The following is a 288358-nucleotide window of genomic DNA, read 5'->3' on the forward strand; positions in this document are numbered from 1 at the left end:
CCATCAGCGTCGAATTCAGACGTGGACCTATTGCTTCTACCCCAGAGTGAGCTCGGTCTGTCCTCAAGCCCGTCCCTTTGCACCCGGCTGGTCACAGAGCTCTCCTCTCAGAGCACTGGGAAAAGGCCCACCCGGCTTGGGGGCCCCGTGGGCACAGCACTGCCTTGTCATGCGCTTTCTCATGCCCTCGGGGTTCTCGGGGGCCAGGCCACTCCCTGAACCTAAACACGCTCACTTCCCCCACCAGGGCCTTCAGCCTCGGGGCCTGCCCTGCCTGGGGTCGCAGGCTGGTTCCCTGTGGGGTTTGCAGGGACCTCCGGAGACTCCAGCCACTCTGCCCTCCCGAACCACTGCCGGACAGGAGCCCCTTGGCAGGTGATAGAGCCCCTTGAGTTACTCCGGACCCGCCAGCACCACTGCCGGACCCCCTGGGTCACCCACGTGTCCAGGTTATCGGCGACGGCTGCTATTCATGATCTGCTTGTCGACCCGTCCCCACCTGTCCGTTTTTTCTGGGGTCTTGTGCCACCACCTTTATCATACCCACCCTGCGTTGTCCTCCCTGTCAGCACAGCCGCTTAACAGAGGGGCGCTGGCGCCCGGCCCACGGAGGAAACCAGGGTGGAGGGGCCTCGCATCCGTGGAGAGCTGTGTCCCGCACAGCTGTCTTGCCGTGGCAGAGAGCCCTTTGAAGTCAGCGCTCGGTCCCCGCTGTGCCAAGGGAGGCCACGGCCGGCTCTCCCTGCCTGTGAGGCTGGAAGGAGTTGAGGAGAGCGAAGCTCAGGTAGAAACCGGGGGGCAGGGCGTCCCACCCGCTGCTGGAGGCTGTTCTCACTCCGTGGCTGCATCCTCGAACGGGCACCCTCGCATCGCGTCCCTGCATCCCTTGTAGGCAAGAGGCAGGGTCCTGCCCGCTGGGGAGTTTGGGTCAAATGCTCTAAACAGTCACCACCACCATCACAGGCTAGAGCTCATTCGCTTAAGTTTGCTAAATTTTTTTTTTTTTTTGAACCTGTCTGCTTTTCTCAAACCTCTTTAAAAACAAAAGCAGGACACCTCGGGTTTCTTGAACGCCCAGCTCTGTTCCTTCCCCCTCAGCATGGGGGACATGCAGGCGAATTTGCCTCCCTCACCAAGTCTGGGCGAGTTTTCCAGAGACAGCACCACGCGGGATAAAGTGCGGTGCAGCCTAAGCTGGGCCCTCCCGTCCCTGCGGGATGCCCGGGTCCCTCCCCACAGACCACCCGGACAGGCTCAGCTGCTGCTGTCTTTCACCTGCACCCAAATCCACGTAGCAAGGGCTGCGTTAGCAGACGCTCAACAAGTAACCGCACGGCTTCAAGGAGTAAAGATGTAAAGCGTCCGTGGGAAAGTCCGACCGCGCAGCTTCTCCCGGCTCCGCACCTCAGTCCTGAGTGCCCGCGGATCGATGATGAGAAGGAGGCCAGAGCTCACGTCATCAGCGGACGTACCACCTGCTTTATTCCCGAAGCCTCTCTCACATCGCATTTTTTCTGGCCGTATTTATGGCTTGGTGGACAGGCTTATACAGTAAAGCGAAACGATGCCCCTTGTAAGAGGGGCGGACAGGGCTACCCCGGGGAGGTGTCCCCACCCTCCCGGCCGTCTGGTGGCTGAACAGCACCCCCCCCCCCCCAAGGAGTCCGTGAGATTCCTCCCCTTTGCGGAGGCTGGGCTGTCCGTCTGACTCACCAGACGTGTTTCATCACCAACTTGTGCTCCAGGTAACTCCCCACCCCCAGGCCTCCGCCCCCGCCCCGTCAGGGTTTCCTAGGAAACTGCCCGGAAGCCTGGCGGGGGCGCTTCAGGCGCCCGCCCGCACCGGCCGCTAGGCGGCAGTGTGGCGCCACGGGACTGGCCGCACCGCGCCGAGGCGGGCTCCCGGGAAGACTTGCTCGGGGGCGCCCGGGGAAGCCGGCCCGTCTACAAGTCGGGGTCTGGGCTCACGGGCGCCTGCCAGTTGTCACAGATCGCCTTGGGGGCGGCTGAGGGCAGGAAGGGGCACCCTGCCTGCGTTCGTCCCCGCAGAGCCCTGGGGAAAAGGAGGGAAAGCGTCCACGCGGTCCAGGCCTGGTGGGTGGTTCACCGCGCGGCCGACAGATGCCCCTCACGTCCCTGATGCTGAGCGTGCGGGGCCGGCAGCAGACCTCCCAGCGTGATCACGCCAAGCCTCAGGGCCTGGGAATTCAGGCCCCCTTGACTGCGTGTGCCTCCTGTGTAAGCAAGCGCTTCCTTTCTCAAGCGGGGCGGGGGGTGGTGAGAGATCAAGGATTATGAGAAGAGCTACAGCTACAGCCCTCCCCATACCCTCCCGCTCCTGCGCGCACCCCACCCTCCAGATGGGTGGCGGGCGTGTGGCGGGCAACACAAGGCCAGTGCCCAAGGCAGAGGGGTTTGCTGCACTGACACCCAAGTCCTGCAAACGAGCAGCGTCATGCCCCGCAGACCCACTGGCAGGAAGACCTCTGGGCCCAAACCCAAGCCAAGTCCGGAAAAGAGTGCAAGGTGGGGAGACAGCATCAGAGGATCCTAAATGAGGGTCGAGGGGTTCCCTGGCAGAGGCGCTAAAGCCGGAATGAGGATTTCCACCAAACGGCTGAAGGAGAACGAGGCAACGCGACATCCTTCCGGTTGTGGGGAAGCAGGCAGATTCTCAAGAAGCAAAGAGCAGGATCTGAACTCCCTGCGGGGCACCCACCCCGGGGCACCCCCCCCGCCCCCCCCCCCAGAGCTGCCGGAATTCCTGAGCTCACACTGAGCACGCCCAGGCCATAGACGGAATTTATTAGGATTTGCGGAAGCATGAGAGGATGTACCACAAAACAGCCTGACTTTACAACATGAAGTACGGCATCAGTGCACAGTGTTGCCAGCAAAACTGGGATACAGAGCAGAGGTTCACATTTTTTAAAGGCGATGGACAACATCTACTCTTGTCCTTAAAATAAAAACGGGGGGGGGGGGAACCAGCAGAGGCCAATCTGATTTGCAGTTAGCGTCAGAATCTAAATCTAGTATCACAATTATAAGAAACTATAAGAAAACTATTAGAAAAATAGAACATCAAACAAGCAAAAATATTATACAATTTACATAATAAAAAACACAATTCTCTTAATAATGGCTCCACGTTCAGTAGAAGAAAGAGTACTGAAGAAACCACAGCTCTTCAGGTTTGATTATAAACCAACCCTCAAGAAGACCATCACCCTTTGTGCTCCTTAGACCCATCAATGCTGAAAGGCACAACGTAAGCAGGAAACTTATCTTAAATATATAACTTCTCCAATGGGAAAATAAGTCCCAAACTTAAAAAGTTTGTCATCAAGAAACACAAAATCATACACCTTGTTAATAATTTAACAAAGCCTGAATGCATCTCCCCAGCCCTCCTCCGCGACTCCGGAGAAATCCCATTTGGACTTCAAGCCAAGGTCTTCCATCTCACGGGGGTTTTCAGCAGTTCAACACACTTACAAGGTGGCCCGGGGGGCTCGGAGAACTGCGCCCCCAGACCCTTGGCCAGTCCACGCCCCTCTTGGAAGAGCACTGCCACCCAGCGAAGCAGCGGGCACGGAAAGACTGGGCCATAGTGATGAACGGGAAGGTCAGTTGCCTTTTTTTTTCTGACTTAACCTCCCATTAGGTATTGTAACTACGATGACGAGATACAGAATGTATGTAGCTTCTTGCACCACTGGACCAATAAAGCATTTCATTACCCAAAAAAGTCCACAAGAGTCTGATAAAATGTACATCTTGCTCTCCCTAAGGAGCCTCACATACAATTCTCTCATTCCCAAGGCAAACATGCATTTTAAATTACACCTAACAATTATGCACAACATATATTCAGTTCCGTCTGAAGTTAACTCACACAAGCGTCACACACCTGCGCCCAGAGTGCGGCCATGCCGGCCATGCCTCTCCATCCATCCTACAACACTCGGGCCACCGGGCCCAGCACCAAGTCCCCTCCCGCCTGTCTCCAGGGGGCTGGTTCTCGGGTGCCAACAGAACAAGCGGCTCTGAATGTGTCAAGGCGGGGCGTCCAGGTCAGGAGAGACAGGTCCCAGCGTGAAGCCAGGCAGCTTTTCTCCAGCAGCGAGGCCCCGTCAAACGCCCGTGGGCTCGCCGACAGTCTGGGTGGCGCCGTTAGGAGACGTGTCCACACACCCGATGCTGACAGCTCTGCCTACAACGTCAGGCTAGACGCCATCCTAGGCGGGACGGCAAGACCTGTCAACTCACCCTGCCTGCCTGGAGGACGAGGTGGAGGAGAGGAGGCCAGGTACAGCCCCGTTCCCCCCCCCGCCCCCCGCCTCCCGCTGTCCGCCCCCCTGACGCCATGCACAAAGCACAGCAAACACGTCGTGAGGCTCCTGCTGGGCCCGCGCCCCTCTCAGGTGTGAACAGATGTGTCAGAGGTGTAGAAGGGAGTGCCGCGGGCCCAGGGGCTCTGGGTGGGCACAGAAGCCTCCGCAGTGCTGCTGCAGTCGCCAGTGGACACGGCAGGGCAAGGCCCGTGGTGTCCAAACTACACGGAACCAGGAAGCCGACCACCTGATGGACACGGACTCAACGGAACAAAACCTAGCGTGGGGGAGACGCACGTGACCCTGACGACAGTGTAAACTCTGCAGCTTCTGCAAGCCGGCCTGGAAAGGTGCTCCGTCCCGCGGCCCTCTGGGTTTGTAAAAGCAAAGCCGGCCCAAAGTCGGGCAGAGGAGATGCGAGCAGGTGAGCCGGGGGCCGTGCGGAGGCTCGAGCTCCTGCCCGAGGCCCCCATCCCCCACCCCAGGGCGGGGGGTGGCTCGGGGCCCACTGCCTCTCCGGAGACCCCGCACCCCTCACTCTTTGGCACAGGTCCCGGGGACCCCGCGTGGGTTTTCACAAGGCCGTGGACACGCAGGGAGGGGGCCGCGGGCGGCAGGAAGGGGCGCTTCCCCATCACAAGCGGGTCTTTCCAATGTGACCGTTTGGGGCTGGTGCACAGATAAAAAGAGACGCGGTATCCCCGAAGGGCGCGTCACTGGAAATGTGGAACTTCTGACTCTGCAGGAAAACGTAGCCAAGCCGTGGAACCGAGTGCGGGAGGGGCTGGGATGTGAAACCGTCGGGAACTTCCGGCAGTTACTTTTGGCCGTGTGTCTGTGTCCGTGTGTCTGTCTGGCAGGTCTCTGTGTGTACGTGTTTGTGCGCGTGTCCAGCTCAGGGCCAGGAAGGAGGGGTGTGATCAGAAGGCCCACTGACTTCGGAGGCGCCGCCCCACGCACAGAAGAGAAAACCCTCGGCAACGGCATGAAGACCCGCTCTCAACAGGCCCCGTCCCGGGACCCCCGGTGCTCTTTCCGGGGAGCGCGGGGGCCTTCTCAAGGCAGCCACTGCCCTTCTGCGCGGCGCCTCGCGGCTCTGGGTGAGGAAGGGGACCACGTGTCAGGACGCGCTCGCCCCGTGAGACGCTGAGACACACCTTCTTGGCTGGAGAGCCACGAGCGCTGCTGGCGGAAACATCAGTCGTGCAGTCTGCTGGGGGGCGTCGCACGGGGAAACGTCAGCCAGAACGAAAAAGGGAAAGAACACCTCAACCTGCCACCTTTCTGGGACACCCTCTCTCCCTCGCGCTCTCTGCCTCTGTGGAAAAACAGCAGACACATCACGCAAACCAACGGCCAAGAGGCCCCAGAGGACGGCAGACACCAAACCCCACAAAATACGTTACTATTTATCACAATGTTGTACCAAGCAAAGCACCAAGCTACATAAATTAAATACCTTTCTTTGGAAATCCAAGCTTTGGGCTCTTACAGTCCTCCCGCTGGAAGATTCACAAGTGACACTGAGAATAAAGCTACCATGAGCGACCAGAGCGGCCACCAGAGCCTAGAACGAAGGCCGACCCTGCCAACTGGCTGCTTCACTCATTCTTGCATTTTCCTCCAAGAACTTTCTGGGGCAGAGGGAGAAAAGCCGAGTGCCATCAGTTCATCAGGCTTCTTTCTACCAGGTTTGTGACAAAGGCCAGAGGGAGAGGATATGGGGAGAGAAGCTTCCAAAGCAGCGTTTACACTTCCCGTGGAGTCCAACACGCCTGCCCCTCACCTGCCAACACGGGCCCTTCCGTCTACTGAACTACACTCTCTCGGGAAGGCAGACTTGGCCCGGCTACCAGAAGAGTCCCCAGGGCCTCGGGAGGGAGCGCCGTGTGCACAGGGACACACAGACACCGAGGCAGGGGTGCGGGGCAGGGTCACCGACCCGCACACAAACCCGCAGCGTCTGGACGACACACACCCACACGAGAGGCACAGTAACGTGACCCCAAACCGTGTCACGTGCAGACCCCGCACCCTGGACAGCTCGGGGTGATCGCTCGGCCGTGTGCCGCGCCACTGTTAAGCGCCTGCTGAGTTCAGTGGAGTGACCGATTCACAGCGGCAGACAGGAGGACTCCACGTGAGGATAAGACACGAGAGGGGCCAGAAGCAGCTGCAGGGCCACGCCGTCACTCAGGATGAGCGGACGCCGGCCTCGGAGACCTTGAGACCCAAGAAACCGACCTCCGAGCGGCAGAGGAGGACTCAGGGCGGAGCCAGGACCACAGAAAGCGCTGTTCTCCGCTCGGCTCACTCGAGGCAGGTCCTACAGAAATAGTGTCACATTCCAGTTACTCAGGACTCGGCCGGCGCTGAGAGGCGCCAGAGCAGCAGGAACCGGCCCGGGGCCTGGGCTGGTGGCCGCAGGAGGTCCGGGTGGAGTGGCCACTGCCCTGGCCCCGCGCAGAGCCCGGTCCCGTGGCCCGAGTGTGCAGTGTGCGAGGGGGGCCGGAGCCCCTGCCTGGAAGGAGGGGGGGTGGTCACAGTCCTCACGGGCCCTCCGGAGACAGCTCAGCAGAAGCAGGAGAAGGAGACCGTCTAGTTTTCCTTCCTAAGTACACGCTGTCCTCAGGCTGGGGGCGGCACAGCTGGGCACAGACCGTGTCGCGGTGCTCAGCTGGCATCTGGGGCGGCTGTTCGGGGCTGGGCGGGGAGGCGGGGACTGGAGTGTCCAGCACAGTCCCTGGAAGGGAGGCCGGACCGCTCAGGTGATGAGAGGAGGTGACCTCCATTCTGCCCAAGGCCACAGCAGCAGGGGCGCCCGGCCGGCGAGGAGAAGGGCTGCTGTCTTGCTCAGAGAGAGTCTCAGAGGCAGGTGGGCAGCCTCGGCCCCGTGGCCCCAGCTGGGAGCTGCCAGGTGATGGGCCCAGCGAGCCGGCCTGAGCAGGACACGCAGGCCGCGGGCCGCCCCATCGCGGCACTGTGCTCTCTGGGTGCGGGCGGGTCCCGTGCATGCGCAGGGGGAGCGAGGTGCTGCCGGGGCCTTGGGGGCAGGGCTGTGCGTCACTTGCAATGATCCAAGTGACCGTCAGGAGTCCTTGCTGGGTCGGCGGCCAGGGACGCCTCCTCGCTGTGCCAGAGACCATAGCCAAAGTAGATGAAGAAGCCTGCGGGCCGAGGGCAGAGAACGGGTGTGAGTGGGCACCGTCGGGTCCCGGGAAGCAGTCCCCGCAGCAGCCTCTGCAGGCGGCCCCGCCGGGAGGCCTCGGCAGGTGGCGGCCCCAGGCAGGGCCCCCGTGGAGGAGGGCACGACTCATCGTGCAGGGTCGCCTCTACGCTCAGCAAAGGCGCATCCTTCTGGGCAGCCTCAGGTCGGGGGAGCGGCTGGGCTCGGGGCCCCGGGGGCAGGGTGGGCGCTGGTTCCACAGCCTCATCTGCTGCCCACCTGGCGGGGTACCCCGCGGCCGCTGGTGGGGGGGCCAGGACAGACCCTGCAGGAGTCACGCTGTCCCCGCCACGGCGGACTTCCCAGGGCACTAGGGCTCCCCAGGCTCTTCGCGCCGTCTGTACAGCCCTCGTTCTCCCTACCTGAGTGACTTAGACATTCAGGTAGCCTGGGACTGCGTGCAACCCGTGAATTTAGTCATTCCAGTGAGTGTCAGGGGCCACAGAGGTCCGTGCTCCTAACTGTCCCCCCACCCCGGGGCCACCTTTGTGCCAGTGACACAGGAGAGCAGGCCTTGAAGGAAGGACCCAGCCACCAAAAGCCCTGGGACCCAGGAGCGTGTCGGGGATGCTTGGAAGCGGGCGTCATCCGCCTCTGCCGCCTCCACTCCCTCAGTCACTGGGGCTGGGAGGTTTGGCCGCAACACGGCCTGGAGGTCACTGCTCTCGTCAGTGGCCCCGACCGGTCAAGGCCAGTCTCCCGGGCCTCGGCCCCCGGCCTCCGACACTACACAAGGAACCCGGGTCCATCTCTGCAGCGCCTGCTGTCAGAGGCCCAGAGAGGGGCCACGGTTGGTGCTAAATGGGGCCAGCACCCAAAGGGTGACCCCCCTGCTTCCCACAGGCCCAGCCAGTCCCCACGGCCCAGTGTTTGGGATGGACAGCAGACTCACGGGCTCGTTCTGAGAATGTTAAGCTCTAGGCCCGAGATAACTAGTTCAGACAAAGGCTTTAAAGTTATCTAAAAGGGAAGGGAGGACCCACAGCCTACCAGGAGCTCCTCACTGTCAGAGAGGAAACCGCTGACTACGCGTGTTTTCGCTGTGTTTTGAAATCTGAAACGGGGGCGGCTGGAGGGCACAAGCCATCCAGCCAGTAGCAGGGAGGACGAATGAGCAGCTCAGCATAGGCTGGCGGGGCTGGGGGCCTCCAAGAGTCGCTGGGACATCACGTGCTGGTCACCTCGAAACCCACAAGTCACGTACCTATCAGCATCCACACTGCAAACCGGACCCACGTGCCTCGGTCCAGCTGCATCATGAGATAGACGTTCACGAAGATGCTCAGGACCGGCAGCACCGGCAAGAAGGGCACCTGCGGAGACAGGAGGCGGGGCGTCAGGTGTGACGCGATGGAGAGGGCGGGACAGACGGCTCTGCTCCACTCATTTAGCGAAACTACCCAAGAAAGGAGCGCACCCGAGGCTGATACGGACGGCCAGGTCTACGTGGCGAGGGGCTGAGTGCCAGTCCCCAGTCCCGTACCCCCACCCCGTACCCCCAGCACCCCCCAAGTACACCCCCGCAGGCAAATCCTAGTAGGTGGGAGTTTGTCCTACGCTACTAATCGCCAAAGTGAGCTGTCGTCTAACTTCCCCGCTTACTCCTCCCCTGAAGGGGCCGGAAGAGGGGCTTCTGCTTTATTTCTAAGGCTGAACTACCTTATTATGCGTAGAATCTAAAAATGCAGAAGCCCTGGTCATCCCCAAGGCTTGGTGATGACATGCGATCCACCAGGGCCAACGTTTATTTATGAGAAGCCCAGAGAACGCAGGGCGCTACCCCACCTGAGAGCCAGGGCCCAGCCTCTCTCAGCAGGCGCCGTCTGTGCCCGGGAGCCCCAGGCTCACATCCCTCGAGGCCGGCCAGCGAGCACCTCCCTCCGCCCACCCAGGCCTCGCAGAGCCCAGGCAGGCAGGGCGGCCTCCCGGCAGGAGCGCCAGCCTCACAGCCTCCCGGGGGGTTCCCTCCAGCCCGGTCAGGCCGAGCTGCTCACCTTGAAAGAGAGCTTGGTCTTGCTCTCGGGCTGCCGCCAGATGATGGCTGTGACCACGCAGCAGAGGAAGGCGGAGCCCACGAGCACGAAGACTGCCCACAGCTCCCCATTTACCAGGGCCCCATTGCCAAGCACAGCCACCATGCAGAAGGTGATGACCAGCAGGGCTAAGAGGGGGAGAGAGACGCACTTCAGTCATTTCCCAAGTTCCCACACACAGACATCCTCAGCTCTCCCCAGAACCCGTGGAGAGCGAGGCTCCACTTCTGCAGGCACCCACCCCAGTTAGGACAGAATGACGTCACGGTCCAGGGCAAGTGCGGCTCTTCCCCACCCGCGAGGATAAGCAAGACCCCAAACACCGCACAGGGAAGGGCAGGCTCTTACCTATGAGGCTGGTTGAGATGTTCACAATTAGCCCAGAGAATTTGGAAGGCTCTGTATTTTGCGGTGAGAGTACGGTTTTCAGAGAAAATATTTCTGCTTCTGGTAAAAAGCCCATCTGGGAATCGCTGGTGCTCACCAACTCGTTCTGGTAGACTGGGTCGAGCTCGTCACTAGTCCTGGCCATCTGGTATACCATGTTAGGCTGCTCCGGCTGGTACCTGTGAAGCAGCAGTTTGCTTGACCGTCGTAATGTGCTTTAATTAACAAGCAAAAGGACACACACTAACTCAAGTTCTTAGTAAGCCTTCAGAGGTAAGCTGCCCAGGACACAGGGCATAAAACGGGAAGAGGGTGATCAGAATGGTACATTTTCCCGCAAACAGAAAGAGAGGAGGAGACCCAGGCCTCACCTTCTGCTCCTACCTCTCTGGGCAACACCCTCCTTGGTGTCTCTGTTATGAGGCAACTTGACCTCCACCATGACCCAGCCCAGAGGAAGGTCCCAAGAGTGTCTCTTGCTCTGAGAAGTAGCACTGGCCCTTGGACGCTTAAGATATTAGGCCACTTCCAACCCAACTATGGCTGTAAGGGGGCTAACAGCACAGACAGAAATAGAAAGCAATTACGTTAGGACCCTGTCTGGTGCAGAGAGCCAGAGAACTATGTCTGCAGCCTGATGAATTCGAGAAACTCTGTTTGTAAGACTTAACTGGATCACTTTATTTTAAAACTCCCAGTGCCTTGGAATAAATAACTCTCTAGAGCTGGGTGAAGGACCATGACTTTCAAGACACGAGCCACCTGCAAGTGAGACACTCATTTTAAATGAGGCTCCGTATCTTCCCAGCCAAGATGACCAAAGGTCGGATCCTTCCCACCCGCTTTGCAAAACGGAGCGCTTTACGAATTATTCTGCATATAATCTAAGAGCGAATATAAAGATATTTAACCGCTTTTTTCACTGACTCACTCATACAATACCATTCGGTCTGTTAAGACAGTGGGGTGGACCTCAGAGAGATTTTAGCACTGAGCTCTTGGGAAGGAAGAAGGGGTGGGAAACTAGCAAACTAGCTCTAGCTGACTCTCCAGAGCCAGGTAATTAGCTGTAGAGCACGTTAGGGATGGAATCAGTGTCCTGGCAAGTGTAAAGCCCTGAGAAAGTGGGGGGCTCTCCCCAGGTGACCACACTGAGCACCTGCACAGGTATCTGTTCCCATCATGTACCCTTACCTGGGGTCGTTCCTGGGAGTGAGAAAGCAGAGCCCTGTCTCCCAGAGCAAAGGGAAACTGGAGCAGGGGTGTGCTTGAAAGGAGGGGCACCGAGGCAGCGGAGGACCCCAGGACACCAAGCCTCGGCCCAGAACTGCTTTATTAGGGCCCTCCACGGGGCTGGCCCGGTCCAGACAGGACTCCAAGCCAGAACCGGGAGAGTCTTCCTGAACACTGTCAGCTACTCCGGGACCTGTAACGGCACTCACTCCTCTGGGGCCGGTGCACTGCTGCCACGGGAGCACCACACTGACCCACGTTTCACAGGTCTTGGATTCTCCCAATTCCCACCAGGGCCTGACCCCAGTCCTCTCTGTCCCAGAACCTGGACCAAATTGAAATCGTTACCCTAAGCCTTCAAAAATTCTGATCCAAGGATCCAGGCCCAACAGTCGGGTTGATAACCTGTCTCTACCCTCCCAACATCTAGCCAGGAAAATCAGGGCCCATGAGAGAGACAGGTGGGGCCACCCCGGACTCTTCAGGGATATTCTCTGTAACCAGGCTTTCAACCACCAGATGCCACCCTCTCCCAGGCGGGTCCCAAAGGAGCTGTCCGCAGCCTAAAGTTTACACTGTATAAACCATTGACACAAACTACTAAAAAGAAGGCTGGCAGTGTGCCTGTCCTGGAACCCAGAAAGCCGTACCTACCGTAAGACCAACACACAGGCAGCCACCAGAGAGTAGGCCAGGAGGGTGCCAATGGACATGAGGTCCACCAGGTCCTTCAGGTCGAAGAGGAAGGCCATCACCCCTGGGGAGGAGACGAACGTCAGGACCGAGCACGACCCTCCACAGCCGGCCAGAACCACAACCCCACCTGCGACCCAGGCTGTGTGAGGCGTGCCGCTTCTACTTTCCCCCTTGCTCTCCCCGGCCCTTTGCATGGAAAAACACTTAAAGGGGAGAAAAGCTCAGGATTAACCATATACGCAGCTCTCAACAGACAGTAATAGTAATTAACATTTATGTGGAGAGTACTTTTATCAACATGATCCTTTCTGACCCTCATGGCAATTTTGCCAGCCATCCCTACACTAAAAATGGAGAAAGTGAAGTTGAGACATGTTAACAGACTTACCTAAGGTCACACAGCTATTAAGTGGAAGAGTCAGGCTCTAAGCTAGCTTCTTATGGCTCTGAGTCCAATGTGTCTTCCCCTACACCATGCAGACGTATAGACAGACATGTATATCTATCCATCACCCCATCCACCACCCATCCACCATCCATCCATCCATCACCTACCCATCATCTACCCACCCATCATCCATCCATCAACTACCCACCCATCATCCACCCCTCCGTCATCCAGCCATACACCATCCACCCATGATCCATCCACCCATCCACCCATCATCCACCCACCCATCCATCCATCCATCCTCCATCCACCCACCCATCCACCACCCATCCACCACCCATCCATCCGTCATCCACCCATCATCCATCCATCCATCCTTCCATCCGTCATCCACCCATCCATCCCTCATCCCTCATCCAATGGCACTCGTGAGCACGCCAGTCCCTGGGTGCTAGGTATGTGCCACTGAACAAGGCAGACCAGACAGCCGCTGGCCTCCCCAAGCATTCACCGGAGACTCGCATCAGCAGGCAACAGTGGTGAGGAGGCGGCTGGGGGCAAGTCCACTGCCCTCAACAGAGGATTCTAACCCAGAAGATGGGCGTGGAAAGCAGTGTTATTCCCAGACAATACAGTCCCTTCACCATGACCCCACTTCCAGCAAAACAAAACATGCATGCTTCTTTGAAAATCTTCTGTAGGTCTTTATGAGAATATGCATGGCTGTTCACGTGGGTGTATGTGTCGAGTTTCCCATTTAAAAAATAACTTGGCTGCATCTACTTTGGGATATTTTCAAATCACATGCAATCAACACAAGTTGAAACATAAACACTAAGCCGTAACTTTCCCACAAATATTTCTCAAGCCCACACAGACCACTGCAAGTAAAACAAATTCAAATTGAGGCTAAAAAACAGAATTAAAGAGCAGTGAGGCCCTTCTGGATAATTAGAAGAGGAGCCCCCTGTGTGAGCTACAAATGCCTACGCTCCCACTCAGAGGAACTCGAGCCAAACTTTTTCCATGTGAGGTGATCTTAGAAAACAAAATACTTACTTACCACCCCCGCCAAACGAAAAGAAAAAGCAAACCCTTGGTTTGGCGATGTGAGTCACTTTAAACATTATAGTTTGATGTCCCTTAATCAGCACAGGAAGGAAATTAAGGCCAGTCTTCAATACAATCAAATTACAAGTAAATACTGAAAAAACACTATTTCCAATTCCTTAATCCCTTAAACATACTGGTCACATTTTGACACATGGTGCCCCTTAATCTGCCCACGGCAATCACCCTCAAGAATGCAGACTCACATAACGAACGTGTAAAATAAGAAAAACTGGCTTTCCTTCATTATGTAATGTTAATCCAAAAAACTATACGCACACGTTGCTAAGGGCGTAAACGCTACTGACAACAATTCACTCTGTAAGATGGTCATGCGCCTCACTCAAGGCTATTTGACAAGTTCCTGTGATGCAACTGTCACTGGTATCCTGTGTCGTCATTTACCAAGAAGACCCACTGCTCTACTCATGGGCTGGAAGGAACCAGCCATTTTGGCCCCAAAACAAACCAGGAACCAAGAGGCAAGCTCTGCACTCACCGGGCAAGAGCATCCTCACTTTACCTCTCTGAGCCTCCGCTTCTCATCTGTGTGCACCTGCCTCCTGGGCTATGAAACGCAATTCAATGAGGAAACATAAAAAAAAAGCACAGTCGCCTTGCGGGGCTGCCATGGCTTTCATGGCACACACAGAGCTCCAAGGGTTCTCTAGCCCCCGGCTCTCCTCTCTCGGAACTGTCCTCTTGGCGAGGGACCCGATATGCGGTCAGATCAGCCTCCTCTGGACCTGCCATTGTTTACAAACTCAGGGCGAATGGCTTCACCAGCCACACCCTCAATGTCCCCTGGGGAATAGGTGACACACTTTATAAAGCATCGATCATAAGGGATTCTCACTTCCCAGAGAATTCACAAGCTAAGACGCACGGATGGTGAATTTCCAGTACCAACAAAAAGTCACCCGGTTTGTACCGTGTAAAATGTCATCCCACCAAGGTCTGCTCGGGGACATTCAGAAAAGGGGAAAGACGCCGGGCTTTGAAGGGACAGCGTGTATTCTAAGCTCTGTCCAATGAAACGATAACAATTTAAAAATTCAAATTGTTTGAGAATTCCATCACATGCTCTGTAAAACTGGCTTCTGCCTTTTGTCAAAAAGGCACTTAGTTACCTTGAAATAAACCAGGTACAAGAGTAAAAACCCAAAGTTAAAAAAGGCCAGTTATAGCGTCTCTCAGACCAGCACAAGTCAAGATATTTCCCTAGGGAATAATGACTCCACTGTTAAAATACTGGCACGTGAAATTCCAGTTCTTACCGGCAATGGCACCTGAGGTTAACGTGGCGATTATTGGTGTTTTGGTCCTATCGTTGATCTGGGCCAAAAATTTAAACAGCAGCCCATCTTCAGCCATGGCATAGATAACTCGAGGCATGGGAAACATGGACCCTAAAAGGCTAGATGGGAAGAAAAGCGAAATGCATCCGTAAGATATCTCATGGGAATAAAGGCACCGTAACGCGCCATGCGTGTTTACCACCGAGGAGAGGCAGCTGTCTCCAACCTGTGAAGCCCGCACCTAAAAGACGGACTCAACACACCAGCCCCCGGAAAAGCACTCACTGCAAAGGCTAACAGGAACGGGAGATGTGTGACGTAAAGTAGCGTGGCAGCTAGACAGTTTTATGGAAGAGAAATTTTGTATTTATTCCCGTGATTATTTCTAGCTGAATCAAGCAGAAAATAAAAGCATCGCTGCGTTCATGAGGATTTCTCTGTGGTCAATCCGTTTTTAGCAAATACTTCCTGTGTGTCCAGGCCAGCAGAAAACATCAAAGTGTTTCTCATTAAAAGGCACGTGCTCCCCTTTTCAAGGTAGCCTCTGCTTTATGGCCAAACTAAGGGCCAAAAGACAGCGTTCACAGAGGCGGCCTGGTCCAGTGGCCACAGATGGGGACAGAGAACCAGGACCTTGCTGAGTAGACAGTGCTAAAATGTGGGCTTCAGGTTCTTCGAGATGAAACGTCAGTAACACCAACAGCCCTTGGGGTGACCGACAGCAGCACGAGGGGAGAAGCCACACGATCAGGGCTGGGGTTTGGCTCTATTTCAAGGGACAAGAGGAATATTCACAGCAGACCCGCCTTCCCGGGAGTTTCCGCTTCCTCACCTGGTGGAAAGGGCACAGAGGGAGCCGATGGCCACTGCGTACTTGGCGCCCTCCCAGCCCACGTGCTTGAAGGCGTCTGGCAGGGGGCTGTCCTTGTCCAGGCAGAAGTAGGGCATCATGAGCGTGAGGGCGGCCGACACCCCGAAGTAGGCGACGAAGCAGATGAGAAGGGACGCGACGATGCCCACGGGGATGGCCTTCTGGGGGTTCTTGACCTCCTCCCCTGCAAGGAGCAAGGGGTCAGCTGGGGGGCTCGGGACCACCCCATGGCATGCGGCCCTGTGGGGACCAGGGCCTTCCCCCGGCACCACAGACCACGACACCCACAAGCCCAGGGACAGTGTTCTCGGCCTTCACACTGATGGTCGGCAAGGAAGACTCGCCGCCTTTAGCAGAGAACACGCGGGAGGCCCGGGAGCCCGGCCTGTTCAGTCACCAGGACGACGGTGTTTTTAGCGGCCCTATGTCTCCCGGAGGGTGCACAGGTCTGCAATCAGCCGCAGCTAATGCCATCCTCCCGGCCCGCAGGGGACTGGTGGTCTCGTTCAGGGTGCCACTTCCCGTCAGGCCTGCCACTTGGGGAGTGATGAAGCGGAAGATTAGCAGGAAGGTGCGCACGCACACGGTACCCAGGAGGGAGAGAGCGGCAACGGGCACGCACGCGCCCGGGAAGGGAAGCAGTGACCTGGCCAGGTGGGCCCGGGTGGGCCGAGGGGGGCGGGCGTACCTGTGGTGGCGATGCAGTCGAAGCCCACGAACGCGTAGAAGCAGGTGGCTGCCCCCGACAGGACACCGGAGAACCCGAAGGGCATGAACCCCCCGACGCCAGGTTTCCCCTCCTCCGTGTCACTGGAAGAGAGAGCCACGGTCAAGAGGCCAGCACCCGCTCCGTGGTCCCCAACAGGAACCATCCCAGCTGCCCCCCTGCGGCCGGGCCCCCCCCACGGTGAACGGTCCTGGGACAGCGGTCACAGCCGCCATACTCCTGGGCGACGGGCCTCCCTGCTTTTCACAGCCAGGGCTGCAAGGGGCCACCAAGCCCTTTCCAGACGCCCCGGCTAAACACTGATTTGTGTGGGGCAGGGACTGCAAGGCAGGGTGCCCGTCAGGAAGGGGAGGAACCGGCGACCGCAGCCTCTCCCCCGGGACCCCCAGAGCATGGCTCAGCTGCCCGCCAGGCGCGGCGGTCCCCGCCCGCCCAGGACCAAAATGCAAAGTCCTGCACGTTTACCAGCAGCTCGTGTCTGAAAACAAGCATTTCCAGAGATGCCGCGGTTAGAAAGGGTGAACTGTCTCGGTGGAGAAAAGCCGCCCCTGCCTCCCGTGCACCAGGTGAAGGGCGCGGGTGCCTGGGCGGGTGGGGTGGGTTTTCCGGATCTGAGCGCACTGTCCTCACGCTCTGTCCCCTCGTGGGAGAGCTGGGCCATGCCTGTGCCCACAGCCCAGATGCAACCAGGCGCACGAAGACGGCGACCTCAAGGCTGACGGGACAGCCGGGCGGATGATCTGGTCCCTGAAAGCCACCGTGTGGTCTCGCTGGCCAGCCCCGCCCCCCGACTGTTCATTCCAGGACCTGAGACATCATTTTAAAGCCACTGCACTGTTAGGAAGGTCTCTTCATCAGAGCCGTTTAACCTTCAGCCACAATTAAAACAAAATGAAAACTCCCCACTCTCCATCCTAGGACCCTAAAATTTACCCAAAAATCTGACAAAAGAGATCAGAAAGGCCCGCTTCCACGTTTGGCTTTTGTTTCCTGGATAAGATGAGCCTGTCGGTAAGGGTGCACCCAGAGGCCTGGGGAGCTGGCCAGGCACCTGCCTCCAGCCCTGGGTGTCCTGAGCCCCAGATACGGAAGGGAGATGGGGCCACGGTCTCTCAGGGCTGACGCAACACAAGCTGAGTGAGAGTGAAAGAGATTATCATAATCACATTCTGATACTTCAGTAATTCTGAAAACCTCTGAAAAAAGCCTGTGAGGAAAGTTCCACGTATTACTTCTTTGTTCTAGGGCATCAAATAGGAAGGCATTTCCAGATAAAGTGGCTCCCGCCACGGTGCTGCAAGAAAATCTTTTCTGAAAGCAAAATTCAGAGCTTGATCATGAGAGAAACATGAGGGGAAAGGGATTCCTGAGTGAGTCTGACCATGGGCCCCAACCACGCACAGTCCTGGAATTAGAACGAGGATGCTGTTTCCCCGACACCTTCCTTAGTCAAGTACAAGGAAAGAAAACTTAACCCAAACTTCAAACAAATCAAACACCCTCAGCTACCTGACTGCCAAAAAAACAATTAAACAATAACAAAACATTCTAGTTCAAATTACACTAAAAAAAAAAAAAAGACTCGTATTGTCACAGCCGACAGCATCACCAACCTCATGACTGTCACGCACCCAGACACAGAGCAACACTCACTTGTTCAGGCAGAGGTGGCCAGATGTGTTCTGGAAATCCTCCTCCGTGAGCTGCCAGTTTTTAATGGATCCTTTCACGAATCCCGACACCATGATGAAGCCCAGGACCAGAACGTTGACACACGTGAAGACCTTGTTGACCATGGCCGACTCCTTCACGCCCAGGGTTAGCAGTCCTGTAAAGCGCGTCAACAGAAACTCTCTCAGTGTGAACCTCACGCCAGGCACATCCTTCTGGGACGGGGACGGGGACGGGGACGAGAGGGTGACTTAGGAAGAATCCAAGCAGCGTCAGACCTCCGAGGAGGAAATGGGGCTGAATTCATTCTCATTCTAGAGGCAGGGATCAAAATAACCAAGGTCTGCGGGGGTGCTGAACAAGGCCATCAAGGCTGGCCTTCCAGATCCCCTCTGGACTCGAGACGCCGGGCCAGGGGCACCAGCAGAGGCGGCGACGTGTCAGCCAACGGCCCCCGAGAGCAAGGCCCGCCCTCCCCGAGGAGGAAGAGAGCCCTCCCTCTTCCTGAACCTCCATCCCCCAGAGCCACCCTCGGGGGCAGGATTTCATTTCCTCCAAGAGACACTTTGCTCGGATTCTCGGGAGGGTGAGAGTTTCCCAGAAGACGAGTCATGCGCTCACTGCTAGGGGGCGCTAGCAGTGACAGCCACCTGGGCTGTGGGACCCCTGCCGCGTACGGGTCCTCCTGGGACTCAGCGCACAGAGAACAACGTATAAGCTAGACTAGTGCCAGCTTGTAAACTCCGGATAAAGACGACACCGAATGATAAAAACCCACGGGAGCCACATGACACCACTGCCACAGGGCACGCTTCTGTAGTGAACTCTCGGCTGGGCAAGAAAGAGGCAGGGAAGGTGCCTGGTGACACGTGACCACTGACCTGATTGGAAACTACTGCCCTGCCGTGTAGGTCTCTCATACGTTTTAAAACAAAAGACGCTCTACGTAATAGACTGAATTCTGAAAAACAGGCATTAGGACAGAATTGAGCAATTCGTCACAGGGAACACTTCTCCGCCGTGTTTGTTCTTCAGCGTCCCTCCCTCTCGTGTTTATGAAAATCTCACTCGTGCAGACTTAATTTCTGATACATGTTCCTGCCAGCTGGACCAGAAATACTGCTGAGACTGGCCTGTGCGGAATGATTTCAATTATGTGGTGTGTAAAATACGGCACGTTGTTTTTAAAACCCATCCAAGATTTTCTAACCTCAAAGGAGAATTTATCTGCGTTTCAGCTTAATGTTTATGTAAACAAAACTCCCATCCTAGTGGCTGACTCGGATAAGTGTCACTAAGAAGCTGCCGTCAGCTGTGTTCAAGCCATGTCTGCGATTTTAAAATTCCGTACCGGCAACTTCGTGGTGAAGCTTATTTATTTAAAGGGTGTTTTGCCGGCCGTTGGGTGTAAACCACCCGAGCCTTCGCCAACACTGAGGCCCTCATTCCTCCACATCGCCCTGGCTGACCAACGCCAACTTTCCTTTTCCAAGTAGTCATCCACTGACTGCAAAAATTTGTATTTCTGTATCAAAAAGCCTGCAGCATTAACAAAATCTTATTCCACAGTTACGCAAACACCTGAGATTCTCTTTTAATTAAATGACACGTAACTCGACCGATTCAAGAGGTCAATCCTACGTGAATCTCTAAGAAGCCATTTTGACAAAAAAGATGTCTGTATCAATTACAAAAAGGAGAAGAAAATGGGGGGATGGGAGAAAGAGAAAAGGAAGAAAGCAACTTAATGGGAGCCTGTCCTACACCTTGGACCCCTCGCTCCAACCCAGTGCCTTCCGGTGTGTGGCTTTACCTGTTAAGATGAGAATTATGATCACGGCAAATATGTCCGGGTTTTCGGCCAGCACCCCGGGCGCGTTCAGGGCCATGTGCGTCCGCGAGAACTCCCCGATGGGATTGCCAATCAGCTCGTCAAACGTTGCGCTCCAGGCTCTGGCTACGCTCGAAGTACCTGCCACGAAACACACCGTCAGACGAAACTGAAGGGAAACAGTTAACGGAGCACCTGTCACCAAGCTCGGCACCGGCGGCACTCACGTAGGGATCGCAGCCGGCGCACGGGGGTCCAGCGGCAGCCGCCGGACCCCGGGATGTGCTGACTCGGAAGTGAGGGTCAGTTAGTGTTTGCAGAGACGTGAGAAGTGGAGCCTGGCAAGAAACCCGTTTTCCATCACAATCAATACGACGTGTATAGCATGCGTTTCGAACGTACATGTAACTCAATTACAATAAAAGTCTAACAAACTAATGTTACCCTGAGCACAGAGAGGCACTCTGACAGTACTGACTTCTACTTATTTGATCTCATCCGACAAGAACTCCTGAGGGCGAACCGTTCAGGTGACTTCACGACCCACTCCTGGGCTGCAGTGAGCAGGGGCCACGCTCCTCAGGAAGCGCCTCCCCTAAGACCCCAGCAGCAGAGCCGACAGGCCTGCCTCCCGCTGCGGGGGACTAAGGGCGGCGGCTCGGGGCTGGCTCCACGCCAGCAGCGAAGTCCCCGCTCACCCCTGCCTCTGCTGCTCCGGGCCCGGGCGGGCACCACTGACGCGGGCCGTGGCCCCGAGGGTCTGCCCGACGTGCTGGGTGCGGCGTCCAGCACCCCAAAGGCCAAGAGCAGCTGACTGCTCTCTGTCTCTGTCTCTTAATCTGAATAACGGCACTGCTCTTCCAGCAATGCTTCCCGGGAAATGTCGCTAAAGTTCCAGTATCCACAAAAAGTTTCTTTATCTTCAAAGGGGGCCCTGCTGGTGACCGTGGTCTGGATCTTCCACAGAACTTGGCCAGAGTGACCTGCAGGACTCCATTTCACCGTCTGGTCTCACGCTAAGTGTTCTTCCAACAACTCAAAAAGGAAACCACATTTCTTCATCCCGAGTAGCCAGCCTATGACGAGTTCTGTCCTTCGAGGCCACAACCCAGTGAAGCAACAGGTCACTACCTCTCCTGCCCCAGAGGCCAGCTCGCTGCCAACAGGGCTGCCCAGCTTTTCCTGCCAGCCTACCCCCTCCCCACCCGTGAATCGTGGCTTTTAAAAGAAACACATTTGATAGAAAAGCTGCCCTTGCTCAGGAGGTGAGGCCGAGAGCTGCCTGCAGTAGCACGGGGGTGCGTCTCACACGTCACCACCACTCTGGCCAAGACCCCGTCGCCACCTGCTGGTCCAGAAGCTGCAGGTGCTTCACATTCACCATTCTGTTTTATTCGCAGGTAAATCCTCTGGAAACACAACGGCCCCTTTAAAATAGCTGCGTTCCCACCGAGAGGCTGCAGCTTGTAAGGACGTGTATGGTTGCAAGTTTTGGTGCTGCACTGAGAAAAACGTGATTAGGAATTTTATTTTCCAACCCAGAAGAGTAAGCTCTCGGCAGGTGCTGGAAAGAAAGGGAGGGTGTCGCCCAGGGAGCCTGGCGGAGCCCAGGCGGAGGCCCAGCACCACACACGGCTTCCCAGAGGGCAGGCACGGGAGCCAGCGGGGCCCACGGGGTTCAACACATCCCACGCCCCGGTTTTCTGATATTACTTCAAAGAGCTAAAGCAGAACTGGAACAGTTAGTGGCCATTTGTATTATTTCTGTTTGCGAACCGGCCACTCGTATCCTTCAGTTATTCTGACATTCAGCCGTTTGTTTCTTTTAAGTGGATGTATTCAGCTTCGGCTGTAATCAAAATACAAATAACATAAAGAGAATAACACTGAAACCTATCGAACAGAAAAGACTATGTTTTTGGTGTTTTCGTTTGTTGGTTGGTTGTTTCTAACGCTGACGCCAAGTCCAGAGTCAGCAAGGACGTGAGGAAAAGGGGCCCTTGGCCGTCAGGAGGCAACACAGGCCTTGAAGATACGCAGGCCCGCTGACCCAGACATTCTGCTTCTTAGACCATTTTAAAGGAAAAAGCACAGCTTTTTCTTTTTTATGCCAAAGTCATTAAGTTACTATTTATAACAACACCACAGCTGGAAACAATCTAAATACCCCAGAAAGGCACCCAATCAATTATCTGTATATAAATCTATATAATGGTACATCATCAAGAATATTACTGTGGGGCTTCCCTCGTGGCACAGTGGTTAAGAATCCACCTGTCAAGGCAGGGGACACGGGTTCGAGCCCTGGTCCGGGAGGATCCCACATGCCGCGGAGCAACTAAGCCTGTGCGCCACAACTACCGAGCCTGTGCTCTAGAGCCCGCGAGCCACAACTGCTGAGCCCGTGTGACACAACTACTGAAGCCTGCGCACAGCAATGAAGACCCAACGCAGCCAAAAATAAAATAAACGTACAGAAAGAAAAAAAAGAATATTACTATGGAAAAATAACTAACGCTATGAAAAATGTACACTATATATTGTTTTACAAGTACAGAGACACGCTAGACAGAAAAATATACATTCAGGTTCACAAAAATATTAACCGTGTTACATCCCTAAACTCTGTGAACGGAGGTCACCCTGCTCCTCCACAGGGTCTAACATTGAGCGGGATGCCGGGCACAGAGGAGGTACCTGATAAACGTTCGCTGAAAGGATGAATGAATAAGAGAATTAATTTCTCCAGGCTGTCAGAGTGGGTAATTTCCACTTTCTTCTTTGCGCTCTTCTACATTTCCTAAATTTTTCTGTATCAGTGATGTATTTACTCAAGTAATCAGAAAAAAAATACTGAAAGAGACTACGTCCTTTTTAACTAGATACAAACACCCTACTGATTCTGTGTCTGTCGTGCTAACAGGACTGCCCTCCTTGCTGGCCTGGCTTGTCCCCACTAAGGTCATCCCATGTACTTGATCATTAAAAAGCAAGGGCAGTGATGCCCGAGGGTGGCCTCCGCCTTGCGTTAGAGGAAAAGGGAAAGTGTGTAGCAGTTCAGCGAGGCGCAGGTGCCGGGGAGGCGCCAGACTGTGTGTCTAGGGAGCCGAGCGGGGCGCGGCCCACGGCTGGGGTGGGAACAGCCGAGGCGGCAGGGGGCAGGCTCCGGGCCTCCCGGACCTACCGATGATGTAGGAGAGGATGAGGTTCCAGCCGGTGATGAAAGCCCAGAGCTCACCCACGGTGACGTAGCTGTAGAGGTAGGCCGAGCCTGTCTTGGGGACCCGAGCGCCAAACTCGCCGTAGCAGAGGCCGGCCAGCACGGAGGCCAGCGCGGCCACCAGGAAGGAGATGACGATGGCGGGCCCCGCGTTCTCCCGGGCCACGGCCCCGGCCAGCACGTAGACGCCGGCCCCCAGCGTGCTGCCCACCCCCAGCGCCACCAGGTCGAACGTGTTGAGGCAGCGGGACAGCCGGCTCTCCTCCCAGCTGCAGTCCACCACCTTCCGCCGCAGCATCTGCTGCCCGACGCCCACCAGCGCCTTGCACCCCATCCTGCGGCTCAAACCTGCCGAGAGAAAGAACAAAGTGTGTGTCAGCGTCGCCCCGCTCTCACCATCAACCCTTCATCCCAGCCGGACGGCGAGGTGCGCCCGTGCCGTCATCTACAGCTAAGGCCTCGCACGTCACGATTCCACGGCCCGCGGTCACAACACCCACCCACGGCTTCCCGGTCTCAGGCGTAACCAGCGGGAGAAACGCCCGGAGGCCCACGCGCCGGCCGACTGGGCTCCGGTCACTGAGCCTCCACACTGATTTCAGTTCTTAACCAAGAGCCTCCTACGGGCAGAAGGAGCACGAGAGGCACACATTGAGGACGTCGTCCCTGCCCTCAATAACCGTGCGATTTGCCAGGAAAGGCAAGACGCCATTCCAAGTGGGCTGCTGGGGAAAGAAAACCAAACCACATTTTAATTTAATTATTAGGACCCAGAGGCCTTGAGTAGCAATGACAACGCCGTTTAGAGACCTTCCTGGGATCCTCTGAGACGGCAGGGGTCAGGCCGCCTCCACTGTAACACAGAGTTAGGTCCAGAGCAGAAAAGCGCTGAATTGCTAACAAGTTAGGGCTCCTTGTAACCGTCACTACCCGGGGAAGCACTTCCCTGGACCAAAATGTTGGCCCCAAGTGCTGTGTGATGCACTCCTGATCACACGCCAAGAGGGGGCCCCCGTGCACACACGGCTCCCGGCCTCCGACTCTCACACGGGACACACCCAGTGGGGGTCCCAGGAGGCCACCCACACCGTGAACAGCATCCCAGGACAGTGATTTAAACGCTGACAGACACGGCCCCGGCCAGGTGGCCAAGGTCGACATCAACAGTGACAAGTTATAGTTGACCATATGATGTGATAAGGGCCTTTACCTCTGACAGCCTCCTCCCCAAACCCATAAGCCCAGGCTAACCCTGAGAAAAAGATCAGACAAATCACAGGCGAGACGAACACCTGACCAATCGTCAGGAGTCATCGAAGACAAGGAAGGTCGGAGAACCGTCTCGAGCAGGGGGAGCCCAAGGAGACAGGACGCCACACGTCACGTGGGAGGGGATGGGATCCCGGAACAGAAGGAGAATGGCAGGGAAAACTAAGGCGGTCTGAATAAAGTGTGGACTTCGCTGTATCAATATCGGCTCGTTCATCGTAACTAAAATACCACACTAGTGTAAGATGTTAACCAGAGAGAAAAGTGGGTGCGGGGCACGTGGGCACTCTCTGTACTAGCTTCAGGCCTTCCTATAAATCTGTAAACGTGTGCTAAGATAGTTTTCAGACAACAGCATCCGCAGAGATAAGCTATCACCATGACTTTTAGCTCCTAAAAATTCATCTTTATGATCCATTGGTATTTACTGACCTACCTTTGCTGTAAGCAAGTCACTGGAAAGCAAAACGGTCTAAATGGAGACAGCAGGTCCAGCCAAGTCCACACCCAACCACCTGGCGCCCTGGACCGCCCGACCCCTCCCAGCCTCAGGCCACACCCTTGTGGCCCCGCCCCCTCCCAGCCTCAGGCCAGGCCCCCGTGGGTCATGTCACTGGCCAGCTCCCGGTCACAGAGGGACCAGTGGATGGTCCTCTCTGCCAGGCCAAGAGGAGAGATAAAGTTTCTCAAGACTCAGTTTTTAGCTAGAGTGGGCAATCAACTCATCCGATCCGACCTCCTTCTCGTAAAGACGAGGGAAAACAACTCAGACACCCAGTGTCAGACAGGGTCACGAGCTCGGAAGGTGCGGGGGTGGCTCCACATCTGGGTCTGGCGTTGGCGGGGGTGGGGGGCGGGAAATGATATCACCGTCAGTGAGGTGGGGAGGAAGTGGGAGGAAATGAGGGAAAAAGACCTTGTTAGTGGAACAGCAGTGGAGCAGGAAAATCACAGACACAGGGGCTGATAAGAGCTGAGAGGGCAGGGACAGACCAGGAGACACGCAAAGGAGCAATGGCGCCCGGGGGGTTTCCGGCCACTCACGGGCCAGCTGCCGACGCTCGGTCGGGCAGTGAGGACCTGCCGGGGCTCCGGTGCTGTCCGGGGAGCCCAGGGCGCGAGTCCTCCCGGGCCTGCCTTTCCCTTTCTTCCTCCCAGGATTTACCTGGATTCATTCAGGTCAGGCTGTGAACAACAGCAAAGCCTTTACTAAACCACTGCTTGGATAACAAGTCAAAAGGGCAGATGCACCATTTCAACACAACCCTTAGCAGAAGAGGAATGTGTGAAGATGCGGCACACAACTGCTCAGCATCATCTTGGGGAGGGAGGGGAGTATTTTAAGAAGCCAGGAACCTTCAAGGGGAGCGGAGTGTGAAAGCTCCCGGTTACTGGCATTGTTTCCAACTTGCCTGGTAAATGGGACTGACATTTGGAGAGAGCGCTGACCTGCTCGCGTCCTCTCCTAGATGTAGTCGTTGGTTCATAACAGACGGATTCTCTCCCCTAAACCAAGTGCAAAGCAAAGACAGTGCAGTTAAATAGCGTTTTCTTTCCTCAGCTTCACAGAGGAAAGTAACCCCAGGGCCCAGGAGGCACCTGCCTCCCTCTGAACGACCAGACACGCTGTGCCCTGGGCTCTTTGCAAGGGCTGGGTCCACAGCGCACACGCCTTTCCAGATGTGCTGCCGTCTGGAACAGAAGCAAGAGCTGCCGGAGTGACCCGACTGGGACGCCTGGCGAGGGGCACACTGGAGCCTGGGGATACTTTACCGAGAGCCCGGTGACCTCACTTTAGGCCGGAATGACCCCCCTGGACGCGCAGCTGCAGTGCGTGTGCCACATGCCCCTGGGTGGTATCACCGGCACAGGCGGACACCCTCTCCAAGAACCCACTCACTAACCCTGGGGGGCCCCCGCACCATCTTCAAAATAAAGGGGGCGGGGCATCAAATTCTGTCAATTTAGATACCGATTTTAGACGCAGGTTTTCAACCGTATGTGAACGGGACTTCTTGGTGGAGCCCACAAACCGAGACTCCAGGGAGGCAGTGGACTTCTAAGCAGGGACACAGCGCCCCCGTTCCTCACGAAGGGTCCTGGGCTGTTCCTCCCTCACAGGAGCCGGAGGGAAGTGCTCCGGGTGCCAGTGGACGGGAGCACAGGAGGGCCCGTTAGTTTCACCTTGGTTACTTCCTCAGTGTTCCCTGCTGTCTGGGGAAAGGGCAAACCCAACTTCCTTGGAAGCCACTGGCACAGAAACGCAGCTGCTGAGGCCCAGCGCTGAGAACGAGGAAAATGCAAGTACGCTGTTTCTACTTTCCAGGGTGGGAGAAAATGAGATGCTCGCTAACCTTGTTCAGGTTTATTTTAAAGAAATGTCCTTTCTGTCTCCTTGGGAGTCGTGCAAAAACTGTTCTCCGGGTGGCATCGCCTGGCGGCATTTTGTACACATTACGGCACGACTCATTCACGCCTGGACTCCTAAGGTGGGCACTCAGCCAGCAGTGAGACCAAATGAAACTTCTCCGTGTGAAACCCATCTAAGCACGTCAACACCGGCAACGTCAGGGTCATGCGGACTTCCTGCTGCTGGGATTTACGCAGTCACCAAATACTTTGAAAGGATTATCTGGAAATTACGTTACCCTCTCACGTGGGGGGGAGTTTGTGCAACAGTCGACACCTACACTTTCAGTTTTTGACAGAAATCCTGTAACAGCAAGAGCCTCAGCTCTGTCTTCCTCCCGATTCATTTATTATTAAAGAGCACTTACCTTATGTGTTATCCTCTCAGAAAAGCAAAGAAAATCTGCCCCTTTCCCACAGAATTTCTAACCCCAAGTGTTATTCTGGTGATCACTATATAGCAATAGGAGCCAAGTGACCAATGGTCCCGACTGCAGAGATAAAGATGCTGTGTTCAAGGCGTCTGACAAAGGTGGGCAAGTGGGAACTGGATGATTTTTTTTTACTCTCAAACGTCATGACAGTCCCATCACTGAAAAAGTCCGCTTAATGGCTCGTGGGAGGGAGGGGAAGAGGTCAGACGTAGGCTGCGGTAGACACTAAGTTCATAAATCCTTTGGGGAAAGTCTTAATATTGAAATTTTATTGCCCATACTTGTGCTTTTCCTTTAAGCGATCTTTACAACGGTCCCAGACATGGGAGCCACCTAGAGTGACATCTGCCCTTCCCGTGGGAGAATGATGCACCGTGGTCCACACGTGTCCCGGGCTAGAGAAAGTAGGTCCTCGCTAGGGCGCTCACCTGTGGGACACACAGACCGGGGGGCCGACGAGTCAGCAAACTCACTTCAGCGCTCCTACGGCCACGTGGGGGACTCCCCCCAGGAGCCCACAAGGCTCTAGAGCGCATGCAGGTTTCACAAGGAAGGGAGCAGAGGGCCCACGACAGGGCCCTCTCAACCAGATGTGGTCCAAGGGGGTCCAAAAAAAGCGTTTCGGGACGTGGGCCATCATGGGGACGGAGACTCACGGCAAGGAACAAAATCTGAGTTGAAGGAAGTTCTTCTCCAAGCCAGATTCACAGCCCCCAGATGTCAGGAGGACCAGGTGCAAGAGCTTAAAGTTAAAAAAAAAACTGTGGCGTGGAGGGGACCAGCCAATGCTGATGGAGACCCAACGTGTGGGCACGTGGAAGGAGGGAAGGAAACAACAGAAGGGAATGAAAAGCACAGGGGGGATGGGGGGAGGGGACAACACAGCGGGGAAGGTCTGCGGTGGGTGACAGGGGCCGGCCGGCTCACACCCCACGTCCTCAATGGGCAGCAGGAGCCTGTCTGCCTCCAGGACCCAGAGTCTCTCTTAAAGTCCCTCAAGATCTACACTTGTCTGACCCCAGGCAGCACGGCCATGCTGAGGATAAAACTGAATTCCTCCAAAATTCGCAGATCTCACAGCTGTTAAGATGCCCTGTGCTGACACGGCCAGGTTTAGGGAAAAGCATAAACCCGGTCCCAGCCCAGGAAGCAGAGCGTCAGGGCCGGGCCGAGGGGTGATGGGGCTCCTGAAGAGGGGTGTGGGACCAGGCTTAACGGTCTGTCTCAAAGACCACCACCTCCACGGGGAAGAAAAGGTCCACTCCACCCAGCGAGGACAGAGGCCTAAAGCCCGCAAGGCGCTTGGGCCTGTCTCTGCTTCCACTGAAGACACTTTGTGCTTGGCTGAAATCCACAACCAATAGGTAATGTGGTCTCCACCGGCATGGGGGGCACAAGGCCCACCATCCTCGGCCTTACCAGAAAGCCAACCCCCAGGACCCCTGCCCCCGGGCTGACCCTTCCTACCGATTCAACAGAACGAACTGCAGGACGCGCCAGAGGCCTCTGAGGTCCCGTAAACTACGGCAGGTATGTTCTGCACCTCAGTCCTAACTCCCAGCCACCAGGCCCAGGAGGGCGGCCCTGGGGTCCAGCTCAGGCACGCACCCACCCCGCAGAGCAGCTTCCAGGGGCAGATTCCAATGCAGGGATGCCACAGGGAACTGGAACCGCTGACCACGGGCACAGCGCCCCCTGTGGGCCAGGCACCAAGCCACTGAGGGGCAGGGAACCCCGTGTGGCCCGGGGGCCGAAGCGGTCCCATCTCCCGCGATCACGCCTTGCAGAGGCCCAAGCAGACAATCCCAGGCTGGGAGCAAGGATGCGGCACCAGCTCGGGGCCTAGAGCGAGATCGTCCAGGTACGAATCCGCTACCAGACGGGGTGCAGACAGTGAGTGTCTTCAGTAGTTCTCGTACCGTGGGAAAACGTCAAATTAAAAACTACATGGTATGATCCCGATGAGGATAAGTGGAGGTGGGGTGTAAATACCAAGATATTAACTGAGACTACCTTCCGGATCTTTTCTATACTTGCCATGTCATCTATGGCAGTGAGATGCGTTACTTCCTAAAGCGAAAAACAACAGCAACAGCTAACACGTGGGGGCACCAGCCAAAGGGAAGCTCCTTTACATAAATGACCTTATTTAATTCTCACATCACCATATCCAGCAGGCAATACTTTGCATTCTGGAAATAGGGGGACCCAGGCAGACTAGAACTCAGTCATTCCCAACCCTGGCCGCCCATCAGAGTCCCGTGGGGACAGTTTTTAAACTAACGATGCCGGCCCAGCACAGATCAAGTGACTTCTGTGAAGTTCTCCCAGGTCACCTGGTGGAGGGCAAGCAAGCCAATCAAAGATGGAGTCGGGGCTCAGACCCACATCTTACTGCCTCCAGAGCTTTGAGCTGTCCTCTGAATTAGGATCTCCTGGGTCCTGGGGGTGTGCTGGGGGGGAGAGAGGCTGTGTAAGAAAGAAGGGGGGGGGCTTCCCTGGTGGCGCAGTGGTTGAGAGGCCGCCTGCCGATGCAGGGGATACGGGTTCGTGCCCCGGTCCGGGAAGATCCCACATGCCACGGAGCGGCTGGGCCCGTGAGCCGTGGCCGCTGATCCTGCGCGTCTGGAGCCTGTGCTCCGCAACGGGAGAGGCCACAACAGTGAGGGGCCCGCGTACCGAAAAAAAAAAAAAAAGAAAGAAAGAAAGAAGGGGGGACAGATGGCACAGCTAATGGCCAGGGGGAGCGGTCCCCCATCGTGGGGTGGAGCATCCACACGTCCCACTGCAGGGCCCCATCTAGTCACCCTCCGTCCCCCCAGCAGTGCTTATGGGACCGGTAACACGTAGAGTGCCCACAGCACACACGCAGTCCTATCGCTGACTTAAATTCAGGAAACTAACAGGACACGGGCTGTTTTTCTGTCCTTCATCTTAGGTCATACACTCGGCGTGACCATCAACGACTAACGAGGGTCTGTCCATCGAAGGAGATCTTATTAGCTGGATATTTAAGGGTGTGATTCACCAAGGAGCTCGGTTCTGTTTCTCTAAATGAACACACAGGCAAGAAGATGCTAGTTGGGTTAAAATCTAACCCAAGTGACGTAGTCTGGTCTATGAAGCCTTGAAATAGTTCCGGACGGCCCCTCCCATCATGGGGGGTGTCCCACCCCCAGCCCACCCCGCTCCACTGTGGGGACAGCTGGAGTCCCTGTCCCCTCTGCCCAGGGCTTTCGTGAGGCTCAGGTTCCTTGTGTTAAACTAGTCCGCGTGGCTGGGGCCTCAGTTTCCACATCTGAAAGATGGGGTGGCCCTGCGGCCCTGCCCGTGCAGGAGCTCACGAGGACTAAATGAGGTAACGATAAGCACGCTGAGAGGAAAATCCCTCCAGTGCCGAGCCAGCACTGCCCCTTCCCTTTTCAGTCTCAGCACCTGCCCGTCGCCTCTGCCTCACAGAAGCAGGGGGCACACACTCCCGGCAGCTCTGCGTTCCCGCCACAAGGCAGTCACGAACTGACCCCTCGCCAGACGCTGTGAATGCTGCCTACTTAACCACACTACTTTCCAACACTGTTTACCCAAATCCAAGAACGACAAGCGCCGAGCAGCCGGCGGAAGATCCAGCAAGTCCTTCTTCATGAAAACCAGACACAATCTGGAAACGTTTCCTCCTCGAGCCAGCAGGATGTGTGTGATTAGAGAGTCTTTATGTCTCTGGACGGCACTTCCATCACTAGGGAGGCCACGCTTTATCAGGACACATGCCCGTGTTGTGTGCAGAAACACGTCACAACAGAAATGCGAGTCCCGTCAGGAGCTCCGAGCTCCTCTGACACAGGCCTTAGCCAGACTTATTCTCCAGGATGTAAAGAAAACAAAGTTCTCTCCCTGGTTCACAGCGACGTGAAACCGAGCGACGTACAAACTCTGGGGGGAGGGTCCAGGGGGAGACTCGTCGCCTCGGCCCTCCGGCGCAGGGTCCACAGGGGCCCGGCCCTGAGCTTCATCAGGTCGTGCGCCTGTGAACTGTGAGCACTTCACCTGGGCCTTGACGACCATTACCGAACTGGCTCTCCAATCTCAAATGGAAAAGAAATGTCTGAAATACATTTCCCCCAAGACAGGACTCAGACTAACTCTCAGAACATTGCCTCTTCAATTCTCTAGGCCTCTGAGGCATCCTGAAAGGTCAGTTAGTTTTCAGTGGCTCCTTCTAGAAACGTCCTCTTTCAAAATGCCCCAGGACACCTGGCATCTGGAACCAGAGCAGGCAGGGGGTTCCTGCCAGGCTGATCTAATTCCGCTGCACAGTCAGACCGTTCTTCTTCCATGTACTCAGTTACTCACTCAACAAACCCTAACACACCCAGGCAGCGCACCGATTTACCCGTAAGCCTGCGCCTACCTTAATCCCCAAACGCCTGTAATTTCCTCCCTTCCCCCAGTCTTCCCGCCGTCACAAGCAACTCTGAAAAAACTCGGCATTTCCAGAAAATGCACTGGTTCAAAAGTAAAGAAGGTGTGAAAAATCAGGGACAGTTTCCCAAAACTGAGCTGGAGAAGAGACTCTTGGGGAGCTGGGGTCCACTGGAAACCAGCACTGCTCTACACACACCAGCTCTTCGCCAGACACACACACGAGGTCATTTCGTCCTCACCAGAAACCAGCACAGGTTTAGGAAAAACCAAGTGGTTCATAGGTTATTCCAAAGCTGGGAGAGAGGAACTTGTAGATCCGTGTTTCTGTGCTATGCACTGTGCGGGACATACGTGAATTTTAAGGTTCACCTCCCACCTTTCAGCAGGTCTGACCTGCCTGGGAGACGAAGCTCAGGCCCACTGCGCCGCAGGTGACCCTGGCCAGACTGCACAGGTGAGGCTGGGCCGGGGTGTGGGGAGCTGGACCGGCCAGGGCCGTGCACCTAGGAAAGTCACGGGTGGGCAGCTGAGGGATTGGATTAATCAGTCCCTTAACCGGGAGGATTAATCAGGTCTCGTGCAGGACAGACTAGAGGGTAGCGGCCTTCTGTACCTGGGTAGCAAATCGATATGTTACCTTTGAGCAGGTATTTTAATCCAACTAACGAAGCCCCTTGCGCAAGCAAACGCTATATTCTCTCATATGTACCAGCATTTGTTCCCCGTCCCTGCTTTCTCCCCGAAGAGCCCTGAACTATTCCCAGCACCCACGCCCTGGTTACCATGGGGATTATCTGCGCGGGGTGGGGTGCGCCCTGCAGGAATAACCCTAGTGGGAAATGCATGTTTTATGATGGGTCTTGCTGGCGTACTGGCAACCTACTTTCACTGGTGGCCAAAACTTCAGACACTCACCCCCAAGAGAAAAGCATTTACGATTTGAAAGAAACACCACGGCCTCCCTCGTGGCTCGCCACCTCACCTGTTTTCCTGCCACAAGGTTTTCTCTCACGTCACACACCTAGAGGACACGTCCAGTGGGTGGTAACAGAACGCCTCCGTTACAGAGAACGTGATGCCGTTTAGCCCAAGTCACTGTGAGGCATCGGAAGCAAAGGGCCAGTTGCACGAGGGCCTGTGAATACGGGAATGCAGGACCAAGTGATCAAGGGCCAGGAGAGAGTGGACCAGAGGATAAGGCTGAGCCCGAGACGGAGAGAGCAGCCCAGAGCGCTGGACACGAGACCAGAGCTGGCCGGTGGTGCTGAGTGTGAAGCGGCTGTTTTCCTGCACGTCGGATGGACCGTGTGTACACCATACGTCACAGGCAGAGCCCCCAGCTCTGCTGTAATGGACGCTCCAGTGCAATAACCTTAAGGACAGGCTCTCCCCCCAGAATGTCACCCGAACGTGACCCCAGGGCCTCGCCATAAGCCAACGTTCAATATCCGGACTGCAGTGACCTGAAATTCTCCCTTCTCTGGTCCCACTTAGTGACACTTAGAACCCACATCATCAGAGAACGAGGAAACACAGCACAGACTTCTCCTATCGTCTTTAAGGAAGTCTTAAAGGCTGAAAATAGAAGTTGCAACTTATGCCCCAAGTAATGCTCTCTACATGCCCCACTGCACAGAAAGCCCCACGAAGAGGGCGCCTGCCTTCTTCCTAGAAGTTCACAGCCGCATCAGTCACCTGAGACTCAGGGTCACGTTTTCCTATACAAAAATGGGACAAAGCCACCACTGGGCTCAAAGCAGCTCACAAAAGGCAGCTTAACCCAAAACGTTCCTGAAGTGCATCCGAGCTCTCTGGAGCTGCCCACTGCCCAGCGGGGCCAGTGAGGGCACGAGGACACCGACGTGGGTTGGGAGGATAAATGGATCCTGCAGAAGTTGTGATCCTTTAATAGATGTAAAGTCATGGGTCATTGTGGAAAAAAGAAAGGAGCAAAACAATTTTTCACCCAAATGAGTATCGGGTGGGAGCACATTTACTCCCTCCTCTCGGGGCAAGGAAAGGTGATCTGCGGTGGACGGTGTCTAAGGTGGCCCGTGACCCACTCCCCCTGGTGGGAGCGGGAGTGGGGTGGGAGCTGGGGCTTGCCTCTCCCAGCAGAACCTGGCAAAGGGGAGGGATGTCACCCCACAATTATGTGACACTATTTAAGGCTCTGTCTTACCAGCTTGAGGAAGTGAGTGGCCACATTGGGAAAACCCAAGCGGCAGTCAATGTGGCCTCCAAGTCAGCCAGCGAGAGACTGGGGCCCTAAGTCCCAAAACCATGAGGACGTGGATTTGGCCAACAACCCAAGGAAGCCCGGACACAGATCCCATCCCCAGCTGAGCCTTCAGCTGAGAACCAGGTCCTGGTCCACAGCCCGACTGCAGCTTCGCGGTGCTCCAGGCACCTCGCTAGCTAAGCCACGCTCTGACTCCCGACCAGATGAACCACGAGAAGACAGATGTCTTAGGCCCCTAAGTCTGCGGTGTGTGTGCAGTGACAGCTGACTAATCCATGGTCCAGACGGCCATGAGGTAACAAGTGAGTCTGCATTCACTTTCTCTTTAAACCTTCAAGGACCCAAAAACCAGAGCCCAACGTTTCTTTAACTTTCTCTGCTTCAGTGATGGAGTTAACCTTTAATTCACCTGAAACTATTGTTTCTTGGTTAAGGCGGAATGATTTGAAAGGAATTTCCTCTTTCTGCAAGAATGGTGTACATTAAATAGCTATTATTTTCACTTTTAAAAAATGGTGTTTCTACCCTGTGCCCCTCTTTTAGGACTTGCAGGAGCTACAAAGATAAGCACTATGCTGTCCCTGCTCTCAGGGTGCTTGCAGCCTGGAAAAAAGGCCAAATTAGCCATCCATCCATCCAACAAGTATTTATCTGACGGACACCTACTATATGCCTCTCCCTTCCCTGTGCTGTAGGGAAAGAACAAAGTTCCCTGCTCTCCTGGCAGGAGAAGACAATACAACAAACCAAAGAGCACAAACAGGCGGCAGAGACCCGAGCCCTCCGGAGCCACGTCACCTCCGCCACCACCTGGCACCTGGCCTCTTCACTCAGGAAGGGCGCCGTCACGGTGTGGCCGGTGGGCTGTGAAGTCCCCTGATTTAGACACGGTTCAGGATCTGCCCAAGCACTAGGAACCATCCAGGGCCTCCCCAGACACCTCATCACGGCCCTGCCGACCCGAGAAGCCAGCAACCTGAGGCTCTTCACTCAAATGTGAACACTCCCCGCAGCCTGGGTACCAGGTAACAGAGGAAGGGGCTCTAGGAGAGGCTGAGCAGCAGAGAGGAGGAGATGCAGCGTCAACAACTCTCACTTAAGCACTTCTACTAAACAGGTGCTGAAGAGGAGGAGGAGACCAGGCTACTCAAGGCTCACGATGGGCCGCGCTCCCCCTTCCCTGCTGCACGGATCTAACCTGACTCTTCGGGGAAGCGCGCCCGGGAACCTTTGCTTCTGACATTTACAAGCTGCAACAGCCTCGTAAACAAGGTGCTCACTCAGAGCGTGGACCTCTCGGGAAGGAGGAGCTGGGGAGCCCCGCCCGTCCCTGCGAGGCGCCTCCGTGAGGCAAAGGTCCCGGCAACACGTCCGCCAAGCCGCCTGACGAAGGACTCAGAGGGCTGCAGATCCTGATCGCGTGTGCGCTCTTAGCACGGCTCCACACTCGGAAGGAACAACATGAACGGCCCCAAACGACCGGAAGATCGCAGGGCGGCGGGGGAGCCAGGTGCAGAGCTGAAAACCCCTTGTGATAAATGAAACAGTGACGAAAATGACCGTCTCCACACTCAGCGAACCTGTTTTCTTAACCAAAACCTAAGCAGAGCAACAGCTTTCCAGCATTTTTCTAGTAGAATCCCTTCCCCAAACTACACCCTAGGCTAAGCCCAAATACAAGCATCAGGGGAAGGGGGACCCGCTCTTATGTAAAGGGACAAGGGGTGAGCAGCCCCCCTGCTGGCCTTGACCTTCCCCGCCCTCCATGCCTGCTCCTGTGCCCCGCCCCTGCCCAGGACTCCAGGGCTGCAAGGACCAGCCCGAAATACACCGACCTACAGCGGGTCGTTATAGCTCCTAAACCCAAGAATGAGCTACGGGAGAATTCTCAAGGACAAGAGTGACAAGCAGAGGAGTGAGAGGCACAGGAGCAAGACAAGAAGCTTGGGAGCAGAATGGAAAGTGGAGCTGGCCCTTGACCTTGAGAAACCGCAAAGTCTCCCAGAGTCAAAAGCAGACATGGAGCAGATGCATCACGGCCGAGGCTCTGTGGCCGCCCACGGGGCACAGTCCCTCCAAGGGCTGCAGACCAGGCGGTGCCCGGAGTGAGGGGACACCTTCTCCCCACGGAGCCCTGCACCGAACGCCTTGCTGTCACAGGATGTTAAGAGGTCTGTACGAAGCAGAAGTGCAGGTGAGAATTTAAGAACCCATTAGAGTGAAAAGACAAACCTTTCCTGGTGAGTCAATGGGACGGAAGAGCTGGATGGGCGCGGCAGTGAGACATTAAAAAGACAACTTAGGGGGGCCTCCCTGGTGGCGCAGTGGTTGAGAGTCTGCCTGCCAATGCAGGGGACACGGGTTCGAGCCCTGGTCCGGGAAGATCCCACATGCCGCGGAGCAACTGGGCCCGTGAGCCGCAACTACTGAGCCTGCGCGTCTGGAGCCTGTGCTCCACAACAAGAGAGGCCGAGATAGTGAGAGGCCCGTGCACCGCAATGAAGAGTGGCCCCCGCTCGCCACAACTAGAGAAAGCCCTCGCACAGAAACGAAGACCCAACACAGTCAAAAATGAATAAATAAATTAATTTTTTTAAAAAAAAGACAACTTAGGGCTTAGTTATCAGTTAACTTAAAAAGCCAGCGGCCAGCGAAAGCCCTAAATGAGTAACATTCCAGCAAAAAAGAGCAGACTCCCCTGCCGGGGTGCTGACAGGCAGACCGTACCTGGACTATGGCGTGAGGACTGTCACCTTGTCACCCGAGGATCCCTGGGTCCTGGAGCGAAGACGTCTCAGGAGGGACGAGACGGGGCTGCAGGCTCCTGGGAGGCAAGGAAGAGACGTTAGACTCCATCTGTTTTGACCCCAGAACCTCCAAGCCTGCGGCCATCGCAGGGAGGAAAGATTCTGTTTAGCTCAGCATCCGGAAGGCAGACGAGGTCCCACCACGTGGACAGAGCAGCACGCGGGGAGCACCGCTGGGGAGAAGATGGGAAACCAGACCAGACGGCCTCCAAACCAGAGGTTCTACCCCGCCACCGCTACAAACGTGGGGTCATATCTAAGTAAGGACGACAGCAAAGCATCTTCCAGACAGGCTACGCCCACACATCCAGGACACAGAGGTGGAGCTGTGCGCGCTCTGCGGCCCTGCGAGGGGCCAGCCCGGGGAGCGAGCGCTCTCCTGACGCTGGCACTGAGAACTGAGGTCAGCAGGGGCAGAAAGCCTCAGCTGCGTCCTCCAGGGAACGCGGGGCTCCAGTCGGTGTGACCGGCCGCTCTCCTGTCCTTGCCGGCGCTTGCAGTGTCAGGGCACCAGCGCAGAGCACACGGCACTAGTGCACCACCCTTGCGGGCCCTGGGCAGCCACCTGCCCGTGACTTCAGGTGGGCCACACGCTGCTCTGACGTGGGGCGTGCTCTGTCACCACGTGCCGGGGGAGCGGCCTGCAGTCCCAGAAGGAATGAATGCGGTGACGGTCACTCCTTACAGGGGCATCCAGGAAGAACCTCCTGGACGAGTGGCATATAAAGTCCTCTGTTTTCCCAACTGCGGGGTTCCTACTCTACACAGGCTCACGCGCTCACCCACCCAGGAGCTGGCGTGCTTTAGCCAAGCTTCCTGCATATGACTCTGCACCGATGTGAACCCAGGTGCGGATTATTGCTGAGCCGAAAGCTCACGTGAAGATGCTCATCAACAGCTCAAGCTGCACCACTTCAACGCAGCAAAGCAGGTTTCCAGCGGCTGCAGCCAACCGTTCCACCGCACCAACACCTTCTGTATATTCATTCTGTGCTAATGTTTCAGTCTTTGCCACTTCCCACTTTGAAAACGTCCAAACCTACGTGAAAGTTAACACACATATTTACACACTTTTCATCTACATTTGCCAATATTTAACGTTTTGCCACATCTGCTCTATCGTTATGTAAATATACACTTTTCTCACGAACCATTTGATACTGAGCTGTAATAGCTAACATGACACTTGACCTCTAAGTACTTTGGTAACTCCCAAGGATGAAACTCACCCACATAACTGTAACGTCACTTGTTAGAAACCGAATATTCAGTAGCCTCTAAAACACAGCCCACGATCAAACGTCCAAAACCAACAACATACTGGCATTTGTCTGTCATGGGCCAAGTACCACAAGGGCAGTGAGAGAAACGAAGATGAGTTAAGGCCCAGGTTCACAGCCCAGGGGGAGACGGACACACAGATCCTTCCTGGGAGCTGGGCACAAAGGGGGAGCTGCCTCACACGCGAGTCTCTGTCTTGGCAGAAGAGAAAGTGGTCGCTCCACCTGAAGACCTCAGGACAGGTCTCTGCAATCTGGGGCTTTGCAGAGCACGAGGTTACCCAACCTACACGCAGAGAGTGGGAACGGAACACAAAAACGGAGAGGCTAGAATATGACAGCCAGAACAATGCCGCCCAACCCCAAAATGTCCAAATCCTACCTCTGGGAACTTGTGACTACGTCAGGTTACATGACAGGGAGGTTGCAGAAGGAACGAAGGTGCTCATCAGCTGACCTTGGACGAGACGCTCCCGGGGTGGGTCTGATATGTAATCCCCAGGGTCCCTGAAGGATGGGGGAGGGAGCGGGCAGCCTCCAGAAGCCCACAAAGGCAAGGAACTGGATTCTCTCGAGAGCCCTAAGAAAGGCACACACCCTCCCAACACCTGGACGCGAGCCCAGTGAGACCTATTCTGGACTTCTGACCTGCAGAACTGAAGACTAATATTAGGTCGGCCAAAAAGTAAGGTGTTACGGAACATCCCGAACGAACTTTTTGGCCAACCCAGTAAATTTGCGTTGTTTTAAAGTCTTTTTTTTTTAACGTAGAGGCTTGAAACAAGGCTGGAAACTGTCAAAGTGCCAGGGGCTGGGGCCAAGTCATCGAGTCCAGCTGCCGAGAACCATGATAGGGTCTGTATTTTAGGAAGAAAGCCCTGGAATGAACGGAACAGAATCCGGAAGGAAAACAACTGGCGATGTCTGTTGCCAAGGACAGAATTTGAGCTTTCAAGCAAGAATCCTAGAACTGCGGAAAACGGCACCTGTCACCAAGATCTCAGTCGACAGCTTCCCCAAACTCAGCGTTTTCTGAAGACTTCGGTGGTGATGTTAACAGATGTGTTTCTAGTAAACACATACGATGAAATCTGTCAACGCTTAGATCTGGGTCATTCAGTGAAACAGTCACATCCACCAAAACAGAATCACAGATGGGTAAAAGATTGATTAAGTACAAAACAGACCCATTTCAGAGTACAAAAAGCTCACGGACATGGTTTCAGACTCCACGGGGTACCAGCTACCACCTGTCGAGCTTCTGTGCGGTACCAAAAACTCTCCACAATCACCTGAAAAGGCTACTGAAGTACGCTTCCGCTTCCAAGTACAGATCTGCGGCCACATTTTCTTTATGTATTTCAACTAAAACAACACATCAAAACTGAATGAGGTATAATCAGACATAAGAACCAAGTGGCCTTCTGTCAGGCCGAACATTAAAGAGATTTGTAAACATGGAAAACAACACCACTCTTATTAAACTTTTTTTGTTTTGGAAACTAGTTTTCCATAAAAATGTTTTCCATAACAAATGTTACTTGTTAATGTAAAATCGTTTATTGTTATTGTTACTTTTTGCAGGACTAATACGTAAATATTTTAAGTTGTTCTGACTTTTAATTTGTAACATGATACCTACAACCCACATAAGCGAAAGTTCTCAACGATTTTTTAAAAAATTTTATTTATTTACTTACTTACTTATTTACACTTATTTATTTATTTTATTTTTTGCCACGTTGGGTCTCCGTTGCTGCGCGCGGGCTTTCTCTAGCTGCGGCGAGCGGGGGCCACTCTTCGTTGTGGTGCGCAGGCTTCTCATTGCGGTGGCTTCTCTTGCTGCGGAGCAGGGGCTCTAGGTGCCCGGGCTTCAGTACTTGTCGCACATGGGCTCAGCAGTTGTGGCTCGCGGGCTCTAGAGCGCAGGCTTCGTTGTCCCGCGGCATGTGGGATCTTGCCGGACCAGGGCTCGAACCCTCGTCCCCTGCACTGGCAGGCGGACTCTCAACCACTGAGCCACCAGGGAAGCCCCTCAATAATCTTTGAGAGTGAAAAGGGTCCTGAGATCAAACAGCTTGAGGACCACTGCTTCAGGGATGCCGTACGGCGTGGACCCAGCCAGGCTGACACAGGCCCCACCAGCGGAGCTGCCCTCCTGCTTCCTCAGGCAGGACGAGGCAGCCTGAGAGGGGGCCTCACTCTGCTCATTTCCCTGTCATGGTATCAAAGCAGTTAATGCCAAACTTCAGTGCTAAAGAAAGGCCTGCCGTACGTTACACCAGGCTGAACCCACCAGGATTAATGGGATTGGAATGCATAGTCATAAAACTCATTAGCACTGCTTTTCTTTAATCCAAGAATGTTTCAACCGATTTGTTCTACTTCGGATTTGAAATCTCACTTGTTATAAACAGGGTAGTGAGAATGCTACAACCACCTCATACCTAAAGAATGTGATTTCACTCCGTTCATAAGTACAGCAAGCAGCATTCCAACACCACCCTTGCTGGGCTTCCAAGGGCACAGACACTGCACAGGTGTGACCAATGACACCACGTGGCTCTGCGTAACAGGCGACACCCACACACTGATGGGAAATACATACATAAAATAACCCGAAAACATCAGCCAACGTACTTCCACTGAATAATTTATAAACCCAAAGGAATCAGGGCTTCCCATCAAGTACATTGATAGCAACTACTAAACAGGTTTTTGGCTTTATTAAACACAGTGCCCAACTTTGGGGCGGCTTAAATAGCTGCTTTGCCTTTGAATGAGTTTGTGTATTGTTCTTCATGCCACAAATGTCTTTGAGTGCCAGATACACTTCTAGAAACCAGAGATGCAGCGGTGAACTAACTAGACCAAAATCCTGCCTCGGCAGAATTTACATTCTGCGACTAGGAACACGTCTTTGAAAAATAAGGATGCATGAACTATCAACAGGAGGTAGCACGCTTCTGAGCTCCTAAAGCAATTCCATGAAATTATTAGAAATAAGATGAGCCCCCCCATTATACGAGCGACTGCTCCAGCCCATGAGAAGGTCAGATATAAAGGTCATTGTAAGGAATGAAACTACAAGAAGAGTTCAACGCAGTTAGGGGAATTCTGTTAAGTCTTCTGACTGCAACCAAGCACTGTGGCAACAACAGAGCTCCCTGGCTGGCCTCAAGCCCCTGGAACAGACAAGGACCTCCCAAGGGGATGCATGGGGGGTTGGAAGCCTGGAAGGAGGGCATCTGTAGTTTGAAAAAACAAATATTTTAATTAAATTTTTTCTTTGGTATGAATAGTTTTGAAATTTCAGCACGAGATTTTTGTTTGTTAAAAGGGAGCATGGACTCAGAGGCTGACGAGTACCGCGAAGAAGTTAATATCCTTCCTGTTCAAGGAAAGAGAGGGATGATGGACTCAAAGCCTGAGTGGGGGAGAGAGGCCTCCAGGCGTCACCCAAGGATCCAAAACTGTCCTCAGAGACGCTCGCACTTTGTTCCCCTTTCCGTTATGACCCTGCAGGACGGGCGCCATGGGGCTGCTTCAAGAACTGACATCACGGCAGCTGCTCCTGCCATGCGCCGAGAGCTGGTGACTCCGACATGGCCTTCCAGACCACCAGAACCTGGGAGCGATCCCCTCTGTCCTGAGCCTTCCAGTCCTGAAGCTCTGCATTTGGCATTTATCCAGAAAGGAGCCGACTGTCGTAGACTGAAATAATACACTCACGAGGGGCCGACCTGGCCGGTACCAGAAACCACAGTACTTTTACACGTCGTGTCCCCAGCCTTCCCCGTGACCCACACCTCCTGCCGCCCAGGGCTCTATGACGGCAGGCCATGCTCTTGTTCACAGGTGGTCAGTGAGAAAGGGCTGGCTTCCACCTGAGGACAGGGGGCTCGTGATGACGGGGGGTCTTACAGCTATTACTAAATCCGTTCCCCAGAATGGATTCCAGCGTCCACTGAGAATGTGACTGTATCACCTCTTCCCGCAATTTCCACTGTCCACCCTGTTTCCACCTTTACTGGGGACCAACACCAGTTTCTGTCCACCCGCTAAGGCAGCAATAACATTTAAACATAAAAGCTGTTTGAAAGACCTCACAATATATATAGCCACCTGTGGTTCCACAATGCTTATTAGGGGGGAAAATGTTACAAACTCTAAAGGAAATGTGGTCAAAGAAGTAACAGCAAGATATTAATCCCACTCCCAACCCTTCAATAATTAACATTACTCCCGCCAGTTCTGCACCAAGGAAAAGACCACAATTTGATAGATCATCCTTCCTTTGAGACGCAAGATACTCCACGACAAGGACACTGAATCCTCCTCGGCTGTGTGCTGCGGCAGGCCAGGCGAGGCCGTGCTGCCCACGGGCGTAAATCTCCCGGGGAGGAGGAAGGGGGCATCCAGAGAGCCTAGGGGGCTGGGGGCACCGAGTCGGGGGCTGTAGGGCAGTGGTTCTCAACTGGGGGTGATTTTGCCCCCCAAGGACCACTTGGCCATGTCTGAAGACAGCTTTGTCGTCACAGCTGACGGAGGGTGGTGCTGGCATGTAGCGGGCAGAGGCGAGGGACGCTGCTGGACATCCTCCAGCGCCAGCACAGTCCCCACCAACAGAAGGGTGCAGAGCGCCGAGGTGGGGGGAACCTGCCGCGCTGTGTAGAGCTGTGAGTGAAGTGCTCCACAGATGCAGTTTTTTAATAAGCGAAGTGGTTTTTAAAATATTTTAAAGTAATGTTTTACTCTTAAAAAACCTACAAATAATGCCTGCGATTAAACATGTATTCACAAGAAAGCAAAACGTTGTCACCACGTCGCTGGAAAACCCTCGATGTCCCCAAACCAGGGCTGAGAATTACCAAGAGGCAAGCAGACAAAGGAAAAAGTACAAGATGAAAAAAACATGCCGAGGACTAAGACGAGCTGTGCTTCTTAATCCAGGTTTTTAGAGTGAACCGGACACTGAAGTTCTGCGCGAGCTCGTTCATCCTGCGTCACATGGACATGCTCAAAAGTCCGTGGGGACGGGACCGCTGGCGGGGGCCCCCTGAGAGAGAAGGGAACCAGGCACCCGCCACGCGGTCCCGTCAACGCTTCATAGGTGCGGTGCGGGGCTCAGAACAGGTTAAGTACCTCGAGCGGCTGTCAGGCTCCACCGCCGCCCTTGTTATACCGTGTCAGTGTCTGAGAGGGGAGGACGCCCAGGCTCTGCGGTTCTGGAGGAGCACAAAGAGGGGGCGCGGTCCGCACGCGAGGACCGCGGCTTCCGTCCCAGAAACGCTCCGCCTGCCAGTGAGCAGCCAACCTCTATTTTTAACACCTGACAATCTGAGAGGCGAAATCTTACCTTCTAAGAGTTGGGCAGGACCACCTGGCCACCTAACTCAGAAATCGCCGCAGACTGTAAAAGGGAAAACTGAGCAGGGCAGGAAAGCGGTGGGGAGAGAGAGGAGGGGGAGCCACGGAGGGCTCGCTGACTTTCCATTCAGTCATTTCCCTCCGACACGGCCACCCAACTCCATCTCCGGTCCAGCAGTAACCGGCAGGCATCTGCCGTCAGGTGTCTCCGCAAGGACGGCAGCAGCTATCGTGGCGGCTGGCGTTTACTCTAGGCGCCTACTCGGTCCCGCCCAGACCGAGCTCTGACGTTTACACAGCTAGCACAACCCACTGCTCTACGGAAAAGCAGCTTCCTAAAGCAGGTAGAAAGCAGAGCCCCGGCTCAAACCTCAGCGCGTCTACCACCACTCTGAGGCTCCTGAATTACCTTTCGCGCTACTGAAACTCTGCATGAGGCTTCTAGTAGGTCCCCGAGGACAACGGGCCATGTGATTACAGTAAAACTTTAATTAGACACAAAGATGACCCTCCCACTTCGCAAGCACAGTCAGAGGCAGTGGAATGAGGAGAAATCGTTTTCCGAAGACGACCTGGCTTTCAACCCCTGACTACCTGAATGAGCTTCTGCAGATTACTCTGAACCCCAATTTCCCCACTTCTGCAATGAGGAAACGACTGTCAAACTCACAGAACTGCTTAAAAATCATTGGAAGTTGAGATTATGCCTATAAATACATCAAGCACTTCTTAAAATCAATTCATTGTTGAAGGCTTTCTCTGAGTAAGTGACGTAACTTCAGAAATACTTTCTCTTCATTTCATACTGTTTCCCAACTGCGCTGGCTCCTGACTGGCATTTTGTTTGTTTGGGGGCTTCTTTTGGCCTCACCGTGTGGCATGCGGAATCTTAGCTCCTCGACCAGGGACTGAACCGGCGCCCCCTGCGTTGGGAGCATGGAGTCTTAACCACTGGACCGCCAGGAAGTCCCCTGGCTGGCATTTTGGAATCTCTCTGCCAAAGAGCTAATGGGCGACACCAACAGATAGCATGCAGCCAAGGGGAGCTGTTATCTACAGAAATCCTCCCACTTAAGCGAAGAATTGTTTGACCCGTGACTGTCAGCCCTTAATTACATGGTGCGTCAGTATTTTAAAAGAACTGTCTCACGAACCAGCGGTTGGGGTCCACGATGCTGCCTGCCCTGGATGTGGACATTTGAGGCTTCTGTCTGCCAGTGACTTAACCCAAAGAGTTTAATAAAGGAGAGTCTTTGCCAGTGAGGAAGTGACGTTACTATTGCTGGGAAGGTGAAAGAGCTACTCAGGAAATATACGAATACAACACAAAAACTGCAGGGTTTTCTCCAAAACAGCAGCAGAGAGAGGAAGCCGAGGGGAATTTCAGGATGGAGTCATCAGGGGGGCAGTGGTCAAGGTGGAGGCGTGGCCGGGCTAAGGCAGGAAGGCGGGCGCCCATCGGACAGGACAGGGGGTTGGGGGTGGGCAGGGAGGAGCACAGCGGTCCCAGGAGAGTGGGGCCCAGCCTGCCAGGAGGCCGGCAGAGGGAGCCGAGGTCAGGGTGCTGCTGCCCACGGTCCAGGCTGAGCTTCTGCAAGATCTCTTCCGGCTCGACGATGGTTTCCCTGGAAACACACATTCTGGCCTCACACCGATGCATTCTCCTGAGACTCAGAAAATATAATCCACGGCCCTTTGTGCTCAGGATCCCCTCAGGCCACCTGCCAGGGCCCAGGCAGATCTGTCGATCACCAGGCAAATAAGCCTGTGTGCTGGGAGAGGATGATGTCCCTCTGCCACGCCCAGTGGGCGCCCCCCAGGAGGCAGACTGCAGCCCCCCTCTATTTCCCTGCTCCCGGTTCCTGGGCAGCCTCATCAAGTTACCCCTCCTGCCCCTCTTAACCAACACTTTCTATTTTTAAAGCCATAGCATCAATGCAGAGACAGACCCTATGGTCTGGGGCCAAGGACCCCTCACCCATTCTCACTCTCAGAGGGCAGTGAGTGGGCTCATTACTAACCCACCGCTTTGCCAAGTCCAAGTCTAAGCCACTTTCCCTTCCTGGGGCCCGAGCGATGGTGTCTACTGTGTCATCAAAGTCTACGAGGAGGAACGTGATGATTACACAACAAGGTGAATGGACTTAATGTCACCGAAGTGTATACTTCAAAATGTACAATAAAAAATAAGTAACAGGGCTTCCCTGGTGGCGCAGTAGTTAAGAATATGCCTGCCAATGCAGAGGATACGGGTTCGAGCCCTGGTCCGGGAAGATCCCACATGCCGCGGGCAACCAACCCCGCGAGCCACAACTACTAAAGACCACGCGCCTACAGCCCGTGCTCTGTAACAAGAGAAGCCACCGCAGTGAGAAGCCCGTGCACCACAACAAAGAACAAAAGCAGCCAAAATAAATAGATAAAATAAATTTGTGTATATATATAAAAAAGTAACATTCAAAAACTAAAAAGAGGGCTTCCCCGGTGGCGCAGTGGTTGAGAGTCCGCCTGTCGATGCAGGGGACACAAGTTCGTGCCCCGGTCCGGGAAGATCCCACATGCCGCGGAGCGGCTGGGCCCGTGAGCCATGGCCGCTGAGCCTGCGCGTCCGGAGCCTGTGCTCCGCAACGGGAGAGGCCACAACAGTGAGAGGCCCGCGTACTGCAAAAAAAAAAAAAAAAAAAAAACTAAAAGGATTCCTCAAAAATCTGAAGTTACTGCTATAGGACCCAACCACTCCTAGATATATAACCAAGGTAGATGTAAAAAAACTTGTATACAAACACTTGCATACAGATGTTCACTGCAGCATTATTCATAATAGCCCCAAAGTGGTTAAACAACCCAAATGCCCATCAACAAAATGCAGTCTACCCATACAAGGGAATATTATTCCGCCATAAAAAGGAATGAAGTACTCATTCATGCTACAGCGTGGATGAACCTTGAAATCATTACGCTAATGTCACAAAAGGCCATGTACTGTGTTAGTTCAGGTATATGAAATGTCCAGAATAGAGACAGAAAGTAGATGAGTGGTTGCCTGGGCGGGTGGGTGGGTGATGAAAATGTTCCAAAATTGTGGGAATGGGTTGCCTAACTGTGGATCTAATAAAAACCACTGAATTTATACTTCAAATGGATGAACTTTATGGTATTAAATTATATTCAGTAAAGCTGTTTTTTTTTAAAAAAAAAAAAAAGGCCGAGAGGCACCCAACCCACAAGGAACTGCCCAGTAACGGCTTTTCTGTTAAAGGTGCCCAGGCAGACTCTACAACTTCTATCCAAGTTCAGCTGCGAAAGCAGCACTTTGTCCCCCATATTTTAATTCTGCTTCAAGTCAAAACTCTGCCATTCCCCACCCCATCCAATCAATAATTATAGCTCTGGCTGCAGCTGATAAGACGATCTCCACTCTATCTGCACAAGCCATTTAATATACGTAACAGCCTTTCTGCTTTGAGAGTTTCACGAACGTGAAATCAGCTCCTGTTTAATAAGCCCTAACTACACGCACTGCCTCCGCTTTTGTCCCGTTACACTGAACGCAGGCTCCAGTTTCAATACACAGCTTAAATTTCCACGGTGACAGGGCACAGAATAGCAAAACTGAGGAAGGCTGCAGCAGGTGTTGGCTTAAATGATACTTAGTTTAAGCTTCCAGCTCACACAGGGCCCGGGGGAGGCGTATCCCTCTCGCTCTGCGTGTGCCTACGGTCCAGGACCTCAGAGGAAAGTGAATCAGAAGAAAAGATCATCAGGCAGCGAAAAAATTAACAAAATTAACAAAGTCTCTTAGCACCAGCACAGTATCTTCTAAGACTGTCACGGCGCACTAACAGGACGAATAAATCACCGGTGAGGCAGGGGAAAGCCAGGCCCAGGGTCGCTTCCCGTACCGAATGTTCAGAACACTCCCAAGGCTCAGCTGCAGACCTCTGTCTGCCAAGGCACACCTGGCAGGTGAGTTCACACCACCCTCCTGGGCGTTCACAGGCTCCGGGTACATCTCCCTGCGGGCAGGTGTCTGCCTGCCCCTCTCCTCCCACGATGTGGCCGTTGACAGCACGGTGGCTCTGGAGAAGCCTGAGCAGACAAATGAGCCTTGGCTGTGGCCAGGAGAGCAGCCCGGGTCCGGGAACGAGAAGCCTGCCTGTGCAGCCCTGCCATTACCGAAGGGGATCAGGCAAGCACCTCTGAATTTCTGTACTCCGATAGACTCAATTCGTCCTCCTGGGGCTAACCACTGGCTGTGTCGCTGCAATTCTACACACGAAGGCAGGCAGAGCAACGTTAACTACAAAGAGTGGATGGTGCCTCCCAGAGGCTCCCGCTCAGGGGGTCCTGCTCCCCGGGAGGGGCACCGCACACCTGCCATCGATCAGCCGGGACTCAAGTCAAAAATGGCTCTGTTCTCGTTTTCTCCACCAAACTTACACAAAATTTCTTCTCGAGGAGCTTCTTGAGAACATTTTCATCTGTGTGAAGTGGTCCCAACGCGCTGCACGTGAAGTAGGAAACAGGAAGGCCGGCGCTGGGAAGGAATTACGAGATGATCTACAACATTCCGAACCGGGCTCCCAGCACACCACCCTCAAGAGTCTCTGCTGGATCTGCGTGCCTCATACTGTTGTCATACTGTTCCTTAAAGGAATCCACCTTTTCATAATTAAAATGTTTTCAGAAAACCTGTATTCTTCTCATAAATGGAGCACCACCAAAAGATCTGAAATCAGATACGAAACTCAGCTCCGTCATCCCACGGGAGCGCCGTCTGCTTCCTGCGGGGACCCTGAAGGGTAGGGCCTGACAGGTAGTGAGCGCCGGGCGTGTCAGCATCTAACAGACGTTAGAATTTAACGCACTATTACGATAAAAATGTTCGCGTTCTCCCTGAAATCATCTTGCACGCAGAGCACACCCAGCACGCTCTGGCCCACGAGCTGACGAACTGTGGCACCTTGGGCCCATTTTTGTGTTGACCCTGAGTTCAGAGTGGTTTCTGTTAAGTTGGTTGAAAACAAAAAAATAAAAAAGAGGAAGAGGAAGACGCAGATCATTATTCGACAGAGACCACGTGCAGCCCAAAAAGCCAAAAATATTTGCTACCCAGCCCTCTTCAGCTCGTTCTCATTACACCCCTACTTCGCCAATGAGGCGACCCGAGACCAATTCCGCTGAATGACTCAGATCCACCGCACACAGGTCTTCAGGCTTTTGACAAAGGAATTGCACCCAAGAGGCCATCAGTTAAACGCTTTCAAAACGGGCCTCCGTCCAACCACTTCAACGTCATTATAAGGAGTGAGTCTCGTCTACAGCAAACCAGATGGGGGTGGGAGCAGGGCCGGGACACAATTCCTCCACCTGTTCTCGCCCACCTCCTCAGCCCCCACCACTCCACCCCTCCCACCAGGCACTGAGGCTCACCTGTGTGCATCCTGATCCCTCCGGCACCAGCAGGTGAGGGAGGAGACCCCCGGGATGGAAGACCCCTCCGCACCGCCAGCTGCAGCCCCCTGGTTACCCGAGACAGGCCGCTAACACGCCGGACCACCCCTGCCCTGTCCCCGCCTCTGTAAGCAGGTACCAAACTCACTTCACACGACCCGGTCTGAGAGTGCCCTGCTGCCTGCGGCCTTGCAGGCAGTGAGCTCTGGATGTCTGCAGCTGCTGATGTCCCGTCAAGAACGCGGGCAGCCAGGCCACCCCACCGACAAGGCCTCTATTATAGAGCTGCACAGCTGGACGGGCCTTGAAGCCTCTGGTGGCCCCTCCTCCCCCTAAAGGGCGCAGCTCCGGGGCCAGCCTAGACCCCCCCTCACTCTCAAAACTGCCCAGAGTCTAGTGATTCGTTATAACAACACACTGCATTATAAGAAGGCATTTTTAAAAAATCTTCAATTTAATGAAATCTGAGCAGCTGGTATGTCACAGACATGTCCCAGTCACATTACACAAAGTAGGTTAATAGAAAGAAGAGGTCAGGACGGGGGGCAGGTTTCCTGACATAACGCGGAAGCTCTCTCACAGCCTCATTCTCGCACTGCCTGGCCTGGCCCACGGAGTGAAAACACCTGGCAGCTCCTGCCTGAGCGTGAACCCCTGGGCAGGTGTGGTCACAATGTCCTTATGGCACAGAATGAAGTGGCCACCGTGCCCGGCGGTGCCTCTTCTGAAGGTCCTCTGCCCTGACCTCAGCATGAAGAGACCACAGGGATCCGGGCACCCGGGGGAGCTGGAAGCTCGGCTCACGTTACTATCTGTTGAACCAAGCACATGCGAGATGGACACACCTTTCCTACACCCCATTTTATCAGAAGTCCCAGCGCCCCCGAGCTGGGTGCGCTCGGGCACGCGTCACTACCCGGTTTTCTGATGGAAAGACTGCTCCGTTTCAGCCTCACCACCTGAAAACCGGGTAGTGAGTCTTGCCTCCCCTACGCCTCCCCACCCGACCCCTGCCTGCTCCCGGCTGTGGAGGTCAAAGAGCAGAGAGGGAAGAGCGAGGTCAACGTCTCAGACACAACCAGATTCAGAATATGGTGGGCAAGTGACTTACCTTCCCCGGGCTCCCTCTCCCTCCGCAATAGATACCTCCCGGCCTGGGGCAGGGCCAAGCGGATTAACACGTGCAGGGCCCTGAGGAGCAGCTGGCACACAGAAAGCACTGATTAGTACTAGTTTCTTAATCTGTAAGAGATCTTACTATCAACCAGCATGTAAAGTGCTTTGAAGATTAAGCAGGTACTTCAAATGACAACTGTTTTTAATTATATGAAGGTATCCTGTAATTGACCGTGCACTACGCAAGCATACAGTTTAAAAAGTACTGGGTTGGCCAAAAAGTTTGTCATCTTATGCGAAAACCCGGACGAACTTTTTGGCCAGACCAATAAAAATAAGCTTACTGTTTGACTTATTTCCATCCGTACCAGTTCAGATGGTTGAAGGTTTGAGGGCTACTGCCTCAAAATACTTAAATTGACTTAAAACTGTTAAAAATATTAAGTATATGAAATGTACAAAGAAATAGACATACACATTACAACTAATATTGAGTTTCTGACCACTGATTTTTGTTTCTGAATCTGTAAACATTCCGGTTTCTGTAGCGCTGACGGCCGCCGTCGTCTGCCGTCATCCGCGGTGCGTGGGTCGGGGGCTGGCGGTGACCGTGGCCGTCCTGGTGTCCGCTGTCATTTAGGAGCCAGGGTGGGGGGGCTGCTCTGGGAGCCTGCTTCGCAGGCGAGCAGGTCAGATGGTGCGGGCTGCGGGCTGACACCACTCCACCCAGGGGCCTCTTCACCTGTTTGGCTCTCGGGCCAAATCCGGCCACTTTAGGAAATGAAATGCTCTGTTTCACCTGCCCTGCCGCGGGGACGGCTGCTTCCACTGCGAAACCCCTGGCGGAAAGCGATGCCCAGTCGAGAGGCCACCTTCCTCCCGCCAGGAGGTCTGGACGCGCACAAAGCCCAGTTATTTGTTTTGCCAAACTGTATATACACTGAATGGAAATGTTTGTTTTCTGTGTCCCACTCTACGTCTCAAGAGACAAATGATTAAAGAAGAAATTCAAGGGCATCTTTTTTCCGCTCATCGCCTCCAACCTGGTTATATTAAGAGCCCCACTTCCTGCCTTTTAACTTACGTTTCTGTCGGCCTATCATCCACTCTTCTTTGTTGACCTTTACGTGTACAATGTTGCTTCAAAACCCTTCTTCAAAGGAAAGGTCAGAGTGAAATGTCACCGGGAACGATGCCAGATGGCCAGCAGCCAGGGGCACCCGCTCCCAGAGCTGAGCTTACCTGTGGGGTGTGTGACCCGGGGACCAAAGGCAGGAGGGACAGCCCGCGGCTGGACCCCCTGACCTACTGCCGGCCACGCCCACAGCGGAGAAGCCCAGTTCACCAGCCCGGACCCCCAGGACCCCCCATCCAAGAGCTGCTTACGGTGCGTCCACCGCACGCACACGCTCTGTTGGAACTGTAGGTGACAGAGAAAGCTCCGTGCTCCTTGCCCTGGAGGCTGGTCATGTAACAGGAGAAAGGACATTAAAAAAAAACACAGAGTGAATATGTAAGAGGATTCCCAAAAGGTGGAGGGTTGGGAAGCTGAAAGAAACCTCTAAGGTTACTGCACAGGACAAAAGATGGCTGTGACAGATGGGGAAGGAAGGACCGACAGGATGCAATAAGTGACAACAGTAGAGGCAAGAGATGGGAACGAGTCAAAGGTAACCTAAGCTCTCAAGCCTGGGAGACTGGAAGACTGAGGACTCGTAAAGAGGCAACGTCAAGAACACACGTTCGGGTGAAAAATCCAAGTCCAGGTTTGGAAGCACTGAGTTCGAGGTGAGGGTGAGACCAAGGGAGATGCTGTGACCTGTCATTCTGACTCCACCACTCACTCTCTCAGCTCTGGTTTACAAAATACAAGTGATCCCAGGCTCACAAAAGCAGCGCGTTAGCAGCATGGAAGGCCAGCGCTGGCTCACGCTAGAGAACTAAACTAACCAACATACCAGCTAGAGACAAGCGACACATACGCACAACTGGCAGAGGCCAACTGAGTACGTTAACAATTCAAATCTGCAAAACCTGATCTAGAAAAACTGCACTCGGAAGGAATAAATGGCACAAAAGAAACAGTGGCTGAAGCTAAATTCACCAGAATCTGCTGTGGACACACGGCTGACAAACGCTGGCAATTTAAGTGCAATGTAATTTACCCTGACGAGAATAATTTCAGAAAAAAGCAAAATTTGAATGGTTTGTCTGTGCTCTAAAAACTTAATGACTTAAACTGAAGTTCACTCAGGGAAACGTTTTCATCCAAAATTCATCTGTGATGATATTTCTGACAAAGTATTTATATTCACAAACAGAGTCAAAACATCCTCAGAACAGTACCGTGTGTCAAAATGCCCTGTGTTCAGCAGCACAGACACCCGGCACACAGCGGGGCACGCGAGCCGCTGAAGCAAAGGCTCCAGGTGGGGCTTGTGCAGGGGTCAGTGCTGACAAGGGGCTCGGGGGGGGAGCTGGCTGCTAAGAGCCCTGTGGGGAGCAGGCCCACGCTTTGAGCCCAAGGAGGAAGCATCGCTCAAGGGAAGGGGCAAGAGCAACCTTAGAAAGAGTCCAAAGCAGGACTTGCCTGGTGGTCCAGCAGTTAAGACTCCGCGCTTCCAATGCAGGAGGCACGGGCTCGATCCCTGGTCAGGGAACTAAGATCCCACAAGCCGTGTGTGCAACCAAAACGTCCAAAGCAGCTGGACTTTCCTGAAGTGGAGAAAGGGGCGTGACTCCATGTTTCTCCCTGAGGCCCACACCCTCACCTCTCAACGTGAGCCAGGAGCCAAAACAAGGCCAGATGAAATACAGGACGCCCACCTGAATCAGAATTTCACATGAACAACGAATAACGGCTTAGTGTATCATAATTACGTCCCAAATATTGCCAATAGATATCTTTTCAGTATAAAAAAAGTTGTACTAAAAAAGTATCCATTGCTTACCTACAATTCAAATTTAACTGCATGTCCAAATTTAACTAGTCATCCGTCCAGCATTTTTAGTTGCTCAACCTGGGAACCCTCGCCTGGTGTCCACGGCCCAGGCCTGAGCACCTCACCTCCACCCACACCCTCCGTGCCCCTGATCACCAGCCCTGAGTTCCGACGGCCTCTCTGCAAAGGCCTTTCCGCAGACGAAGCAGCAAGTAAAGACCCCCCCCAGCATCCGTATCTACCGAGCCTCCCCCCACACACCCATACTGTGCATGGAGGAAGCTGCCACCACAGACGCAGAAAAGGAGAGAGTCTGCGGGAAGAAGGGAATGGCCAGCGTGTGGAACATTTCAGAGACAACGGGGGTGCGGGCTGATGACAGACCACTAGAGGGTCTAATGAGAAAAGGCTGTCTAAAAGCGAGCAGTTCCAGTAGCAGCTTAGCTTCCAGAGGGGTGAAAACAGGTGCTAGCTAAGAGCCTGGCGTCCTCTCTAGTCAGCTGAAGCATAAAGACACGGCTTCTCACCAACGGCTTGCATCTTCACGGTGCCTGCAGAGAATGCCACAGAATGTGCCCTGGAAGGACCAGCCAGCACTTGGGTAACTCAGGCAAGTGCCTGTGGGCAGCCAATCGATGCTGCTGCGTGAATGAATGAATCCACACTTTCTCGAAGAACTTGTTCTGAAATTTGAAATCGTACATAATTATTGAAATATAATATAAGTCCAGGGCCAATCTTCCGTTCCCTGGCACGCACCGCGGGAGCTGACGTTCTCTGCTCTTCCACTAGTCATGCTGAGGATTATTTGTAGGGCGGGTCACGAGCATCTGTGCTGGGCCCGAACCAAACAAATGAACCAAAAACACCTGCCATTCCACGTGATGACGCACACGTTAAGATTCACAGGCACAAAGCCGAGAAGCAAGGCCACCACTTCCCAAACAGAAGTCAATCTAGTTCCGAACCCGTTACTTTCTACGCCCCTTTGTGTAACTGCCGTGGCCGGTATTTAGTTACGGGAGCGCTTAATCAAACAAACATCCAAGAACACCGCAATTTTCTTATTTATACGTAAAAGTATTATTCAACCCCACGCCAATTTCCCTTGCTCTGTGCTGGAAGAAATCCCAAGGACGCCTTATCACAGCAAAAAACTTCAAGAAAAAGAGGACGACACATGTTTTTAGGAAGAGAGTACTGCACATTGCTTCTAGCTTAGGGTAAATCCCCAGCGTACTTTGAGTTTTTATAAAGGAACTTTTATTTGCTTTGCTACTATGAAGTTTCCATTCTGCTAAAAGCCCCTAATTTAGAATTTACAAACAGATCGAGCCTGGACAAAGTGAACTGTGCTGAGCTTTGGGACACAGTATCCCCTGGCATCGAGCAAACGTGCTCCACGGCTCTGCTGCTAAACGTTTAGGTATTTTACGATGGAGTAAAAAACCTAAGCTAAGAGCGGGTTTAATGCTCAAATTAAACCAAAGGCTTTTCATACCAATGCCTGAAACGTTTAAATTCAAATGGAGTCTGTGTTCTTAGTACTTGTTTTTTTCAAACCTGGCCCAAGGGAATGTATCTCTGTCCTCATGCGGGGGGCGCTGCTGCCAGCTCCGGTTATCTGCCGCTGCCTTGCAACTTCTAAGGAAGGACCTATCCACCCACAGCTCACCGTTCAGTGCTGGAGATACACGTTTTATTATTAATTTTCAGCAAACGTCATTAATGCTCAGGGTTGCCTAGCGCTCCCGTGAACAAGAGCAAACACTCACAGGACCGGCAGAGTCAAGGAAGACCATGCCTTCTGCAGGTGGAAAGAACCACACGACTGTCTCAGCTGAGACCCACCAATGTTCTAACAGCAGGGAGACAGTTACTCCACTGACACAGTCCTAACACTGGGGGTTGGTCACTGCACCATATCTTTGGTTTCTTGGGACCCCAATTCGCCCTAAAGGCTGACACCAACAATACCAATCTCAAATGAGACCTACAGTACTTCGTGGGGCTGGGGAATGTCAGACTTGGAAGGAAGGTGTTCCGGGTCACCTGCTCCTCCTGTGCCGATGGCCTTACCTGAGGCCATCCGCTGAGGACCCCTGTCAGATGAGGGCACTGTGGTCTTTCCAGACGACAAATGTGCCGTGTCTACCGACGTTAAAAGTCAACAGAAGAACGAAAAGTACAGACAAGGGGAAGGAACACCCACTGGCCAAGCACTGAGTGCAGCCCCGGGCTGAGGGCCCCGGTCGGCCACGCCCCCTCGGTTCCCAGACGGCCCAGTGGGCAGCGCCCATCCGAAGGACGCAGGCCCTGGGCTGGAACCCAGGTCTGTCTGGCACCTGGTGCTCCCACTTCCCATTCCGGCGGCCCAGGTGAGAGGAGCCCTCGCCGTGGCTGGTCGTCTCCACTGCTGATTTCCATTATCGATTACCTACATTTAAATGCCAATATGAAACTTTACAAACTCTCAACAGAGAAACACAAGGCCAATTCTAGAATTCAACTACAATTCCCTACATAATGTGGTCTGCCGTCACTGGGGTCTGACGTGGCTAAGGTACGGTGACCTTGACAGTCAGATGGGGCTGAAGGCGCCCTCGCCGGGCGCCTCTCCTCCGTGCCACCTTCTCTGTGGCTGACTTTGCTCCTGGCGGCGTCCTGTTGGCCCTGACACCGTGCTCCCACCCAAGTGGGTCAGGGTCTGCAGAAGCAGGGCACCACGCTCAACCGGCCCCCGCGAGCCAAATGCGCCCCACCGGCTGGGAGAGGCTGAGGGGGACACGGGATGGCCAGGGAAGTGAGGACGGGGCACTGGCTGGAGGGGAGTGGACGGGAGGGAGAGCGCCCTGCAGAGGGCAGAGCAATACTGCAGAATTCGGTTCCAAGAGGGGGCTCCTAATTCAGACGAGAAGGCTGTGCCCATCCTGGGCTGTGTCTCACTTCACAAGGACCACAGAGCGTAAACAAGACAATGCAGATGGCGTCTTAGGCACCAAGCTCGCCCTGCTCCTCTGAAAGGCCACGCAGGCCAGACTCAGAGAGCCAAGAACAGAAGAAATTATATCTCGGTCAAACCTGGTCTACTCTGGCCGAGAGTCCTGTCTGTGGAGAAGCTCACAAAGCAAACTTTGTACGTAGGCATATCCCACGATAGCATCTCCAAAGATTCGTGATAAACGCCAGCTCCACGTGCCAGCCAGCCGGGGATAATGCCATCCTTCTTGCGTCCACTTCCCTTTTCCGCCTCTGCTCCTCTGGTTCTGTCATTGAGCAGCTGCGGAAAGCACTATGTGGTTTTTCTTTATGCTGAGGGAGTTGAAAGTCCTGACCAGGGCCGAGCTGACCGCCAGGGCTGGTGGGGAAATCCACGGCTCGCCACGCCATGGTCTACGGGAGTTTCAAACTCGGGTCGCATCTCTTTCTGCCGGTGCTGCCAGACTGGGGGCGGGGGGGTCCCAAACCTTCCACGTGGCCCTTGTACGAGCTGAGCTCTCCTCCATCCCCAAACAAAAGCCAAGGCTTCGCTGGGATTTGCAGACTAGAAACTTCCCCTCTCCTGTAATACAACCCTTATCGGATTTCTGTCCAGAGAGCAGATATTTAAGACATCTGAATCGTGGCTGTACAGTCGAAGTCTTTTTTGCAGATCTGACCGTTTGCCATCCTTTGTCTGCCGCTGACCCTTACATGAACTCGGTGGCACAGCTGAGTGTGCACTGCCCAATACAAGGGCAGGTTATTTTTATACACACACATCTGCATATCTAAATAGGAAAGCTCTGTCATCTCCGATCCTGTCCACTAAGGCAAACCCAAAGGACCTTGGGCAGAACGCCCTTCCTTAAGGGGCTCCTTGAAATAGAGGCCCAGGAAAGGCACCTGGTGTCTCAGGGTCTGTCTCCAGGCTGGTCCACCCCAGATGCAGCGAAGGATGCCTGGATGCAGAGACAAACCCAAGTCTGGGACATCCGCTCTGGTCTGCTATTTCTTCCTGGAAGACAGGGCACCATGAGGACCCACCAATGCTAGAAAAGCAGTGACCCTTCAGTATCGCCCGCATCGGCTCCCCGTCTCAGCCTGTCGAAAGCAGCGAACCTTAAAGAGCCACGTTTGCCCTTTACTCTGCCTGCGGGGCCTGGTGGCAGGCAGGGAGCCTCTGTTCTCTCTCACATCTTCGAGACCACCTTCGTCTTTATTCCACTGCCAAGAAGTATGTCTCTTGGAGGAGGCGAGGAAGAAGCAGAAACAAGGACCCTGAGAAGGATTTTCCAAAAGAAGTGTTTCCAGCGAAAGACAGCTCTTTCCAGAATCACAGGCCCAGAGCTTCAGCTGGGCTCTGCGGCTGACGTGGCTCCATCCGTACTCGAGCTGGGCGGGTTAACAAGGGCAAAGCTCGCTTTCTTTCTCCTTTGACGGCGCCTGTGTATATTTTGGTGTGTGTGGCCGCCTAATCCTTTTGAAAGATAACCTCTCTCAAGCTTCCTCTCTGGTGAGATAGCTTGGAAATGAAACTTCTCATGGCCTATCCCGACATTCCAAAACCCGCAGGAGACGCCCCCCACACACATCAGCACCCGGCTGCCCCTGCTAGGAAGTCCTTGCCCAGGACTACGGGTAAGCGGCCGGCAGTGTTGCATCAGACCGTGAAATCCTTGGTCCAAGGCTGCTGCTCGCTCTTGCCAGAGATGCGCTGAGGAAACACACTGCTCTGACCAGCCTGGGCTCTTCTGGGGGGCTCCTAGGAGGGGGTGCGAGTCTGATGCACCACGTGGAGGCCCGCGACCAGGTGCTTTTTTTTTTTATAACAGCCACTCTTCTCCTTCTGGTTGCAACAGGTCACGCCACTCGACATTTCTGGGCTCATACAGGCCAAGTGACACTTCTCAGTCAAAATCTCTGTCAGCGTCCTAACACCGGAGCTTCTGGTTTCTACTACCTTGGATCTCTACTGTTCCTACTCAACAACAATTCTTACAGTCTGGACACCAAACTGCTGCACGGAGCTCTTCAGAGGCTCCATAGTCACAGAATGTCACCACTTCCCGCTTAGGGCTGGAAACCCCAAAGCGAGTATCCTAGTGCCACCTCTTCGGACTCCAGAAGCAGAAAGCGTGGTCCTGAGGGCTCGGCCCCGCCCAGGGTCACTCGGTCCGAGGCTGGGCTGGCAGCAAGGAGGTCTCTGGACTTCCAGGCCAGTCCAACCGGTGGGGGGGGGGGGGGTTGGGGGGGGGGAGCAGAGAGGCCTGCCTGGGGCACTTGCTGGGGAGGGGGTGGTGAATCCACGGGGGGACATCAGGGCTGGGCAGCAGGGGATGAAGGACTCCAGCTCTAGCCCCCGTCCATCCATCCCGGCTCCCCTGACGCCACCATGCCTGACTCCCGGCTCATTCAAGAGCTGGGAGGGACCGCATCCCTCTTCCGAAAGTCACCCCTTGTCACCTCGAGACGACCCACAAGCAGGCGGGGAGCACGTCTCCTGGGCTGGACGGCACTACCTTCCCCTTTACAGACATTCCCCACACCTTCACACACACACACACGTCTCAACTTCCCCACTGGCTGCTTTGCTGAGCTATCAAGACTAATGCCCTTCGGCTGACGGCCTTCCCCTCTGCCAAGGGGACGAGCGCGGAAAAGCTGAGGGATTCCTCACGGCCCGACCACAAGGTCTCACCCATGCAACACACCGCTCATCCTGCCACCCGGTGAGACAGATAACGGGCAAGTCTCTAGAGACTGAAAAGTGTACGAAAGGTGATTATAAGACACTCTGCACGAGACGCCATGAATTAAATCTGATTTTCCCCAAGAAAATGCCGTGGTGGGATTTCATAAAGCAATACATGCAGGAGGCAAAATGCAGACACTACCAAAGGCCACAGAGTCAAGGACAGGGTCAGCCCCACCCCGACCCCTCAGACCCCACCATCACCACCGCCGTGCACAGCCCTCCAAGAACGAGCGGTCTTGGCTCACGGTTTTTACAGAAGTGATCACAAATCCCAGATTTTAAAGAAAAACATAAATGATGTTTCCATATACTACTTAACAGAGAGCCTTCCCGTGAGCACATGAATGAACGAGCCAGATAACACGGCAAAAAGAAAAATCAAGTACGACTGAGTGTAGTAATACTCCGCTCCCATCACTTCTTCCCTCATTATTTCCCCTGTGACAAGGAACATTTAGATCAATTCAAAGGTCAGGGGCCGAGGCCACACCTCTGGGGCCTCTGGGCTGCGGGAGGAGGATGGACCCACACCTGAGCACCCGACCGTTCCCGAAACTTCCTCAGAGGCAAACGGAAGGAAACTGCAAGGGGCTTAACACCTGCAAGTCCGCCCAAACCCACACCCTCCCTCGCCAAGCAGCATCCTGGTCTAGGGTCTTGGAAGCAGGGAACCCCTGCACCCCCAGGCCCCATCCCTCCACACGGCTCCCCTTTAATTAAAGGTCCTGACACCCCCTCTTCCATTAAGAGCTTCCTGACCAAGAGAGAACAAGTAGCAACCTCTCCTTAGCCCCTTCCACCACCCCGCAGTCTCTGAAGCCTCCGCAGCTAATTCACACCTACTGCATTACAGCAGTCACCACCTCAGGTGGGCTCTTCACTGGGCAGAAACCTCCAGAGGCTGAAGCTTAACCCTTTCCACACCAACCCTAACTAGAGCTCATGGTTTCTGAACACCAGGCAACGTTCTAAACTCATTTTACATATCTAGTCATCAGCACAGCCAACAGCATAGGGACTGCAGCTCTCCCCATTTTCTAAATGGGGAAACTGGGAGCTGCAGGTGTTCCCACACACGGACTCCTAAGACGGGAGCTGCCAAGTTCTGGTGCCTCCTTCTACGTACGCGATTCCTATCGCCTCTGCCCCTGCCGGGAGCTCTGCCCCTGCAGCCTGAGTTTCCACTCCCTATCTGCAGTTGGTGGCAAACAGAAAACCCGGCTGGTCAGAGATGAATGCGCCCCACGCCCCCCCCACCCCGAGGGCCCGGGGAAAGCAAGCGCTTGGGTTCCTGAAAAGACATCTTTTGAGCATCTACTCAACAGCAGGCACTGGTGGGTCCAGGAGCCTGGCCTCAAGGGGCTTGCGGTCCGACAGCAGCTGAGGTCTCCTTGACGAGGTCCAGTTGCCAGTAGTTTGACAGGTGCCGGCTACTCCCAGAGAACCCAGGAGCTGGTTAGAAACTCTGCCCCAGACCTTCGGAAACAGATCTGCAGGTCGGCGAAATGCCCAGAGGGGATCTGTGCGCAGGCACCTGTGAGCCTGTGAGATGGGTTAGACACCTGAGGTCTGACTTTAGGATGTGAAAGGCACTAGGACATCATGCAAATTGAACTTACATACTTATGCAAAATGTATTCCTCTTCTCCATCCTGCCCCTGCTGCCACATCTGTCCAATCCTACCTATGCGCGTTTTAGATGTGGATGGAGGGGTAGCTGTCCTAACGAAGAGGCAGTATGCACAGTGCCATGGAAGCGTCTCCCGTTTTGTGCGCTCCCTTCCCAGCCATGGTTAGTCTTGCCCCTCGGTTTACAGTTTTATATTTATTAGCGCACACTTTGCATCTGTAGGTCCAGCTACTAAGGCGAGGTCTAGACGAGCAGGGCTGTGGCCCTCAGGCCACACGCACGATAAAGTCGGCCCGGAAGTCCTGCTGGCTGGGGGCAGTGTAGCGCGGGGGGAGGGGCTGGGAGAACTGAGCCGGCCCTCGTGAGCTGGGGACAGCGCTGCTCGCTCCCACGCAGCGTCAGACTGGAGGGAGGGCTCTTCTGCCTCTATCCCTGCTGCCAGGGCCACACACCTTGCTGGAAAGAGACACCCTGTGAGGGCTCGGGTCAGAGCCAGCAGCCCCCGAAGAGGCTGCGAATCTCCCAGTAACCGGGGGGCTCTCCAGGGCGACTCAGCAAGAGCTGCCTTGCGGATGCTCAAGGCAGGACAGTTCACAGGCAGCCAGGAGCTGCAGGGAAGCCTGAGGAATTCAAGGTGGCAGAGCCCTTGCCGTGACTCATCAGACCACAGACCTGAGAGCCTTTCAGTAACTAGGCCTGAGTCCTAGCACAAGTTACAGCTGGTATTCTCCAAATTCTGACTGCATCCAATTCTGAGGCTAGCAAGACATTCTTCCCAGTTCAATGTGCATTACTCAAAGAATTAGTGAATATTGTTGCCTAATGTCTCCCAAGGTTGCCCTCTAGGGAGAAAGAAAGGTCTTCCAACAAAAGATTTCCTTTTAAAACCAAACTTGCTGCTAAAAATTTGAGGTTATAGACTTATGGGGGACATGTTATACCATTACAATTGCAGATAATCCCCTATTTCACATAATATTAACATATATAACAGCATAAAATCAAGTTCATGAGGATTCTTCTCAAATACTAACAACAGTGGTAATATTTGTAATTTATAAATGAATTTTTAAAAGACTACAAGTTAAGCACTCTGAACTCTTACAATAAACTTACTGAGAAGCACAGCAAATAAAAGAAGTTACAAGAAACAAGCCCAGATATTTGTACAGTTTCAATAAACTAGGTGATTTATCTCGTTCTAGTTCTGTTGTCACTGTGCTTTTGTTCCACAGAATCAATTCCCTTGATTTACAATTGTTCTAGGAATTATATACAAAGACTTATTAAAGAGTATTAATTTTCTAAGCAAAAAAAAAAAATTCAAACGCTTCTCAAAAAAGAGAACAAAATGCATTCAACCTTTTCCAGAAGAACTATTTAATGGTACAATTGCTATTGCTAATATTATAATCTCAATGCCCTGTTGAATTTTAATCCATCAGACCTCAGAGTCTAAAAATTAATATTTCTGTAAGAGTGACTTTTCTCCCTCTTCTTCCTACAAAGCCTCAACTCTGAAAGAGAAGGCTCACCTTTCAGGTGGACTCTTCCTCAAATCACACTGAAAAAAGTAAACACACAAAAAAAAGGTCAAAGTGCTGAAATTAACAAATGTTTGGGCCATCCCTGAAAAAAAACACACAGCCTGACCAGGCCACCTTCAAAACACCAGAGTGTGAGGTCAGCTTAGGACAGAGCTACCCGGGTTTGCATCAGCAGCAAACCACACTGGGAATTCACACAGGTCTTGCCTTGTGTCCCTATTTAACTTCTAGGGAATCATCATAGATAATAATGTCCACTTCGGTCAGAAGCCCTTAAATCACCGCAAAAAGAAAAAACCTCTACCCTCTGACTGTCTTTGTCTAAATCGGTGTGGACAGAGAATTCCTCCCAGGCCCTAGTCCAGTGAGTGTAAAACTCAGGACACCACAGAGGAGGGGAGGGTGGGCATGGAGGCCAGCACGCCCACGCCCAGCAGTGTCTGCAAACTGCAAGTCGCCACCAGGATCTTTTGCGATGCGATAGAAAAGAGTAAAAATCATCAGAGTGCAGCGCAAGTACGAGAGTGAGTACTGTTTGGTGGGAAGTTTCATTTTAGTCTGCATATAAATACGTACTTCCCTGTGTGTGCACCTGAGCAGCGCTTCCGTTATTTCCTCTTGTAGACTGCGTCCAAAGACGCTGACAGCCGCCGCCCTCGGGAGAACCGGGGTGTGGGCCCCAGCAGCCCTACCCCAGGCCGAAGGAAGCCTCCCCAAGGGGCTTCCAGAACCCTGTGCAGATCGGGCTCTGAAACCTAAGTGCCTGTGTCCTTCTGAAGGAGGAACAAAACGATCTCACCAGGGGGAAGCACGGGCGGCTGTGACACGCAATCGCTGAGACCAGGGCCATCCTCAAAGCCAACCTGAGATGCTGTGTTACTAAAGAACCTTCTGAATCAGAAACAGGGCGATGTACGGCCTACTAGGATATCTTGGTGGTACTGATACTAGAAAATGAGAAACTCTCCCCGGGCAAATCAGGCAAAATTCTCAACAACAGGACAGGTCAAGCCGGTGAAATGGTACACCAGCCACCAGCACCTGAGAAGTTGTCTCCTTACCCCATCTGTGAAGGAGCCTAGCAGCCAACCCAGGAAAAACTTATCCCAATACCCTAATTTCAACAAGACCCGATTACTCCAAAAGCAGAAACATCACAGTCACTCATTCATAGGGTGATGTGTATCAAAGTACAAAATGTGGTACATGTTTGTAGCCAAAACCCTCCAAAATAAACCCCAAATCGAGATGCCAGGACAGAATTACAATAGAAAATCAAAATAATTTATTGTTCTTTCCACTTGCCAAAATGTTACTACTTAGCTCAAAGACACCCCGCCTTTAAACTATACTGCTGTTTCACTAATTATAAAAATAATCCATACAACGAATATTTGCTGAGCACTAATTCAGGTGCTACACACCTAGCAGTGAACAAAACAGAGCCTGATTTTCAGTGTTTTCTTTCTGTACAAATACATGTATCTCATTAAGAGAACACTGATTATGGAAAATTGTGTCCAGATTTTTTTCACTTTTAATAGTAAAGTTTTTCCCTTAAGATCAAATGTTCCTTGAAAACATCACTTTTATTGGCTACGTGGTATTCCACCGTGGATGGTGTCATAATTTACCAAAGGACATTTCTAAATGCTGACCACAGGATAAAAACACAAATGAGAGAGAGAGACACAGTCAAACACAGCATGTTAGATCCAGATTTAGGACCTTAAGGGGGTAAAAGAGGGAAGATACAACCTTACCGATCACGGACCCCGGGCAGTGGACATGTACACGGTCACCGCTTCCCCGTGCGCCACGTTAAGGCCTAACTTGTGAATCTCCCTTTTTTATAAGCCCCACTCCCTCTTTGATCCAAGAGAACATTGTCTGCACAGAACAATACGTTTTCATTTCAATTTCCCTTCTTCTCAGGAAAGGAAATGTTTGCACTTCAAAGGGTTTCTTTGAAGAGCAGCCTCCGGTGCTGGCCCGTCCAGGTTAGGAGTTCCGTGGCCCCAGCGGGTGTGCAGAGTCTGGGCGGCTGCCCACCGCAGTCCCTCTCCAGGCCACCTCCTTCAAGGAGAGGGTCTAGTGCGGGAGAAGAGAAAACAAACATGGAAAAATACTTGGGGCTTTTGATCATGGCTTTCAGAGGCCCTGTTCACACACAGTGTAGGTTTCACAGCTCAGGGAAACTGAGGTACGAACCATGGGGAGCCGGGTTCTAAGAACGAAACCCTTCCAGAAACCAGCCCCACCCAGCGAGGGCCCCTTCCAGAGCCGGGGAAAGAGCGGAGTCTCGGGGGTACTGCTGGTGATGACAAAGGGGACGGCTTTGATAAACGAAACACAGAAAGAAGCAAGAGCCACACCTCCCCCAACAGTCTGGAACCTTCCCCCAGGAACTTCTGGGCTAGCACAGAACACAACTCACCATTTAGAATCTCTCCTCTTATCGCTCCCCTGGCCCGCTCGCGGCGGCCGGGAGGCTCAACAACCCTATGAAATAACCGCAAGCTACAGGCCAGGAGGCCAGGACCATTCCTCCCCATCAGGGCCCCTGCCCAGCCCTACCCTCTGCTTCGTCTGGGCGGCCAGGGCTACACAGCAGGCAAGCGAGGGCCTGCCACGTTTCTTTTCAAGGCTTCAACAAGTTCTGGGGATTTAATAATCATCTCCACCCTTCCCCACCCCGAGGGGGTTATGTTTGCCTGCTCAGGTGGGCCGACGGCCAGGTGGTGGGCAGGGGCTTGAAAGGCATCCGCTCCAGACAGGGCGCCTGCTGCTCCGGCAGCCCGAGGCCTTGCTCCGGGCCCCCGCCCTGTGTGTTCAGGCTGCGGGTCTGCGGGACCACGTCACCCTGAGCTGAAGTCTTCCGACCAAGCGCCTTCCTGCGAGCCCTCTACCCTGGCCGGGCTCTCAGCCGCTCTGCCGAACTATGGGTGCTGTTTATTTTCCTTTATTTTACTTTTCTGTAGTTTCCAAATTCTTCACAATACACATTCTAACTTTTAGGGACATTTTTTTTCTTAAAGAGGCTTATAAGGTAGAAAATTAGACCACAGTTCCATTGAAGGAGCCTCTCCTGAAAACAAACGAAAAAACCCAAGAAAACGAAAAACAAAAAACCAGCTACCTACATGCATATGTAAAGGACATTATTTGGACAACTGGAAGTTGAATATGGACTGTGGACTTGATGATGTCACAAATGTTAAATTTCGTGATTTTGATGTCGTACGGTGGTCACGTAAGAGAATGAATGTCCTTATTCTTAGGAAACACACTGAAGCATGCCGGGGTAAATAAAAGGACATGATGTCTTCCACTTACTCTCAGATGGTTCAGGAAAAAATGCATCCGTGTGTGTAGACAGATTAACTGATTGACAGATAAACAGAAAGAAGGAATGAAATGTAGACAACCAGTGAATCTGAGAAAATTGAGGCGCTCCTTGTAACCCCTGCAACTTCTCTTTAAGTTTGAAATGCTATCCACAAAAAGTTGAAAGAGCAAAGGAAGAAAGAAGAGAGGCAGGAAGGGACGGGCACGAGTTTCCCCACTCCACCTGCCAGCACCCACGGCCTCCCCATGGGGCCACGGCCACGGGGGCCCTGCCAGCACACAGTCTCTCCAGCGTAGACAGTGCCTGCTGCTACCCTGGCTCGGACAGCCCCCAGCCCCGGCTTCCTGAGGGCATCAGGGAAGCACCTTCCAAGAAAGAAGACCCCTTCCCACCTCCCGACACTACAGAAGTCAGCAAAGTGAAGATCCTGGGAGAACGGCTACCGCCACTGGCCTTGAGAAGGAGGGAGAACCGAGAAGGGAGCCACTTATCCCTACAAACCAGACGACCCCCTGCAAAGGGCCCTCCCCCCAGCGGCGGAGGAGGGGGAGCAGAGACGACCGATGGAGATCAGTGAGGCTGGGCTCCCATGGCCCGGGCAGGAAGCCCCTCGTCCAGCCAGCTCCGGCAATGCCAATGTCAGACTACTGACCCAGGAGGAACGCAGCCCAGCCTCTGTCACACTTCGGCACAGCTGTGTCAAGGACCCCAGGGCTCAGAGAGGAAAGATCTGCGCTCAGAGGAACCGGGGCAGCTAGAGAGAAACAGCAGGCTGCCGCCCAGTGGTGGCACAGCCGGCTCCCGCGCCGCCAGGACTTACTTGGAACCAAGAGGCGCGTGGCAGCCCGGCATCTCCAGGTCCGTGTGCTAACCTCAGGGCCCGGCGTGGCCCCGCGCACACGCGTGCCAGACCACGGTTCCCAGAGCGAGCGGCCGGAGCCCCAGGCACAGGCTGATGCCCACAGCCCAAAGCACGTGGGTGTTAGGGCCCTGGAGCCAGGCCCCAGGTGCAAATCCTAGCTCTGCCACTTAAGACCCACCCCTGTGCCCATCGGCAACTTGTGTCACTTCTCAGGGCCTCCATCGCCCCATCAGCCAAACAGCAGGACCAACCTCAGGGGGCGGCTGTGAGGATTTAATGACAACAAAGAAAGTGCGGAGCGAGCCCCACGGTGAGCACTAACAAGGGCTTGGAGTCTGGATCTTACTCAGCCCCAGGGCCTCTCCCTTCCTTCCTATTTGGTGTAAGAGACTTTGGTTAATGGTACTTGGTAGGCAGATAAGAAGATACAGAGGAAGAGAGCATTTCCAAGCCGACCTTAAAAGGTCACCCCCAGCATCTTCATGGGCAGGAAGACGACGGTGACAACAGTGTGATGAGACGCCGGTAAGACGTTTGCTCCCTTCCCCTCGCCGCTGCCCCGTGATGGGGCCCCCATCCCACGCCAATGCACTGGGGCATCTACCTCAGCCCTCAAAGGAAGGGATGAAAAAAGGTGGGAAAGACTTGGCCCCAGTTTTTAAACCCAAAGCGCTCGGGGTAATTTGGACCAAATGTCTGGGGTCAGGATGGACGAGGGCAGACACCCCCAAAACACACAGACGCACACACTCACACGCACGTGCACACAGACACAGGCAGGCCACCCCTGAGGATGGGACCGTGAGCTCTGCTTCCCAGAGGCGTGAGGAGGGGACAAACCCAAGGCTGTGGACCTGAGACCTGCGGGGACTGGCCTCCCCAACACCCCGGTGCCACGCCACCCACTGCAAGGCAGACACAACTCCAAGGAGAAGGGACGACCTTTTGACACCTTGGCAAAATGGGAGGGCAAATAAAGTTGTTACAGATTTTCTTCTCCACGCCAAAATCAAAGAACTGTGCTTTGTTTCCAGTAAAACAGCTAACGTTTATACGAAGCACCTGGTATGCGCCAGAAGCTGTGTTAAGTGCGGAACCTGGACGATTGCCTCATTTAAATCCTCTCAATCCTGTAAGGTAGGCACTAGAAGCCAATTATTATGCAGGCAATATGGAAAAGGATTCAAACGTGGCTCCAAGAAATATCTTAGAAAAGGCACTGATCCTGTAAGCGGAGCCCACTCCGGGGCGGGGGGAGGCCCACGGCACCTCCTTCGTCCCCGCAGTGCGTGGCCCGTCAGGGAGAGCAGGGGGCCGCCCGGAGTCGGCACGGCGAGCGGGTCTCCGCGATGCGGGGCTCCCTGTGCGCCCAGCACGTGCGGAGAATCAGGACCCACTCCTACGCACGTGGCAAAGTACCTGGCTGTTCTCACAGGCAAGAACCTTATCTGCATGGGTCTTCTGAAGAAAGCACTACGGCAGGAAGACAGAATGTTTCAGAAACAACTGCCTCCAGAGGGGAAAGGTGACTCAGGAAGAAGGGAGACGGTGTGGAAACACACGCTGTCCTACGGGACGAAGGACATTCTTTCTCCCTCCTCAGTATAAATCCGCCTCTTGGTAGCCCCTGAAGGCTGAACGGAGCTTGATTTCTGGTTGCCTTTATCAGAAGAGAAGGCTGGCAATGGAAAGAACCTATTTTCTGAAAGAATCTAAATGGACTGACCTTTATTCTTTCAAAGAATATTCTGCACTTCATGTTTACTGGCTTCATCATTATGAGGCTGAGAGGGCGGGCTTCCCCAAGCTACAGGCAGGGCAAGAGCACGTCTGCAGGGTTCCGACAGCCCAAAGGACATACTGGAGGCTGCACAGAGACGGCCGCAAACCTGCACCGAAGACGCCTCGGATGGCGCCCTTCCCAGCACTGGACCACCCGCCCCGGCTCCTAGAAGCAGCGTCTGCATTTCAGGGCGATGACCTCAGGCTGCACTGAAGCTGGCCTCTAACTCCACACAGCTCTACCCTCAGCTGACGTGGTCTGTCCACCAAATCTACCGCCTGGAGGTCCCCAGTGCTAATGACAACAACCAGAGGAAAAGCCAAATGGAAGACTCGGGTGTGGCATGACGAGGGAACCCCGTGCCAGAACCTATCCCGACGTGCAGAGATGTCTCTCCTGCAGCCTGTGTCCCCGGGTGAGCGAATCCTGACCGATGGGTGAAGCAAACAGCTTCAGCCGCTGCTCTGCCGAGGCCAAAGGTCTGAAGGAACGTCTTCGGAGCCCAATGAAGACAGCAGTCCACCAAGTCCTCTTACCAACGTGCTGCCCGTCCTTCTAGCAGATTCACAGGTGGCAAATGCACTAACCCCCCCCATGATAAACCGGGGCTTGCTTTGAACAAGTGCAGGGGTAGTTGCTGTCAAAGCGGCTTTGCAGTTGGGGGTGGGGACATGATTACAGAGAAAGAGAAGCCACTGAAGTTCCCACAGGGCCCACAACCTGCCACCAAAGCTGCTACTCTTCTCTTGACTGGAACAGACCTAAAACCTTGGGCAGATACAACCTTGGCCTGGGGTCCAACGCCAGGGGCCTCCGGCCCAAGAAACCCCCGGCAGGCAGGCCTCCTGAAGGCCAGGAATGAAAAAGTAGGCGCGCCCCAGGGCTGCAGACCCCAAGCGGGCCACGGGACAAACCCACGGCCAAGATGCCCACTGGAGGGCGCAGGGGAGATCAGGGAGGCCGCAGGCTTGCCGGGCGGAGGGGAAGGAGGCCCCACGCTGCGGCGGCACGTGGGCGCAACAAGGCAGCTCCGGCTCAGCCCCGGCCCGTGAGGATGGAAATGTCTGGAAAAAGCCGGTTGTGACTTTCACCGAGTCCTTCCCGACACGATCTCCTCAGCCTTCCCCACCTCACTAGCACAGTGGCTCCGCTCTACGTGGAACCTCATCCGGCCTTTCGCACCTCACCTGGAATCTTCCTTTAAAATCCACAGACAGAGCAAGGACACCAGCCTGCAGACTGAGCAGAGCTCAACCAGCTCACATTCCTACCGTGTCCAAGCTGCCACCATCTCTCTCTCACACAGAAACGACATATGGACACACTCTCTCGTGCAGAAATAAGCTGGGCTTGGGGTTTTTTCCAGACCTAAGTTACCAGTCTCTGCTCTGGCCTCCCCCCTTCTGCGCCTGCCCGTCCCCCATCTCTTCTCCACCCAGGAGCTGAAGTGGCCCTTCCACTCCCTGACAGCCACCCAGCACTCCCCGCTTCTCTGAGAAAAACAGCCTGCCAGCAACAGGAGCAGACAAGGGTGAGGGCCCCAGGCTGGAGAAGAGCACCAGGGCCCGCCCGTCCGCAGGTCCCACCTGGAGTGAGGACCCGGCCCCAGGTGGAAGGATGGCCATCTCAGAAGATGCCTGTGGCCTAGACACCTCCAGGGTCAGAGGAAAATGTTTCTCCCCATAACAAGGACACACCCATTCCTGTTTCAAATTCTTCTCTGGGATTAATAAACCAATACCTTCAAATACATAATTAATAATGTAAGGGAATAATTTAATAAGACATAATGCTGGGCCCTCCAACGTAATTACATATTTTTACTGGCCTGAGTAGACAAGAAACAACAGACTAGAACACTCAGTAAACATGTGTTTAAGCCCATCAAAGAATGGAAGCCCCAACCCAATACAATTAACGTGTGTCCTAAAATGCAAGCTCCTCGAGGTCAGCAATCTCGTCTTTCAAGCCTTTCTTCCTTTAAAGCAAATAATTATATGCATAAGAGCACCCATGTGGTTCAATCCAGATTTAAACAACTGAGTACATTTCTGATCTCTATTAATTCTCGTCTGTTTCTTTAGTCAAAACCCCTTTGGCACTCTTTAAATTTTACCTGTAATAATTAAACATGAACTTAATATGCTAAACCTTTAAAAACTATTTTAATCCATGTTGATTTTGTCCCCTAAGTTTCTATTCTGACTGTGACGTAAACAAGACTTTTTTGTTTTAATCACAGAAGGGTGTGTGCATATAAAAATAATAATTTCCACTGAGATCAACTAAAAACATCAGGGGATATTTTTGTAGGTATCACGGTTTCCCATTATCGGAACCAAACCTAAGTGGCAACAAACGTTAAGATGAATCCCGAGTAAATTATAATTCAAATGAAACACAATTAGGAAATTCAGCCAGAGGCCAAAACACAGTCCTGGTCACAGTTTTAAGAGCTCATTTAGGGAAATACACCTGGGATTGAAACCCTCACCCCCTCCTCTGTTTACAAATCTGGAGTAAAACCTACTCCAGGTTACTTCTACACGTGAGAGCCTGAGGGCGGGTACTGGGCAGTGTTCCGTTTCTTCCGGAAGGCACTTGTCTGGCTGTCCTAATCGTACAAGTCAAGCACCACTCGTCTCGGGTTCTCACAGCCACTGAAAAGGGGAAGGTAGTAGTACTACAGCGCCCTGCTGCCGTGTACACACTGGTCTTAGAATGACTGCGGGACCCGCCTGGCCCGGGAAGTTTCCTACTACGTAGAAAGGAACACACTGAGAATAGGTTGTCTCGGTGAAGCCGGAAGAACTGCCTCCTGCTCGAAACCATCTGGAAGCGTTGAGCACCGGCCTCTACGGGCCAGATTGGGTCACAAGGAAGCCCCCGGCGGGGGGGACTTCCCCGAAACAACTCCGGGGACCCGGAAGAGAGGTGGAGGCGGGCCAGGGAGTGTGCAGGGTTCCAGAGAGGAAGAAACGTGGGCGCCGCGGCCAGCTTGCGGGTGCGCGACGCCGTCCTCGGCCGGCCACCTGCCGCGGGACCACCCTTAGCCGCCCGGCGGGCTCCCCACCCGGGACCGATAACACGTCGTGGACCTCGCGGCGGGGCGGCGTGCTCCGCTCCGCGCCATGTAAGGGAAGGTCTCGGGACGCCTGCCGGGCCCAGTGCCCGCTCCCCGTCCCCACGCCCCCGCGACCACCCGCGCGTCCCGGCGCCCGGTGCCCCGCAGGGAGCGCTGGGCCAGCACCCCGGAGGCGCCAGGTCGCCCACGCTTCCTCACGGGGTGTTGCATCATGCACCACGCCGCGCCTTCAGCGAACCAAAATGGACTCCGTGGCGGAGACAGCCTCATGGGCACCGGCCGCGTACACCCCCGTCCGCCCTGCCCGCGCCCACCCGGAGGATGCCAGGGCTCCCCGCTCGGGCTCCGCGCCCCTCCCCGCGCCGCCGGAGTCAGCCCCCCAAGGTGACCCGGACCCGGGCAGCTGCCCCGGCGCCGGCGGAGGACGGGGACTCACCGGGCCGGCGGGTGGCGGGATGCAGGCAAGACCGCGGCTGGACTGACGGACGATCGACCAAGGCTCGGCGGGACTGACGGACGCTCGGGCGGAGGCGCGGCGCGCGGGGCGCCGGAGCGGGAGACTCGGGTAACGGACGCCGGGTGGCCGCGCGCCCCGCCGGCAGCTGACCTGCCGCTCACACCTGCCGGCGCTGAGTGAATGGAGCGTTGAGGGCGGGAGGGATCGGGAGCCGGTTTCATCAGCCGCGCCCCGCTCCCTGCGCCCGCCCCCAGCGCCCCGCCGTCCGGCCCGCTCGCCAGCGTCACCGCCTGGCACCAATGGCAGCGCGGCGCGGCGGCGGCTCCGGGAGCGGGCGGCGGCGGGGGCGGGGCGGGGGGCGGGGCTCGGCGTCTTCGCGCGCCCCGCGCCCTAACCTGGGATTCCCCCGCGGGTGGGCGGCGCCTGCCGACGCGCTGGTGGTCGCCCCGCCTGCGTGCGGCCATCCTTCGGGCAGTGGGAGCCCGCCTGCGTCCTCGGGTCCCCGCAGCCCCCCGCGCGGGCCCGACTGGCGCGGCCGCCGGACTGTCCACCCGACCGCGGGCCCCGGCGAGCGGACCCCGCGCTCGCGGCCAGTTTGCCTCCCCCAAAATGAGAAGATTGGGGAGGCACTTCAAGGTTGGTTTTTTTTTAATTATGATAAATTTTCATTTCTTTGTCATTGGAATATTTTATTGCTGTTCTCTTACTTTCAACAAATAATGTATCCTCGCCCCTTGTCCGGAAGGGCCGGAAGCCTGAATCTGCCTGTGCCCCTGGCGGTAGGACGAGCACCTGGCCGGCGGGCCTGTCTCCGCGGCTACTTCCGGAGCTACTCTCCCCGAGATGGCAGAAACTAGACCCGGGTCCCACCGCGCTCACCTCACAGGCTCCCTCTTGGCGCCCCAAACCAAGCAGAAGCCACAGTCTATAGAGATCCAGTAACCTGTGACATGAGAGAGGTAAGTAGGTCATAGATTAACCCCGCCAGCCTCCTCTCTAACTTTGCAGGAAAACAGGAAAAACGATAGCACTGTGTCCACGGCCTTTGAGTCCTTTCCACGCTTCCTACCCAACCCCCCTCCCCCCGCAATGTCCTTGGTCAGTGATGGGGCCTCATTATCAGCCACAGGGTGCGATACTCTTGGAATTACACTAGCAATTTATAAAGCATATAACTGCAGGGTGCTACTAGCTTCAGAAGCATTTTCGTGAACACATAGCAATGGGCTAGTATTTGCAAGGCACTTTGGAGTGTTTGGTATCATAATCAGTGACTACATACACGTTGTTTTAAAACAGAAAATTTCAGTTTCAACTGTTCGTTGGTGAAAGGATGCTCTCAAGTTGCATTAAGGAGGTCTCCTGTGCTGGGGCTCTTCCTGAATCCCACACAGCCTCCTTAACCCGCTGACGCTGCCATCATAGGATTTCACAGAGGGAAGCCTGGTGTGATTCAAGGACCACCTGCTTTGCCTTTGCACTCGATCTGGATTTGAATCTGAATTCTACTCTTTCATTCGTTTATGGTTTTCCACAAGCTATTTCACTTCTGTTTGGAGCTTATAAACCTTTTATTCTTAGCAGAATATCCCTTAGTACTTGAAATATGATTGTGGGATTTTTTTTTTTTTACTCTTGGCAGGAAAATAGAATTTAATAGATTGTAGAGATGCTCTGCTCGGGCAACAAGCAGACGGATCATAGAGTTAGTATCTGTAAATTCTGAGAGCAAGTGTTCCAGGCCCTGATGGGTGTATGGGTAGAACTCAACCAAGATAATTGTCAGCACTGTGGTCCGTTTAGCAGCCTCACCCAGCAGACTTCGTCTTCAGTAAAACTGTAGGAGACCGTCCATGACAAGGCCTGTAAGCAAGCAACTTGCTGGCAGAAAAGATTCAGTGTGAACCAGGGGAAGAATAATGATGCTCAAAGCCTCAGCAAAAAGTTAGAGGAAAATGTCGAAAAAACTGGCTGAATTTATAAATAAAGCGAAATCAGGCAGGTTAGGATCACACGCAGGTCCAGAGGGATCATGAGTGACAGGCCACCCTGATGATACTCAAAGAACAGCGGATCCAAGATTCCAAAGACTGTTAAGGAAAGGAAATGCTAGAATTTAAGCCCTAGGAACACCATCCAGGGTGAAGGTGGACAGACCAAGTCCCGGGCCAGCACCGTTAGGCAGGATGGGGTCCAGAAAACGTAGAGAATCAGAGTCAGACAGATGTGGTTTTGGGACTAAACTCTTACCTCCTGCTAGCTGCTGGCCTAGGGGAATTGTGTTTGTCCTCTTTTAACAACATACTTTATGATGCCAACTTCTGGAAAAAGCTAAATTATGAAGACATTAAAAAGATCAGTGGTTGCCAGAGGCTTGTCGGGGGAAGAAGTGGGAGGGATGAATAAGTAGCGCACGGGGATGTTTAGGGCAGTGAAACTACTCTTAACGATACTGTAAGGGGGCTACACGTCATTATACGGTTGTCAAAAACCACAGAATGTCCAACACAGACAGTAAACCTTTATATTAACTACAGAATTTAGCTAATAATAATGTGTCCACATTGGCTCATCAGTCATAGCAAATGCACCACAACAATTCAAGATGTTAATAATAGGGGAGGGCTTCCCTGATGGCGCAGTGGTTGAGAGTCCGCCTGCCGACGCAGGGGATGCGGGTTCGTGCCCCGGTCCAGGAAGATCCCACATGTTGGTTTCCCTCCCCCTCATCCCGTACTGGAGGACTCCTCTGGGCACAGATCAGATGCCAGTGGCAACACTTCTGGATGGCTTTCATTTTAATAACAGGTGGCCAGCCCCACTGCAAGCACTCTGGGACCCCAGGTCCGAAACCATCCTCTAGAGAAACATGGTATGCGTGCCTCAGTCCAGAGCCTAAGGATACATCATCAGAAGTGGTGTATTTCTTTTCTTTTTCTTTTTCTTTTTTTTGCGATACGCGGTCCTCTCGCTGTTGTGGCCTCTCTGGTTGCAGAGCACAGGCTCTGGACGCGCAGGCTCAGCGACCATGGCTCTCGGGCCCAGCCGCTCCGCGGCATGTGGGATCTTCCCGGACCGGGGCATGAACCTGCGTGCCCTGCATCGGCAGGCGGACTTTGAACCACTGCACCACCAGGGAAGCCCTAATTAATTGTTTAATTGTCTGTCTTCCCCCAACTAGGCTGAAACTCCATAAAGGCAAAGCCCTTTTCTACCTGTGCACTGCTGTGTGCTAAGCAGAGTGCCTGCACAGAAGAGGCATTGACACATTAGTTAAATGATGAATAACCAGAGGGGATTCCAGATGAGAAGCAGAGATTCTACATGAAGCAGTGATGGGAAGGATAAAGCCCCACTATCTTTTCTCAGCTCCTCCCCAACTGGCTACAGATTGGAAATCTTATTACCCTCAAAGACAGCTCCCCGTTTCATTGTCTCCTATCCTCCTCATTTCTCAGAGACAGATGCTATGAGATCATTGCAGTCTTTTGGAGATCCAGGTCCCCAATCCCATAATATAAGGCTCTATTCAGGAGAGGAGAGATATGAATACTTCCAAGGAAGTACTCTTGGGCACATCACTTTAGTTAATTATCATCATCTCATCAAACCATCACCTTATTGAATACTCCCAAAGATAAATCTTTGTGTTCTTATTAACCATTTCCCTAAAATAGTAGGAGACCAAGGATAATCTGTCCCTGACTTCTTCCTTGGAGATTCGTGTTTCCACAAGTCACAGCCAACCATAGTTTTAAATGGTCAAAAACAGAAACAACGACTTCTCTGTGTTAAGAATCACTCAATTGCAGGTAATCCATACCTGATTCAAACAACTCTAGGAAATCTTTTAAATTTATTGTTACATAACTGCGAAGTTTAGGATTTGCCAGGTGTACGTATGTCTGGAGCTAGGTTTTCAAAATATATCTTAGTCTCTCTATCTCGCAGTTTTCCTGATGGCTGTATTCTTTGCCAAATCTCTCCATTTGTAAAAGCAGTGGTTTTTGAAGTGCGGCGAAGAAGGAAACCCCTTCCAGCATCCATTTCAATCCTACAAAAGGACCCCAGTAGGCTCTGCTTGGGTCGCATGCCCAAGCTTACATACCTCTCCCTGATTCCTGCAGAGTGGTGTTCTCTTGTGGGCTAGCCTGGGTCACATACCCACCTCTGTGGGGCAGGGGGACAGTGCAGAGAGGAGGTTGATTGGCAGCTCCACTAGTATCACAGAAGTAGAGGAAGAGGTAGTCCCCAAAGGGAAGGAATGTGAGGAGACAAGAAAGAAACTGGTGTCCACTCTATTTCCACTCCCCTGCTCGTTCAGATGTCCCCCAGCCCATCCTAGAGGCATCTGGACCACGTGTTTTTCGTGTGTTACCACCATCCAGCTGCAGCGACCACTCCAGGCACATCTGCCCTGTCTCTGAGGCACATATGCCCTTGAAATAGTGATTTCATTTCCTTTGGATAAATACCCAGAAGTGAAATTACTGGATCCTATTTTAGCTCTATTTTTGATTTCTTGATGAATCTCCATACCGTTTTCCTTAGTGGCTACACCAATTTACAATCCCACCAACAGTGCACAAGTTTCTTCTCTTTGATAATAGCCATTGTGTCATTGCTTGCTCTTCTCTTGTAGACAGCATATAATTGGACTTTTTAAAATTCATTCTCCCAATTTCTACTTCTTTTTTTTTTTTTTTTTTAAACATCTTTATTGGAGCATAATTGCTTTACAATGGTATGTTAGTTTCAGCTTCACAACAAAATGAATCAGTTATATATATACATATGTTCCCATATCTCTTCCCGCTTGCGTCACCCTCCCTCCCACCCTCCCTATCCCACCCCTCCAGGCGGTCACACAGCACCGAGCTGATCTCCCTGTGCTATGCGGCTGCTTCCCACTAGCTATCTACCTTACGTTTGGTAGTGTATACATGTCCATGCCTCTTTATTGCTTTGTCACTGTTTACCCTTCCCCCTCCCCATAGCCTCAAGTCCATTCTCTAGTAAGTCTGTGTCTTTATTCCTGTTTCACCCCTAGGTTTTTCATGACATTTTTTTTTTTTCTTAAATTCCATATATATGTGTTAGCATACGGTATTTGTCTCTCTCTTTCTGACTTACTTCACTCTGTATGACAGACTCTAGGTCTATCCACCTCATTACAAATAGCTCAATTTCGTCTCTTTTTATGGCTGAGTAATATTCCATTGTATATATGTGCCACATCTTCTTTATCCATTCATCCAATGATGGACACTTAGGTTGTTTCCATCTCTGGGCTATTGTAAATAGAGCTGCAATGAACATTTTGGTACATGACTCTTTTTGAATTATGGTTTTCTCAGGGTATATGCCCAGTAGTGGGATTGCTGGGTCATATGGTAGTTCTATTTGTAGCTTTTTAAGGAACCTCCATACTGTTCTCCACAGTGGCTGTATCAATTTACATTCCCACCAACAGTGTAAGAGGGTTCCCTTTTCTCCACACCCTCTCCAGCATTTATTGTTTCTAGATTTTTTGATGATGGCCATTCTGACTGGTGTGAGATGATATCTCATTGTAGTTTTGATTTGCATTTCTCTAATGATTAGTGATGTTCAGCATCCTTTCATGTGTTTGTTGGCAATCTGTATATCTTCTTTGGAGAAATGTCTATTTAGGTCTTCTGCCCATTTTTGGATTGGGTTGTTTGTTCTTTTGTTATTAAGCTGCATGAGCTGCTTATAAATTTTGGAGATTAATCCTTTGTCAGTTGCTTCATTTGCAAATATTTTCTTCCATTCTGAGGGTTGTCTTTTGGTCTTCTTTATGGTTTCCTTTGCTGCGCAAAAGCTTTTAAGTTTCATTAGGTCCCATTTGTTTATTTTTGTTTTTATTTCCATTTCTCTAGGAGGTGGGTCAAAAAGGATCTTGCTGTGATTTATGTCATAGAGTGTTCTGCCTATGTTTTCCTCTAAGAGTTCGATAGTTTCTGGCCTTACATTTAGGTCTTTAATCCATTTTGAGCTTATTTTTGTGTATGGTGCTAGGGAGTGATCTAATCTCATACTTTTACATGTAGCTGTCCAGTTTTCCCAGCACCACTTATTGAATAGGCTGTCCTTTCTCCACTGTACATTTCTGCCTCCTTTGTCAAAGATAAGGTGACCATATGTGCGTGGGTTTATCTCTGGGCTTTCTATCCTGTTCCATTGATCTATATTTCTGTTTTTGTGCCAGTACCATACTGTCTTGATTACTGTAGCATTGTAGTATAGTCTGAAGTCAGGAAGCCTGATTCCTCCAGCTCCATTTTTCGTTCTCAAAATTGCTTTGGCTATTCGGGGTCTTTTGTGTTTCCATACAAATTGTGAGATTTTTTGTTCTAGTTCTGTGAAAAATGCCAGTGGTAGTTTCATAGGGATTGCATTGAATCTGTAGATTGCTTTGGGTAGTAGAGTCATTTTCACAATGTTGATTCTTCCAATCCAAGAACATGGTATATCTCTCCATCTATTTGTATCATCTTTAATTTCTTTCATCAGTGTCTTATAATTTTCTGCATACAGGTCTTTTGTCTCCTTAGGTAGGTTTATTCCTAGGTATTTTATTCTTTTTGTTGCAATGGTAAATGGGAGTGTTTTCTTGATTTCACTTTCAGATTTTTCATCCTTAGTGTATAGGAATGCCAGAGATTTCTGTGCATTAATTTTGTATCCTGCTACTTTACCAAATTCATTGATTAGCTCTAGTAGTTTTCTGGTAGCATCTTTAGGGTTCTGTATGTATAGTATCATGTCATCTGCAAACAGTGACAGCTTTACTTCTTCTTTTCCGATTTGGATTCCTTTTATTTCCTTTTCTTCTCTGATTGCTGTGGCTAAAACTTCCAAAACTATGTTGAATAAGAGTGGTGAGAGTGGGCAACCTTGTCTTGTTCCTGATCTTAGTGGAAATGCTTTCAGTTTTTCACCATTGAGGACGATGTTGGCTGTGGGTTTGTCATATATGGCCTTTATTATGTTGAGGAAAGTTCCCTCTATGCCTACTTTCTGCAGGGTTTTTATCATAAATGGGTGTTGAATTTTGTGAAAAGCTTTCTCTGCATCTATTGAGATGATCATATGGTTTTTCTCCTTCAATTTGTTAATATGGTGTATCACGTTGATTGATTTGCGTATATTGAAGAATCCTTGCATTCCTGGAATAAACCCCACTTGATCATGGTGTATGATCCGTTTAATGTGCTGTTGGATTCTGTTTGCTAGTATTTTGTTGAGGATCTTTGCATCTATGTTCATCAGTGATATTGGCCTGTAGTTTTCTTTCTTTGTGACATCCTTGTCTGGTTTTGGTATCAGGGTGATGGTGGCCTCGTAGAATGAGTTGGGGAGTGTTCCTCCCTCTGCTATATTTTGGAAGAGTCTGAGAAGGATAGGTGATAGCTCTTCTCTAAATGTTTGATAGAATTCGCCTGTGAAGCCATCTGGTCCTGGGCTTTTGCTTGTTGGAAGATTTTTAATCACAGTTTCAATTTCAGTGCTTGTGATTGGTCTGTTCATATTTTCTATTTCTTCCTGATTCAGTCTTGGCAGGTTGTGCCTTTCTAAGAATTTGTCCATTTCTTCCAGGTTGTCCATTTTATTGGCATAGAGTTGCTTGTAGTAATCTCTCATGATCTTTTGTATTTCTGCAGTGTCAGTCGTTACTTCTCCTTTTTCATTTCTAATTCTATTGATTTGAGTCTTCTCCCTTTTTTTCTTGATGAGTCTGGCTAATGGTTTATCAATTTTGTTTATCCTTTCAAAAAACCAGCTTTTAGTTTTATTGATCTTTGCTATCGTTTCCTTCATTTCTTTTTCATTTATTTCTGATCTGATTTTTATGATTTCTTTCCTCCTGCTAACTTTGGGGTTTTTTTGTTCTTCTTTCTCTCATTGCTTTAGGTGCAAGGTTAGGTTGTTTATTCGAGATGTTTCCTGTTTCTTAAGGTAAGATTGTATTGCTATAAACTTCCCTCTTAGAACTGCTTTTGCTGCATCCCATAGATTTTGAGTCGTCGTGTCTCCATTGTCATTTGTTTCTAGGTATTTTTTGATTTCCCCTTTGATTTCTTCAGTGATCACTTCGTTATTAAGTAGTGTATTGTTTAGCCTCCATGTGTTTGTATTTTTTACAGATCTTCTCCTGTGATTGATATCGAGTCTCATAGCGTTGTGGTCGGAAAAGATACTTGATACAATTTCAATTTTCTTAAATTTACCAAGGCTTGATTTGTGACCCAAGATATGATCTATCCTGGAGAATGTTCCATGAGCACTTGAGAAAAATGTGTATTCTGTTGTTTTTGGATGGAATGTCCTATAAATATCAATTAACTCCATCTCATTTAATGTATCATTTAAAGCTTGTGTTTCCTTATTTATTTTCATTTTGGATGATCTGTCCATTGGTGAAAGTGGGGTGTTAAAGTCCCCTACTATGAATGTGTTACTGTCGATTTCCCCTTTTATGGTTGTCAGTATTTGCCTTATGTATTGAGGTGCACCTATGTTGGGTGCATAAATATTTACAATTGTTATATCTTCCTCTTGGATCGATCCCTTGATCATTATGTAGTGTCCTTCTTTGTCTCTTCTAATAGTCTTTGTTTTAAAGTCTATTTTGTCTGATATGAGAATTGCTACTCCAGCTTTCTTTTGGTTTCCATTTGCATGAAATACCTTTTTCCATCCCCTTACTTTCAGTCTGTATGTGTCTCTAGGTCTGAAGTGGGTCTCTTGTAGACAGCAAATATATGGGTCTTGTTTTTGTATCCATTCAGCCAATCTGTGTCTTTTGGTGGGAGCATTTAGTCCATTTACATTTAAGGTAATTATTGATATGTGTGTTCCCATTCCCATTTTCTTAATTGTTTTGGGTTTGTTATTGTAGGTCTTTTCCTTCTTTTGTGTTTCTTGCCTAGAGAAGTTCCTTTAGCAGTTGTTGTAGAGCTGGTTTGGTGGTGCTGAACTCTCTCAGCTTTTGCTTGTCTCTAAAGGTTTTAATTTCTCCATCAAATCTGAATGAGATCCTTGCTGGGTAGAGTAATCTTGGTTGCAGGTTTTTCTCCTTCAACACTTTCAATATGTCCTGCCACTCCCTTCTGGCTTGCAGAGTTTCTGCTGAAAGATCAGCTGTTAACCTTATGGGGATTCCCTTGTGTGTTATTTGTTGTTTTTCCCTTGCTGCTTTTAATATGTTTTCTTTGTATTTAATTTTTGACAGTTTGATTAATATGTGTCTTGGCGTATTTCTCCTTGGATTTATCCTGTATGGGACTCTCTGTGCTTCCTAGACTTGATTAACTATTTCCTTTCCCGTATTAGGGAAGTTTTCAACTATAATCTCTTCAAATATTTTCTCAGTCCCTTTCTTTTTCTCTTCTTCTTCTGGAACCCCTATAATTCGAATGTTGGTACGTTTAATGTTGTCCCAGAGGTCTCTGAGACTGTCCTCAGTTCTTTTCATTCTTTTTTCTTTATTCTGCTCTGCAGTAGTTATTTCCACTATTTTATCTTCCAGGTCACTTATCCGTTCTTCTGCCTCAGTTATTCTGCTATTGATCCCATCTAGAGTACTTTTAATTTCATTTATTGTGTTGTTCATCGTTGCTTGTTTCATCTTTAGTTCTTCTAGGTCCTTGTTAACTGATTCTTGCATTTTGTCCATTCTATTGTCCATTCTATCTCCAAGATTTCGGATCAACCTTACTATCATTATTCTGAATTCTTTTTCAGGTAGACTGCCTATTTCCTCTTCATTTGTTAGGTCTGATGGGTTTTTATCTTGCTCCTTCATCTGCGGTGTGTTTTTCTGTCTTTTCATTTTGCTTATCTTACTGTGTTTGGGGTCTCCTTTTTTGCAGGCTGAAGGTTCGTAGTTCCTGTTGTTTTTTGTGTCTGTCCCCAGTGGCTAAGGTTGGTTCAGTGGGTTGTGTAGGCTTCCTGGTGGAGGGTACTAGTGCCTGTGTTCTGGTGGATGAGGCTAGATCTTGTCTTTCTGGTGTGCAGGTCCACGTCTGGTGGTGTGTTTTGGGGTGTCTGTAGACTTATTATGATTTTGGGCCGCCTCTCTGCTAATGGGTGGGGTTGTGTTCCTGTCTTGCTAGTTGTTTGGCATAGGATGTCCAGCACTGTAGCTTGCTGGTCGTTGAGTGAAGCTGGGTGCTGGCGTTGAGATGGAGATCTCTGGGAGATTTTCGCCGTTTGATATTATGTGCAGCTGGGAGGCCTCTTGTGGACCAGTGTCCTGAAGTTGGCTCTCCCACCTCAGAGGCACAGCACTGACTCCTGGCTGCAGCACCAAGAGCCTTTCATCCACAGGGCTCCTTAATTTGGGATGATTCGTTGTCTATTCAGGTATTCCACAGATGCAGGGTATATCAAGTTGATTGTGGAGCTTTAATCCGCTGCTTCTGAGGCTGCTGGGAGAGATTTCCCTTTCTCTTCTTTGTTCTCACAGCTCCCAGGGGCTCAGCTTTGGATTTGGCCCCGCCTGTGCGTGTAGGTCGCCGGAGGGCGTCTGTTCTTTGCTCAGACAGGACGGGGTTAAAGGAGCCGCTGATTCGGAGGCTCTGGCTCACTCAGGCCCGGGGGTAGGGAGGGGCACGGAGTGTGGGGCGGGCCTGCAGCGGCAGAGGCCGGCGAGACGTTGCAGCCTGAGGCGCCCCTGTGCGTTCTCCCGGGGGAGTTGTCCCTGGATCCCGGGACCCCGGCAGTGGCGGGCTGCACAGGCTCCCCGGAAGGGCGCGTGGCCAGTGACCTGTGTTCGCACAGAGGCCTCCCGGTGGTGGCAGCAGCGGCCCTAGCCGCTCTGGGCGGCCCTAGCCACGTCCGTCTTTGGGCTCCGCACCCCTAGCCGCGGCCCGCGCCCGTCCCTGGAGCTCTCTCAAGCAGCGTTCTTAATCCCCTCTCCTCGTGCACCAGGAAACAAAGAGGGACGTAAAAGTCTCTTGCCTCTTCGGCAGTTCCAGACTTCTCCCCGGACTCTCTCCCGGCCAGCCGCGGTGCACCAACGCCCCGCAGGCTGTGTTCACGCCGCCAACCTCAGTCCTCTCCCGGCGCTCCGACAAAAGCCGGAGCCTCAGCTCCCAGTCCCGCCCGCCCCGGCGGGCGAGCAGACAAGCCTCTCGGCTGGCAAGTTCCGGTCGGCCTGATCCTCTGCGCTGGAATCTGTCCGCTTTGTCCTCCGCACCCCTGTTGCTGTGCTCTCCTCCGCGGCTCCCAAGCTCCCCCACTCCGCCTCCCGAAGCCTCCACCCGCGAAGGGGCTTCCTAGTGTGTGGACACTTTTCCTCCTTCACAGCTCTCTCCCGCTGGTGCAGGACGCGTCCCTATCCTTTTGTCTCTGTTTAGTTTTTTCTTTTGCCCTACCCAGGTACGTGGGGGGTTTCTTGCCTTTTGGGAGGTCTGAGGTCTTCTGCCAGTGTTCAGTAGATGCTCTGTAGGAGTTGTTCCACGCGTAGATGTATTTCTGGTGTATCTGTGGGGAGGAACGTGATCTCCGCGTCTTACTCTTCCGCCATCTTCCCGGAAGTCTCCCAATTTCTACTTCTTAATTGGAATGTTTAATCCATTTACATTTAACATAATTACTAGTAGGTTAGGGCTTTTGTATGTCATTTAAAATTTTCTTTATGTCATGTCTTTTTCCCTTTATTTCTTCATTACTGCCTTCTTTTGTGTTAGATAAAATTTCCTAGCATACCATTTAAATTATCTATTGTTTCTTTACTATATATTTTTGAGATTTTTTTATTGGGTGCCCTGGCAATTAAAATGAAATTGTAACTTAGAACAATCTAGTTTGGATTAATAGCAATTTAAACAGTCTGCTAAACTTTTGCTTCTTTATATTCCATTCCCTCCCTTTTCTTTATACTTTTATTGTCATACAAATTACATCTTTACACACCGTAAGCCCAACAAGATAGTTTTATAATTGTTGCTTTGTACAGTTGTCCTTAAATCCAAAAGAAGAAAAAAAACTACAAATGAAGACACATTTGTACTGTCTTTGTAAAACCCATGTATTGACCTCCTCTGGTGTTCTTCATTGTTCATTTGGATTTTAGTTACCGTCCCATCATTTCAGCCTGGAGGACTCTGTTTAGTATTTCTTGTAGGTCAGGTCTGATAGTGATGAAGCCTCTCATTTTTTCGTCTCCTTCATTTTTGAAGGACTAGATTTCCTAGATGTAGGATCTTAGTTGACAGTGTTTTTCTTTTAGTACTTTGACTATGTCATCCCACTGCCTGCTGGCAACCATGGTTTTGAATGAGAAGTTAGTTGTTAACCTCATTGAGATCCCTTGTGCAGGACGGGTTTGCTTTCCTCTTGCTGCTTTCATCAGTGTCACCTTTTCTTTGGCTTTTTAGCAATTCGATTATGGTGTATTTGGTATAGATCTCTTTAAAATGATCTACTTGGAGTTCATTGAGCTTCCTTGGTGAGCAGATCGTTTTTCATCACTTAGGAAGTTTTGGGCCATTGTTTCTTCAAATATTCTTTTTTCTCCTTTCTTTTCTTTCTTTCTTGGACTCCCCTTATGTGTAGGCTGGATGGTGTCCCACAGGTTTCTGAGGCTCTGTTTATTATTCTTTATTCTTTTTCTTTTTGTTCTTCAGACTGGATAATCTCAATTAGTCTATTGGTGGTTTTGTCTGCCTGTTCAAATCTTCTGTTGAGCCCCTCTAGTGAAGTTTTCATTACAGTTTTTATACTTTTCGACTCCAGAATTTTCATTTAAAAATAATTTATATCTCTTTATTGACATATTCTATTTTGTGAGATGTCATTCTCATACTTTATTTCTTTCAACATGGTTTCCTACATGATTCATGACTTTAAGTCTTCGTCTAGTAAATCTAACATGTGCCCTTTCTCGTGCACAATTTCTTTTGTGTGCTTTTTCTCTTGTGAAAAGATATTCTTCCTGGTTTTTTTTTTTTTATGTCTTGTGATTTTTTGCTGAAAGCTGTACATTCTAGATAAATAATGTGCCCACCCTAGAAATAAGATTCTCTCCTTCCCAAGGTTTTTTTGCTGTTGTTCTTGCTGTTTTCTGTTTATTTGTTCAGTGACTTTCCTAGACAAATTTTATAAAGTCTGTATTCTTTGTCATATATAGCCACTGAAGTCTCTGCTACTTTGCTTAGTGTTCAGCGAATGATTGCACTAAGATTTCCTTATGTGTCTTGAACCAATGAGTCTCTCATCCTTTCTCTGGGGCTTCTGTGTGTGTGTTGGGGCATGCTTGCCAAGTTCCCACAGGTAGCTTACAGCTCTGCATTAGCCTACACTTCTTGCTTGTGCAGACCCTCAGGGTCAGCCAGAATTGAGAGCTTAGGGTCTTCTCAGTTGTTTCTTAGGCATAGACACAACTCTAGGTATGCACACAGCCCTGTGTGTGTGCTTGTGGTCTTCTAGATTCCCAGGAATATATAGAAACTTTTGAAAGCACCCTATGGATATCACGTGTCCAGTGTTTCCTTTTAAGTTTTTTTTTCGTAGCCTTTTGTTAGCCTCAACTTGTAACACTTCCTTAAGCAACTGCAGTGTTAAACAATTAATGCTGATTGTTTTGACAAATACCCTGTCAGTAGGGCTGTTCTCACAGAGGGAGTTCTAAGTCACATCAAAGAAAGAGATGCCCTGAAAATGGAACTTTTCAGCAGGCTGTCAGACAGGTCAAATATTGACAGTTCTTTGGGAATGGCCCTTTTGGGAGCTCTGCACTCATTCTGCCCCCTCTAGCGGCTGCTAGGCTGCTAGCTCTCAGGCATATTCTCTTTGATCTTCAAGGTTACTGAGAGGGAAAGCATCATCTCTGCAAAGCTTGGCAGTGTCTCTTGATTGATGAATGTTACTAGACTAAAATTAGGACTTCTGTCTATTAAAGACACCACTAGGAAAATGAAAATGGAAGCCAAAGAGTGGAAGATGGTATTTGTAATACATATGACTGACAAAGGATTGTCACAAATCTGTAAGAGCAGGTTAGACACAGCTGAATTTTTTTAAAAAATTGTGAACGGAAGGAATTATTTGGAACACCATCTAAAAAGACAGAGATGCAAAATATAAAACTATACCGAAAATAAGGAAGTAAGAGTAATAAGTCCTAACATATACAAAGAGACGATTTTCAAAGACATGTAACTAGGATATTTTCAGAAATATTGCTAAGATTTAAATTCTAAAATATCAGAATGCAAATGAACTTCAAGTAGGGGAAAAAGTCCACAACTAGAAACAACATAGAGAAACTATAGGACATGAAAGACAAAAGACCTTAAAAGCATCCAAGAAAAACCAGATTACCTATGAAGAAATGGCAATGAGAGTAAAATTTTATTTTTCAGTGACCATGATATCAGAGCCAGTGAATTATTTTCACTGTGCTCAGAGACACTGAAGAGTTACCCACAGTTCTCTACCCACTGACACCATCTTTAAGAACAAAGGTTAAATAAAAACATTTTCTGACTTAATAACTAAGAATGTTTTTCTCTAAAAGACACTCATTGAAGGAAATACTAAAAATATGTGGAAAAAATACCTCAGGTGGAATGTCTGAGGGACAAGAAGAAATGGTGAGCAAAGATATTGCTAAATATAGATACAGATGGTATAAAGTAAATAAAGTAGCGTCTAACTTAGGGGTAGGGATAATAGAGTAGAACTAAAATAGTGAACAACTGGATGTGTGGTCAGATTTGAATGGTGCTTCGTGATTAAGAGATGCTAAATCCAGATTTCTTTGGTTTGAATTCTGACTTTGGTACTAATTATCTGGTGGTACCTATTACCTTGCTTTAGGCAAGTTAATTAACACCTCTGTACGTCTATTTACTTCTCTTAATATGAGGATAGTAATAGTATCACTCATAGGGTTACTGGGATGCTTAAATTAGTTAATATATGTGAACCACTTAGAACAGTGCTTGATACATGGCAAGTGCTTCATAAGTGTGAGCTATGATTATCAATAAAGCATTCTCAGGTCCTTGTGTTGCCAGGTGAAATACAGAATCATGGTGAGAGGCTTTATCAAACTTCTTTTGACAGCAGTGATTGAGAAAATAAAAATACTATTAGCAAGTTCGTTTTCATTGACTCATAAACTTTGTACCACACTAACTTAAACTACATAGACTTTTCAAAAATCTATTTATTGATCTACACGATAATTCCAAGAAGTAAAAACCTGACAGGTTGTGGCAGACACTGCTAGCGGCCTTCGTGATGTTCAGCCTGCCTTTCTTACACGCAGCACACTGGTTTCCTGTAGAGTGTGAATGTGTCCAGCTAAGACACTGACTCTCCCAGATGTCTTTACAATTATATGGCCGTAGCCCCTAGTTCAGATCGTTGAGATTTAAGTGAAAGTCATTGGGTTGGATTTCTGGAAAGGCCATGTCATGCTTTATGCCTTTAAAGCTAATGTGCCTTGAACCAATATGTTTCTATCCTTTCACTCTGTGTGTGTGCTCCTCATGCCTTCAAAGCTCCCGTAAGAAGTTGACAACTCTGCCTTAGCTCTCACTTCTTATTTGTACATAGCCTGAAGGTCAGCCAGAGGTGAAAACTTACAGCCTTCTCAGGTTTTCCTGGGCATGTGCACAACCCTTGGCATGAACACAGCCCTGCACATGCATGTGGCCTTTTAGATTCCCAGGAACGTACAGGAGATTTCAAATGTCCCTTGTGAACTTTTTTCCAAATAATCTATTTACTCAGAGAGAATTCGCTAAAAATTTCTGGGAATTTAAAAGTGGACTTTGACAGATTGTTTCCTAAAATCGGCCAAGAAGAACAATAAAGTGGAATCTTCTATGTCATCAAAATGACAGTAATGATAATAGGGTGGCATTATTCAGAAATATATAGCATGATGGGAAAAGAAGTCCATAAATAGACACAACACACACGCACACACTTTGCGTATGATATAGGCTGCACTTTAAATTAGTAGGGAAAGGATGAATTATTCCATAAATAGGTTGGAATGATTGGCAGTTCATTTAGGAGAATAATAGATCTTTATGTCATTCCTTACACAGGAATAAATTCCAAATGGTTTAAAGATATAGATAGATAGATAAATGTGTTAATAATCTTAACGTGAGGAAGGATTTTTTTTAGGACAAAGGAAAACGAGAAAACAAAGGCAAATCTTGACAAATTTGACTATCGACGAGTTAAATACGTCCTCATAGTGAAAGTCCCCACAAATAAAAGTAAAGGCAAACAACAGGCTGATTGACAGTTCTTATCAAATATGTAACAGAAAAAGAAAAAACTAAATAATGGGATCCTGTTTTTAACCAATTAAATTGGCCAAAGAGAAGAAGCTTTTAGGAGGTTGATCGTATACCATGTTAATGTGGAGGTGAAGATACAGTCATACTCTCCTTCACTGTTAGTAAGAGTACAAAGTGGTAGAGCTGTTTTGAGAGAGGCAATTTGACAGGTTCTAACAAAATTTTAAATGTGCGTCACTCAAATACAATATTCTCACCTCTAGGAATCTGTACTGCAGAATATTCACACGCTCCCAAAGGGGTGTTTGCGTGAGGCTGTTCACTGCCCTACTGTCTGTGGCAGGACCAGGAACCTGAATGCCCTTCACTCCTCTGTGTGTGTGGGGGGGGGTGGGTGTGTGTGTATATGTGTGTGTGGGGTGTGTGTGTGTATGGGTGTGGGTATGTGTATATGTGTGTGGGGTGTGTGTATGTGTGTGTGTGGATGTGTGTATGTGTGTGGGGGGGGTGTATGTGTGTGTCGGCGGTGTGTGTGTGTGTGTGTGTGTGTGTGTGTGTGTGTCAAAAGAGGGAAGGGGGTTACAGAGAGAAAAAGTCTACAGTAAAGATTCAAATTACTTCACAATTATTTTGGATGGTGAACTTCTTTCTTTAACTGTTTTTGGTGACCCAGAGTGATGACAGGACAGCTTGGCTTTGTGGGTAAATATACCACAAGAGGGACTTTAATGTTTCATCACATATGCTTCTGTATTGTTTACATTTTTCAAGTGATTTTTTAAAATAACAGAAAAGAAAAAGAAAAAAGCAAACTACAGAGCTCTGTACTATGCTCCAGTTAGGGTTGAGGAACTCCACAGAAATAGCTGTGTGTTTGTTTATATGTCACAGACGTCTGATACAGGTGCACACCCAACTGTTAACAGCTGAGTGAAGGGGAGGCAGGGAGAGGGCGGATGGGGGCCTTTTACGTTCAGTACGCTTCCGTTCTGTTTGATGTTTTTACAAGTTTGTTTTCTGCTCTTGAAATTTTTAAAAAATGAACAAATAAATAAAACATGTCAATAAAGGGAAGGGGAAAGAAAGCCAGTTGCTTTCCAGCAGAAGGAAAGAAGGAAGGAAGGAAGAGGTGGTGTTTTCAAGACTGGGGAAGCGCAAGGAGACAGGAGTGACTCAGAGGCGAGAGAGGACGTGGGTCAGCCATGCTGTGACGTCCCGGGGGGTGCGGGGAGGGGGCGCGCCACATGCATGGTGTACACCTCCCTGCAGTGGGGGAGAGACGCAGGGGACCGGGAGGGAGAAGAAACAGAGATTTTGAGCTTGGCCGTCTGTGTGAAGGGAGACAAAAGGAGGGGTCCAGCCAGAAGAGCAGGGACCAGAGCGCATCCTGAATAAATACCAGAGGGAACGGCCGTGTTCTCATTTTTAGACGTGTGCTTCTCAGCTTTACCAGCAATTGTATTTCTGTGCAAACCAAAACCGTTTTCTTCAGTTAATGTCCTTTAAACCATGGCCACAGGCTGCCTGCGCCTTACTAAGGTGATTCATAATGAAGGACCCTTCAAAGCAATTGGCTGTCTTATCTCTATCATCTTGTATTTCTGCAGCAGGACTTGGGAATTAGCTTTCACCATAGAAGGGAGTGAATAGTATTAGAGAAGAGAAAAATGTATCTGTGACAAATGCACGTGGGATAATAATACGATTTTAATTGAAGGAAGACTGGCCTGAGAAAATGCACAGGAAGCGTGCTGTTTGTGTAAAGTGTCCCTAAAACCCGGGCACAAGCTCTAGTCTTTGTGGCTGTGATGCATAAAGAAATCTTCAGGGTGCAGGCTGAGTTAAAACCAGCTAAACTGGGATGAATTTGTGTTGTGGGAGAGAAACATAATATACAAGGGACTTAAGAACCACCAAAGCTCTTGCTGAAGGAGACACCTATGGTATCTCTTGTTGTGTTCTGCTGCTTATTCCCTTTGAGCAAGAATAAAATTACTGTATTTTTTGCTCTTCAAAAATCTTCTCTGGGCTTCCCTGGTGGCGCAGTGGTTGAGAGTCCGCCTGCCGATGCAGGGGACGCGGGTTCATGCCCCAGTCCGGGAAGATCCCACATGCCGCGGAGCGGCTGGGCCCGTGAGCCATGGCCACTGAGCCTGCGCGTCCGGAGCCTGTGCTCCGCAACGGGAGAGGCCACAACGGTGAGAGGCCCGCGTACCGCAAAAAAAAAAAGAAAAAAGAAAAAGTCTTCTCTGCTTGCCGTTTCTCTGGTGCGATTGGCCAGCATATTCTGATCCACGGAAAGAGGAAGGCAGTGGGGCCACCCGTTCCCCTCCCACTGCACAGGGGAAGGGCTATTGAAAGCGTGCAACGCGAGGCTGTAAGACTCGCTAAGCTACATATATCAGTAGTTTCTGGAAAGTGTGTGTGTGATGGTAGCTTCTCATGTAGCTGGCTTTTTTCCAAAGCCATGCACCTCGGGGGGTCATTCTGTTCTCAAAGCGTGTCACGTGTCCAACCGCAAACAGGGCTAACTTGATTCTCAAAGACAAGTGGACAATTTGAGGTTTTCAAATAGGGAAAGCTAAAAAATAAAACCCATGAGAAGTAGTCTGTGAGATGCCATTAAATAGACCTGGATGCTAGTGGCCACCAAGCGCCAAGTGTTTGAGAGGCGGTCCTATAACCACCCAGTATAATGGTCTGGATAAGAACGAGATCGTATTGCCGGAAATTTCAGGGTCGTAGCAGATCATCTTGCCTCTTAAAAGGTGAACTTTCGTGAAGAATTTTGCCTGTAACGGATGGCACGGAGCTGAGAACTGTCCTACCGAAGGGTCATCACAGTTCACTCTGGGGTTTTGACACGTCCTCTGTCTCTCGAGGCTGCGGGAATTGCTGACGTCCAGTCCAGCTTCCAAGCACTGAACTCCCAGGACGAACTTGATCTTGTTCGTGAACCGAGGGTGGCAAATTAACACAACATAATTTTATTCAGCAGAGTTGCAGGAGTTAAAACAAGCAGAACTGGCAAAGATTCAGATGAAGAAGCGTTCCTGTGTTCGCTGGTAGGTGTGTGAGTTGCTACGGCTCGTTTTGGCAAGCAGTCTGGCAATGCTCATGCCTCGATTAACTCATCTCTCCCCAGCAGTGAAGAAGCAAGGCTCCAACGGGGGCAGAGGCAGAAAGCAATTTTCTCTCCTCTCCTTTATGGTTTCTTCCTTGTTCCCAGCTAAAGTCTCCAGCAGCTTACATAACCTTTTCTGTTGCTTTTAGATTTTAAAAAAAAGCCTCTGGTCACTTCTGTTCACAACATTGAAAGTGTCCAGCCCCGTGTAAAAGTCAGAACTGTGGATTTTACGTCAGTCTTTTCCCTGGGCCTGGCCTGGTGGCGGCTTCTCAGCTGCTTCCCTCCATGGCTCCACGCCTGCAACCTGGCCCAGGTTTCTGACCCCGCCAGGCTTGGAGGCCGGGAAGGACAGGAAAGGGCTAGGATTCATGAACATTGAGCTCACGGCCAACAGCACTGTAACTCATGCCTGAACACAGCTTCTCTGATACATGTGACATGTGGCACACGCAGTCATCCTGTGCTTAGGATACTAGACAGCACTTCATGCTGTGCTTGGGGGCGATTTTAAACAGCAAAATCATCAACAAAAGCACAAAAATATGAAAAGTGTGTCACTGAGTAGACAGTGAAGAGGACAGTGTTTACGATATGAGAGCTGGTGCTCCACCGAGTATCACCTCGGCCATCCTCAGCTGTGAAGGTGCATGTCAGTGACAAGTATTTTGCCACTCTGCTCTTGACTGTGAGTAACTGCAGAAGCCCCACAAGCACTGATTTTAGGGTTACAAGTAAATGTTAGCAAGTAAGCAAATTTCCAAGTACAGAATCATGAACAGTGATTCTAGTTCCATCGTAAACAAATGCTTCTCAGATCATGCTCTTCCAAAATGTCATCAGTTTCTTACTGGGAATCTGATTTTATAGGAGCATATGCCAGAAATCTACTGCAAATATCATACTGAATGATGAAAAATTAGAAGCATTATTATTAAAGGAGCAAGAAAAGGCTCCCGTCCCATTCATTGTGCTGGAGATCTTTAGTCAGAGTGATAACAAAAAGAAAAAAGATATGAATACTGGGAAGGAAAGACAAAAATGTCTTTGATTTAGGATGATGCGATTATCCGTCCATAAAATCCAAGAGAATAAATTAAGACCTAGTTAACCAATAAGAGTGCATCAGGGTGGACAGGTATAAAATCACATATGAAAAGTAATAGCTTCCCTATATGCCAACCAAAAGCAATTAGGAAATATAATTGAAAAAACGAATTCCATTCATAACACCAACAAAATCTAGGAATAAACCCAACAAGAGAAATGTAACACTTATGAGGACAAAAAAAATAAGACTTATTAAAGGACAAAAAAGAACCTGAAAAAATGGAGAATTAACCATATTCCAAGTTCAGATAAGTCAACATTTTTTAAATGTCTGTTGTTCCCAAATTAAACTGTAAATTTGTTGCAATGCCAGTCAAAACTCCTTTCCCCAACCCAAATCTTACAGCCCATGTCAAATGTTTTCAAAACTTCATCTGAAATTTTTGAGAGTATGCACCAGACCAGCAAAGCCTACTTTGAAATAGGAGGCCAATGAGGGTATCAAAGTACATTATAAGTTATAGTATTTAAAAATGTAACTTAAAGGGAATTAATAAACAGATCAATAGAACATAATATATAGAGTCCACAAACAGACCTATGTATATATAGGAATTTAGTAAATAACAAAAGTTATACTTTGGACCAGTCAGTAAAAAATTTACTAAATGATGTTGGAAAATAAATGATGCAAAAAGGTCTTTGCAACATACAATAAAAGACAAGGGATGAATAGACAGAATATACAAGTAATTCTTACAAAGCAGTAACGCAAAGTGCAAAAGAAAAGTGGGCAAAGGACGTGAAAAGACATTTCAGAGGAAATCATGCCAATGACCAGCAACTAAATGAAGAGATCCTCAATTTCAATAGCAATCAGAGAAATGCAAATTAAACAGGATTGAGACATCGTCTCCAGCCGTAGTTTGGCAAAATTGAAGAGACTGATAATAGCAAGTGTTGATGAAGAAGTGGAGAAATGGTATTTTCCTGCATTAAAGGTGGTTCAGCTCTTTTGGAGAGCAACATGGCAGCGTGAATTAAAATGTTAAATATACACACTTGGTGAGCCAAAAATGCCTTTCTAGGTATCTAACATAGAGACACACTCTCACATATGCTCAAAGAGATATTGATGGTAACAGTGACAAATTGGAAGCCAACTTAAGCGTTTGTTAGAAGCGGAATGCTTAAATAATCTATCATACTTTGATGCTGTGGAGCATTGTAGCAATTTTTAAGGAAACCCATATCAATATATACCAGCATTATAATATCTCAGACATATATCGTCAAGTGAAAAAAGCATGTTGCCGAAAATACATGCAGTGCTATGTAATATATGTTAAATTAAAAATCTGCACAAACTGTTCATTTCTATCTTTATCTGCATAGGTATGCATGTAAACACATGGAAAAATGTCTGTAAGCACACATGCCAGATTAATAAGCAGATGCTACCTCTAAAGAGGTGAATGGGATCAAAAGTGGTCATCAAAGAGACTCTTGCTTTGTTTTTTAATTTTTAAAAATTTCGTTTGTGGTAAAAAAAACCCCCACATAACATAAAGTTCAGCATCTTAATCATTTTCAAGTATACAGTTCACTAGTGTTAAGTATATTCACATTGTTGGGTAACAGATCACCAGAAATTTTTTAGCTTGCAAAACTGAAACTCTGTACCCATTAAACAATTGCCCATTTCCCTCTGCACGCCGTCCTGGTACCCACCATTCTGCCTTCTATCTCTATGAATTTGAGTACTTTGCATACTTCACGTATGAGGAGTCATACAGTATTTGTCTTTTTGTGACTGCCTTATTTCACTTAGCATGTCTTCAGCGTTCATTTATATTGTAGCAAGTGTCAGATTTTCTTTCCTCTTTAAGGCTGAATAATATTCCGTTCTCTATATAGACCACATTTTATTTATTCATTCATCTGTAGATGGACACTTGGATTGCTTCCACCATTTGGCTATTGTAAATAGTGCTGCTGTGAACATGGGTGTACAAATATCTCTTCAAGACCCTGCTTTCCTTTCTTGTGGGTATATACCCAGAAGTGGGATTGCTGAATCATAATGGTAGTTCTGTTTTTAACTTTCTGAGCAGCTGCCACACTGTTCTTGTTTTTATTATCTAAGTATTTCACAACAAGAATGTACTTACGTGTTCTTCATGAAATTAAGGGTAAAGGAAAAAATTAGTCTAGATAAGTGTGGTTCAAAGGACACCGTGCATAAGTAAATGGTGGTTTTGGTGAAACTAAGAACGGGCAAATGTGGTGGTCTCTGTCTTAGCAAAACGCCTGTGAGCTGGGAGTGTTGAAAACTATGGATCTAGCGTTGACTTAGCATGCCTGATAGTTTCATTGTTCTCAAGTATCTGCTAGCCTCGCCTGGGGAGGCTTATGCCTCCCCACCCTACAGATAACCCTCCGGCCATCTGACTTGCGTTGGCCAATGAAACGTGAGCAGAAGCGCCGAGAGCCAAAGCGAGGTTTTCTGTGTCCTCTTCCCGTGTCCTCTTCCTGCTGTGACCACCATCACCATCCCAGCCCAGGTTGTAAAAGCAGTCGGGGTCCCAACGGGAGGTCGTGTGCAGCAGAGCTTCAGCCACACTTTGATGCAAGTCAAGCACGAGTTAGAAGTACATCTTGGGGGTTGAAAATGACTGGATTTATTTATTTATTTATTATTGACGTATAGTTAATTTACAGTGTTGTGTTAGTTTCTGTTGTACAGCAAAGTGATTCAGTTATGTGTATATATATATATAAAACTGAATATATATATATCTTCTTTTTTATTTTCTTTTCCTTTATGGTTTATTACAGGATATTGAATATAGTTCCCTGTGCTATACAGTAAGACCTTGTTGTTTATCCATCCTATATATAATAGTTTGCATCTGCTGATCCCAAACTCTCAGTACATCCCTCCCCCAACCTCCTCCCCCTTGGCAACCACAAGTCTATTCTCTATGTCTGTGAGTCCGTTTCTGTTTTGTAGATATGTTCATTTGTGTCATATTTTACATTCCACATATAAGTGATATCATATGATATTTGTCTGGCTTACTTCACTTACTGTGGTAACCTCTGGGTTTATCCATGTTGCTGCAAATGGCATTATTTCATTTTTTATGGCTGAGTAGTACTCCATCGTGTATATATGTGTGTATATATATGATATACATATTTGTGCGTATATATACATATTTGTGTGTGTGTGTGTGTGTATATATAATATATATATATATATCTCACATCTTCTTTTTCCATTTCTGTCAAAGGACATTAGGTTGCTTCCATGTCTTGGCTATTGTGAATAGCGTTGCTGTGAACATTGGGGTGCATATATCTTTTTGAATTAGAGTTTTCCCCCAATAATGCCCAAGGGTGGGATGCCTGGATCATATGGCAACTCTGTTTTTAGTTTTTTGAGAAACCTCCAACACTGTTTTCCATCGACTGGATTTATTTTTGGTATCACAGGACAACATGGTCTGTCTGCCTCATGCAAGACGTTTATTTAACACTCCTTGTCTGCACGAGGACTGTGGACTCCTAGTGGGAACAGGAATCTGTAAATCAAGGCCCCTTCTGAAGACATGTATGCACCGCTGCAAAGCCATGCGTGCATGTCGCATTTCAGGGCAGGGGCTGAGATCCACAGAACTCCAGGGTTTCTGGGATTCTTTGGAACAGTTGTTTCAAGTAAGCATCAATCCTCAACTCTGAGTAAAAATGACCTAAGAGTATGGTTTCACTGTCTCTAAGAAGACACACAATGTCAAGATGAGGCCTGTGAAGTGCACATTTTCTCTTGAACTTGCTACGTGTAATGCTGAGAGTTCCCCCGGAGTGCGCTGGTTAATTAGCATTTTCTTAATTAGCTTAATTAAGAATTAATTAGCTTAATCTTTCAATCTTCTTTATGAGCCAGAAAGCATTGTGGATAAAGCATGGTACACCGCCGGCTAGGAATGTGGGATTCTAGGTCTGACTCCACCAGTGACTAACAGGATCTAGGCAAGTCCTAGCTTCTCTGACCTCATTTTTTTCTGTTTATAAAATAATTCTGGCTCATCTGTATTATCTGATTTGTTAGGACAAATTTCATGACCACATCGGCATGAAATCTGCATGAGGTTGATACTGAAATGGATTAGACACACTTAATCAAGATGGTGAAAGAGGAGGCTGGAACCAGGACAGAAAACCCATTCCCACCCCAGCCAAGGGTTTCCCCGTGTGCCGGGTTTGCTGGGGAGGTCAGGGAGAGAGGCTGGCAGCCAAGACATTTTGAAAACATAGCTTTTATTTGAAATTCACGGTACATTTGGTTAAATTTAACTTTTAGTAAATTACGTAACATATTATGATCTATGTAATTATATATCATATATTACGATTTTGGATGGATAGATAGATAACGTTTTAGTTCTTAATGGATTTTTTGGTCTTTTTAAATTTTCTGAGTTAGAGGAACTCTCTGGATGGTGTTAAAGAGAGAGATATGAACCAGATGGGGCTAATTCTGATATTTGGAGCAGTGAACCATTTCTGGTCTTTACCCTGCTCTATGGTAGATGGATGGGCTAGACCCAGTGAGCACCTCTCTTTAATCGTGGAGCCATAGAGGGACTATTGTGGCCTGAGGATGCCATCCCTTCACACCTAACCCTTTTCACGTTGACGTGTGGAGCTGATGCTGCCGATTGGCAGGGCACTGGGTACTTTTTTAGATACTATACGTGTCATATTCTCGGTACAATTTTTAAATTGAGGGGAGCTGCAAACCTTATCACCTGGTACTAACATACAGGTAAGTGGACATACTGAGCATTATTTAAATTACATTTCTTTCAGGCAAACAAACAGCAACAGCAAAAACTCGAAACAATAATTGATTTAAAAAAAGGGGGAGGGGTTGGAATGATCGGAAATGGAATCGTCACCATTGGGAAAAAGTTCAACTTGTGATTCTTATTTATATCCAACCTTTGTGAGCATCCTTTCGTTTATTTACATAAAATCAACTTGGGCTTCATCAACTCTGCTGAGAAAAAAAAGATGACATGTACCTGTAACCACCAGCAAGCGCTCTGGAGAGGACAGGTTCTTAAATTACGTCATTAATTTCCAAGATATATGCATCACATTTGTGTTTGCAGAGCATAAAAATGTATTAGAGGAAGCCCAATTTCACGTGCTAATAAAAAAGAACACAGAAGATCTCATTCACTAGCAATCTCTCTTCCTTTTGATTTACAACTTTTAGGGAGCAACGGTGTCATTCAGCTGCAGGGTCACAGGGCCGCCTTCTGGTGGAAATACAGAGTAGAAGTGAGGAGGGAGGGGCATGGGGGGCACTTTTGCTCTACTGACAGTGTTTGATGCCTTAAGCTAGGGGATGAGGACATGGGCATCTTAATTATTCTTTATTCCTTTTCTTGGCATATCTTAAATATCGCGATAGTATATTATTTTTAAGAAAAGAAGACCCAATTCTGAGGGCTTTGGGAACTAATTCAGTCATCTTAAGTTACTTAGGTCTGTGTACCTTTTTGGCTCCAGTGAGAATTATTTTATACAATTAGGGATAGGAATGTCGGAGAAGAAAACTTGAATTGATTAGGGGGACAGCTATGATCTTAGAGAAGGGAACCATGGCTTGTTAATCTTGCCCTGGACTGTGTGCCTAGAGACTTGTCTAAGATCTTCAGAGCGCGGGAGCTGAGGGGCAACAGTCCCCAGCTGCGGACCTGGAACACCAGCATGTCCCTTGCTGTAAGGGCTGGTGGCTGAGAGGTGGAGCCTGAATGACCCGGGCACGAAAAGGACAAAGCCCAGCAAAGAAGCTGGTTTTAGAACCAACGCTGACTCCCAAGAGGCCTATCGGTCACACCTGAGATGAAGTAGTTTCTGCCCCGGCCGTGGGTTGGGTGACTCGCTGCTAAGGGTCAGCATGGATGACACAGGAAGGACAAGGCAAGGCTGTGGTCCTAGGCACAGCCTAGAGACAGGTCCCCCTTTACCCCAGGGGCAGTAGTGGGAGGTGTAAGTGTTAAATCTTGGGGAGCCTGCCTTTCTGTGGCTGCTTTGGGGACAAAACCTCTTCCTCCTCGGACCCCTCGGGAAGGGGAATCTCTTAAAGCGAGACCCATGACCTGGGACAGCAGATGTGTGAACTGAGACTCCACGCAAACAGGGATATCACAGCCAGGTGCCCTGTCCTCAGACCGTGGCGGCCTGCTATCTCTGGGTGCTTCCAGGGTCCTCTTTGGGAGTGCGTTTGCTTTCTCTTCCTTCTTAATGTATCTAAACCAGAATCCCTCCGTGGGGATTTTCTTCTCGCACAACTTCTTTAAACTGCGTGTAATAATCCGCACCCCGAAAAACTCACCCTTTTCAAGTGGACGGTCTGGTGGCCCTGGGGTAGACTGGCTCCTTCAGTTCTTCCTCTGCGGTCTAGTCTCTGTCGAGCCTGTTTGGGGGAGCGGCTTCTTCCTGTGCGTTTCCCCCGGCAGAGAGGGAGGCAGGCCTGCCTTTCACCGTGGCTGCCTGCGGCCTGTGGTCCCGCGTTGGCTGGGGCTCTGCCCACCGGCTCCCCATGTGCTGAGAGCACAGGCTCGCGACGTCTGAGGCAGGGAGAGAGCTAACCCACGCACACTCTATCGATTTTTCCCATCGTCTCGGTTCCTTTGACTCCCTCTTTTCCCCTAGGGGAACAGTTAGGAAATAGCCAACAACCCTTGCAGGCAAACTGAGTTTCTGAATTTATTGCATTCCGAAAACAGTGGAAAAGAAATCAAGCATTGGGCCTCAGAAGGATCAGGCAGAAGCAAGTTATGTTCCCGTTTGATGGTGAAGCAGCCCGGCAGTCCATGCCTTTGGGGATAGGACGTACACTGAGAAGGGTGTTCCCTGATGTTAGGAAAATAATAGTCTGGCATGCGCGCGTATCTTCCTCCTTGAGACTAATTAGAAAGTTCAGGAAACCTAGTCAAGGAAGGAATATCTGGTATTTGCCTGGTTCTCTGCACAAAATGGTAATCCGATGGTCAGGAATAACTATGGGTGTACATATTTTCTGAGAATACAATAAACAGAACTCTAAATTTACAAAACATTAAGAAGTAAAGAGTAGTCATTAGCTTTCCAAAACCAATTGGCGTTTTTATCCTGCTGAAATTCTGTTGTAAGGGATGAAGCTAACCATAAATGGGTCAGAGACTACAGAGCTTTCTGTGCTAAAAATTCTGAGATTCACATGTCAATACCTCAGAATGTAGAGCAAGACAGACCCTCAGAAACTAAAGGCTCTCAATCAGGGTTATATGATTACCCAGGATCATGTGCCAAAATGTATCTTAAATTGATGTTGTTGGAAATTTCCCCCATAAAAGCTAATGAAAATGATAGCTCCTGGAGTTCTAATAAAGTTGAGAGGTTAAGAAAGATCCTAAATTAGCTTTCCTAGTCTTAAGACACTGCTTGTCTACCATGGAACGGTGAAAAACCACCAGCCTCGTGAACCAGGGCATTAGTGTGAACCCACATCCCCTGGGAACTTGTTAAACATACAGAGGCCCAAAAAACAAAAACAACAACAGCAAAAACAATAACAAAAACCAAAATACAGAGGCCCAGGTCCCAGGCCGCAAGCTCGGTCGGTAGACCTGGCGCCCTCGAGCGTTCGGAAGCACACCAGCTCTGAGAAGCCTAACATAGTGGCCACAGTTGGAGTTTGAAATCAAGTAGACAGTTGAGACTCAGAGGCCACCATTCCGTGACCTTGAGCAAGCTGCCGCTCTCTCTGAACCTTAGTTCTCTCAACTATTACGAACTTCCTGGGTTGTTGTGAGGATTAAGTTAACGGCCTGTTTATCTCCGTGTTTGCCACCTAGTGGATGATTAATAAATGTTTCTTCCTGCATGAGTTTACTAGGACTGCCATAGCAAAATACCACAGCAAATACCGGGTGACCTAAACAACCGTCATTTATTTTCTTACAGTTCTGGAGGCTGGAAGTCCAAGGTCAAGGTATCAGCAGGGTTGGTTCTCCTGAGGCCTCTCTCCTTGGCTTGCAGACAGCCATCTTCTCGCCGTGACCTCTCGTGGCCTCTTCTCTATGTGAGGGTGCCCGCATCTCTTCCTCTTCTTATAAGGTCATCAGTCCTGTAGTCCCCTTGGATTAGGGCCCCACCCTTAGGCCATCATTTAACAGCTCTGTAAAGCCCTTATCTCCAAATACAGCCACACTGGGGGTTAGAGCTTCAACACACGCGTTTTGGGGGAGACACAATTCAGTCCCGAACACTTCCCTTCACCCTATCTTTTTACCTGTGCTCTTGCCTTTTTCCTTTCCCATCACCGTCAGCAGTAGTTTATGTTTGAATCATCTGTAACTCAAAAGAATCATTTTACAATACTTATGAAAGCACTGGTTGAAGATGAGGTGAGGACGGGGTGCAGGTATTCTGCCGAAGGCATTGGCTTCATGGGAATCCAGTCCCCACAACCCTGGTCCAAGAATATAACAGAGACTCTACTCTTAGCTAAAGGGTCTGGTTACTCTCACTAGCTCGGTTTCATTTTTTTTTTTTTAAAGTGACCTAGATGGAGAAGGCGCAGAGTCCCCCCTGTCTAAATTCTCAGTCCTCAATTTCCAAATTCTGAAGGGCTGTTTTTTTCTTCTTCTCCTTCTTAAGATAGATCACAGCAGAGAAGAAGAAAAGTCTTTTCAGATTTCATAAGCGAAAGCTTAACTTTGTGATATATCATTTCCTGACAGAGTGGTTATTTAGCGCCTATGTTTAGAGTCCATAATATTCAGTTTCAGATGTGTGAGGCCTCGTTCCAAGCAAGCTGCCTCGCCCTTCCCTGCTGCTCAAATGTCTCCTTCATGGTTGCACACAAGGCTCCACAGAGGCTGGCAGCCTCCTAATAGAATCTGTGATGTGAATTGCATTCATGCTGATGTTACAAGGCAGCACCTGGCCGCCTCAGATCCTCCCTGATGTAACTGGCAACACACTGAAATGAGTCAGTCTGTGAGTCACTCAAGAAACCTTCAGCGACTGCATTGTTCTCTTATTCATACTCCAGTGAATTAAGTCTTCTGACCTGGACTATGAATTTTAGCTCTTTCCCAATTAAGTTCCTTGGCTCTATGTTGGTTTTTCTTCCGTGAAACTGAAGCAGCCTTCTAAAAATGTGTGCATTTATTATGTATGTTCCTCTGCCTGATTTAAAATGCGCCACTCTGATTACTCTGAACTGTGATTGAATGGAGAAGCCTGGGAATAGGTATGTATTCATAATGAATTTTTCCTTTGCTACCTCGGGCGGAGATTAAGGCCTCCGTTGAGGGGCACTTCTGATGCGATATTGACAGGACCGTCCTGACCACCGCAGTGGGCTGAGGCAGCCCAGAGATCCTCACTTTCTACCCTTCTCACTTCTTGTTTGTCCAACGCTTGGGAAAGGCACTGTATGGTTCAGTTCTAAAATGTCCGAGCCCAAGGAGATCCTGGCATCTCTGAATTCAGTCCCCTCTCTCTTCCTCAACTTCTGATTAACCAAAGTCAGACTACATAGTTTTCCAGTGTCCTCCATCCTGAGGCAAGGTGGGCTTTCCTGGGCCTGGGCTCAGCCATGTGACTTACGTTGGCCAACTGGATGTTGACAGAGTCGATGCAAGGAGAACCGTAGACAGTGCTCGTGCGATGGGGCCAGCTCTCTGGCGCTTCTGCTGTTGCTGGGAGAGGAACGTGTCTGGTAGCTGCGGGTCCAGGAGGAGGGAAGACACGGCACGTGTGACCAGCTTAGTCTCAGCTAAGCTTTTCCTCTGCAAAGCCTAGAGCGGCGCTCCCAGCTGCTCTGGGCGGACAGTTCATTCAGGACTTTAAAAGTGTTGCTTTGCTGTTACTGTAGTTGCCTCTAGTGCTTTACATCCTTCAAAGTAAGCAGGTGAAGCCACCTGTACTTAGTGTGGGACTGGGCTGCCGCGTCTGTTCTGCACCCCTGGACCATGGAAACCTCTCCCCCGTCGCTCCCCCCCCCCTTAGGGGTACGTGAATGCTGCTTATTACTCAGTGAGATGAATGGTGAGCAAAGGGGAACGTTCTTGGACTACCTGATGTCTTTTTTTTTATATAAATTTATTTTATTTTTGGCTGCGTTGAGTCTTTGTTGCTATGCGTGGGCTCTCGTTGCGGAACACAGGCTCTAGGGGCGTGGGCTTCAGTAGTCATGCCTCGCGGGCTCTACAGCCTGTGCTCTGCAACGAGAGAAGCCACCGCAGTGAGAAGCCCGCGCACCGCCATGAAGAGTAGCCCCCGCTCGCCGCAACTAGAGAAAGCCCGTGCGCAGCAATGAAGACCCAATGCAGCCATAAATAAATAAATGTATTTAAAAAAAAAAAAGAATTCCTCTTAGAAGTCTTCATTCGGTATTAATAATTCAGCTTCTGGTCTGTTTTTGCTTGTATTTGCAAAACATATTTTGTTCATTTCTGTCACATTTCCCAGTCGGTAGGTCTGGTAACGGGACTTTCGGTCAGTATCTGGTTGGCTTTTATTGTTTGCCGCTTGTAACCTCTTGTGTTCCTGGGACTTTGGCTCCTGTGTCGTCGTCAAGCTCTGCCTTGAGGTCTTGTCTGTGCTCTCGCCAGGCCTCCTCACCTGTCCTCAAGTGCACTCCCTCCAGCCATGACCACTTCAGATTGCGTCACCTCCACCCGTACGTGGCGCCGTCACTACCTGCTCATTCCAAACTGCGTCCCCAGAGCCTCTCACATGCCGGCACACGGGAGTTCTCAAGAAGTGTTTTTTTGGTGACTGATGATAGGTGTAGGATCAGTTAGGTTCATCCGTAAGGAATAGAAAACCCAAATACCAGTGGCCTAAAAGGAGTTTCTCTCTCCCTTATTTAAAAGTCCTTAGGCCTTTAGGCATTCAGGCCAGAGCTGGTGAGCCTTTGCATCCGTACAGTCTCAGGGACACAGGTTCCTCCCACATCGTCATGCTGCACGTCCAGGGCACGCTCCTTGTCCTCATAGTGCCAGATGGCCCACGTCTCGGGCCACAGGATGGGAGAAGGGACAAAGAAGAGCCGGCAGGGTCTCTGAGAGAAGGTTTCTGGAATTGCCAAGCAGACAAGCACTTCTTATGTAGCGTTAGCCAGAAGTTAGTGTCAGGGCCACTCTGCCTACAGAGGAAGCTGGGGTGTGTTGTCATAATGTGGATAACTTGGTGCCCAGCTGAAAAATTCTACCACTGTGGAAGAAGAGGAAAACACGCTGCGGAACCTTTAGCAATTGCAGAACACTAACGACCTGAAAAGGCATAGCGTATTCGTGGAAACAAGGGGACTGGTGGAGCGAGCGGGTCGTAGTATGAGCAAGGTAGCATGGTGGGCCAGCTACAGAGACCAGGAGGGCTAACCTGGGAAGTAATGCCAAGACTTCGTATATTATCCTGTAGTCTGTTTATCAGTGAGGGTCCGGAGAGGAAGCAGGCACTCCTCAAAGGGGTGAAGTGAGTTTAATGAAGGACTGTCAAAAGGGTTAGAAAGATCAATTAGGAGGCTATTATGATAGTTCTGTAGTTGCTTTCCTTTTTTAAAAAAATCAAAACTCACAGTAAGAAGTATATATTTATATTGTTATTTTTATATTGTTCATCAGGTAACACACACACACACACACACACACACACACATATAAAATCTGAAGCCCATGAAACAATACTTAACCTTACTAGAAGCAAAGCACTCTGCTTTCACTTAGAAATACTGGTTCCATATTGTAATCATTTCACAATACGTGTACATCAAACCCTCACGATGCACACCTTAAACTTATACAGTGATGTGTGTCAGTTATTCTTGAATAAAACTGGGGAGGAGGGCTTCCCTGGTGGCGCAGTGGTTGAGAGTCCGCCTGCCGATGCAGGGGACACGGGTTCGTGCCCCGGTCCGGGGGGATCCCACATGCCACGGAGCGGCTGGGCCCGTGAGCCATGGCCGCTGAGCCTGCGTGTCCGGAGCTTGTGCTCCACAACGGGAGAGGCCACAGCAGTGAGAGGCCCGCGTACTGCAAAAACAAAAACAAAACAACTGGAGGGGAATGCTCATTCCGAACCATTTTGTTGATTTTATGAGTCACTAATGAGTCACAACTTTCAGTTTCAACAACATTAGTCTAAGAGTGTAGTAGGCAGAATAATGCCCCAAAGACGCCCACGTCCTTTGATTTTGATTGAGGACCCTGAGATGGGAGGTTATCCTGCACGCCCCGGGGATGGGGGCCCCGCGTTATCACAGGGGTGTTTATAAGGGGAAAAGGGAGCAAAAAGAGATGTGAGGAAGGAGACAGTGTCCTAGTGGGGCAGCTGGCCGTCGCTGGCTTGGAGGACGGAAGAAGGGGGCCACGAGCCAAGGAATGCCTGCCGCCAGAATGTGGAAAATGTGAGGAAACACACTCTCCCCTGGAGGCTGCATGAGGAACGCTGTCCTGTTAACACCTTGATTTTAGCCACTTTTGACCTCCGGAGCTGTGAGGTGATGAATGTGTGTTGCTTTAAGCTGTCAGGTTTGTGGTGATTCATGACAGCAACGGCAAGAAACTAGTACGAGGAGGGAGGTGAAGGGAGTCGGAGTGAAGGCAGTGTGGGTGTGGGGAGGGAGGAGAGATGTGGCGTCCAGCTTCTCTCTCAGGGTGGAGGGCCACTGCCCTGAGACGAATCACAGTTTTCCTTCGTCTCATGTGTTATAATCCTGGGAAAGTTAAAATGAATATCAAAGACTTAGAGGAGGATAGAAGTCTGGTTTAAAACTCTTTGTTTTAGCGACATGACCATATGAATTCAGGGCAGATAAATAGTGTGCCGTAAACCTGTGAGCGGATCTGGAAGACGGATGGGGCCACCCAGATGGTTTCTTCATTTAGTCCCGGCTGCCCTAGGAGGTTAACCTGTGACCAAGTGGCTCTACACCTCAGAGGGAGAGGATGGACTAGTCAATAAATGGTCATGGACAGCTGTCAACATGAGAAAACAAAGTTGGACTCAAATGTGGAAAGCAAGACGATAAAACTTTTAGAAGTATAGTAGGATAGCTTTATAACATCAAGGAACAGCATAAAGTCCAAGCTATACACCCAAAACAAAAGGGGAAACAGATTCATTCGATTATATTAAAATTTAAAATCTTGAATACAACAGAAGTCTCCGTAACAACGTGATAAAGCCAACCAGAGCTGGAGGGGACTTGTAAATACAGATATCTAATAAAGCAGCAGAGCCTAGAATATCTTAATAACTCTACACATCAATGAGAGTCAGCCAACCCACTAGGTAAGCAGGCAATGGATGTTAGCTGACAGTTCACAGAGGAGGAAACCTGAGTAGCCCATAAATATACAATGACACGTCCTACTTCACTGGCCATTGAAGAAATGAAAACGAAAATGAGAGGCCTTCCCACTGTCATCAAATTAGCCAAAATTTTTAAATGTGACAATGTCAAGTGTTGGAGAGGATGTGGAGAAACAGGAACTTTCATACTTTCCTGGGAGGAGTGTAAATGGGTCCAAGCATTTTAGAGAACAATCTGATGGTGTCTGGTGAAGATGAAGATTCCTAGAGATGTTCCCTTGAGAAACCCAAGCATGTGCACAAGGAGACCCACAAACTCCTCTCATTTAAGCATTGTTTAACCTGGAAACGAAATACCCATCGTTACAAGACTAGACAGATAAATAGTGATATATTCCCCCAAAGAAGTAATATATCATAGCTGAAAATGAATTAACTAGAGCCTTGTTGTGTTACCATAGAGAAATCTCAAAAAACATAACACTGAGCCAGAAGATCAGGTTGTAGTAAAATACAGTAACATCGCATGCAAAACAGTATTGTTTATGCACAGAAACATCAGTGTAAAAATCACAGAAACAGACACGAGAATGGTAAGCACCGAACTTAGAATAGTAGGTCCAGGAAGGAGGGAGGAGAACGGAGTCAGGGAGGGTGGGAACACACAGGAGGCTGTAGCTGTAATGTCTGATTCATACTTTACACTCATTATTTTATACTTTATACTTTTTGTGTGCTTGAAAAGTTTTATTTAAAAAATCAAACCCTTCACCATGGCAAAAAAGCCACCTACAATACTGCCCCCTCTGTGGCCTACAATACTGCCCCCCTGTGGCTGTCTTTGCCAACCTTTTCAATCTCCCCATCCATCACTCCCATGTACTGTCCTACTGAGCTCTCGGTAGACCAAAGTTTGTGTTGTTTCCCGAGCATATTTCTTTTCACAGCTCCGTGCCTTTACTTATGCTGTCCCCTCCCTCTGGACCCCACCTGGAAGACCATTCATCCTTCCAGATTCATTTCATGTTTCATCTCTGGTGTTCTCCAAGGTATGCTTCTCAAACCCTGATGTGCAGAGGAGTCATCCTTAGATCTTGTTAGAGTGCAGGGTCTGATCCTTCTGGTCCACGAGGATCGCACTGAGTACCGGGCCCTCATGACCCCATCCTCTTCCAGCAACATTAGGAGCTCCCCACTCTAGATTCCCATAGCTTCCCCTACATTCCCTTCTGACAGTATTCCTTGCATTGTTCTGCGTCTGCTTTCTTTTTTAAAAATAGATATCCATCTTTTTCGTGAAACCCTTAAGGGTAGTAATCTCCTAAGAGTATTTATCCTGCCCTGGACTTCACTGTACTGCCAGCACCTAGCATTCATTGGCTGAATATTTGAAGCATTCCCACGTTGAAAGTATAATTGTCTTTTGCACCTCAGGTGAAGCCTTATTAAATCTTTTCAAGCGTGTCTGTTTAAATTGTGTTTCATGTCTCAGGCCAGTAGCAACAGGTACGTAGGGCAGTAAATGCATACTGTGTGCAGATCAGGTCTGAAGAAGTTCCTAATTACAGTGCTCATCGGAGAGGGGAGCTGGGAGCTGGAAACCCTTAAAGATGTTCAGATCCCTTAGGGCAGAGAAAGCTTTGGAGATGCGGGGGATTTAGTTACTTGGTCACAGGGCATGGATTTTGCTCTAATCATTAAGATGGCTTAGGGGAGCTTTGCAGACCTGTCCTAAGAAAACAGGCTCTCTGAGAACAGGATGAGTGGAGGGGCAAACCAAGGGCTGCCCGCTGATTAACTCTAACGGCCTGACCACGGCTCGCCCTCTGCGCTGCCCGTCCCGTCCGTGGGCAGGGAGCCCGCCTGGGTGCGCCCGCGCGGCAGAAGCAGGCCACTGAGCGGAGGCGGGTGGAGCCTAGCCAGCTGGCACCTGCCCACCCGATTCCAGTGCTGGCGGTGCCACTTGGTGGCCATGCCACCTTGAGCAACTTCCTTCACCTTTCAGGGCCCGGGGGTGCCGGATTTAACAAATAAAATATTGCGTGGGAGGTATGTAGACTAAAAAAGCATTCCTTGTTTATCTGAAATTCACATGTAATGGGGCATCCGTATTTCATCTGGCAGCCTCCTCTGGGCCTCGCTTTCTTCATTTCTAACATGGGGATGGTAACCTTATGATCCTTATAAGGTGGTGAAGATGAAAGGATTTAATTTACGGAAAGTGCTCAGAACGGAGCCTGGCTCAGTGTACGTACTCACTGCGGCGACTTTATCGTTACTCTTTTGCAAGTTCTAACTGGTCTAACCCTGACTCCGGTTCCTTTTCCCACCTTCCTTCCATGTGACGGCCGGAGATATCACTCTAAAATATTGGGATGGCCAAAATGTTCGTTCGGGTTTTTCCATAACATCTTCTAGAACTCTGAGCATGCATTTTCAATTCTACTGCACATCTCATGGCTTCCAAATCCACGTTCGTCTCTCTGGGGTGACCTTTGTGAAACGAAAATCAGAATGGAGTTGGTGTTGCTAAGAGAGCTCTCTACAGTGTGGCCGCTGAGGCTTACGCACGTCTCAGCCGGGGTGGAATCTGAACTTTTGACCGCTTGTCCTAACGAAGACATCCAGAACATCCGCCAGAAACTCAAGATACGTATCAGACCCTTACCCTCCTCATGATAGCCTATCTGCTTATCAGGCCCCTACCCGGTCCCTTATGAGCAAATATTCATTTCTTGGGTCGGAGAACAGCCTCGTGGCTTTTGCCTTTATAAGCCCCTGACTCTTCGGTTTACCCGAATCTGTGTCTCCCGAATTGCAGTTCTTAAGACCCCCAAATGAAGCTCTTTGTTGTTAAAGGCCTTGAGATTGGTTAGTGTCCAACGCCTTCAAGACTTGCACTCCCTCACCTTTCCGGTCCCTGTTTCCACCAGCCCTGCCCTCTGTGCTCCCTGATGCCCGGCCTCTCCCTGACCCCGTTCCTCCCTCTGTGTCCTTCCACGGCTGCCCCCTCGACCTGGAATCCCTGTCTCCCCTCGGCCCCTGATCAGTGGCCTCTTATCCTCTGGAGCTCTGCTGAAGAGTGCCTTCTCTGGAAACTTCTCTAAGCCCCCATCGTGAGCCTCCCCCAGTCGTCATCCACCTACGTATTTGGGTTCTCCTGCCATACTATATTATAGTTATTTCCTTTTCCATGTCATATTTTCTCTAACAGGATAACATCTGTCTGTAAATAAATTTTAATCCACAGCCTAGAGCTTTTAGTTAGTATCTGAAGTATCTTGGTCAGGAACTCACTCATCTAGGGTGGTGATCAAACATGAAAAGTTCACCACCCAGAGGGGCTGCAGCAACTTCCAACATCCTTATTGCTGTCTACGCCAGAGGCCTTGCTCTTTGGCTAAGGGATGTGGAAGCAATTTTTCACTTCTAGAATGGTCAGTATCCAAAGACTTGTACAGGCACTGCTGTCCTGTCACGGGCAGAAGCGAGGGAGCCTGAGGTCTCACTCCCCCTTGGCTGGGGTCTTCCACTTCCTGGAGGCTTCTGCCATCTGATTTGATTGAGCTGACTTATTGTCGGGATACAGTTGCATTTGCTTCTAGTGAAGCTTTCATGCAAGGTGTCCGTTAGAGAGCCTGAAAGAACAGAGTGCAGGGACTTCACCAAAATTACGCCAGAGAGACTGGTTGGAGTTCTACCTGCTTGCTGACAGAAGTTGCTTCACGTTTGGGAATATGGCTCTTATTGCAACACACCACCTGGTGGGGGTGGGGTGGGGGTTGGCAGGAGGCACCTGCATCCTTCCATGCATCCTGGGTCATTGAAGCCACCATCATCCACCAGAAAGGACCCGACCAACATGAAACCAAGTTGGTTCAGTCTGCAGTACCTCGTCTCTCCAACTAAAGGTGAGCTTGAGAGCAGGGGCCTGTATTCATCTCCTTGGAGACTCCGGCCCCTCCCTCTGCAGCTAGCACCACAGGGGGTGCTTGTACCGAAGGAGCAGGAAAAGGCCAAGACCCTTCATTGCTGAGCCAGCTTTAAAAACGTTGAGGACAGACTCAGACATCAGTCAGCAAATAGGGTTGGGATGAAAACATATAGGAAAACAAAGAATACACAAGAAAGGTACCTTTTTTTTTTTTTTTTTTTTTGCGGTACGCGGGCCTCTCACTGTTGTGGACTCTCCCGTTGCGGAGCACAGGCTCCGGACGCACAGGCTCAGCGGCCATGGCTCACGGGCCCAGCCACTCCGCGGCATGTGGGATCTTCCCGGACCGGGACACGAACCCGTGTCCCTGCATCGGCAGGCGGACTCTCAACCACTGTGCCACCAGGGAAGCCCTTGATGTTTATTTTAATCTTTATTAGAAGGACCAGTTCTGACTCTGTGATGTTTGTGATTCTCTGTGGCTTTAGTTCTGTAGCCTCAACCCTGAAGAAGTTATTCCACTTTTCCAAAAGCCTCACTTTTTCACTTTTAATTTTATTATTATCAAGAAAATGATTCCTCTCTATTTCTAAAAGAAATCCAGACAGTCAAATATTTATCTTTATTTTAAAAACACCTTTTTAAATAAACTTTTATATTTTGTAATAATTCTAGTTTTAAAGACAAGTTGCAATACAGAATTCCTATATTTCCTCCATGTGGTTTCCACTAATATTAGCATCTTTCATGATCGTAGTAGGTTTGTCAAAGCTAAGGAATTAACATTGGTCAGTACCACCGATTAGACTCCAGCCATGTTTGAATTTCATCAGTTTGTCCATTAATGTCCTTCTTCAGTTCCAGGATCCAGCCCAGGATCCCACCTGGCACTTAGTCTTCGCGTCCCCATAGTCTCTCCAGTCTTTGACAGTTTCTCAGTCTCTCCTTGTTTATCACAACCTTGACAGTTCTGAAGAGTGCTGTCCAGATATTTTGTAGAATGTTCCTTAATTTGGGTTTGTCTGATGTTTCCTCATGATTAGACTAAGGATCTGGGTTTTGAGGAAGAATACCGACTGGCAAAGTGCCTGAGAGGGATTTTTTTAGATTCCTCAATGCCTTTAATGCTAACGGGGTGATGTGTGTGATGAATTCTCAAGAGGGCAAGCTATTTCTTACAGAAAAAGTTTCAAGGAAAAGATATCAAAAGGTACCTTTCTGCTGTTATAAACATTACCACAGTAAATATCTTGGAACGAGACAATATAGTGAATAATTAAGACTTGTCAAAAATTAATAAACAGAAACCTCAATGAAAAAGAGTCAGGAGCCCAGAGGGGGAGCTCTCACATCCTGTGAGAACAGCAGAACCCAACAGGAAGAAGGAAGACTCCGCTTCTTCCCAGGCCAGGGCTCAGCCAATGAAAAGCCGTGGACTCTGTTTACTTTAGCCCTCCCAGCTCCCTCTTCCTCTTGATAAAAGCATTTTCATTCCCTTGCTGTGCAGGGACTTGCCCCCGTAGCTCACCATGGTTGCAGACCCCAAATTGCCATCCTCTGCTGATCTCAGATAAACCCACTTTTGCTGGAGAAATATATCTGGCAGTCTTTTTGTTTCAGGTCAACAGACAGTAGACTTTGAACTCGCTCTGTGTGCAAATTCTGGTTCTGGCCACCCCCCCCCCCCCAGTACAACTTTGAGCAAGTTCCTTGGTATCTGTGCTGTTTCTTTCTATAAAAGAAGGAGTGCGGTACTTATTATTTATTATTGTAAAATATACGTAACATAAAACTTACCATTTACCATTTTAAAGTGTATAGTTCAGTGGCATTAAGTACATTCACACTTTTGAGTAATTATCATTACCATCCATCTCCAGAACTTTTTCATCATCCCAAACTGAAATTCTGTATCCATTAAACAGTTCCCCGTTCTGTCTTCCGTCCAGGCTGTGGTAACCACTATTCTACATTTTGTCTCTATGGATTCGACTCTTCTAGGTATAATACTTGTCCTTTTGTGTCTGGTTTATTTCACTTAGCATAGTGTCTTCAGAGTTCATCTATGTTGTAGCATGTATCAGAATCGAATTCCTTTTTAAGGCTAAATAACATTACTTTGTATGTGTACCACATTTTGTTTGTTCAGTCATCCGACAATGCCCTTTTGACTTGTTTCCACCTTTTGGCTGTTGTGGATAATGTTGCTGTAAACATTGGTGTACAAATATCTGTTCCAGTCCCTGCTTTCAGTTCTTTGGGGTTTATAACTAGAAGTGGAGTTGTTGGATCATGTCACAATTTTGTGTTTAATTTTGGGGGAAACTGCTCTACAGTCTTCCACAGTGGTTGGACCATTTTACATTTCCACCAGCAACGTGTGAGAGTTCGAATTTCTCCACATCCTTGCCAATATTTATTCTCTGGGTTTTTTTGGAGGGGGACATGGGGTGGATAATAGCCATTGTAATTACTGTGAAGTGGTATCTTCATTGTGATTTTGATTTGCATGTGTCTAATCGTTAGTGGTGTTGAGCCTCTTTTCATGTGCATATGGGCCATTTGTATGTCCTTGGAGAAATGTCTATTCAAGTCACCTCTTGGCCACCAACCACCTCTGTCTTGAGACTCTTGTCTGCCTTTACTTCCAACACCCTGCTTTCCTCCGGTTCTCCCTCCAGCCCTCTGATCAGTCCTCCTTTCTTCTCACGCATTGTGGCAGAGCGTCTTACAGTTAGTCCCCTACAGGTCCCTGACTCTTCCTGTACTAGTTTAGCTCATGCCACCTTCTCAGAGAATCTCATGGCCGATGTGAGATTTGAGGAACTTATTTCCAATGAAGACATCGGGTATTTAATTAATACGTTATAAATAAATAAATAAAGAGGTTCAGTTAAAAAGCCAATTAAAAAAGAAAAACTGAATACTAAGAAATACTCAGGTAATCAAAAGAAATCAGGAAGGGCAACAAAGAGAGAGAGAGGTATCAGATGGAACCAACAGAAAAAAATAGGAAGGTATTAGACTTAAACACAAAGATCTCAAAAGTTACACTAAGTTTAAGTGGACTAAATACTTCAATTGAAGGGGACTGTCAGGCTGGATAAAGAAAGCAAGATCAAATTTTATTCTATTTATAAGAGATGTATTTTAAATATAAAGGTATAAATAGGTTAAAATTATGGGAAAATATATAACATATACACCAATCATAAGAAAGCTTGAGTGTCTATATTAATATCTGGATTTCAGACTTGCCTCACCTGCTCCCACAATCACATATTCCTTGCAATAAATCTCTTAATGTATCTCCTACTAATTCTGTTTCTCTGATTCAACCTTGAATGACAGACACTGATACCAAAGCTAGTTAACAACAGGCAGTGCACCCGGCGGACCCACAGATCTGCTCTTGCTTCAGTGGTGTTTGGACGGAACAGACCCAGGGATGCCCCTTCTTCCAGCCTCCGACCACCTTCCAACCTCTCTTCTGAGAGAAATTAAAGAAGATCCAAATAAGTAGGTTGTCCACAGGTTGGAAGGCGATATTGTTATGATGTCATTTCTCCCCATATTGTTCTATAGATTCAATGCAAAATCCCATTCACATCCAAGAAGGCTTTTATTGTAGAAATTTACAAGCTGATTCTAAAACTTATAAATAAAGGGGACTTCCCTGGAGGTCCATTGGTTGGGACTTTGCCTTCCAGTGCAGGGGGTGTGGGTTCGATCCCTGGTCCAGGAGCTAAGATCCCACATGCTTCATGGCCAAAAAACCAAGGCATAGAACAGAGGCAATACTGTAACAAATTCTATAAAGACTTTAAAAATGGTCCACATCAAAAAAAAAATCTTAAAAAAAATAAAATTTATAGAGAACAGGGAACTTAGAATAGCCAAACAATTTTGAATGAGATTCAAAGTTACTATAAATTAACTATAAACTGTCAAGTAGTAACAATTCTGAACAAAATGTCAAGTGTTACTATAAAGGTGCGTTAATCAAGAAAGTATGGTATTGGCGTAAGGATATACCTAGACATCAGTGGGATTAATAGACCCTCAATGGTACATGGTTAGCTTGTATTCAGTATAGCTGCCAAAGCAATTCCATGGGGTAAAGTCTCTTCCGTACATGGTGCTGGAACAGCTGGATGTCCATATGGAAAAAAATAAATCTTGACCTTACTTCACACCATACCCCAAACTAATTATGAAACCTGAATGTAAAAGCCAAAACTATAAAGGTTTTAGAAGTATGCATAGGAGAGTATCTTTGCAAGCTTAGGATAGGCAAAATTTACTCAGATGAGACACAGAGAACACTAACCAATGTTTTCTTTTATGAAGCATTGACTTCATAAAATTCAAATGTCCGCCCATCAAAAGCCACTGTGAGAAAATTAATAGGTAAGCCATAGATTGGGGAAAAAATTGTGATAGGTAGATAGGGATATCTATAAATAGATCATAGATATGATAGATAGGTAATAGATAGGTAGGTAGATAGATAGATAATAGATAGGTAGATAGATAGATGATAGAGACATCTGTAGGTAGATACACAGATAGATACCTGACAAAGGATTTGTATTTAGAACATATCAAGAACTTGTGCAACTGAATAATAAAAAGATTTACAACCCAGTAATTGAATAAATGATCCCGATTAAGATATTGAGTTCAGAGTTCACTTTATATATAGTCTCTGGAGGCAAAGAAATGAAAGTTGAATTATACTATGAGAAAATCCACTCCCTCATCAATAAGGCTCTCCAGGCTTTCAAAATAACCACATAAATTCAAGATACAGTATCACAATTCCAGTCACCTTTGGTGCATTCTGTACAGAGGGTCTACACAGACCTTTGGAAAGATTAGCCGGATAACCCTCGCGGTTTCCTTAAAGCACAGGTGAGGGAGTGAACAGTTCAGCTTAATCCCATAAAGAGAGGAAACTGCGGAAGATCTGCTCCTGAGCGGCAGCAACCTTGACTCCAGGCAGACACACAGATGTGCGCTGTCGCCAAGGCGGGACCAGCTCTGCCAGAGCTCGCCTTTCCCACCCTTTCTGATTGACTCACCCGCCCGCCCACTCAGCACTTAATCATGCCCCCCTCTATGTGGAAGTCAGGGCTTGTAGCTTGACTGTGGGCTCTCCTTCAAGGAGCCTCTGGTGACTCATTTCCTGCTCCAGCACAGGCTGGGAGCCCAGGGTCTCCACGCCTGCCGTCTCCTGCGCTCCCCTCCACCTTGCCCGCGGCTGCCCTTGACGTTGCTATAGAGTAACAGTAGTAACGTCTCTCTGCGAAACCCCAGTGTGGACTTCTGGGCCCCAAAGCTTCACCTTCGTGCCGCCCTCGGAGCCGTCGCGTGTGCTGGTGCCTCACCCGCAATGCCGTTCCCATCCTTCAGCTACCCAAACAGCAGCGCCGTTGGTAGCCACCATGTCCATGAGGTCCCCCCCGCATCCTCTCTCCTCCCAGCGCGTCATCCTCTGCGCTCGGGAACTTTACAGTGTGTACCACTCAACAGCTTTGTCCTCCTCGGAGAATACAGACAAGAAACTTGTAAACACATAAATAAGACAATTCAAAGTACAGAGAGGCGTTGTGAAGACAAGAAAACAGGCTGCTTGACTTGCAAATGAAGTGTGGTGGCATAACCTCTGAGGAGGTGACTTCTGAGGACAGACCTGAGGGATGAAAGGGAGCCAGCCTTGCACAGATCCCGGGGAGAATGCCTCTGCCGGGCAGGCACAGCAAGTTCAAAGGCCCTGGGGCGGAATCCTTGGGGCATTTGAGGGAAAGAAAGAAAAGCAGCGTGACCCGGGTGGGGGGAGGGTGAGTGGGGGTCAGTTGCGGGTAGGTGGACCAGGTCCGTCCAGGCGGGGCTGGGGGAGGTGAGGAGAGGCAGGTTGCAACCTAACTATGGAACAAGGACAGGAGTGAAGGGTGGTGTGCTGGGCCGTCTCTTGAGGTCGCCGGGACCCTACTTGTGAGAGGCATTTGGTCTTGTCTTCCACGGCCTCAGGAGTGGAGCTTTATCTGCCAGGCCTTCTGCCGGAAGTTCCACAGGCCACCCTGTTGGAAAGAAATTAGTTCCCATTCAGAGGACGCCGAGAGGGAGCTGCGGATTGAGAAGGCGGTAGACAGAAATCCTTCCCGATAGCCAGGACGGCGGTTAGGAGACAAGGCAGAGGATTTTCTAATAGCTTCCTTCCTCTTGGCTTCTTAGAACTAGAAAACCAACCTTGCAATTTACCTAAATCAGACCGTCAGGAGAAACTCTCAGTGTCTCTGGGTGCTTGAAAAGAAAGAAAAAAAATCTCTAATGGCAAATAGGTGAGAAAGTGGAAGAATTCCTGGGTTGGAAGTGAGTGGTTCACAATTCAGTTTCCAGTCCATTAGCACTGAGCTTTGAGAGGCCAGATAAAGGGGTGTGATCTGTGAATTTCCTCTCTCTTTATAATCGTAACCAGAACAACAAGCATGTTTTGAACACACCCTGGGAGCCAGGCACACGTAACGTTAAGTAGCTTACCTGGAAAATTTACAATCTTCATTTTTCAGGTGAAGGTCGGGAGGTTGAGGAATGTGCCCATGATCGTGTGCCTGGGCAGCAGAACAGCTAGGACCCAAACCCTGATTCTCGACTCTGGGGTCTTAACCCCTGCCTCTGGGTGGCTGTGCACTTTCAGCATCTGCTCCTGGCCTGCCGGGCGCTGGCAGAGCTGCTCCCTGGGCCCGGAAGCTGCCCCGAGGCTGGTCCTGTTGAGGCAGAAGCCGCCACCCCTTGGGGAGCTGGCCGCCACCATCAGGGCTGAAGGCCGAAGCAGAAGGGAGACCCAGGATTGGCAGAGTCAGGACGATCCCTATTTATGCTCCCCTTAGGGGAAAAGGTGGGGAAATTGTGGTTTTTATGAAAGCGTTCACCCTGGCCTCTCGTTGGCTGCACACCTGAGCGCACCCAGCCCTCTCCAGGAGCTCCTTCCTAGGGGGTGGCTGAGATGTGAGCCGTGGAGGAGAAATTCCTCACACTGTTTGTTAAAGTAGGTTCCATCTCTTAGGTGGTGTGACCCTCAAGGCTGAGCGTGTAGTCCGAGCAGAGGCCCTAGACACGTGCTTTTCTAGATCCAAAGGTGGAACTGAACTGGCCAGCAAAATCAGTTTAAAATAAGAGCCAGATGTGACAGGGAGGGGCACCCTTGGCGAAGGCAGTTTGCCCCCAGACAGTCCCATGGGTTGGCGCTCCTCCAGGTGTGCCCCCTCCAGATGCTGGCATCCCATGGCAGGCCCGGGACCCTGATGTGCCTCTGTGTGGTGGGTGGAACTGAGGCCCCCAAAACGTACGCCCAAGTCCCAACTCCCAGAACCTGTGACTGTAGACTTAACCTGGGAAAAATGCCTTTGCAGATGTATTTAAGCTTAAGATCTAGAGATGAAATCACTTTGGATTTAGAGTGGGTCCGAAGTCCCATGACAGGTGTCCTTATAAGAGCAGAGGGAGGTCTGGGACACGGACACACGGGGGAGAAAAGGCGCGAGAAGATGAAGCAGAGGCTGGAGTGGTCAGCCCAAGGCAGGGCAGCTGGGAGAGGAAGGCAGGGGTCCTCCTCTGGGGCCTCCAGCAGCTGCAGGGTCTGGCCAGCACCTTGAGTTTGGACTTTCGGCCTCCAGAATCATGGTGGAGAGGGGAATCTCTGTCGTTCTAAGCTGCCAGTTTGTGGTCATTAGTAAAGCATCCCTAGAAACTGACAGAAGGTTCTACTGCCCCTCATCATGAGGCCTGACTCACTAGCTACACTGCACCCGCTCCATCCCCAGGGCAAGGGGTTCCCTATTTCCAGGGAGAAATGCAACCGAGAAGGGGAGGCCACCTCTGTCCAGTGTGCTGTCCCTTGTAGCAGAGCCCTGGGCCGGAGACGGACGCTGGCCGTGGTCCAGCTTCAGAAAGGCCCCCGCTCGGCACTGGGGTGGACCCCTCCTCCCGCCGCACTCTGGGCAGCTTCTGGGGGTCCAGCCAGGCCCCTCGACCCTGCTGGCGGGTGCGGAGAGGTGGGGCGCAGGTCGGTGTGTCTTCGCTGCTTCCCTCTCTCCTCTTCTTCCCTCTCTTCTGGAGCTCTAGGCTCCGGAGTCACCCGGGGGTTCTCCCGGCCCTTCTCCGAACGGGCCCTGATGGAGCCGCTGCGTCCACGTCGCACAGGCCCGTTTTCCTCGTTGACCCGCCTTGAGTGTTGAGTGATTCCAGTTTCTTTAGTCACATGTCTACCAGCAAGCCCCACAGAGGGCTAATCCCATCTTTTCCGTGTGGATTTTTCTAGTTTCGCTCTAAGCACAGTTTCCAGGTTCTCGAGGGGTGGGAGGCACCGCATGGTTGGGGCTCCATGGGGACACCCACCAGGGGACAAGCTGGTCCTCTGAGCTGAGTAGCCACAGCGAGATGCCAGAGGGATGGGCAGGTTCGTCCTTACTGCTCTTTTTCTCCTGTGTCTGTGTGTCTGTGTGCGGGCGTGCGTGTGTGTGAGACTGAAAGTGCGTGTGTGAGACTGAATGTGCGTGTGTGTGCATGTGTGTGCATGTGTGTGAGACTGACGTGTGTGTGAGACTGAAAGTGCATGTGTGTGAGACTGAATGTGTGTGCGCGTGTGTACACGTGTGTGTGAGACTGAACGTGTGTGTGTGAGGGACTGTGTGTGTGTGTGTGTGTGTGTGGAGGTAGGAGCCAGTCACTCGCCACCACAGTTTCTTCTCACTAAATGAAGGGAGACTTTGAAGTTCTTACTCTTTTTCCTGTCGGTGCTAAAGCCCTGAGATTCTGTGGAGCTCGTCCCAGGAGAATTTAAAACCAGAAACAGCGAGCCCGCGAGTGCTTTCAGCAGCTCCAGCTTACAGAGCGCTCCAAACCCACAAGAGAAAAAAGAACGCTTTCAGGTCCTCTTCCTCTTCCACTGGCGTCTGCAGCAGCCAGCGCCTTCGGCACAATCTCCTGCTCCCTGGGAGGCACCACTCTTGTGGTTTGGTTTCACATCTGTCCTTGAGCCGCCCTCCAGCGGGTGAGGCTGCCGCCTGCAGCGCGGGCCTGAGGCCGGTGCGAGCTTCGCCCTCGGCCCGGGAGGCGAGTTCCCAGGCGGCCCCCTCGCGGCTCAGTGCCCCCTTTCCTTGACCACGGTAAAGAAGAACAGTAAAGCCAAGGACTTGCGTTGCAGAAGGAAATAGACCCAGGGGCGTGCAAGAGCAGGGAACGCCGTGATGAGGGCTCCGCAGCACATCTGCGCAGCTCCGTTTCATTCACTCCTGGATCCCCAGTGGTCCCACCATCCCAGACTCGCAGGATGTCGGAGGAATTGGGATCGCTCACGTGAAGATGTTGTGGCCTCACGTGCCAGCCCTCACGGGAGGGCTTTGCGCTACTTTCCCTGCCGTTCCTCCTTTGCTTTGTCTGCCCTGTGTCTGTGGATGTGGTTCAGGGAGCGGGGAGGGCGGATGAGTAGGGATTGATCGCCCAGAAACGGTCCTTCTTATGACGCTGGGCCCCCCTTGGTCTTGTCAAGCTCCATCCAGTGGAAAGACCAGCCCAGGTACAGACCCCACCCAGTGGTTTATGGGGGTTGATGTGTAACTCTGGTACACAAGGCACACAAGGTTTTACGGAAACACCCGAAGGAACTTTTTGGCCAGCCCACTACACTCAGATACAGTCTAAGAACAGTACGGTCCAGCTGCGATCTCGTCCTCCTAGGCGCCTTCATTAATTCATTCCACTTGAGAAACAGTGACTGTGTGCCTTCCGTGTGCCGGCCCTCGTTCAGGATGCTGGGGGGCGCACAGGTGAACAGACCCGCCGTGGATCCTGCTCTGGGCCCAGGCGGTTGGCTTCCTTTCCTAATGCTGAGGAAGTGCCCAGGCAGGAGAACGCGTCTGTCTCCTCCCCGCCCCAAGTGTGTGGATATTGGGGTTCAGTGCCTGCCCCAGCTCCCACGTTTGAGCGCCCCATCTCCACCTTTGGTCTGCAGGGAGCCAGAGCCCCACCACCCCTGCGCCCAGCAGGCTTCTGGCCCCGGGCCTGGCCTTGCTCTTTCAGGCGTACAGCGCCCTCTGTTGGTGACCCACATGTAATACCCTGGCCTTCAGCTGGGACCCCGTGCAGCCCTGGTAGCCTTTTCTGCTCATCTGAGCCCGGTGTGTGCTGTTCACCCATCCAGCCATCTATCTGTCCGTCCAAACAGCCACTGCTGAGTGCCAGACCCTGTCCGAGGGGGTGAGGATATAAAAATGTAAAGATAAATTTTCTGTCTTCATCACAAGGTAAATTTTCAGTCTTCTCCCAAGTTTCAAGTTCAGCTCCGTTCCCCTGAATGAGGATCCCAGTGCTGGTGGCTGGATGGGGCCTGGGATGCATTCCAGGTCCCATTATCTCTTTCAGAGGATGTGGCCTGAGGGTCCTCTCGTCAAGTGGACCCTTCGTGGTTGTCCTGTGCATCCTACAGTTTCCCAACCTAACTGGGCAGATCTGTCCCCACTCTGACTCTGTGCTACATGTAGAATAATGGGCTTAATTCCCCTGGGGGGACAAACTCCTATCCCCCAAAACTACCTCCCCCACCCCCGCCGCCCTGGAACTCCTCCCTTCCCCTCCCTAATGGGAGCCCACTGGCCATGGGCGTGAGCAAAGCCGGGCAGGTCCCAATCAGGATCTCCTGCCACCTTCCCTGCAGCCACCCGCTGCCGCTGGGCTCTGTGCACCTGCCATCCCCACCTTCAGGTTGCTGGTCCGCCACCAACCCCTCCATCTTCTAAAGGCAAATGCACACACCTTGACTCTCAGCGGTGACCGTGGGGAAGCTCACACTCCCTTTCTTGCACCAGCAAGTCTCAGAAAAACGCAGGCGTTGTGACTTGGGGCCCCCCAGAGGCCAGCAGTGGTTACCACATGCCCTCAAAGTGAAGACAGCCTCTCCTCAGAGGGACCAGCCTTTCAAGTACAGAGTGTTTCTTGCTGGCAGAAACACAGGGCCCAAGACTTTTTCTGTCTTTCTCTTCCGGTATTTCTGCGGTTTAACTCTTTTTAAAAAATATTTTATTATGGTTGATTTACAATGTTGTGTTAGTTTCAGGTGTACAGCAAAGTGGATCAGTTATACATATATATATATCCACTCTTTTTTAGATTCTTTTCCCATGTAGGTTATTACAGAATATTGAGTAGAGTTCCCCGTGCTATACAGTAGGTCCTTGTTGATTATCTATTTTATATATAGTAGTGTGTATATGTTCACCCCAATCTCCTGATTTATTCCTCCCTCCACCCCGGTTTAACTCTTTTTAAGCTTTTGTTTCAATATAGCAGCTTGAATTCATATATTATACAATATATTATACATATAATTATACATATATTATACAATATATTCATATATTCCTGTGCATGAATATATACAATTCATATGTTTATATATTACATGAATTGTATAATATATGAATTATACATACATTATACAATTCATACATTCATACATTATACAATATATAATATATGAATTCATATGTGATATAATTCACCCATTTAAAGTGTATGATTCCGTGGTTTTAGTATATTCAGAGTCTTGTAACCATCACCACAATCAACTTTAGAACCTTTTCCTCCCCCCAAAAAGAAGCCTGTCGCCCCCATTAGCTGTCACCCCCCACTTCCCCCCAGCATGCCGAGCCCCTGGCAACCACACACCTCCTTTCTCTCTCTGTGATTTGCCTGTTAGGGATAACTCATGTGATTGGAATCACATAATATGTGGCCTTTCGTGTCTGCCTGGCTTCTGTCACAAAACAAGCTCTTTCTCCTTATTTCATCTGCAATTTAATTAGACTGATAATATCAACCTAAACGGGACACTTGTAGAGTGAGAGCGGTGCCCTTGATAATTACCCTGTGACATCAGGCACGCACATGGGCCACCCCTAGTCAAAGCGGCAGAGGCGTGAACGTCCTGCCTTCAACTGGAAATGGTTGCACCTCACATCCACTGTGAAGCCACCTGCCTCCCCTTCCCTAAATCAAAATTCCCCAATCACCCTCAGCAACCTCGGGTCTCACCAGGAAGTGAAGTTAATTTAGTTGTAGAGTTGCTAATGCTCTGTTCACAGCTGAAGCGTGCTCGTGATTTATGGGAGAAATAAGACTCATTTCCCCCAGAGATGAAAACTGGCAGTTGTATTTTTCATTTTGGAAGCATGGAATTTGACTGCACAGGGTGCAAACTGCAAAGGAAAGCGGGCGCAGAAAACACAGCTTTGTCATGACAAACATGAAAGGGATGGCACGAGCTGTGGGCCTTCAGGATGAGCCTCTCGGAGGCCTAATCGGGTGGGTCACACGTCGCAGCTCTGAAAAGGGCAGCATGACTATTCATTGTTGGGCTGTTAAAGGCGCCTGGCTTGGAGTCATCTCTCGCCGCGCCTGTCCCTCCCAGGTTCTTTTATGTACTCTCAGAAAATGGTTTCAGTGTTCGTAAACCAATGAAAAATTTATTATTTTTACATCATAAGTATCTGCTGGGTGGAGATAGAAGTGATGCCTTTAGGACAACAGCTTCTCATGGTCGCTGCTGACTCATGAGCACGCGGTACGGTTCAGAAGGAGATGTGTTTAACTATCGATGCCTGCCCCTCACCCCGCCTTGCTGCAGTAAGGCGTTATGAAATAAGGCGATCTCTACCACCAGACACCTGCATCACTGTCATCAAACGAGCATTGATGGTCCCCCCACATGCAGGATGCTCTGCACCATGCTGACGGGGCTGCAAACAAAATACACTTGGGCTGCCCTGGAACGCTACACACACAGACACGATTATATATAGTAACCAAGAAGCCATCCTCTCCAAATCTCTGGCTCCCATCATGCCCCTGCCTCAGCCTCGAGCCTGAATTCTCTAAGGAACCGAGTGATGGTTCTGTGATTTGTGTTCTGAATTCACTACCCAGGTCGATTGAGGGCCACCTGTCAGTGTGGCCAGGGATCACCCCCTGTGGAAGCTGGTTTTGATTCCCGCTCTTCAGATGCAGGGAACGTCCTTGGAGCCAGACGTTGCGTCTAGACGCTTCCAAGCCAAGGAGGACCCTCCTACCAGTCCGGTTCTGGGCCCCAGATGCCCACGTGCTCTGGTGTCCCAAGCAGCTTTTGTTTGTGTGTGTTTTGTGTCTGAGCTCATCCATCTGGCTCCCCTTCTGCCACCTTTTCTTCTGTTTACACCCACAATCTCAATTTGTCTTCCAGCTCTTTCCAAACCAATTAGGCTATGGACAGATTTAGTCCATTTCTAGGCCAGATGCTCAAATACATCCTTTTCTGCATTAAAAATAATCGAAGTAGGCTCCCAGCCAGCGCAGGATTTACAGACCCTGGAAATTCTAGGAGAAATCCGCAGAAATCTTTCTGATTCTGGCGCAATCCCCACATTCATTCAGCAGGGGAAAAAGGCATTGATTTCATGGGAGCATGGAAAGCATCTTAAGTGTTGGTCAGAGCACCCAGTCTCTCACAGTGAGAAGATCTGGCCTGGACCACCTGGTACCTTTCTTTCCTGATGCGATGTTCCTCTCCAGTGAGGTCACGCACCGCTCCTGGGCAGGGCAAGCCGCTTCTCCCAGCATTTGTGTATCCATCCCCTCCAGCCGGGGAAGCTGGGGTTTTCTTGTCAGCACTATGCTCTCCACTTTGTTGCTTATTCGGGTGCTGTTTATACAGATACGTCATATTCTCTATGTGTGTCGCGTGTTTAAGCTAGGACCATCATTTCTCACCTCATCTTAAAGCTTCAGGAAAGGGTTTGCTGATGAAATGGGTATGGTGTTCCAAGGAGAAAGAGCTCACGTCATCATGCCCAGGGGAGGAAAACAATTCCTTAGCTGGAGCCCAGCGGAGAGCTTGCAGAGCAGGTGTTTGTGCCTCTGGGAAAAAATCATACGATGCTGCGGGTTTCCTTGCTGACGGGAGAGCTGCCCACAGGCAGATACCTCCTGGCCATTCATGCTCACACAGAGGCCTCCCTCGGCTTCCCGGGGAGAAAAGCCAGTGTCAGAATCCAGTGTGCGAAAGACTCCAGCCTACTCCCAGGAACCTCAATTAGGTGTCGTAGGTGAGGCCCCGGAATCTGCAGGTGAACTGGATGCAGGAGTTGCCAGCTGCAGAATCTGGCCACGCTGTACCATGGCCTCCCTGGATCCCCCAGGATGCTGAGCTCCAAACACAGGTGCTGTCGTGCTGCCCGGAGGTCCAGTTGGGAGCCTCAAGGGTTAGAGCAGAGGGGGGACACATCATACCTGGGGGCCAGGTGGAGCACCCTGCGTGCAGCCCATGGGCACCGTGAAGGGCCCCTCATCAAACGTACAGGCAGAGAAACGCTGTCCCAAGTCACCCCACAGGAGCCATGGGTCCAAGCATCGGAGGAAAAGAGAGGGATCAAATGTCACCCACGATTGTCCCAACACCACAGGTTAACCCCGAAGTTCAAGGCTTCTCAAACAAAACCAGCTCTCGTTTATAGATTGAGACTGACATTGCCCCTAACTGTGTTCTATACTGTATGTATGAGCCGCGTGGTGTCATTTACTGAGCATTTACTCTGGGCCACAAGGTGGGGGGTCCTTCCTGTGGGAGGCGATGGCGTGTGAAGACCCTGAAGAGGACGGTGCTCCCCCCGCCAACCCCACCATCCCTCTCTCCTCGAAGTGTGGTCCGAGGATGGCAGCGTCAGCATCACCTGGGGGGAGCGTGTTCGAAATGCAGGCTCTCAGGCCCCCAGCCCCTCTGAGTCAGAGTCTGCCTTCTAACCAGACCCGCAGGTGATTTGAAAGCAAGTTAACAATTGAGACGCACCGTTCCGCTCCTCCGAGGACCCGTGGAGGCTCCCATCTCCCCATCAGTGATGCTTTTTCTTGTGTCTGTCTGAACAAATAAATGTGCCTCAGCCCATACTTTTTTTTTTTCTTTTAAAGGCACAAGCCCAGATTCCTATTAATAAATGAATTCCCAGTGAGTGATTTCCAAAGCCAGAGGGGACACGGCATGGCTGAGCTCCAGGGGGAACGGGTGGCCACTGCAGCAAATGGCACCGTCCCCAGCACCGCCCAGGGTGTTTTATAAACGGCCAAGTCTATCCCCTTATTAAACAGCCGCCCCCGAGCCCCCAGCCATAGAAACACAAGGCCCGCATTTCCTGACGCTGTGGACTTGGACGGGGCCTCCTCTGCGACGGGGAAGCCAGTGGCAACGGGAGCCTGCAGGGACCCGGCTCTGTGCCCTGCTCTGAACACAGGCGTGTTGGAGGCCGATGGGGGTGTGCCCAGGATGGGGCCATCGGCCGGGCTGTGACAGGCCTCCGCTGGTCTCACGCTCCATCCAGGATAAAGCAGGCTTGAGCTTTACCAGCTCCCCTGGGTGACAGATTAGGTGTGACCCGTTGGACGGAGTGCTCGTCTCAGGCTGGCGGGGAGAAGGCTTCCGTGCCGGCCTCAGGGCTGGAGCTACTGTGCCTTAACCATCTGTCTACAGCGGTGGCATCGTCCTCACCTCCCACCTGTTCTACCAAAGAGTCAAGGACCCTAGGGACCGGATTTCAAACACTTCCCTGTGGCCCGGGCCACATCCAAAAGTTCTAAGGATGTCATCTAGTCCTGATACAGACTTGCTTGGTATGGGCCTCCTGCGGTTGCTATAATCAGTATTAGAATCAAGGCTAGAAGTCGTTGCTGAGAAGTGGCGGCGAGGCAGGAGGCTCGTCAACGAGCCCGTCAGCGTCAGATGCAGAAACTGCTGCGAAGAAAACTTCTTTGCTGAGTCCTCAGCCTCAAAGTGGTGACAGTGTTAACTCTCTCGCAAGGCTTTTCAGAGGAACAGAGGAGGAGGCATCAATGCAATTGCCTTGTGCGTATTAGGGATGTGGTAAATGCTTGTAGGATCTGGACCCTTCCTCTTTACCACTGAGTAGAACATGGAATAGGGAAAATCCATTTTGGAGTCAATCCCCAAGGCTCGGTTTCCGGCACACGACGTGGGTATCACGTGAAGGCGATTTGACCCAAAGGTATTAGTGTTCATGGCGGAGCTGTGCTGTGTTTACAGGGGGCCCTGATGCAAGGCAGAGGCTCAGCTCCGTCACAGCCTCATCAGGAGACAGTGGAAACTCAAACACTATGGATTCTTTCCTGCCAGGCTTTTTTTTTTTTTTTTTTTTTTTTTGGAGTATAGTCACTTTACAATGTTGTGTTAGTTTCTGTTGTACAGCAAAGTGAATCAGCTATACGTATACATATATCCCCTCTTTTCTGGATTTCCTTCCCATTTAGGTCACCACACAGAGCACTGAGGGGAGGGGGAGTTCCCTGTGCTATACGTAGGTTCTCATTAGTTATCTATTGTATACATAGTTGTGTATATATGTCAGTCCCGATCTCCCAATTCATCTCATTCCCTCATCCCCCCTTGGTATCCATACATTTGTTCTCTACATCTGTGTCTCTGTTTCTGCTTTGCAAATAAGTTCATCTGTATCATTTTTCTAGACTACTCAGCCATAAAAAGGAACGAAGTTGGGCCATTTGCAGAGACGTGGCTGGACCTAGAGACTGTCATGCAGAGTGAGGTAAGTCAGAAAGAGAAAAACAAATGCCGTAAAATACCGCTCATATGTGCAATCTGCCAGGCTTTTCTGGAACACCGAACCCCCTTGATCTGTCTACCTTCCCACCTGTGGGCTCACATAAGCCAGTAGAGGGCAACCTTCCCCACGGGAGGTGTTACCTAAGGCAGGGCCAGCTGTGTGGACAACTTGGGATTTTCCCGCGGGCAGGTTGGTACCACATCCTGACAGCCAGGCCTGTTCTGCTTTTTACAGGGGAACAGCTGCCTTCTTGTGCCCAGCCTCTCCCAACAGTGTGTCATCACAGGCCACTCCTGGGCCGCTAGGTTCTGTGTGGTGGTCAGAGGCAACCAGCGGCCCCGCTCAAGAGAATTTAATTCTCACCGTATGTGTAAGGGCCGACGCAGTAATTTTGCAAGCATTGTTTTAAGTATTTGGGAACGTTTTGTTCATTAGACAACCAAAGTGCTTAAAAAGAAAATTAAACATATTTTCATTATAAAAGCACTATGAAATGTCCAAGGGAATTTAATTAGCCAAAAGTTCTAAAGTCCTTTTGTAAACAATTACTTGAATTTAAGTAGATTTCTAAGTGAAATCATAAGATTTGTTAAGTTCGACTGAAAAGCTTGAGAAAACCTGGGTTTTACAATGCGTTACTTTAAAAAAAAATTGAACACTGTATTCATTTTTAACACCAAAGTCGCCTGCTTTGGTACTCAGTCTCCTTTCAGGACCACAAAAAACATGCAACAGCAAAGGTGCATAGGAGAAACCGGGTGATGTGTTTCCCCAGGGAAACATGATTTTTCTTACCTGTTCTGAGTCTTATTCTTTTCCCACTGGATCTGGTTTTGCCCTTTGAGGGAGAGAAGAAAAGTGTGAATTCAGTGTGTTGTCAGAGACGGACGATTTCACACGCTGAGCTCTATTTTTCTGCTAGAAAGTAATTCCTTCCTCCCTATCTCCTCCTAATAAATGATCTTCCATCTTGATTCTGTCTCCCTGAGATATCTCATCTACTTCTGGATCCGAAAGCTCTATGACTTCTCTTCCAAACACCGGTCCCCTGACTCAGATACTAGCCGTCCCTAGGATGGGATGCTGTCATCTCGAATTCAACACATCTCTGTGATCTCCTGTGCCTCCTTTTTCATGTCACCCGGCTCAGAACCTCAGGCATCTTTAATGTCTTTGCCGTGGACCACTTTTATTTAATAAGATCATTCGTTCTTAGAATTTCCTTACCACCGCCATTACCGTTAGAGGCCAAGTCCTTACTTCCAGACCACAAGAACTTTTTTTTGGAGGGAGGGGGATTTTTTTTGATTGATAAATAATTCACATCCCATTGAAATTCACTTGCTTAAAGTATACAGTTCTGTGTGTGGTTTTTACTATATCCTCAGATATGTACAAATATAACCACCACCCACCCCCAGAACACGTTCATCATCCCCCAGGGAAATCCTGAACAATGACTTTTGAATGAGCCGTATTGCTGCTGGTCTTTGCACTTAATTAAATACACCTAGAGGTGGTTTGAGGATTAAGCCATGTTCGGTTCAAATTCCGAGAGCGCCATGTTGTCCTTAGCCGAGGTGACTGTGGTGTCATGTCTCTGAACCCCAGCAATACGACATTACTATTTTTGTGGCCTTAATATTTCCCGTGCCCAGTTTTATCATCTGTAAAATAGGATAACAATGGTACAGTATGAGAATAAGATAAACTGGCATGATGTGAGCAATCAATGGACATAAGTTGTTATTTTATAAACTTCTCATCCAACCATATAACTTTAATGCATCTTCTTAGAATTTTAATTTTGAGATGACTGTAAATTCACATGCCATTGCAAGAAATCATGCAGAGAGATTACTCAGTTTTCCCCAGTGATACCATCTTGAAAAACGATTGTCCAAATCACCACCAGAAAATTGACATTGATGCGCACAAGATACAGCATTTCTGCCATGACAAGGATGCTTCCCGTTGCCCTTTCATAGCCCCCCACTCACTCCTTAGCCCCTGGAAATTCTGAATCTGCTCTCTGTTTTATCATTTCAATCATGTTAAGTCAATGCGACCATAGGGTGGTTGGGATTGACTTTCTTCACTCAGCGCAGTTCCCTTGAGTTCCATCCAAGCTGCCGTTTGTAGACGCTGGGTTCACTTTCCTTGCCGAATAGCGCCCTTCGCTGTGGATGGACCACACGTTGTTTGACCATCTGCCCCAGAAGCTTTCCAGATTTTCACCATGACAATAATGCGTATTTATTCAGACTTCACTGCTGAGAAAGAACTCTTTCGTAGATCTCACCTGTCCAATACAATAGCCCTGGGAGACAGACCAGGCCATGTTAGCCTCACTTTGTAGTGAGAAAACGGATTTGCCCAGTGTCACATAGGTTGTGCATGACAGAGCTGTCCCTCAGATCACCCGAATAAATACCCTGTGCTTTTTTTCACCATATCACTCTGCTTCCTTTATAAACTCATTCATTCAACAAACGTTTCCAGAGTGCCTGAGCTCCAGGAACACAAAAATGACAAGACACTGTCCTTACAGAGCGTATGTTAGAGGGCAGTCAGGAATTCAGATAACAAAATAACAACCCAGAAAGGTAATGACTGTGATGCCCAAGGTGGGAAAAGAGAAGATGTGTTTGAATATGTGTTTGGGGGCAGCCTCACCAGGTCCCTGCACGTTGTGGGCATGGGAGCTGGTGACAGTATCATGCAGTTGAAGGCAGTGGTATGTGTGTGCTGCTGTATAGAAGGTTCCACTGAAATTTCCCATGGAGTGTGACAGTTCCCTGAAGGTCATTGGCTGAGGACAGATGCAGGCTGGGGCCAGATATGCTAATTTCTGTGACTATGCGAGTCCCCAGAATAAGCAGAGCCTTGTACGCAGAGACCCAGAGAAATACAACTTTCCTCGGGTGGCTTCCGCAAGAGGAGGAGAGACGTTCGCATTTGCCGAGAGACCCGGACCTCAGACCCTGGAGAAAAAGGGACCCTAAGGAAAGCACTGGGTCCACACAGGAAACGAGCCCCAGGGCTTCTCAGACCCACACCGCGTCTCCAGGACAGCACACAGCAGTGGAATTCCCGCCACCAGTTTCAGAAATGACGCTGAGAGCAAGCCTGTCTTCACAAAGCTAGTCATCGTGTTGGGGAGACAGACCAACAGACACACGCGGCGTACCCAGTGTGACGGGTGCCATTCCAGGGCCCACAGGGTGAGCGCTGAGGACATGGGACAGCCCAGCAGAACGGTGCTGCAGGGCAGGCGGGACATTTGCAGGAATGTGGGAAGAGTTAAGAGCTAAGGCATAGCACCCCTCATCGAGTTTGTTGCCCACGGCCTCCCACCCCGTTCCTATCCGGGCAACACTAAAGAGAAAGCAAGAGCCCTGGATTTCTCAGCTGGGCAGGACCAGCTACTTCAGGTCACAGCCCTGCCCTCGGGGGCTTATTCTCCACAGTTATTGGCCGGCCTCGGAAGCATCCTTCCTCTGCTGCAAGAAAGGGCTCTTGTTCGCTGCTGAATGGCTTCGTCAGCCTGCTTCCTGCCCACATCAGCTTGGAAGCCCAGAGGCTTCTTTTCGTTTTTGAACCACCTCCGCCCCATTAAGTTCAAACTGATGACGCCGCCGTCAATTCAAACCTTATAAACATGGTATGGGTTTCCCCGGAATCAGGAGTTTATAAAAGTCACACTCACAAATATTTTGAGATGGGTCCCTGTCTGGCTTGGGATTAGATTTAGGATGCTGTAGGGTAACACCCTTAAGAGCCTTAGAAGTCCTTTGACCAGCTGAGAGGTCTCGGAGACATGCCATTAAATATTCCTGAAATCGTAAAAGAGAACCACATCCTTGAGAGGACCCTTTTTTTTTTTTAAATTTATTTATTTATGGCTGCGTTGGGTCTTCGTTGCTGCGTGCAGCCTTTCTCTAGTTGCAGCGAGGGGGGCTACTCTTCGTTGCGGTGCGCGGGCTTCTCATTGTGGTGGCTTTTGTTGCAGAGCGTGGGCTCTAGGCACGTGGGCTTCAGTAGTTGTGGCTCACGGGCTCAGTAGTCGTGGCTCACGGGCTCTAGAGCGCAGGCTCAGTAGTTGTGGCGCACGGGCTTTGTTGCTCCGCGGCATGTGGGATCTTCCCAGACCAGGGCTCGAACCCGTGTCCCCTGCATTGGCAGGTGGATTCCTAACCACTGGGCCACCAGGGAAGCCCGAGAGGAACTTTTACCCTAAGGCCGTCTTACTTTGAGAACAACTTGCCTCTGGAAAGGCTGGGAGTGTGAAGCAGTTTAATTTTGAACCCAGAAAATCCTGGCTTCTTTATATATTCTCTAAATTATATTTGAAAACTGAAAAATTCTTCTTCTAGTTCATTTCTCTTTATCTGTCCCTTATCTGCTGAAAGAAATCAGTTGACACTTTCAACCTTCTGCCCAAAACTTTCTTGGCCAAATCGCTATCCATTAGCTATGGCTGGTTTTATTTTCCACATTTCCACACTTGTCACAGTTGAGCAGGTGACAGCTTTGCTAAACTTCCCACCACTACATCACACGGATTTTTTTTCCTCCAGCTTCCGATAGCAATTTCCTCTCTGCTTTTACAGTCCCGACAACGATCTTCCTAAAACTCTTTTAAGCCAGTGCCGTACGGTTTACGTTTTTAAATGTCAACACGCCATTCCTGGTACCAGTTTCCATTCTGGTTATCTGTCGCTGTGTAGCACACTGCCCGAAAACCTGGTGCCGTAAAACAGCAATATTTTCTTATCTCTCACGGTGCTGTGGGTTGACTGGTCCCAGGTGAGCGGTGCTCATGGGGGTCTTTCCTGTGATCGCAGGCAGATGTTGCTGGGGGCTAACGTCGAGGATGTGAGACCAGAGAAGAAGGTCAGGGTTAGACCGTGAAAGATCAGTGTGCCTGGTTAAGGAATTTTAACTTTAAAACATAGTCAGTAGGGATTCCTGGAAGAATTCTGAGCAAGGAAGTGAGGTTATTAGCCCTTTCCTAAGAAAATAATGAGAAGCCGAGTGGGAGTGGAGGGAGGGAGAGGCCGGAGAGGCGCAGGTTGTTAGAAGGCCTGGGGGTGGGCAGAGGCGGTGGGGTGGGGGGAGAGATGAAGTTTAAGGGTAAAAGTGATGTCCAGGCTCGTCTGCTTCTCTCCATCAGTCCTGGCAGCTTCTGCTGGGGGCTGCACCCAAGTTCTCCTCTTCAAGCCTCTAGGAGTGTGCTCAGGGTGGAGAGTGCTTCCAGAGGGCACTTCGTGGGGCTCAAAGACCACGCTACCCCCGTGTCCTTGTCACGGGCTGAACTTAACTCACGCCCTCTGCTGTCATCTCACTTGTCAGCTTGATTCCAACTTTTGACGACTCTTTCCTCCCCGAGATACTCTCTTCCTTGCATGCCGTGTCCAAGACACCCCATTCTCCTTCTTCTTCTGCCCCCTGCCTGCTTCTTCTCTGTCTCTCTGCGGATGTGGCATCCTCTACTTGGCTATTCCATGTCAGAGCCCCTCAAGCTCATCCCTGGGCTCTCCTTACCCTTGTCTTGGAAACTTGACTCTGAACTCAAACGACTTCCAGTACTTCTTTGCTCTCATGACTCTTGTAACAGTTAGGATTGGGTTTGACTGTAGATGAGAGAAAACTCCAAGTATCAGTAGCCTAAATGCTATAAAAGTATTTCTTTTCAGGGATCTAGTCTTCTTGTCGCTCTGCCATCCTCAACCTAGGACTTTTACCTCATGGTCCAAGATGACTTCTTGGGTTCCAGCCATCACAACCACATTTCTGTCAGCAGGCAGGAATAAGTCAGGAGAAAGGACACACCCTTTCCTTTAAGGATACTTGACAGAAGTCATACCTGGCACTGCTTATACTTCATTGGTTAAAGTTTAGTCAGGTGACCACCCTGGCTCAAGGGAGGTTTGGAAATGTATGGCCAGCTAAAAATTAGATGTTCTAAAACTAAAGAAGAAGGAGTAAGTGGATGGACAGCAGGTTCCAGCTAGTCTTTGCTACATCTCCCAGATACATACCTCCAAGCCAGACTTTTCTATAGCCCCTGCCACTTTGGTACTCAAATCTCAGGACCAAATATCCAAGACTGAACTCATGATCTCTCTCAAATGTGTTCCACTTCTGGTATTTCCTTTCTCGGTGAAGGGCACCCCAGTCTCTCCAGCCGTGCAAGCCAGACACCTAGGCGCCGTCGCTGGCTCCTAGGATGGGTAGCGTTAATCGTTCACGGTTCATCCTTGCCGTGGCTTCCCTGGGCAGAGTCCGATCCGCTGGCCCACTGCCTTTGGGCTTTGCCGTTCGGCATCCTGGGGCTGGTGGTATATGAGCAGACACTTATTAGGCCTTGTCCAGCCAGAGGCTTGAAATGTGCTTCTGTGTTTTGGCCTGGCCTCTTGCCCTTCTGACATCCACCGTGGAAGAGCTTGGCCCCAGGTAACTGCAGATTCTAGAATGAGAAATACACGGATTGCCTGCAACCCGAAGCAGAAATGCCCCCAACCAACCTGCAGACCTATAACAAGAAAAATGAGTATTGTAACCACTGAGAATTTGGGGTTGTTCGTTATCCAGCATTACAGTGGAAAACCACTGTAACTGTGTGTTATTCTACTGCAGTGGAAACCTAATTAGTAGAGTTACCTTGTACTTCCATATCTGCTCCTCCATTTAGTCCTGTCAGTTTATCTCGGTAATATCTCTAGAATCTCATCACATCTCTCCAGCTCCAGGACCACCATTACCTTAGCCCAAGCTATGGCCACTTTGCCTGGGCCACTGCAAAGCCTCCCGCCTGGTCCCACACCTCTGCTCTGGCCCCTTGGCGTACAGCTCTCCACCCTGCAGCCAGACACCCTTTGGAAAAGGTCAATCTTAGTTATTTCTTTATTTGCTTGTTTGCTTGGTTTAGGTCACGCCTTGCGGCTTGCAGGACCTTAACTCCCTGACCAGGGATCAAACCTGGGCCCACGGCAGTGAAAGCGCCTTGTCGTAACCGCTGCACCGGCAGGGAATTCCCGCCAGTCTCATTTTACAGAGGGATGGGGCTCTCCGCTTTCTTGTCCCAGGCGATTCTTTTATTCTCATTCATTTACAGATAACAGGGGGTTTCCCTATCCACGGGGCCACTGTTCCCCATACCCAGGTTACTATTTCACCATTATCTCTTGGGGGAAGAACTTTTTTAAAGTTTATTTTATTGAAGTATAGTTGATTTACAATGTTGTGTTAATTTCTTCTATACAGCAGGGTGACTCAGTTATACATATATGTGTGTGTGTGTATATATATGTTCTTTTTCACATTCTTTTCTATTATGGTTTATAACAGGGTGTTGAATATAGTTCCTGGTGCTCCGCAGTAGGACCTCGTTGTGTTTCCATTCTCTATATAATAGTTTGCATCTGCTAATCCCAAACTCCCAATCCTTCCCTCCCCCACCCCCCTCCCCCATGGCAACCACAGGTCTGTTCTCTACGTCTGTGAGCCTGTTTCTGATTCATAGGTAGGTTCATTTGTGTCATATTTTAGATTCCACATATAAGTGATACCATATGGTATATGTCTGACTTACTTCACTTCGTATGATAATCTCTAGGTCCATCCATGTTGCTACAGATGGCATTATTTCATTCTGCGTTATGGCTGAGTGATATTCCATGGTATGTATGTACCACGTCTTCTTTAGCCATTCATCTGTCAGTGGACACTTAGGTTGCTTCCATGTCCTGGCTATTGTAAATGGTGCTGCTATGAACATTGGGGTGCATGTATCTTTTTGAATTAGAGTTTTCTCCAGATGTATGCCCAGGAGTGGGATTGCAGGCTCATGTGGCAACTCTATTTTTAGTTTTTTGAGGAACCTCCATACTGTTTTCCATAGTGGCTGCACCAATTTACATTCTCTTGGGGGGGAGAACTTACATGTGTCACGAGCCTTTGAACCGAGGGCGACAGTCTGAGTGGGCTGAACAAAGGATGATGTCACCCTTGCTGGGCTCATGATGAGGGGAGAGCGGGCTGTGAGGAAGATGACCCCTCAGCCCAGGCCGCCTCCTGGCAGCGTGCTTTCCCGGGTGTAGACAGGCTGCCACGTGGGCTAGGGTCCCACCCGGCCCTCTGGCGCTTCTGGGGCAGAGGTTGGGCAGTCCGTCCATGCCCTTCTCTCTGCGTGGTTCCTACAGGCTGGCCAGTCCTTCTGGCCTCGTGCGCACGGTCCCCACCCACCCCCGCCCCCATACCGTCCAGGTTATGATCTACTCACTTTGGATGAACTTCATCCCCCGATCTCTTCGGGACTTTGCCTTTTGGTTCACTGGACGCTCTGCTCTTACAAATCAGAGCTCTGGCTCTCGCAGCTATTATCTCTGGACTGGAAGCCAGTGGCCAAACCTTGACCCCGTGTTTGTCTTTGCCATCCAGGAAAGCACAGTTTTACTCCTCCCCAGGAAGAGCCGTGCTGATTTAGGAGTGCAGAAAAGAAAAGCACAGGAAGACATGAAGCTATTTGAAACATATTTCAATGCATGATAACGTCACTGTCTGTCTCCACTTAAAACTACTCAATAGCTTCCTGCTGATCTTAACACAAAGAATAAAATCTTAAACATGGCCCAAAGAGCCTAAGTGGTCTGGCTTTGGCCTTCCTCTCCAGCTAACCGTCCACTCCAGCCCCTCCAGCCTGCTGTCTGTACCTTGGGAGAGCCACGTTCCCTCCCCCGTTGAGGCCTCCTTCCTCTGGGAAGCCCCTCTAGACGCCCGCAGTCCCTGTGACAAACTCCCGTAGCCTCACTCCTTTAATTTCAGGAACTTCTTTCGTTTGCTGGATTATTTGGTTGCCCTCTCTCTCTCCCTGATTCTCTGAGCTGTGAGAGAACTGGCACGTAGTTGTCTTTTTCGTCACTATTTTCATTCTTTTCTGGCTGCGCCATACGGCTTGCGGGGTCTTAGTTCCCCGACCAGGGATCGAACCGGGCCCCCCCTGCAATGGAAGCTCGGAGTCCTTAGCACTGGACCGCCGGGGAATTCATTATTTTCATTCTTCAGTGAATGAGTGAATGGGATAGATGGATAAATGGATGGATGCAGGGATGGTAGTTACTGGTTAAAGACAATCGTGCAACTCTGGGTCCTAATCCAGATTGGTCTATCAGAGTATCAGGGAGCAGACACAGCCTGATGAATGGTCGGAGTATATATAGCTGCCTATTTGAAATAGAAAAATTAAGTCCTCCCAAATCACCTGGTCCCACCTCCTGGAAATTTTACCAGTCAGGGTTATTCCTTTGTGCTGGTCCTCAAGAAACTTGTACTAAAATTCCAATAGTTCTAGGAGAGTTCAGTCCTCACGAGCTGTATTTTAGGCAGCAGAATTCACGGCTGAGCCCTGGAGACCAGGGAGAAAGAGGATGGGGAAAGAAGAGAAAGGGGGAGGTGGGGAGGGAGACACACCGTGAGTGAGGCCCTGAGACGGAGTCAAGCCCGCGAAGGCGTCATCAGCGTCACACATTTGCCAAGATCCCACCCTTTTATGCTTCACCATCCAGCAAAAAGTCATTTCGCTGTTTTGAGTTTTTCCCCCGAGGCACAAGGATACAAAAACAAACCAGGGAAACTTCTTTAGAGGTAATTGGAAGCACATGGATATGAGATGTTTAGCATTTGAATATATCCTCTTGGAAAACTCACTCATTCATCCATTTACTCATTAAAGAAATACTATTGTCAATCACGTGCCTGGCCCCGGGGAAACTGGAAATAGAGAAAGAACCAAACAGACTGCGTTTCTACCCCCATAGGATAGAGGGAACTTCCCACAAGGGCTTTTAGAGAAAAAGACATGCGTTCTTCTGGGTCCACCCAGACTACCCTGGGCTTGTAACTGCCTGGGAGCCATGGGACAGGGGGGATCTGGGGAAGGTTGGGAACTGGATGACATTGTTGAGAGGCACGAGAGCATCGAAAGGGAAAGGAAAGAATATTCTCTTTTCCCATCTTTGTAAATCTTTGGTGCCAGGACCTGGGCAGATGAGGGGAGAGAGGGATGTGGTTAGAAGCTGGACTCCAGGAAGTGTCACCAGTGTGGTTTGAATTACGCTAATGGCCTGATGCCAGCCTGTAGCTTTGAAGCTTTGCTGCAAATAGAGGAAAGATGTCTGATCTGCAAAGGAGAGTTTAACTGGCTGGTGATGCGAGAATCAGATCTGCGGCATCTTATTTCACTTTACTTATTTCCTTTTGTTCCCGGTATTCAATTTCTACCCTTCTGCAGTTACGTAAGAGCTGGACTCTTCATGTTCCAGCATCCTGCCCTTAATGAAATTCCTTCTCTTCCTTTTCTTACTTTTCTTACACATTCTTCCCCCCAGGCCGTTACAGAGGGCACGTACAAAATACAGCGATTCTGCGATTTCAATAAAAAGCCATGTAATCTCTTCCTAAAGCACCGCTCTGCTTTGGAAAAGTCAGTATTCCTCCATTGGCAATTTCCCATAATGTGGTTAGTTTAACAAAATTTGAAAAAGCCAAAATGTTGTGAGAACAATTGCATTCTTCCAAATTCTCCTTAATTTCCTACCCTCCAGTGTTTCTTAAACTGTTTCACGTCTTACCTCATTGTTGGCTAAGGGAGAAGGTCAAAAAAAGCTGGCCTTGAACCATTTCAGAAGAAAGGGTGTATCAGTCAGGGTGGCTTGGTTGTAAGGGATAGAAACTTTCCGTGAGTGAGCCCAAGTGGAAAAGGCATGGACGGAGGGTGTGGGGCTTGTTAGCAGAGGGACGGGAGGGCGCCTAGGCAACAAAAGGAGCAGATGTCCCCCGTAGAGGCCCAAAGCAAGCGGTCCCTTCCCATCCCACACGCAGCTGGACAATCATGAGGATGGTGGGGACGCAGCTGCAAGAAGAGGTTCTCCTGTTCGGAGAAGGTGCCTGGGCTGAGGGCTTGAGTGTGCTTAATGGGCAGAATGCTCGTCTTCTTGCCCCACGGTGCGGGGCCCCGTTCTGGACTCCCCTGCTTGGCAAAAAGGGAAAGCTTTCAGCAGAGCTGTCTACAAGAGCTGTATGCACTTCCTCCCCAATGGAGCTTCCAGCCACCCGTCTCTGCCCTGGAACTGTGCATGGCTGGATTCCCCACAGCCTCCATACTGCCAACTCCAGTGGACTTTCTGGTCCTCCTGTTGTTCTACTGGACACTATTCCCTCGGCATCTCTGATACGCCCCGTCCTTGCCCTGTCCTTGCCCCGTCCTGCGCTGGCCTCTCCTTCGTGCTCTTCTGCCAGCTTCTCCTCCTCCTCTGGCCCCCTAGTTGTGGGAGTTGCTCAAGGCTTGGCGCTGGGCCCTCTTCTAGTCTCTGTGTTCTCCCGTTAAGCAGGTCCATCAGTAACATTCCCGCTTAGGGGTGCCCCGGGCACCTCAGTCTTAACATACAAAACATTTATTTTCCCACAGTTGTGGAGGCAGGAAGTGCAAGGTCAAGGTGTCCGTAGGGCTGGTTTCCTGCCCCCCCCACCCCGTTTGCAGACGCCTTCTCCCTTTGTCTTCATGTGGCCTCTTCTCTGTGTGCACGCGCGAATCGCAGACATCTCTCCCTGTGTGTCCTAATCCCTCTTCATATAAGGACAGCAGTCATCTTGGATTAGGGCTCCAGCCTAGAGACTTCAGTTTAGCTTTAATCACCTCTTTGAAGACCCTATGTGTGTACAGTCGCACTGTGGTCCTGGGGGTTAGGACTTCAACGTAGGAATTTGGGAATGGACACAATTCAGCCAAAACACGGTATTTTTATGACCTTATTTTATTTTATGGGAATTGATGCTGCCTGCCTTAAACACAACACAATTTTAATGAACCCCACTTGGACAATAATTTTTCATGACCATTTGAACACTGATTACAGACTTAATTGGATACATTTTCTAAACAATTTAAACTAAAATTATAGTCTTACCATGACTGACCGTTTGAAACTTTCAGTATTTTCATTTTAAATTCTAGAGCGGACGGCTTACGTACCACAGTATGTTAGTTTTAACAACTACATGGTTTTACACTATAGAAAGGCTACAGACACACTGAAGATGGCTTTGACAATCTGGTGATATCGCCTGCATCTTCACTAGGACACAGTTTAAAGGTTGTACCCAGTACTCGAAGGTTTCCTCTGAGGCTCCTTCCTTCCTGCTCCCATGGAGCTTGTCTCGTGTTTCCACTGCCTCCTCAACTGTGCCCAGCTTGCAGAATACTGTATGTGTTCCAGTCTGGATTGTGGGTTAATCAAACAAAGACTGTGTATCCACACGTCTTTCCATCCCTCGGCATCTAGCGAAGGTGCCCCCTAGCAGGTGTTATGGTTTGAATTGTGTCCCCCACAGATTTGTGTGTTGAAGCCCTAACTGCTGGTCCCTCAAAATGTGACCTTTTTTTGGGAACAGGGTCATTACAGATGTAACTGGTTCAGATGAGGTCCTACTGGAGTAGGTTGGGTGGGTCCCTGACACAATATGACTGGTGCCCTTATAAAAAGAGAAGTTTAGACACGGACATAAGATAAGGACAGACATTGGGACTCTGTTACAAGCCACGGGACATCTGGGCCGGAGGCATGGAACAGATTCTCCCTCCAGCCAACCCTGCTGAATGCTTGAACTTGGACTTCTAGCCTCCAGAACCGTGAGGTAATCTCTGTGTTTAAGGCACCCAGTTTGTGGTACTATGTTATGGCAGCTCTAGAAAGTTGAAAAAGTGAGTATCAATAAACACAGTGAAAAGGAGCCTTATTAAAAGTGTACTGGGGGAATTCCCTGGCAGTCCAGTGGTTAGGACTCAGAGCTTTCACTGCCTAGGGCATGGGTTCAATCCCCGGTCCGGGAACTAGGATCCTGCATGCCACGCCAAAAAAAAAGTGTACCCAGTACAGCATAAATTAACACAGCATTGTAAATCAACTATGCTTCAATAAAAGTTTTTTAAAAAGAAGAAAAGAAAAAAAGTGTACCCAGACAATAGGCATCACTGGGCCATTTGGGTCCCCTTCCTAGAAATACTTGTTGACTTGATTCTCTTTGGTTTCTTTGTCCCTTTTGTGCTCTCTCTCCTCCTGACAAGGCTGCATGGGCTCTTTTTTTTTTTTTTTAACATCTTTATTGGGGTATAATTGCTTTACAATGGTGTGTTAGTTTCTGCTTTATAACAAAGTGAATCAGTTATACATATACATATGTTCCCATATCTCTTCCCTCTTGCGTCTCCCTCCCTCCCACCCTCCCTATCCCACCCCTGCAGGCGGTCACAAGAGCTGATCTCCCTGTGCTATGCGGCTGCTTCCCACTAGCTATCTAGAGGCATGGACATATATGCATGGGCTCTTAAGTGACGGGCAGGAGGCCTGTTTCTTGCACTGCACAGGGTGCCTCAATCTCTCTCCAACGAATCAAATATTCTTTGAGCGCCTCTGAGGCACATTTGCCTAGAGTAATGCACACCCAAAATAAAGGCTCAGATGAGAAGAGCTTTATGACCCAAGCTCACCAGCACAAACTTATTTGCAGACACATATTTTTAACCAGCTCAGCAGCTGTCCCTGGGCCGGGCACAAACTGTACAGCGATGCTGTGTTTCTGGCTTTCACATTTGTGTACGATCTTGGAGACCATTCTCGACTGTTTACAGCTACAGCTACATTTCTTACTTGGGAGCCCGTTGTGGGGATCCCCACAGCAGTTTTGGGGAACTGAGACAGAGAACCAATTTGCATTTGCACTCATGCACATACCCCCTCCTGTCAAGTGCTAGGTTCTGAGTGTTCTGTTGCTTAAAATTCAGGTGTCCTAGCAGCTAGGGGCCAGGATCCACAAAGCTGCCACCTTCACATTGATTTCTTTGTTCAGTAGGGATGCCTTGCCTCCCAATGCGTCCAGAAGAAAGAAAGCAGCTGAGATGGGTCCGTGAAAAAAAAAAGGGAAAAGGAAAGAGGAAAGGAGGGTCACATCTTTTGAGCCCTTACGTGTGTGAGTTCTGGGCAGATAGTAGCTCATTAAATCTCAACACTGATCGAACCACTGGGACACTGGGGATGGTACCTCTATTTCACATGGAGCGGTGGATGTTAGAGGAGTTAAACGATGTGCCCACACCCATTAGACTGGTTTATGGGGGCGCTGGGATTAAAAGCACATCTGTCTGACTCTTGGGCTTGTGTTTTTCCACATTACCGACAGAGGTTATGTCAAGGCTGGGCAGCTGGGTAGACAGTAAACAGAAAAGGAGGCTAAGGATTATTAACGGCTGTGAGTAGGTGTAAAACAGAGCTAAGAGTTTTAGGACAACCAAGGAACAGGTTGCTGAGCTCTCGTCCTATAAATAGGTCAAAGCAATTCATCAAGACGAAAAACGTTTTGAGAAATTTGCTACAAAGATCTTTTGTCAAAAATTAAAAAAAAGATCATGAAGAACCTAGGGGCAGGACAGGAATAAAGACGCAGACGTAGAGAATGGACTTGAGGACATGGGGAGGGGGAAGGGTAAGCTGGGACGAAGTGAGAGAGTGGCATGGACATATATACACTACCAAATGTAAAACAGCTAGTGGGAAACAGTTGCATAGCACAGGGAGATCAGCTCAGTGCTTTGTGACCACCTAGAGGGTGGGATAGGGAGGGTGGGAGGGAGGGAGATGCAAGAGGGAGGAGATATGGGAACATATGTATATGTATAGCTGATTCACTTTGTTATACAGCAGAAACTGACACACCATTGTAAAACAATTCTACTCCAAGAAAGATGTTAAAAAAAAAAAAAGATCTTTTTTCATTATGCTGTCAATGTAATGATGTATAAGGCCTTCCACCATTCAGGAACTGTCTAATCGCTCCCTTGGAAAGCGGGGCCGCGCTGGTGTGGGTTCAGCTGGGGATGTGTCTAGGGGTGTGGGCAGTGTTGGGAGGTGAGTGGCATTTACTAGAAGCAGGGCCTGGACACCAAGGAGATGCCAGGCCAGAGTCAGAAGGAACAGGCCAGTGCTGGGTCTCCAAGCCCCGTGAGGCTGGGCCCAAGGGGGTGTGTGTGTGTATGAAAGATGGAAGCAGTGCTTGAACGGGTCAAGAAGGTGGAAATAGAGTGCATCCGGGTCATTCCCGACCCAAAGGCCATCTGCTCCTGTGCTTTGTTTCTTTTTAAAGTAGCACCTGTGGCCTCTGGGGCGCACGTGTAAGGCACGCACGGAGAACAGGCAGGAGTCGTTTCCAACTGGCCGTTTTTGACATCCACCCTTGATTAGAAGTGAGAGCACAGTTGAGCTCCAGGAAGGCTCCCTGCGGGTGGTTCAAGTGATGGGATGTAGCCCCTGGACGCAGGGGACGCTGAGAACAGCTGGGACAAGTGGGCATAAAGCAGCTGAGGGTCTCCAGCCTTCCCATGCCCTGGGATGGCTGCAGACCTGCCTGGGACAGGACCTGGGAGCCAGAGCGGCCTGTTAGTCTGAAGAAGGGCCATGTGTGACGTCACACAGATGATGTCACCCTGCCCTAAGGGTTCTGTCTGGTCCGTCTCCCCAGGCTCAATGAGCAGACGCCCCCTGGCGCTGACTCCAGAGCCTGCGATGTGACCCAGCACGGGGACTGCTCTGTTCTCGGGGCCTGGTCGTCAGCCTCCGTGGGAATGTGTACTGAGACCCTGTCATGGACGCTCACCCATCAGGCCTGCGCTGCAGCCTGAGGCGTCGGCAGACAGGTTGGGTAACGGAATATAGGCAAGCTGTGTACTTTGTCCATGAAACAGGGCCCACACTCTAAGGGGGACCCGCCTTCTTGGAAAAGAATTCTTCTCCCCATCCCTCGGGGCCTGGCCTTGCCAGCTGCAGGGATTTCTTCTTCTTCTTCTTCTTCTTTTTTTTTTTTTGAAGCTTTATATCTGTTAGAAGTTCCAGAGTCAGGAGAATCACCACCAATATTACACAGGCTACCAGGAAACTGCTGACACTCGCACTGAGCAGAGATACCTGCCACACAGCTGCTCCCTTCCCACGGCACGGCTTCAGCCAGGTAGACCCTCCCTTTGGAAATCTTCGTCCAGATTTGACAGGAGCTGCGAGCCCGCCGTGGAGAGGTCAGCCACAGCCAGGGGCATTGCTCCCGTGCAGCTGGTGAACGTTGCCTGTCGGCACCAGCTGCAGGGATTTCTCTCCAGCGGTTAAAATACACAGTCCACACGTGCATGGCCAACCTTGGAGGAAAGGTGTCAGGAAGCAAGAGGCCACAGGATTTGAAGTCAAATGTTTCTGAGAGCAGCTCGGCTCTCTTGGCTTGGGAAGTAGCTTGTCTTTGAGTTTTAGAGTCTTAACTTTTGAATTGGAGGTCAACGTGGTGCTCACGTGGTGCAACCTCCACATTTTATGGCAAAGGAAACTGAGGACAAGTCCATCCGGGATCGCCATTGGATGGGAGAGCTGAGGCCCTAAGCCTACTCTGACCCTCGGGGCTGGGCTTCTCTGTCCCGTGAAGAGGACCAGTGGGGACACGGGGTCAGAGAAGCCCCAGGGGAGACAGATGTGCTCTGGATCTGGAATTAGAGGACCCAGGGAGACAGTTACATCGCAGGGGAAAGCAAGAGGGCGGGTGAAGGGGTAAGTGCATGAAGGACAGACATGAAGGGTATCTTCCCGGAGCCAGTGAGGGCACCAGGCTGATAGGTTTGGGGGGAAAGTGAGAAGTAAAGCTGGGTAGTGTATTGGTCAGAGCGAAGGATTGCAGAAACCAGGGTCCCTCCCAGCTAGTTAAAGCAGAAAGGACTTAATGGTATATATCACCTAGAGAATGGAACAGATAGACAAACAGGCTCTAAGCTGAGCCTCCAAGAGTGAGTCCCTTCCCCACGCGGAAGAACTGGGCTGCCGGGAGGGCTGAGGCCTCCGTCATGATCAGAAAGCTGCCACACTAAGATGCTGCCTGCAAACTAGAAGTCACTGCCTCCAAGCCAGAGCGCACGGCCCCTGTGCCATTTGTACCAGCAAAGCAGATGCTTTGTGCCCGGCTCCTCTTCCGACACACCCCAGCTGTGAATCAATCTCCCCGGGATGCCTCCGAGAGGAGGAACTTAAAACCGGACCTCTAGCTGCAAGAGAGTCAGGAGAATGGATCTTAGCTTTCACTTGTGCAGCTAATGCAAAAGGGTTTGGAATGAGTGTTGAATAAGCCAGTCCCCGGGATTCGCTGCAGGTGGAGAGCCCAGAGCCGCAGGAAGGAGACCTGTGCCAGGGAGCTGGGATTTTTGTGGTCAGAAGTGAGGAGTCATTGAGAAGTTCTGGGCCCCAGAAGCGTCATGAAAAAAGTGATTTTGAAAAGATTTATCTAAAAACATTATTCCAACCAGATTTGTCACCAGGAAATCTTAGGTAAAAAAGAAGATATAGGAGACGGTTGCTGTGATCTGCTAATAATCTCAGAGATAAAGAAGGCCTGGAGCAGGGACAGCAGGAGCAGAGAGGAAGAAAATAATAACTAACAGTAAATTGAGACTATTCAGTGACTGATGAGACAGGTAACAAAATGAACCACAAACTCTGTGAGCAGAGACTGTCTCACTTGTCCTTGAACTCTTAGTGCCTCCCCCAGTGCATGGCTTACAGTAGATGCCCAATGAATGGATCTCAGGTGAGCGAGAAAGACAAGTCAAGATGGTAAATGATCATCAAAAGGCAGGTGATTGAATAACTTTAAAACAGTGAGACAACAGATTTTGCTATTTTTCCCTCTTTTTTTTTTTTTTTTTTTTTTGCGGTACACGGGCCTCTCACTGTTGTGGCCTCTCCCGCTGCGGAGCACAGGCTCCGGACGCGCAAGTTCAATGGCCATGGCTCACAGGCCCAGCCGCTCCACGGCATGTGGGATCTTCCCGGACCGGGGCACGAACCCGTGTCCCCTGTATTGGCAGGCGGACTCCCAACCACTGCGCCACCAGGGAAGCACCTATTTTTCCCTCTGTGACCGGCAACTAGAAAAGCACTTTACACAGAGTGTGTGGGGGGAGAGACGGAGGGGTGGAGGAATATGGGAGAAAGTGAAAAATAGAGCTGATTCTCCGGCAGAAGTGAGGGACTAAGACGGTGCCTGAGTTGGGAGAATAATCCGACCCTGAGGGTCACCCCAGGTGGGAATGCACAGCACCCTCAGCCGGGCGGGGGGACACCAGCTCCAGACCCTCAGTGACGCATCAGCAGAGCGAGCAGGGGAAGCTTCTCCAACAGAGCCTGCACACCCCGCAGCTGAGTTTTCTTTCTTTTCCTTCCATCCCCCTCCCCCCCACCCATTTCCACAAACTCCACAACATCATACTTAGAGAACTAAAGTATAAATTTCTTAAAAAGCAAAGGACTGGACCCAGCTGAGAATCAAAGTGCTGACATCAGAAGAAAGACGGAGGTCATCTCAGTGACTGCACACGGAAAAGACACCAATGTTAAAGCAGAGAAGATAACACATCCGGCCCGTGAATGGTGAGAATCCAATAGAAGCACAGTTGGTGTCCCTGAAGCAGAGTATTGACAAGAGGACCAGAAGATGTCCTGAGAGATACGTATGAAAAATTTCCCAGGCAGAACTGAATCTGCAGGTTAAAAGCACACTCCACATTCTTGGAGATTTTGACACCGAAAGCTCTTTGCCAAGGCATAGCCTGGAGAAGCTGTTGAACTTGAGGCTTAAACAAAGAAATCTCCAGGCATCTAGAAAAACACAAATCAACTACAAGAGAGACAAATTAGACTGGCCTCAGAATTGTTCACAACAGTCAGAGCCTGAGAACATTGGAGCAATGTCTACCAAGTTCTGAAAGAACGTGCAGCCTGAGATCATTCCACCCCATCAAGGTGTCATTCAAACGTAAAGGTAACAGACAGACATCTTTAGGCAGTGCTGTGAATCTTCTTAAAAAGATATTTTACAATAACAACTTAACCCACTGATAGATGACTCATGATTTAAAACCATCAGGACTCGGGAAGCTTTGATGAAAGATTGGTAAGTGAATATGGAATCCATTTAAATGTAGAGTTAAAACTGAATAATTATGATACCACATAATTAGAGAGCAGTGTATGTGTTAGAAATATGGGAAGTATTAAAATAATCATAACTTAACAAAATTCAGAGGGGGTCAGACGGAAGAAGTAATACCTCTTTCATCTTTCAGAGAAAGGAATCAATTAGTATTGTCTGAAACTGAAACATAAAGTACTAAAGATAAATAGTAACCCCTTCTTTTTCTTCATAATCACTTTATTTAATCCTAGAGGGATATTTAGGAAACAACCCTCTGGTGGTGAAGAAACTTTTATGTGACAGTGATTCTTTGAGTTTCATTTCCATGTCTTTTGTTGAATGCAACTAAAATTCAAAACAGCTTCTGTTGTATGACCCCAAGTTTATAAAGCAGTTTTGCTTACGAACCGTCTCTGCTGTCAACATGAACAGAGAATACTCAGATCATGTTCTTATTTGTGCGTGATGGGCTTGGGGTGAAACTGAAGTGAAAACACTTTTCACCTCTTCATGTTTAAGACTCTGAATTCTTTATAATAAGCATTTTTTAAAATACAGAAACAGTGCATTTTATTTTATTATATAATTTATTACCGTAGAAAGGCTGGAGGGAAATCGCCAAGTCCCTTCTGGGGGTGTGTGAATGTGCGTGACAGTCAGTGGTGCAGCCCCACCTGCAGGAAACGTCCAGATTTCGGAGTTACGGGTGGGGTTTCTGAGCTTCCTCGCGTCGTGGCCCCGGCTCGCTTTGCAAGCCTCCACTTTCTCATTGCCTCCCTGTCAAAGTCAAGTCCTCCGTGCTCCAGCCACACCGAGCTACTCACAATTTCCTCGCCAGCGTGCCCGCTTTCATTTCTGGGCCTTTGCATTTCTGTTTGCTCTGCTTGCATCGCCCTCTGCCCATTTTCTCTGAAGCTCTGCCGGGCTCCTTTTCCTGGGTAAGGCCTACTCATGTGTTTGAAAAAAAGTTTTATTTTTCTTTTACTGTAAAATATATATAACATAGAATTTACCATTTTAATCATTCTTAAGCATACAAGCCGGGGCATTAAGTGCATTCACGATGTGCAGCCATCCCCACTGTCCACCTCCAGAGCTCTTTTCATCTTCCCAGACTGAGACTGTGTCCCCGCGTCCCCATCCTTGCCTTCCCCCAGCCTCTGGTCACTTCTGTTCTACTTTCCATCGCTATGATGCCTATTCAAGGTACTTCGTATAAGTGGAATCATACAATATTTGTCCTCTTGTGGCCTCTTATTTCACTTACAATAGTGTCTTCAAGGCTCATCCGTGTTGTAGCATGTGTCAGAATTTCCATCCTTTTTAAAGTTGAATAATAGTCCATTGTCTGACGATACCACATTTTGCTTTTCTATTCATCTGTTTGGGTAGTTGCCACCTTTTGGGTACTGTGAATAATGTTGCTGTGAACACTGATGTACAAATCCTTCTCATTTTTATGGATTCCACTTCGACATTATTTCTCCCCGTGGGTATCGCGGCTGGGATGCTGGGGGTCTGGCCTCGTGGTCTGGGAGCGGGTGGTGGTGGTGAGCATGCGCAAAGGCACGCAGGGAGGAGGGGGTCTAGGGCGATGCGGCGGGAGGGGCGCAGGGGCAGTACTACTCGGCGTGCGCAAGGTCTCCTAGAATCCAAAGCGGCTGGGACCCTTATTCCCCGTCTCCATCCTCTCGCCCGGTTTCCATTTCTACTTTAACTCCACTTACTGCAGTCTTTCCACCGTATTGTGTTCTCGGTATTTAAGTGGTTCTGGTTTTGGTCATTGGCAAGAATTAAGGAGACCATTCCGAGCCACGAGTGTTCTGATTTAGTTCAGCTGATGTGAGCAACCCAGGCGTCAATAGGAAAAAGTAAAAAATTAAAATAATGAAAACTCCCCCGGTGGTTCCGGCATGCAGCCAGGGTCGGCACCCAGCAGTGTATCCCTGCCATGTTCTTTTTGTTTCGAGCACAGCAATCGTGTACTTTCTACTTCCGTTCAACCCCCGTTCATTCCAGACCTTTCTAACACCATTCTCAGAGGTGTCTGACACTTACTAGATTTCTCCTTGATTTACATAGCCAAACACCCGGTTCTGCTCATGCTGTTTAAATTACAATGGGAGAGCTGACTTGTGGCCACAGTGATCTCTTCAGTGTCTTTTTTCCTTCCTCATCGGGATAATTTGTGACTACATAGTGATTTACTTGTGAGAGATCTGCACGCAGAATCTTCCTATTTTTTCTCCTTTTCGTAAGCTACTTCTTCATGATGTCTAGAACACACATGCGTGCTGGGCCCTCCATTTCCGACATAAAGCCCTCTGACAGCTCTGATGGGCGGTCAGATGAGTTCTTGGGCCAGTCAGTGCTAAAAATGTTTATTTTAAAATAATCCCTACAACCCTACAAAATAGGTATTATCCTTACTCTATATATGAAAAAACGGAAGCCCAAAGATTAAGTAACTGGACCTCGAAGCCAGGCCTGATTCCAAAGCCCTGCTGGTCTCGGGCATGGCATCCCGCAGTCTGAGGGCTGAATGGCAGTTATCAGTCAAAATGGAGATGTGTTCATCAAATTTTTAAAAACGCTTGAGAAACACTGGTGGAAGGTCGCACGCTAATTAGTGGAACTCAGTTAAGCAAAGCCCCGGAGAGAAAACCTCGTGATGCAGAAGCGGACCATGAGAAGGGCCAGGCTCCAGAACGCCGGAAAAGCCATCTTATCCAGCAGACAATTGAGAACGGAATAAATCCCCCTCTTTTATTATCACATGGAACATGTGGACAGTCTAAAAAGCAGCACCGATTAAAACCTTGAGGTTCCAGTTCCGTGTGTGGTCAGGCACTATTCCCCTCTAGATCCTGTTCCCTCCTTGTTATTTAAAAGGAGCAAAGTGTCTTCTACTACAACGTAGACTCCCCTTACACCAAAATAAGGCTTGAGAAATGTCTGTAGAAAATAAAAATCAGATACTGAACAATGTCTGAATGTGTAATAACTACACTCTAGAATCAGTTGAGTCTCTGCCTCAGACTCTTTTGGTTTTAAAACAAAGCACTTCCAGAGCCACGTTAAGAAATATATGTTTGTTTACCCAATTCCTTCCCCCCCCCCCCGCCGTGCCACGCGGCATGCAGTGGAAGTGCAGTCTTAACCACTGGATCACCAGGGAAGTCCCCCAGTTCCTTTTTTTATTGGTTGAATCAAAGGAGAGATTGACATCCCCTTTCCCCAAGTATTGATTTACCATGCCTACTGTATACTTCTTGAAAGTTGGCGTTTTGAAAAAGAAGCAGAATAAAAAAAATTGAAGGACATTTGATGTCATTGTCAAGGGCCACAAAATAATAAATGAAGTATGTTTTCATATTGTAGTACTGGCTTAAACTTCACCGAGACTTGGACGTTTATTTACTTTTGTCCACGAACTCTTTCGGAAGCCAGTCCCCACCCCATCCCCCGGTCTGTGAAAGGGCTTCACACACGCTGTATTCTTCCGAAGAAAGCGCGCTCGGAGCCGCAGAGGGGAGCCGCAGCCAACCACCCGCTGCCCACGTCCGAGAAGCCCACGCTGCTAGGTCAGGGAAACCGTGCCTAGGAGACAGCCAGCAGCCTGCAGTTTTGTTTCAACCACAAGTATAGGTTACACGTCCTTCTTCAAGCCCTCCTCCCACCCCTAGTCACTCTGTTTGGCTAACCAGTGGCTATATTGCAAAATAATAATGGGAAAAAAATTAAAGAGATGCCTGCAAGTTACCAGTAAGGATGGTGTGAAGGTACACAAAATTTTGGTTGATCACTTCTCTTTGGTTTCGGTAACAGAGAAGAAAAAAAGGCTGACATAATGCTGATTTTACTGAGGAATGTAATAAAATAAATGGAAGGAAAAAAGAGAAAAATAGTAGAGACAAAGAATATTTCTACACCAAAATTATGAAGTCATTTAAAAGAAGGGAAATATTCTACAACAGATGAAGAAAGTTTTAATTTCTTTTCACATTAAACATTGTTCACCACAGTCAGCTAACAGAAATTATTGTAACATTGGTCAAGATGACATAAAACAAAGGATAGATGTTTGTCATGAGAAAACCTCATGTAATGTGCGTGATGATGTTCAATACTACATTTTTCATGACAAGATACAACTTATCTTGAAGAGGAACCAAATAAGTCAGATCAAGGAGACATGCTGAGGTTTTAATAAAGAAGGAAAGCTTTGCCTTTTCCAGAATACTTCAAGTCTAGGACAATTTAGGTGAAAGACATGAGTTAAATACCAAGTGCTGGGCAGGGTCACAGGCCCGTAGCTCAGGTTTTATTTACAGGACTGGACCTCTGCGGCTCTCGCCTTTCAGCAAGCAAGCTGTTTGTGGCAGAGGGACCGTCAATGGGATATGATCGATCCGTTTTAACCGGCAGGCAGTCCAAGGAACTATTTTCAAAGGGATGGTTGAGTATCTTCATGTATACACTATTAAGGCATCTACATTTTTGGTGTTTCCTGTATGTAATTTTACTGCAATTTTCAAATTCTTCTTTGCATTTTGCACAACAATGATATCAGGTATTGAGAGACATAATTCTCTACTGATGAACCAGTTCATCCATTTTGCAAACTCCAAATTGAGGTCTTGTGAAGGGAAATTTATAATGTGGGAGCACACAGAAAGATATATTGAAAACCAATAGAGAATATGGTTAACCATAAAATTTCAATCACAATTAAATGTAGTCTTTAACTTTGGAGAAACAGAAGAATAATTAGAATTAAAATAGGTATTAAAAATAATTACCAGTAGTTTGTATTAGGAAAGAATACAGCCATAAATGGCTTAATTGCCCAATTAAGTAACTACCAGATTCTTCTTTAGTCCACACTAACAGAATTCACATGTGAGTTAGTCAACAAAGCATATAAATGTTCGACATCTCTTGAATAGAACATCTTAGTGATAACAGGGACTACATAATTCTACCCATTGTCGTGACTGTGCACAAATTAACCAGGTTAAATACCAGAGATACATTGGGATTCGTCCCAAACCTAACAGTAGAATATTAAACAAATTTTTTAAAGATTCAGAAATAAAAACTGAACAATTTTAACATGGATGAGACAGTGCTTAAACAATTATCAACCTAATCAAGACCTTTAAAATTACCACCAAAATGCACTACAGTATTTTTTTTATTTAGTTTACAGAAAGGATCTATAAGTCCAGGTTGCAGAAGGAAAATGTTCAGTGCTATTTACATTCATTTTAAAAGTCTGCTCTATACAAATTTAATTCTGATCAGTATGAACAATATTTTCGTAGATCTACTGCAATATAAAGCCTTTTCGTCAAAGCATTAACAATGAATAAAATAACCTGATTACCTTTAAACAAAGCTGACCGTTTGAAACGATTTACACTTACTATTTGTAAGGGCCGTGGACACTCATTTCAGTACAGAACATAACGTCAGCCTGCAAGTTCATTTTTATAAAGGCTAAAGTTATTTATATGGAACATTGTTCTATATACTACACGCCAATCTATATTTAAGTTCTATAGTTAGGTATTTTATAAGTTTTTTATTAAATATATTCTACACGTATTTGTAATTTCATCCAGGAAGAATTTCTTCCCAGTGAAAAAATATAAAATCTTTTATATTTTTTACAGGTTTAGATGAAACTAGCTCATGCTTTAGTGCTGTGCAAATTGTTTTTAGCATATCAATTTTTAAATTATTGGTACAAAACAAAACAATGGCATCCCTAATCAAGTGTGCCTTGAAAATCAGCTTTTGACTTTAATACAATTGCAAGCACTAATACCCAATGCAAACTACATAAAGAAACAAAATTAGTCCTATGGAGAATTTTTTAATTTTAAGAATTCATCTGAGGTCTCTAATGAGTAACTGTGACACTGGACACAGAGATGAGCAATAATTATGGAAAAATTCAATTTGCTGATATTCAAATACACAAAAGTGATGAATAAATGAGGTTTTCTAATATTTCTGTGCAATCACGGAGGTCTACGAGTGACTGGAATTTACCCCTGCGTTAAGGCTAGGACGCGAGCTCTCACCCATCTTGTGCTATGTGAACCAGCCCTCCGTCACTGTCTGACTAGAGTGCACATGTTAAAGGAAAAACAACTAGTCTCATCAGCCCTCTGCTGAGTAATTTCAACAAGAGGCACGTTTTGTTTCTTCACTTGTTGCAGTGAGAACAGTCGCACTCAGTGTAGGATTCTGTGCCAGTGCAGCCGCCACGGCTAACTTTGGTAGCATTCACCCAACATTTCAGTTTCTTTTCCATTTTTTACTCTCATGTTAGCCCAGTAATTAACTTCAGTAACTGCTGTGTCTTCCAGTGTGGATTGTATATGTGAGTATATTTCTAGGTACCATAAACCATGTTATAAATTCTGCTGATGAAGAAAATAACCGTCAGTCTTTTTAGTGCACACTGTATCTGGAACGCTTGATTTTGTTAGTCTGGTAATGAAAATTTTTGTGGCAGCAAAATCGTTTCTGCTATGAAAGATAACTTGTTAACTTTTCCCCTGGAGATTGACTTGCATTCAAAAATCAATACATTTTAAAACTGCTCAACATAAACAAAAATACTGGACATAAAAAATCATAGTGAAAAATGTTCTTGGTTCTTTTTACTTTCATGAGAAAAGATGACAGTGTTCATGTGATAGTTCAGGTCCACGTATTTATAGGCAGACTCTTCCTAAAGGTTCTGAAGCGACGTTGGGTCTCCTCTGGCCCAGCAGCATGAAAGACAAAGACTACATCACACCACACCTGGCAGACACTGTTTACAGGATCACACAGCAATTACTCTCTCCAGTCTTTTCGCGATTCCTCTGACCTAGGGAAGATGAAGAGAAGCCTTGTTTATAAAAATGCATGGGGGGACTCCCCGGGGGGGGGCTTCCCTGGTGGTGCAGTGGTTGAGAGTCCGCCTGCCGATGCAGGGGACACGGGTTCGTGCCCCGGTCTGGGAAGATCCCACATGCCGCGGAGCGGCTGGGCCCGTGAGCCATGGCCGCTGAGCCTGCGCGTCCGGAGCCTATGCTCCACATAACGGGAGAGAGGCCGCAGCAGTGAGAGGCCTGCATACCGCAAAAAAAAAAAAAAGCATGGGGAAAGGGGCATAATAAGAAACAGCAAGCATAGTGAGAAACAGGATTTTTCTGCTTAATGTTTGCATTATTTTAAATTAAAAAGCTATAGTAAATACCCTTTTAATTTTAGCCTGTTTCCAAAATGTCTGGTTATTTGCTTACTAACAAGTTCCATCCATAAACTATGAATAGTTTCTGGTGACTCGTTAGGTCTTAGCAATCGTCCACAAAGTCACCTTCCCTCTCCACTGAGACCCAGCTCCAGGATGGATGGTAGCACCTCATCCTGCACTATCCTCCACAAGCCTTCCCGGAAGCAGAAGGCTTCCACAAGGCAAGCAGATGGCTGGGCGGCGGGCGGGGCGGTGATACCTGTCTTCACCCCCAAAAGAGGCCCGCAGAGGTTTTTAACATAAGGGCCCACTTACCTACCCAGACACCCTAGAGATTCCACAGTCCTGCCCCTCCCTCTCCTCTCCCCCAAACCAAGATACACACATAAACACAGAGGAGAATCAAGGGACACGCTGATTTGGTTTGACTGCTAAGGACCAGTCACCATAAACTATGAGAACTTCTTCCCCTCAGAATTTCCGAGAAACGCGGAGCCACTTCTGAATGGCTGTGGCTCGAGTGAGAACCTTCTCGAGCGCACGGCTCACCTTGAGAGTTGGGCTCTGGCAGTGTCTCTCTGGCCACCAAGTGCATCACTGTTGTTTTGCCAAAAGGAAGTTTTAATGCTATGTGAAAAGCAGAAGACAACTTGTTACATATACACCAACCTGTTGAAATCACTAACCAAAATTGAAACCATTTTAAAAATTGATTGCTTTTTGTATGACTTCCTCAACAGATGGCATTTCTTACCAGAGAGAGCATCTCTTACAAAATGAAATTAGGTTCATATTATCAGAAACAATTTTTATAATTCAGAAATTATTTAGCTATGGCTATCAGCTTGACACATATATACACATTGTTTAAGGAAGGGGACAAGAGAAAATGCATAACTGGTTAATATTGGATAATCTTTAAAGGAGAGAAGGAATTTCAAAAAGGTTTTAAAGAATACTTTTTCTAAATTAGGGGGAAGTTTAGATTAAGAGACATTTGTTTCTAAACCTAATTATGTTTAGTCACATAATAAAATTCCTGCACCAGACAGGCCACTATAATGTAGAAGCAGAAGAAATGACAAACATAATTTTAAACATAACAATAATATAATAATTTTATTATTTTTAACCTTATATGCTTCAATTAGAAAATAATTTTCTTAAAAAGGTTACTTTAAAAGAATCACTGTCTTGGCATTATTAGTAATCACTGTTTTCTAATCAAGTCTTTAAAAGGTTTTTCTCATTTATAAGTAATAGTTTTTATTATGAAATATTTCAGACACAGACCAATATAACGCACCCATGAACCACTGACGCAAAAGTTTCATGGCAAATCCCTTTGTCATTCTGTGTATAAAATTAGAAGCAGCCGGTAGGTCTAACATCTGGAGTTGTTTCCATAGCCGTGATGTTTTAGTTCTGACGTTTCAAGCTAGTCTCTTCACTACAAGCTTAAGGCAGGCTTAGATCATTACTTAGCAAGCACCACCCTCCTACCACTTGCTCTTTAAACCTGCTCTATAGGATGATGGTTAAAAAGAGCCCTAATTATCTTCAATATTTCTAATATTTCATGTAATCAAGGTGAGTTTCCATCTTACTTAAAGCTAGCCAGCCACTACTTGGTCTGTTCTCTTAATTTCTGAAGTTAAAATGAAGCATCGTGGCCCCAAAATACACACTAGGCTGAAGAAAAAGGAGGGCCTTTATTGGATAATCTCCTGGGCCTGACTTAACACTGAAATGCAAACAGGACTTTATATGATGAAACATTTCACTAAATGTATTGGGAGAGCCTGACTGAATTTAAAATGTCCACATACCAAGCTGTGTTCCACTCTCACACCACCTTCTTGACTCCAGTAAGCCAGACCTGGGTTACAATTGCACCCTGCTACTTACTGACTGTAAGATGAGTTCTGAGAGTTCTGTTGACCCCTCCCTACGCCTCAGCTTCCTCCACCTAAATTGGAGATAGTAATTCTATCACCTGCCCCCTACCACTGTATTGATTAAAAGAAACAATCCAAGGAAAGTGCTTACCTCGGGGCTTGGCACAAAAAACATTCCATAAATATTACCATGATCATCATCTTTTTGAGCAGCCAGGAAAACAGATCTCAGAGAACAGGTAAGTGAACTGAGATGTAAATGTGGAGAAATGTGGGACAGGCCTAGAAAGCTGCTGAGGGGCTTACTGTTTGAAGCCACAAATTTGATTGACGGGGACTTAGTTTTCTTCTCCATCTGAATTTTAACTAGAAATTGTAGACATTGATACTAAGAGAAGGTAAAGGAAGAGGGATACCAGATCCAAGATGCTTTCTCTCCTTCACTGTGCTGCTTCTGCTTTCTACTGGGGCACTGCACAGTACCCAGAAGAGAGATTCTCACCCTTTACAGAAAAATGACCAGGGACGGCAAATCGGTAGTAGATTGGGAGACAGGGCGGGGGAGAGTGGGCATGCAGAAATCTGCATTTAAAAATAAGTATCCGATGCCCACAGAGCAAGTCTCAAGCCGTGCAAAGCAAGCCTAGGCCTTCTCCACACTAGCCATTCAACTGTATGACCCTGTGTGCCGTCTCCTCCTTATCCACATTCAACAATACAGGGAGACAGAGCCTTCCCTGGTGGCGCAATGGTTGAGAGTCTGCCTGCCGATGCAGGGGACACGAGTTCGTGCCCCGGCCCGGGAAGATCCCACATGCCGCGGAGCGGCTGGGCCCGTGAGCCATGGCCGCTGAGCCTGCGCGTCCGGAGCCTGTGCTCCGCAACGGGAGAGGCCACAGCAGTGAGAGGCCTGCGTACCTCAAAAAAAACAAAAAAAAAACAAAAAACAGGGAGACAAAGAAAAACAGCGACCAAAAAGCCACAAATAGTTCAATGTTATTACCCAGATTTACTGATCAACTTAAAAGGTCTAGGTTATATTCCTATGCTCTTTGTCTAAATCACTAAGACCAGAGATGGTTTGTTCTTGAAAAGATTGACAGCAACATAGAATGAGAGTAATAACGTAAGTCAATCTGTTAATCGGTCAAAAACAAATTCAAAAAAAAAGTCAATAGTTTGATTTTAACACAAATTCTATTATCTTTAATATGAAGTTGGAACTTTGGGGCCACAACAGAGAGGTAGTTAAAGAATTAAGCTGATAAGAAATTGCTCATGTAGATCGATACTCAAAGGGAAATGGAGTCTCAAGAGTCATTCGTGGAGTCAATAGATTAATTCAATCAACATTGACCCATCAACACTACAAGAGCTTATGTGAGGCACAGACAATCAAAAAAAGACTAAAATATGGTCCCATCCTTAATGAATGTAAAATATAGCCATAGACAACACATTAAGAATTGGTCCATGTAACTACACAGAGAGCTATAAAGAAGTAATAATAACAATAACTACAAACCAAAAAAAGCTATATTTTAAACGGCAGATACCTCTCAGTAGATAGCAGCACTTTTTAGACCAGTGTTATCAATGCCTCCAAAACTTCGCTGTGTGTAAAATTACATACTGAAACACTCCATCGACTTGATATTGTCATAATAATCATTTGCATTCATCTGCTCCAAGTCACATAGTATTTTAACAGTGAATTGTATGTGTTTCTACTATGTAATACCAGAGCACCTTGAAGGAAGAGATTCTTTTTCAACCCTGTATCTTTAATTGTTTAGCAGTGTTGGCACATAAGAAATAAATACATGCTGAATAAATGAATGAATGAACGAAAATATTCTACCTTTAAGGAAGAACAGATTAAACATTTCGATTATTAGGTTTAGAGGGAAAAAGTCATGACTATATGTAAACAAAGATATATTACAGTAGATCACTTCCTTTGCCTACCTATTTCTACTTCTCATATATTTGAAATACTTGTACTTAAATAAAAACAAATCCTGCTGATGGTAGACAATGTTCCACCCAGAAGGGGGCACTATTGAGCTACATTTCCCCATTCACATATAAAGAGCAGTAATAGCTAACAATTAAAGTGTTTACTATGTGCCAAGCACTGTTCTATGTGCTTTGAATTTATAAACTAATTCAACCCTCCCAACCTATGAGGTAGGCACTATGGTTATCCTAATTTACTGATGAGGAAACTAAGACAGAAAGCAGTGAAGTAACTTGTTCAAGGTTACAGAGCCAGTAAGTAGTGGAGCTAAGATACAATGTAGACAATCTTGCTCTAAAATCTGCTCTTTCAGTCACTACACTACAGTTTCTCTAATGTTACTCACGTACCTTTATTCCTGCATGATTAGCAATTACATCAGTTAGAGTCAAACTGAAAACATACCTTCAGTATTCTATTTGAAAATCCATTACCATAAACTTTTCCTAGTTTGTGTGTCTCGCTTTAACTTAAAAATATTACATCTAAATTATATTATCCAGAAGTACACTTAAATTACATTTATAAAATATAGGTATGGACTCCCATCTGTAATGGCTTAGAGTTTATTCTACAAGGCAGTAAACAATCATAGTGCTAAAATTAAACGGAATGAAAAATGTAAAGAAGTAGACATATCAAAAATTAGGCAAAATTCACAGTTTGAAATTATATATTTTTAGTAAGATAAGACATTAGCATTTAAACAAACAAATGAATAATGCTGCCATGAGACAGGCATTAAATCCCATTACAAAGGTAACTGTTACCTCCTAATGTGACATTTCCATGTAGAAATCGTCCTTGATAAATAAGGCGTAGAATGTTTGGACTGCTGACCTGCTCTTCTTCCCAGTCTGAAAAGAACCAGGGAATTGTTAGGTGCATTTCAACATAAAATTAAGGTATTAGTGCATTCTTCTAAAATTCGGCTCCAAATCAGATAGAATACATCAGAGAAGACGCTTGGCACTTCCTTATAATTGGAACAGTCACGACCCACTTAATCACTGTTCTTGCTGTTCTCGTTAAATAGCAAGAGCTGCTTAAGGCTAGTTTTTGCTTCCTAAAGAACACTAAACTGTGCCAAAATATGGTCCTGAAGTTTAAAAATGAAAACAAATGAGTTGGGGAAAATCTAATCCTAGTTTAAAAAATGTCAGCTGAAAATGTTAATAACCAGTAATTAACAGAAAATATTATAATATTACCAATATTTGTACCTTTTAAAATATACATTTGAGGCTGGAAACAATAGGTTTAACAAAGATTTTTAAAAGAATTAATATATTGATATAGAGCATAACAAAAAATTATACCTCAATAACTGGAAAACAAACATTTAAAAAACCAGAACAACAAAAAAATTAGGTGTTTACTTTTGGGTAATGTTGATAACTTTATCGTTTTTCTGAAGCCAATTGATAAACATTACAGAAGACACAACTTTAGTTGACTTTACCCAAAATTCTCAGTATAAACTTGAAAAATAACATATTAGAAGGTGCTATATAAGTATGAAAGCTAGGATAATGTACAAAGAAAATCAAAAGAGAAACTGGTAGGTAGAATGAATAACAGAATATTTCATTTTAGTGTATAACTTACATTATAGTAAAATATGGAATATGATTCTGTTAAAATAATGGTTTGAGAACAGTAGTATCATGACAAGGTATGGGGTTAGTAATTTTCACTAGCTTGTAGATACAGAATTTGAAGCTCTGATTTTGAAAGGTTTGAGAATTTCATCATCATCTTCCTCAAGAATTCTAGTATCACGTGTTTGTTTCCTATAGAAGCTCCTGTTCTCAGGAGATGATAACTGTCAACACACAAACTAGTTTAAAGTAGCCTGAAGAGCAAGGGACAGAAGAGAAAGGAGCTAAGTAGAGCACTTTTCTTCTTGTCTTTTTTTGAGTGTTCAAAATGATGAATATGAATTTGATAAAACCAGTGCCTGTCAGTGACTCAGCACAACAGGAATGGGTAAGGAGAAGTGAAACTCATTCATTCTCCCCCAGGCCCCCGTCTCGTCCCTCCCCCTGGGGTGTCTCTGTTGCCTTCTGACTCCAGGGCTCCCAGGTCCCTCTTCTCCAGAAGAAAGAATAAGTTGTCAGTTGTTAACACTTTCGTATGGATTACTTTGAATTCATCACACCCAAAATTATTGTTTAATAGAATATTTCTTTTTCCTTTCCTTTAGCATTGTTCATTTTATTCTGTCACGATAATTTCTACCTAATCTAATTTTACATGGGTCAAATTGTATTTTGTGTTAAATGTCCTCAATGTCAAAATGCCAGGGTTAAAATATTCTCCTATAATTTTTCTTTTTAAAATAATTTTCATTCAGTTTATTCAAACTAAAAAAAAACGTTTACCCATCTCTCCCCTCCCCACACCTTGTGCAACCACCAATCTGCTCTCTGTTATCTATGAGCTTGGCTTTTTTTGTTTGTTTTTTTTTAAGATTCTACATATAAGAGATATCATCCGGTATTCATCTTTCTCTCTCTGACTTATCTCACTTTGCATAATTGCCCTCCAGGTCCATCCATGTTGTTGCAAATGGCAAGATTTCACTCTTTTTCTAATGGCTGAGTAATATTCCATTGTGTATGTGTGTGTCTCTCACAATCTCACTATGCATTCATCCACTGATGGAAACTCAGGTTGTTTCCATATCTTGGCTATTGTAAATAAAGCTGCAGTGGGCATAAGGATGCATATATCATTTCGAATTAAGTGTTTTCATTTTCTTCAGATAAATACCCAGAAGCAGAATTGCTAGACCATATAGTAGTTCTATTTTTCATTTTTTGAGGAATCGCCATACTGTTTTCCAAAGTGGCCGCACCAATTTACATTCCCACCACTGTGGCTGGGAATGTAAATTGGCCTCCTTTTCTCCACATCGTCACCAACACTTGTTATTCCTTGTCTTTTTGATAACAGTCATTGTAACAGGCGTGAGGTAACATGTTGTTATGGTTTTGATTTGCACTTCCCGGATGATTAGTGATGTTGAGCATCTCTTCTTGTGCCTGTTGCCCATCTGTATGTCTTCTTTGGAAAAATGTCTATTCAGATCTCCTACCCATTTTGAAACTGGATTGTTTGTTTTTTTTGCTGTTGAGTTGTATGAGTTCCTTGTATATTTTAGATTTTAGACCCTTATCAGATATATGAATATTTCTGGTCAAGATAGAAAGACAAATGGCAGTAATTGTCTAATTTACACGGAAAAAAAATTCTAAAAATGTTTGAAGTATTTTTTTGAGACGCAGAAACCTGACGCCACGCATTTCTTTGTCCTACACAGAGTGTCATGACTCTCATGTGCTTCTGTGGTTTAATATGCTGTCTTCCTTTCCTTCTCAGAGGATCTGAAATTTGAAAAGACCTGTAGAAGAATAATGCTTACAGGAGGAATTTCAGCTACTAGCAACATATATCAGTGGGTTATTTTTTGGAACTCTGACCCAATAACACTATGTGCCTGACTATTCCATCTATTAACAATATTCCACTAAGCTGCACAAGAATATACCAGAGGAAACCAACTCCTTCCAAAAATATATTGCACAAAGTACTTCCTCCTACTGATTTAATATTCACTACGCTTTTATTACCAGCACCAATAAATATTTACATCTGCTGACCTTTAGTGCATTATGTGATACAAAGCAGACCTAGATTTTTTAATGTTTTATATAAAATAAAAATTATTTATTTTTATTCCCTGCAGTGTCTAAAACTGCTGAGTAGAACTGGCAAACTGAGGAAAAGATTGGGTTCAAAAACTTTTTCTATGAAAATAAGTAACGTAGAATTGATACAATTTCCAACACTGGTAGATGGTTTGGGAAACTATGTTACAGACCTGCACGTGAATCTCACCTTTGTTTACCATTAATCAGGATACTTTAAGGAATTGAAACTACTTTTAATGTCTAAGTCAAACAATCACGAAGGTGAAACTATTTCCTTTACCTCAAGTTATGGCGTAACCCTTGCAGCCAGGGTTGTAGTGCCCTTTTCTACAACACGCCCACAGATGTCAAAAGCCTATCTTCACCCTCCACCCCACAAAAGTCACAAAAGGCATCTTTACACTTAGTACAACATCACCACCACACAGGTATTTAAAAACGCTTTCCATACTCTTACTTATCTACCCTGTCCGGCTATGAAGAAAATCCAGTATTCTAAGAACGCAAGTTTAGTTTACTTCAGCTCTTCTGAAATTCCTTCTTATCTATGACCTCTAGCTTCAGTCTCTTCCTGATTTAGGAGCTAGTGTTGACGTGTTCCTTGGTTATCAGTGAGAAGAAAGATCCAGTCATTTGAAAGTGTTTGTCTAAAGCAGAGTATTTCTTAAACTCAGGTCTATGAATCCACAAAGACAGGTTCTTAGGGTCTCAAAGTCCTCTTCAATAAGTTCTAGATTCTGTTTTCATTTTAATGATAATCTGCAAGAGATTATCTAGATAATTCAAATAATTACCTTACAACCAAGTACAGCCTTGGGATTTTAGTGCCCATGTATGCATTTAAGTTTATGATTGTACTGGTGCCAAGCAGTACTTCTTTGTCAAGAGGTTAACAAGAAAAGAACAGAGGTTGACTTAATACATAAACGATGCATTCTTGTTAAGTGAAGGCTGAATGACAATTTGGTACACTGTGTGAATGAAGGTTTTGTGGTGAATCTGCAGATAACTGGGTTCTCATACAGCAAGTAGTAGCAGAGGCATGCCACACTCAACAGTACCATATTCATGGTGCAAGCAGTGAGTTAGTTTTAGCAAAATATATCATGTGGCACACTGAAGTTGTTAATTTGAACATTACCGGTTTTAGAGTTGTATTTGCATTTTCTTTGTAGATCTGTTTTAGTTTTATGGTTGTATACAAGTTAATAAGGATAAAGAGTTAATTGAGTTATATGTCTCTATCCTTAAAAATAAACATTATAACAAAAATAAGTCAGCACTAGGGAATCTACAAGAATTTTCTTCCTGTAAGGAGTTCCATATATATTTTTTAGGTTGAGAAACACTGACCTAATTGATTCATTTTGTATACACTGTGTTCTTTGTTAAAACAAGTCTTGTGATTTAAAAGTCCAAGCTGCTTTGGTAGTAAAATTAAGTGAAATCAGCTGAAACAGTCATATCACTATGGTACACGCCATTAAAAGGGTCAAGATGACTTGGGTTAAGTTTAAAGGAAGAACATAAGCTAAAGACTCACTTGAGGATGGCAAGCCAGTCTTATTACATAGAAAAGAACCAGAGGAAGGAATAAGACATACACACACCCCGCCCCCGCGCCCAAATTCTGTTTGTCATGGATACTGGCTTGAAAATGCAACGTATAAATGGATTTTATACCTCCTTGACCTTGTAGTAGTTCAGAGAACACAGGAAGTGACATGAATTAGAAATTAACTTTGTGTCAAGCTCAATTTTAAATAGGCTATGTATAGAATAGACCAAAGAGAACGTATTATAATTTGTTAAAGACAGTTTTTCTTTCCTTTTATGTGTGTTTTGTTATTAATAGGGTTACTGATATGAAAGTGTGTATGTGTGTGTGTGTGTGTGTGTGTGTTAGCTACCTTGTGTATTCTTTAAAAAAAATAATTTTCTTTTATCAATACATTAAAACAGCTCTAAAGCCAACCAGGGACTTGATGCACTGGCTCCGTTATCATTCTGCAGTGAGGGAGCTGAAAAGCAAAACCCAGGAAGGATGCAGCAACCCCCTTAACTTTAAGCCTTACCCTCAATCATTTGTTTGTTCTCTTTTATTTACTTACAACTTTTTCAAAATGTTTGTGAAACAAGGTAGGGCATGAAGAATTAACATTATTCATTCCCAAGAGAAAAATACCACTTACCCATTGGCCAATTGTCATACACATGCTTTGCAATGTCAGAAGCAGAATCATTAGGAGAAAACAGGAACTCTTTTGTTTTCCCGCTTACCAAGATGAGGCGCAAGTTTATCTGAAAGAAGACAATGATTCTTTTAATATAAATCTTGCAATTTTTAAAATAAAATAATCTTTTCATTTCAATAACATTCTCAGTTATTACTAATGCCATTTTCTGGTTTTTATTAAATTATAAAAAGATTCTTTTTAAAGAATGGGAATTTGAGACATGATTTTATTTCCATTATTTAATATATATATGTGGGGGGGAGTAATTTACCATAATAAACGAACAAAGGAAAACCAAAATTCATTATACTTAACTACTCCAGCAATGCTCAGAATTGGACTTTTACAGGTTATCACTATAACTATAAAATACACATTTTCCATTGAAAAGCTAATAGAAGTGGTTACCCTGCAGATCACATCACTAAACAGGAAAAATAGTTACTTGCTAATCTGCTTCTTAGGAAAAAGAAAGAGACAAGAATTATATACAACTGTTTATCCTATAAAAAATTTTCAAACCTAAACAAATGAACCAGCAACTATAATTTTAAAGAACTTTATTAGAGTTAATAGAGGAGTCAATAATTGTAATTACTTTAATCCCAATTACACGATCGCTCATTTCTGTGGGAAGGGGAGGAGGCGCCATGTGTGACAAAGAACACAGATTCACCCTCACCGGAAAACCTTATCTGGACGAGAGAGCTACAAATTTTGAGATCCACTGGATTTACAATTCCAAGTCAATGTATTTTGCAAAAAGTTCACTTTTTCACTTTTGTCTTTATCCATAATTAATGATATTATTTAAAACCACGATATTCATTAATTTCCCCTATAAGTTCCAGGAATACAAGTGCGGTTTTCTATACCTCCAGGCGTCTGTTAAGAGACCAAATAACACCTTCCTAAAACTTCCAGTCCTGAGCTCAGCGCTGGGACTAGCCTAGCTTCTTTATATAGAGAGAACAGAGAATGTCATTGTACCAGTTTGAATTGCGCCAGGTCCTAGGTTACCCAAGCTCTCCTCCTCAGTTACTAACATTTTTTTTTCTTAGAAAAAAAAACCCAGAAAATCTTTAAGATGACAAAGCCTACAGTGAAAACACTGGTGCCTACTGCAGCAACACCAGGATACCAGGTCACTGATTTACTATCTGCCACAACAGTGGCCATTGCCACTCCCAGTGCCTCACCACTTTGAAAATGTACTGAAAGTTATAAAATGCTATACATGGGCTTCCCTGGTGGCGCGGTGGTTGAGAGTCCGCCTGCTGATGCAGAGGACACGGGTTCGTGCCCCAGTCTGGGAAGATCCCACATGCCGCAGAGCGGCTAGGCCCATGAGCCATGGCCGCTGAGCCTGCGCATCCGGATCCTGTGCTCCGCAACGGGAGAGGCCACAACGGTAAGAGGCCCACGTACCGCAAAAAAAAAAAAAAAAAAAAAAATGCTATACACAAACAATTCTGCATTCAATGGAATGCAACTGGATTCCATAGTAGATGGAATAGAACTGGGTTCTATATTAGAAACTGTATTCTAACTGTATGTACACTATATCTCAATTTTTAAAGTATTTTAAAAGATAAAAGAAAAAGAAATCTACATTTCAGGTGAAAAGCCCTTTCGATATGTCCAATATGAATTTTTGCTGCCTTTTCTAATTAAAATGAACTTAGACCAAAGAACTTAATACAGGAAGAGATCTGATGAAATCACACTGCTATAAAGAAGTAATTTGATTCAGAAACTCTAAGTTCCATTAGAAAAAAATTCAAGTAATGGTTTGCAAACATGATTTTATTGTAAGAAAGCACCACCTTATTCATCTCCTATAACAAGTAATGAGTGATTCCCAAAGCAAGAAACCTAACATCTACACAATACAATGTGAATTTTAGTTCTCACACATATATCACTATTCAAGGCTGTCTCTTTACGTGTGAATATTGGTAAATATATATTTGCTCTGAACTTATATGGAATCTTTTAATAGCTTCAAACTACTATGTAACATCCCTTCAGTTATTAATGCCCAAGAAATTATGCCCTTCATAATGGTTCAGCCACATGTGTCTGCTTAACCAGAAAGAAATATAATTAAATTCAGGCTTCCTAAGAGTTATGTAAGTGATATGAACCTACTGTTTCCTGGAATCAGCTTTTAAGTTTAACGTTCATTTCTATTGAGCTTTTCTTCAAATTATATTTTAAAATAGCAAAGAGAAGAGGGAAGGAGGACCTAATCCTTATCTTCTGTAAAGGTTACACTAATGCATACTTTAGATTTTCCCTAATATCCATCAATATGGAAATGGAAAAGTAAATGATAGCACATCCTTACTATGGAAATTTCCCACAGTCATTAAACGACATAAGAGATAGATCTGTATGATTTGACATGGCAAGACATCCACGATATATTAAACAAAAACAAAATAATCCACATACCTCCACCCCATAAATACATAACACTAAGTGCATTCATGCTGCAAAGTTCTTGGCATTTCCTATTTTAAAACTGATATAATCACTGTCACTAATAAACTGATATTTCACTTTCATATTTAAAAGTCAACGGTCTAACAAATTTATGTTTATCTAGATGTTCAGAATGTTGAAAACTTTTGGCCTGTAGATGTGTTTGACACAGGTTAAAAAATATTTTTTAAAACGTTTACAGGTGGGCATGAACTTTTCAGTTTGACACAGACCCTACTAATCTCAGTATACGCACACTGGTCTGCTGCATACACTTATACCTGGCTGGCCCCAGAAAACATTCAAGTTTATAATTCGTGGTAAAGTTTGAAAGTGGCTTTGGGCTACTAAATGAGAACAGAAAGCAGAGTAAGACTTTAAAACCTACTTAGAGGGAAACTAATCACCCCTTTGGGTGGGGAAAGGGGAGAACATGACAACTGCAAGAATAAGTCTAAAAGTACATCAACCTAAGAATTTATCAAATCTTACCGTTAAACTATCTATAACTGACAGTAGCAGTTAAAGACTGCATTTGGAAAGAAGCTTAAGTCCAAAATTAAAACTAACAGCAATAAACCCACAAAATTAAGTGGCTGAGTAAAGTTAACACATTGCCTGAAACACTTCCACTGCCTGGAACAGTGCCTGGCACATAGTAGGTGTTCAACCAGTATTTGTTGACTCACTAATGTTTCAGTTTCTTCAGTTTGAAGACTCAAGTAGAGATGTAGACTAGATAGGTCAGCACCAAGATCAAAATCCAGGCTTCCACATTCTGGGCATTTTATTAAATGACAAGTGTAGTAAGTAGAATGAGAATGGATGGTAATTTTGTGGTAGTGACACGGACATGTGGCTATTTCACTGTGTAGAACCCTCAGTGTTTAATTTGTCAGGGTCTGGATCTTAGTGTCAGCAATATGCCACAATTTATATAAATGCTATTATTTAGTAAGGTGCTCTGAAAAGTGAAGTTAATCTTGAGCTACCATATTAACATGTATATTGTGCCTAGTTTTCAAATGAAGATAAAGACTGGGTTTATTGATACGTTAGATTAACAGATGAGTCTGGACTTGTTCCTATGCTTACATCTATGTGACAGCCTTGTCCCTAGACTAGAAGCATGAATCCATCTGCCTCAGTATGCAGTCAAGTGTATCTTAGGACTGTAACACCAAGGGAGGAAAACACTGAATTCCCATCATTTCCTTTAGAAGGAATCCTGAAAGCAATCACCCAGACAAACATCTAGCTACACAGGCTGGTCAGCAGTTAATTGTTTTTATATTATAGTTAGAATCTCTCAGGCTTATTCAGATAAGTGATGCCAATTATAGCTCCCCTCAGTAAATGTATAGCAATTCCTACAAATTTCTTTGTAGGAATTTTCTTTTAGAAGATTATGTATTAATTATTTAAATACTCATTAATGAAAGACCTTTTTACTTCTTTGAAGCCAAATCAATCTATAAAATACCTTAAAAGAACCTCTGCTCATGAGGTAGTGGGATTCTCAACACATCGACGGATTACAACACTCTTATTTACAGCTTAAAATGTGATATACTGATATACATACTTATCTAAAAACAAAACTGTTAATTAGGACTCAATGACTTGGTATGAGACGGAGCTCCTATTATGTAATGAAATCCCCAAGGGATGGCACTTAGGTCATCCAAATGAATTATATATTTTATAATTACTTTTGAGGCAAAACAAATCAAAACAAGACTATTAGTGTGGCAGAACTACCATGATAATTTCCCGTAAGGCCAATGGAAACAACAGAAGCTCTTCCATGCATGTAATTTCAAGTTAAAAAAAAAAGTTTTCGGTCAAATTGATTGCCATTCCTATTTGTTACATTATATCAATTTGGAGAAATCTCATCTAGAGCTTAATTCACTCAACAATTTGTTTTCAACTGGTCAGGATGGAAAAATTTAGAGGAAGGAAAGAGGGGGCATGGAAGATGGGACTAACTGGAATATAAACGGGCAATAGGAGATGGACCATGCCCTGTAAAAGAAATATGAAAATATGACTGTTTTCTACAAAAAGATCAACATGTTGATCAAAAAAGGAACTCCTGACTTCCCTGAGAGTCTCTGAGGAGTAAACTGAGTCCTGGGGCACGCTACTCCACTTCCTAGGGAAGCACCTTTGCCTCTGCAGTGCTCATTCCTGCCTTTTTTGCTAAAGGATGAATAAGTGGCCAGTGGGAAAGATGTTAGACTTTCTTTGAAAATCACTTTTTAAAAGCTCTCAATTTATCTCAAGGGGATTATACCCAGTTAAAAAAAAAAAAAAAGTCAATCCAAAAGGCTACATACCGTATGATTCCACTGATATAATGTTCTTGAAATGACTACGGTAGAGATGGAGAAGAGACGAGTGGTGGCCAGGTTTTAGGAAGAAGGGAAGGCAGTGGCTGTGTTTGTAAAGGAAGCACAGGGATCCCGGGCGTGGAACTGCAGTGTGTGCTGCTGTGTAAGTGGCACACGAATCTGCACGTGTGATACAACTGCACAGAACTAAGACACAGACATGAATGAGTGCACGCAAAACTGGAGAAATCTGAATAAAGTCTGTGGATTTTATTAGCGTCAATTTCCTGTTGAGCTACTGTACTAGTTATAAGATACTACCATTAGGGAAAAGTAGGTGAAGGGTGTATGGGATTTTTCTGTACTATTTCTTACAGTTGCATGTGAATCCATAATTACCTTGAAATAAAAAGATGTAAAAACAAGCGCTCAACTTGCTAAAAATTGATATGGTATTATGTTTGTCTCTACTTATTTTTCTTATTTTCATTTGAAGATGAAAAGCGCTTTTTAAAACAGAATCTTGTATTAAAATAGCTACTTGATCTAGAGGAAAAAATATAAACTGACCATTGACTTAAGACAAGGTATGAAGTTGAAAACAGATAAGCATTTCTTTTCTAGAGTTACGGATTTTTATAAATGGCATATTTTGAATTTTTGTTAACTGTATGTTAAAGAAAAATGGAATGAAGGAGGAATGTGTTCATGTTTCTACACAGGACTGATTTAAAACAAATTATTCAAGTAACTGCAGTGCTTAAATATGATAATTATATATTTCACAAACTTTCTTTTAGTTGTTTTATTCAGACTTTTCTGAAACAGACACTATGTTTGGTGCCTGGATTACAAAACATTTAATATGAAATCCCTGGAGGATTTCATACCCTTGAAGCTATGAGACATACAAACATAATTATGGAGGACAGGCGTGGCTACAAAATGCTCAACAAATATTTGCTGAATGAACATAAAAGAGGACAGAAAGGAGAAGCTGTGAGCTGGAGATTCCAGGGTAGGGCAAAGAAGTAAAAATGCTACCGGCTTGCCATCTTTTGCGTGGCTTACTACACAGGCACCTAGTTAGCACTAGTCTAGCCAGGCTCTGATGCAGCTGTTCCTACGCACATTTCAGAGCTGTGGGAAGCAGTGTAGAGACCTTAGTAAGTGGGAAGCTGAGAGCTGAACCCAGTGCACTAACAACCCAGAACCCGCTGTCTGCCATTCTGCTCAAGCAAACCAGGTGGTCCTGGCGAATTCCTCACCATGGTCTCCATGATTATTCTCTGTCATCTAGATCACACTTGCCCCCACTATGCCCCAATGACAGGTACCTTCTTTCAGTTCCTCAAAATCGCCCAGTTCTTCCCTGCCTCAAGGCCTTTACCCAGGTTGTTCCTTCTGGTCAGAGCGCTCGGTGCCCCATGCTCCCTACCCGAGTCCACACACACTCTGGGCTTATATGTTTGAGAGGGGATGGCATAAAAAATTCTCCCAAGCCTAACCATCCTGGATGAAACGATAAAACTAAATTTTTGAAAGAAGAGCAGGAAAAGAATTTCAAAATAGAACTGAAGAAGCCAAGACAGCATTCCTACATTCTACTGGAATGAAGGAGCAGTCCTGTTTGTGAAGAAGTTAATATAAGGTAAGGCATTCATGAAAACAGATTTTAACTTCTAAGAAAATACACCTGAATTCTTGTCTCGGAATTTACTTGTATTATGTAGTCATAAACTCAGGTACACTGAGACTTGCTAAATGGATTAAAACTATGGGATCTGTTTCTATCTTCCTTTTAACACTTAAAATGATGTAGAGTCTAATATACATGAAATATGAAATCTTTAGAGGTAAAAACTCAGTGGGATTCCTTATTTTTAATTGTAGAAACACTTACCTACCCTGAAAAATAGGTAAAGGGGAGGTCAGAGAGTTCTCTAGCTTAAGTCCCAAGTAAAACTTTTACAACATCTCATGTTACGTGGAATGTTAATTTCCAGAACTTGACTCATTTAAAAACGTAGGAGAACTACATCCCAAAGCAACACTTAACGCTTTTTGAATTACATGAACCCATCAACTGTTTATATTCATTATTTTTTGACCACTGAACATGAATAAGAAGCTGCTGGACAATAAAAATGAATTGATAATAATAGTGAATTAGCCTACTTGCTTTCTATATAGATTGACTTTTTTTTCCATCAGTGAAGAAACAAAGAAAATGCTGAGTTCTTATAAGTACAATTTAAAATCAAACAATGTAGCTTAAAATTTGTGCAGCATTTAGTGCCTGGCACATCTTATCACAAGTCACCTATTACCATCGTCATCACAACCATCATCAGTTTAGTAAGTCATGTAACACTAACCACATGGTGCTCTTTCTTTAGATACTTTATAATGTACATTTACTTTAAGTTTGGGAAACTTGGATAAAATTAAAATTCCATGAGAAAACTGGATAACATATTTTCTTGAGAATTCTTGAAAATTATTCTTAACATTATAATTTTTCCTTCAAGTTCTAAATCCTATAAACTTATAAAACATGGTAGTAATGGAATTAAATTATGATTTTGCATCACTTTAAAACCTGACTATAGGATATGCCTTTAAAGCTTGCCCCTAAATAGGATACAAACTAGCTGCTTTAACAAGATTTCAATATGAAATAGTAGCAGTCTGATTTCCTATACATACTATCAACTAAACAGCAACTCTGAATGAAAGTAAAGCACTCTCTTTGGGACACTGGGTTTGTATACAGGGAAACCCTTGTTTTGAGGATTTTTAGGTCTTATAACTCACTTTAATAAGAACAACAGTTCAGTACAATTGTTTCTGTCAACCAAGCACTTAATATATTAAATTACAGACAGGAGAAAGGGAAATGGCAAAAGCAAAGCAATAAAGGACACTGGGGAAGGGAGAGAACTTTTTCTATATTCATAATATATATTTTCATGTATTTCAGGAAGGTGACAGGTTTTTTCTGTGCCCATCTCTCCTTAGTGGAAATACAATGGTGTTAAGTTTTTTGACTAACAGCCTAAAATCATGAGAGAAGAAACTAATATTTATTGAATACCAACTAAGTACTAGAACTTTTCCTTACATACATTGTATTTTGGCACCTACTATATAGCACTGTCTCTTCTCTCTAATCACCTAGCTACTCCGATAAATCCAGGTATGACACAGCATGAATCTTTCAGACATCTATACTTCTTACACTTGTCTCGGCTTTGCCATTATTTGAGGTGTGTGCCAGTTACATTTGAGGTTCCTGTGGGTGTCAATTCCCAGATGCTCTTCCTCCTACTTCTTCTAAGCTATTATCAAATTCTCGGTACTATAAATCCCATGCCTTTTACAGTATTCCTCAATCATTCAACTTTTAAGATTGCAGGGAGTCTCAGGATTCATCCAGCTCTTAGGAAACAGACAAGGCAAAAGGCCCTGGAAGCCTAGCTAGTTAGTGGCAAAGCAGAACAGGAACACAAGCCTCTCTCCTAGGTCAAGGTTTGCTCCAGCATAACTTCAATGCCTCCCTAAACCACCCTCCCAGTCTCCTCTAGAGCTTTCAAAATATTGGACTTATGTCTTATTCAGATAGGCACTCCAGAAGGGCTTGCTTTTCTCTTCGGAGTCAGGCAACTTTTGAGGCAAAAATACTCCTTATCTGCTACATACTAGCTGAAAACTAATCCTGCATTTCTCTGAATGATGGAACTTCTAGAGAATATAAGTAAATGTCAAGAGGAAAAGAGTTTTCATTTACCGTAAAATAAGTCTGGAAGTGCCAGGTTAAAAAATTCAAACAAGGTATCTGCCAGGAGCTTGGGGAAGGAGGAATGTGGAGTTACTGTTTAATGAGTAAAGAGTTTCAGTTCTTCAAGACGAAAAGAGTTCTGGAGGTGGATGGTGGTGATGGTTGCAGAACACTAGGAATGCCTTTAATACCACTGGACTGCACATTTAAAAATGGTTAAGATGGTAAATATTATATGTATTTTACTACAATCTAAACACACACACAAAATTTATAAAACAAAATTCAAAGTTTCCTCACTGCAAAACTTCTCAGAATCTTTCATGTGCCAAAATGAATTTGTGAATTTCCAAGGGGAACAGGGGTCTATATCAGAGTATTCAAGACTTCTACTTTCAGCTGATATTCCCAGAGACTGAACACACAAATGTCTGTTAAACAAGCAACTAGGCTAGATGCTGTAGAAGATACAAAGATGACCAGTAGCTCTCCAGTACTCTGAGTTTGCTCTCAAGCATTCACCCACCTCCACAGACAGTGAGGCTAAGGCAGGAAGGTCACTGAAATTCAAGTTTGTTTCCTTGAATGGCACACAGGAGTAGTTTGTGTGACCACTCCAGCCTACCTCACTCAGTACGGATTTTCAAATTTGTCGGGCGTGCTGTGTTGATGCAGAGCCTGATTTGCATGGAACAGAAAATCAGACATCAGTTCTATGGCATATTTTATCACAAAAAAATGCTGAAACAGTTTTAATTAAAATTATCTACACCTGCTGTTAGAGGATGTCAAAATGACTTTCCTCTTTACAGCGTAACTGTGAATTAAATATCTGCATCACTGTCAAATGAAAGGACAGTACATATCCAAAATGGTCTTTAATATTAGAGTAAAATTCACATAAGATGGACCCATTAAAAACACACAATTGATAAGTCTTATCTTTCCCATATACTTTTTTAAAAAATTAATTAATTAATTTTTGGCTGTATTGGGTCTTCGTTGCTGCATGTGGACTTTCTCTAGTTGCAGCGAGCAGGGGCTACTCTTCGTTGTGGTGCGTGGGCTTCTCACTGCGGTGGCTTCTCTTGTCGCAGAGCATGGGCTCTAGGTGCACGGGGTTCAGTAATTGTGGCTCGTGGGCTCAACAGTTGTGGCTCGCGGGCTCTAGAGCGCAGGTTCAGCAGTTGTGGCGCACAGGCTTAGTTGCTCCATGGTATGTGGGATCTTCCCGGACCAGGGCTCGAACCCGTGTCCCCTGCATCGGCAGGCAGATTCTTAACCACTGTGCCACGAGGGAAGTCCCTCCCACTTTTTAAAAAACATGAGGAAAATGGTTTAGACTTGATGGTCTGGCTGTGGCTAGAAAAGAAAATAATTTTAATGGGTGCCTTTGCCCTAAGAAAGAAAAACTTAATAGTTCTCTGAGGGATTGTCCCAGATGACTGTTAAAGTCCCTTCCAGCTCTAATATATGATTAACATTAAACAAAAAGGGCATGTTATTTAGAAATATAACCATTTTATTATGCATAATAAAAATGCATAGGATATATAAACATTCACTAATGACCAAGTTATTCCTATCCGTCACACTTCATATTTGAATTAACAGAGATGTAATGATGTAAACCCACTGCCTTGATTTCCTCGTCACATCACTAACTCTTATCTTTAATTCCCTATAAACCAGTGCCTATTGAAGTCACACTAGTGAACTGTACTCGTGAAGGTCACCGAGGGCCATCTAATAAAAAACATCAAGTATAGATAGCTTCCTCTCATTTCTCATGTTCCTTAGTCTTTCTGCAACATTTGGCACAGTTTAACTCCTTCCTTCTTGAAAATCTTTCCTTGTTAGGCTTCTATAATTCCCAGAATGTGTTTTCTGGAACACTAGCATCCATTAAGTATTCTGGGGGAGAAAAGGGTTCAAGTGATCGGATAAATCTGTAAAACATTACTTCATATATTCCCCTCTTGGAGATTTGCCAGGTATGCTAACATATTAAAAACCCAGAGAATTCGTGCAATGAACAAATTCATTTAACTTTCAAACAGTTGTAGTTTTTAACCACAGAACCAATTTTCTTTCCCATATTACCTGTTACCATCCCACAGATCTAGTGTTCAGTAAAACATACTTTGGAGAATACTCTTCCTGTTCCTTTGAACCTCTTTTTAGTTGTTCTCTTTCCTCTTGCACTTACTCCAAATACGGGCTTTCCAATGTTCCCTCATCAATCTTTTCTTTCCAACACCCTATCCAGGAGACATCCTCATCCACACCCAAGGCCTCAGCTGCCCCTGCTTGGGACACCCCCATTCTCCATGGAGGACCACTTTCACTTCTCCAACTGTCGGCCACCATTTCTAATTAGAGAGCCTGCTGTCCCCTCAAAATCATATGTTTAAATTTGAACTTATCCCTTCCTAAACAACAGGTTTCCCTCCCAACTTATTTATTTCTGCTCAGCTCTCCCGGTCTCCCAGTCACTCAGGCTTGAAAGCTCAGAGTCATCATTTACTCTGCCCTGTTTTCTCCTCTCCCCTCTCTGTTACTAAATCCTTTCAGGTTCTCTCTGCTGCCTCTCTCACCCCCAATCCACCCTGCACATTCCCAAACATTTTTGGCAATTAAAATTGTCAGTGTGCTACAGGTAGCTAACATTTACTTATCACTGGAACGTGCTACACAGTACTTTGCATGAAAGTATGCAGCTCGTGGACGTACAACCCTGTGAGACAGGTACTACTGTCTCCATCTTATAGATGGTAAATGGGGACACGGAGGTGAAGTAACTTCTCAAGATCACATAGTCACGGTCGAAACTTCTCAGTCCAATCCAACCACAGCTGTCCCTCGGTATCCACCGGATTGGGGTTCCAGGGCCGTGGCGGATACCCATATCCCTTACACAAAATGACATAGTACAGTAAGTAGGCTTAGGGTCTCTGTACCCACGGATGCGGAACCCACAGATATGGAGGGCTGACTGTAATACTATTTCCCTAGGCAAATTTCTACTCCAGCCAAATTGATATATTCATTATGAATCCTATCCTGGCGAGAATCACAAGAATGACTTCCTGATTCCTCTCTTTCAGTTCTAACGTCTCCTTTGAAGCCTATGTGACAACTTCAGCCTACACTGCTCATTCCTACCTGAGTTTCTACCCAATCATGGGTGTGTACTGGGGTGGCCCTATGTGTCCACGTTTGCCTGGAAGAATTGTGATCGTTGTTGTACAATTGTTGTCTTGCTATTATGATGCACAGTGCCCCCTTTTACTCGCAGAAATATCTCAATCTAGACAATAAATAATAAGGTCATCCTACATATATCATATCATTTATTGTAGGAAGATACAGTTTATGTCGTGTCTTAACTCTCCAATTAAATCATGGTCCTTGAGGGTGGCAAAATCAATCTTAAAACTTCATAGTTCTCTTCTTTCATAAGTTGCTAACTTAACATACACAAGCACAGTTGCTTATGTGTGTGCGACAAAACAATTTTGGAGATGAGCCTTTGGCTGGGTTTTGTTTCCCAACTAAATCCTACTTTTAGCTCTAAAGACGAAAATTGCATTTTAAATTAATTCATATAGTTAACCTCAGTCACCGTGCCTGAAAAATACTATGTATTTAATATACTGGAAGATGAATGAATAATGTACCAGAATATGCCAGACTACAGCCAACATTCCTAAAATATTTCAATAATGTAACGTAACAGGATACTTCAAGTATAACCAGGAAGTGGATCTACCAACAACTACCAAGAAAAATATGTATTCTAATGTTTTTACTATTATACACAGTTAGGTGATGATAGACTCACTGTTTTCCACACACAACTATCATGGACTACATGCCCTGAAACAGCCCATAGTGATAATAAAAAACAGTTACCCTGAAGAGGGAAAAAAGAAAAAGACATTTTAAAAAATCATCCTATTCTTTACAGTATGTTTGTAGTCAACTCATTATTCAAAAGTGATAGCAAACTCTCCTGTTTAAGAAGAATACATTCTGTCTGGCCATGAAGACGACGATTGTTCCAGGCTGCCTGTGCTTCACAGGCCTATTCAGCTCACACAGACAATTTGCATCAACCTGTGCCTAGTGATACTGTCACTCAGTGGTGCCCCAGATAGCCACAACCTCATGTGCTCTTAACATTGAGGTTCTCATTTATAAATTAATGTCTCTGGAATACTCATGAATTCTTCCTTGAATATAACTGTTTTATTCATTATTATTTATTAAATTTTAAAACCATAATAAATGATTTTACGTAGGTTTAGTGTGACAAAATTATTTAGCAGCAGAACTCTACAAAACAAGCAGGAAATGAAAAAGGCAGACATGTAAATGCATCAACGTCAGCATATAATATTAAGTACAATTATCAGGAAAATATAGCACAAAATTCTGCATCTATGCAGGGTGTACCATCGAAGCTAAGAACGTTATTAATTAACGTAATCACTAAGTGTTCATCATTGGGGGTGAAGGCATCGTGCTATTCATTTAAAAAAACACAAGAACTGTATGTTCATAAAAGTTGTTACTGAATATAAATATAAATCCAGCAGCATCAAAACATTTAGCATTACAATACAGAGAGCAAATGCAGTGGCAGCAGATGGTTTCAAAGAGGGGAAATAAAGAAGAAAACTACACAGTAGTAAAGTACAAATTAAAACTAAAAGGAAAAATTTTACAAAGAAATAGTTAAGGAAAAGGGCAGATGAACTCCTGGGAAAAAGTAAATGACTAACAGAGAGCAAAAGAAGGAATATTTATAAAGAGGAAAGACTGTTATGAGCAGATTAGACAATTGTCTAGAAACATGGACATGAAAAGAGTAGAATGCATCTTTGCCAGAGAAACAATTCAAGAACTAAAGAACCCCTGGCACTGAGCTAGAAAATATCACTTACGCTTTCTGCAAATTTAGAAACTTAGGTTCAGAGTTAAAGAAAAATTGTCTAAGGTATAAAAAAACAGAAGATAGTTAGAAATCCAAATAAATTGGTGCAGGTCAGTTAAGTATGACTATCTTCTGACTTGGACTATATGCTATACGCTGAGCAATGCTCTATTTTTTAAATCAATAAAATAGCCTACGCTCATGTCTATTAAACAAAATCCACAAGAATAAGTGAGGAATTTCAGAAGTTTCTAACATATATCAACAATAGCTCAGAGTAACGAACACCATAAAATAGATACAAAAGTCTGGGAAAGATATTTAATGAGTCTCTCGATCTCTCATTGTAAGAACTTAATAACAGTGTTCCTATCACTTTGATTTCTTATATTAGAGCTTATTTTCAGAAGATTCTTGACGTTAATGTTTGAACAATTACCAATCCCTAACATACTGTCCTTACTCTATCTTCCGTTTTAGAAAGTACTAATAGGGCATAAAAATTGCTTTCTTAGGGAATATAAAAAAATTATTTTTTCCGTTTTCTTCAAAAGTAATTCCACAATGCTATGCATTTGATTATGCTTTCTTGCAGCAGTTGTGGGGAAGAACTAAATGCATCAGGACTACAAATAACAAAGGCAGAATTCTACCCAAAGTTACTGTTATGATGATTACCTCCTGGAGCCCAAACAGTCTTTCTTGGCACTCCTAAATGATAAGACTGCAAACACTCATTTCACATTCAAGTATTCAGGCTACTCACTCATGAATGGAATTAGTGGTTTTGATCACATATACATAAATTTTTATGTGCATAGGACCTCATGCCTTCGAGGAACAACTCTCCTGGTAGTGACTTTAATCTAGCAAATACTAAGTCATCTGGATCCTAACCACCTCTCATTTATAAGCTTTGATGTCCCAAGGCTTCACGTGTAAATCCACTGTTTGAAACCTGGATTACATTTCTATAGAAAAAAGGCTATTTACGGCAGTTAGTTTCCCAGCGAATTCCTAAGTCTATTTAATCTATTGTAATAATATGACTAAAATACACCTAATATGCAGTGAAAAGCAGTAACATTATTAGTAATCGCAAACACCCATAACTCTTACTGTGTGCCAGGTCATCTTTTAGGTGTTTTTCCTATGTTGACTCATTTGATCCTCACACCAACCCTATGGGAAAGTTACTATTACTACGCCCGTGTCTACAGAGGAGGAAACTAAGCAGAGACTAAATAACCTACCCAAACCTGGTTAAGAAGTACCAGAGCTGGGTTTCAATCCAACCCTGGTTCCAGGGCCTGCACTTTCAGCCACTAGGCTAAATTTCCTATAATTATTGACAAGTTTTAGTTAGTTTAGCCTGCAGAGCATCCAAAGTTTTAAAAGTACATCATGGTTTTTTACTTCAAATGATTCATCTGACACTTTAAAAGATTCTTCTGAGGCTGGTTTCATTACTTCACTCAGTCACTATTATTTAATGAATTATTCACATATGTGCACGTAGAATTTACTTCAGGATAAGTGTTCGTGGTCAGAGCCCCTGGTCCCTGGCTGAAGCCCCTGGACTACTCCATTTGTCTCCAAAATGTATGCTTCCTAAATAAACAAATCTGAGTTGTCCTGCTTTTTAAAAATAAAAGTAAAAACAAATCAATAAATAATCTCTATCAGGAAGTTAAACGGAGGAACAATTACGATGACTTCTACTAACCACTCCAGAAATCCACTAAATTGAATAACTCTGATTCCTGTTCTTAATGTTGTCTTCTATGTTGTATTTACTGGGGGCTTGATAGCATCATCTGTTCATTTTCTGTCAATTTCCCCCTCCACTGCTCTTGGCAACACCAATCTTGGAGCACCATCTCCTCACCCCAGGAAACAAAGGAACTACTAACAGAGGTTCAAATCCAAAAGATTCACTGGTGCGCATACAGGACTAGTTCTGGACTAGCTGTTCTGTGAAGACAAGAAGGCAGGGGCAGGGGCGAAGGGCTGGAGGATGGAGAGAGAGCTCAGCGATGACTCAAACTAGAGAGAAAGAAATGAAGAGACAGGGTCTCCAAGTTAGTTCTAGCTTCTAAAATTACCTTTAATTTTTATTCAATTTACAAATCTGTCAAAATGTATCACTTGACTTTTGATTAACTTCTTAAATTTTAAACTGCAATTATAAATTCAACAGATTTTTTTCCTTTTTACATATTTCAACTACCTGATAGCAAATCTTCCCAATTACTTAATAATTTCTATAAAACTAATAAAATAAACTTATAAAAACATGAACCTTAAATTCTTGTCAATGTCACAGTAATGTAAATACTTATAAGGGTTTATCTTAGAAATCACAAGCAAAAAAACATCATATCAATTACATATTTTACATTGTAAGTACATTGACTTCAGCATCATTTAGTCAGCCATCAGAGAAATCAAAATCAAAACCACAATAAGATACCATTTCAAACCCACTAGGATGGTTATAACCAAAACAATAGACAATGAGTGTTGGCAAAGATGTGGTGAAACTGGAATCCTCAAATATTGCTGAGGGGAATGTAAAATGGTACAGCCGCTCTGGAAAACAGTTTGGCAGGTCCTCAAAACGTTAAACACAGAGCTGTCCTATAATCCAGCAATTCCAGTCCTAGGTATGGTGATTCTCATTATACGCGGTAGTTCTGTTCTACACAGTTTCATGAACACTGAGTAAGAGGATACTGAGCCACTACTATTAGGGTTAGGTTGTGAGCCTCTGGTAACAATTTCATCAACCAATGAATATATAACCTGATTTTATATGTGTTTCTGTTTAAAGATACCTTAAAAAGATGTTTACACAACTCTGTGAACATTCGAAAAAATCCACTGAACTGTACACTTTTTAAAAGGGTGAATATTATGGTATGTGAATTATTTCTCAATTTTTAAGAATTGGAATTACATTGAACCTGAATCTAATTGAGTCTCTAGACTTCAATACCAGTTTACAGGAAAACTGAGGAATAGAGGAAGAAATAAAATAACACTATGAAAAAGCAAAACTTAAACCAAACCCAAAATGCAGTACATTGTACAAGACATATGTCCAGCTCTTCCAACAAGTCAATGGCATAGGAAGAGAGAGAGAAAGGGGTTTAAAGAGGGAGGGAACTAAGAGAATAAAAGATACTCAAATGACATAATCATATGCAACGTGCAAACCCTTTTAGATCTTAATTTGAACAAACCAACTCTTAAGTAAAATAAGGGAGATCTCAATACGGACTGCAGAGTAAATGTTATTAAGGAATTACTGTGCTAATGAAGTCATGATTATATAGATTCTTATCTGTTAGAGATTCATACTTAAGAATTTAAGGAAAAATGACCAAAAACCTGGGATTTGTTTTAAAATACTCTATTAAAAACAACTTGTTGGGGGAGGATGGTGGTGAATAGGTATAATAAGAATGGTATACATGTTTTTAATTGTTGAAGCATGGTAATAGGTACATAGGAGTCCTTTAGACTATATTTTCCACTTCTATGAATGTCTGAAACTTTCTATGATGAAAAGTTTTTTAAATTATAATTATAAGGCAGTCTTATTATTCAAAGACGTCTAATTCTCTTAACTATGAAAACTACACAAACTGCCAAATATGGAGAGATTGCTTATTTGTGTATTCTTTTTAAACTTAATTCAAAATCTTCCAGGAAGTAAAAGACATTTGTCTAATAAAAAAAATTATACCGTCACAACCAATTTTGGGATAACTTTCCCATGAAACTTTTAGGGCTACCATCTCAGCTGTTAAGATTTCTTCAAGATCAGAGAGGCCCAGGGACAGACCCTTGCCTGCAACCACAACTGCCCACTGAACCTGCAGGATAGCTGCTGCATCAATGACGCCAGAACTTAGAGAAGGAGACAGGTCCCTCAGCAGCCTGCCTCCAACCTAAAGGATGTCTTCCTGACCTCCAAACGAGACACTGACCGTTACCTGCCAGAAAGTTGTCAAACATATACATACAAATCATCTGCCTCTGCAGTCAACAATTATAATAAAAAATGAAAAAAACTCAAAATAATCAACGATCCGTTCAATATGAATAGTGCCGCTACCTTGAGTGGGACGACTCTGACCCTTAGATTCAGGTTTACTATTAATGTATATATGCTTAATTTTTCTGTTTACTCAAAGAAATCTATAACTCTACTCGGGTGGCTACAATACTGATTAGATGTGGCATTTATCTGAATTTTAAGATATGTGAATGTCTTCCCATGTAAATATATAAGAACCCTGAACTTGGTTTGTATGTATTCCATATATTTTCTACCTTTTGGAGCCACAGTTCTTTTAGGTGATAAACTAACAAGGATATAATCTTGGCTCTTTTTCATGACTTGGTCTGAATTCTGATCACAACTGGTAAGGCCATTCTCCTAAAAGGTATTATTTGCAGATTCCTTCAGCTTTTTAATTAGGTACTGTTCTAAATTCAGCTGCTGTTCCCCAAGGGTTTCCTATTCTAGATTTAAGGAAATGACAGGAAAATTTTAGGAAAAAACTTGAGGGCAGGAAGTCCCTGCCACGTAAAGAGAACACGTAAGTGTCTCTTTTCTTTAACAACTGACATTTCAATTACAGTGCCATGGAAGAAGCAGTTCATGTACTTACACATTAATCATTTACATATTTATTAGTAGAAATACCTTACGAAAACACCACCTAATCAAATAGGCTCTAAAGACAAAAAAAATCTTAACGTGTTTTTCTTATTCCCCATATGCTGTGTTCTGTGCACCCGTGTGTTCTGTGCACCCGTGTTCTGTGCACCCGTGTGTTCTGTGCACCCGTGTGTTCTGTGCACCCGTGTTCTGTGCACCCGTGTGTTCTGTGCACCCGTGTTCTGTGCACCCGTGTTCTGTGCACCCGTGTGTTCTGTGCACCCGTGTGTTCTGTGCACCCGTGTTCTGTGCACCCGTGTGTTCTGTGCACCCGTGTGTTCTGTGCACCCGTGTTCTGTGCACCCGTGTGTTCTGTGCACCCGTGTTCTGTGCACCCGTGTTCTGTGCACCCGTGTGTTCTGTGCACCCGTGTGTTCTGTGCACCCGTGTTCTGTGCACCCGTGTGTTCTGTGCACCCGTGTGTTCTGTGCACCCGTGTTCTGTGCACCCGTGTGTTCTGTGCACCCGTGTGTTCTGTGCACCCGTGTTCTGTGCACCCGTGTGTTCTGTGCACCCGTGTTCTGTGCACCCGTGTTCTGTGCACCCGTGTGTTCTGTGCACCCGTGTTCTGTGCACCCGTGTGTTCTGTGCACCCGTGTGTTCTGTGCACCCGTGCTCTGTTGGTTGGTCTTTGTTTTGTCTCCCCAACAAAACTGTACATTTCTTCAGGTCACAAAAAAGGAAAGGAAGGAGGAAGAGTAGATGCTAGATGCTTTGTTATTTTGTGAATGAGATGTAATACAGTCAACACAAGCTTAGTTGGTGAGTAAAATATGTTTGAGGAGTACAGACAGAATCTTAGAATTAAAGGAGGGTAATGTCTCCACAGGACGTTTTCATCAACATATGGTTCTCTGGTGAATACCCCTCATCTTCTTTAAGGTCTCCTAACACGTTTCCGTTAGGCCAGGGTAGTGCTGGAGACTACTACTCTCCTAATTCCCTCCTGACGTTCCCCAATATGTTTTCAAATCTGTTATTTAATTCACATTACATACATTACCTACATGCATCTGGGAGGCACTTTAATGACTGTTACTTTACCTGTAATGGCTACTGCAAAGATCAGATAAAATAAGTATGAACATTTACTCTAAATTCTAAGACCTTAAAGTGCTGTTAGTCTCATATTTATATATAAGGAATAATTCGCTTCAGTCGAATAAAATGGCTATCCTTAATTTGTCCTTTTCCTAACCTTGCTCAGTGATTTCCTGCCTTGTATATGAGGTTTGCCATACATGTAGGCCTATTAATCCTTTGAGCATCAATTAAACATGTAACTCCTATTTAGACTATAAACTCCTTAAGGACAGGAAACACAAGAACTTCAATTCCTTCTGTGTCTGTACTTCCTTCTACTTCCTCTCACCATTGGCCAGTTTTTTACAGAGTGGGTATTTGTGGCAGCATTATTAAATATCCTTAATGAAGGCGTGGTACAAGTACGGAACCAGCTAATCATTCTCCCTAAAGTGCGTCAATAAAATCATTAGGGGGCCATTAGAGAGGAAGAGGAAAATACCATGATTACCAGGATCACGATGCTGTCTCTAACAAGCCATAGCAACCACTGAAGAGGTAACCCTAAAAAGCAGCAGCTGCATTCCACATGCTTGCTAACAATCCTTATTCCAAAGACTCAAGGTCCTCTGAATGTCTGCAATCACTCTACAAATGTTTCAGTCTTTAAACCATTATTATTTTCATAATTTAAATCTGAATAAGGTAGCCTGAAGCATGTACAATTAGAAAATAACGTGGAAAACAAACCACTTCTAAGTGGTCTTACTATGCTGCAGCACAGCTATTATACAACATATATGTGAATTACTTCTGAAATGAGGGAATTCAGCAAAGAATTAAAAAACCTGTAAGACTTATCAAACTACCATTCTAGTAATTTTTGACATGCTTGATATTATTGTTGGTGGTGATAACAATAGGATTTACTACTTACCATGTGTCAGAAAGTGTGCTAACTATAATTATATAAAGCAGATATTATCTTTATTTTCCAGATGAGCAGACTGAGGCTTAACTGAGGTTAAATATCTTGCCAAAGTTAAGTGGAAGGTTTTTCCAGTTCACTGTACAGCCTGGGTTTGGTTATCAGACCTAGCACTTAATAGCTGTGACATCCCAGACATATTACTTGACTGTTCTGGGAGCTAAGTTTCTTAGTTGTAACATCACTACTATCAACAACTGTTTCATACTGCAGAGTCTGAAAAATGTTTTGATATACATTAAGTTACTGGATATTCACACCACCCTCATTTTCTCGTTCTGCAGATGACTTACCCAAGGTCACATGCCTGGTGGCTAGATCAGGGCTTACATACAGAGAATACCCTAACTACTCACAACCTATTCTGAAGCTCAAATGAGACAGTATGTGAATGTATTTTGTAAACTCTACATCTGTTTGTAAAAATGTAAACTAGCATCTTATTGTCCATGTTCTCTGATTAGGGAGGTACTGATTGTATTCAATGATCTCGAAAGTTATATCTAGATGTAAAACTGCAAGTTAGAAGAGTTTTTTTCTTTTGCTATTAAAAAAAACAGATTCCCACCATCTAAAGACTATTAACATTTTTTTTACACAGTATGATCACGCTCAATAGAATATAAATTTTTTCTTTTCCTCAAGATAATGTTAAGAATCTCTCCATGGTATTAATCATGCATTCAGCCAAAAAAAAAAAAATAGCACCTACTGTGGACACACTGGGTATGTAAACAAGCAAACAAACAAAAGATAACCTGTAAGAAAGTGCTATAAAGGAAACAAGGCTCTAGAACAGGGAGCTTTAGGCAGGTTTCATTGAAGGGTTCTCTGAGGAGATGATACTTACACTGAGACCTAAACTAGCAGCCAGAAACACAAAGAATAGGCAGTAGGACACTCCAGGCAGTGGGAACAGCGTTTATGAAGACTTCAAGGAAGAAAAGGAAAAACCTGTGCATTTCAGGAAAGAGAACACGAACGCTAAGGGCAGCCTAGCAGCCGAGGAAGGCTGGTACAGATGAGGCTGAAGGGCACACGGGCCAGATCCCACACAGGCCGGGAGGAGTCTGAGTAGTGCTCAGAATGTACTGTGAAACCATTTAAAAGTTTTAAACAGGGAGGCACATGATCCAAATTCCACTGCAGATCACCTTGGCTGTTGTAGGATAAAGTAGCTAATAAGATAAGAAGAGAGCCCAGCCCGAGCCCTGAAGAAGGCTAACATTCAGAAGGCAGATCAGAGCTGGCAAAGGAAACTGAGAGGGAGGGGCTGATGAGAGAGCAAGACAGCTCTGTGTGGGGTCATGGGAACCAAAAGAAAGTGTTTAAAGGAAGACCAGATGCTATACTACTTTAAGTTCTGCTGAGAGGTCGAGTAAGATGAAGACAGAGAAGCGTCTTCTGGATTTGTAACCTAGAGATCACTAATGACCTAGAACAGTTTCAGTGGCGTGCAGTCTATTCTGTGCACAACCTTTGTAAATATTTAATGACTTCTTATATCCCACTGAGTGAAAACACAGCCATTTTTCCTACAAAAGTGAGTTTTCTCCATAGGAATTAGATATTTTAAATTCAATTAAAGAACATGATTTACCTTATTTGAACCAATATTGTTTATAATACAAACTATGATGAAGAACTAGCACTCTGTAGGAAAAACCAGCTGCACACAGGACACACGGGGACGCAAAGTTACTCTGTTTGAAAGGCTGGCTACTATGCTGGTGGTGTGTTTTTTTGCTCACCGTTAACAGTTATGAATTTCCAGCCTCTACAATAAAGGCCTGAAAGAGATACTCAAATTTCCAGCACCAATGTACGCATGGGCCCTTGACAACTTCAGGTTAATGGGGTACAGGTTAAAGTACCTGGGGAGGAAGGGCTCTTTCTCAAATAAAGTGCTGCTCAGGAAAAGCCTTTTGTCCTTCCACCTTTTCACACCTGGAACATAATGTGATGTTCGGAATTACAGTAATCTTTAGACCACGGGAAGGAAATCCACAGGCTAAGGAGAGTAGAGTGGAGTGACAGGAGGAGCCTGGTTCCTTGAGGGCAGTCTCAGGCCACTGTATTAGCCCTAAAAAGCCACCTTCCAGATTTCTTGCTGGAGGAGGCATGTAAACCCCTCACTTGTTTTAAGCCATAATAGCTAAACACGATGCTAGCAGGTACATGATATGTTCATTTCATTCCTTCCTCAGTAAGAGTATTTTTAAAAGAAGCAATGTTTAATACAAGAAGACATCAGAACTATAGCAAATTCCACTGCAACTAGGAGTGGCATGTGATCTAGTTGTGAACAATGAGGTACAAGGAAGACTGATGGGGGCTCCTAGGAAATGAAACCCTTTGCTGATAAGAAGAAAGTGCTGAAGGAAAGTGGTAGCTGGGCTGTCCCTGCCATGCCCTCCACACCACGCTTGCCCTCTGCCCTTCCTGCCTTTTGAACTGGTTGTGATATCTGGAGCCACATGTGATCCTGAAGCCACAGGACAACAAGCACAAGGATGAAAAGCCCATCTCCAATAATGGGAAACCCTGGCTGCTGGACGGTACCACCAACTGCTAAACCAGACTGCCCTTCTCCAGATTTAAGATAGTTAAGCGTCTTTATTGATAAAGTCATTTATTATTTACTATTTTTTTAAGTTTTTTTTCTTTTTTCCCCCCAGCAAAAAGCATTCCTACCTCCTTTCAAATAGCCAAGTGTAGCATTTCCTCCTTTACTCTGGCTTTGCATCTCCTTTCCAAGTTTCTTCTCCAGTATAGGTTGAAATTGTACTAATGTGCCTGTCCTTGGAATGCTCTCCCTTCTAAATCTTATCAATTCTTAAAGGGCCTAACTGAATTCCTGTGTTCCTCAAGAACTGTTCCAAAGGAGCCACAGGGACCATGTCCTGATGCCCACAATTCTCTCCAGTCATTTACTGACAGTCACTCACCATTCTCCACCCCCTTTACTTTATTCCCCACATAAACCCTCCCGTTCAAATCAGTGCAGCAATTAGCCAATTCAAAATTCAATCTAAGAATTTTCAGGCTGGGAATGCAGAATACCTTCACTGTGGCTCTTTTGCTACTCTTAACTGAAAGCCTAGTTGTAAACTCATGGTTACGTTACTTTAAGTATATGCAACTTATTTTCTCTTCTGGATCAGTAATTCTTAAGTATAAATCTGAATGTATCTGTGAAACTTTTCCAAAATACATACACCAAGAACCATCCCAAACCTACTGACTCATTTCCGAGAGCACATGTTGAAGGTCCCAGGTGACGCTGATGTGTACCCCTGGGTAAGATTTTTCTGCTGTAGGTATCCTACAGCTGCACTGTTCAACAAGGTAGCTGCTGGCCATACGTGGCTATTGAAGACTTGAAATTAATTTAAATTTAAAATCTGATGTGAGATTCAGTTATAGGAAAACTTTATGTCTGGAATGTGGGTGTGTGAATTTACTTTTGAAATGTAGATTTTATGAAATCTAAATACAGACGGTATTTCCAATGAAAATTTAACATCTGAATTGAAATGTTTTATAAGTAGATTACAAAGACTTGGTACAAAAAATGTAAAATACTATTAATAATTTTATACTAGTTACATGTTAAGATGATAAATTTTGGATATACTAAGTGAAAATATATTTAAATAATTGATTTCCCCCATTTCTTTTACTTTTTTAATATGACCACTAGAAAATTTTAAACTATCTGTATTGCTGCATTCTATTTCTGTTGGACAGTACTGTTCTTTAAAGAATCATTTTTACCCAATTGTGACCAAGAGTTATGCTATTTAAAACTCTCTATTACATTTACTTGGAGAGAGCTACTCACTGTGCTACCCAATGTCTCCTTTAGAAAGGCATGTGTAAGTCTGAAATTTCTCTCAGACTTCAGTGTCAGGAAGAAAATTCCTTTTCCTAAGCAACTGGTATAGTTTTATTTTAGGAACAATGCTAATCTTATTACAACTGAGGCACCTCTTCTTGCTCTGCCCACAGGAAGCTCAGAGCCAAATAAGAGGCAAACTTTATTAATTGTATAGACTCTTCAGGAACACTTCTCTACCTAGTGCCCAGATTTTATTTTTCTTTTAGAAAGTCACAAATTTTTTTTTTTTTTGGCAGTGAGGCAGGAAATAACCTTCAATAAGCATCAAAGCTTAGATAAACACTAAAAACAAAACTTAGTTAAATTAAATATAGAAAATTGTATTCAATTCTTTAAACTGTTATTTCTCATTTTCTAATTTACTCTGCATAATTCATTCTTTTCAATGAAAATAAAGCAACCTTTAAACAACACATCACAATACAGCTGATCCTAGAACAACATGGGGGGATAGGGGTCTGGACCCTCTGAGCAGTTGAAAATCCGAGTGTAACTTACAGTCGGCCCTCCATAGATACAGTACCTCCGTATCCATGGTTCTGTACCCATAGATTCAACCAACTGCAGATCGTGTAGTACTGTGGTTTTTACTATTTTTAAAAAATCCATGTGCAAGTGGACCCGTGCAGTCCAAACCCATGTTGTTCAAGGCACTCTCATATACTTTGGAGAAGGAGAAACAGAGTCACTTGTGAAATAAGATGAAAATCGTTAGAGGACAAAGGTGTCATTAGTGAATATTAGTCACACCGTTCTGCTTTATCTAATGAAATAATGTTCAGAGTCACAAAAGAAGGAACCCAAATCAGGCTCCTTGAATTCACTCATGGGAATTCACTCCTATTAAGCCTAACCAAAAAGGAAACAGCAGTTTCAGGTCTAACTTAGAAGGTTTAAAAAAAAAAATTATGTGTTATTTGACTAAAGATTTTGTGAAATTCTCTCATTCATTTACAGCCAGTATGATAAGTATAGATTGTTTAATTACCTCAGATATCATAAGCGCAAAAAGATCTTTCGGCAGATACCTATTTTACTAAGTCCTTAACTAAACTGCGCATACCAACTGGCTTACAGATGTTACCAAGAAGAACAAATTTATATTCTACCAAACAGAAAACTTAATCTAGAAATGAAACTCATGGTAACAATCTGAAAGCCTGCTAAAAGCTTCTATTCTTCACATGAATAGATCATTTCATATAGGTATACACCAACTATGTAATAAGAAACAATAATAAAGATTTTAATTCTGACTTTCCAAGCCAAATTTTCCACATGGGTAAAGGGGAGAAAAACCAATACTTTTTCAACAATCCATCAGAGTCACTGAACACCTACTCTTTTTCAAGCACCATAACAGGCCCAAGATACAAGGCTGAATAAGATGCACAGGTCTCATGCTCTCACTGGGGAAACCAGAGTGGGATTAAGCAGGGCCGAGGGGGGCTGCTGTCTAGGAATTCAGGTCTATAAGGGACACTAAAGCACCGCTGGACTATACGGTCCATGTATGGCTAAGGTCAGCTCAAGCTCTAAAACTGAACAGTATAGAGATTTTTATCAGGAATAATAAATGTTATCATCTAAATTTTAAATGCCCTTTAAGAAGCTCTCTGCTTTAGAAAATTCATGAATTAAAACTACCAAAACTTGGGAAATGTTTTGTCTAATTCTTTTTTAGAAAATTGACCTTGCTTTAGCAAGCAGAAATGAAGCCGTAACGTATTTGTTTCTATGTGGAAATGTTATGAAAATAAAATTAGTTTATCCTTATTCCATTAAATACATGTTGAGCAAACATTTAAAAAATATTATTATTAGTTCCTAACCCACATGAACTGACCCAACCCCAGGCAAAACAAAGTAGCAAGTGAAATGTCAATCCAGTGTAACTCAGCACTACAAGAAATCCTGTGTCATTCACAGGCACAGAGCCAACAAGCACCAACACAGACCTAAAAGGCCTAGAACAGCATCCCAGAGAAAAGGGGCTCCTACACCAAGATCTCAAATAGGAGTTAGTCAAGTGGAAAGTAGATGGGGGAAATACATCTTATAATACATGGGCTTCAAACCTCTGAGATCCTCTAGTCTGGAGGCTATAGAATTGTAAATACACATACTTTGAGAAGTTACCATGAATTACCAATCTGCCACGGAAAAAGGAATCAAAGAGATTAAAATTACTTTACCAAGTTAGAAGTTTGCTGAATAAATTTGGGAGGGCCAGAAGTCAAGGCATATATTTAACCCACTGCAAAGCTAAAAACATCCTTGTTTTATTCTCAGTCTTCTGAATACTATTTAATCCCCAAATATGTACTATCTTCTCAATTCAGAACCACAAAACAAAAATTCAGGCAACATTACTGGCATTTTGTGGAAATTTTCAGGAAGCTGTGCTTCCTGTACTGCATAGAGATCTAACTCTAAGTTACTAGATGAGTTCCACACCTGGGCAAACAATTGGCTTTATCATTCACAGGTTGGTTACATGGATTCCAGTCCAAACAGAAAAGCACGCAGCGGAAGATGTCTGGAAAACTCTCTTAATGCAATAAAGGAAAACCCATACAGTCCTTTCTTAACTTTATCTTCTGGGGCCAACTAATCTATACATTTCTAATGGAGATAAGCTTTCAATATTTATCAAATAACCAGTCCCTGCATGGAGCCATTATAAATTTCATTTATCACACACTGATGCCTTTAGGACCTATTAGGTAGGTGCTCAGGGACATTTTCCCCTAAACTTTCAGAATGCTTGCTAGGAATTCTCTTTTCAGTATTATTTAATTATGTTAATGTTACTATTATTATGTTACTTTTTTTCTTTTTTTTGTGAGGTACGCGGGCCTCTCACTGCTGGGGCCCCTCCCGTTGGGGAGCACAGGCTCCGGACGCGCAAGCCCAGCGGCCATGGCCCACGGGTCCAGCCGCTCCGCGGCATGCGGAATCCTATTATGTTACTTTGCATAGAGTCCCTTCTTCTCCTCAGTTAAAGCACTGAAGGTATTGAACTTACTAGATTATGAAATATAATCACAGAATTTAGGGAATTTACTTTTAGAACCAACTAATAGTAAAGAGTTTTTTATAATAGAAGCTGCCTGTTGTGGCTACCCAGAGAGCTTCTCTCTTGCTATGGGCTAAGATAATCAGCTTTAAACTGTGTCTAAAATAAGAGCAACTATGCCATCAATGTTGACCTCTGGAAATCTTGTAATCAAAATCAATTTGGTTATAAGAATTTGATTATAAAAATTGCTGTCTAGAGGCCTTCATTGTTATTTTCTTGGTCTTGGCTAAACTCTGCACAGCAGAGATTGCTATATAGCCACTAGGTAAATTAGGGGTTATCTATCCTATGTTGTATTATATCTTGATTCAAGACATGGAACATGAATTACCTTGGCTGCATGTAACGATCCTCAAGAGCAGGACAAAACTGTGGCAATGCTGCTATGCTGTGTCCTCTTTATCCCTGGACATTTTGTGCTGAGGACTGTTCAATTCCAAGCTACAGTGCTAAATGCTAAACCACTTCGATTTTTAAAATCATATGTAGAAGGTGAATACATGAATTTAATTTCTTGTCTGCTTTATTTTATTCATTCTGGAATAAAGGAACGGAAGCATTTTCTAGTTTAGACTTTGGATGTCAACACGGGGAAAGGCTACTACTACATAGCTCAGTATGCTATAATGTTTAAAATAAAAATATAAAATTTCAATAAATAAATTTCAGTTCCTCTGTTTACTTTGCCTCCTGTTTGACAGATCTGCAGAAGCAGCAGAAACCTTGAATTTTTAAAAATATGATTTCAGTTGTCCAGGCTTGCTCTTGTGATTTAATCACTGCCACAGTCCCCTCCCCACTCTTGGGGGTTGGGGATGTGTGATGAGGAGGATAGTTGCAGTAATTGTAATGGCAGAATGGGTCAGGGGAGGCACAAGGAAAGGGCCATAAACAAAAGAGCTTAAATGTATTAGAAAAAAACAGGGTTTCTAGAGGCTTGTGATGTTTTGAATGTCAACCTGTAATCCAACTCTAAAAGCAGGAAGTAATCATAGGAGAAAAAAAAATCGCCAGCCAACGGAAGGTCATCAAGGTTGTTAAAAGGGATATTCAAGTGCAAATTCACAGGTACACATGTACATGTACGGATACACTTGCACATGTGGCCAATCCCTACTCGGATCCAGAACTGGGTCAGGGTTTTGAGAGATGGGAGAGCAGAGAGCTGCATGAGTGGCAACCAGACATAAAGAAATGCCTTCTCTGTAAGCCAAGGATTCCAAATGAAACTTGATTCAGAGAATTTTTTTAAACTTTTGCTTTTATTCAGTTCAAGGGTTATAGAAAAATAACCTCTAGCTTGAACTGTTTGCAAATGTTTATTTTTAGCTCTCCATTCACCCTTAACTGCATAAAGGAGTGAAGAAAAGGAAGAAGCAAAATAAAGCTAAAAAATAAGAAAATAGCCATACTTTACCTCTAGTTCAGATATACTCAGAAGCTTTCTAATTCATGATCAAGAAGTCTAAATTTGGACTAAGGAAAAAAGATACTATCACACACATCCTCTTCAGTCAGGAAGAGAAAGTTAATAGTATCTGCAAAGCCTTCAAACCACAGGAATTCAGAGACACTTAACACCAATTATTTAAATGACTACTAACCTATTGCAGAGCAAAGGAAAAAGAGAACAAACTGTTTAGGTCACTGACCAGACATATAAACACTATTTTCTTCCTTTTCCTTCCGATAAAAAAGGAAGATAGCAACCTAATGATTTCCCAGATTAAAGCCAATCAATCACCTGAAAGCTATTGCTCTGTCCAAGAACTATTTTTAAATCTTTAGGCAATTTTTTTAGCTTTCAAAAATAGTTTCTTACTTACTGAAAAAAGTCTTACTTCACATAATATGTATGTCACAAGTGCGCTTGTGCTCAACGTTAGTGGCCAATGTTTAAGTTTTTATATGCTGACACCAAAGTCAGAATACATTTTACTTCTTTTAGAGGTAAGAGAGAAAAACTGAGAACTCTAAGAATATTGCCTAAAGTAGGATTAGAAAAGAACTTTGCTATACTATGCCTTCAACATTTCTCAATGTTCGTAAGACAAAAATCACTTTAATGCTAAACAGATTTTGAAATGTTAAATTTTTCAGTGCCTTCAGTTCAAAATTACTAAAAGGTAGCATAAAAACTTGTCTTTATATGCTTTTATATCTGTATGATTGATAATATTAGGTAATTATTGCTAATTGTGAAGCTGTGATGATTACTGTGGTTGTTTTAAAAGTCATTATCATATATTTCATATATACCAAATATCACATGTAACATGATAATTGGGATTTGTTTCAAAATCATTCAAGAAAAGCAAGTAAACATGACTGACTATGAGCTGATAATTGTTGAAGCTGGAATATGGATACATGGGGGTTTCATTATACTCCTCTCTCCATTTCTGTAAATATCTGAAATTTTTCATAAAACTTAAAATAAGTGTTTACAAAATCCCACCTAAGGGACTCTTAATGTTGTCATCTAAAGGAGTTGAGTCAAACTGTAAAGCTGGTCATTTAGCTTTGGGACAGAAAATGAGAAATATTCATAGTGTAACACGGAAGAGAAAGGCCAAGTAAGGTGTTTTGTTGCAGTATGCATCCATACCAGAAGTCCGGGAATAAAGAAACGTGATTATAGAGTTTAAAAGAAATACAGCCACCAGTGAATAAAAGATTCCACCAAGTCCATGAACTACGGTGGGTGTTATAATGGTACTTTTACAAATCCGGAAGAAATTAACCTACCTATCCACAGAATTAGAAGACTTAATATAATAAAACAGTTATATATTTTCTGTAATCCATCCTGGATAATTACTGTTTATTTACAATAATGAATTAAACTACTAGGGCACTGCAAATTATACAGATTTATTTTTTATGAGCAGTTTTCCAAAATAAAATAAAATGTACTCTTCTTTCAACCAGAAAGAACATCATTTAAAAAAAAGGAAAGTTAGAAGAGAATTATATTAAGTAATTTAGAGAGAAACAATTTAGAAAGAATTCAAGAACCCCCCCACCCCCACCAAAGAATTAATGAGCAACATTCATTAATGTTAAAGGCTGATTAAAAGGCCAGAGACCTCCATCACAAGGAATAACTCAAGGGTAATAATCCCTTTTCCCCACTCCCTACCCCCCAAGTTTTTCTATAGACAACTGCAAGGATAAAATGTCAACCACTTCAGAAATGTGAAAGATTCTACAAATAAGCTTAATAGAATGATTTACGGTATTTGGATAAGCCTAACAATGTCTCCTAAACTTACAGTATTCCCCTTACATGGTATTTTCTTTGTTTTCTGGAAAGAAGCTTCTCTAATGAAGATAGCGGTATGTTAGTGACCCTGCAAAAAAGATGTACCAGAGATAAGCAGGATCTCACTGAGAGGTCCTTAGACTTTTTATAGTAACATAGAATGAATTCTGGATTTAGACTACTCCCAGATTCCTTGCAGTCTTAGAGTTTATTTTACATTCATGGTTCCTATATTTGAAATAGTATTAGACATTTAAAAATATTAAATTCAAGGTTGTTTTTTTTCCCTTGCGTTATCTTCCACTCCTTTGTTCTTTCAATCTAAAGAATCAGATATGGACACTGTTCAAATCAACATGCTAGGCTACAACCATGATATAAACAATAAACTCAACTGCATAATAAAGATATTAAAGGAGACCCTTTACCTGATTTGCTATTATTTGTTAAATAAATGCTCCCTTTTTGCTCTGCAATCTTACTACATGTGTACATAAAAGAAACTGGCTCATTTCTAATGTACATAGTAGTACTGAATAATACAGTACACCTTCCCAGAATTCCAGAGATGTTATACTCACATAACAGGCTCTGGAGACAGAATACCTGGATTTGAATCCTGGTTCCATCAGTCACCAACAAATTGCTTAATTTCTCCATGTTTCAGTTTCCATATTTTTAAAATGGGGATAATAATAATTCCTAGCTCATAGCATTGTGGGGAAGTTTTATTGAATTAATGTGTGTGAAACACTTGGAATACTGCCCACCTGGGCACTCAATACTAACTAAGCTAAACTGTATTTACATATTGAAAACAACAGAAACTAGACAAGAAGGCTTATTGACTTAGGCTCCAAAAGGACCTTGTTATAAAAGACTGAAATCTGAGCAATGTTTCAGTATATCTGATACTACCTGTGGGTTTTTTTTTTAAACCTATTGTTTGTAGTACCTGATTTATTACACTAAATTCATCAGAGAAAAGTGAAATACCTCCCTTGTGACGTAACAAAGCTGTAACACGTATCAGGACTGAAACTGTGTTTATTATTTATAACTGTACAAAGTCATCTCATAGTAGTCACGGTTCTTGGTAACTAATCAAATTGCTCAGGAAGCTATTCTGACAAAGTTTCTTGGTAGGTCCAACTTTAAAACCTTTAAAATGAAGTAAGAGATGGTGCTACTATTGCTTTGCAGATATTAAATTTCACCTGGGGCTTGAAGACTCAGTCCTTTCCAAAAGAACACGCTAATTTCTTTGGCTGAATTCTCTACCATTTTCTATTGTGAATATGTATTCCACAGATAGCAAAGTTTAGTATTCCAATAAAAATCTTTCAGAAAAATTAATATTTCTCTAATACAAGGCCATAATATAAACTTTGACTTTCCTTAAACCTACTTTCAGTTTATAGTATTGTGTACTGACTTTGTAAAGAAATACATATTCTGAATTTTCTGATTGCACATAAAAATCCCCAAAATAGAATCATCAACAGTGGCTCTCAAGGAATTCAGATGAAATTAAGAGTTTTATAAATAGTTGCCAGGTGATTGCAACTGGTCTTCTAAAGTCCTTTGTTAAATTACTTAAATTAGAAGATCTAGAAATCTAATCTCATTCAGGACTGTTGAGAAATAGTGTTGATGTTCTTAATTGTGATATAATTAACAATAACATCACTGTAATATGCTGTGTTGGTTGAATATATCTGGCAGACAAAGTAGCTTATGAACTGGCAGAGACGGAACTCAATAAGTCAATGACCTTTACACAAATGTGATTTCTAAAGAGTAAACAGAACGTATAAATTTTGTAAATCATACACTCAGAGACTTGTTTTTATTTTATTTAATTTTGACAGGTGGACTGGAGAGTAAACTATAAATAGAATTTAAAGTATACTATTCTTTTAAAAAATCTTGCATACCATAAACATGTATATAGACGTTATCTTTATATCATATATGTACTTCCAAACCTAGAACAGGATAAAGCAAAGTACTAATTGGAGAAGGGAAAAACTTAAAAAAAAAAAAAAGGTTGAGTCCTTTTGTAAGATCAGAAAGCCTTTAAGCATTCTTGCAAAACTCAAATATAAATAAACTCAAACTCCTCCTTCTTTGATTCTACTGAGATAAAGTGCTCTGATTTAGGTGAGTTTTTGTTTTGCTTTGACTTTAGGGGAGCTACCAAATAAAATTAGCAAAATATTTCTAGTCAATGGCACTCCATATTAGACTCCACAGAATCCCCAGAAAGACGACTGCATTTTAAAAAGCAAAAATGGGGACTTCCCTGGTGGCACAGTGGTTAAGAATCCACCTGCCAATGCAGGGGACACGGGTTAGAGCCCTGGTCGGGGAAGATCCCACATGCCGCGGAGCAACTAAGCCCATGCGCCACAACTACTGAGCCTGCGCTCTAGAGCCCCCGCGGCACAACTACTGAAGCCTGCGCACCTAGAGCCCATGCTCCGCAACGAGAGGCCACCGCAGTGAGAAGCCCACGCACCGCAACAAAGAGTAGACCCCGCTCGCTGCAACTAGAGAAAGCCCAGTGTGCAGCAACGAAGACCCAACGCAGCCAAAAATAAATAAATTTATAAAAAAATAAAAAGCATAAATATACACCCCTAAGTTCATAGCAGCACTATTTACAATAGCCAAGACATGGAAACTACCTAAATGTCCATCGACAGATGAATGGATAAAGATGTGGTGTAATGTATGTGTGTATGTATGTGTACACACACACACACACACACACACCCCACAGCCATAGAAAAGAATGAAATGATACCATCTGCAGCAACATGGATGAACCTACGGATTATCATATTACGTGAAGTAAGCCAGAAAGAGAAAGACAAATACCATATGGTATCACTTATATGTGGAATCTAAAATATGACGCAAATGAACTTATCTATGAAACAGAAACAGACTCACAGACATAGAGAACAGACCTGTGGTTGCCGGTGGTGGGTGAGGAGGGGGTTGGGGGAGGGATGGAGTGGGAGGTTGGGATCAGCAGATGCAAACTATTACATAGAGAATGGATAAACAACAAGGTCCTGCTGTATAGCACAGGGAACTATATTCAATACCCTGTGATAAACTGTCATGGAAAAGAATATGAAAAAGAATACATATATTTGTACAACTGAATCACCGTGCTGTACACCAGAAACTAACACAGCATTGTAAATCAACTATACTTAAATAAAATAATTTTTAAAAATATAAATATAAAGCAAAAGTGGTACCCATTAAAATATAAAGCTATTTTATTCTTTGGAAAAAACCGGAGACTTAAAGGTTTCTTAAGAGTAAACATAACCTTATGAGTGAATGTGTAAGACTACACATAGCTAAATTTGATCTTTAAGACCTCCCCAAATCAGAACATTTCAAAGTGAATCATCAACTGTATACATACACACATTTACATATACCACACAGAGAAAAAGTCTAGAGGGTAGAGAGCAAAAACATTAACAGTATTTATACTAAGTAAAAGAATTTTATAAACGGTATTGTTTTCTTTAAAATGTTTTACAAGTTTTTCAATAATCCTATTGCTTTCTAATCAGTTACGGAATTAGAATAAAACAATAACAAACAAAACAATGAAGTTTACATTTTTAAAACTAAATACATAAAATAAATAGACTACGGCCAAGAAAGGGCAAATAAGACAAGCTAGATAAACACCTGCTTTTAGAAAACACTGGTCAAGTACATGGAGACATCACAGAAAGGATAAATGTCATTCATCTTACTGTGGAAGATCAGTTATATTTCATTGATTGCTAAGTGGCAATCACACTAACCTACTTGATAATGCACAATTATGATTACCTTTCTAAGTAGTTTATCTTAAAAAAAAGTTACGCCTTAGCTAAAATTAATACTATAGGACCACATAGGTAACGACTATGTTTTCAAACAGATAAGAGTAGAAGTGGGTACTACTGTTCCTGCCTTTGTACTACCTGATGTACCTATTCTGGAACATCTCCCTTCTGTACTTTTGATTATCTTTGGTGTTATGTCTCAGGTAACTATAACTTACTAAGTTATTCAAGTCATCTGGGAAACAAGAAAGGGTTTTACAGTTTCAGGGTAGACTGCCCTCCCTTTTGTCCAACTGAGATGGCCACTTGAACTAGTCCGGGAAGACTTCAGCTATATAGCTAGTGGTTCTACTTGAGAAAGGAGATTTCAGATATGACTCGTGTGTTGGAATAATTTGAAAATAAAAATACAATAATAAGCTTACATCTGCACTCTGCACTATAAACAACCTAAGAGTGAACCCATCTCTACTTCAGAATAATGATATTTATGGAAAAAGTTTTCCCAGTTTCTTATTTTTCTTGGCTGCCTGTCCTAAGTCCCAAAGGAGTAAGGCAGACAGCACTCTGGGAAATGAAAGAGCTGTTTGCTTGCTTCCTATGCCAGCTAGGAGTCTGACAGTACCTCTGCGAGGCGAGATGTCTCAATTTTTTAGTAAACCTGTCTTTCTCTGGGTATGAAGAATTAAACAAGAAACATCAAAGCATGAACTGAATGGCGGCTACTGAACCAACAACCCTACTACTAGGTAATAAAGAATATCCCTGTGCAGGATTAAAAAGGATCAATTTCAGAGCAAAAAGCAAGTATTATTAATGTTTGTCCAGATTATATATAATAGCAAAGCAAAATACTGTGAAAAACAGAAAGGTTGAGAAAAGGTAGATATGGACACAAAACTGAAAAATAGTAATGACTTCAAAAAAAAGTGGACATGTTGAATTCTTCTATGTCTAGCACTTCAATATGGAAGAAAACTCTGTGAATTATAACAAAAGCACTGTTTTGTCCACATTAAAATATTTGACAATGAATTAAGATCCACACAACCTTCACCAAATTACACAAAATGGACTTTAGTTGGTCCTCATCCAATCCTCCTGAAACCTCTGCTGTTGTCCACCCCTACTCCTCCTTGGGTTTTCTCCTTGCATGGCTTTCATGAGCATCAAACTTTTAAAAAAGTTTATTTTTCCAATAACTCTGTTCCTTTTCCCATTTTAAAAACTCTCCTATCTCTAAATAGAGGCATTGTACGTTTGGGTTGTTCCCCATCTCAATGAATTCACGTAACCTCATATCGGTATTTTTCTTCAATTTAATGCACACTAATTTCTATTTTTAGCCCTCTCTTCTTTCGTGAGGGCTATTCCAGTAAGAATGTGGAACAGCCCTCACGAAAGAAGGCTCACATTCTTAAGTAAGAGGGCTATTCCTCTTACTTAAGGAGAGGTCAAAGATGACTCCCAGGTACCTATACTATTTGCTCTTTCTAAAAGAATTCCATTAGCTTGATTGTATGTCTTTCTATGTCATGTAGACTAAAACCCAGAAAGTTAAAAGAAAGGCTGATGACAGTATACACAATGACAGTAGCAAAAAATGAATGCTGACACTGAGAGAACAAAAATCACAAAAAGTAAAAGCAAAAGCTTAGCAATTTGGGACCATTTGAAATACAAGCCAAAGAAAAAACTGGCAGAGATGTCTTTAGTCCAGTGAGAGAAATAATTATGTAAACTATATAACTGCACTGTCCAATACAGTAACCATTAGCCACATGTAACTACATTTAAATTAATTAAATAAAACTTAAAATTCCATTCCTCAGTCACACACCACTTCGCAAGTGCTCAATCACCACATGTAGCTAATGGCTACCTTACTGGACAGCACAGATGAAGAATACTTCGATCACTGCAGAAAGTTCTATTGGACAAAGCTGCAGTGCTCATTCAACATTCACTGAGTATTCCCTATACAACAGGCACATGCTAGGGACAGAAGTATAGAAAGATGAGTAAGATAAGGCCTCTCTCTGCCCTCAAGGAGCACATAGTCTGTCTAGTGGAAGAAACAAAAAATATTTACAAGTGCTAGAATAGAGGTAATAACATTTATGAGAGAGTAATTGATTAAGAGGCTCAGCTCTGAACTCCAGACCAATTAGCTGGAATTCCAATCCTTTTATCTGGGTTCTCTGTGGACGGGGCCTTATTCACCTGGTGTTATGAGGGTACAGCAAATAATGCTGAGACTCATCACTACCTAGCAATCCTAGGCTCATCGGAACCAAGATGCTGAAACCTAAACAGGATTTACGTTAGCTTTGTCCCCCTGGACTTGGTGCTTCACACTGCTGGCAACGCTTGAAGGAGAAAACCGTCCTGCTACTCTGCTTTTTTCCCTTGGTCCCTCCCAGGAAACAGCTTTGCCTCAACTGTCCCTTTGGTTTGGAGCTCCTAGCACGTGCTATACTTATAATGATGAAGTCCTTGACCAAGTAATTAAGGCATTACCAAGGAATTAACACTGCAGTCGAGAACAAGTATTCAGTGGAAATGAAGCAAGAAGGGAGGGGAGAGGTGCTCCTAAGCAGAAAGGGCAGGCTAAGCAAGGATGAAAGAGAGAAGCATAAATGTTAACTGAAAGATCTGTGGGCAAGCAGAGGACTGATTCATTACAACCCAAACACAGGGCACACACAGCAGGCAACAGCAGGAGATGAGGCTGGATTGAAACCCAACTGCTAAGAGCCTTAATGCCACCACCCAAGGAGCCTGGCCTGTGAGTGATAACCAAGCGTTATTAAGTAGAACAGTTACATGATGAGATCTGTGTTTTCAAAAGACAAACCTGGGAAAAGGGTGAAAGGCAGATAAATAGCAGTAGATAAAGAGGAACGATACCTGGATGAAGACCTGGCTGAAGGTAGTGGAGATAAAGAACAGGAAATTCATCCGAGAGACATTAGAGAAAACTGGTTAGCTCTGACTACTGACAGGATGGATCTGGTACACTGGCATCCGATGTTTGTTGCACAAGTTAGTGGGAAAGATACTGATCTCTTAGATGACAGAGAAGGACAGAAAACGAAAACCATGAGAAACACAAAAATTTAAGGGAAGGACTGGCAGTGAGAGAAACTGAAAAGGAACAAAGAAATCAAACGAGGCCATAATCCTTCTGCCTGGAATGTGATTCCCCAAGATACCTGGATGGCTGTAGCTCCTTCAGACCCTTGTGCAGATGTCGACATCTTAGTGAGTTCTCCCCTGATGGCATGATTTAAAACTGAACTGCACAGGAGTTCTCTCTCAGCACTCTCCAACCCCCTCTCCTGCTTTATTTTTCTCTGGAGAAAAATACCAACATCTATTATACTATATATTTTACTTATTTATTGTGTTTAATGTCTGTCTCCCTACTACTTAAATGTAAGCTCCATTAGGGGAGGAAATTTGTCTGCTTCATTCACCACTGTACACCAGAGCCTAAAACAGTGCCTGGCATATAGCACCTGCTCAACAAACACTTGCTGATTGACTGAATGATGCGAAGAAATAAAAATAGCAGGATTACTACGCATATACTGATAAGTATGGAAGTAAACTGATATCTAACTTGGAAATTATATTGATTATATTGAGTGTTAAAAGTAAAAATCTATATAACAGTCCTTTAAGTACAAAAGGCTCAAACATATTTTCTTCAAATATGTGTTTCATATATACTATATTCAAATATATGTAATTAATTTTAACATAGGCTTTCTGTTTACTCACAAAGTAATGAGAGAGACTTTATAGCTTGAAAAATCACTCACAATACTCGACAGCCACACTGCAAATCCACCACTTCAAGTATTTAAATCCTATTAATACCTTTTCAACTTCCATTACAAATTTCTAATTTCCTTTCTGAAATTTTGGCTATTTTAAAACATTAAGCAAATGCAAGAAGCTGAAGTTGAAATACCAGAATGTCAGTATAAGCACAGTCATTAGCTTTAAGATATAATGAAAAGGATATGACATTAAAAAGGTAAAGAATGGTCAAAAGTTAGAAATGCAAAAATATCCAAGAATACAAAAAGGCCCACCTAGCTGGCTGGCTTCAGGAAAAAGACCAAATATCATTAAGTCTCACTTTCCTCATCAATAAAATGCAGCTAATACTAGCACCTACCTACCTGATAAGCTTGTTCTGAGAGTTTTTGTTGGATTAAATCTGTTTCAAGTAATTAACTTGGCACAGTGTAAATGTAATTTACACAGAGTAAATGTAATTTACTCCTTTAACCCACAAATATTTATGAAGAATACAGAAGGCATCATACTTACTGGCTACAGTGGCCAGTGAAAGAGATATACCTATCCTCGTAGAATCTAGGACAACTAAAATAAATCTAAAGACAAACAAACGAATTACCAAGTGTGACAAGTGTCACAGAGGAAGCCTATGGGGTCCTGAGTCAGAAACCAAGGGAGTGAGAGAATTCAACCTTAGATGTGGGCAGAAAAAGTATCTCTGAGGACAGGCAAGCTAAGAAGTCATTACCCATACATGTAGGGCACAAAAGTACACGGATAAGGATTCCCGGCAAAGGGACTGATACGTACAAAGACTCAGCCCAAGTGTGGGAAAGAGCTTGTGGCCTCTGAGGAGCTGAGAGGACGCAGTGTAACTGAAGCACAGGAAGCCAAAGGAGGTAAGATCATAGAGACAGGCAAAAGCCAGATGATGCAGGACTCTGAAGGGCCACTGTAAAGATCTGTGACTTGATTCTATGGGACTTTATTCTTCAGTGGAAAGCTGCTGAAGTTCTCTGGTTTTCTTCAGAGGGACAGATGATCCAATTTACACCTCATAAAAATCACTAGAGCTATTTTTGGAAAGTGTAATACAGGGGAATGTGAAAAGAGGTAGAATAATTAGTTCCAAGACTAATGCCATAATCCAGGAGACAGCGATGGTACTTGCAATATGGTGGTAGCAAGGAGATGAAGAGGACTTGATGGATTCCAGATACAGTTTGAAATGGATTGAATTTGGGGGATGAGGGAACGGAAGAAATCAAAGATGACTCCTAGATGTCTGACTTAAGCAAATGCTTGGCTGATGGTGCCATGGTAAGTAACACAGTTAAGAATTTAATTAATTTTAGCTATTCATAGCTACTATTAGGATAGAAGCGAGAGGAAAAAAACCTGGTGATCCTACAGCCAAAATAGAGGGAGGGAGGGAGGGGACACTAAAGCACAGACAGAAAGGACAATTAGGTCAAGCTGTGAGGGAAGAGCAATATCAGACCAAACTTCCCACTGAAAACAACTATAAAAGTGACATAAAATACCAAACAAACTGAGCTATCTAAAGGAACAGAGAGAACAACCGAGAGAGCCAGGACGTCAGGAGCCTTGAGGAGGGAGACACATAGAAGGTCCCCACTTCCCCCTTGAGGTATTTGCCGATTACCACTACGGGGTATACAGGCCAAGCAGAAAGCAGCATCTCGGAGCTTCTGTCAGTCCCACGGGGCTGGGAAGACAAGAATCGGAATTCTGTACCACACCAAGGCAGCTAGGAATTGAGGATCCCAGATAAAAAGGAACCACAAAGCATGAGCCCATCATTCTGCTCAATTTTTGCCCTCCAGGAATGTGCTGAACATGGAATGAAGTGCAGGAAAACTCCTCAAAAAGATGTTGCAAAGAGGCTAAAAGCTGAGCAGAACTTTCATCAGCCTCACAATACTTAAAATTCAGGGCTTGCCAAGGAAGAGGCATCTTGGTAAATACTTCAGACTTTTAAATGAGACCTCAAAAGAGCTACGTGCTAAGGCTGTTTGAATTTCCTGATTACCCGGAATTCAGGCTTATGTCTTATCAATCACTGATGAATCAAAGTGATCAATGTTGTCCTAACTGCCTGCCAGAGAATATTAATAACATTTTTCTGGGACTTCCCTGGCGGTCCAGTGGTTAAGACTCCACACTTCCACTGCAGCGGGCACAAGTTCGATCCCTGGAAGGGGAACTAAGATCCTGCGTGCCACACGGTGCAGCCAAAAAAATAAATTTAAAAATTTTTTAAGAAATAATATTTTTCTATCTGAAGAAAGATAACATCATTCTGATCCTCATAATTTTTCATCACAACGTTAATAAAACATTACCAGGCATACTGGAAAAAAGGATCAAATGATAAAAAGGCAGACAACAGAAATAAGCTCATGGGTGATGCAGGTATTAGAGTTATCAGACAGAAACATTACAACAATGTTTATATGCTCAAGAAAATAGGTAAAACACTGTGAGAACTTGAATCTGTATAAGGTTTTGGACTGAAAATACAAAAACTGAAATTAAGAACTCAATAATTGGGTATAACTGGATATTGGACAGAGGAGATATGATAGGTAAACTTGAAGATAGTTCAGCAAAAATATCCAGATACACAGAGGGGGTAAAAATAGTATGAAAACTGTGAAATGACCTAACATACGTGAATTCATAGTCCAAGAAAGAAAGGAAAGAATTAGGGCTTCCCTGGTGGCACAGTGGTTGAGAATCCACCTGCCAATGCAGGGGACACGGGTTCGATCCCTGCTCCGGGAAGATCCCACATGGCTCAGAGCAACTAAGCCCGTGTGCCACAACTACTGAGCCTGCACTCTAGAGCCTATGCACCGCAACTACTGAGCCCATGTGTCACAACTACTGAAGCCCATGTGCCTAGAGCCCGTGCTCCGCAACAAGAGAAGCTACCGCAATGAGAAGCCCGCATACCGCAACAAAGAGTAGCCCCCACTCGCCGCAACTAGAGAAAGCCCACGCATAGCAACAAAGACCCAAAGCAGCCAAAAATAAATAAATAAACTTATTTAAAAAAAAAAAAAGAATCCCAGCTTATGAAGAGGGTGTGTAGAAAAGGGAACCCTCCTACATTGTTGGTGGGAATGGAAGCTGGTGCAGCAACTGTGGAAAACAGTATGGAGGTTCCTCAAAAAACTAAAAATAGAACTACCATATGACCCAGCAATCCCACTACTGGGCATATACCCTGAGAAAACTGTAATTCAAAAGGACACACATGTACTGTAATTCAAAAGGACACACATGTACTGTTCATTGCTGCACTATTTACAATAGCCAGGATATGGAACAACCTAAATGTCCAATGACAGACGAATGGATAAAGAAGATGTGGTACGTATTTACAATGGAATATTACTCAGCCATAAAAAGGAACGAAACTGGGTCATCTGTAGAGATGTGAATGGACCTAGAGTCTGTCATACAGAGTGAAGTGAGACAGAAAGAGAAAAACAAATATCGTATATGTGGAATCTAGAAAAATGGTACATATGAACCTATTTGCAGGGTAGGAACAGACAAAAAGACGTAGAGAACGGACATGTGGACACAGTGGGGAAAGGGGAAGGTGGGACGAATTGGGAGGTTAGGAGTGACATATATACACTACCATGCGTAAAATAAGTAGCTAGTGGGAACACACTATAAAGCACAGGAAACTCAGCTCAGTGCTCTGTGATGACCTAGATGGATGGGATGGGTGGGGGGTGGGAGGGACGTCCAAGAGGGAGGGGATTATAGGTATACATGTAGCTGATTCACTTCATTGCACAGCAGAAACTAATACAACATTGCAAAGCATTTATACTCCAATAAAAAAAATAAAAACTATGATGCATAAAGAGATTCATCTTAAGCTATAAGGACAAAGAAAGGTTTTAAAGAAATAGCTGGAAAGAGAAGTTAAAAAAAAAAGGTACTATATAATATCCAAAAAAACCAGACTTTAAGGCAAAAAATATTACTAGAGATAATGATAAAAGGATCAATCCAACAGGAAGATACAACAAATTTATTTGTAAATTTATTTGCAACCAAGAACTTGGCCTCAAAATATATAAGGCAAAAATTTGAGAGAACTAAAAAGACATATAGATGAATCCTCACACAGTTGGAGATTTTAACACATTTCTCTCAATGAAGTGATAAAAAAGACAAAGAAGTTGGTAGTGATACAGTCGATTTGAACATGATTAATAAACTTGACTTACATGATATTAATCACACCACACTTAATTTTCTAACACTGACCAGAAAGCAAGTGTCAACAAATTACCAACAACTGAAATCAGAGAAAGAATGATCCTAGACCACAGTACTATTAAACTAGATATCAACAATAAGAATATAGCTAGAAAATCCCCAAATGCTTAGACATTATGCAATATACTTCTAAATAACCAATGCATCAAAGAAACCACAATGGAAAATTTAAAACAATTCTAATTGAGTAATAAAAATATGATATATCAGACTCGTGAGATCCAGCTGAAGTTGCACTTATAGGGAAATTTCATAGACTTAAACGCATACATTAAAAAGAGAAGACTGATCACTACTGATTTGAGTATCCATCTCAAGAAACTTTAAAAAGAACAGCAAATTAATTTTTTTAAGAAATAGAAGGAAAGAAATGAAAGTAAAAGCAGAACCTAATAGAAAATAAAGAACTTTTTAAATCTGAAAATTGGCTCTTTGAAAATCAATGGTGATCAAGAAGCAGCACAAATTACCAACAATCAGATTTTAAAAGCACATATCATTACAGATACTACAAACATTAAAAAGATAATGAAAGGATACTGTAAAAAAATGTAAGCCACATTGGAAAATTTAGATAAAACAGACAAATGCCTTAAAAGCAAATCTTGTCAAAATTGACAAAGAAGTAATAGAAAACGTGAATAGTCCTACATGAACTGAAGAAACAGAATCAATAATTCCCACAAGAAAACTCCAAATGGCTTCACCAGTGAATTCTTCCAAACATTTATGGATGCAATAAAATCAATTTTCACAAACTCAGAGAACAGAAAACATTTCCCAGGTCACTTTATGAAGTCAGCATAACCTTGATACCTAAAAGTGTCAAAGACTTTACAAGAAGTTAAAAATTACTCGTCAATCCTTTTCATGAACAAAAATGCAATGTAAACGAAATATATTCTAGCATATTAAGAAGATAATGTATAGTGAAAAAGTTAGGTTTATCCAGAAATTCAAGGATGCTTTAAAATTAGTAAATGTGTACCCTCCCCCACCCCCCCAATTTTAAACACATATCTAAACACACAGCAACTCCATTCAAGCATTTTATCCTAAGACAATAATCAGACAAGGCACAGAGATATACTCTAAGATATGTATTATGACACTGTTTATAATAGCTTTTAAATGCTATATGAATATGGAATAGCTAAACAATTTATGTACACTTATCAGAATCAGTTCAAAATTATAATATGGTTCTATAACTTGTTTGTATGGGTAACTGTTAATGATATATGACTAAATGAAAAAAGCAGGATACAAAAGCAGGAGTATTTCTAAGGCAAAAACACTAATTTTATATGAAAGTGAAGAAAATTAAACATATCATGAGAGAACATTTTGTCTAGGCATAATGAGTTGCCATCTTAATTTATGTTCATTAACAAAAGATATAATGAGTAACTTAAGACAATTTTCTTCAGCAGAAAGAACACTTTCTTCTCAAAATCTAGTCAAAGAAAATTGCCCAAGTATATATTTTATTTAGACCATAAAAAAATGCTACTAGATTTGAATCTATCAACAGAGATCTGCATCATACATAAGCAGTTATACTAGTATGAAGACAAAAACAAAATACCCTAAAAGCACTAAATCAATCTATGTGTTGTGTGTGTGTGTGTGTGTATATATATATATGTGTGTGTGTGTGTGTATATATATGTGTATATATATATGTATATATATATAACAATAATAGTCTGCATTCAAAGTGGTAAGTTTATAGGAAAAAGTTCTATTGTATAATATAAATATAAGAGGACTCAAAATTCCAACAAGTTTAAAGAAAACTCCCTTTAATTTTAGCAACTAATAAGAAAATCCACCTGCATTAAAATCATTCCAACCCAGAGGTTACATAGTATTTTGCAAGGATACCTGGAACACGGTTTTGGGAGGGAACCTGAGGTATTTTGCTTAGGAAGGAGTGCCTAAGGGATTTAGCACTGTCTGCTCAGGTATGGTAGGGGGCAAGGGCTTAGTGTGTTTATCACTATTGCCATGAGACCCAAATTCCTACCCTAGCTCTGCATTTTCCTAGCTACTCCTGATTCCAAAGAAGTTCCTTACCCTCTCTGAACCTAGGTTGTGAGAAAGTAAAAACAGCTCTGCTGACAATCACACTGTGATGCCTCTAAAAGACAGAGACAGACAAAGCCAACAGAAGACTAACAGGTAATAAACTCTCCCAGGGCCACTCCACAGCTCCAAAATGACTAACACTCTGCCCCAGCCCCCTTCCTTTCTCCTGACTCCTGAACAAAGACAGCTGAAAGATCTGATTACCAACCCACTTCCACTTTGTGTACGCAGCATTCAGTCCAGAGCTAGTCCCCACTTCCCTGCTCTCTCATCAGAATCGTTAGGCACAGTGCAAACTCCAGCAAGAACGTCTCCGGACACCCTTTCAGGAGATTGCGTGGCCGCTCAGGCACAGGCTCCTCCTCGCCGCAGCAAGTCAATAAACCTGACTCGTTCCACTACAGATGTATTCCTGGTGGTCTTCTCCTGGTGGGTAATAGCTGCTTCTTTTTCTATATACCAACCTATTTATCCAGGGTCACTGAGAGGATTAAACTAAATGGTATCCTGTAAAATGTCAGCATCTGCCTGGGAAACTGCTAGTACACAACAAATGTTAGCATCTCTCCCCTATGAGCTCAAAATAAAGCTACACATGTAATTTTATTTTTTTAATCATCTACCTAGTTCATCCCTGCAAGAATCTGCATCTCTGCAAAACACAGCTAACAGCCAAAAAAGATAAGCCCTGAAGTAAACAGAACTCTAAGCAACCAAAACAGACATGATCGAGTCCATGAAATAAAGATTATGCACTTTACCGTAAGAACTCCTAAAAATCTCACTTGGACACCATTTGCTCATTTTTAACACACTTTATTCCAATAAACTTTGAAAATCTGGTTTCCACACCCACAGCAAATTAGAATCAGCAACTGTAAAAAGTTAGAGAGGAATAGGTACTTACCACAGAAAAATGTAATTGCTTAACAAGGCAGGAGATGGGAAAACTATAAATATCAAACAGAACTTAAAATACTTAGAAATCTTAAGTCATCTTACACACAACTTCTAAAATTTTTTGACTGAACATCCCAACTATAAAATACTTCAGCATATACTCCCGATATATATATTCATTTATAAACCATATATTTTATGTCTATTATAAAACGTATACTAAAACAGAATTAAAATATTAAAATATTGTTTTAATTATTAACTATTTTAAACATTATCTGTTTTAATATTGCAATCACTAAAAATACTATTACTGTTAACATACTAAGAGCACTGTTACTGAATACGCCTCTTTATTTTTTAAAATCTTGCTTTCCCCTTTTGTAAAGTTCAATGTACTCTGAAACTTGGTTTTAAGAGAAGTCAAGTCATAACTGAAAAACCTAGCTCACAAATGCATAGATACATGTAGAACACTATGTCACTTACTGTTTCACAAAATCATATCACTTTTCTACTGTATCACTAAACGTGCACAAGTCTCTGTTAAAAGTCAGTTTCTTGATGTCAATGTTATCACAATTTTATTTTACCTGATGTCAGTCAGATATTTTTGCAAACTAAGGAAAATGTGTTGCTTTTTACGTTTCTAATAAACGGGTCTAAAGCCCACTGAAATTTTCTATGAGGAAGATTTTTCAACAGACTGGAAAAATCGAAACATGTTTTCAAATGTTCTCTCCATAACACTTCTGAAAAGCAGGTATTTTTTTCACTTACTGGTTAAAAATATCAATTTTGCCTTAAAGAGACAACTAATTGTTTTCTAAAAATTATTTGCTGGGCTTCCCTGGTGGCGCAGAGGTTGAGAGTCCGCCTGCCGATGCAAGGGACACAGGTTCGTGCCCCGGTCCGGGAAGATCCCACATGCCGCAGAGCGGCTGGGCCCGTGAGCCGTGGCCGCTGAGCCTGCGCGTCCGGAGCCTGTGCTCCGCAACCTGAGAGTCCACAACAGTGAGAGGCCCGCGTACCGCAAAAAAAAAAAAAAAAAAATTATCTGCCAGGTAGCATACTATTGATAGCTTCTTGCCATCATGGAAAAGATCAGTATCTAAAATGTTCATCTTTTGTAAAATAAAAATGTGTAATTCAGCTTTGAGTTCTACAATTCTTTAAGTACTTTGACAGTGAACCTCTGCTCCCCTATTTTTAAAAGTAACTATATAATACACTATGACAGAAAAGCTGTAGAAACTTTGAGAAACTCATGGTGCTGCTTTTGTTCTCCACATTACAAAATTCCCACACCTTCTCCCAGCAAACCATGCTCATGAGAACGTGGACCTAGAAAAGCCTCGAGGCTTTTTCAGATCCTATCCATATTTTAATTCAAAACCTCAATTCTTCCCTCTTTTTGGAGCACAAAGTAACAACTATAAGTTCTAATATTTTTATTCTCACATCGCAACTGACTTGCCTCATCTCACTTTGTAAATTACTAGTAGTGAAGGGGCATAAGGCTTCACAATCTATATTAGATGCTGAGGGTATGACAGCTATAGTTTATAGAATAATGATTACACAGTGAAGGAGTCAATGAACTTCATTGAAGTGAATCAATATTATTCAAATGATGGCTCTAAGTCACGGAAAGTAAATTATGCGTAGCATATTACACGTAAGCAAATAGGACAGTAATCCAAAATAAATTGGGATATTCCCCAAAACAACCTTTAGGTATTCAAAAAATTTACTGATTCAAAAAAATGTATTACCCAGGGTTTTTAGTTACCATGAATTCTAGTCACTTTCAGTTCTTCCCCCCTCAGAATGAGAGGAATTCTTAGAGCATATTTAAGAAGTATATACTTCAGTCTCCTAAATCATATTTACTGTTCCATGTTATGAAAACCAGTAGAGCCATCAGTACTTTATCGATCATTTAAAATAATAATAATAATGTTCATTGCAGCTCTATTTACAATAGCCCAGAGATGGAAACAACCTAAGTGTCCATCATCGGATGAATGGATAAAGAAGATGTGGCACATATATACAATGGAATATTACTCAGCCATAAAAAGAGACGAAATTGAGCTATTTGTAATGAGGTGGATAGACCTAGAGTCTGTCATACAGAGTGAAGTAAGTCAGAAAGAGAGAGACAAATACCGTATGCTAACACATATATATGGAATTTAAGAAAAAAAAAAAATGTCATGAAAAACCTAGGGGTGAAACAGGAATAAAGACACAGACTTACTAGAGAATGGACTTGAGGCTATGGGGAGGGGGAAGGGTAAACGGTGACAAAGCAATAAAGAGGCATGGACATGTATACACTACCAAACGTAAGGTAGATAGCTAGTGGGAAGCAGCCGCATAGCACAGGGGGATCAGCTCGGTGCTGTGTGACCGCCTGGAGGGGTGGGATAGGGAGGGTGGGAGGGAGGGTGACGCAAGCGGGAAGAGATATGGGAACATATGTATATATATAACTGATTCATTTTGTTGTGAAGCTGAAACTAACATACCATTGTAAAGCAATTATGCTCCAATAAAGATGTTTAAAAAAAAAAATAAATAAATAAATAAATAAAAGGTAAAAAAATAAATAAATAAAAAATAAAATAAAATAACTTCAAGCCTTACACTAAAAATATATTTTTCATATTCCAAGTAGTAATAGAAGCAGACATCACAGACTTCATATTTAACACCATTATTATAAATAGTAGTAGTATGGGACAATATTTACCTTTCCCATAAGTAACAGAGAGAGTAATGCTTTAGGAGTCAAGAAAACTCTCAACAGTTTTTTTTTTGTTTTTTTTTTTTTTTGCGGTACGCAGGCCTCCCACTGCCGCGGCCCCTCCCGCTGTGGAGCACAGGCTCCTGACGTGCAGGCCCAGGGGCCATGGCTCACGAGCCCAGCAGCTCCGCGGCACGTGGGATCTTCCCGGACCGAGGCACGAACCCGTAGTTGTCCCCCGCATCGGCAGGCACACTCCCATCCACTGTGCCACCAGGGAAGCCCCTCAACAGTTTTTAAATGTCTATTCTGTTTTAGAAATTACAGGAGATCTAATAAAGGTAAGACACATATTCAGTAAATTTGACATCACGTAAGAATCTGAAATACACTGACAGAAAATGGTTCACAGGAAGGAAAGATCACTGTGGAGTAGAATGAACTAAAAACCGTTTTCACAGGAGAGGGACATGAGCTGGAGTAGGATTCAGAGCTAGAAAGGAAAAGGCATTCAAAGCAGAGGGAAATAATGTGTCATTTGTTTTCTCAATAAAAATGCCTAATTCAGAACACCAAATTTAAGACACATTCAAGTAAAACAATTTAGAGAAACACTCCATAAGAGATATGTTAATTAATAAGCCGTTCATCAAGTCACCTACGTGTGTGTGTGTGTGTATAAGTATATATACATAAATGGTACTATCTACCCTTTAGCTTCATAGAACCCCCCAACTTATACTGGGAATAAGAAGTTCCACCAAGAGAACGAAAAATTAAGAAGAGCTGTAAGTAAAGAGAAAATCTGTGCATTACATCTTTTGGGGGGGGGATTTTTTTTTAACATCTTTATTGGAGTATAATTGCTTCACAATGGTGTGTCAGTTTCTGCTTTACAACAAAGTGAATCAGCTATACACATACACACAACCCCGTATCTCCTCCCTCTTGTGTCTCCCTCCCACCTTCCCTATCCCACCCCTCTAGGTGGTCACAAAGCACCGAGCTGATCTCCCTGTGCTATGTGGCTACTTCCCACTAGCTATCTATTTTACATTTGGTAGCGTATATATGTCCATGCCATTTTCTCAGTTCATCCCAGCTTACCCTTCCCCCTCCCTGTGTCCTCAAGTCCATTCTTTACATCTGCGCCTTTATTCCTGTCCTGCTCCTAGGTTCTTCAGAAGCTTTTTTTATTATTATTTTTAAGATTCCATATATATGTGTTAGTATACGGTATTTGTTTTTCTCTTTCTGACTTACTTCACTCTGTATGAGTTTCTAGGTCCATCCACCTGACTACAAATAACTCAATTTCGTTTCTTTTTATGGCTGAGTAATATTCCATTGTGTATATGTGCCACATCTTCTTTATCCATTCATCTGTCGATGGACACGTAGATGAATGGATATTGTAAATAGAGCTGCAATGAACATTGTGGTACATGACTCTTTGAATTATGGTTTTCGTCCTGGCTATTGTAAATAGAGCTGCAATGAACATTGTGGTACATGACTCTTTTTGAATTATGGTTTTCTCAGGGTATATGCCCAGTAGTGGGATGGCTGGGTCATATGATAGTTCTATTTTTAGCTTTTTAAGGAACCTCCACACTGTTCTCCATAGTGGCTGTATCAATTTACATTCCCACCAACAGTGAAAGAGGGTTCCCTTTTCTCCACACCCTCTCCAGCATTTATTCTTCATAGATTTTTTGATGATGCCCATTCTGACTGGTATGAGGTGATACCTCATTGTAGTTTTGATTTGCATTTCTCAGTGATTAGTGATGTTGAGCATCCTTTCATGTGTTTGTTGGCAATCTGTATATCTTCTTTGGAGAAATGTCTATTTAGGTCTTCTGCCCATTTTAGGATTGGGTTTTTTTGGTTTTTTGATATTGAGCTGCATGAGCTACGTGTAAATTTTGGAGATTAATCCTTTGTCAGTTGCTTCATTTGCAAATATTTTCTCCCATTCTGAGGGTTGTATTTTCGTCTTGTCTATGGTTTCCTTTGCTGTGCAAAAGCTTTTAAGTTTCATTAGGTCCCATTTGTTTATTTTTGTTTTTATTTCCATTTATCTAGGAGGTGGGTCAAAAAGGATCTTGCTGTGATTTATGTCATAGAGTGTTCAGCCTATGTTTTCCTCTAAGAGTTTTATAGTGTCTGGCCTTACATTTAGGTCCTTAATCCATCTGGAGTTTATTTTTGTTTATGGTGTTAGGGAGTGTTCTAATTTCATTCTTTTACTTGTAGCTGTGCAGTTTTCCCAGCACCACTTATCAAAGAGGCTGTCTTTTCTCCATTGTATATTCCTGACTCCTTTATCAAAAATAAGGTGACCATATGTGCGTGGGTTTATCTCTGGGCTTTCTATCCTGTTCCATTGATCTAGATTTCTGTTTTTGTGCCAGTACCAAAGTGTCTTGATTACTGTAGCTTTGTAGTATAGTCTGAAGTCTGGGAGCCTGATTCCTCCAGCTCCGTTCTCAAGATTGCTTTGACTATTCGGAGTCTTTTGTGTTTCCATACAAATTGTGCAATTTTTCTTCTAGTTCTCTGAAAAATGCCATTGGTAGTTTGATAGGGATTGCATTGAATCTGTAGATTGCTTTGGGTAGTATAGTCATTTCCACAGTGTTCATTCTTCCAATCCAAGAACATGGTATATCTCTCTATCTATTTGTATCATCTTTAATTTCTTTCATCAGTGTCTTACAGTTTTCTGCATACAGGTCTTTTGTCTCCTTAGGTAGGTTTATTCCTAGGTATTTTATTCTTTTTGTTGCAATGGTAAATGGGAGTGTTTCCTTAATTTCTCTTTCAGATTTTTCATCATTAGTGTATAGGAATGCAAGAGATTTCTGTGCATTAATTTTGTATCCTGCTACTTTACCAAATTCATTGATTAGCTCTAGGAGTTTTCTGGTAGCATCTTTAGGATTCTCTATGTATAGTATCATGTCATCTGCAAACAGTGACAGCTTTACTTCTTCTTTCCGATTTGTATTCCTTTTATTTCTTTTTCTTCTCTGACTGCTGTGGCTAAAACTTCCAAAACTGTGTTGAATAACAGTGGTGAGAGTGGACAACCTTGTCTTATTCCCGATCTTAGAGGAAATGGTTTCAGCTTTTCACCACTGAGAATGATGTTGGCTGTGGGTTTGTCATATATGGCCTTTATTATGTTGAGGTAAGTTCCCTCTATGCCTACTTTCTGGAGGGTTTTTATCATACATGGGTGTTGAATTTTGTCAAGAGCTTTTTCTGCATCTATTGAGATGATCATATGGTTTTTCTCCTTCAATTTGTTAATATGGTTTATCACATTGATTGATTTGCGTATACTGAAGAATTCTTGCATTCCAGGGATAAACCCCACTTGATCATGGTGTATGATCCTTTTAATGTGCTGTTGGATTCTGTTTGCTAGTATTTTGTTGAGGACTTTTTGCATCTATGTTCATTAGGGATATTGGCCTGTAGTTTTCTTTCTTTGTGACATCTTTGTCTGGTTTTGGTATCGCTGATGGTGGCCTCGTAGAATGAGTTTGGGAGTGTTCCTCCCTCTGCTATAGTTTGGAAGAGTTTGAGAAGGATAGATGTTAGCTCTTCTCTAAATGTTTGATAGAATTCACCTGTGAAGCCATCTGGTCCTGGGCTTTTGTTTGCTGGAAGATTTTTAATCACAGTCTCAATTTCAGTGCTGGTGATTGGTCTGTTTATATTTTCTATTTCTTCCTGGTTCAGTCTCAGAAGGTTGTACTTTTCTAAGAATTTATCCATTTCTTCCAGGTTGTCTATTCTATTGGCATATAGTTGCTTGTAGTAATCGCCCATGATCCTTTGTATTTTGCAGTGTCAGCTGTTACTTCTCCTTTTTCATTTCTAATTCTGTTGAGTCTTCTCCCTTTTCTTCTTGATGAGTCTGGCTAATGGTTTATCAATTTTGTTTATCTTCTCAAAGAACCAGCTTTTAGTTTTATTGATCTTTGCTATCATTTCCTTCATTTCTTTTTCATTTATTTCTGATCTGATCTTTATGATTTCTTTCCTTCTGCTAACTTTGGGGGTTTTTTGTTCTTCTTTCTCGAATTGCTTTAGGTGTAAGGTTAGGTTGTTTATTTGAGATGTTTCTTGTTTCTTGAGGTAGGACTGTATTGCTATAAACTTCCCTCTTAGAACTGCTTCTGCTGCATCCTATAGGTTTTTGGGTTGTCACGTTTTCATTGTCATTTGTTTCTAGGTATTTTTTGATTTCCTCTTTGAGTTCTTCAGTGATCTCTTGGTTATTTAGTAGTGTATTGTTTAGCCTCCATGTGTTTGTATTTTTTACAGATGTTTTCCTGTAATTGATATCTAGTCTCATAGCATTGTGGTCGGAAAAGATACTTGATACGATTTCAATTTTCTTAAATTTACCAAGGCTTGATTTGTGGCCCAAGATATGATCCTGGAGAATGTTCCATGAGCACTTGAGAAGAAAGTGTATTCTGTTGTCTTTGGATGGAATGTCCTATAAATATCAATTAAGTCCATCTTGTTTAATGTATCACTTAAAGCTTGTATTTCCTTATTTATTTTCATCTTGGATGATCTGTCCATTGGTGAAAGTGGGATGTTAAAGTCCCCTACTATGACTGTGTTACTGTCGATTTCCCCTTTTATGGCTGTTAGCATTTGCCTTATGTATTGAGGTCCTCCTATGTTGGGTGCATAAATATTTAGAACTGTCATATCTTCTTCTTGGATTGATCCCTTGATCATTATGTAGTGTCCTTCTTTGTCTCTTGTAATAGGTTTTATTCTGAAGTCTATTTTGTCTGAGATGAGAACTGCTAGTCCAGCTTTCTTTTGATTTCCATTTGCATGGAATATCTTTTTCCATCCCCTCATTTTCAGTCTGTAGGTGTCCCTAGGTCTGAAGTGGGTCTCTTATGGACAGCATATATACGGGTCTTGCTTCTGTATCCATTCGGCCAGTCTATGTCTTTTGGTTGGAGCATTTAATCCATTTAAATTTAAGGTAGTTATCAATATGTATGTTCCTATTACCATTTTCTTAACTGTTTTGGGTTCGTTATTGTAGGTCTTTCCCTTCTCTTGTGTTTCCTGCCTAAAGAAGTTCCTTTAGCATTTGTTGTAAAGCTGGTTTGGTGGTATTGAATTCTCCTAGCTTTTGCTAGTCTGTAAAGGTTTTAATTTCTCCATCGAATCTGAATGAGATCCTTGCTGGGTAATCTTGGTTGTAGGTTTTTCCCTTTCATCACTTTAAATAGGTCCTGCCACTCCCTTCTGGCTTGCACAGTTTCTGCTGAAAGATCAGCTGTTAACCTTATGGGGAGTCCCTTGTATGTTATTTGTTGTTTTTACCTTGCTTGGGCATTAAATCTTAATACACCCTTTCTTCAAAGTTAAAATTTTTCTATTCTCTAGACCTTTAACAAGCATGACATTTTCCCCTGGCATAATCTATATCTGTCATTTTAACTTGGAAAAGTGATAAAACTTCAGTTTGAAAAGAAATTCATTTTAATAATTTCCTGTCCACTAGAGGGCTCCCACATTTCTTCCACAAATGTTACAGATATGACATTACAATAAAAATATTCATTAAGCACTGAAAAAACTCAAATTATCATTAGCTCACTTAACCCCAGACTAAAAATGGTTACATCTGCTACAATTTTACATTAATAGTTTTAAAAGATACACGGTTTTCCTGTATTTTATCATCTAAAACATTTTGAATAACCAAAATTGCTTTGCCATTATTCTCACACTAATTGTCAATGTCTCTCTTAGGTAGGGTTTTCAATTTTACAGATATCATAAAGTATACTTTCAGTCCAAAGCTCTAAATTGTAGTTCAAGTGTCTTATATAATAGTTTTATAAATACAATAATTTATTTCTTGATAACTTTCCAAATCCAGAAAATTACCAGCTTATCCACCCAGCCTTAGGCTTTATTACTAACAGAAAGAGTAAACATTTTCTTTCAGAAAAACCTAAGTCATTAACATAATTCATGCTACAATTATAAACAGTGAATATTGCCCATCATAAACTATGATTTGCGCTGAGGCGAAAAAAATGAATCATTTAAACACAATGTATTATAATGATATTCTGTTCAGATATTTTCAGATTTTTCTCACAAATAAGTTATTACACTGGAATGTTAGTAAATCTCCTAGTTAAAACTCAATCACTCTTAGCAAAGGAAAAGCCAACATTTTAAGTAAACACATTTATATAATTTATAGGACATCTTTACAGAATGTTCATTGGAAAAGTATCAACTGCAAATTATTCTTTGTAAAGAATATAGCAAATCCATTCACGGGGGGTACCACTCCCACCCATCCTCAAAAGAATGACTTGCTAAATTTGGATTGTAAGAAAAAGAGACTACTTATGGTAAACAAAAAAATTTACTGAATGTTTAAAAATAAATTTTAAATGTTATATTTACAAAATAAAAAAGTGATGCTAAAAAACCGATTTTAGAGTCAAAATAATTGCCGTAAGAAGACTTTACCAAAAACATCAAATGATTTAGCAATTATTATAGCTCATTTATGAACTATCTCCAATGAAAACATGACAGGGGTTATAACTTCACTGCCCCACCTCGTCTCCTAAACAGGATTTTCCTATACAACTGACAGGCACCGTTAACACCTGAAACAGCGTAACATTCGTTTCTAAATAGCACATACGAACTGTCGCCACTGAGAAACTTGACATTTTTACTGCATCTAGCAAAAATGTATGTATTCGTACTTGCAAGAGTGTGTATCCTGATCACTTTAGAGTTGTACTTCAAGGGAAATGTCAGAGTGTGGAAAGAGGTGGGAGTGGACCGGCTGACGCTCTCCAAGAGTGGTAAAAGTCTTCTCACTTTAAGTCACAGATGTAAATGCAGATTGTCAATTACAGATAATAAAAAGTTGAACAAATATGAAGCATTTAATCGACAACTTTCAACCAGTATTTATCATGTCATATTTCAAAAAGTTGAGGATTCTAGGTACATATCAAATAAAGGCACTTCTTAAGCAAAAATGCAATGTAAGTACTAGCAAATGAAGGTTTAAAAGGTTTTAACGCTGGAAAAAGCCCTCAAGACCTCCAACAAGTTGGACAGCTAGAAAATGACACATAAAAAATATTCAGAACCATCTCATCTGAGCTGTACCTTAGATACACTCTGAAATAGCATCACCAGGGCATTATATGTTTATTACATAATACTGCTTTGCCCTTGCATATCACCTTTAATCACGGGATCTCAAAGCACCAAAGAATCATCAAGGCCTTAAAATACAGTCTGAAACAGAAATAGTTGTATTTTATAACTGCAGCTATTAATAAAACCTTGCACTACTTCCCGGTCCCCTGATACGAACACTAGCTTCCAAACCTTCTCTCTGACTTGGAAACAGTATTCCCCAAATCATCTCAATTTGTGACTGATGCTACCCGCATTCCAGCTTTTCTTCATCACTGGGCCTAAATAAAGTTGTGGCACTGTTTTAATGACACAAATCTATTTCACGACAACTTCTGTGACAGATAAATAATACGAAGGGTGATCATATCTCACAGTGCGCATGATGATATAAGATGGAGGCTTTAGAGAGAGAGCCAACCTTTGCTGGAGGTGATGAGCCCACAGAGCAATTATCCAACAGAGGAAAGAGCATTTTCCAGCTCCGTCCAGAGACCTCTCCAGGCAACTTCGCGAGTAGGGTGGAGGAAATCAAGTCCAGCTATCCTTAAGCAGGCCGGGAGACTATTCTCCGGTGTGCACACCAGGAGGGAAGGGAAAACTAAAAGGACAGTGCTCGAGTTTTAAGAATCAGGAAGGAGAGTGTAAGGTTGCTATGTGGCCACCCTAGAGACAGAACACTGTGGTTCCTTTGCATTTAAATAGTGCACTAAAAGGGAAATCAAACGCTAGCAAAATGTCTTTAAACCAAGGTCAAATTATGCCAGTTAGAGCCATTTAATTTTTATTTTACAGCCTGTAAATGAGGTTCACTCTTATTGAAACATCTGTCATTTTAAAATTTAATCACCAGGAAAGTTCAATTTTTTTTCGCTGAAATATACAAACACTCAAATGTTAACTTCATGTAAGTGAGCATAACTATGTTAACTTCAATTCTTTCATAAACAAGATTATACACCTTCCTGTTAATTGCATTACGTTTGTCCCTAGGACAGCAAAGTGTAATTTCACACTCATACAAACCCACCTCCCAGCACTGTAAACCTACACAGTTCCTGTTAGTCAACAGTCTCATATCCTTAACCTTTATGCAGAGTACTTTTTGTTTCAGGTTCTAAACATTCCAGTATGAAGGCTCAATCAATAATATGTTTTATGAGCTTTTAAAAGTCCAGTGATGTAATACTACTAAATATTTGGTACTAAAAGTCCTGGAATATTCATTCAAAGTACCAAAATACAGCCAGCCTAGATTTGTGAAAATTCCAAAACGTCTTAATATTTCTGTTGCCATACTTGCTCACCCATACGTTTCAAAAAGCTCACAGCAAATTCTGGTCAAGTTTCTCTCCAAGAGATAACACGTCCCTGTTTTTGGAAATATCAAGCTTGTACCTACTGCGTTAATGATCAGTGCCACCGAGCACGATCCCCGTTTTCCTGTCCACCTCTGTATCTAGCAGGGACACCCGTCCTGAGCTCTGCCCACTGCCACTGACGTTTTCAGAAGCTTTAAAGACACAAGTGTTCAGAGGCTTCTAGCAAAGAAGAAGAGATTTTCTCCACTTCAGGCTACCTTGCTACATGTTCCCAACTTCTCCATTGTCTTTAATCATTTAGAAAACACAAATGAGAAAAATCTGCATTAAAAGCAGTACTTTCTCAAGAGGGACACCAGACCCTCCAACTTCTCCAGATCTCCCAGCACCGTGGCTTTTCAACAGTCCCCCGCAAACCTTCACCCCACGCCTGTATCCTGATTTAATAAGACTGGAAACCACAATTAAATCAAAGGGTGTCGTAACTCTTATCCTTCACTTACCATATCCGCCGGGACATTACTGGACATCTTGCCGTTTGATATATATACCCAGATGTTTACGCCGAAAAAAAAAATCAAGAAGAGACAACAACAAACAAAAAAGAGAAATCTTCGAGCTACAGAAATCAACCTTCACGATCTTGACTGGTTCGAGATGTGCTTCCCCCTAAAATAAGTTCTTTCGGAGCCAAAGTGCCGGCCGGGCCGAGGTTCCGAGAGAAGAGGAACAATCGCCGGGAGCGGTGTGGCCAGACCAGGAGGGAACTCCTGGGGTAGCAGCCCCGTCGTCGTCGTCAGCAGCAGCAGCCCCAGGACCGGCCGCGCCAGGTGGACCGAGCCGAGTGACACACGGACATGGAGCGGGGTGGGAGGGGGTTAAATCGTCTTCCTCCTTTCCCAGCCCGGCAGTGATTCACACTTGCTCCCAAGTCGAGTCTTCATTAAGCAGGAGGAGAATGCCCCGGCGCCGCGGTACACAGATAACTATGTGGCTACACATGGACGCGTCCCCCGGCGGACGGCGCGGGGAAACGGCTCAACTCGCGCGGCCGGCGTTGCCAGCCGGGCCGCGGAAACCCGCGCTCAAGGGCATTTAACTCGTTGGCAGCCGAAGCGCAAGCCCGGGCCGGAGAGCCGGGGCGGCGAGCGGGGAAAGCGGGGCGCTCGGCCCGGCAGGAGACCCCACGGCCCGTCGGGGCTCAGGCCGCGGGCGCCTCCGGGCAGCCGCGGGGCTCAGGACACATAGTCTCCGGCTTCCCGGCGCTCCTCTCTCGCCTCCGCCTCCCCCGGCTCCGCCTTCCCCTCCCCTCCCCGGCCTCGCGAGCTCCCCGCGACGCCGACTTCGGCTGGGCCCCGGAAGAGCCCGGGTCCTTCCTCTCCTCAGCCCGGGAACCGCTTCCTCTCAGAGCTCTGTCTCTCCTCCTCCTCCTCCTCCTCCACTTTTCAGTACCCGACGCCGCAGCCGCCTCCTGTCATCGCCCCTCAAGCCAACATGGCGGCGGCGGCGGCGGCGGCAGCTGCCGGAGCGCGAGTCGGGGACATGGGAAGAGCACGGCCCCCCGCTTCGCAGCCGCCGCCCCCGCCTTCCTTCTCCCCCTCCCCCTCCGCGAACACCAAAGGCGTCACTACGGAGACCACCCTCGAGCATCACGGGAAGTGTAGTCTACGCCGGGGGGGGCGGTGCGGAGGGAGCGGGCCGCCTAACGCGTCCTCGCCCGACTCCGAAGCCACGCCCCTCCTAGCAACAGTTGCTAGGAGAGGAAAGCTCGCTTTAGCCAAGCTGCTGCAGGGAAGTTAGAAGATACCTGCTACCAGAAGTGCTGTGATCGTGCGAATTATTGGGCGAAAATTATTCTGCACAGGGAAATTCCCTCGTGCACAATATACACGCAGAGTTAAAACATGGTTTACCTCCAAGCAGAACCATTCATTTTTAAGGATAGCACGCTCTCCACATCCTGCAATCTCAAAGCATTTTGTATAGTGATTTCGTCTAGGTCTCTCCTCAACAATACATTTGGAAGATCAGAAGCATTGATTTCCAATAAGGTCATAGAAGTTCAACAAGAGTAAGGATATAGTTAAGCAGGGAGAATGTTGGAACATATGTTTCTTGAAGACCCAGGCCCATAAAGCTACAATCTAGTTAATTGAAATTACCAAAAACTGCATTAGATGCAATAGTGTATGAACCAAAAAGTCTATTAGATACGATAGTGTATGAGGCTAAATCTCTATCAGGAAATAGCTACTACAAACTACATGAGGATTCGCCAGTTTACCAGGCTAGCCCTGAAATTCTATTTAACTCAAGATGTAATTGAAAATTTATACACCTGCAGTGATTAGCAAACAGCAGAAAATAATACCATTAATGAGAGACTTAGATGAAGAATACATCTAGCCCAGATTTAGGAACAAAATGCAGAGACCACAAATGTCTATCTGACTCCCTATACATACCTCTCTTAGGGTATTTTAGGAAGAGTCGTCTCAATGAGACACCTGTATAAAAATGCCAACAAGGTAAGAGTCTGACAGCCACCTCTCCAACCTACAGTTATGTGACCGCATCTGTGAAACAGTCTTGTCTTCCTTCCAGGGGTAAAGTAGGGGCACTTGTGAGGATAAATTCATGTAGGGAAAATAAATCACTTTGTGAATAACAATGCATCATTTGATGTGAAACGTTACTACTTATTCATTCAGCAAACAAACACACCAGGCACTCTGCTAGGCACCAGGAGTTCAAAAATGAATAATCCAGGCAGTGTCCCCCATTGTCTAGGAGCCTGTGTCATTCCCCACAGCAATCTCTCCAGTCAGGTGTGTCTCATCATGATGGAAACTCACAGGACGTTTAGAGTACCTGCCTCTTGATTAGCCCTGCTGGAGAAATTCCAAGCCCTCCTGGAGGCCTATATCATCCTGGGGTGAGTTAGCGTAGTAACCAGGGAGGAGGAGGGTAGATTGAATTCCCAGAGAGACCAAACGACAGAAGAAAAAAGAGGCCTGAATCTTGCCCTGATTAGGCTTCAGGACTTGGTATAGATATTTCTGAGTCCATAGCTACACGATTTTCCTTGGCCTCATTCTCCATGTTTAGCAACCACAGAGGCCTCTCTAGCAGCCCTCCAGGAAATAAGGGCAGCTGAAGATGTTTCAGTGAGTTCAGAAAGAATATTGAAGGCTGTTGCTCACAAAGTTAGTCCTCCACCCTACTCCAAACCCCAACTTTCATCCAACTACTGCCCTGGCCAAGGCTCTGCAAGAAGCAGAAGGTGGCAGGATGTATAGAAGCCTCAACTCACTTCCTCTGCTGTTTCCCAGCAATCGTGCGACGACAGGAGACATAATGACCACCACTGCCAGCCCAAGACCTTGGCATCTCTGATACATGGTGTTGCTGTTTGACACTGGTTACCCCAGCCACCTCCACAAAAGGCAGCATCTTTCAAAAGTAAAGTCCCTGCACCTGGCTGTATTTCCAGTCTCTCTTCTAAGAGAGGCTGCGACATTATTCTCCATAAGACTCATTATAGCTCTTGCCTAATAGAGTTAAGGCACAAGGGAGCATGACTGGACACAGTTGCAGACTTTTCCACTCTCCTCTCTTTCCTCTGTACTTCCTGACTCAGGTGGGTGAGAAGAGAGACTGGAAAAAGAGCCCATCTGTTCCCGGCAGGAAAGGATAACATCTTCTTAATACCTTCAATCTACTCTCAGCATCAATTTGAAGGAAGCAAGTGACACGGCATTTTTGTATTACAAAAAGTAACTCTATGGGAAATCAAAAGACCTGGCTTTGGGGATGAATTTGCTGTGTGACCTTTGACAAGACACTTTGCTTCTCTGAGTCTCAATTTGTTCATCTGAGGAGGTGGGACTAAAATCTCTAAGGCCCCTTCTAAGAGTCTGTGAAGTCAAGTCCTGGAAGAATAACACATGACACCCATGACCTGTTAAAAATATCTCCCCCAAGTGACTGCTCATGGGTATGAGAGGTTTTTGGGGGGTGGAGGGCAGAGTGTGATGGAAATGTTCTAAAATTAGATTACGGTGATGGCAGCATAACTCTGTAAATATACTAAAAACTATTGAATTGTACATGTGAAATGGGAGAATTTATATTTTTTTAAATTATAAATACACATAATTTAAAATTTACCATCTTTACTTTTTGGGGTGCACAATTCAGTGGCATTAAGTACATTTACTCCATTGTACTACCATCACCACCATCCATCTGCAGAACTCTTGCATCTTGTGAAACTGAAACTCCAAACCCAATACACAACTTCCCATTCCCCCTCCCCCTCCCCCCAGCCCCCGGCAACCACCAGAATACTTTCTGTCTCTATTAATTTGACAACTCTAGGTACATAATATAATTAGAATCATACAGTACTTGTCCTTTCGTAATTGGTTTATTTCACTTAATGTCTTCAAGGCTCATCCATGTTGTAGCATGTGTCAGAATTTCCTCCCTCTTTAAGAGGAAATAAATACTCCACTGTATGTATGTACATAGTACATTTTGCCTATCCATTCATCCATCGATGGACACTTGGATTGCTTCTACATTTTGGTTATTTTGAGGTGGATGATTTTTATGATATGTAAATTGTATGTCAGTGAAGCTGTTAAAAATATAATCTCCCCTATCTGCCATGTAAGGGGTCTGAAATGATTTCCATCTTAGGATCATTCCTTAAGGGTCTTCACAAAAAACTCTGGAATTTAAACTAGAGAGAAGCATTATTTTCTATAAGACCAGTAACCTTTAATCAGGTATTACTTTGCTTGATTATCTCATTATGCCATCCATTGTCATTTATTAAAGATCTGGGGGTAGGAAAATGCCACAAGGGGCAGAGAAATGTTTGCAACAATGCCTGGGGGGTGGAGAAAAGGGTTGTGGATATACCATACTCTGTGGGCAAAGTGGAAGTAAGAACTTTGAGAACCTCCTTTGCCCTCTATGTCCGGTTTTACCCAAGACTGGCCTGGTCCCCTTTGGTCCCAGTGTAAGAGACACATCAAGGTTTTGCTTTGTAAAATTATACTACATTTCTTTCTCATGAGAAAATCTATATGAAGCCCCCTAAAACCAATGTGAAGACTCCCATCATAGAAGGGTTCTCAAGAAATGTCCATTTCCTACCACAAAAAAGGTCGAGGTCTTTTCTCTGAAACTAGATGTAATTTGCTAGTTACTGGTTTAGTAATGGACTTTCCCCCTTTAGTCTTTACTCTTGCTGCAGCAGAATAAATGGACTATGTGTGTTTGTAGATTTGAGAATCGTGCTCTGAAGGCGTTTGGGAGATGAAGAAAAGAATTATATTGTGTAAGGCAAGGGAACAGGCCGGACACGTTGGCTGACCTATTTTCACTCCTGAGGAGCACCCCTACACACGTTGCAAATATGTCCAGCCTTTTAACCCTACACTCCCCTAACCAGACATTCTCAACCCAGTTCCCATAAAAATCACTAGGAACCACTTAAAGAGACAGATGCCCCAGCCCTTCCCCAGAACAACTAAATCACACTCTCCTGGACCGGACCTGACACCGGTATTTTTCAAACCTCCCCTAAGTGTTTTGATTGTGCAGCCACAACTGAGAAACACTGTGTATGTCAAATTCCTTCAAGTTCAGCTTCCTTCCTTTGCCTCAGTCTTGTCTTAGTAATAAGAGTGATAACCTGTAGGTACTGTGATTGGTAAAGGTGGACACAGTCACAGAGATGTAAGGAATAATCATAAGCCCACTGCTCTCCCCTCCCCCGCCCCACTGTGTTCATTTACTCACCCAGACCTTGACCTCTCCTCTGACGCAGCCCAAGTCTCTTTATCTCAAGACATTTCCCTCTGCTTAGAGTCCATGGGAACCAGCACTGGGCAGTTCGAAAGCACAGAGGAAATGAGGCAAATTCAGCCTGGAGGTATCTGGAGTTGAACCAGGTGAAGGCCAGGTGAACAGCCGGGGTGTTCAGGAAGAGCATACACACACACACACACACACACACACACACACACACACACACACACACACACACACACACACACACACACACACACACACACACACACACGTTGAGACGCAGACTGGAAGCCAAGGAGTCAAGGAGGGGAGGTGGCTGAAGCCCAGATTGCTGCTTGGGAATGGGGGAGGGGTGAGGCAAGAAAAGGGCAGGAGAGAGAAAGTGGAAGCCAGTCACCAAGCACTTTGCAACTGAGGCTAAGCAGTTTGGATTTACTCTGATAGCAAATGGAAGCCATTGAAAGGTTGTAGATGGGGGAATGCCATGATGAGATTTGTTTTTATAGGAGGATGGAAAAGGGCCTCTGAACTCCAACAGTACCTTTTATCTGTATGTTTTGGGTTAGTTGTCATGGACCCACGTAATCTAAAAACTCTTAGGCAGTCCTGAAGATGATCAAAGCCCAACTCTTTTTTTCTTTTTTTTTTCCAGATCAGAAAGACCAGTTTTATAGGAGACCAGGACTGACTCCTAATACAGTGCTTGTTACTCTCTCTTCTGCTAACAAAGTTCCACAAAAACAAGGAGTCATTCTACTACATAATACATAATCAACCCAGTATGTACTTTTCTCTTTTATTTTTAAAATAAAGAGCAATGCCAATATTATAGAAACTTTGGAAATTAGAAAAACTATTTTTGTTTTTTGTATATTTCCTTCCAGGTTGTTTTATGTACATAATTTCACATATTTGTGGTATGCATAACATTTTCTTTTCAATATTAAATGAAAATTCATTTTTTTTTTGGCGGTACATGGGCCTCTCTCTGTTGTGGCCTCTCCCGCTGCGGAGCACAGGCTCCGGACGCACAGGCTCAGCGGCCATGGCTCACGGGCCCAGCCGCTCCGCGGCATGTGGGATCCTCCCGGACCGGGGCACGAACCCGTGTCCCCTGCATCGGCAGGTGGACTCTCAACCACTGTGCCACCAGGGAAGCCCTGAAAATTCATTTTTTAAACATTAAAATGTTTTAATGCTACAAATGGCTACCTAATCTTCCTACTCATTTGTAACGGTTGCATACTATTCCACTGTGTCCATGTACTATAATTTATACAATCATTTTCTGTTTGGGGGACATAAAGGTTGCTTGCAATTGTATGCTCTTTGTGCAAATAAGTCTTTCTGCATTTTGAATTACTTGTCTAGGGGAGAGTCCAGAAACTGTTATCATGGAGTCAAGTCTATAAGCCTCCCCATGGCTCTTGAACTGTGCCTTCAAGTTATTCTCCAAAGGGTTTGCCTGCTTAGAATGCTGTCTGTGAATATGAATACCAACTTTACCATCATCACCACCCCAGCCCTTATGTGTATCTGTAGCTGTACTACCTGTTTATAATACGCACGTATACCTTGCGCACAACAGCAGTGCACAGTGGTGACTGGGCAGTCAGAGCTCCACCCCGCTACCCCATCAGCCCTCCTCTCCTCCGATTAAAGACACAATCCAAGGAAAAACAGGTATTTTCTATGTAAGCACAGCTTCAACAACACACCCACACCCATATCCATACACACACACACACACACACACACACACACAACCCCAACCAGATAGGAGACCCCTCATATTTAGAAATTTTGGATATGTCCCTGACTGTATATGCTATTTATTAGGTTAAAAAAACAAATCCTGTTCCTTGTGGCTTTTCATTTTGCATTGAGATGATTTCTATCTGGTTGAGCCTTTTTCTGTGTGTAAGAAATAAACATTTTTGAACGTTCATTTCTTACACACAGAGAGCAAGCAGAAACAGGACAGCAAGCACAGTACAGTCTGGGGCCAGTGTGGATAAAGCCCAGGAGGCTTACCTGGTGCATAGCTGGGGCGATCCCTCACGTGGGGAGGATGCATCTTCCCTCCAGCTGGGCATGGGTGATATGACCGTGGAGTTTTAAGGGTCATTTTAGCATAGATATCAATCAGATAACATAAAGAAATTAGTTTCTTATTTACAAATAATTTATCGACATAAGACAGCTCCTGGGCCACCACATCATGAGTGAAGGAGGTAACACCCAGTTTTGCTACAGGTTGGCAGCTTTATTTCTCCCTTGGGCTGCAGCCGCCTTTCTACCTGTTTGGATCGTGGGTCTTCAACTATCTGTAGCCTCCTTAAGGGCCTGAACTGGGTTTTATTCATCTTTGTAGCCTCAACGCTTAACATAGTGAATGAATAACACCCAACACCCTTGCCAGTAAGTGCACGGAAGAGATGAACCTTTATGTTCTCTTCCCAGTTCCATGATTTTGTAAAGTCGGGGATTACCTTTTGATGTTCTATTCAGACCTAGAAGTATGCCTCATTAACGCAGAAATGATATTCAGGCTCAGCTCAATTGCTTTCCCACGACTGAGAGAATATGCCAACAGAAAGACAATTTTTGTGTGAAGGCTGGAATTCACTTTTGAAAAAACGAGAGTTATGTTTTTTAATGGTCACATAGTTCTAGCAAGCTTTTGCAAACATTACAGCCACGGGAGTTGGGCAGTCTGAGTTCATAGGCCACTAGAAAAGTAATACCCGTGTTTGACCTCTCGCTGATGTCCCACAATGCCTTTCTTCCTGATCTGACCCCATGTTTGCCCACACTATTGAATATCTAAAGCTAAAGTTGGAAGGAACCTTAGTGATGGCATCATCTTCAACTCTTTTAACAAGTGAGGAAATAGAAACTTTTTGAGAAGCACGCACATTTTCTCTGTACTTTTCAAATGTACATGAGAATGAGTTTCCTCTAAGATGTTCCAAGAAACAAAAAGGCAGAATAGTTCCTAGTGGCATTATGTAATTGTTGAATTATTATATAACTCTGTGTTAAGTCATGACAAATATACCAAATGAATATAAAATGTATCATCAAATTGGTATCCTAAAATACAATCATTATTCTTGGTTTCCACTGTCACAGAAATCAGCCCACCATCACAGGATTATTCAATGAAGAAAAAAAAATTTTTAACGCCAAAAGTAATAAAACTCTATTCAATTAAAAAAAAATTTTAAATCCTGCATTAGCATTACACTCCCATCAGTGTAGGCAAAACAACTGTCCTTAACACTAATCTTGTGGCATGTGGCATGAACTGGAAATTCTGTTGCTTTTGTACCCCAGTAACCTCCACCATAGTCACTGGGCTTTTGTTTGTTCATTTTTATTTTTTTATGGAAGTTGCTTTACAGTGCTGTATTAATTTCAGATAGTCATTGTTTTTGACACGAGTTTTTTGATTGATTGATCCATAATTATTCCACGCTGTTCAAATTGTGTTTTTCTCTTTTCACCAAGGCAGATAGTGACCCTGTCCATCATTAATGCATTGCACATTATCTTACTATCTAAGAGAGCAGAATGAAGAATCAAAGAAAGATTTCTCCAAAGCCTTGTGTACGCCCTTGAAGGCTTCCAGTGTATCACACTGACAGGGAGGTTGCCAGTCGGAATGGCTGGGCCAAAGAATGGCCTCTGTCATGACTGATTCAGTCCTTGAGTCAGGCCTTGTTGGACAACTGCCCTTGTGGTTGAATTTCACGACCGTGTTTCCTACACTGAATAACCATCAGTCTCATCCTCCATGCCGATCGGGGACTTCACAGAGGGGCCGGGACCTAACCGTCTCACAAGGGGCAGCAGCGGAGAAAGAACTGCCATGTTTAACTGCACATCTCATCCAGCAGGCCGGGAACCTTCATGCCACATCACCATCTCACCTTTGGGGGTGACTCATGTGTCATTAATTTATCACACAACCTTTGACTTAATACCACAGATAAAAGAGAAAACCTAAAATGAACTTAAATCAACAGATTATAGTGAAAGAGACAGGGGAAAATAACATATTGGTTGTGAGTGTGGGCCCTGGGTTTAAATCCTGGCTCTGCCTTTTACCAGATGTGTAAACGTGGGTGAGTTACTTGATTTTCTCATCTAAAAAAGATTATGAAAGTAAAAAAGTGCATACACAATATATAAATTTAAAAGAGAACTCTTTCTAGCACATAATAAGCTCTCAGTACTAATCTACGATTATAATTATCATAATGAAATGGGATACAGTGATAGAGGCTTCAAGTGTTAGTGCTACAGGTTTGTCTCAGTCTACTTTTTCTGCTATGCTAGGATTTTCACATGTGATAGTAACTCGACTAAACCAACTTCTCTTAGGGCGAGTGTTCTCAGCTATTTGTTCATGCTCAGCTCGGATCCAGCAACACTGTCGGCCTCTTGTTATAGAGACCAATGGAACCACATTTATGAAAAGGTCGGCCTCATGACTAGCAGAATAAAGCAAGTTGAACCTGGAATTTGAACCCTAAACTGTGACCTCATGGCCTCTTCCTTCACAGACAAAAGGAGTCAAGTAAGAAATCTCACAAATTTGTATCCAGCCCTTAACCTGTAGCATCCATACTCTTCCCTCATCAGCTTTGGGGGAAGCCCTAAGCCTCTCCTTCTAAGAATCAGCCCTCTACCCACCCAGGAGCCACTCCTTCTGTCCCCAGAACACTGTTCCAACAAACAACCCTTCTCTTGTCTTCCATCTTCCGTCTCTCCCTCTCCCAAGGTTCTTCTGCCCAGGGTGACCATATAACATGTTGTCCCAAATCAGAAAAGTTAAAGAAAAGGGGGCATTGTTGATACTTGCACAGGGAAGCTGGGACTACCCCAGGCAAACTTCTCCTTACCATGGAAATATGCTCAAATCTCTCCTATCTTTAAAAAGAAAAAAAAAAACAGGCTCTCCCATTTCTCAGAATTCTTTCTAATTCCTCCTATATCTTGTTCCTCCTTTAATATCAACTTCTTTAAAGTATTGAGCATGTCCCATACACTCCTTTTTTTTTTTTTTTTTTTTTTGCGGTACGCGGACCTCTCACTGTTGTGTCCTCTCCCGTTGCGGAGCACAGGCTCTGGACGCGCAGGCTCAGCGGCCATGGCTCACAGGCGCAGCCGCTCCGTGTCATGTGAGATCTTCCCGGACCGGGGCACGAACCCGTGTCCCCTGCATCGGCAGGCGGACTCTCAACCACTGCGCCACCAGGGAAGCCCCCATACACTCCATTTAACCCTCACTCAGGGCTGCTGCCAAGAAAGCCAATCAAGTGAAGGGCTACGGGGCAGATGGTTCTAGATATTTCTCACTTAAGGGACGTATCATGCATACACATCTAAAATCCTAACCTTCCCTGTATGCCATCAGAGCACATGGTAGTTGCTCAGTAAATGCTGTGAGTCGGATAGTTAAGCTGCAGATACTAGGAAAGTTCAGCGGCCGGGCTCTGCATCTCTTAGGACTCTCCTACTATCCCCCTGTTAAGAAGACATTGCTTTACAAGATTGGTCAGATTGTCATGGGGAAGCAAGGAAAACAGAGTCAGCAGGGAATGACCGTGTTTCTGATTTGTAACCAAAGCTGCCACTGGCTCCTGGGTATGGCCAGTTCTGACAGTTTCAACGTTCTATGGGGATTTAGAGAGGAATTTTCTGGTTTGACCTAGTGGTTAGCTTTTTCATGAAATATTCCTCTGTATGTTTCCTACAATTATTTTCACCTTCATCACTTTTCCATCCCTGATCTTATACCCACGTGACATTGAAGTAGGAACATAAGTCTTCGGTGAGATCAGGATCCCAGGAAGAGAGAGTAACATGGTAATTTTGTTAAAGCCCCGGAAGCACATTTCCCAATTCTACTTAGTGAATTTGTGTCTTGCCATCTTTAAGCAGCACTGAAATCACAAGCATTTGGATTTAGCTTGAAAATGAAAACACACGTGAGTTCTAAACCAGCTTCAAAACTGAGGAAAAAAAAAAGGTTATTTCCTACTTATAGAAAATCTAACATGAGAGATATCCCTAAAACACGTTATTTTGTAAGTTCTTCAAAACCCTGCAGCAATTTGCACAAAAGTGTGCTTGGTGATGCTTACGATGCACACAATGGTAGCCTGAGGATTTGAGAAGTGAAGCCCAGCCATTTCCATTATCACTGAAAAATCTCCGTATTTCATTACATTTTAGCAAAGTCATCTTTTCCCTAAATCCTAGAAGCTCCAAACACACTTCACCCCCAAATATTTCTATGTGCTACAGAGAATGCATGGAGAACATAAACAGAAGAGAAGGGGAAGAGACAGAAGCAGTACACCCAGGCATAACATTTGCAAAAGAGTTAGCAGAAAACTAGGCAACAAGCACAGATGCCACGCGTGCCCCCAGGCGAGAGGCGGAGGAGAGTAACTACTCCCTTTGCCAGCTCTGCTTCTTCCCTGAGGGGCCCAGGGCAAGGTCCTTGACCCCCTCCGTCTCCTCCTAGCTTTCAACACTTGCATTTGTGGATTATGCCTAGGCTGTTTAGTTAACTTGCCCAAGGGGAATTACACCAATTACAAAGTCATGGATGGGAATGATTTTCCCTTGCAATTTTTCATACTGCACGGGGTTTTAACCAGGTAACAGAATGGGCAAAGAACATGGAATGTTCCTCCACAAACCTTCCAGACTCTATCCTGTGTCTGCCTGTTTTCAGGATACAGAAAGTGAGGACAAGAGACCTCACACCAATCAGAATGGCATCATTAAAAAGTCTACAAGTAACAAACGCTGGAGAGGATGTGGAGAAAAGGGAACCCTCCTACACTGTTGGTGGGAATGTGAATTGATACAGCTACTATGGAGAACAGTAGGGAGGTTCCTTAAAAAACAAAAAATAGAGCTACCATACGATCCTGCAGTCCCACTCCTGGGCATATATCTGGAGAAAACTCTAATTCAAAAAGATACATGCACCCCTATGTTCAAAGCAGCACCATTTACAATAGCCAAGACATGAAGCAACCTAAATGTCCATCGACAGATGAATGGAGAAAGAAGAAGTGGTACATATATACAATGGAATATTACTCAGCCATAAAAAAGAACGAAATAATGCCATTTGCAGCAACATGGATGGACCCAGAGATTATCATACTAAGTGAAGTAAGTCAGACAGAGAAAGACAAATATCATATGATATCACTTATATGTGGAATCTAAAAAAAATGATATAAATGAACTTATTTACAAAACAGAATAGACTAACAGATATAGAAAACAAACTTATGGTTACCAGAGGGGATAGTGGGGTGGGTAGATAAATTAGGGGTTTGGGATTAACGTATACACACTGTTATGTATAAAACAGATAAACAACAAGGACATACTGTATAGCACAGGGAACTATATTCAATGTCTTGTAATAAGCTATAATGAAAAAGAATCTGAAAAAGAATCTGTATATGTATGTATAACTGAATCACTTTGCTGTATACCTGAAGCTAACACAACATTGTAAATTAACTACACTTCAATTTAAAAAATGGTTTAAAAGAGAGAGAGAGAAGGAAAAGACAAGAGAAGAATATAAAGAAAAGGAGGGGGCAGCAGAAGGCGAACTGAATGGTACCAGCTCTCCTAGGCAACCTCCACGTGTCAGGCACCATTTGGGACTTTACATCCTTTATTTCATGTAAGCTTTATAACAACCCCGTGAGGTCACATCGTTTTGCCCAATTTTACAGATGGAGAAGAGACTCAGGAGATAGATAACTTTCTCAAGGTCCCTGGGATTCAGACTCAGATCTGTTTAATTCTGAGAAGGATTAAGGAGAAGGGCAGAGAACAATTAGAAAAAGTACCATGTGGCAGAGTTGAGTTAAAACCTTAGAAGGGGGCTTCCCTGGTGGCGCAGTGGTTGAGAGTCCGCCTGCCAATGCAGGGGACACGGGTTCGTGCCCCGGTCCGGGAGGATCCCGCGTGCCGCGGAGTGGCTGGGCCCGTGAGCCATGGTCGCTGAGCCTGCGCGTCCGGAGCCTGTGCTCCGCAACCAGAGAGGCCAAAACAGCGAGAGGCCCGCGTACCACACACACACAAAAAAAAACCTTAGAAGGACATTCACTCTCTTTAGCTCATGCATATACACTTTTCTTCCATAAAGAACAAAAACAGATAAATAGCTTTAGGGACCCAGAAATAAGTTATTGGAGTCATAAAATGCTGGCTTTTGAGTTTAGTTTCTTCTATGGATATAATTTATCCATTAAATCCACTCCTGGGGTTCTCTTATTCCTGGAAGGGTGTTCCTACTTTCTGTACAAATACGATTCCAGGTAGCTGTGCATCATGACATAGTCAAAGAAATCAAATAAAACTTTGCCATTTATTTAAAATCAAATCACACGACTCACATTTATTAGTATAAAACGGTGGCAAGCTTAAATGCATCTCCTGACACTATAACATGCTTGGAGGCCTGAACAGATCTTGTGCCTTTTTGCTATTCTTTTTCTTGCAGGCTCCATCCCTTTAGGACATGAGCAAGTGGCCCAAAGCTCATTTTTTAAAGTGTTTTAAGAAGCACTTGTCAAATTTCAAATTCAGATTTCCTTGCAGGCTGCACATGGAACAAATGAAAGATGGTTCTCTTGAAACTTGAGTGTGCTTCCCCTACACCTAGTGGTTCTTTGGGGCTTATCGTGTACGGTCGTTAAATTAAAAAACCAGTTTCCTGTGAATAAGGCTATTCCTTTGGAATATGCTAAATAACAGTTATAAAAATATTTTGGGGAGGGTTTTGTTGGCATTGGAGGCTGCTTTTTTTTTCCCCCAAAAGTTAAACTCCAATTATATTTCAGCATACGTGCATTCTTTTCATGGGCATGTGCTGTTTTGTTCTAGTTTCTGTGGTAAATCATATGTGCGAAGTCTCAAGTTTATGAATAAATCATATTAACAATAATTCTTATGAGGCTAAGTACAAAATTAAAAGTCTTGATTAAAAACCATCAGTACCTCCATTGTCGGGGGGGGCACTGTGGTTCTCAGAACAGCTGCCTGGTGCTCCCCGCGCTTTACTAGGTTGGGATGCCTTCGAGCCGGCAACCTTATTCACCCTTTATTTATAGCACTATGGGTGTGTTTATTTCCATTCTTGTAAAAACTTTCTGCTGATGGCAAGATACACAAAGCTTTCAGATCAAGGACAGGGACCTACCATTTTTGGAACCGATCATGTTTGGGATGATTCATTATGGATTCTTTAGCTAAAGTGGATGGTCTTTTTTCAGCCTTTGTTTTCAGCACAACTAACCTAACTGGCTGTGGGTCTGGAATTCACTTTATCCGCACTGACGAGTAAATGAATACATGGTCCTGGGTGGAGGGTTGACATTTCTAGGTTCTGATCAGCCCATGTATTCTAGTCTGATTCTAGAATCAGAGGAAAACTTAGGCACATCCTGGAAGGGTTAATCCACTAGGTCTCCAGCTTGAGTTCCTTCATGTCAGGGAATCTGAAAAGATGGTGATGGGGGAGAGAGGAGGGAAGAATCCTTGAAATAATTTCAACTCTTTAAAAAGGTTAATAGAAGTTGTATATTTGTCACTGATAAGGCTGCTCAGGAGACTCAAATGTCACATTTCTGGGATTTTTGGCTGGAACATGATGGCATTGATCATCCCATGGAAAAATCTATTAATAAAAACTTAATAAATGCAGTTTAGGAGATGAAAATCTTTCAGGAAAATGGGGTGCATTGGGGAAAGATAACAAAATTATGCAAAACCACTAACTGGGGCTTCCCTGGTGGCGCAGTGATTGAGAGTCCACCTGCCAATGCAGGGGACGCGGGTTCGTGACCTGGTCCGGGAGGATCCCACGTGCCACGGAGCGGCTGGGCCCGTGAGCCATGGCCGCTGAGCCTGCGCGTCCGGAGCCTGTGCTCCGCAACGGGAGAGGCCACAACAGTGAGAGGCCCGCGTACGGCCAAAAAAAAAAAAAAAAAAAAAGATAACACTTAATAATCATGAGAGCCATTCAACAGATACATACACTGTACCATGTACTGTTCAAGATGAATCCTGCCTGAATTAGCTTTCTGACCCATTCTCACATGAAACTAGATCATCACTACAACGGTACTTTGGAATATCTATTTGTATCAATACATAAAATCAATGCCTAATCAGTATCAATACTTAAAAGGCTTCTTTTACTCTAATCTTTGCAAAAATAACAAAAGGATTAATTAAGAATGACTGAGTTCAGAAAAGGCATATAAATGAATTTGTCTTTTAAAACTTGTCAAAAATCACAAATACAAATGTAATACATCTTCATTAGAAAAATGTGAAAGGACATAAAGACGGAAAAATAAACTCCATCCACAATCCTAACCCTAAATCTTCTCCTACCCCACACCATTTGTCTTGTTTTCTACATTCTTGTAAATATTTGGACTCAACCTATATATAAAAATTTCGAATCTTGCTCTTCTTTTTTTAACTACCATAAACACTTTGCAAGCGTCACAATTCTTTGTAAATATCATAGTGAGTGACTGCATATCATCCCATCATAAGGTCATGTAACAACATATATATTTACATATATATATATATTTACATTTATTATTTTTACCTGAGCTGGAACAGGTCCTTGAATATGACTTTTATATCCTCTCTCTTGCTAAACCCAGCATCTTGGGAAGATCCTAAGGAACAATTGTCCAAGGTCCAGTTATAATTAAGAACAAAAATTAAAAGTCCTTAAATTGTATCATTAACTCTTAGTCAAAGTTGAATGTATTTCAGATGTGCATTGATTTTCTTTCTTTTTGATATTTATAGCTCAATCTAGCATCCTTTAGACCCAGGTCTTTGGGCTCTTGGCAATTGGTAGAGATTTATATTTCGACTATGTACACAGTAGAATAAATATATTCATATAATTGGTGATCGATGTTTCCACCTCCAAAAGTCTTTAATGCCAGCTATATCTTTTTTCAGTTGAACTGTATTAGACTTTATTTAGTTTTTCTTTTTTTTAAAGAGATTTCACAATATCCTTGAGTTGCCCTGGAATATTACATAACTAGGGTCTTGGAGTCAGGATGAAAGTTATGTTAATATCACATCTTACGTGACAGGAACAACATTCTTCTGGTGTTTTGATGAAGCAATAGTTTTGAGGAATGAAAAGGGAAAAAAAGATTATCTCTGGTGCCCACAGAGCATCTGGGGGGTGTGGCGGGGTTCTGAAGGGTGGGGGGAGTCCGGGGCAAGCGAGGAGCGAACTAAAGCATCGTGGGCGCAGGAGGCAGAGTGTCCGCACACCAAAGGACCGAGAAAAAAAAAAAAAGAAGAAGAAAAGGAAAAAAAAAATGCCATTGTTTGCCTGGCTGATTTTAAAGTCTCATTTTCATGGAATGAAATTCATTTAAAAGTCATTATAAAGCAGTTTTTAGTTATTACATTCTAGTGATGGAGGAGTTTGTAATGTATTCATAGAAATAATTAAACGTTCATAATAGTGCTCTTGTTCACCATTTCTGAAGACAGCATTCTTTTAAACTATAAAAGCTCAGAACCCACCTATTATCTTTGATTGATCCCCTGAAATGTCCTCTCGTTCAGTTTCAAGTAGTAAAACGCAGTGAGGATTTGGAGAACCCAAAAGGGAAGTTCATAGAGGTTGACTGAGCTGAACAGTCAGAATTAGAGGTTTTCTTTTTAAAATGCATTACCTTGAACAACATTCAATTAAAAATCTTGAGAAAAAATTAGGTAGATGGAGAGGCAGAGCCTTTAGGTGGGATAGATTTCTTTTTTCCCCCTAATTCCCATGTTGCTTGGGATAAAGTTCCAGAAAGGAACCCTTAAAGGCATGAAGGGTCTAGGCCACCCGCCCAGCCGTCTTTATGGCAGGGGACATGACTTTAAATTTCTCCTGTCTTGGTTGCAGGAAGGAAAATTCTTTCTCTGCAAAACCTACTCCCACTTCCACCATCAGATTTCCTCCGATTTGTAGAAACTGTATCAGCATTTTGTGAAGGTGAAAGAGCTCTGAAATAAAGGGCTACGTTTGCTTTGAAGGTCCGGCGGGGACAAAGCAAGATTCTTTTTCTCCCTGGAGGATTGGATGGCACAATAAAAGACAAGAATGTGAGTGAGGGGCACCAAGGAGAAATATAAAGGACACAGTCCGGCCCTTCTTGATAGAGCTAGCTTCCTATTCTCCTGGTTAGAAAAACATGCTTCGCCAACTAAGTTTGTCCTTTTCCATCTCCGTGGTTTTGTTTTACATCAATTTACAGATTTCCTTGCTCTGCCCTCATATCTCTTTGTGCTGGATTCTCCCACTCTTGTGACTGCCACTCTGTGAACAGAATCAGTTGTAAATTTATTCCTACTTTTTCAGCTCTGTGGAATATCAGGGGTTTCTTTGTTTGCTTGTGTGTTTTTGTAGGATGTAATCTCCCAAATAGCCTGGTAAATTTTAAAAGAAAATCAAAGATATTCAAACTTCAGCCAGGCAAGGATCTCGACCACCCTTTTCTGTGGCACAGTGGCTCCCAGGCCACATCTGTACCTTGCGTTCCCCTCCATTTACAGCAAATTACCCTTTACACACTAATCATCAGCACTGCCAAAACCAGAGTGTGATTGGAGCAATTGACTCTTTTATTGTTTAAATTAAAATTAAGCCAAAAGACCAATGCTCAGAGTAGCAAATAAAGCAAGGTCTACCTGTTTTAAGAGAGTCTGAAGGATTACATTCCAGATCTGCAAACCCCATGCATTTGGGAGTGATTATTTGCTTTGTAAAAGAATTTTTGACTTTGCAAAGGAGCCACTAGAGGATTTGCTTGAAAGCTCTATTGCGCTGAAAATCATTTGGTTTACTTACCTTTAATTTACACCAAGGGCTCTTCTCTTGGGTAAAGGCAGAGATATCCTGCAAATGGCCAAGGATGCCAACCACTTACTAGAGAAAGTCTGACAGGTATTACCTGTTAAAACTGCTGACTGGGTTGGTGGGAGTTTTTAAAGAATGAATGACAGGCAGACATCCATACATTGCACTAAACTTTGGAGAAGTCCCCACTCTGGAGAAGCAGAATGGTCTTGTCTGTCAATGGAGACCTGTTTGACTTGGTGAGGTAATTGTAAGTTGCTGACCTTAGATCTTGGCTGAGATAATCAGGTTACTAAAGTACACAAAGGAGAATTAGCTCTAATACAGAAACTTGAGACAAGAGTTTAAGGGAGGGTCCAGAATAATTTAAAAACTGTGAATATTTTCAAAGAGTTCCCATTGTGCATCTTAAACTCATCTAAATGGAAAAACACGAGGTGAGTTAATGAAAAATGTGGAATGCTGGGATCATAGCTTAATTGTACAGTTTTGTTCAAAATAATAGATTAACAGTTACCGAGCACCACACACCATGGCCAGCCAGTGTGCTGGGCATTTTCTATTTCATTGAACACAAAGTCATAAATTGATGAACCCAGCAATTTAAACCATGTTTAAAGGCAACGTTTCTTTAAATCTGGAATTAGAAGCAAAATCTTACTCACTTTAGACTGGGCTTTTCCTCCTAATGACAAGAATTTTACATTTGCAGAGGGCCAAATTATGTTGAACTCATGGGTAATTAAATATTGACTTTAGTGCATCTAAATTATTGCTCATTTTACAAAAAGATTAGAATTAGGCATTATATATGCGTGATATGGCTTAGAAGTAAGATTAAAACCTAGTTTCTTTTTCATTTATTTCCTCAAATAGCTTTTTAGTGGAAGGGTTTCTCTTTCCTTCGTCTCCTTGCATCCCAAAAGATTTTGCTGAAGAAGGAAACCCCAGGCTCTCTGGTAGGCAGCAACAGAAGAGAGCTACGGGTCATTCCTGCCCAGTGATGGGACTGGCTTTCCCACTGTAGAGAAGAAAGGGCACCCATTCGAGTCCTTTTCCTCCTAACCAGTGCCGAATGCCTCAAAACTGAAATTTCACAAAAGACGTTAATGGGAGTAAGTTCTGGCCAAACAATTGCCTTTGGTAGTTCTGAAAACTCTCTCTGAAGTTGGCATGGCTCACACTGCCCTCACTGGACCTTTCCGGTCCTCATACCTCTCTACCCACCTAGTTCCTTACTCACCTCGGCTCTATTTTTAGGCATCTACGTTGTTATTTCAAGGACTGATTTATAGCATGACATCATTGTTAGTTACCTTCAGTTGATGTTGTTCTCTAATTGTTGCGCTCATTCAGTCTTGTCTCCCCCGACAAGACAGTCATGTCACCAGGTGACTCACACTCCCCTACGGCGCCCAGGAAATCACGAGTGCAGCACATGTGCTCCGGCTCTCGGCTCTGCGTCAGGGGCTTGGATCTCTGACTTGGTGAGCTTAGGTGGTAAGGGCCTGAAACAATAACAATTGTATAGTAAGGGACTATTTTTTAATACTCACATATTTACTTATTCAGTATTAGACCTTTCCTGATGGTTTCTTCCTTGATAGGCAAAAATTACATTTCTTTCTCCTCTTTCATCTTCTCAGTATACTTGAAAGGTCATAATTCTACCAATATGTCATAATTCTACGAATATCATATACTGCAGAGCCAAGACTTATACACCATAACTGCAGTTTCTTTAGAGCACAGCGTTATACTGTTGAAGTTTCAAACAGCCTCATCTCTTCCCTGGTTATAATCCCCAATGCTGCATCTGGTCGTTCACATTTTTGAATTTCTGCTTTTTCCTGGTTGCCTCCCTCTCAGAACTCTCTGCCCTGCTCCAACCTGATTTCCAGCCTCGTCAACCTGCTTTATAGTTATTAGTCAGGCTTCCCTTCCACCCCATCGACACTGGATCCGCTTCTCCCAAATCCCTTCTAATTTTAGTCCCTAGTTTTGCCTGAGTCCATCCTCCAAAATCTGGGCACATTGCTTGTATGAAGTAATGGCTTTATTTTACACTTGAGTTGGAATTGATAGTTTTGCTGGGTGGGGGACATTTCTTCACGTGAAAAGAAGGTGTTTTGATAGTTGTGGGGTTTTTTGGTAGTATTTTTTTTTTTAACTCGTTTCCTGCCGGGGGTCCATTGTTGCAGCAGTGGGATGAAAGAGAGAGGGAGAAGGAAGAGGATGGCAAGATAAGGGCGCTGAAAGGAAAGATAAAAGGTCACCGTGAGGTTATTTGCTCCCTGCTTTCCAAGGCCCGCCTTGCATTTCAAGGCACTGCTGTCTTCAAGGAAATTGGTTTTCAATTACACGTCTGTCATAGCTGTTGCTTCGGGGTCCAGGACACAGGCTCAGATTACTGTATTTGTTCTGGAAGCGATGCCAACGGAGGCTCAGAAAAGTGATGTTTATTCAGGCGGTATTCGGGGACCCAGGTGGGCTCCTGTACTTCCTCATTGCCTATTTCCCTGGCTGTTAGCCAGCTCTGAGTTATAAGAAGTTAGAGAGAAGCTATATATAAGCCACCGAAATAACAACAACTTATTACCGTTTCACAAATAATTATTAAAGTTGGCTTTGATGGTTTCAAGAAGTAAAAAACATAACGTTGTGTCAATTCGTGGTAGCCCCATAATTTCCAAATGGAAGGATGTTGAGGGGTCACAGTTTTGTTGGAAGGACCAGAGCTAAGGGACTTATCTAGAAGCAGTGTTTCCATGTGGCACGCACTGTTTTTACTTAGATTGTCTACTTATTTGGGGTAGCAGAGGAATAGCTGATGGAGAATTTAGGGAGAGTCTAAGACTTTCCAACACATATTGTTATGTTGGACGCGGGGGTCTTTTTCAAACATTGTTTCCAATGTCCGTGGTAGGAAAATCAAAAGAATACCATGTCTGAAATTTTAAAAGTTTTCAAACTGCAAACTTCCACATTCCCTCTCACCCAGGCTCCATGTATCTTATTTTGAACACCATTGGCATAGTTTTACACAAGTGATCAATATGAGGGGAAAGTTGAGATAAGTATCTGGGAATCCTAATTGAATCTGATGTGCTATGCGTGTAAACTTGGGGCTGCCTGACAGTTTGCAGAACTATATTTCTTGTATCAGATGTCAAGAAACCTGCCTGCCTGAAAATACCTACCATAATTACCTGCTAGGGTACGCCTGTTAGTCATTCCTTGAGTCTAGTCACCCAAGACCTTACTAGAATGTTATAGTAGAATAAAAACACTCATTACGTCCCATGAATAATTTAGTATAAATTTAATTCTTGCATTACCTAGTCGGTCACCTGCCTGATCCCAAGGGAATGGGATGTAGGATTGGTAAATCTGGATAAATGAAGAGTGACTAGAAAAATTGCAAAGCATGGGTGCTTCAGTGGAGGACATCAGTGCAGAGGCAGACAGAGGGCATCAGAGGACAGTGGGTTCTGGGAGAAGATTCATAAAAGAGGGCCCAGAAGATGAAAAATCAATTCACCTAGTCACTATTTTAACTATGGCTAGTTCTGTATTTGTGGCATATAGTTAGGATTAAATTTGGTTGTAAGTAATATGTTACAGTGACTTAAGCAAGAAAGATTGTTTTTCTCTTATGTTCTGTAAGTCCAGAGACCATTATTTCCGAGCTAGATTGTACTTCATAGTTTCAGGAGAACCCAAACTCTTTGGTTGGTTGCTTGCTTGCTTGTTTTTGCATGTATAGTTTCCATTTTCCACGTCTGTCACCTCATGGCTCAAGATTGCTGCTAGAGCTCCAGCCATTGCCTCTACATTCTCATCAACAGAAAGATTGAAGGAGAAAAGAGGGGTATGACCCCTCTCTTCCATTTTCACTTATATCTCTTGGGCCGGAACTTAGACATATGTGGTCTCTATTTTGTATCGTGAGCAATGTATTCTATTACTGTGGGGAAAGAGGAGAGAATCCTGAGTCCCTGCCACAGGTTTACAGCTCCCATCTATGCTGGTTCCACTGCTGGGTTTCAGTCACACCTCAGCATTTCTACCAATTTTGTAGGCAGTGCTGGCTAGAAGTCTGCTGTGTGTCAGTGAAGTAGGAGACTGGAGAGGCTGTCAGTGAGCAGCAGAGATGGCAGGGTGCTGAGGGAGCCATCACTCAGGGACATGGCCACCAGTCACTGGGCCTGTGGATGTGGCACTCTGTCGGGGAGGAAAGAGCCGGGTCACCAGCAAGAGGGAGCCTGAGGAAAAAACAGAAATAAGAAACAACGCCACAGCTGCCCCTGTGAAATTCAGCTCGGCTTTTTCACAAGCACATGGAGCACATCAGGAACTCTCAGAAACACTGGGAGACCGGGAGGCGGACCTTGCTTTGGACCAGGATCCGACATTAACTATCAGCGCAAAAGGAAGTGAAGCACCGGCTACAGTTAAAACCTTCGATAACTCACAACTGAAAGCAAAGTTCTTTCTGTGAGTTTAGGTTATGATCTGAGTAGAACTTCGAGAAACTCGTTTCTTCACATGTCTCTTTTCCTGCTTGGGAAACCTGATGGTGGTTTAATTAACCCCAACTGAATATCAGCATCAGGTAAGGTCTGATCTGGTCCTTTTATTAACTCTGTCAGATACTAACATCAAAGCCTCCATGGGCTTTGTGATTGTGAGTATTACATTCTGCTCTGTTTCTTCCTCTTATGCATTAAAAACTAAAGACAGTTATTTCAAAGTTATGGTCTAAAAATTAGGGTTTTCATGGTAATATTAATTTATTTCCCCATTTTCCATGTCCTGTTCTAAGATTTTGCAATGATCAGGATAATTGGAAGTTTAAAATACCACGGTCAATAGGACCGGTTTAATGTTTTGTTTTGTTTTTTTATAAGAACTTAGATGTTCTAATTTTGTAGCTTTCAGTGTTTTATGGCTTTTTTATTGCCTCTGCAAATGTTCTGTCTTAATATATATGAAAGTTTTTAATAGCTGCATCCGCTGACATCTATTTTACTCCTATCTTACAGAAACAAGTAAGCATGCAAAAGATGAGATTAGAACCTTGCAATATACACAACTGAAAGAACACTGGTGATGTGAATAACACCATTCAAGCTTAATGGCCTTTCCTTCCCTTACCAGAGGGCATGGATCATTATATTTGCATCTGAAGGTTGTGTACTTAGAATAGCTCACTGCTTGGGCACAGAGTGTGGCAGGTGACAGACATTGCTAGATGTCTACCGTATCATTCCTTCTAGACTTGCTTTTTTGGATAGAAACCTGATGGGAAGATGAAATTTCTCATCCTCTTTTGTATGGAGGTGCAGCCATGGGACTAAATTCTGCCCAACGAGGTTAAGAGGGAACCTCCTAAAAGGATGAAGGATGCCCTCCTTTGATTTCCCTTCTTTCTGTCACTTGGAATGTAGATTTTTAGATCATGAAATGATGGAGTAAGGTTGATGAAACAAGAGGACAGAAGGAGCCTGGATCCCAGAAGAGCCCTCATATTAATCCTGGAGGCAAATTCTGTTTTTTTACCTAAAAGAGAAAGTTCGATCTGGTGTAAACACTACTATTTAGGATTCCCTCAATTAGGCACCTAAGATGAATTCTAGTGGATGGACTGGGATTCTGAAACATGGGATGGAGGATACAGATGAGAGATAGCAAAGGCAAGAATCTTGTATTCTACAAGTTGTGGGTCCTAGTTGGGACTCACAGTCACCTGTCAAGCTTCTAGACCAAGGAAGATTCGTCAACTTTTCTATCCTTTGCAGAGACCGGACAATGCTAGAGCAGGTACACGAAATAGCTGTTGAATAATGAATCAATAACCCAATGAGTGAAGAAAAGGAAGTCTTGTTGGGGGTGGGGAACGTGGAAGGGACGATTTTTGCTCATGAGGCCAAAAATACATGAGAAAACTTGCTTTGTGCACTTAAAAAATTCATTTTAAATTCATGATGGATGAATATGCTTCAGAGTGATTCAAATGCTAAGGTAGTCTTAAAACTATTCTTAAAATTGATTATCTATAATTAGCCCATCAGGTATGTGTTGAATATCTATGGGTCCAGCACTGTGCTGGGTATATAATACTGTAGTTTGTATTTTAAAATGATTTCTCATTTGTGATATATGATATATGATGAGGCGCTCCGGAGCCTCATCCTTGCTCTCTCTCACCTGTAGGGTTATTTCGAGGCAGTGGTAAGTCAAGGGAGAGCATCAACAAATACTCTAATTACCCTACAGATCTGTCTTTTTCTCTCCTGCCCACCTGTGTAGCCCATGCACCTTGTCCCAGTATGGAGACTAAAGAAGATACCTGTAAAGGCCAAAGGAATGAAGCTCTAATGGTGGAATGTCAGGCATCTTGCCAAATAAAGAAACTAATATAGTCTCGCTCTGTCCAAATGTGTTGTAATGAAGGTGGAATTCTACTGTTTCTAGACTCCTCTTTTCCATGCTGCTCTGAGTTCCTCAACCTAAATCTTCGCTGATGACCCAGTTCCCAGTATTTGTGACTTTTTGGAGACCCAGATAGTCAAAGTTGCACTATAGGTACTCTGGAGTCATCTGAAAGAACTGTGAACCACTCCTGGAATTATCTCCAGAGAATACTAACAGGATTATTCCAGATTCAGTGATTTCAGTTTCACATTACTTGGATTGGGGGAATTTGGGGAAGATGCCAAAGTCAGGTTGGTCACCCCTTAGGGTTGGGATATGAGTAGGAATGTCTCTAAATCAACCCTGTTCGGTAGAATTTTATGCAGTAAAAGGAATGTGGCTCTTGTGACTGAGGAATTGGGTGTTTATATTTTATTTAGTTTTAAATGATTTAAATAGCCACATGTGGCTAGCAGCGACCACATTGGAGTCCATAGTTCTAGAATTTTGTATTCCTAGTTGTTATAAATGTGTCTAGAGAGCAAGGATTTAAAATCTTATCCAAAGGAGAATGCTAAGGTCGGCCAAGAAAAATGCTGCCAGGACGGGTGGTCAGGCTCGAGAGGCGATTGCAAGGCACCAGATCTGAGTGCAGAGGACCAACTGGGGCCAGAGACGGACAAGGCCAGGTGGAGACAATGAGGGTGTGGGACACACAGGCAGCTTCCCCTCAGCCCCCAGCTTGGGACACTTTGCCTACAGCTGTATTTTTTCTTTATTTATTTACTTTTCAAATTTTCATTGGAGTTGATTTACGATGTTGTGTTAGTTTCAGGTGTACAGAAAAGTGAATCAGTTATACATATACATGTATCCACTCTTTTTTTTTTTTTTTTGCGGTACGCGGGCCTCTCACTGTTGTAGCCTCTCCCGTTGCGGAGCACAGGCTCCGGACGCGCAGGCTCAGCGGCCATGGCTCACGGGCCCAGCCGCTCCGCGGCATGTGGGATCTTCCCGGACCGGGGCACGAACCCGCGTCCCCTGCATCGTCAGGCGGACTCCCAACCACTGCGCCACCAGGGAAGCCCTCCACTCTTTTTTGTTTAGATTCTTTTCCCATATAGGCCATTACAGAGTATTGAGTAGAGTTCCCTGTGCTCTACAGCAGGCTCTTATTAGTTATCTCTTTTATATATGGTAGTGTGTATATGTCAATCCTAATCTCCCAATTTATCCCTCTGCCCCATCCCCTGGTAACCATAAGTTTGTTTTCTACATCCCTGACTCTACTTCTGTTTTGTAAATAAGTTCATTTGAACCCTTTTTTCTTTAGATTCCACCTAAGAACCCTTAACTTGCATTTGATTGCCTCAGCCTTCTTAGAAGGTTCAGGCCTGACGTCCAAGCAAAGTTTGGCCATAGAGAGAAATTTGAAGATCACATGTCAGAAGCCCGCAGATTGTACTGTGTTGCCATATTTAAATACTAAGCTAGATTTTTTTTAGGTAAAATTTTCTTTTGCTAATATGTTACTTTGGGGTTCTCCATGGGGTCTTTTTTTCTCCTGATATGAGAAACCTGCTTTTGTCGCAAATCAACCAAATACCAAAAGAGAAAATCTGGGATGAAAGCAAAGGTATATCGATATTTTTCTGTTCAAGGTGTTTGTAATTTTATCTAAATACTTATAAGTTAACTTTCCCATCTTTAATTAAGAAAGTATGTGAAACTCTCTTTGAAAAATTCATCAGAAAGCCCACCTGACTGTGACTGGCATTTTCAGTTGCTCTGGAAACAGGCTCAAGACTGTTGCATTGTTTCAACTTAATGGGACAATACAATAGTCCAGTGTCTTTCAGATCCGCTGTTTCGTGTGTCTTTAAATTTATCACTATAGATACCGGGTACAATTAACAAAGACTTTGGAAGGAGGGATCCTGAGAGCATTGACAACACTGAATCATGCCTTTCTAGTTTTTCTCAATGTGAGGCTTTCTTTGGAATTGCAGAAAAAAGTCAGGAGGAAACGGAACCCCACAGGGAACTGGTCTTTGAAAATCCTTAAAGCGAAAGGACTCTTCTTAAAGAGTTCTTCTTTCTCAACCAAGGCTCAGAAGGGTTAGACTACTGGGCTCAGGACGTTTGGGGAGAGAGAAAAACATCGACGCTCCTTCAGTCTTATACTTGTGAGAACAGAAGTGATCAGGCTCAGATTCGTGCTTGCTAGCCAAGCAGACAAGTAGCAGGAGAATGAATGCTGTGGTTAGGAAGTTGCGTCACTGGGGTTGGGGTGGAGGCAGGAGAGCCAATCCCGTGCATGGACACTGTGTGATTGGCAGAGAAGTCAACCTATCCAGGTGTGTTGGGGAAGAACAAATTTTCAGGATAAGTATTCACCATCCAGGAGAACTCTGATTTTGCTAGCCCATTTTCCTGGGTCTCGTTATGTAGATTCCTTCGGTGTTGGTAAAAGAAAGGATGGACTGATTTATACAGGAAGGGGCAGAGAACAACTCTGTGCTAACCCTTGCCCCACTCCTGACACACTGAATTAGAAGGTCTGCAACTGAGGTGAGAGCATTGTGTTGAAAGAGATTCCCAAGTGATTGTTTTCTTCATGCTTGATAAAGGACCATTGTTCTAATCGATGCACCCATAGAATAGGTCAGATCTGAAGAAAAAGGTACATTTAGGAGTAGGCATGGCAGTAGTGTATATGGGAGGAGGTCATGGATTATGGTATCACAGATAAATAAATGGATTTTGGCAGGCGGATAATAAGCGGTGGCTGTAGTGCAGAGCGTCGTTACTCACGGCGGGGTCTGCGCGTCAGCAGCATCAATGTCATCTGAGAACTTGTTAAAAAATGCAGAACCTTGGACCATATCCTAGACCTGTGGGATCAGAATCTGCATTTCAACGAGGTCCCCGGTGTCGTGGGAAAGGTGGTCTAGGATTCTGGTGGTGGGAGCAGCAAAATACCCTGGGATGAAGAGGCAAGGCTTGGGAGCCAGACTGCCTAATTCACATGATCCTGACATCCCATGCAGGCTGAGCCCATGGGCAAGGTGCACGAGGACTCTGTGTGCCTCAGCTTCCCCATCTGTAAACTGGGTGCAGTAATATCTCCGCAACTCTGGGCTGTTACAAGGAGGAAATCATAAATCCAAGGAAAGCACTTATCTAGAAGGTAGTAGGTGCTCAGTAAATGCTAGATCCTAGTCATCTTTCCTTAGATGGAATGATGTTGGACCAGTCTCTTCACCTCTCTGGACCTCAGTTTCCACGTTGAGGACATGAGGGCAATAATCAGTAGTCACTGGGCTGCAGTGAGGGCTATCAGAGACATACGTGTTCTGTGGTCTGTAAACACATCTCCAGATGTGAGGATGCTGTCGTCGACCGCCTGTCAGAGGGAGAAGGGCAGGTACGAAGGCGAAGCTTTCAGCCAATCCCAGCAAGAAGGCAAGACCTCCCGAGGGGAAGGGGACCACCGAGGTTTTTCTGAAGCCCATTGAGAACCAGACCACCCTCAAATATGTGATAAGGTAAAAGGTCATTGGGCTCAAGTCATCCTGTCCTCTGTCTTATTCTCTCCCCCTCCACCCATGGACCGGATCGGACCACCCATGAAGAGATGTTTGTGCAGTGGCTGGAGGGTAAATGACATCTTTGTGCAACCCTGGCTGGAGTGTGGCAAGGAACAGCGGGGGTGACCGTCCCCAGTTCTGTCCTAGAGTCCTCCGGACTTCCCTCTTTCTTTCTTGTCCTAGACAATCCTTGGGCAAGCTGACAACTCAGACTTTGACACTTTGGGTCCTCTTTTTATTTTTTTTATACATTTATTATTTATTTATTTATGGCTGTGTTGGGTCTTCGTTGTGGCGCACGGGCTTTCTCTAGTTGCGGCGAGCGGGGGCTACTCTTCATTGCGGTGTGCGGGCTTCTCATTGCGGTGGCTTCTCTTCTTGCAGAGCATGGGCTCTAGGCGCACGGGCTTCAGTAGTCGTCACACGTGGGCTCAGTAGTTGTGACACACGGGCTTCACGGCATGTGGGATCGTCCTGGACCGGGGCTCAAACCCGTGTCTCCTGCATTGGCAGGTGGATTCTTAACCACTGCGCCACCAGGGAAGCCCTGGGTCCTCTTTTTAATCTTGACTTTCTTCTGAGGGTGCAGCCCAGCAGATCTGGGATACATTCCATCATTTGCAGAACCGAGAGACATAAAATCTTTTACACTCACTTCCTGTAGCTGGCTTAGGGCCTAAGGGGCAGAAAAGCTGACCCTGGATTTATTGCTGCTGCTGGGAGACTTGGGAGGTTTCGGCAGCAACATCACATTTTTTTCCCATCATGGCTCAGCTGGATGGAAGCACTGTGAGTGTGGCTCAGTCCCAAGTGCCTCGGGACACTGTCAGGGCCAAGGAGTTAATGCAGCCACTACAGGGGCCCCTAGAGGCCTCCAAAAAGGTCTGTGTGAGAATATGTACCAGTTGGGAAGGAGCAGAATGCACGGCGAGTCATCGGGTGCTGACTGCTTCTTCCTCGTGCGATCCCCGCCTCAGCACTTGCCTTCTGCTCGGAGGACCGCGTCCACAGCACCTCTTTCTGTGTCTTCCTTGTCCTCGAAGACAGCCTCTACAATTACAGTTGCAAAATCTAAAGCCCAAGTGAACACCTGAGGAATGTAAGCTGTGCCGAGCAAGTCTTTGCTTTTCCCTTTCATCATCCGTTGCCCCATCTAGAACCATCTGTCAAGGCTTTGACAGCAGAATGCCCCCCCCTCACAGAGACAGCATAAAACTTGAGTTTAACCAGAGCAGAAATGCTGGTTCTGACCCTCTCAGTCATCCGATCTCCTGAAGGAAACCCCCAGCCCGGCCCTGCCCGGCCTGAGCTATCCCATTGTGTCTTTCTAGTTGGGGAAAGGACTCTTTCTGTCTCAGGAACAATGTTAGTCGCTGTTCAGAAGAAAGCACATTTGTGATGGTCCAAGATATTAAATAAGAATGGCCTGATTCTCCCGAGGCTCTCTGGGAAGACAGAGTTCTGAAGACTGACTCAACTATTTACGACTTAACATGGAAAGGACTGGATGGTTTGCCAGAGAGAAGCAGGCACCTGCTGGTCTCAGCACAGGGCAACTGCAGACCCTCTTACTTGACAGAAGACAGATGGCCCGGTGAGAGGGTTGGTTGTGTAGCAGGGCATCCGCGCGCATGCGCGTGCGCGTGGGTGTGCGTGTGTGTGTGTGTGAAGGTCCTCTCCCCATTACCCTCTGAGAGGGTCCCACGTCAGGAGGTGAGTTCTCAGAAGGAAGGAGGGCACCTGGGACATCGTGCCCATTCACTGGCCCAGAGCGGCTGACTGGACCCCACTTCCTAGGGCGGTGCAGCTTCTGGGTCCTTCCGGGGTGTTGGGGTCCCTGACCCTGGCCAGTGTGGAGGGGAGGTCCTGCGGTCCTGCTCGGAATGGAGCAGGTGGTGAGGCCCCTTCCCCGGGGAGCCTCAGGCTGCTCTGAGACAGTTTTGTCCTTCAAAACAAAAGGGTCCCTTGATGTAAAAGAAAACGCTGGTCCTAACTTCTTCGTTTACTCTTGGTGGGTAACAAGCCTCCCATTCACTTTCCAGAGGGTCTCTTTCTCTGGGGCCTCAGAGAAGGCGCATTGTTAGGAGACTGGAGGATGGAAATGTGGGCCAGTGAGGGCCGTGCTGTGAGCTCTCAGGGCGCTTAAATACTTGGAAACCAGCCCCTCCCTCCCCTTTCAGAGAGAAGCTTATTCAGGTTGGAGATTCGGAAACTTTCTCTTTTGTGAGGTAGACTCTTTTGATCCATCAACCGTGGCATTAGTTTCTTCTCAAACCAGGTGAAAAAATGACTGTAATAAAAACAAGTCTGGGTTTTCCTGGTTTATGATACATCCCGTCACTTGGACGCATGCAATTAAGTCTTCAAACCCCCTAGACATCGTTCTCTAAAGAATAGGGGAATCATTTGAGGACAGGTGATAAGTTCCTCGAAACAGAAAGGCATGTGTTCTTTGGGTACGAGCAAAACTTCAACTCGTCCTTTTTTTTCTGGAGGAAAAAAAGTCTCTGGTTTAAGGTCTCCTTAAATCACTTCGGCAGAAAACCAGTTACATTGGCACAAAAAAGAAACCAATTTTCAAAAGGAATGAAAACACTTAAGATTGAACTACACCCTCCCAGTCCTATTTTTTCAACTCTCATCTGTCTGTGGGTGACTCTAACACCTGTGTCTGGATGCTTCTCTCTGGACTCCAGATCTACCTTTCCAACACCTGCTGGATTTGTCCACCAGTGGGTATCTTGCTGTCCCCCAACTTGAATGTGTCCCACTCTGGACTCCACCCTACCCTTTGGAATACCACCTCCTCTTGATTCCCTTGTTTCTGCTGATGGCATCAACTCTTGTAACCAAGCAGGACCCTATGGGAAAGAGAGCCCCTCATGTCCTCTGCCTGCCTCTTGCTTGTAGGAAAACTCTAGCCTCCCAGGCTTTTCCCAAATTCCAAAGAGTAAATTTAATCAGAGAAGTGGGAAAGTGCAAAAAGAAAGGAAAACAGTCAAACAAGACAAAATAATAATACATTAGCCATTAAACAAAGTCAAAGACCTTTAGTTCCACCTCAAGGACTGTAGATAATATTCTGAGCCATGTCCTTTGAGCTCTTTTGCAGATACTAGAATCTCCACCATGTGGAAGAAGTTAACTGTGTGCTGCCCACAAGCATGTAGACCCCAGACTGGTTGGAACCAGAAGGTTGATGACGTTGACTCCCGATTACCTCCCCACCAACCAATCAGAAGAATGTCCACGAGCTGTTCACACACCCCACAACCCTCCTGCCTCACCCTGTCTTTAAAAACCTTTCCCTGAAAGCCTTCAGGGAGTTCAGGTCTTTTAAGTCCTGCCTGGACTCCTTGCTTGGCACCTGCGATAAACGCTTCACTTTCCTTTACCACACTGGGTGTCAGTAGATGGGCTTTACTGTGTAATGTCAAGAGGACCCAAGTTTGGTTCAGTAACATTATCATTGTGAATGTTGTCAATTCTCTCTCTTTAGTGATTCAGAACCCCCACCCCCACCCCCCGGTTCCCACCACTAACAAACATGATAGTGAAAGACCTTATCACTGCTTCCTTTGACAATTGCAGCAGGCTTCTCCCTTGTCCAGCCTTTTCCCATGCCAATCCTTGTCCACAAATCATGCAGAATTAATTTTCCTAAAGCACAGCTATAGTCATCTCCTTGCTGTAGTGGACATTTGTCAGTAGAAGCTGCCCAATGTCACTGAACATCCTCCCATATTTTGGGCTAACGTCTTCCTAATGTAGAAACCGCACATCCCAGACTCCCTTGCAGCTAAGGCTCAGGTTTATGATTTCAGGAATCCATTCTCCTGTAAATGCATGTGGGGGGTTGGATCTTCAGGAGTGAAGGTGGGATGTGTTTTCATGACAGTACCTCCTGTTTCCTGGCTTCAGAGCCAAAATGTTTAGCTCACCTGAAGTTTCTATAAGCTACCTAATCTTGTGTGGAAATTCTCAGCTCGGACTAGGCAGAGTGGATTCTGTTGTTGGCAACTAATAAGCAAAAAATTAAAAATAAATATTGATGGCTCCTCAGTGCCTAATCAAATAAATAGCTGCTCCCCAGCCTGGCATCCACATTTCTCTGCAATGTCTCAGAGCAACAGGACTTTCAAGGCCATCAGACTTGTGTTTCTATTTTCCTACTTGTGCTGCCTTTGTTAAGTGCATTTCCTCAGATTTTATGATTTTCCCCCTGTAATCATAGTTTCCCTGCATTAGCTTCTACTTTGGTTTAACAACCGAAATAAAATAACCACCAGGAACAAGCTTTTTATGATGAGGACGTTCCAAAACTTAGTGTGTGGCTGTCTCCTCTTTGATTTTTAGACACTGAGATCAACAGCTCCCAAAGGCCCCAAATTATGCTAATATATGTCCTGTATAAATATAAAACCCATCAAGTCTTGCTTGGGAGAAAACTCTACAACATTAAAGGGGAACTTTATTAGCATCAAAAAAGCATTTTTGACGATGTCTTTCTACACACCTTTCATTTTTTTCTCATATTTTCCTATCTTTGACTCTGTCTATACAACATCAAATGAAAGTGAAAAATTCAATCAAAGAAGTTTTTCATGTTACGCAGATAAAACATCTGGAAGATTTAATTTCTTCTTTTCCATCCTGTGGATGGTCTGGTAGAGATTTAGTCTGTGTCATTTACCAAGGCAGCTACTTCCTCATCTCAGTCCATCCTTCACCTTCACATGAATTTTTAAAAATCTTTAATTTTTGAGAAGCTCTTTTCCACTTTAGAAAGACAAAGGCTTCACCAGACCTTTGAGGATGCCCATAGAAAGGGATGCAATATTCATTGCTAACCCGCCTCTTCCCAGTCTTGCTTTGATAATGTTGGAGATGATGAATTGAAGAAAAGGATATTTGGATCAGAACAGGAAGGTCCTGACTTTATTAAGCCCTATGAATATGGAAGTAATTGTCAAAATCAGTCCTGGACCCTCCGCTGGACATGGTTCACGTGAAGCCTCCATAGGCATCATTGTTCACTGACTGCTGGAAGGGCCTACTGCTGCCTGTGACTGTGGCCTTGGATCTGATACCATGTTGCTGACATTGACTCTGAGCTATATTGTTCTCATTAGTAGTGACCACCTTGGTTTCCCAACTGATTGGAGCTGCACTGCCCTGCTTCAGTGTTGATGGTCGACGCTCTATATGAGATCTAGTCACAGTTTAATAGCTTCCCTTTCCTTGGCAAAGAAAACATTTTTCTAAGATCTACAGTTATCATTGAAGCCAAGTTCATTTAGACTCATTGTCCTTCTTCTTCTCCCATTCTCACTCCCCATGCATGCTACAAACATCACTGTGAACTGACAGTGTCAACCATGCCACTGAAAACCAAAGTGTTGCAAGGTAAGAATGATGAGAACCCAGAACCTTTACATGATCAGATGACAGCCTTTTGGATTACATTCTTAAAAGATTTTAACGATATCAGCCTAGTTTTAAGAATGGCAAACACCACGAAATTCTACTGTCAACAGTTTGCATGATAAGTCTTTACTGATTGAATTTTAAAGAGGGAATGAAAAGCTTTGAGGGGGTTTGTTTTACCTAAATGAATTCAAGTTTTCTTTGTTCTGCATAGTTTAACTGCCATTACCATAAATAGGTCATTGGTTTTGACTTCATGAAGCTATTGCAAGTTCCCATGATAAATCCCTGTGCTGACATTTTATATCATTATATAATAATAATATATAATATAGTATATATGTAAGAGCGTTTATATATTTAAATATTTATAAAGATATAAATTAAATTATACTGAATTAAGATGCTTAATTATGAATTAAGTATATTTAAATATATAAATATTTAAAGATATATATTTAAAGCTTCCCCTCTAGTGTGGTGAATGAAATATTTAACGCCAATTATCATGGAACAGTTACTTATTGGCTAAGAGGGAGTAATGTTTGCATTCACTCCCAGCTTTGTTAATCATCTGTCTCGTGATCGCCAGTTTGCTGGATGTGATGATTTAGGGCCTGTTGGAGTCTGTGAGATTTTACAAAAGACGTGTTCACCGTCTTTCAACACATTTCAGGAAGGTCAGGCTTGACCATACAACCTGGACAACCGTGTTGCTGGGGCAGATTTAATTTGTCTCCTGGTAAATTATCTACCCCATACGTTGAACAAAACTGGAAAATCTTGTCATCTGGTTGCCAGATGCTTTAGAGAAAATTGAGATGAAAACACTGAAGTTCAGTCAGTACTTTAACAATTTCAGTTTTATTATTTTACAAAGCTTTTCAGATAGGGATCAAGCCTATATATATGCTTGATATCTATCTATGTATCTATCTATATTCTGACTCCCTTTTCAAAAGTTTATTAAAATCCACTGTCTTTCAATTTAAGGGACTAGAATACTACTCAAGTTGCCATCTCTTGGAAGCCCAAGACACTCAGCAGGCGTGAAGTGATCCTAAACATAACCCTTTAATATTACAGATTCTGTGGGGCTGATCTCAAAAGACTGAGGAATAACCTGGGGTGAACTTTATGTATCTAACCATTTGTATCCTTATCAAGAAGATGAAATACATCAGAGCTTTACTGTTTGGGCTGAGAGCCATGCTCAGGACGGGCCCACACTGATTACACTCTGGGAGTAATTGTAAGCTGTCTTCACACTTGAACTCTTAGTGAGGTGAATGCATTTTCTCCTTCCTTTATGAGGCTGTCATGAGCTTTGTAGTGTCTGGTAATTAAGGACCATGATGACATAGTGGAGGCCCCTCAAATGGACACCCCACGTGAAGCTGAGCAACATGGTGGAATGGGCTGGGAACTCACGGCTGGAGATCCTGGACTTGAATGCCAATCCTGCCACTTATGAGTGGTTTGACGTTGGACAGGTCTCTCAGTCTCTCTTCTTTATCATCTGCAAAAGGAGGATAATCACACGTCCTTTCCAGGCTCTTGGACGAATGAAACGAGATAATACCTGTGAGTACATCCGGCACCTGGTGGGTCTTAATAAGCCTTAGTTGAACCCGAATCTGGACTCAAAAATCACCAAACACTGGACAATGTCAGTGTTGCCAGCACTGGACCAAATTAGTGCGCCTCCACCCTGGAAGAAGCAGGGACTCTCTTGGTTCCTTGTTTACCTTGGAAATTCCAGTGAACGATGGGGGGTTCGAGGCATCAAGGTTTAAGGAGACACGATTCGGTTTGGAAGTCTCCGGGAAACCTTGGAAGAAGAACTTGCTCCGCCTTCCTGGGTACCCTTCAGGATGGACGGGGAACTTCTCAGACCACTCTCCCAGAGACCCTTCCACATTGAACAGGACTCTCAGGCCTATTTGTAGTGCTCTAGAATCCTTTGGGATGTTTGGGGGCTAGAATGAGCTTCCAGGGGCCGAGAAATCGTCTTTGGTCTGAAGTTGCTGGAGTAACAATCTTTTGATCACCCTGAGCAACACAAGATCATGTCTTGTCACCCAAACATAATGGAGCTTGTCTTACTCTTTAAAGAATCACCACTTCCCTAGTGCAAAGGCTTCCTTGTGATCTGAGGAGGCAGGGCTGGAAGGAGAGGGTCCGGGGAGGAGACGGTCACTGCTTTGGCCGGAGGGTCGCTCACTTAATAGAGTGGAAGGAGCATGGACTTCACAACTGCACAGCATCAGTTGTCTTAGCTGTGCAACTTGGCCAAGTTCTCCAGCATAAATAAGCCTCAACTTCCTCATCTGTATAGGGGGTAGAATGCCACCTATCCACAGGGTGGCTGTGAGGATTAAATGAGATCACAAGTGTTAAAGAATCCACACACAGTAGGCATTCAATAAATCTCAGTTCTCCTCACTGACCCCCAACTATCTCCCTCATTTTTTCATGTGGTCTCAGACCGTGTGCATGTGCCCAAACCCCTCTCCCATTCACGGCTCAGTCCCGTTTTCCTGGGGCTCCATTCCTACAAGTCTCCCATATCCCACCTAGTTTCCACATCCCAGCTTCTTTTCCCTTTGGTCCTTGAGATGCTCCCCTGCTAGTTGCTATGTCCTCTCCGGCACATCCCATCCCAGTATCTTCTCGGGCAACCCCTTTGTGGCATTTCTGCTCTGGCTTCTCCAGGTGGCCGTGTGCCTTTCGTAGCACTGGGGTATCCAGTCTCATTGGTCCTCAGTAAGCAAGTGGGCGGTGCCAGGCAGAACACCAGCTATTAGGCCAGGGTGGTGCAGAACCCCTGCCCCTCTGGCTCGGTGGAGAGGACAGCGTTTCCTGCCACTAGCCGGGTGTGTCTGCGGGTGTGTGGGTGAGGGCACTCACTGTCTGCACGTGAGTGGCCTTCTCCTGGCAACAGGGAGAGGAGAAGGGGAAATGAAATGCTGGGTCATGACTACAGAGCACCTTTCTTATTGCTGCATTTACCTCCTTGATTCTCACCATGGCATCCAGGGACCATGCAAACAGATAAAGGCGGGGGAAGCAGAACAGAGGGACCAGATACAATAAAGAGGGAAAGGCGTGCGGGTAATGGGTGAATTGATATGATTTCATATACATTTATATCAGCTCTTCTACCCAAACCCAGAAAGATGTCAAAATGTGGGAACAACCAGAGCCTGGGAGAAAACTGAAAGAAATCCAGGCTGGAATAAGAAAACACCCTTTAATACTCCTGCTCTTCCTTTCTGTGGGGGGATACTGTGCTAGAGAGGGCTGCCAGGTACATCTGTGTCAGCACTGTTCTTCAAACTGTAGGTCCTGACCCAGCAGAGGATCAAGAGATCAACTTAGGCTGAGAACCAGCATTCTTTAAAACTTTTTGATTGAAGTCTAATGTATACAAGCACATACATAAATCTTAAATGTATAGCTCAGAAATTTAAAAATATATGTATATATGCATAAAGCCAATACCCAAATCAAGACATAGAACATCTCCTGCAACCCGGGAGGTTCCTCCTGTGACATCCAAGTAAATACTCACCCACTTCCCTAGAGACAACCACTGTTTTGACTTCTATGACCACAGCTTAGTCTTGGCTATTCTTAGTCCTCATATAAGTAGAATCATACAATTATACTCTTTTATCTGTCTTCTCTCACCCGAATGTTATGCTCTTATGGCAGTAGTTCATTTTTTATAGCCGTGCGGTAGTTTATTGTATGAATACACTGCACTTTAAGGAATTAATTCTACAGTTGCACATTTGGTTTATTTCCAGTTTTGTGCTGTGACTTTACAAGTCCTTTGGTGGACATGTTCACTCATTTTTCCGTGGGTAGATTCCTAGGACTGGAATCGCTGGGTCTGAGGGTTGAGGCATGTTTATTTTTAGAAAATACTACCCAACAGTTTTCTAAAGCTGAACTATCCAGTGTGATAGCCGTTGGATGTAAGCTCTCCTTATGGCTATTTAAATTTAACTTCAAACAAAACTTTAAGTTGAGTCCTACAGTTACACCAGCACAGTTCAAGTGCTCAGTAGCCCCTGGTGGCTCGTGGTCACTGTTTGGACAGTGTAGACAGAGCCCATTTCCATGCTCAGAGAACTTTCTCTGATGTTCCAAACTGACTTCCAGCATTTCTCAAAACACGAAGTCAGGTAGAACACATGAGAGTGCATTCTATCAAGTAAGGGTTACTATTGTTTCATGAGTCTTTTGTTTCAGCAATATTTTTGTGGATGTGTGTACTCGGTTGTGGTGTGAAGTGTATTTCTCACCATGGGTCATAGTAAAGGCTCTGTCGAGAGGCAGGTTTTTGTGACCTTTGGTTAGAAACGTGGAGGGAAGATAAAGAGGAAAGGAGAGGTTGTGAGGGAGGGGGATACATAAGGACTTCTGTGGACCAAGTGGGATTTTTGTCAGCCTCATGCTTCTTGGTTATGTCGTACAAGACTGCATAGGGTACGGATTAATTTCTGGAAGTATATGTACTTCCTGTAAGTTTATTCTTCCGAATGAGTAGGAGAGACAGGCGCTGTTTAGCGATGGATGGTCTCAGCTTTCCATACTTCCCAGCCTGAGGCATCTACTCGCTCCATGAGACTTGACTGGCCCTGCGTGGCGCTGGCTCACAGGGTTACTTCAGTGACCCACTGGGTACATGCAGGATGTTATGAACCACCGCTGCTGCCCAGAAGAGAGCTGCTTCTGTCAAGTCAATGCCAATGAGAATGAAATGTCAGATTAACTTTGCAGGCCTTCAAACTCTGATGTGTGCCATTTGGTCACCTCGTCTTCTGGTGGTAAAGTACATTGCAGATGTCCTTTGAAAGCTCATTAAATAGAAGCAGTGCCCCAAATTATGGTGATTGTACAAGATGTTCTCAATATGACATTATTTCTTTAATCAGGGAACAGTGACTCCTGCGTAGTTTTAACAGTGGAAAGTGTTCAATCACCAGAAACAGAAAATCAAGCAATTATTTCAGACTTCTGAGCAAAGTCACAGAAAACTCTTGTCAGTTCCAGTACCCTTGTATAGGTAGCATCAAATTCTAGTCTGGTCCCCAAGAGCCCATCTCAGGCGATGACCCCACGTGGGTCTAGGAGGTACCCGTGGTCTTCAGAAAGCCTTCGACCCTGGGTCACCCTTGGTCCTAATGTCCCTGGAGTGATGATTTGATTCCAGAGGCAGGTTGTTCCACGTGTGTCAAAGCTGCCTGGAGATGCCAGGTTACACTGAGAACACAGCATCACGCCATCTGAGCATATGTTGTGAAATCAGCCTCACTGAATGGACTGTGAAAATTGGGTATAAAGATCTTTCCCCGTCCACTGGCATCTTCCTTCTCTTCAAGGATATCAATAGCTAAGCCTTTTTTTTTTTTTTTTTTTTTTGCGGTACGCGGGCCTCTCACTGTTGTGGCCTCTCCCGTTGCGGAGCACAGGCTCCGGATGCGCAGGCTCAGCGGCCATGGCTCACGGGCCCAGCCGCTCCGCAGCATGTGGGATCTTCCCGGACCGGGGCACGAACCCGTGTCTCCTGCATCGGCAGACGGACTCTCAACCACTGCGCCACCAGGGAAGCCCACTAAGCCTTATTTTCATAGACGTGTTCTTGAAAAGTCATGTACGTTAAATTTGGATACACTGAATCCTAGTTCCCCTGGTCTTCTACTCCAGCATCAGTTTTATAAATGCTCACACCTGCCTGCTCTTCAGTGAAGAACGGCTCCAGCAGGTATGCTTCTCAGCCTGCCTCCGCCTGCTGCCACACAGGGGATGGTAAACAACCCCTTGCAAGTGCTGGGTGTGTATGGGCTGGTGGTGAGATGCCACTATTTAAAAGCATCTTATCATTAATTATTTTATGAGTTTGGGTTTTCAAAGTCGTTTCCTTAAAATGAGGCACGCCTGTATCATTAATTCCAGTCTGATCAATCATGTGTCCCATTGTCCCCACATCACATAGAACTGGTGGATCCCACTGCATTTTATTGAGCCCATCATCCTAATACTTCATTTTCTATGGCAACTGTTGACTCAACATATGATCTAAATTCAAGGCCTGAGCCTACAGCTTAAGACTCCTGGCATCCAGGATACATCAGAGGTAGGGAGTATGTTGCAGCAGATCCTTTGCTGCCTCTCTCTCGAGGCCAGCCCAGGTATCCCCCACGCATCACAGCCCTCCTCGCTCCTGGGCTCCCATGTGGCTTCAGAATCGTTCTCAACACAGCAGTTCAGGCCTCCACTAATCAACATTCAGAATTCATGAGATGAAACTTACTTGCCTGCTCTGGAATCTATCATTTACGGGTGAATTCTCCTTCAATGAATCTTAGGCTGAAAAGAAATCTCATTGGTTTAGACTGCTTTGTCTGAGCCCTGGCCAGAGCACATTTATAGAAGATAGAATCATGTGTTCTTTAGTCGGATGGATTGTCACAGTTTTATCCCTTCGCTGTTGGTGGATCAGAGGGGCACCAGAGCATGAGAGAGTCAGAGGGACCTGAATTCAAATCCCGGTCCTGCAGCTTACTTGCTGCATCACCCGAACAAATGACTTAACCTCTCTGAGCTTCAGTTTCCACAGGTGCAAAATGGGATAAAATCTACCGCAGAGAGTTGTTGCGAGGTTCTATCAGGAAGTATTAGTATAAAGCTTAGCATAGTGCAAGCGCTGAATACACGGTAATAATTATATTATTTTCGACTGCTGTGACTAGTTGTAGGTCTTAGGTTCTCCTGTGTTGGAATTTAAATAAAGACATGCGTTAGTCATAGGAAACATAACCTCAGTCCTCCAGTTGGGACCTACAAGGAGGGTGCCACAGTAAAGGCAACGAAAGCAACCTCAGCTGGATTGTTTTTGCACTTTCTCTCCAAAACATGGCTATTCGGATGGGATCCAAAATTAAACCCTTAGGAGACAGTAAAGTAAGCAGACAGCTGTTGCTGCAGAGCTGCATTAACCTCTCAGCCACGCCCCTTGGATCAGCCTCTCCAGAGAAGCAGAAAACATGTGAGACGCCGCAGATTCTGCAGCAGAACAAGAATATGACATGGGAAATCCTGGAGGTGGCTCATATCACGGGCAGACCTCTTCCCAACAGCTGTGCCCAGGCCTGTTAAATTTGATAGGAGGGCTGGCTCATAGAATTACTATTTTCTCCGCTAAGTATAATGCTGTGAGGAAAAGAGAAGGGAACTCAATAAAAGAAACGAGTTGATGTCCTTGTTAAGTAGGAAGTGTTGGTTCTAAGTGAGCCGTGTGGCTCTAGCTACCTGTCGGATGGCATCTCCCACAGCCATCCAGAATACCTTTTGGCAAGCTTACGCTGGGCCATGAGGACCGGAGTATAGCCATGTCATGAGAGCACAAGCCATTCTGATCAGAGAACGTCAGCAAGAAAGAGGAGAGACATTTTTACTTGGGTCCTTTCAGTTGAGTTCATCCTAGAAGCCAATGGAAACAATTCTTCAAATCACCACCATATTGGACTGAGAACACATATTGTCTGACATCCTAAGAGAGTAATATGACTGAATCTCCCGGAGGTAAACACTGCAACTACCACAGAATCAGGTGTTTGGTGCAAGGAAATAGCTTCTGGAAAGCCCTGTCCACGTGGTAAGGGGCTGCCTCACACTCTGTGCTTCCCTAGAACGATGAGCTCCTTCCACACACTGTTCTTACCTCTTTTACTTGAAACGCTTGTCAGTAATCCTCCCCACTCTCCTGTAACACACGCATACACGAGCTCAGTGGTTCTCAAACTACAGTAGCCCTGGGAGCCGCGCAGAGGGCTTGTTCAAACACAAATTGCTGGGCCCCGCCTCTGGAGACTGTAATTCAGTACTTTTGGGGTTGATCTGAGAATTTGCATTTCTAACAAGTGCTCAGGGGATGCTGATTTGCTGGTTCCTGGCCCACATTCTAAGAACCACTGCTTTAAGGGCTCGTGCACAGAGCTGGGGTTAATGGTTGGCTGTGTGAATGAATGAGTGAGTGAGTGATGAATGAATGAATGAATGGATGGATGGATGAAAGTCCTCCTTAGCTACCTCTTTAATGTCCTCAGGATTCATATTTTTGTCCTATAGGGATCTCCTCTGCAAAGTGTACTTCCTTCAGTAAAGGAAGGCTATTTTTTTTTTTTTTCTATTTGAAGACAGTCTTTTTCATCCTACCAGGCCAAATATCCCGTGATAAGTAGTTTAGTCTCTCTTGCTAATTCCAGGGCACACGGAGTTCTCAACTGTGAAGGTGCCAAAAGTTCTCTGGATTCAAAGTGTGTCTGTACAGATGGACAGATTGGGGAGCCAGACTCTTCATTGCTTTCTCTGCTCTAAAAATTCTCAGCGTTTCATTTGAACACATCAAAGCGAGCTGGGATGAAAGACAAAATGAGCTTGACACTACAAAAATGGTGCCCGCTTGGGCGCCATGACACGGGAGCACGGCAAGGGCTGGTCTTGGGCCATTAACCAGCTGGGGCTTCACCTGGAGAGCCTGCTGCTGCTGGCCTGACTTTTGGCCTTGGTGTGAGCATTTTTCACCCAAATTGGGCCACTTCTTATCCTTGGTAACAGGGTAAGAGCAGGTTCCCTCAACCGTGGTTGTTTCCCAGCTGTCTGTAGACGTGTTCCACGGCACCAGATTTGCTCTTTGATCATTTTAACAATTAATTATATTACATTTTGCCATTGTAATCGACTGACATATTTCTAGAGAAGAGTAGAAAAAAGGGATAAATCACTTCCTACCACTGTAAAAATAACCCTGTTGACATTGACATTTTGTGTATTTCTTTTCAGTTCAGTTTCTATGCTCAGGATTATTTGTTTTTAATATATATGTGATGAGTCTGTATCTGTATCTTCTGCCAAACACACTTTCTGCAGAAAAGGAAGCCTTTTTGTCTTTAAAGACTTTGCTTTTTATTCTCCCTCACCAACTGACCTGCAGTGGGTAATTTAGTCTCTCTTGTTAATTCGGGGCACATAAAGTTCTCAACCGTAAAGGTGCCAGAAGTTCTCTCTTTCTAGCTTAAAAAATGATTTTATAAAGTAGATTTGCAATTTTCCCACTTTAAAAAGCTGATTTTGAAAACGTGATTACTTAGAATCTTAAGCTGACTTTGTGTTCTTTTTCCATTTAAAGGGAATGTGATATATATTTCCCAGTGATAATATGAACTCCTATAGAATTACTTTAAAAGTCTCCTTTTGACCCTCCTTACTTAGATCAGCTGTAGCCAGAAAACAAAACTAAACTAAAACCCAAAACCAAGACAGTGGTAGGACAGGAAGTGTGAAAGGCAGCACTGAATTCTATTCAGTGTACACCACCAAGGCTGTTCCAATGAGCCAAGGAAAAACGGCATCATGACTGTGAAAAACAGACTAATTGGTTAAAAGTTAATCCTGAAGCCTGATCATTAAGTCTAAAATAAAATCAACTTTGAGGCTCAAGTTATCAAGTTTAGTGAGTCTTCATTTATGCAGATGCCTAGATGCCTACTTCCTTTTGGGTAGCAGAAACCAAGATGGCAGGATGTGTTCTCTCGTTCAGGTGGAGACGTGTGATTTCCAGTAGATCTGAGTTCAAGTCTTAATTTTCACATGCAGGGGATGATTCCTCTTCCTTAGATTGCCTTCAGGTAGCATGGCACTGCTAGAGGGCAATTTCGCTTCCCATCAAGGGCTGGAAGCAGACATTTCTGATAGCACAGGGTACCAGCTAGGGGTTGGCTGGCGCTCTTAAAGGAGACAGTAACACTGCACCAGAGCTATTAAATATGATGATAAAAATGTAAACAAGGGTCCCCTTTTTGTGGAAAAATATGAATTATTTAATTCACTTCCAAAAATTAAAAATAAAACAAACCCAAAGATTTTTAAAAATGAAAGACAACTTACTGGATGAATATACACATACACATAACATGTATGCTTAATGTTTTTAGAACATGGAAAGAATATGCATCCCCCAGACAGTTATGAAGATAATAGTCCTATCAAAATAAAGTTGCCATCACTGAGACCAAAAAAAGATTCCTTTGGCACGTAAAGGGTCTAATAAAGTTTGTTCCAGTTATGCTGGCCTAGCGTGAGCTGACCGCTGTGGTAGTTTGCTAGGGCTCCATAACACGGTACCACAGACGGGGCAGCTTGAATAACAGAAATCTATTCTCTCCCAGTCTTGGAGGCCGGAAGTCTGACCGTCTGGTTTCTACTCCCAAACACATTTCACTCCCATTCCAACATCCCTCGGCAGTGGTACCACCCAAATCAAATCCTGTGTTGAATATGAGGGGCAATTCCTACAGCGGTCCAAGTGGGACGGATTTGCATTCATCCTACAGTTTGACTTTGCTTTAGACCGACGGACTTGAGAGGCTCATATTCACTGACTACTTTATCTCTGATTTCTTAATTTTTTGAATATTTTGTGATACTTCACCAATGTATTCTTGGTATGTAGAATGAAGAGTATATCTCTGTCTGACCCATCTCTCTAACGAGATACACGTTATCTGTCTGACGTGAGTGTGCCTTGGAGGTGATGGTGGATGCTTCGTTACTAGCTTCTGAGATTTATTTGGAGAATAGAAGTCGTTATCCTTTCAAAATGACCCTCTGAGAAAAGAAGGCTTTCTGTAGGCTGAGACTGAATCACCTGCATTTCTAACTAATCCTCGAAGGTAGCTTCTTACACCCTCGCATCTGACTGTGGGCAAGGGCAGCCCTAGAAACTTCCATCTCTTGTTCCCAGAGTTGTGGTCAGAGGCCATGGGAAGATCACATCCAGTATTATAACAAAATGAGTAAGGACATATGTGTAAAAAGTGGGGCGGGCTTCCCTGGTGGCGCAGTGGTTGGGAGTCCGCCTGCCGATGCGGGGGACACGGGTTCGTGCCCCGGTCCGAGAAGATCCCACATGCTGCGGAGCGGCTGGGCCCATGAGCCATGGCCACTGAGCTTGCGCGTCCGGAGCCTGTGCTCCGCAACAGGAGAGGCCACAACAGTGAGAGGCCCGAGTACCGCAAAAAAAAAAAAAAAAAAAAAGCGGGGCGAAATTTCCTTGAGCTAAAGTAATAAACACTCTGAACTGTCAGAGTTAGCCAAACCAAACCAAACCAAAATAGCTTCAGGTGAGAAAGATAAATTCTCAAAATCTGCATATGTCTAAAAGCTGCAAGCTCAGTACACACCATCAGGAGGAGATTTCCCTAGGGAAATAATATCTTATTGGTACTACCTCTGAACAAGTCAGAATCGTTAAATGTGAAAAAACCTGCCACCTTGTCCAAATGCTTTCCTGCTACCAGGATGCGTGCAATTGAATTATGCAGAGAGACTATCAATCATGTATTTATTCGGCCTTTCATGATCAAGTCTGAGTTTGGGGTAAATCAAAGTGACATCATGACCCCCAGGGTTTCGTGATGGAGGTGATTGAGTGACCCAGTCGTTGGGGGTTTTCTGAGTCCCAGTGTGAGACGGAGTCTCCCGTTTTACATTCAGAGTCACAAATGCTCCCACAGAGCCATGCTGGGAACATACAGACATTTAAACGGTTGGCCTGGTGTTCAAAAGTTAAGCGACTGAAAGCACAAAGCAAAGACTTAACAGCAGGAAGCTGAGTGAAAGTGTTCTCTTGGCCGGGCGTTGAGAAATGCGTCCCGATAGGGGGAGATGCAGAGATTTTGGACAGGAAGCCCTGCGCCTCCCCACAGTGTCACTCAGGGGAGCGGGTCCCCCACCTCCACCCAGGCCACCTGCCACCTGTCACCTTATGGCTGGCTTCTTGCATCCAGTGTGGAGGAGAGGCACCCGGGTGGGTGATTCTCGGCTCCAGCCTGGCATCCTGTTGGAAGACAGAGGCAGACGGCTTTTGAATGGTCACTGCCATACATTTCCATTCACCTGTTCTCATAGCTGCTTCTTTCTGCGTTTCACACATCTGCTCTCGGTGAACCCTTGGAACATCCTGGCCAGGGGCATTTCAGGGTTAACAGCCTCACGAGGAATCAGGGGAGAAGTCAAGCTCTGTGTCGGGCCAGTGCAGGACTGACCAGGGAGACCTGAGCTCTCTTATCAACGGGGCCATCACATCGTTCCAGCTTCAGGAGCCGATGGTAGATGTGGGGCTCGCCGCAGGCCAAGGTGTGAGAGCACGTTTATTCCTAATGCCCTTGTTTCTCTTTGGCTCTCCTCCCCTGTCTTCGTGAGCCCCGGTGAGTACAACTATCACCCTTGGGCTACCCCCTGGTTCTCTCCAAACAGCAGCATAAACCCCTGCCGTGTTCCACATTCCAGACTTCCCCTGATTTCCTGTCCCTGTTAAAACGCGCTTCCTCTACCATGTGACGGTGCTGTTCCGCAGCGCCACCGCCCTATAACATGGGTGTGCTTCTTCGGGCCTCTTCATTCTCTGGAGGTGGGCAGGGGGACCAAAAACTATGCCTTCTGTATGCTTTGTGAGATCTTTATATATAATATCTCACTGAGTACTTTTGACCATCCTGGAAGGCAGGGGATGTTAGCCCCATATTCCAGAAAAAGCTCAGAGAGATCAAGAAATTTGCTGAAAATTTCCCAGCCAGTCCGGAGGGGAACCAGGATTCCAGCTCAGCTGGCTCAGAAGAAGCCTGTGTTCTTTCCCCACTGGCGCTGGTGGGGTCATGGCTGACATTCCCCCGTGTCACACCTCGGGGGGGGGCGGGTCTGCTGATATGGTGCAATGGTTCCGGGCCTCTGCAGAGGTAGCTAAGTCCCCAGCCCTGCTCCTTCCCCTGTTTCCTTCGGCTCCAGTTATTGCTGGTAGCCGCCTTCTCTCCACCCAGGGAGTCTTCAGATATCACAGTTGCGGGATTTGTGAGGCTGGCACTTGTTTCTGGGATCAATAAATTCAGTCTAATGGGTTTTAATGCATTGCCGTGAAACGCACCTACCAACAGCGTGGTTCTGGGAAGACTGTGTCCGTGGCCTCATCACCGGAAGAAGGCTGGGTTCCATCCTGTCACCTCGGCGCACGTGTGAGCAGGGCCTCTGACCTGCACAGCCGGGGCCGGAGCACCTGAGCGACTTTGGGGGGCAATGTTCTTCCTTATTTCTGTGGACTAATCAACACTGAGAGTTAAAAGGCAAAGTGAAAACACACCTGTCTGGTTGATGATGCAAGAGATCCAAGTTTTTAAAGAAATGTCACTTCAAATGTGAAAAGCCTGAAAATTATTCTTACTCTTCTGATCCATGATAGGGATTTTAAAACACTTTTTTTTTTTTTTTACTTTCACCGAAAAACTAATTAGCAAAGTTAGTTTTAAAGCGAATGCTCAGTTGCTGCAAGAGCAAGAAATAGATTTAGCATCCATGCCACGTTCCCCAAACGTCACTTCCACCGTAAGTTTCGACCTTCTTGCCCATTAATAATTTAACCAGAGTTGCTAGTAGCATAAGCAGTGGATTATTTCTTTCTGTCTCTGCCCAAGGATATGATCTAGAGGCGGTGACCATTCTAACCTGAGGACTGAGAAGGAGGTGGCTAGCTTCGATAATCTAGACTGTTGATCATGAATTATGGAACCCATGTATTGAACAGATATTTATTTGGCGTCTACCACGTGGCCCTTGCTCTGTTACGATTTCTCTTTCATCACGGCTGTGCTGCAAAATGACCCGAGGACCTGGTGATGCACTTGGCCCTCGAGGAGCTCCCAGGGAGGGGCTCATGAAAGAAGGAATAAAGCATGGAAGGAAGGAGAGGTAGTAAGAATGTGGGACTTCTGCTCCTTCTGAGGCCACAGTTACGAGCTTGGGATGTGGGATGAGGACTTCTCCAGGCTCTTCTAGGAAAGGTAAACAGAAAACCATAGTGAAAAAGAGTAACTCAAATGGCTACTTGTGATGGCCCTTGCCTGGTGTCGGAGCAAGCATAGGATATGCTGACCGTGTGTAGCTGAGGGGGAGGGGACGAATCGGAAGCGGGGAACACGTAGGAGTGGGCAACGTCAGCTGGTTTTTGTTCCCTCCCAACATCCTGGTCCCCACTCTGCCCGGCCGGGCTAATGCTCACTACTTCCTGGATGAGTGCGGTTTGGTACCCTCTGGGCTGCTCCTAGGCTGGCCGACCTGGAGTCCCGGAGGTGCCTGCACCGGGAAGTGTCCCAGGGAGGGACCAGACTGCCCAGTCTGGAGGCTCTGTGGACGGGCGTGGCCCCCGCAGGCTGGCTCAGGGGTGACAAGTGCTGACCGAGCCTCACCCCATTCTGCCCCGTCCGTCGTCTGGAAGGAACGGCTGGGCGAACTTTACCTCCCGAGGTTTCTGGTCATGACTGTCTTGCTACCAGCTGCTCCCACCTGGAACCACCCATGTATTCCCAAGCCAAGAACACCACACTGGCATTGTTTCTAATAGAAACAGGGTATAACGTCATGCCTTCATTTGATCATTCCACCAACAGGCACAGGGCACCACTGTGGACCACACACCATGCTTAGTTCTGGGGAAGATGGCTAAGAGAGGTCCCCGATATTAAGGGCTCAAATTTACAAGAAGGGACAGACATACAAATGTTTAAAAATCACAGTAGACTGTTACATGCTTGTTGATTTCATTTATATGACATTCTGGAAAAGGTCAAACTAGAGAGACCAAAAACAGAATAGTGATTGTCAGGGGCTGGCGGAGGGGTAGGAGTTGGGGGGTTGGGAGTGTCATGTGACTACGTTGGTGTTGGTTACAGTTAAATACTAACTGTACTTGTTAAAACTTGCAGAAATGTCCACTAAAAAGCGTGAATCTTTCTGCATGTACTGTAACAATATTTTTAAAAATAAAAGAAATCTCAGTAGAACACGGTAAGTGCTGCGATAAATAGGGTGATGTGTGAAAGGTGCAAAGGAAGAAGACAGCAGCTCTTCCTGGGAGGTAGGGGAGGTGGTCAGAGAAGCCTGGACAGAGAAAGGGGGCAATTGACTTGCGGTTTCTGAAGATGACATGAGTTTCCAGAGAGACGGGAGGAAGAGGGCATTCCAGGTAGGGGAACAGCATATGTGAAGGTACAGAGGCCGGACAGCAAGCCCCCTGTGTCCCGTGAGCTGCTGGTCCTTTGGTGCCCCCGACGCATGGGCGGGAGTCCAAGTGCGCCATTCTAAATGTGATGCTGAGGTTTCGGGACGAGGACTTTCGCCTTTCAACATTTTAAAAATTGTGCTAAAACATATCTAACATGGAATTTGCCATTTTCATCATCATTAAGTGTGCAGTTCACTGACACTAATTACCTTCACAATGGTGCGCCGCTATCACCACCATCTATTTTCAAAACCCTTTCATCACATTACCCCAAGCAGACTCTCTGTTCCCATTAAACAGTAATTCCACACTCCTTCCTGCCCCAGGCCCTGGGAACCTCTAATCTACTTTCTGTCTCTAGGAATTTGCCTACTCTAGATACTTAACATGAGTGGAATCATATAATATTTGTCCTTTTGTGTCTGGCTTATTTCACTTAGCATACTTTTTTGTTGTTGTTCATGAAGTCTTTGGAAGACACTCAGGTGGTGGAAGTCTCCACCACCTCTGAAAAGGAGGGACTCAGGACAGGGCTGGCATTCCTGTCTGTGCGGTCCTGCACATACTTTAGCTCCGCTTGTCAGTTCAAGGTCAGACGCGGTCAGTGACACCCCTGCACACCTACAGCTCCCCTGCACCTCCATGGGGCCCTGATGTCTGTCGAGGGCCCCCTCCGCACTGATCTGTGGCACCCAGCCTTCTCACCCTCTACCAAACCGCAAAAGGAATTTTTTTTAAAGTCTTAAGAAAATAAGTGACCAAGAATTGCAAATGAGGCAACCCAAGGAGAAGGGTTTGGAGTTAATTAGCCCTTGAACTGTCAAACCCAATTGCTTCCAGTGAGTTCTGACATTTCTAAGAATAATTAAGGGCTTGGCTGTCACATTTCACAAAGGCCCAATCACGACGCAGGCAAGTTCCACCTGCTGTCCCCGCACGATGTCCGATGTCCGGAGACACACAGAGGAGAATTAGATGCAGTGCACATTGCAGATCTTTGGGCAGAAGTGTCATGTTTTTGAAGAACTTTTCATATTTTTGGCCCCGAAATTTAATGATCACCATTTAAGGGCTAGATATGAGTGGCAGAAGGGGCAGAACTTTAAAAATGTCTGAAATCACGGATGATAATAACAGCTACCACTTACCAAGTACACTCTTCCAGGTACCACAGGAGCCTCGGAGGTAGAGACAGATATATTATCCTCAATTCATAGGTGAGGAAGCTGAGGCCCAGAGAGGTTACAGGGTCACAGGGTCAAGATCTAACCCAGGCAGTCTAGCTCCAGAGCTGGCGTTCTCAACAGTGGGACTCACATCTCCTGTCTCCAAGCCATCCTGAGTTACGCTGTCAGGGGACCCACCAGCCTTGCTGGCATGCATAATTAGCCTTGTCAGAAAGTATTTATTAATCACAAACTGACATGTGATTCTGGTTCCTTGCCCACTAAGCACTGTTTTTCAAGCAAGACACAATTCATCGATAATCTAACTCGTCTCGTACTCAAGTGACCGCCTCATCGTTATCTCCCACCACTTTCATTCACTCATCCACTATGATTTTGCCTTTATGTTCAAGGCACTGTATCAAGTCATGTGAGAGAGACTTGTTAGAAATAGGGTCTGTCCGGGAGGGCCTTACTGTGAGGAAATAACACACATATAATACTTATAATAAAAGGTAGTATAATACAAGATAAAATATAGCACAGGGTACTATGGTGCAAGGTAAAAAGTGCTCGATTCCACAAGGAAAAACCTGTAGCATTGCTATGGCTGTTTGGAGGAGAGAAATAACCTCTTGGATGTGTGTGTGTGTGTGTGTGTGTTGTTCAAGGTGGGGAGAAGTTGGTGGAGAGAAGGTGGGGGGAGGAAAGGAGGGAAATCAGACAAGATTTTAGGAAGAAAGTAATGAGACAAGCCTTTGATATAGGCTGAATTGTGTTCCCCAAATTCACATGTTCAAGTCCTAATCTGCAGTGCCTTAGGATCAGGCTGTATTTGGAGAAGGGGTCTTTAAAGGGGGAATTAAGTTAAAGTGAGGCTGCGGGGTGTGTGTGTTTGTCCTAACTTAAAATGACTGGTGACCTTATAAGATGAGCAAATCTGGACACAGACAGACACAGAGAGAAGACAGCCGTCTACAAGCCAAGGAGGGGCCTCAGCAGAAACCAGCCTGGCTGACACCCTGACATTTGACTTCCAGGCTCCAGAACCGTGAGAAAATACATTTCTGCTGTTAAAGACACTCATTCTCTGGTACTTTATTATGGCAACTGGAGCAGATGAATATAAACTGGAAAAAGAGGATTTGGACATGGGACGGATGGAAAGGAATGGGGGGGACATGTGGGGGGACAACTGGACTTTATTCAGTGGTTAATGGGGACCCTAGGCAGGTTTCTGTGCAGACACGACATGACCCGCAGTCCTTCGCTCCATTCAACAAACACTGACTGAGGCCCTGCCCCATGCCAGGCGTCGCCAATAGCAACCTGAAGGCTGCAGCTGTGAGAAGATGCCTTGGCACCTGGCTCTTCATAGGCTGCACGGCTGGGTGGAGACAACTGGAAAATGGGTTAAATTGGGGAGCGTGTGGTGGAGGGAGACTAGTTAGAAGTCTTTTATCCTGGCCTGACTCAGTGCCTTTCAATCTTCTTTTGAAAGAGTCCAACTGACACCCTCCCCGCACCCTCCCCGGGAGGTGTCCACTCCTCCCACCCCTGGCCTGTTCCCAGTCATAAGTAGCAGTGTCAGCACGTCTGCATAGCTCCACCGGCCAAGAAAATGTGGTTAAACTCTACCGTCTGCATTATGGGAACATGACTTTTTACAATTTCTTTCAAATATAAACATAAAATTGTTATCTTTTCCAAACTCCACGTTCCGCCAGGAGATTCTGAAACAACCCTCCCCTTAGCTCCACTCAGTGTATCGCTGCATCCACCACCACAGAAAATGGTCTTTTGATGTCAAACAGCATCTCCAAGGGATGGTGATTGGAAAAACAGAAATACAGAGGCAATCCCAAACAAAATGCATCTGCGGCATGTCTACAGTGACAAGTCTTTCCTCAGCGTGGTAGGCAAAAGGATGGCGTCCCCAAGGATGCCCGTGTCCTAACCCCTAGAACCTGTGACTCTATAACTTTGTATTGCAGATGGGATCAAGTTTACAGCCTTGAGATGGTGAGCGTAGCCTGCATTGTTCAGGTGGGCTTAATCTAATCACATGGGGTTTTAAAAAGAGAGACCCTTTCCCAGCTATGGCCAGAGGGAGAACGACCATGGAGGAATGGTCAGAGAGATGCAGTGTTGCTTGCCTTGAAGATGGAGGCGTGAGGCCCCGAGACAAGGAATGTGGGCAGCCTCTGGAAACTGAAGAGGGCAAGGAAACGGAGTGTTTCCTAGACTCTCCAAAACAGGAACATGGCAGGGCCAACAGCCTGATTTTTTTGCCCGTTGAGACTCACGTTGGAATTCTAACCTACAGAGCGGTAGGTGTAACTTCGTTTTGTTTTAAGCCACTGACTGTTGTGGTAATGTGTTATAACAGCAATAGGAAAGGAATGCATTCTGTTTGCTGGGACTCGACCTGCTTATTTAAACAGTGTATCTTTTCGGGGTTGACCTTTTAGTGTCTTCCAATTCATGGATGCCCTTACCTAGTTGGTTTCATTTTTCCCACCAGATTCTAAACTCCCTAAGGGCAGGGACTGAGTTATTCATCCTAGCATCTCTAGTGCCAGGACAGTAGATGCCACATCGCAGATTTCAATAACTATGAATTAAGTGATTGTCTGAAAGCCCAAAGCAGCCTAGGGCTTCCTAATGCCCTAATGGGACCTCCAAAGTGAGGCATCAGTGCTTCTTTTCAGACATAAAGGGGTCAGATCTGATGTCTCCATTGATGTATATGTATGTCATTATGGTGAAATGAATTCCTGTGAGCTGTAACCAAGACAACAAGAAATCCCATTCACGTGGAGACACTGGTGAGTCATTCAGACAAGCGTCAGTGAAGGCCTGGCTTCCCAAGACAATCTTTGTACAATGTCACTCCAGGCCCCTTTTCATGAAGAGCGTTTATCAACAGGGCCTGTTCTAAATGGCTCTGCCTATGTGACTCATTTCACTGGTCCATCCAGCAAAGGCATGGAACTCAGAAACAAAGCTTTTGTCAGTTTGGATACACGCCTCATGAAATTATGTTTATTTTTGGAAAGAAATGACCATTCACAATTTTTCACTGTTGGGTAGAAAGCTCCGTAGTTGCTTTCTAGAAAAGCTGATGGTGGCCAGTTACAGTATAAAGAACGCAGCCTCCTCCCCATGTCGTCGGTAATTCTTCTCAACTGTCATTAGCAGAAACTGGGAATCAGTGGGGAAGGGAGTCCAGAGAAAGCCCTGCTGGCCAGGACCTGGTCTGCTACTGCTCTGTCCACAGTGAGGCCACCCGCCTTCCCTGCTGCGCTCTGCACACTCCCTGCTGTCCTTGAAGCTCACAGCCTGGGCCGGCGCTGAGATGCTACTGCTAGGGTGGCTTCTGCCCCTGCTGCAGGAAGCTGAAGGGCATGGTGAGGGTACAGCGTCAGACCTCGACCCACCCAAGACTGGGAACTTTGAGTTGACCTGGAGATTTTATTTCTCCTCTTCTTCTCCCCAGACCCACTGGAGACCAGAGTTTTCCCTCCTGCTTCCAGCCCCTCTTCTGAACCATTCTATATCCAGCCCTGATGTCAGGTAATAGGTCCAACTATGGCTTCAGCTGTCCCCAAAGTGGCCCTCTGAAAGTGTCCCTTTGAGGACCTTGTCTTCCAGCCAATGACAACTCCCTTGAGCAATACTTCCTTGGCTGTCAGCTTCAGGGTTGAGAGATCGCTCGTGCTTATGTTTGCGGCCCGGGTGTGCCTTCTCCTGGCCTTCCTTCCAGCTGCTTCTCAACTGCTCGGTGCAGGCGGTGACTCTGGCAGGTGAGGGTCCTAAATTTGTCCTCAGGTTCTGAGAGCACAAATTCTCTCCTGGCCACATCACTGCAGTCATCCAGCAGGGGTTTTGGTGACTCCCATGTGCCCGGCGACCTGAACATGCAGGTTCAGGTCATGAGCAGTAAACAGGAAGTGGATGGTAGGATATTAGCGCTGGGCACTTGCCACGCAATTTATTTTCCTTGGCTCGTGTTTGCATGTGTCTATGACTACGGTTCTCTGATAGGAGCCTATCAGAATCAAGCCATATTTAATGAGTGATTAATGCATTTTATCTGCTGTAACATAGGTTGGCCAGGAAAGAAAGTGGATGGGCTGACATTTGGAACAAGGGTATTTAGAAGGAACCATTACCTAAATCATTCCAAATCCTAAACTATTCCCAACCACGGTGGTCCCACGCTGTTGGGTCACTGGGAGAGCTGTATGGGGATCAGAGCAGGTGCTCTAAAGCAGGTTGTGAGGCAGGAAGAGCCCGCAGGTGAGGAGTCTTATGACCCCCCAGGTAAGGTGAGCCCCGCCAAGCACAGCCTTGCCACGGAGAGGCGAGCCAGGTGCCAAGGACTGGCGAGGACAACAGCCCTCATTCAGTCCAGGTGTACAAAAGGGTCAGGACTTAGGGGGAAACCTGACATGAATACTCCACTAAAGAGGCAACATCTTGGGAGAAAACCAGGAAGTGATAGATGGGAGAAGATGGGAAGACGGAATCTCTTAACTCCATCAAGATGGGGTAAAGGTGAATGAGCTGTAGAACCCCCAAGAGGAGGAAAATAATAGAAATGCTCACCCAAAAAGAGCATGTTAGAGATCAGAAGTCAAGGATTTGAGAGGAAGCCAGGAGTTTGGGAAGCAGAGAAGCAGCTTGGAGTATATGTGGGATGTCCTGTGAAGCGAGAGTGTTATCGTGTGTGAGGTTTTTCACGAGTCAAGGATAGCTTCCTGCTGTCGACCTGGATCAGCCACGTGACCAAGACCCCCTCTTCTCTCCAAAACTCCTCTTCCCTCCTCAGTTTGCCCCCGTGTAGGTTTCACACTATGGAGAAGTTGGCAATTAGACTTTTTTTTTTTAAGGCAATTAGACTTTAATATCCATCTATCTCTATGGACCTTGTTGTCAACAGAAGGATCTTTATCTGAAGAGCATTTTCCCATGGGTCATATGTTAAAACCTGCCAACTCTAACCTATGCAGTTCAAAAACACAGAAAAAAACAAGATGTACAAGCTGTTTTCTTTGAGCATAGTGAAATAGAGAGCTTAAAGGTGTCTTTCAAGTGACCCAGGTCCAAACCAATAATCCAGTCCTAGACAGAGAAATCACGATGGCATCTTGTTAAAGGGGGTACATGACGGTGAGCCAGAGGTCCGCAAAGTCACAGGATAAACCTGGGACCTCGTAACAGGAAGGGGTGGATAGATTATGGGAATGCAGAAGTTACATGAAATTTTAAGATAAAACACAAAACTGCAAAGAAATGCAGGCATTTCATTGGCCACGTGGGCCGCACCCCAGAATCCTGAGTCCCGGTAGAGGTTCTCCTTTAGAAAGTCTGGAAAGTTCTGCCCTCTGGAAACATAAGGAAGTCACACCTAGCCCAGCTTCCTGTGTCCTCATTCTCTTCACTCCTGCCTTGGTGGGAAAGTTTGATACCCTATGTCGTCATAGCCATTGAGAAAACATACAATATTTAAATAAATACATGAGCAACAACCCCAAATATGCAGGAAATATACCAGACTCTCTTTCATGTGAAACACCTATAACAACAATCACAGCTCACACAGAATAATTGACACATTGGGACACTGGTGTGGTCCCACCCAGCTAGGGGTGCAGCTCCTGACAGTAAGGTAGATTTTATGGAAGAGAACAGAGTAGCTCAATGCTGGTGAGATAAAACATTAGGGCTGTTTGCTAAATATCTTCCCAGGTGTCTTAGGCATTTTTTCCTTCTTCTTGGATCCACGGATTGCCCAGTGTCTTAGATCTGCTTCTTTCCCTGTAGATGACATTTCCAAGGCTCCCATGACACTGCGCCATCACATACCCTCTGCGGATACCTGTGGAGGTGCCCTGTTTCCTCCTAGATCTTACTTAAGATACCACAGTTTAGGGCAACTTATCTTCTTAGCCTTCTACTGCTTCTTCTTTTTTAACCTTAATCAGACTGGGCTCTGTCCCAGCTCTCAGCTGCTTTCTCAGATTTCTGGGCTCTGTGCTTTCTCCCTGAGTTCTCCTCTTGCTGCTACAAACCCCAGGCATCACTGGCCCTCGGCATCCGGGGCTCATTCTTCAAAGCTCAGTTTATCTCCTCTATGAAGCCTTTACGAGTCCTCTCTTTCCCATCGTTCCATCATGCTTTGCAGCTCTGAGACAGCTGTCATCATTTGTGTATGTCTTTGCTCCTCTACTGGAAGGTAGCAACTGGAGGGTCATTGACTATGTCTTACCCATCTTTGCATTTTCCATGCTACTTAGGTACCCGTGGCTTCCACATATTAGAGCTCAGTGTGTTGGCCTTGGACAAGTGGCTGCATCTCCCTGAGCCTTGGTGCCCTTATCTGTGAAATGGGGCTAATAACAATGTGTCCTTCACAGGGATGAGTGTCAGAATGAAGTGAGCTCATTGGCACATAGCACGTGCTCCTTGCTACTACTATCAATAGTATATCAGTTGTACCTTATTCATTTCATACTGAAATGATCTCTTTTCAGTGCTTAGGGTCTCTCCCAACTTCCTCATTTCATGAAGAAAATAGTGCCTACGAGATTTCGGTGTTCTCAGCCCTGCCTATGTACCAACACCATCTGGGGAGCCTTTAAAAAATACCGAAGCCTGGATTCTACCTTCCAGAAATTCTGCTTCAGTGGGTGGAGCCCAGCCACCAGTGATTTTTATTCCCTGAGTGTTTCTCACGTAGGGCCGGGATCGAGAAACCCTGAAAATCATTAGAGAGTTTACCACTTCTGTAACAGATCCTTTCAGTCCTATTTCTAGAGCAAAGAGCTGGAATCTTAAGGGAGCCAATCTCCTGACTACGCCACTATTAACACCCAGAGACGTACATTTCTCCTTGTTCTAGAAATCTTCCACTGTTCATTCTCTCTAAGATCCCGTGATGACTCAGCGTTTTAATATTTCTTTGGTGTCCCTCTCCAATCCCAAAACAGTCAAGTGCTGGTTCAAGATAACTTAGTGCATAAAGTGCTAGGTGATAAAAACACAGGGTAGTGACACATAGGAGAGGAGGAGGGATATACAAAATCCTTCCAACCCTCCAGCTCTCATTTTTCCTCTCTGGCTTGTTATGAGAGATGGGCTCCGTCCCAGCAGCCACGAGTGGGCAGGGCCTCGGAGAGGGCACGGGAGGCCACGGTCTGCCAGCCTGTGCCAGTGTGAGCAGAGGCTACACGGACAATTGGGCCATTATAGCAATAAGGAGAGGGCAACTGCCGATAGAGAGATGCAGATTTCTGTTTCTTGCTCTCCAGCCTTTTAAAAGCCTTTGTGCATAATTATATGTATAAACCTTGTCGTTCTTACTGGGCATTGAATTTCAACGGGAATTAGGCCAAAATCAGGACTGGAGAAGTGTCCCCACTGTGGCCAACCTGGGAATGCTTCGTCAGTCCCGTCCTGCTGACTCAATTCTCTCTCTGAACTGCAGGACTTATGTAACTTTAGTATAAGAGTCCAGCCCCGTGGTTCTATTGCCAAGATGGAGGAAAAAAAAAAAAAAAAAAAAGGCTGATTAAATTCGAGACGTGGAGGATAATGCCAAAAGGCAGAGGAAATGTGATCTCTGAGGAGAGAGAAAGAAAAATGTGTGTATGTTGGAGACAGGAGATACGGATATTGGGAAAATGAATTCTGAGGGTCAGATGACTTCTGTGAAGCAATCGCTCTGAGGAATTTATACTGTTTCCCTGACCCCTGGTCCTGGATGGCCTAGTGATCGCTGTTGTTTTTCCAATAGACCCAGAATGTGACTTAAAACCTACATGAAAGGCCCATGAAATTGTTCAGGTGATTCTGAGGACAGGCCCCATTCGCCCCAGAGCCTGAGTTCCAGCTGACATAGAGGACACAGCACACCCACTCCCAAGAGGACCCACACCCCAGATCAGACTTGGAGCTGATGCCACAACCCCGAAATGCCCTGGGCCTCAGTCCAGACGTGTTCAAGCTTAAAGGTGCAGTTGGATGGGACCTTGGACGTAAGTTTTACTGGTCAGGAAACTAATGCCTGCAGGGGGGGAAGCAAGTCACCCAGATCACATATCGTGCTTGTGGCAGAGACGCAACCAGCCGCTGAATCTTCCAACAGCTCTGTGTCTGCCCGCTCTAGCTCTGAGCTGGAGAACACTGGCTTAGCAGCAGAATGGCACAAGGTGCTGGAGATGAAGACTCTTCCTGGGCTATAACCCCCCGGCCCTTCCATTTTGGGGGGACACTTTTGGAAATTCTGTCTGGGCACTAACTGCACAAACAAAACAGAAGAGCAAATAGAGACGGAGGATACCAGCCAGGGAGGACATTGTTAATGCATGAGGTCACCGGCTCCGAGTGCAAACCACCTATGGAAACAAGGTTCTTGTGTTGGTTGCAGCCAACAAGGCTCTCCGAGGCTTCGAGTGGCAGCAGAGAAGACGTGTAGAATCTACAAAACATTCTGCAGCTCTGCTCAGCTCTTCAAACTCAAATATTTGTGTTCTATCGGGAAGTGGCTCAGAGCACAGGCACAAACCCGCTAAGTACGTGATTCTGGCACCAGCTAAGCGCCCCAGCGTGATTCAGGGTGTCCCCGGTCTTAGGCACGCCTCTAATCAACACCGTTCAACAACAACAGCACCTGAGTCAGAACCAGTCTAAAGCCCTTCATGGGGCTCTGAGCCCAACCCTCCCGTTTACTTACTCCCTTTGCCCCTGGAGCCAAGAGTGGTCCAGCGCCCCCTGCTGGTGACCTGTCTTGCTCCTCTTCTGCTAGGTTTAGGAGCCTGGGCTGCCTTACCCCGCAGTGAGTCAAAGACTTTCTGTTCCCCATTTTACAAGCCACCTCTCTCTGCTTAAATGCCCAGTGCCTGGGGATGCCATGTCTTTTCTGCTTCCCTCTGCCTTCCTCTCAAAGGGAAAAAGAATTTCATTTGGGAGTCGTTGGGGCGTGGATTATGAAATCCTTCCCTCACATCCCGGGTGCCATGGGGATGCATGAATTCGTGGCTGGCGGCAGGCGATGCTGCCGTGAGCTCCATGTCCATGCCATCGCCTCTGAGCACATTAGAGCCTTTAGTCAGTGTGCTCACCATGCAGCTGAGACTTGGACAGGTTTGCCAGCTGTCTCCTCAGATGGAAGGCAAACAAACAGAGTGGAGAGAGCCTGGCCTGCTCCTGAGGCTCTTGGCTATTCCAGTGGGGGGTTGGGGGGGGGTGGAGGCTGCCCTCCACCCAGCAGGGCTCCCTGATGCCTCTCTCAGGGAGGAAGAGCCTTGAAGCTGCTTTACTTCCCCAGGCCACTCCTTCATGCCTGCAATTCCTGCTACAGGAGAGGGAAAAAGCCTTTCACTTCACAACTGAAAATAAGACTTAAATTCCCATACTCCTTTGATGAAAAAACAGTGACACTGGTGGCGCAGCGGTTGAGAGTCCGCCTGCCGACGCAGGGCACTCGGGTTCGTGCCCCGGTCCGGGAAGATCCCACATGCCGCGGAGCGGCTCGGCCCGTGAGCCATGGCCGCTGAGCCTGTGCGAACGGAGCCTGTGCTCCACAACGGGAGAGGCCACAGCAGTCAGAGGCCCGCATACTGCAAAAAAAAAAAAAAAAAAAAAAAAAAAAAAAAAGACACTCAAACCCATCTAAATTGGAAGTTGCTGATTTTAAATCCTTTACTCAGATTGATAAGAAAAAAGGATTATGTAAGAGCTGGACATAAACTCTGGCTCTTTCATAATTTTGCTCAGGGCTTAGCCTTCTTGCATTAAAAAAATCTATTCACCACACTGACAGGGGTAGATTTTCCCCTCTCCTCTCTGGATTGTCTGTTGTCTTCCTTAGCTATGCCATGCGGCTTTCTCAATCCCACCGCCAAGTTGTCTGTGAGCCCAGCTTTCCAATGGGCACTCCTTAGTACTGACCAAATAGTGATGAACTTTAAGGCGTCCCCTAATCTGTGAGCCAGTGGAGATCTAGCGGTCAAGTCCAACGCCCTGCTTTTACAGACAAGGAAGTTAGGGCTGCTCCTGTAAGTGAGAGGTTGGCAGGGCTGAGACCACAGTCGGTTTTGCTCGGGGATTTAGTCCAGGTTTCACAATTCCTTCTCTGGTTCTCTCAGGAACCACCAACAAAACTGCACGTCCATATTCTGCTCTGTCTCAGGCTTCTGGGTTCTGACTCAGGAATAGCCAAAAGGTTTCCTTTCCAGCGTTCTGTGTAATGGAAACCCTGCTTGACGAATTACGATCCACCTCTCTGGGATTCCTGAGTCTCTGGCATTAATTAAACATAGAGAGCATTTTCCTTCCATAAAGTAGGAGAACTGAGCCATATAGATGAGTCACACGTTGATATTCGGTAAAGGCGAAATTCTCTCACTGTCAGAGAATTAAAGAACCCGGAAGGGCAGGTTGAAATCTAGAACTAACTCCTGTCCTTGGGTCTGACTGTGGAGAGGGACCTTGACACAAGGGTTTATTTACGCTCTAGTTCCCTGTACAGGGTGGGGTGGGGAGACGGGATGTGGGTTCTGTTTTAGAAAGTGTGCGTGGCATTGGCGGACGGGCTGGAGGAGGAGACTAGAGGAAAAGTGTACATATGCACACACACACACATGCATACACACACACATGCACGCATACACGCACACATACATGCATACACGCACGCCTGCGGTTGCCATGGGCCTGGTGTTTGTTCCCACTGGCTGGCTCAGCAGAAAATATGGCTGAGTTGCAAGACCATGTTTTGAAGGTGGGCGCTGGAAAGAGCAAATACATTTTTCAGGTTCAGGAAAACACCAGCCAGGGAGAGCCAAGGGAGGAGAGGAGAACAGATTTTTTTTTCTAGTAATAACATTTAAAGTCAGAGCTCAAGTTCACCTGTTAACCTTGGTGATGTTGACTTACCCTGCTGGCTCTCAACGCCCAATGACCGAGGTGAACCCAACTCCAGCCCTGGAGGCACACCCTCAGCTGGCAGCTGTGACGTAACTCTTTGTTTTCAACACATGTTCTGAATACCCCAGGACTGACCAAGCAGGACTGGGTTGATAGCAAAAATCTCCAACCTGACAGTCACTGTGATATCAGGAACGTTTAGAAAAGCCATAACTCAGGGCTGGTTCATAACTTCTTGGAATAAGTGTGCTTGCTTCAGATGATATGTAATCAGCAGACGGCAGCTACGGATGCGGGAATAATTCAGGGGTAACCAGGGATCCTTAGATCTGGAAGAAGGAAGAAGCAAAGTCAAGGTTTTCTTCAAAGGTTTCACAATTTCCTTAGATTTTAATGCAGCTTAAATTCCCAAAGTGTAACCAAGGACATTGCCATAGGAAATAAATTAATTCGATATTGGCCAATTTAAACAGAATGAATTCACAAGCTGCAGAACCACAGATGGAATTAGATTTGATTATTCTGACTTAAGAAAACACATTTGGAGAGAAAAATAATATGGGTTTATTGTGAAATTAGAGTTGTATAAATCAGATAGGTATTGAAAGATTTAGGGAAAGATGGTACTTTTTAGAAACAGAGTCCTAGGATCCCCAGTCCATATGTTACAAGCACCAGCGTTGTTTCAATTTTGTCAGTGGGTTTAAAGAACTTATTTTTTAAATTCTTGAAACAACATTAGATCTTTTAAGTTTGTTTTTTTTTTTGTTTTGTTTTGTTTTTGGTAAGATGCCATGGCGCCTTTGTAGAAAAGAGAGAAGGGGTGATTACAACATCAGACCCAATCATCGTTGTTGAATTGGATTTGTGAACTTCCAACTCAGAACAGGTCTGGATTTGCTTTATCACTTCCACTGGCTCCAAACAGTGGGGCCTCCTCCATGGGGGAGGAGGGTGGTCACAGAGATTAGAGATATTTGTTCCCTCAAGTCCCTTTGAGTTGGGCTACTCTTTAGAAAAGGTCGAATCTAGCGTAATCCCTGTAAAATAACCACCATTTCATTATTAAACTCATTTTCTTTTAGCCAGATGCCCCCCAAATGTTTTCAAATCACAAGTAGGTTGATGAAGGAGAATATGGGGAAGGAATCAGTGCCTAATATTTCTAAATTTTTATGGATTTTTCTCCTTCAAGAATTAAGAATATTGGAGTTGAATTGGAGTTGTGTTGAGAATTAGCTCATAGTGAAAAATGGTGAATATTCCCATAAGCCCTGGGTCACAGGTGCGGAAGCCCAGACCTGACCAGGAGAACCCAAATAAGGAGCCCAGCAAAGGGTGGACCCTGAATGCATGGGGCAGGGCAGGGCAGGGAAATGGGAATGAGGTGTTTGGGAAAACTGTCTAGATTTTATCCCTATATTTCTTCATGTATTCAATTCAGTCTATTAAAAAGGAGTTCTGCAAATGAATTTTTTTCATAAAGAAGCTGATTAGAGATAACCATTTTTTAAATTTTCGAAGCTATTTTTTTTAACCTGATATAACCAGAAAGCTTGTTAAACTGGGGATGCTGAGTTTGCCTGGGATGACAAGATTGGGAAACGTTAGATAAAGCACCACTTTGCACCCGCCAGAAGACTGATTTTTGTTCTCTAATAATAGTGTTCACATTCCTAAGACAGATGCACTCAGTCCAGCTGGCCGAGAGGAAGTGGGGAAGAGGAGGGCAAAGCCCAGATGCAAGGGAGCTCTCCGTCGGCACACTAGTTTTGTCTTAGCCTGATTTCCCTAGAAAGCAGAGCCTGATGCAAAAGCATGTGTGCTTCCACTCCACGGGGAAGTGTCATCCCGAGGAGAGAAGTGTCAAGGGTCAATTATCAGTTGTGGAGGAGGGTGTATCCTGGTGCGGCCATCTTCGGGAAAAACAGAGCTTGCGTCTTTAGCCATGGAACCATCCTACGCCCACGTGGGACACTCCGTACCCAAAACCTATTCTGGTTGGTGTTGCTTTCGGCCGTTTCTGCTGTCCCTAAGCTGCAAGAACTCTTACCACATCCTCGGCATCTTTTGCAAAGGAGCATCAATTATCAGTGATAATAGAATGCAAAGAAAGCCATTGATTTTGAGCTTCTAATGTATGATGTGGTTTGTTCTTCCTGAGAAGATAGATCCTGCTTGCGCTCAAGAATCCCCCTCACCCCAAAGCCTTGTCTCTCTTACTTCAGGACTGCGGCGCCAGCCACTTCCCTGAATTGGAGCATCTGATTGGCTACTCCGTGTTATAAAATAGGCGGAATCTGGACTCACCGCTTTATGCAGAGTTCTGCCCCACTTTCTCTGGGATCCCACCCTGCCCCCCGAGTCAGCCAAGGCGTGGGTTTGGGTGGAAACATCTCTTCCAACTGTGAGGGACCATGGTGACACAAAGGTGGCCACAGTGCAGATTGAATGTCTGGGCTTCTTTTGAGCTGGATGTGTGAGTTTTTAAATTTTATTTATTTATTTATTCGTTTATTTATTTTTATTTTTTAGCTGCACCGTGTGGCATGTGGGATCTTAGTTCCCGGACCAGGGATTGAACCCGCACCCCATGTATTGGAAGCTTGGAGTCTTAACCAGTGGGCCTCCAGGAAAGTCTGGTTGTGTGAGTTTTTTTTTAAAGAACTTTTTTGGTTTTCTGATGGTTACATTTGCCTACATATTTAAGGTTTTGCTTATGAACTGATTTGCTTTATTTATTTATTTATTTTTATCGATTTATTTGTTTATTTTTGGCTGCATTGGGTCTCGTTGCTGCGCACGGGCTTTCTCTAGCTGCGGCAAGCGGGGGTTGGCTGCTCTTTGTTGCGGTGCGCGGGCTTCTCACTGCGGTGGCTTCTCTTGTTGCGGAGCACGGGCTCTAGGCGCGCGGGCTTCAGTAGCTGTGGCTCGCGGGCTCAGTAGTTGTGGCGCAGAGGCTTAGCTGCTCCGTGGGATGTGGGATCTTCCCAGACCAGAGATCGAACCTATGTCCCCTGCATTGGCAGGCGGATTCTTAACCACCGTGCCACCAGGGAAGTCCCTGGATGTGTGAGTTTTAAAGCCAAGTTTCCAATGTTTCCGGGCACGGGGACGTGTGTGTGAGCAGAGGACTGTTCCTGTAGTGGGGAGAGAGGACAGCTCTGGGAGCTGCAGGCTCTGACAGCTCAGGAAGGGGTGCATCTGATGAGAACCTCAGGGGAGCAGCCCTGGTCCTTTTCGGCCTCCTGACTCACTAGTAATACTTGGCCTGTTCCTTCCACCCCCAGGGAGCTGTGCTAGGGTGTGTTTTCAGAATGCATGGGGTTCCTCTGATAAAAGGAGTACCCTGAGTACAAAGTATTATTGTCACGTATTACACAATGCGACTAAAAATAGGATGTGCCGATCGGCAGGAGGGCAGGATGTCTCTTCAGCGTTTGCCTGGGACAAACAAGTGGCCCAGTGGACGCAGCAGCCAGGAGCTGGTGTGCAGCTGAGTGGCCTGAGAATAGGTGAGGAGACAGAGGGAGAGGGGGGCCTCAGCTGGGGCTCCTGGTGGGGCACCCCCGGGTGACAGGGCGACATGTGAGCCTTGAGCCAACCAGGGAGTCTTGCCATGAAGAACACGTGCCCACAATTGCCACCAGCCCGGCCAGGGATGGGACAGGGATCAAATACTGCAGATTACAGGGCACCCGAGGAGCTCAGCTGCAAAGCGCAGGGTGGCAGAGCTGGGCACTGAGGGCGTCCCAGTTGGGAGGTGTCACTCAAGGCCAGAGGGCCGGAGTCTCCTTTGGGTTTTTTTCACAAAGCCCCAGGGCAGGTCGTGGTACTCTGCCATGCCCACCGTGCCCTGGCTGTTCTTCACCGTGTAGGAGACAGAGCAGTGAGAGCAGAGCATCCCCATCCCAGACCCTGTGGTCCCCAAACCACTTGTACTGAGTGGGGGCTGGTGTAGCCCCACCCCGCTGCTCCGGCCCCTCCCTCTTCCCCCCCCAACCCCGCAGCTGACTGTATAGGTGTTTGGAGGTGTCGGCTCTGAAGTGTTAAAAATAAAACCGGGCTTTGCACACTGGGGCTTCTCATTATTGTGCTGACAAACGAGCCCTGCAGCAGTTTTCCACCTATCCGGCTAAGGAGCTCTCATTTGAGCGTTTCGGCTGGACCTGGGTGGGGTGGAGCAGATGCCTCCTGGGACCGCCTGTTTTGGGAGCTGATCACGTTTCCACTCTGGAAACCTTTCCAGCCTCCCTGCCTAGGGAAGCCCCAGCGGGGGGTGGGCGGCGGGCGTGGAGAGAGGCTGGCAGGTGCCAGGGGAGAGCGCAAGCTGAGTTAAGGTCTAGGTGTGGAGGGAGGATCGGGACCTTCCTTCAGCAGCTTCTGACCCCTGTGAAATGTTCCCACTGGAAAGGGGGAAGCTCTGATGGGTGCTAAACTCAAGATGCCTTGCGTGCTAACGTGGCTTTCTCCAGCACTGTCCCGGTGACATCAGAGGTGGTTCTGGGCCATGAAGCAAACTCTTCGGGGTTTGGCCAGTTCTTTTTCGGCCGGGTTGAGTGGTCTGGCTTTCGTGAACCTCAAAAAAGGAAGGGAGGGGAACAGCTCAGTTTCTCAGTGGAATAAGATGACATTGGTGGCTGGTACCCAACTCCTCACCCCTAACTGCCTGGTCTGGCCTCCTGGGTAAAAGGATCAAGGAGTGACTAGAAGTTGTATCAGGGGCTGAATGGAGGAGGTGGGATCCCCCAAACCCAGCTGAGAGACTCCGTGGAACATCCCTGAAGTCCTGCCCCCTCCCTGGAATGTCAGTGCCGTGAGGGCAAAGATGCTGGATTCAGGGCCTGGAACGAAACTGAAGCACAGAAGTGAAAGAATGAATGAGTCTGGTATTCTTCTCGTAGTTTCTTTCACTCTCACGGGCCCTCAGGGCCCCCCAGGTGTCTACTCCGGAATCTCTCCTGCTCACTGAGATTCTCTCGTCTTCTTAGCGTTTTTGCTACCCTTCTGTTCCACTTCTAATTAATTACTGGTCTCCAGCCAATACAGTTAGCCCTTCCCTATCATGCTCAATGCAAACCCACTAACAAGGTCAAACTTTGCTCCAATAAAATATGGAAGTGTAGCTTTTCTTCTCTTTCCTCTGCCTTCCCCACCACTTAAAAACCGTTATCAGGGAAATTTCCAAACATACAAGAAACTAGAAAGGCTAGGGCAGTGACCCCACCCTCCATCATATACTCAACATTCATCAACATTTTGCCAATCTCGTTTCACCTCCCCTCTGCCCTTTTCCGTTTGGGGGAATATTTAATCCTCTAACTTTCTGAGTGCAATTAGAGAGCCTCCCTTACCTTCATGCCCACCATTAACGTTTCAGCCCCATCAGGACGGGGCCCATACTTGCTCCGTTATGTCTGCATCCCATGTCACTCAGTCCTACTTCTGTGTTGAGAGCTGTTTGAATTACACAGTGTTTACTGCATGAAGTGCTGTGGTTTAGAATCCAGGTTGGCTCACTTTAGATGAGCTATAGGGTCTATATTTTTTCTCCTTTCCCGTTTTCCTTCTTAAGCGGAATATTAGAGTTGCCCAATTCCCACCCCCATCCCATAGCACGTTGCCTTTTCTTCCTTTCTTTTTCTCTAATCATATCCTGAAGCATTTTACCAGCACACTTTATTATCTAACCACATGTCGCCAGCCCAGGAGACATTCTGAATATTGACAGCAATAATGAAATAACCCAGGTCCAGACTAGCTCTTCTCTGTGAGATGCTCATGTACTAAGACAGACCTACTAGGCTCTGTCAGGAACGTTCTCTGTCTCCTTCATGGCTGGAGGGACAGAGGCAGATGGAAGGACAGATGGGGATAAAGAACTCCCTGGCAGCATCTGGAAGGTCCGCCTACACACGGAATGGACAATTACTCCTTGGGTCAGAAATGTAAAACTTGTTACATATATATATACACATATAAACATGCATACAGTATATATATATATACATATATACATACTATATATATATTATATATCTTTCTTATTTCTCACACTGTGTACAAGCTCAGTCCTGGGATGCTTTTGTTGACCTTTTTTTCTTAGCCAGAGAAGAAGATTGATCCCCTCCTTGCCAGTGCCCAGCAGGTGTGTGTGTGGCATTATTTGGGGGTTCCACGTGTGCCCTTCCCTATAGCTAACCAGAGCCAGGGGCAGACAGGTGGGGCCCAGGGAGTTGGGTTCTTCGCTTTCTTAAGTCAGAACCGAATCATCCAAACCATCACCTCTCAACCCAGATGGTGGCTGGTGTTCTGTGAATTTCGATCAGCACAAAAAGCACATCAGCCCGTTGGGTTCCAGCGTCCGTTTTCCCTTTAATAACCCAGCCCAGCTCAGCTAGGGAATGTTCTCCAGTCTCATCCTGTCTGTGCCCAGACCTTCCCCACCCTCCCCAATCCCCCTAAATGTGAATAATTCCAGGAATGGGAGCCAGTTGTCAGGGCCAGCGGACACGAGGGTACCAAGGGGGCGGAGCTGGCCCTGCCCTCCCCTAGGTCCTCTCTTTAATGGCTCCACCTCCTTTAGTTTCCCCTCCTTCCTGCTGCTTGGAGGCTTGGGGAGATACCTCAGCTGGGCCCAGACCTCAGCCCCTTCCCACGCCTTTCCCTCCCCTGGGCTTCCTCACTTGCACTGCGTGTTTAGTGCCCCAGATCCTCAGGGCAACGTTCAGTCACAGGGCTGCTCGGACACAGCAGTCACTACAACGACACAAACCTACGTTCATTTGTCAACCCTGCCCAGGTACCCTGTCTTTCCTCGTCATAACAGCCGACATTTTTTTGAGTGCTCACTACCTGTCAGGTACTTTATCTGTATTAACTCACAATAACCCTAAGAGGTAGGACTACTGTTGTCCCCATTTTACAGATGAGGAAACTGAGGCACAGAGCAGTTCAGTCATTTGCCCAAAGTCACACAGCTAATAGTTATCAGGGTGGGGATTCAAATCTGAGATTCAAGTCTGACTCAAGAACCCAAAGTTCTTTCAAAGTAAACCTGAAACTGTGTAGAATTACATATGACATGGAAATAATTGAATAAGGTTCTGGCTCAGGTGGTGGCATTCTGAGGTTCTCCTTTCCCCTTTTTTCTTTTTCTGTTTCTATTTTTTTTATTATAGGCTTGTTCACGCAGTGACCATGTCGAGAGTAAATATGATGGTGGATCTGTAGATAACGTGGAAATGGAGGTGACAGTTTTGGTTAGGTTGCTTTGCTGTGACCTACTAACCTCAGGTAGGCAGGCACCCTTAGGTCTGGTTGAAGATCTTGCTTAAGTCCTGTAAAGGAAGACCAGAACTCCTGGAATCACCCAATGTGTAACTGTTATGGAAATACGATGTGCAAAATCTCCAAAAAGAGAGGATCCATCTTTAGGGATCTGAGGATCAACTAAAATCGTAAGAGAAGGTAATTAAGAGGGAGAAAGATCTGTGACTATGAGTTGGCCGGGAACCAAAAAAATGAAAATATCTGCAAACTCCCCACAATGGATGAGGCATTGTGAGTGGAAAAGGGCATCCTTCCTGCCTTTACAATAGCTCAGAGGATGTCCTAAGCAGGAGAAATTCATTAAAGACGGAACTGCCAAGGAGTATCTGGCACCGGGCGTTGTGCTTTGGGAGTTTTCAGGGAGCATCAGTTAAATCAGTGAGGGATGAACAGACGGATGAAGGTGGGGCTTTGAGGGAGGACTCAGGATGGTAGAACTAGGATGTCACCGGCGAGACCTCGCCCAAACCCACGTGGTCACTGCCTCCGCTGTCCTTCCAAGATGTTCTGGGCATAAACTGAGGGCAGGGACTGTGTCCATGCCCCTTGGTACCCTACCCTCTAGGTACAGTACCTGGCGCATAGCTGGTGCTCACTATACATTTGTTGGGAAAAATCAGTGAATAAATGAATGAAGGTGGCCACTGAGTTCTCCGGCTAAGTCACTCAGGCGTACGAAGCTCGACGAGCCGCTTATTCCTCTCCCATCGAATTCCCCCAATTGTCTTGCCAACGTCTCCATCTTCCTTCATTGCGTTGCTCGGATCTCTCAGTGCGGACTTCCTGCACGGTGTCACCAGCTGCCTCAGCTCTAGGGGAGAAATAGCTTCAAAAGAGTGGTAACCCTTACTCATAAGCATTACACAATGTCTC

General features: G+C 45.8%; 2 protein-coding genes and 1 long non-coding RNA gene across 8 annotated transcripts; 1 reads left to right on the forward strand and 2 right to left on the reverse strand.

Annotated features, from left to right (window-relative positions):
- Positions 1 to 2788: 2788 nt before the first annotated feature.
- Positions 2789 to 71469, reverse strand: SLC7A1 (solute carrier family 7 member 1). Of its 5 annotated transcripts, none has more exons than XM_030882586.2 (13): positions 71206 to 71468; positions 36535 to 36631; positions 22996 to 23379; positions 19794 to 19952; positions 17963 to 18137; positions 16271 to 16392; positions 15544 to 15766; positions 14691 to 14830; positions 11871 to 11973; positions 9945 to 10162; positions 9558 to 9724; positions 8768 to 8876; positions 2789 to 7504 (listed from the first exon to the last, which is right to left on the reverse strand). In XM_030882586.2, exons 3-13 carry the CDS (start codon positions 23363 to 23365, stop codon positions 7401 to 7403), a joined length of 1890 nt encoding a protein of 629 aa, XP_030738446.1. In that variant the 5' UTR covers positions 23366 to 23379; positions 36535 to 36631; positions 71206 to 71468; the 3' UTR covers positions 2789 to 7400. The 5 variants fall into 5 exon arrangements, with proteins under 5 accessions (XP_030738446.1, XP_060143946.1, XP_060143945.1 ...); XM_060287963.1 differs by lacking the exon at positions 71206 to 71468 and adding an exon at positions 63449 to 63526; XM_060287962.1 differs by lacking the exon at positions 71206 to 71468 and adding an exon at positions 63454 to 63506.
- Positions 71470 to 71627: 158 nt separating this feature from the next.
- LOC115866755 (uncharacterized) lies at positions 71628 to 177584 on the forward strand. Its single transcript, XR_009559706.1, has 4 exons — positions 71628 to 71862; positions 71972 to 72185; positions 125585 to 125664; positions 173576 to 177584. It is a non-coding gene; the product is annotated as an uncharacterized lncRNA (long non-coding RNA).
- On the reverse strand, positions 148590 to 220299 carry UBL3 (ubiquitin like 3). 2 transcript variants are annotated; one of them, XM_030882581.3, is made up of 5 exons: positions 219214 to 220299; positions 161820 to 161928; positions 156682 to 156768; positions 152543 to 152620; positions 148590 to 151624 (listed from the first exon to the last, which is right to left on the reverse strand). In XM_030882581.3, the coding sequence occupies exons 1-5, from the start codon at positions 219238 to 219240 to the stop codon at positions 151572 to 151574; spliced, it is 354 nt and encodes a 117-aa protein (XP_030738441.1). In that variant the 5' UTR covers positions 219241 to 220299; the 3' UTR covers positions 148590 to 151571. The 2 variants fall into 2 exon arrangements, with proteins under 2 accessions (XP_030738441.1, XP_060143765.1); XM_060287782.2 differs by lacking the exon at positions 219214 to 220299 and adding an exon at positions 217810 to 217951.
- Between the last annotated feature and the right edge of the window lie 68059 nt (positions 220300 to 288358).

Source organism: Globicephala melas, chromosome 18 (genome assembly GCF_963455315.2).
Source record: "Globicephala melas chromosome 18, mGloMel1.2, whole genome shotgun sequence".
NCBI lineage: Eukaryota > Metazoa > Chordata > Mammalia > Artiodactyla > Delphinidae > Globicephala > Globicephala melas.

Coding starts and splice junctions, on each gene's coding strand:
- SLC7A1 (XM_030882586.2), bottom strand. CDS start 23,365: ATGGGGTGCAAGGCGCTGGTGGGCGTCGGGCAGCAGATGCTGCGGCGG. Junction 19,953..22,995: donor CATCCTCTCCTACATCATCG/GTAGGTCCGGGA, acceptor GTTTCGTGGCAG/GTACTTCGAGCGTAGCCAGA. Junction 9,725..9,944: donor CATCTCAACCAGCCTCATAG/GTAAGAGCCTGC, acceptor TCCCCCTCTTAG/CCCTGCTGGTCATCACCTTC.
- UBL3 (XM_060287782.2), bottom strand. CDS start 217,863: ATGCTCTTTCCTCTGTTGGATAATTGCTCTGTGGGCTCATCACCTCCA. Junction 161,929..217,809: donor GCTCATCACCTCCAGCAAAG/GTTGGCTCTCTC, acceptor GTCTTCTTTCAG/ATAAACTTGCGCCTCATCTT. Junction 156,769..161,819: donor GTATGACAATTGGCCAATGG/GTAAGTGGTATT, acceptor GGTTCTTTTCAG/ACTGGGAAGAAGAGCAGGTC.